This window comes from Arctopsyche grandis, chromosome 12, assembly GCF_051622035.1.
Source record: "Arctopsyche grandis isolate Sample6627 chromosome 12, ASM5162203v2, whole genome shotgun sequence".
Taxonomy (NCBI): domain Eukaryota; kingdom Metazoa; phylum Arthropoda; class Insecta; order Trichoptera; family Hydropsychidae; genus Arctopsyche; species Arctopsyche grandis.
The window spans coordinates 25,085,810-25,356,729 of record NC_135366.1 but is presented as its reverse complement, the minus strand read 5'-3'; the positions used below and the strand labels follow the sequence as shown (position 1 = coordinate 25,356,729).

Here is a 270,920-nt window from a genome sequence, read left to right as displayed (position 1 = left end):
TTCTTAAATTGTTCGTCCCGTGGAGCGAATTGTTAGAAAGGTCCGCCTTACTTTATTTAATCTCAGTAATGGATATGTAAAGTATATTTTTCCGAAAGTTCGTATTTATTGTTTGTTTTCAAGAAAGGTTTTAAATTGATATTTTATTGAATCGGTTCAATCCAAACTGATTTTATATCCCGTATTTTTTTTTGCGGACGTCCTATCTCTCACAGAATAACGAATGAGATGCATTTAATCTTCATATGTGACGATGTTCGGTCCAAAAAAGTTTTAGTTTTTTTTTTTTTTCTATTTATTTAATTGCTTTAAAATTTATAATTAATTATCCACCGAATTTTAAAAGTCAAAAATATACCTTATTTTTTTACAAATTTTTTCTCGAATGTATATATTGCGCCAGTTTCAAATTTCATTACGTTTATGAGGCTTGATTTTCAATATCAATGTTTTTTTTTTACCTTTTTTATTTTTATTTATTCATATACATATACTTACAGGATATAATGTTTATTTCAAAGTTGGACATGTATTCCTTATCAGATAAGAGTATTACTTGTGCCTGATAAGGAAGCTACGGTTCTATTATAAATTCTTAAAATCTATTATAATATTTTTTATATAAAAATTACATTAAAATTTTTCAATGCAAGTTTTTTTTGAAAAAGTGTTTAATTTTTTTTACTTGTTCTGTTTGGTTAGCAATACAGCGCAATTCAGAAGGGAGATTATTTTAGTTATTTATGGCTTGGAAAATATAATGGTTTTCCATTTGTGTTGTTTTAAAATTTGGTGTGATAAATTGGTTTCCATTTCTCATTAGTTTATAAAATTCTTGATATTATTTGTTATTTTTTTCTTTACACATTTTTATAATGGAAACTTGCTTAAATATGTCATCGATATTTGGTACTGGAAATAGTTTAAAAAGCGATTTTGTCGAGAAAGTAGAGTTTTTTTTAAGTATTACTTTTATAATAATTTTTTGCGAAACTTTTACTGAATTTAGATTGCTTTTGTAGGATCCTCCCCAACCTATAATTCCATAGATAAGCAGAGAGTGGACAAGGGCATAATACACATTTTTTATTATTTTCACATTTAAAATATTTCTTAACCTAACAAATATATATATACATTTCCTTATTCTCTTTACTAGCTCTGTAATATGGCTTGTCCATTTCATGTTTTGATCAATAATAACACCGAGATATTTAATTTCAGAAGAAGAGTTGATTACAGTACAAACAGGATCATGTAGTTTACAGTTTACATAGTCACATTTTTCATCATGGATTATAATATTAACTTTTTCTATAGGTATTTTTTGTAATGAGAATAATATATATGTTGTTTTTTTTGCATTAAGTGTGAGTAGGTTATTATCAAACCATGATTTTCAAGTATTAATATATTCATTTGCAAGTTTGTTAACTATTTCCCAAGTTTGGCCTTTTACTAATAATACAGTATCATCTGCATAAGAGATTAAATCACCCTTTATTTTCTGTTAGAAAATGTCATTTACATATATTAGAAAAAGTAATGGTCCGAGGACCGTGCCTCGAGGAATGCCAAATATACTTGTAAGTGGTGTACTATATGTTTGATTTAATTTTACAATTTGAGGTCTGTCTGTTAAATAGCTTTCTATCCATTTAAGGGCTAAGAGGTCAATGCCATTTTCTTTTAATTTTAATACAAGTTTTTTATGGGAAATGCTGTCAAATGCTTTTTTTAAGTCAATGAAAATTCCTATACATTTATTTGATTTGTCTAAGGTACTCTGGATAATACATGAAATTTTTGCAATGGCATCTTGGGTACTTTTTCCCTCTGTAAATCCGAATTGATTTTCATTTATGATCGAGCTATTTTTTATAAACAGAGTTAGTCTTTTTTTAGCAATTTTTTCAAAATTTTTCGATATATTTGATAAGAGTGAAATAGGTCTATAATTAGAAATATCCTCTGGGTTACCAGATTTAAATATTGGAATAATTATGGTTTTTTTATATGTGTTCGGGAAAATTCCCGTTTTAAAGCTATTGTTTATAATATGAGAGATTGGTGTAGAAACGTAATTTGTAATTATTTTTAGTGTTTTTACGGAGAGACCATCAAAACCCGAAGCAGAGCTACCTCGCATATTTGATATAATTTGTACTATTTCAGACGGATTGGTTGGTTCGAAGAGATCTAGTTTAGTTTCTATGTTCGCAGTTTTTTCAATATAATTTTTTTTTTTTTTACAGTAATTTTATCAGCTAGATTCTTTCCAACATTTGCAAAGAAATCGTTAAAAGCGTTTGCTCCTTTTTTGGGTTCCTCAGTACAGTTTATTATATTTTTCTTTTGTATTATATTTTTTATGGTATTACTTTTAGTTTACTGTTTATTTTCCAGAATTTCATTGATTATTATCCAAACTTTCTTACTGTCGTTTTCAGAATCATCAAGTTTGTTTTTATAATATTTTTCTTTAGTATTTTTTATGAAAGAAACTAATTTATTTTTGTATTTTCTAAAATGATTAATTAATTTTATGTATATCTAGTGGTTTTTTTTTTGTTTCTTTTTCAAAGCCTTTCTTTATGTCTTATAGATACCACTAGTCCATGTGTTATCCACGGTTTGATTTTACGAAATTTTGCTGAGTTTCTTATTTGAATAATTTTTTTCGAGTCATTAATATACTTTGTTAATCTATTTTCAAATATTTCACAGCACTCGTTAACGTTATCATTTTGGAGAATATCTAACCAAAGTACAGATGACAATTTATTTATCAAAGATACATTATTAATAACAGATATTTCATTATTAGTATTAGCAGTTTGTTTGTAATGTTGATTTATCGTCTGAGGTGTGATTGAAATATAATGTAGCATAATCATGTAATGGTCGGTAATTGAAGTTTTTATAATTCCCAAGTTTATATCATTTATATCTTTTATATTTGTGAAAATATGATCGATGCACGATGGACGTTGCCCATTTATGTTTCTAGTGTAAGAGTAAATACACGGTACAAAATTTAATTCCGCCATCATGTTTAGGTAGTTATCTTTGTTCTTCGATGTGTAATCGTGTGATATATTTAAATTTATGTCACCTAAAATTATTGCATTTGCGTTTTTAAATTTTAATAATATTTGTCTTAGTTCTTCTATTAACAAACAGACAGTAGATGATTGCGTTCTATATATAGGGATAATATCAATTTTTTTGTTATAATACTTAATTTGTACATGTAGGCAGTTTATTCCATTTATATGAATTTCTTCCTCGCATGATATGTCACAATTATTTAATATGAACATAGCAATCCCACTGTTTTTATTTATACGATTAGTAGTTGATACATAAGTATATCCCGGTATATAGTACGTCACTTCACTATTCGAATGAGTTTCTGTTAATACTATGCATGCCGGATTCTTGAGATCATTATTAATTGTTGTTAAAAATTCATCTATATTCCGTTCTATGCTTCTAATGTTCATATGAAGAATTAAAGGACTGCAGTTGATGTCGTTTTGTTGGATACAGTATTCTTTGTAGCTGTTATATATTTTTTCTTCAATAATATTTTTTTTATCTAGTTCATTATATATGAAATCCATCATTTTTATTCGCAGTCAATTCTGACACTTATATACCCGCTCACATCGACCAAAACCAACCATCGTCATAACCGTCAGAATGGCAACAATACTACAATAACTAATTGATTTGCAATAGTTATTTAATAAAATCGCGTTCTGACCAAAAACTTATCAACTTCAAGTTAGTACATAAAGAATTCAAATAGAATAGAATAAAAATAATAAATTTTCAGTTTGATACGTTCAAGGGTGTGGAAAAAACCGTGTGGTCACAGCATTTTTGACTTTTCTAAAAGGAAATATTTTGTTAGGGGAACGGGTAGGAGATATTAATAATTAAAAACATAATTTTGAATTGCTTATATTACATTTCCTAAAGCAGTTTGTATTTACGACATCTTTGCTGACATGTTTTGAGATTCACGATATAAGTCTCGAATTATAATACAAATTAGTAGTTACAGTAACAAGCTGCTGGTTTAATCACAAGTTATTATGGGTTTGGTGCAAACGATAGATAGATTGCACATCAGATGACGAGTAACCTTTCGATATGCACAGATGCAATTATTAAATTGGTAATTAATAAAATTGAGTTGGATCTTTCTGGCGAGTTTAACCCTTTGACTGCTACAACAACGATAAATCGTTGTTTTGAAATCGGCGAAGATTGCTACGACGATCGTTGTTGACGTCATTAATTGTCGTATTTCAATACTTTCTTTGAGCCACCAGCGCATCAGTGGCACGAAACATTTTTTTTATATACGTATTTATATTTATTTTTCAATCAAGCTTTATAAATATTTATCAATTTTTTAAATAAAAGCTCTTCAATTTCGGGTTCATCATCAAAGTAAATTTCGGGTTCGTTGTCAATGTCATATAAGGAGTTATTACTTGGGAATTGATTATTATCGATAAATTCATTTTCAGAATCAGTAGAGCTGCTGATTTGTCGAGTTCCTCGGCGAGGAGCTATTATTTCGCTTTCATCACTTTCACTGTCCGATATCATTTTGCAGAGTTAAAATAAATGGCAAAAAACAATAGAAATCCGCTTTCAATTATATAGGTCACGAGACGTCACGAATTCATGCAATCAATCAAATGCAACTGAAATGCATACAAAATGTTTATGATACATGTTGAAAAATTATTTGATTATTAGAAACTTCGCATCCTTGTGTGTCTCGCTCACACGTACACAATTAAAACCAAGAAAGAAAGAGAGAGAGACCGCTACCTGTTTCGAATATATCGCATGTTGTAAGGATACATCGATATCTAAAAATAGATTATTGAAAAGAATAAAGCCTCGGAAAACAATCGTCAAAACTTATTTAGTGTATATATGTAGGTATCTCTTTCGCACGCACGCATGTAAAAGCAAGACAGAAAGAGAGAGCACGAGTCCACGACTGCTTCTTAAAAATGTATATAAAGTATTATAAAAATTACGAGTGTTCGGCGAAGTAAGTATGTAAAAAAAAATATTATATTTATTTTTTTTCAAAATAATTACAAATGTTAGCATTTTTCGCTTGGACATTGAAAAACCTCGTAGCAGCCAAAGGGTTAATAAGGCAAAAATCGGAACTAAAGTATCAGAAGTACAGAACGTATACAGGGTAGCTATGTCGGGACTTCGGGTAGATTTCGCTTAGTGTAAGTGCGAGCAGTGCGCATGCATTATGTACACGTGTCGTTAATCTGTGGTTCAGTCTGTCTGGCGCTTGTCGATCGTTTGCACCGCATTGGTTATATTAAGTTGGTTGTATATAAATATAAAATCTGCCGGGTGAAATCAAACAATCAGAGAACAGTGAAACATGTCTAAATCCGAATATAGCCAGATTTTAACTTTGAAACAAAGTATTTTAATACATGAGGCAGATAAAAAATATTTGGCATCAAATAAACAGCAGCAAAAACCTTCTTGTTAAAGTATTTTTTATATTATACTAGTTGAACCCGGCATGCGTTGTTGTCGCAATGCGACTAATTCCTGTTATCGCGTTCCCGTTTTTGGGCGATTTTTTTACAGAAACGGTCGCGGGCATGCATACAATAACTCATGTAAGTTTCATCGCAATCGGTTGAATGATATAGAAACGCATAGACGAACATTATTTTCTACAAATACATAACGATTTTCATGTTTATTATTATAGTTTTTAATTAATTTTACTTTACTTTTACTTAATAATTTTGTAAAGCCACACAAATATTAAATTTGTGTGGCTTTAACCCATTATGAATATTCATAAGCTCAATAAAGAAATTCTTTGTTTTGAAAAATTTTAAACGAATATCACAGTTGAACTCATTTTCCTCAGAGTGGATACTCAAACGTCTTACAAGATAATATTTCTGAACAAATGATTTAGAACAAATTTCGCATTTGTATGGCTTTAATCCACTATGAATATTCATATGTTTAACAAAGGAAGACTTCCGAGTAAAATATCTTGAACAAATATCACATTTGTGTGGCTTTACCCCACTATGAGCATGCTTGTGTGTATTGAGTTCATAATTTGTTTTGAATGACTTTAAGCAAATATCAGTAAAGTGACAAATGTCACATTCATACAGATTTTTTTGAGCATGGGACGTTGTATGTGTCACTTCGTTACTATTATTCTTCATTTCTGGTCTGTTATCATCTGAAGTAATTTTTACTTCGTGTATCTACAAAATAAGCAAAACGTTACTTAATTTATTTTAAAAACTATAAGACTTTAATTTTATAGAATTGTTAGATATCGCTACAGGTAAATTCATTACTATTACCTCGTCATTGTTTGGTGAACTAGAAATGTTTGTTGGAAAATCACCGTCCGGCTCGTCTTCCCATATTACATCCTCCAGCAAAACTTCCTCTGTCTTGATTAGAACCATCCTCGACTTTTCGTCACTCTGGAGACAAGCGCTTCGAAAGCTGTCGAGCAATTCCTGATTGTTGACACTCGAATGGCATATGATATCTGGCAGATGATCGCCTTTCCTTACCTGCAAATGACAAAGATAATGATGACTTCGAGAGTTAATGAAATTGGTATCAGTAATAGTAATGGGCCAAGAGTAAGTGACTAGAGTAAGCAATTGCTGTGGATGAGGATCGCCATGGATGGAGACGAAGACCTCTGGTGGGGCAGAGCACAGGCAAAGTCTGCACTCCATCACTACTTCGACAGCAGAAACACAAACGTCTCGAGCACTTCCGTAACAAAGGATGTTTGGTACATGATTAAAAATGGCCGCCAAGGTAGTATTGCCAGTACAATAAAAACACCGCTTGAATTAATTTTTCTATTTATACCATATTTTTACAAACCCCCTTTATGGTTCACTTACGATTACAATTCAGAGAATAATTTGCCTCTTATTTCTTACTGATGCACTAGGCGACAGCGCGCTTAAATTGGCGAACCTCAAGACGCTGAATAACTTGAGATTTACGAGAGAGATAGGAAAGGAGATACTAATTTACAGGAATCGTTTCAATGAAAATCATAAAAATTGGCAAACTCTGATAAGAATCAACCTGGAGTCACAAACCAAGGTCTGTCCAGCAACTACTAGTTGGAATTGAAACGTGGCCACTCTGTTCGAAACCATAAATACCATGATATATTTTTTTACATATGTATATACCATGAAGGCTCTACAGGTAAACTCCATTGCGCCTTCCTGGGCAATTACAAACAACACAGCATTTTTATTACACAAGTCGTTGAATGACGAGACACTAAAAACTCGAAATTTAACGAGATATCTATGAATTGTACATACATTTTATTGTACATTAATCTTACTCAAGTAGTGGTGACATAGTAGGAAAGTTTTTAGCAAATTTAATCGGGAACCGTTTCAACAATGAAATCAGAAACATTGGCAAACTCTAATAGGAAACGATCGACCTGAAGTGACAATTATCCAAGTCTGACCAGCAGCACTACAGATATACTCAGAAAAATTATTTTTAATCGAGGTCAGCTCATGGGATCGAACCCGGCACCGAGTGGTATTTGGGCTGAAAACCTGGCCAAAATTTTTTTTTACTTTTTTTCCCAGAAAATAGCTTTCTGTACTATTAAATGAGTTATTGACGACTTAAAATTGTTGATAATTTTTCAAAATTCATCAAGTTTCGCAGGAGAGCACTTTGTAACAATTACTAGTTTTTTTTCTTCTAAATCTTTGAATTTTTGAATAAAAAGCCTTTCGGTGCTTTCTCTTATTATATTATGTAGATCAGAGCATCGTAAGGCGAGTGCCCCGGCATTATTTGTGCCGCGAACAGCAATTCGATCTAACGCGTGTGAGGGAGAAAACCGATGTTATATATGTAACTGATATTCCTTCTGGAAAATAAGGTTACATAACCCAAAGTTCCCAGTACACTAAGTATAGTACCCAAACTCTCTCACATATAAATATCGTAGAAATTTCCTCTGAAATCTTTCAATTTGTAAGGATTGGGTTACTCCACTGGAACTCCATATTATGGAACCAGATTCCAAGATGCTACGGACTAAAGATATTGATCATTTGTGGTAAGACAATTTCCCAGAATATTCCCTCCCAGATTATAAGAATACAAACTAGGCGTGGAAGAACGGGGGAATGATAGCACATGATATGTATTAATGCTAAAAGGCAAATGGATGTCGGATGTCCGATTCCATCCAAAAACTGTAATTAACTTAATATTTAGTTGTCCCTCCCCTATTTTTTATAACAGCCCGAATTCTGCGCGGTATGATCTCTATGCATGACTATTGTTTTTTTTGATTTTTGAATTATTTTTCCATGTATCTATTATTTTTTCTTTTAAATTATCTAACGTAGTATTAGGGCTGTTATAAAAATACTTTTTAATACCCCCAACAATTTTCAATCGGATTTAAATCCGGTGAATTACCTGGCCATAACAAAATTCGAATATTTTTTGTGGTCAGGTAAATGTTAATTGTTTTGGCCGTGTGACATCTTGCATAAAAATGTAATTATGTGCATCCATCCCCTCTGATTCAAAATACGGCAAAAATACGTCCAAAAAATTTTTTTTGTATTGATCCTGCCTCAACGTACGGGTCTAGCCCCTTTTCCGCTAATAACCGACCACACCAGCACCGATGCATTATATTTTGTTGTTTGAATGGTGCATTCGTCGCTCAGCTTCTCGGAAGGTCGTCTTCTGATGTATTGGACAACATCTGTCATTGTCCTTAGAATTGTTTCGCCAGAGAAACAAACCTAAAATGAATGAAAAATTAGTACATAGGAGGTTATCGAGTATTTTTTAGTTTAATATTAATATTTAAACAATACCTTTTTCCAATCATCGACAGTCCATTGCTGATGTTCCTGAGCTTTTTTTTCATTGTTGGTGTCAATTTTGTCTTTTTTATGGGAGTTCGGCTCTTGATATTAGCTTCGCGAAATCTACGTTGCATCGTCCTTGGGGAAATATTGATTCCCTCTTCATTTAGAATAGCTTGAATGCCTTTATTAGGCACCTTACGGTTCCCCAAAGCTATGGTGATGATTTTTCGATCCGTTCGCGGTGTGGTTTTTCGTTTTCTCCCACATTTGTCGTATAATGTAGCAGTTGGAGAAACTCCCGATTGCACTAATTGTGCAATATGGGCTACCGTAGGGTGAGAAACATGATTTTTTTGCAATTTGTCTGTAACTATATGTCTTTTCACTAATAAGCGTTGCAATGGCCACTTTCACATCTTCTGAAATGGTTTTTTTGGAGCTATTTAAAAAAAAAAGTTTGTGATTCAAAATTTAAAAAATATATTAAAGCGAACGTAAAAACACAATAATTTATACATAATAATATTAAATTACAACTGATATTTAAAAATAATTAAATCTTAAGTCTATTTTTACGTCAATAATTGTTAATTAACGCAGCGTGTTAACAGGGTGAAAACTGACCGTGAACTGATTTTTTGTTTCTTTCATCCCCAGTTTCAAAAGTTTCAGTTTTTTTCACCACCACATGTGGGTTGCTATTCAATCTATCTACCAGTGTTAAAATAAATACGTTTTTCCCACATGTTTGTCAAATTTGTCACAAGTTTCGCAAATTACGCTAGTGGTAAGAACATTTTGTCAGGGGCTTTCACATCTTTCAACAAATACATTGCAACAAGATGTAATTAATATGACATCTCTAGTAAAATTAACCGAGCGGTTCTATTCTACTCTGCACAGGTATAAATATGAAAAAACGTAAAAAATACGCACTTAGTATACCAAATAAAAATAAATTGGAAGCAAACCCCCATTAATTAAATAAAAACATAGATGCATGGGTAAAAAAATAAATTTATTCTTTTCTTTGTACAAACATACATACGAAAATTACAAAATGGCATTTGAAAGTAAATATGTATATACTTTAAATGCAATATATTCAGCAATATACTCAGTGAGACTTTGCATGTGACTTTACAGCGGTATTACATGCATACCAGTGGCGTGCGGTGGGAATTTCTGTTTCTATCACACAACTTTACATACATATGTAAGTGTGCGCGAGTAGGATACACATGTATGTAATACATGGTTCGGTGATATTTTTTTCTATTGATTGTGATTGTTTATTGTTTTAAAATACTTATAATTAGTTGTCTAGCGAATTTTAAAAGTCGAAAATATATATTTTTTTACGGATTTTTTCTCCGTGCTATTTTGCGTTTATTTAGCCAGTTTTTTTTATTTCACCACGTTCATAAGGATTGGTTTTCTATCTCAATATATTTTTTTTTATCTAAACGTATTAACCCCAGCGGTAATTGCGATAGAAATGCTTTCGTTGTGTACACATTTGTAACGCGGATAGCGTTGGTGCAAGCGAGATGGCATATAATCCACCTGACAGAGTACAGTGGTCGATTTTTTTTGGTTCTTGGTTGGCCGCCTCAAGAAATTTGACCATCGTGTGATTTGCACAATTCGCACATATGGACGGTGCGGCTCTGGATATTAGCACGAATTTTAAGTAATGAAAAAACACGTGCAATTATCGATTTCAAGTAGGGATTCTGACAACCGATGGTCAACCAAAACCTGATAACAGGGAACAGTGAGGATACATTTCTAAGGAAGAACAGGTAGTTGAATTCTTCTAAATTTCTTTGAATAAGATCGTGAACAAATATTACACTTTAATGGCATTAACCCAGTATGAATATTCTTATGGTTAGTAAGGAAATACTTTCGTTTTGAAAAATTTTAAACAAATATCAAACATCTCATTTGAACTCTTTTTCCTCAGAGTGGATACTCAAATGTCTTACAAGTTGATATTTTTGAAAAAATGATTTAAAACAAATTTCGCATTTGTGTGGCTTTAACCCATTATGAATATTCATATGCTCAGTAAAGAAATTCTTTGTTTTGAAAAATTTTAAACAAATATCACATTTGAACTCTTTTTCCTCAGAGTGGATACTCAAATGTCTTACAAGGAGATATTTTTGAACAAATGATTTAAAACAAATTTCGCATTTGTGTGGCTTTAATCCACCATGAATATTCATGTGCTTAATAAGGGAATACTTTGTTTTGAAAAATTTTAAACAAATATTACATTTGAACTCTTTTTTCTCAGAGTGGACACTCAAATGTCTTACAAGTTGATGTTTTTGAGCAAATGATTTAAAACAAATTTCACATTTGTGTGGCTTTAATCCAATATGAGTATTCATATGTGTAACGAGGGAAATCCTCTGAGTAAAATAACTTGAACAAATATCACATTTGTGTTGCTTTAGCCCACTATGAATATTCATATGCCTAACAAGGTTAGACTTCTGATGATAAGATCGTGAACAAATATCACATTTGTGTGGCTTTACCCCACTATGAGTATGCTTGTGTGTATTGAGTTCATAATTTGTTTTGAATGATTTTAAGCAAATATCACAGTCAAACAGTTTTTTTTTAAAGTGGCGTCTTATGTGTTTTACAAGATATAACTTTTGAACGAATGACTTTGAACAAATGTCACATTCATACAGATTTTTTAGAGCACGAGACGTTGTATGTGTCATTTCTTCACTATTATTCTTCATTTCTGGTCTGTTATCATCTGAAGTAATTTTTCCTTCGTGTATCTACAAAATAAGACTTTAATTTTATGGAATTGTTAGATATCGTTACAGGTAAATTCATTGCTATTACCTCGTCATTGTTTGGTGAACTAGAAATGTTTGTTGACAAATCACAATCTGACTTGTCTTCCCATATTAGATCCTCCAGCAAAACTTCCTCTGTCTTGATTTTAAAAGACTCGTTTAGAATCATCCTCGACGTTTCGTCACTCTGGAGACAAGCGCTTCGAAAGCTGTCGAGCAATTCCAGATTGTTGACACACGAATGGCATATCATATCTGGCAGATGGTCGCCTTTCCTAACCTGCAAATGACAAAGATAATGATGATTTCGAGAGTTAATGAAATTGGTATCAGTAATAGTAATGGGCCAAGAGTAAGTGACCCGCAGCTGACAGCCGGTCCAAATGCGTTGCACCAATTGCTGTGGATGAGGATCGCCATGGATGGAGACGAAGGCCTCTGGTGGGGCAGAGCACAGGCAAAGTCTGCACTCCATCAATACTTCGACAGCAGAAACACAAACGTCTCGAGCACTTTTGATATATGTAAATACAGCGCCAGGCTCATCATTGAAAAGCCTTGATTGATGACCGAAGTTGAAAATGACAATTTTTCAATTTTATCTTCTGTTAGTGATTTGAGAGATAAGATGACAGACACAACTTCAAAATTAAAATTAAAACTTAAAATAATAGAGTGTCATAAATCTCTGAATCTGGATCTTGATAAAAGGTTCGAAGAATTGAATTTTTTTAAAACTGTTTATTTTGTATCTTCCTTTTTTATTATGATGACAAATGAAAATTTCATAGTACTACAGAATATGTAGATTAAAATCATTTTCAGTATTGAGATTAATTAACTGTGCTAACGTAAAATATGAATTATTAGAAATTTGTCATTATCAAATACTTAATAACCATTTTAATAATATTTCGGTTCAAAAATTTTGGTCAGAAATATACGTTGACAATGTAACAAACCAATATAAAGTTTTGGCAAAAATTGCTTAATTAATATTGTCTATTTTTCCCACCATCGTATATTGCGAAAGATCATTCAGTGCTGTCCGAGCCAAAAGACCCACATGGCCGTGTTTTGGGCTCTTACGGGCGCGCACTCATTTTACGAGGCGCGCTCATCTGTCAAACCAGACGCTAGGCTTGGGCATAGTAGTTCGCAACTGAGATCGTTCAGTTTAGTTCGCCGCTCCTAAACGAACTAGTTCGCTCTTCTAGTTCGTCAGCTCCCAGCTCGAATCAGTGAAAGGCAGATCTTTCGCTCGTTCGTTCGCTCGTTTTGGCTCGATGAAAGAATAACACATGACGCAAAAAAGAAAACAAAAATAATCAAATTTTTTATATTTTTTTTAGAAATAATCAACAATTATATAACTATTAGGTACTGGTTAGTTCTTATAAAAAATATCACTTACACTTATAAAGTTGTTACCTAACAATTAAACATAATGACTTGTTTGAGTGAGATCGTATGTATAAAAAAAATAAAATGGAAAAAATATTACATATTACTGTGTAAAAATATCAATTTGGACACTTTATTCGATGACAATAGTGTTCTACGTTCATTAAGGACTTGACCCGTCGCTGAAAAAACGCGTTCGCAGGGCACAGATGTTGCTACGACACAAAATCTTTTCGAAACATACGCGTAAACGTGAGGGTATATCAAACGACGTTCATGCCACCATTGAAGCGGATCTTCTTTACGATTTAGATACTCTTCATTTAGGTATTTATCTAATTCGCGAATGCCAGCAGCAAGCTGGTTATCTGGCCTAGTAATTTTTTGTATTTCTTGGTCGTATTCATCCCATATGCAGCTATTTTTATTACTAGGTATAGATGTTGATGCGTCGCTGGAAGTAGGAACAGCCTCTGGAGTATCCCCTTGAACTAATTGTACTTGGCCGATTTTATTTCTAAGGGCTTGTACTACCATTTCACAGGCTCTTTGATTTTTGATCCAAAATCGTACACTCTGCGTATAACATATTCTTCTCTATATCTTTGAAACGATCTTCCATGCCTTTATTTAGCAGAGACTGCACATCAACTATTTTTGTATTGTAAGAAACATGTTTTTGTAAAAAAATTTTTAGTAAATTACACAAAATTATTATTTTAGATAAAGTGACGTTTTTCTCGGCACTTATTTCTACGGTAATCTCGTAGAATGGACTGAGTAACGGTAAAACTTCCTCTATGACTTCCCAGTCCCCTTCATTTAAAGTTAAATCAGGGCGTAGAAGTGCAACGGTAGCAATCACTGCATCCTTTACCTGTACTATTCGCTTGAGCATGTCAAAAGTGGAATTCCAGCGGGTTTGTACATCCTGCTTGAGCTTAAGAACAGGCAAATTCATTTGCTGCTGCGTAGCAGCCAATTTATGTTTTCCTTGTGTGCTACGATTAAAAAACTCGACAATATTTTTAACTCTTCCCAAAACGTCACATATCTTTTTCGTAGCTTCTTGTACAACAAGATTTAGAGAGTGAGCGAAACATGAGATGGACCGCCAATCACCAAGTCTAACAGCAGATAAGATATTTGCTGCATTATCGCTAACAATGGCGGCAACTTTGTGTGAAATGTTCCACTCTGCCATAACAACTTTCATAAAGTCGCACAAGTTTTGATTAGTATGTCGCTCTTTATAATTGATACAACCAAGTAATACTGAGTGAAGTTTAGTCTCTTCATTTATAAAATGAGCTACAATAGCTATATAGCTGTCGTTATTTCTAGACGTCCAACCATCAGTACTAAGAGACAACGCTGGTGCTGCTTGTACCTTTATTTTTGCTTCAGCCATGACGTCATTGTGAATTCTTGACATTAAATTTTCCGATAACGTTTTTCTTGATGGTAGTTTATAGCCTGGGCATTGAGAAACTAATTCAATAAGTTTACGAAATTCTGTTTCTTCTACGATTCTTAAGGCGTGATGCCCTTTAGCTACCATCTTGACAAGTTGTTTATCAATTTGCTCAATCTTTCGAACTGGCGGTGGTCTACGAATGTATTGGGTCATCGATTGTTGGGAGTCTATATTTGATGATGCTGAAATTATATTCTCCGATTCACATGTGCTTTGACTTGATTTAAGTGAGTTTAAACTAGGTAATATCGGTGTTTGTCTTTCAGCAGTTAATGGGATCAAAAGGTGTTTTGTTTTCATATGTCGGGTTAAATTACCATTCGATCCGCCCGCAATACTTATTATTGTTGAACAATGGTTACATTTCGCTTTTTTATTATCAATGTCTTCTGTAAAATGAGTCCACAAGGGGCTATGTTTTCTTTTTGATGACATCGTAACAAATAGCCTATAACAAAACACATTAACCCTATACGTAAACTATTTTTAAAGTATATTAAAGAAATGAATTAATTGTTAATAGTAATTGTTATTATACATTAGAAGCATAAGCTACCTGATAACGACAGAGTCTTATTATTTTAAAATTTATTTAACGTTCGGTTAAGAGGGCTGGACAGCAGCGCCTTGTCCATACAAACGTACTATACTTCTCACTACCTCAATTATGGCACTAGAGAAATTATTTTTTAATATGCTATGGATATCCACCATTGGGGTGCATCTATCGTTTTATTTTTTTTAATTAATTATTTTTTATAGGAGCTAGGAGCCGCCAAACATCTATAAAATCGCCTCTTTTTTACACCCACGAAAAGAGTCTAGCGTGGTTATTTAACGGTCGATTTTTAAAAAAATACGCCAATAGATGCACAGAAAATATCTTTCTCATACTGATGATGAAATTTTTTTAAAAATTGGTCCAGTTTTGGAGGAGAAAATAGTAGAATACGAACCCTCGATTTTGTCAATTTAAAACACGTTTTATCTGGTCAAAGCGCAACTGTCGCATTCACTCAATATATATATTGATATATATTTTCGCATTCACTCAATATATACATACACTCAATATATATATCGAAGAAAGGAACGGTAACAAAATTAAGGTTTCGGGTGTACAGCCCTCTTAACGTCACTCTCGTTCATTCGGTCACAAACTAATGAAATTCTTGTGTAGTTCGCGAACGAACTAGATCGTAAGAGTGAACAAGACGCGCATGTGCAGTGAGCGAGCGGCAGTAAGTGTAGTGCCGTCCCACTCTCGCTCATTCGGTCACGAACTAGTGAACTAAGGAACGAGGAGTGAGGGAACTAGTTCGAGAACTAGTTCACCTGTGGGAGCGCTCTTACGACCTAGTTCGTTCGCGAACTACACAGGCCTACCGCCATCCGCCGGCCGAGACGGTACTGGCGTGGCTGGTGGCTGGTCTACCTTGCCTGACCAGTGACCAGTGACCAGCTGCAGCCAGCCAGCCAGTACTCATCCACAGCCCCCGCCATAAAGGGGCACAGGCGAGAGGCGAGAGGCGAGAGGCGCCGAGAAACTCCCCGGCTCGCCATCTACAATAAATCGAGGATAAAACGACTTGACGTGTCTAATTCCCCACCCCGCCCTGTTCCAGCACGTGCTCCAGAGCGAGCTGAACGAGAGACGACGACACACACACACCCACACAGCCATTGGTCATCCAATACATACACACACATACAGCTGCTGAAGCTATCGTTCAAGTGCAATGCACTTTATTTAAAACAAATATAGAAACCAGCTGACAAACGCATACTTAAAAGCAGCAATGCGGCTTGCATTTGAAGAAAAGAGTATTGAGCAATTCCATTTGCATTATTATTAAATAAATGGATACCAAAATGTTAAAATTTCTTTTATTTTATGAATAAATTGATCCACTTTTTTTGTAACTTTAATTTATTTTATTAAATTTGGTGCGGCCACTAGACATTTCCATGGGACCACTATTATCACCTGTGCGGCCACGGTAAAATTTCGCCTGAGAACCACTGCTCTAGATCGGTCACACGTAATCACCCGTCACACTAAAACTGGTCACGAAAAACCTGGTCACCCACAAAAATTAAAAATTGATCGAATTTTTGGGTGTGACCAGTTTTTTCGTGACCAATTTTCGGGTGTGACTAGTTTTCTCGTGACCAGATTTGGTGTGACGGGTGATCACGTGTGACCGATCTAGAGCGACCGGTTGTCCTGTGACTGGTTCACATAGGACTAGTAGTCCGTTTACCTTTCCATTCATATCATGTTTTTTCTTACCGGCGCACTTGGCGACAGTGCCCTTAAATTGGTGAACCTCACGACGCTGAATAACTTGAGATTTGCGGGACAGATAGGAAAGGAGATACCAATTTACAGGAACCGTTTCAATGAAAATCATAAAAATTGGCAAGGAATGATAGGAATCCACTTTGAATCACAGATCAATGCCTGGCCAGCTACTACTAGTCGAAATCGAAGCGTGACCACTCTGCTCAACATCATAATATGCTAACCACTAGTCCACGCTGCTGGTTAGTGTTGACACCAGAGAAATGTAATATAAATAGAAGTGGCTTTAGGTGTTCTTTTGTTGTCAAGTGACATTCTGTCCACGGACAGATCTAAATAATTTTAGCACCAGTCGTATTTGACGCTTGGTGCTCGACGTATGTCCGATAAAAATTTCTCTGTTTGTTTATATTACTCGCAAGATGGGCAAGCATCGGTAAAAATTGCACAATACATTCAAAAACACACAATAAACAACATGGGATACATTTTTATAAGTAAATTGATCCGATTGTATTCCGTGCGATGTAGCGTATTTATAGAGACGTACCTCGTAAAATTGACAACAATTATTTATTCGTAAGGGCCATGGATGCATTCTTGCGAGGAGCAAGGAGACACCTCTGTGAGGGACAGTACATATAAGTCAAATATAGAATTTTAGATGTAAGTTATTGAGATGTATTTTTTTTTGTAAATTAGCTAATAGCTAAAATCATATATAAATAAATAAATAAATAAAAAGTCGGCAACAAAAACAAAATACGGAATCTTTAGTAACAGAGTAAACTAACCAATGATGGCAAAAAGTTTCACCATTCGAAAGTTTTCTATTGTAAATGTTTGCAATCATCGAATCCCTCGGAGACAAATTTAGAATTAGATTTTTTATCAAAAAGTGGCAACAAAAACAAACTACGGAATCTTTAGTAACAGAGTAAACTAACCAATGATGGCAAAAAAATTTCACCATTCGAAAGTTTTCTATTGTAATATGAGTATTATAAACGACATCTATTTCTATCTTCTATCTATCCCATGTTGTTTATTGTGTGTTTTTGAATGTATTGTGCAATTTTTACCGATGCTTGCCCATCTTGCGAGTAATATAAACAAACAGAGAAGTTTTTATCGGACATACGTCGAGCACCAAGCGTCAAATACGACTGGTGCTAAAATTATTTAGATCTGTCCGCGGACAGAATGTCACTTGACAACAAAAGAACACCTAAAGCCACTTCTATTCATATTACATTTCTCTGGTGTCAACACTAACCAGCAGCGTGGACTAGTGGTTAGCATATTATGATCTCGAGCAGAGTGGTCACGCTTCGATTCCGACTAGTAGTCGCTGGCCAGGCCTTGATATGTGATTCAAAGTGGATTCCTATCAGAGCTTTCCAATTTTTATGATTTTCATTGAAACGGTTCCTGTAAATTGGTATCTCCTTTCCTATCTGTCCCGCAAATCTCAAGTTATTCAGCGTCGTGAGGTTCGCCAATTTAAGGGCACTGTCGCCAAGTGCGCCGGTAAGAAAAAACATGATATGAATGGAAAGGTAAACGGACTGCTAGTCATATGTGAACCAGTCACAAGACAATCGGTCGCCCTAGATCGGTCACCCGTGATAATCCGTCACACTAAAACTGGTCACGAGAAAACTAGTCACACCCGAAAATTGGTCACTATAAAAATGGTCACACCCAAAAATTCGATCAATTTTTAATTTTTTGGTGTGAGCAGTTTTTTCGTGACCAGTTTTAGTGTGACGGGTGATCACGTGTGACCGATCTAGAGCGACCGGTTGTCCTGTGACCGGTTCACATTTGACTAGTAGTCACCGAACCGAATGGAAAAATTACTTAGAGCGGTTTTTTATTGTACTGGCAATACTACCTTGGCGGTCATTATTGATCGTCCATCAAAACATATACTGACCCGGCGCTGTATTTACGTATACCAAAAATCCTGGGTACGGCCGTGCTCGATACGTTTGTGTTTCTGCTGTCGAAGTAGTGATGAAGTGCAGACTTTGCCTGTGCTCTGCCCCACCAGAGGCCTTCGTCTCCATCCATGGCGATCCTCATCCACAGCAATTGGTGCAACGCATTTGGACCGGCTGTCAGCTGCGGGTCGCTTACTCTTGGCCCATTACTATTACTGATACCAATTTCATTAACTCTCGAAGTCATCATTATCTTTGTCATTTGCAGGTAAGGAAAGGCGATCATCTGCCAGATATGATATGCCATTCGTGTGTCAACAATCAGGAATTGCTCGACAGCTTTCGAAGCGCTTGTCTCCAGAGTGACGAAAAGTCGAGGATGGTTCTAAACAAGTCTTTAAAAATCAAGACAGAGGAAGTTTTGCTGGAGGATATAATATGGGAAGACGAGCCGGACGGTGATTTGCTAACAAACATTTCTAGTTCACCAAACAATGACGAGGTAATAGTAATGAATTTCCCTGTAACGATATCTAACAATTCTATAAAATTAAAGTCTTATAGTTTTTAAAGTAAATTAAGTAACGTTTTGCTTATTTTGTAGATACACGAAGTAAAAATTACTTCAGATGATAACAGACCAGAAATGAAGAATAATAGTAACGAAACAAATTATGTCAAGTCATTCAAAACAAATTATGAACTCAATACACACAAGCATGCTCATAGTGGGGTAAAGCCACACAGATGTGATATTTGTTCAAGATATTTTACTCGGAAGTCTTCCTTTGTTAAACATATGAATATTCATAGTGGATTAAAGCCACACAAATGCGAAATTTGTTCTAAATCATTTGTTCAGAAATATTACCTTGTAAGAAGTTTGAGTATCCACTCTGAGGAAAATGAGTTCAACTGTGATATTCGTTTAAAATTTTTCAAAACAAAGAATTTTTTTATTGAGCTCATGAATATTCATAATGGGTTAAAGCCACACAAATTTAATATTTGTGTGGCTTTACCAAATTATAAAGTAAAAGTAAAGTAAAATTAATTAATAACTATAATAATAAACATGAAAATCGCTATGTATTTGTAGAAATTAATGTTCGTCTATGCGTTTCGATATCATTCAATCGATTGCGATGAAACTTACATGAGTTATTGTATGCATGCCCGCGACGGTTCCTGTAAAAAAATCGCCCAAAAACGGGAACGCGATAACAGGAATTAGTGGCATTGCGACAACAACGCATGCCGGGTTCAACTAGTATAATATAAAAAATACTTTATCAAGAAGTTTTTTGCTGCTGTTTATTTGATGCCAAATATTTTATATCTGTCTCATGTATTAAAATACTTTGTTTCAAATTTAAAATCTGGCTATATTCGGATTTAGACATATGTTTCACTGTTCTCTGATTGTTTGATTTCACCCGGCAGATTTTATATTTATATACAACCAACTTAATATAGCCAATGCGGTGCAAACGATCGACAAGCGCCAGACAGACTGAACCACAGATTGACGACATGTGTACCTTATGCGTGGGCACTGCTCGCATTTACACTAAGCGAAATCTACCCGAAGTCACGATATAGCTACCCTGTATACGTTCTGTGCTTCTGATACTTTGGTTTGAATTTTGCCATCCAGTTAATCTGTGGTTCAGTCTGTCTGGCGCTTGTCGATCGTTTGCACCAAACCCATAATAACTTGTGATTATACTAGCAGCTTGTTACTGTAACTACTAATTTGAATTATAATTCGAGACTTGTATCGTGAATCTCATAACATGTCAGCAAAGATGTCGTAAATACAAACTGCTTTGGGAAATGTAACATAAGCATTTCAAAATTATGTTTTTAATTATTATTATCTCCTACTCGTCCCCGTAACAAAATATTTCCTTTCAGAAAAGTCAAAAATGCTGTGACCACACGGTTTTTTCCACACCCTTGAACGTATCAAGCTTATTATTTTTTTTTTATTCTATTCTATTTGAATTCTTTATGTACTAACTTGAAGTTGATAAGGTTTTGGGCAGAACGCGATTTTATTAAATAACTAAAACTTTTTTGGACCGAACTCGTCACATATGAAGATTAAATGCATCTCATTCGTTGTTCTGTGAGATTGGACGTCTGCAAAAAAAAATACGGGATATAAAATCAGTTTGGATTCAATAAAATATCAATTTAAACCTCTAAAACAAACAATAAATACGAACTTTCGGAAAAATATACTTTACATATCCGTTTCTGAGATAAAATATAGTAAGGCGGACCTTTCTAACAATTCGCTCCACGGGACAAACAATTCAAGAATTTTACCCAAAGTATACCATTCAATAAAAAGTACCTTATTGCAGCGATTATTTTATTGGCCACTAAGCTATCCAAAAGTAACATAAGACATAAACGTAGCATTCATAGACCAATTTAAATTTTAAATTTTATTTATCATTAAATTCATACTATTTTGTAAATTCACACTAATCCTAAATTTATGGGGGGGGGGGGCGAGTGCCCCTCACCATGCCCCCCCATCCCAAATGACGTCCCAGCTTACAACATCTTGCTCCTGTACATTCAACCGCTTGTTTTTGTGTAGTGTCAACCAGAGAGATGTAATAAGAATAGAGGGGCCCTTACGAATAAATAATTGTTGTCTATTTTACGAGGTACATCTCTATAAATACGCTACATCGCACGGAATACAATCGGATCAATTTACTTATAAAAATGTATCCCATGTTGTTTATTGTGTGTTTTTGAATGTATTGTGCAATTTTTACCGATGCTTGCCCATCTTGCGAGTAATATAAACAAACAGAGAAGTTTTTATCGAACATACGTCGAGCACCAAGCGTCAAATACGACTGGTGCTAAAATTATTTAGATCTGTCTGTGGGGTAAACGGACTACTCGTCAAATGTGAACCTGTCACAGGACAACTGGTCGCTCTAGATCGGTCACTCGTGATCATCCGTCACGCTAAAACTGGTCACGAGAAAACTAGTCACACGAGAAAACTGGTCACACGCTAAAACTGGTCACACGCTAAAATTGGTCACGCGAAAACTCTCTTTCGGTTTTTCTATTTTTTAACATGGGATGCACATCAAAACGCCTCCGTGCTTTTTTATTGCCTTCTTGAGCTTCTTCTTCCAACAACAACGCGATTTTGCATAATTTTACGTTCGATAAACGCCGAAACATTTTTGCTGACTTGCATTCTGACGCGTAGCTACGAATGCACGTGTATGCATTCATATTGTAAGTACTCGACAATACGACGTAAGCAATATTGCGCCGTATCGTCATGGCCTGTAATGTATTAGTAAGCCGATTTTGCCTTGCACTCGGCCAAAGTGCTGTGAACGTGACGTGACCGCGACGTGTAGGTAGATATGAATAGAAATGTAATAAAATGACATATTTGAAACGGAGTCGTGCAGTGCTGTTAAGTATGAACAGACCTTAAAGGGGTGGTGAAAAATTGAAAAAAAAGCTTCTATTTAACATTAAATTCCATTATTGTCTCAGAAGTCAAAAGTCCAGTTCAAATCAAAAGTCAAAAGTACGTACGATAACTAGTTTACCTTAACATTTTAATTCATCTGTCAGGTTTAGTTGACAAAATTAAAAAAAATCTTTTATGCACAGTAAATACAATGATTTATCATGTTTTCAACACATTGTACATAAACATATTCTTGAATATATATTATTTGGTTTGCTTTTTAAATGCTTTTTATTATTACGAAATTATGTTCACAATACATATTATATCTATTTTAATAGCTACTGATCTACTGATCATTTTCTATTTTACAATTTTATTTTATTTAGTTAGTAATCATAGTATTATATTATTCTAATGTTAATGCACAGCATAATAGGAGAAAGAGCTCAAAAACCTATTTACAATTGAATATATATATTATAATATATAGATGACATATAGAAAATGTTTTACAATGTAACAAATGTCTTTGGTAGAGTTGGTGCTGTAGGTAGGCGCTATACTTCTTGGTGGATGACTACCTTGCATCCCTTAAATCCTTAGTCAAAAGGGCTATACGTAAATTATGCTCGGCTAAGCGTCATGGTTTTGGTCCAGATTTGTTAATGCCCCTTGGTATTGAGGTTAGAAGAGCTTCTGCACTCTTTAAGCGACAAATTTTGCTGTCCAAAAAAAAGTCTTGGGAGAATTTTGTTAACTCGCAAGCAGGGTCGGGACCTTGGGGTCCAGCGTATAAGGCCATCGCTAGGGACCCCGCTTTTATTATGTGTGGAGTTCGTAGTCCTCTTGATGTTCACCTTGCTTTATCTAGTAGTTTTCAGACTATGTCTGATGATCGGCTTTCGTGGCCTTACGACCCACGATTTGGCCGATATATTTTTGTGCTGGCCACCCTGACAGCCAACAGACTGACAGTTGCGCGCCAACGGCTTCGGCATAAACACGCAGTTAGCTCCTCGCCACCGAAATCACCAGCTCGGCCACTGGTGATGTTTGACGATACTTGGAGACCAGCTCCAGTATCCGTCCGGTTTGCACCAGAGGAAGCCTGGTCTGTCTTCGTACAGAAGGCAGACAACTGAGCTACGCGTGGCTAACCTTAATACGCAGGCGTGGTTTCTTTGTTTACTCCCCCCCTTTTCCCCCCTGCTTGATCTCTGTATAATTTATATAAAATACAGTCGCCATACAAACAGACTAACAACCTGTTGTTATTATATAATCCCGCCCTTTTTTCACATCACGCATCCCACGCACACTACGAAAGAGAAAGGGACAGAGCAGAGCAGCCATCATCAGCAGAGACCAGACCACCGACGACGAAGGAAGGCACCGTGAGGAAACCAGCCCCGCCCACGCTTACCACGAGCTATCTCACATACCGACTTCAGGGGGCTCTCGATTGAGGACCCCTGGCGTCCGTACAAGTAGTGAAGCGGTTAATAACCTTGTGAATGTACTTATCCATGTTGATCGCTTTGACAATGATCAACCTGCTCACGTAATTTTGCTTCTCATGTTACTGAACTTAGTTGCTATGAAGACCTTCCGACTTCGTAGGAAGTTAGTGCGATTTTGAATAGCCTAGGTCGGGGTAAGGCTCCTGGAGTTGATATGATAGGCGGAGATATTGCCAGAGCTGTTTGGTCGGTGGGTAATTTTGAACTTCTTAATGTTTATGGGAATTGTTTTAAATTTGGAACCTTCCCTAGTTGCTGGAAGGTTGGTAAATTGATTGTCATTAAGAAGCATAATACTGACAGACTAGCTAGTGACCCTAAGGCTTATCGCCCAATCAGTTTGTTACCTATTTTTGGGATGGTCCTAAAGAGGCTAATATCGAGTCGGCTCAGTAGATTCCTCGACGATAACTCTGTTTTATCCGATGGTCAATTTGGTTTTAGATCGGACAAGTCTACTGTTAATGCAATTCGCTGTGTCTTGAGGGAGTCTTCGGACTCTCCATCCAAGTATGTATTTGTTATTTTGTTGGACGTTGCTGGAGCGTTTGATAATGCCTGGTGGCCCATGCTATTGATCAAGTTGCGTCTGCTGGGACTGCATCCGAATTTACTATGCTTACTGCAGAGTTACTTGTCGGATAGGAAATTGGTTTTCAAACTCGGTGGACAGGTTAGTTTCAGGGACATCTCTATTGGATGTCCACATGGCTCCGTTTTGGGACCTATCCTTTGGAACATTCTTGTCAATGATCTTTTTACAATCAATTTGCCGGAGGGTTGCAGGTTGGTTGCGTACGCTGATGACATAGTGTTATTAACGCACGCAAAGTCCCGTGCTGATCTGGAATTTAAAGCAACTGCGGCACTTCCCTTCTAGACGATTGGGCCATAATTAACAAACTTTCTTTCTCGCCCTCTAAGTCCAAGTGCTTGTTGATAAAGGGTTCTCTTGTTAGAGCCCCTACTATTAAACTTAGAGACTGTAAGATCAAATTTGTCAATGAGTCCACTTATTTGGGTGTACAGACTCCAGGGATGTTCAACTCGAGAGCACCCCGGAAGTCGGTTTTGTGAGATAGCTAGTGGTAAGCTTGGGCGGGGCTGGTTTCCTCAAGGTGCCTTCCTTCGTCGTCGGTGGTCTGGTCTCTGCTGATGTCGGCTGCTCTGCTATGTCCCTTTCTCCTTCGTAATGTGCGTGGGATGCGTGATGTGGAAAAAGGGGGGAAATTGTATAATAATGAAAACAGGTTGTAATTCTGTTTGTATGGTGACTGTATTTTATATATATATATATACAGAGATCAAGCAGGGGGGACAGGGGGGGGAGTAACAAAGTAACCACGCGTGCCTTTTGAGGTTGGCCACGCGTAGCTCAGTTGTCTGACTTCTGGACGAAGACAGACCAAGCTTCCTCTGGTGCACACCGGACGGATACTGGAGCTGGTCTCCAAGTATCGTCACAACCCTCACCAGCCTCTAGCTGGTGATTTCGGTGGCGAGGTGGGCCCCGTAAACCCCGGGGTGTTTACGCGCCAAACCGCTATTGACAACTGTCAGTTTGTGTGCCAACCGCTGACTCAGGGTGGCCAGCACAAAAATATATCGGCCAAATCGTGGGTCGTAAAGCCACGAAAGCCGATCATCAGACATAGTCTGAACATTGGGTGTTGTTCTCGATGTCAGGCTTTCATTCAATGGTCATATTGCGAGAGCATTAGATAAAGTTAAGGTTTCCTTTGGTCGTATTGGTCGCCTCTGTGGTCGCTCATGGGGTTTAGGTTTCCATGACAAACGTTTGGTGTACGATGCTGTATTTGTGAACTCTTTTGACGTATGCATCTAGCATTTGGGGTCATCGTGTCGAATTAAAGACAGTCCGCCGTACATTGAATAGTGGTCAGCGTTTTCCTCTGATCGCTCTTACCCAGGCCTATCGCACTGCGTCTACAGACTCGCTACATATTCTTGCGGGTACATTGCCACTTGATTTGATCGTCCAAATGAGAGCTGCTCGGGAAAAACTTCGTGGTGGGTTAGATGCTACCGTCTCGGGCGTCTTTTCCGTGCGCCTAATCAGTTACAGTGCGATGATCCTCGATTCTGGCGAAGTTTGAAGTCTGTTATTTAAATTGTGCTATTTCGGCTTGGCAACTTAGATGGGATTGTTCTTCCAAAGGTAGACACACCTATTTGTTTTTTCCGAGGGTCACTTCGCGCCTTGAGCGTTATTGGCTATCGCCCAGTTTTGGACCAGTCAATTTTTGACTGGTCATGGCCACTTTAACGGCAAGCTCGCATCTATGGGCTTGGTATCTGAGTCCTTTTGTCCGTGTTCTTTTCTGGTGCAGGATGCAGATCACATTCTGTGGTCCTGTCCTGGGATGGAGACTGAGAGGAGGGTTCTGCTAAACAGCGTCAGGGGTTCTCTCATCGGCCCCCTGCATCATGGGGATCTAATAATGAATAAAGCATCGTTTAGAGCAGGGGTCGGCAACCTGCGGCTCGCGAGCCACATGCGGCTCTTTGGATGTGAAGCTGCGGCTCTTTCGTTCCAAATATTATTTATTTTATCAAAAAAAAAAATAAAATCGTTCTGAATCGATTAACGAGGATTAGGCACCGATTCTATCACACCGAGTCACTTGTTGTCGCTTTTCACCGCACCCCTCCCCCGTGACACGCGTCGTCACTGACGTCAGTCCATCGGAAGCTCTCGAATTCCACAAAGAACAATACAGTCATAATTTATTTGTTTGCAGTGAAGCGTTCACCCCAGCTCGCAGTTTCGTCATCCGCTCGCCGCTTCCACGAAATGGTACGCACGGCCTGAATCGTGTTGCAGATTTTGTCCTCAGCTGCAATGATATTCGAAGCATATATTGACATTTTTTTCTTTTTATGAGACCTGTGCTATTTAAAATCGAATATGATTTTCTCAGTCGTACTTTGGATTTTCAAGTGCTTAGATCTCGTTACGCGGTGTGTGTGTTGTGCTAAGACGCTGTTGTTTCTGTTAATTGTGCGAAGATTATCTATTTTTATGTAAGTACATTTTATTACAATATTTATATGTCCAGTTCTTCAATACAGCGAAGTATAAATCATCAATAATAAACATGGTTGTAAGTATGTCCAAATACTTCAGAGCCCGATATAGAAATAATAGACAATGACATAGAGAAAGTTAAACTAGAAATTGAACAGTCCTTGCAAGAAAAACTTGATCAAGCAAAGTAAATAATTGCAAAACTTGTCATCTGCTGTTTTGGATACCTAAATAATGATTTTAAAAATTCTTTATTACAGCTTCACCGCAAGCATGGCATCTACAAAAAAAAAGAGAAGAACTGAAGAAGAGCATCGAGAATTCAATCGGGGTTGGATGGAGTCGTTCGCTTTCATATGCAACTCAGATGGCATTCCGACTTGTCTCATTTGCCGAGAAAAACTCGCACACAATAAGAAATCAAATATCCAGCCGGCGAAGAACGAAAAAAAGCAATCGACGAGCTCCAAAAACAAAAACAGCAATCAAGTTCTACGTTAATTAACTGGACGCAATCTACATGTAATGTTAATCTGGCAAGCTTCGCGGTATCACTAGAAATTGCGAAAAAAGGTAAACCATTCACAGATGGTGAGTATGTCAAAGATTGCTTCATACGTGCAGCTGAAGAACTGTTTTGTGATTTCAAAAAAAAAACCAGAAATCTTGAGAAAAATCAAAGATTTGCTACTATCCGCTAAAACAGCACAAGATAGAATAGCTAAAATGTCTTCAAATGTAACATATTTGCAGGTGGAAGATATTCAACCTTCTTCTGCCTTATCACTCGCTATAGATGAGTCTTGCGACATAAAAGACACGGCACAAGTTGCCCTTTTTGTCATTTATATGACATCCCAAGGTACAAAAGAAGAACTTCTAGGATTGTTACCGCTCTCGGGATAAACTAGAGGGGAAGATATAGCGAATGCCGTGCAAAAATGCCTTGAAGACAATGAGATCGATTTAAATAAAATAGTTTCAATAGCAACTGATGGAGCCAGAAGTATGACAGGAAAAAATAAAAGGGCAACAACGATTCTTCAGAGCAAAATAAACCACGAAATTCTTATGTTTCACTGCATAATACACCAAGAAGCGCTTTGTGCCCAAACATTTCCGGCCGAAATAGCTGAGGTCATGAATTTGGTAATCAAGATTGTTAACAGCATCTTGTCAAAAGCACTCTACCATCGTCAATTTAAAGAATTCTTAAATGAAATGGAGACTCAGTATTCCGACCTCCTTCTTCACAATAAAGTGCGATGGCTTTCCAAAGGTAAGGTGTTGAAACGTTTTGCTATGTGCTTGAATGAAATAAATACATTCCTAAATGAAAAAGGCATGAAACATCCTGAATTAGAGAACGACAAATGGTTGCAAAAATTTTACTTTATGGTGGATATCACAGCGAAATTAAATGAGCTGAATCTAAAACTGCAAGGAAAGGGAAACCCGGCCTATGTTTTGATAGAAGAATTGGTTTGTTTTGAAGAAAAATTAATTATTTTTGCAGAAGATATTCAGAGCGGTAAATTACTTCATTTTCAATTTCTAAAGCAATATCGCGATAAAACCAGTGCAACTGTTGACACGAATTACTTCAGCACAGTTATAAAAAAAATTAAAGATGAATTTGCTGACAGATTTGAGCAATTCAAAACCAACAAAATCACTCTTAAAAGAAATGCCGCGAGTTGAGGCACTTATATTTGACGCATGGAATAGTCTTCCAGATTGCAACAGTGAGGTGAAGAAGTTGGCATTTGGAGTACTGACTATCATCGGATCGACATATTCGTGCGAGCAAGCGTTCTCTTGCATGAATATAATTAAAAGTAAAATAAGAAGCCAACTAACAAATGAAGTTATGAGCCAAATTTATCCAAACTTTCTAAAAACATACAAAGCCAACGCTCCCATTGAATTTGTTTGCTCAATTGTTTGTTATTGAAGTACAATTTAGTGTTGTAAGTAAATGTTTAATTTTTTCAATTTTTTACTTAAATAATAAGTAATTATTTAATAATGCCATATATGTATATATATATTATCTAATTTGTTGTGAAAACACTACTTATGTATGTATGAATAAATAGATATTTCTTCTTATGAATAAATAGACAAGTTTTTTTTATCAAAAACCTTTATTTATGCAAGTACTATTTATTGTTGGCAAGAAAAAATTTTGTGGCTCTTTAAAAACTTTTAAATTTTGTAAATTGTAATTTTTGGCTCTTCCGACTTAAAAGGTTGCCGACTCCTGGTTTAGAGCTTTCGAAAAGTTCGCGGAATGCTTTGGGAAGCTGTGTTCCCCTGGATGCTACTACTCCACTTAGTTGCATAAGCATTTATGAGTTCATTTTAATTTATTTATTATTATTTTTATTCTGTGAATGTGTGTGTGTGTGTGTGCGTTTGCTGTTTAGGTGTGAGTATGTTTTTGTGGTTTGCGTGTGTGTGTGTGTGTGTGTGTGTGTTTGTGCACGTATAAACATGCATACATGTATGTTTACTTGAAGTGTGCGTGCATTCGCACGGCACATTTCAGGTATTGTTTCCTAACGCATGCGCGCTTTATGTGTTCATGCGTTGTTAGTTATTTTGTACTTGGTTATGTACAGTGTGGTTTTTTATAGAAGAGTGATGTGCGGTTGTTCTTGTGAGATATTCATGAACAACCGTCTCTTTCTCCGACGAAAGGGTCTCTTAGACTGTATTCGTTGGGGGGGGGGGGGGGTGGCCTCATGTTGAGGGCTTTAAGGGTCAAATTCCTTGACCTTTAAAGCGGGTTTAGACAATGTAACGAATATAAAAAAACATGCAAAATGAATCTCTGGCAACGTCCCATTGGCTCCGAAGCTGAGAAACGAAAACGACGTTTTTTTTTACATATAATTACTTTTGTAACAAGTGAACGTAAATAAAGGATCCTCTTACTAACACAATCAGTGTTTTCATAGACCTCCCCGCGGTACATTTACCGCGGTGAATTAAGATTTGTGATTTGACATACGAACTGTCAAAGTGAAATAAACGCAAAAGCGATTGCCAACCTTCTCGACGCGGCTAGAGAGCGTCAGATGAGTTCACAGATGCCCGCGAAGACCACAAACAACGGCCACGGCCACGGCCACGAGGACCTTTGGCTCGAACATATGTCTAGTCGATAATAATAAAAAATTCGTAAATAAAAAGTATTTGAGAATATTTTTGTTTGTGTGACCAATTTTAGCGTGACCAGTTTTAGCGTGTGACCAGTTTTCTCGTGACCAGTTTTAGCGTGTGACTAGTTTTCTCGTGACCAGTTTTAGCGTGACGGATGATCACGAGTGACCGATCTAGAGCAACCAGTTGTCCTGTGACAGGTTCACATTTGACGAGTAATCCGTTTACCCCACGATCTGAATAATTTTAGCATCAGTCGTATTTGACGCTTGGTGCTCGACGTATGTCCGATAAAACTTATCTGTTTGTTTATATTACTCGCAAGATGGACAAGCATCGATAAAAATTGCACAATACATTAAAAAACACTCAATAAGCATCATGGGATACATTTTTATAAGTAAATTGATCCGATTGTATTCCGTACGATGTAGCGTATTTATAGAGACGTACCGCGTAAAATTGACAATAATTATTTATTCGTAAGGGCCCCTCTATTCTTATTACATTTATCTGGCCTTAGTGGCCAATAAAATAATCGCTGCAATGAGCTACTTTTTGAATGGTATGCTTTGGGTTAAATTCTTAAATTGCTCGTCCCGTGGAGCGATTGTTAGAAAGGTCCGCCTTACTTTATTTTATCTCAGAAACGGATATGTAACGTATATTTTTCTGAAAGTTCGTATTTATTGTTTGTTTTCAAGAAAGGTTTTAATTGATATTTTATTGAATCGGTTCAATCCAAACTGATTTTATATCCCGTATTTTTATTTTCGGACGTCCTATCTCTCACAGAACAACGAATGAGATGCATTTAATCTTCATATGTGACGAGTTCGGTCCAAAAAAGTTTTAGTCTAATCTATCTTCTATCTTAATCTATAATTTGGAAAGAGACTTTGTATGTAAATATCCTTGGTCGTCGTCGTCGTCGTCGTCATCGTCCGTAGATCGGTGACGTCATCGAACACGTGATTCGATTTTTTTTTTTCGATCCATGGGCGCCGATTTGTTTTTTTCGTTTCAATGGATTCACCCCCGCGGGGGCGCAAGGCGAGTAGCTTCATGGGGCCCCGCCAGGGGCGCCACAAGGGGCGCAGCCCCGTGGGGCCCCAGCCTCATGGGGCGCAGCCCCATGGGGCTCAAAAGGGGGCGCCACAAGGGGCGCAGCCCCGTGGGGCCCCGAAGGGGGCCCGGGGGGCCCAGCCTCATGGGGCACAGCCCCATGGGGCTCAAAAGGGGGCGCCACAAGGGGCGCAGCCCCGTGGGGCCCCGGGGGGCCCAGCCTCATGGGGCGCAGCCCCATGGGGCTCAAAAGGGGGCGCCACAAGGGACGCAGCCCCGTGGGGCCCCGAAGGGGGCCCGGGGGGCCCAGCCTCATGGGGCGCAGCCCCATGGGGCTCAAAAGGGGGCGCCACAAGGGGCGCAGCCCCGTGGGGCCCCGGGGGGGCCCAGCCTCATGGGGCGCAGCCCCATGGGGCTCAAAAGGGGGCGCCACATGGGGCGCAGCCCCATGGGGCTCAAAAGGGGGCGCCACAAGGGGCGCAGCCCCGTGGGGCCCCGAATGGGGGCCCGGGGGGCCCAGCCTCATGGGGCGCAGCCCCATGGGGCTCAAAAGGGGGCGCCACAAGGGTCGCAGCCCCGTGGGGCCCCGAAGGGGGCCCGGGGGGCCCAGCCTCATGGGGCGCAAGCCCTAATAGGCATTAACTAAGGGGGGCGAAGCCCTAGACGGCAATTAATCATGGGGGCGCGGAGGGGCGAAGCCCTAAAAGGCAACTGATCATGGGGGCGAAGCCTTAGACGGCATTTAATCGTGGGGCTACAAGGGGCGCAGCCCCGTGGGGCCCCAGCCTCATGGGGCGCAGCCCCATGGGGCTCAAAAGGGGGCGCCACAAGGGGCCCAGCCTCATGGGGCACAGCCCCATGGGGCTCAAAAGGGGGCGCCACAAGGGGCGCAGCCCCGTGGGGCCCCAGCCTCATGGGGCTCAAAAGGGGGCGCCACAAGGGGCGCAGCCCCGTGGGGCCCCGGGGGGCCCAGCCTCATGGGGCGCAGCCCCATGGGGCTCAAAAGGGGGCGCCACAAGGGACGCAGCCCCGTGGGGCCCCGAAGGGGGCCCGGGGGGCCCAGCCTCATGGGGCGCAGCCCCATGGGGCTCAAAAGGGGGCGCCACAAGGGGCGCAGCCCCGTGGGGCCCCGGGGGGGCCCAGCCTCATGGGGCGCAGCCCCATGGGGCTCAAAAGGGGGCGCCACATGGGGCGCAGCCCCATGGGGCTCAAAAGGGGGCGCCACAAGGGGCGCAGCCCCGTGGGGCCCCGAATGGGGGCCCGGGGGGCCCAGCCTCATGGGGCGCAGCCCCATGGGGCTCAAAAGGGGGCGCCACAAGGGGCGCAGCCCCGTGGGGCCCCGAAGGGGGCCCGGGGGGCCCAGCCTCATGGGGCGCAAGCCCTAATAGGCATTAACTAAGGGGGGCGAAGCCCTAGACGGCAATTAATCATGGGGGCGCGGAGGGGCGAAGCCCTAAAAGGCAACTGATCATGGGGGCGAAGCCTTAGACGGCATTTAATCGTGGGGGCGCGGAGGGGCGAAGCCCTAAAAGGCATTAACTAAGGGGGGCGAAGCCCTAAACGGCAATTAATATTGGGGGCGCGGGGGGCGAAGCCCTAAAAGGCATTAACTAGGGGGGGCGAAGCCCTAGACGGCATTTAATCATGGGGGTGCGGAGGGGCGAAGCCCTAAAAGGCATTAACTAAGGGGGGCGAAGCCCGAAACGGCAATTAATCTTGGGGGCGCGGGGGGCGAAGCCCTAAAAGGCATTAACTAAGGGGGGCGAAGCCCTAGACGGCTTTGAATCATGGGGGCGCGGAGGGGCGAAGCCCTAAAAGGCAACTGATCATGGGGGCGAAGCCCTAAACGGCAATTGCTCATGGGGCGTGGAGGGGCGAAGCCCTAGAAGGCAAAGGCTCAGGGGGGTGCCGAGGGCGAAGCCCTAGAAGGCAAAAAAAAAAATTTGATTTTTTTTTTTGATTTTTTTAAATTTTTTTTTTGATTTTTTTTTATTTTTTTTTGATTTTTTTTTATTTTTTTTAATTTTTTTTTTATTTTTTTTTTAAATTTTTAAATTTTTTTTTTATTTTTTTATTAAATTAGCTTAGTCATGTTTAAGCGGTTTATATTATAAACACTGAGCGAAGCCGGGTAATACAGCTAGTTATTTAATAAAATCGCGTTCTGACCAAAACCTTATCAACTTCCAAGTTAGTACATAAAGAATTGAAATAGAATAGAATAAAAATAATAAATTTTCAGTTTGATACGTTCAAGGGTGTGGAAAAAACCGTGTGTGTGGTCACAGCATTTTTGACTTTTCTAAAAGGAAATATTTTGTTACGGGGACGAGTAGGAGATAATAATAATTAAAAACATAATTTTGAAATGCTTATGTTACATTTCCCAAAGCAGTTTGTATTTACAACATCTTTGCTGACATGTTTTGAGATTCACGATACAAGTCTCGAATTATAATTCAAATTAGTAGTTACAGTAACAAGCTGCTAGTTTAATCACAAGTTATTATGGGTTTGGTGCAAACGATCGACAAGCGCCAGACAGACTGCACCACAGATTAACTGGATGGCAAAATTCAAACCAAAGTATCAGAAGCACAGAACGTATACAGGTAGCTATATCGTGACTTCGGGTAGATTTCGCTTAGTGTAAATGCGAGCAGTGCCCACGCATAAGGTACACATGTCGTCAATCTGTGGTTCAGTCTGTCTGGCGCTTGTCGATCGTTTGCACCGCATTGGCTATATTAAGTTGGTTGTATATAAATATAAAATCTGCCGGGTGAAATCAAACAATCAGAGAACAGTGAAACATATGTCTAAATCCGAATATAGCCAGATTTTAAATTTGAAACAAAGTATTTTAATACATGAGGCAGATATAAAATATTTGGCATCAAATAAACAGCAGCAAAAACCTTCTTGATAAAGTATTTTTTATATTATACTAGTTGAACCCGGCATGCGTTGTTGTCGCAATGCCACTAATTCCTGTTATCGCGTTCCCGTTTTTGGGCGATTTTTTTACAGGAACCGTCGCGGGCATGCATACAATAACTCATGTAAGTTTCATCGCAATCGGTTGAATGATATCGAAACGCATAGACGAACATTAATTTCTACAAATACATAATGATTTTCATGTTTATTATTATAGTTATTAATTAATTTTACTTTACTTTTACTTTATAATTTGGTAAAGCCACACAAATATTAAATTTGTGTGGCTTTAACCCATTATGAATATTCATGAGCTCAATAAAAAAATTCTTTGTTTTGAAAAATTTTAAACGAATATCACAGTTGAACTCATTTTCCTCAGAGTGGATACTCAAACTTCTTACAAGGTAATATTTCTGAACAAATGATTTAGAACAAATTTCGCATTTGTGTGGCTTTAATCCACTATGAATATTCATATGTTTAACGAAGGAAGACTTCCGAGTAAAATATCTTGAACAAATATCACATCTGTGTGGCTTTACCCCACTATGAGCATGCTTGTGTGTATTGAGTTCATAATTTGTTTTGAATGACTTGACATAATTTGTTTCGTTACTATTATTCTTCATTTCTGGTCTGTTATCATCTGAAGTAATTTTTACTTCGTGTATCTACAAAATAAGCAAAACGTTACTTAATTTACTTTAAAAACTATAAGACTTTAATTTTATAGAATTGTTAGATATCGTTACAGGGAAATTCATTACTATTACCTCGTCATTGTTTGGTGAACTAGAAATGTTTGTTAGCAAATCACCGTCCGGCTCGTCTTCCCATATTATATCCTCCAGCAAAACTTCCTCTGTCTTGATTTTTAAAGACTTGTTTAGAACCATCCTCGACTTTTCGTCACTCTGGAGACAAGCGCTTCGAAAGCTGTCGAGCAATTCCTGATTGTTGACACACGAATGGCATATCATATCTGGCAGATGATCGCCTTTCCTTACCTGCAAATGACAAAGATAATGATGACTTCGAGAGTTAATGAAATTGGTATCAGTAATAGTAATGGGCCAAGAGTAAGCGACCCGCAGCTGACAGCCGGTCCAAATGCGTTGCACCAATTGCTGTGGATGAGGATCGCCATGGATGGAGACGAAGGCCTCTGGTGGGGCAGAGCACAGGCAAAGTCTGCACTTCATCACTACTTCGACAGCAGAAACACAAACGTATCGATCACGGCCGTGCCCAGGATTTTTGGTATATGTAAATACAGCGCCGGGTCAGTATATGTTTTGATGGACGATCAATAATTACCGCAAAGGTAGTATTGCCAGTAGAATAAAAAACCGCTCTAAGTAATTTTTCCATTCGGTTCGGTGACTACTAGTCAAATGTGAACCGGTCACAGGACAACCGGTCGCTCTAGATCGGTCACACGTGATCACCCGTCACACTAAAACTGGTCACGAAAAAACTACTCACACCCAAACATTAAAAATTGATCGAATTTTTGGGTGTGACCATTTTTTTAGTAACCAATTTTCGGGTGTGACTAGTTTTCTCGTGACCAGTTTTAGTGTGACGGATGATCACGGGTGACCGATCTAGGGCGACCGATTGTCTTGTGACTGACTATGACATATGACATATGACATATGACTAGCAGTCCGTTTACCTTTCCATTCATATCATGTTTTTTCTTACCGGCGCACTTGGCGACAGTGCCCTTAAATTGGCGAACCTCACGACGCTGAATAACTTGAGAATTGCGGGACAGATAGGAAAGGAGATACCAATTTACAGGAACCGTTTCAATGAAAATCATAAAAATTGGCAAGCTCTGATAGGAATCCACTTTTAATCACAGATCAAGGCCTGGCCAGCGACTACTAGTCGGAATCGAAGCGTGACCACTCTGCTCGAGATCATAATATGCTAACCACTAGTCCACGCTGCTGGTTAGTGTTGACACCAGAGAAATGTAATATGAATAGAAGTGGCTTTAGGTGTTCTTTTGTTGTCAAGTGACATTCTGTCCACGGACAGATCTAAATAATTTTAGCACCAGTCGTATTTGACGCTTGGTGCTCGACGTATGTCCGATAAAAACTTCTCTGTTTGTTTATATTACTCGCAAGATGGGCAAGCATCGGTAAAAATTGCACAATACATTCAAAAACACAATAAACAACATGGGATTCATTTTTATAAGTAAATTGATCCGATTGTATTCCGTGCGATGTAGCGTATTTATAGAGACGTATCTCGTAAAATTGACAACAATTATTTATTCGTAAGGGCCCCTCTATTCTTACAAAATAGTATGAATTCAATGATAAATAAAATTTAAAATTTAAATGGATCTATGAATGCTACGTTTATGTCTTATGTTACCTTTGGATAGCTTAGTGGCCAATAAAATAATCGCAATGAAAGGTTTTTAATTGATATTTTATTGAATCGGTTCAATCCAAACTGATTTTATATCCCGTATTTTTATTTTCGGCCGTCCTATCTCTCACAGAACAACGAATGAGATGCATTTAATCTTCATATGTGACGAGTTCGGTCCAAAAAAGTTTTAGTTATTTAATAAAATCTCGTTCTGACCAAAACTTTATCAACTTCAAGTTAGTACATAAAGAATTCAAATAGAATAGAATAAGAAAAAAAAAAAATAATAAGCTTGATACGTTCAAGGGTGTGGAAAAAACCGTGTGGTCAGAGCATTTTTGACTTTTCTAAAAGGAAATATTTTGTTTCGGGGACGAGTAGGAGATAATAATAATTAAAAACATAATTTTGATATGCTTATATTACATTTCCCAAAGCAGTTTGTATTTACGACATCTTTGCTGACATGTTTTGAGATTCACGATACAAGTCTCGAATTATAATTCAAATTAGTAGTTACAGTAACAAGCTGCTAGTTTAATCACAAGTTATTATTGGTTTGGTGCAAACGATCGACTAGCACCAGACAGACTGAACCACAGATTAACTGGATGGCAAAATTCAAACCAAAGTATCAGAAGCACAGAACGTATACAAGGTAGTTATGTCGTGACCTCGGGTAGATTTCGCTTAGTTAGTGTAAATGCGAGCAGTGCCCACGCATAAGGTACACATGTCGTTAATCTGTGGTTCAGTCTGTCTGGCGCTTGTCGATCGTTTGCACCGCATTGGTTATATTAAGTTGGTTGTATATAAATATAAAATCTGCCGGGTGAATGTGGAATTGAACAATATAAATAAATTAAAAATTAATATTAATAAAACAAGAATGATATGGATAAATAATAAAACTGGCGTAGGTGAAGTGAAAATGGATGACAAAGTAATAAAGATTGTCGATAATATTAAATATTTGGGTATTTACATAGATTCAAGACTGAATTTTAAAGTACATGCTGAATATATTATAAAAAAATGTACTAATTGGGTGTACTAATGTATAACGCCCTCCCTAAGTGCATCAGGTTTTCTAAGACCATGGATGCATTCTTGCGAGGAGCAAGGAGACACCTCTGTGAGGGACAGTACATATAAGTCAAATACAGAATTTTAGATGTAAGTTATTGAGATGTATTTTTTTTTGTAAATTAGCTAATAGCTAAAATCATATATAAATAAATAAATAAATAAAGTCGGCAACAAAAACAAAATACGGAATCTTTAGTAACAGAGTAAACTAACCAATGATGGCAAAAAGTTTCATAATTCGAAAGTTTTCTATTGTAAATGTTTCCAATTATCTAATCCCTCGGAGACAAATTTAGAATTAGATTTTTTATCAAAAAGTGGCAACAAAAACAAAATACGGAATCTTTAGTAACAGAGTAAACTAACCAATGATGGCAAAAAATTTCACCATTCGAAAGTTTGTAATACGAGTATTATAAACGACATCTATTTCTTTTATCATCAGGATATTTATCCATTGTGATTTGAACTGGACCAGCTTAAGCAAATCATTTTAATTTATATCATTTTAAGCAAGTATCACGTTTGAGTTCAGACATCTGAGAATAAGATCGTGAACAAACATTACAATTTTATGGCTTTAACCCACTATGAATATTCATATGCATAATAAGGGAATACTTTGTTCTGAAAAATTTTAAACAAATATTACATTTGAACTCTTTTATATCAGAGTGGATGATACTCAAATGTTTAACAAGGGTTCCCTTCTCAGTAAAAGATCTTGAACAAATATCACACTTGTGTGGCTTTAATCCAATATGAGTATTCATATGTCTATTGAGATCAGACTTCTGTGACCAAAATCGTGAACAAATATCACATTTGTATGGCTTTACCCCACTATGAATATTCATATGCTTATTAAGGATTTTCTTTGTTTTGAAAGATTTTAAACAAATATTACATTTGAACTTTTTTTCCTCAGAGTGGATACTCATGTGTGAAACGAGGTTTTCCTTCCAAGTAAAAGATCTTGAACAAACATCACACTCGTGTGGCTTTAATCCAATATGAGTATTCATATGTCTATTGAGATCCGACTTCTGTGACCAAAATCGTGAACAAATATCACATTTATGTGGCTTTAACCCACTATGAATATTCATATGCTTGTTAAACATATATTTTGTTTTGAAAGATTTTAAACAAATATCACATTTGAACTTATTTTCCTCAGAGTGGATACTCAAATGTGAAACAAGGGTTCCCTTCAGAGTAAAAGATCTTGAACAAATATTACATTTGTGTGGCTTTAAACCACTATGAGTATTCATATGAATACGGAGTTTAAACTTCTGAGAATAAACTCGTGAACAAATATCACATTTGTATGGCTTTAATCCACTATGAGTATACATATGTGAAACGAGGTAAATCTTCCGAGTAAAAGATCTTGAACAAGCATCACACTTGTGTGGCTTTGTTCCACTATGAATATTCATATGTGAAATGAGGTTTTCCTTCCGAGTAAAAGATCTTGAACAAATATCACACTTGTGTGGCTTTAATCCAACATGAGTATGCTTGTGTGTATTGAGTTCATTATTTGTTTTGAATGACTTTAAGCAAATATCACATTCAAAAAGTTTTTTTATAAAGTGGCAGCTTATATGTCTTACAAGACAAAACTTTCGAACGAATGACTTTGAACAAATGTCACATTCATACAGATTTTTTTGAGCATGGGACGTTGTATGTGTCACTTCTTCACTATTATTCTTCATTTCTGGTCTGTTATCATCCAAAGTGATTTCTCTTTCGTGTGTCTACAAAATAAGCAAACCGTTACTTAATTTACTATAAAAACTATAAGACTTTAATTTTATAGAATTGTTAGATATCAGTGCATGTAAATTCATTACTATTACCTCGTCATTGTTTGGTGAACTAGAAATTTTTTTTGGCATATCACAATTTGACTCGTCTTCCCATATTACATCCTCCAGCAAAACTTCCTCTGTCTTGATTTTTAAAGACTTGTTCAGAACCATCCTCGACGTTTTGTCACTTCGGAGACAGGCGCTTCGAAAGCTGTCGAGCAATTCCAGATTGTTGACACACGAATGGCATATCATATCTGGCAGATGGTCGCCTTTCCTAACCTGCAAATGACAAAGATAATGATGATTTTGAGGGTTAATGAAATTGGTATCAGTAATAGTAATGGGCCAAGAGTAACTGACCCGCAGCTGACAGCCGGTCCAAATGCGTTGCACCAATTGCTGTGGATGAGGATCGCCAAGGATGGAAACGAAGGCCTCTGGTGGGGCAGAGCACAGGCAAAGTCTGCACTCCATCTGCACTGCACTTCGGCAGCAGAAGCACACGAGCACGGCCGTAGCCAGGATTTTTGGCATAAATGCAGCGCCGGGTCAGTTTCTGCTTTGACGTAAGTTCAAAAATGGCCGCCAAAGCAGTATTGCCAGTACAATAAAAAACCGCTTGAATTAATTTTTGTTGCAACGTAACGTTTTTACTCCCACGTTGAGAGCGCGATGGCGTCGAACTCGGTGTCGTCCTTCCAGGTTATGCGTTATAGGGAAAACGGTGACTGACTGGGATCTCGTATATTTGTCGGTTCGGTGATTACTGGTCACAAATTACTCGTCACAAAGTCACTAAAATCTCTATAACGGAACATCTGGCAGGCGAAAAGTCCATCATACTAACGATAACTTGAGTGCCAAATATTGTGTATTCGCGATTTTCATGGCAAAAATTGTCTTTGTGACCACCTCAATGTGACGAATAGTCCAATTACCATATTTGTCGTAGGGTTCCTGGTTGGCTGCTCGTCGTCTAGATGGAGCGCAGCTGGCGGTCAGGTCACACGATCCTTATTGCAGCGTCCGATGCTTCTAGGGACTTTCCGGAGCCGGTGGCTGCCACGGAAAGGTTAACCCACACGTGGGTAGGAAGCTGCGTGGACGAGACAGGAGACAGGAGACAGGAGCCGAGCTCTATTCTGCGTCTGGTTGGAGCTCAGGGAAGGGAGTTTGATACTCGACCGTCCCGCGCTTAGTATCAACAAAAAAAATTAAGATGACGAGCTCTCGGCCCGTCTGCGATGGGGACGGCTCGGGAGAGCTATTGCTGGACACGTCTGGGTCCTTTGGAGGGCGGGTAGCGAAAGACTGACTACACACGATATTTTCCATATCCAGTTCCCATATTGCAACCCGTAGTTGCTATTTAGGAACTGGTTATGGAAAATATCGTAAATATCGTGTGTAGATACCGTGTGTGTGGACGGCGCCACTCTCAGTGCGTTCCCGCGTAGGAAACTCTCCGGTTGAGTTGCCATGCGAAAAAACTTGCACCGCTACCAACCGACGGGACGATGAGGAGGGTTCGGTGATTACTAGTCAAATGTGAACCGGTCACAGGACAACAGGTTGCTCTAGATCGGTCACACGTGATCACCCGTCACACTAAAACTGGTCACGAGAAAACTTGTCACACCCTAAAACTGGTCACAACCAAAAATTAAAAATTGGTCGTATGATAACTGGTCACACAAAAAAAATATTCGCAAATACTTTTTATTTACGAATTTTTTTATTATTATCGACTAGACATATGAGCTTCGCACGTTGATACGAGTTCTTTCCGTCGTTGGAGATTCGACGTGTTAAGTATCGATGTGATTATACATTATAGGTGTTCGAGCCAAAAGTCGTTAGTGGTAGCCGTCAGGAGTTCGCGGGCATCTCATCACTCATCACTCATCAGAGTCAGCTCATCTGACGCTCTCTAGCCGCTAGAGAAGGTTGGAAATCGCTTTTGCGTTCATTTCACTTTGACAGTTCGAATGTCAAATCACAGTTTAATCTTAAGGGCGAAATCACACAGCGTGGTATGTGGTACGTCGACAAGTTCTTCTATATTTCTTAAAACCGTTATCGATCACTGTCAAGGAAGGATAAATAAAACCATAGAATTTGACCGAAAAAGGTCTAAAGGGGCGGGGCGTACCGGTCGTTCCGCCGGCCGGCCGGACGCTCGTGGTATACGTGCCAGGTATGCCACATTTTTTTTATATATGTTTAAAACTATCTAAAAAAACATCCCACGTACAACATCCCGCATCCCGCATCCCGCGCTGTGTTCGCGACCTAATTCACCGCAGGAAGGTGTGTATCAAAGTATCTCGGTCTATGAAAACACTGATTGTATTAGTAAGAGGATCCTTTATTTATTGTTCACTTCTTACAATAGTGTTACGTACGCCGTGGATTGAGCGAATTGTACTTAGACCAACGGATATCAGTTATCGGATTAACTAAATGCATGCACTTACTTCCAAAGATTATATCTGGACTCTAAGTGCATTTAGGCTAAACAATGACCGATATTAGTTATTTCTCAGAATCGGTACGGGGAGACCCAATATCGGGGAAATACATATCCGAATACGTGACTATACAACAGGTAAACAGATTAGGCGTCCTGAGAGATCTACCCTTTATAAGGCGGTACGTAGGCGATATAATTCATTCTGGACTGAGCAGTGGCAATACGTGTATCTCCTGAATCATCAATAAATGCTGTGAAACGACTGTTGGCCTTTTACTTGGATCCTCCATCCACCTCGTACGCAACACTGGTCGTCAGAAGTGGGATCCAAGATGGGCCGTGGAACAAAGTCACCAGCGAAGGAAGAGAAGCTACAGCGAAGCCATCCTCGGGAGCTGTAGGAGAGAGTTCGAGCCATGGAGACACGAAATAAAAAAATGCAGTTTTCACTGCAACACACAGAATCGGTCATCACATATTTGGTTGTCGAATTGCAGTTATCACTGCAACCCGACTTTGACATTATCGGCGGTGGCCGCCGAGAATTCATCGGGATGACGGAAGGAGGTTACGAAACGGGAGGTTTCGTACAAGTGCTGCCGGGAGAGGACAACTTGGGGCGCTGTCAAGGGCAACATCGAGGAGCAGCATCCGGCAATTGCAGAGTCATCCAAAGGGCGACCGGGGCGAGTGCAGTTCGCCAGTCTACTTACGCCGCAAGTAGCAAGAATTAGCGGCTGTAGGTGACGACGATCCACGGGAAAGCATCGTCGTCAGAAGAGGAGCGGAGATCGACTACAACTGAGAGATGTCGATTACAAGCCACTATTCCCTTCAACTGTTTGTTGACGGCAGATGTCAACAAACTGGAAAAAAATCTAATTGGAAACTAGTCGAGTCTAATTGGAAACTAGTTAACCACCTGTTACGTCACAGGTGTCGTCTCGCAAAGAGTCGGAAAGTAAACGGATTGAAATGGAATTCAATCGGAACCATGCAACGGCAGAGAGGCACATTTATCAGATTGGATAAATGTTGGTTGGTCAGTCGGCGGAGTCAATCAAGTCACTTTTGGGAGGATAGAGGCACCGCTTCAGAGGGAATGGCAACGGAAGCACGTTCTGGGTGGAACGTTGGTCTGCAGCAGGATGCTGGGCCACATGACCGGAAGACGGAGCCACCGCAACAAATTTGGACGTTGGGGAAACGAGCGACTTGAATCAACCACGTGAGGGCATTTGAAACCGAAGAAACGCCAGATCGCGACTTCAACGAGAGAGAGCGGAACAATTGATGTACGTCAACATCGAAAAAAAATCTAGTTGGAAACTAGTGGAAACACGAGTACCTGAAAAAATACATGGACAGTTGCAGCAGTGTTTAGATCATCTCGCAGATGTAACGGGAAAATACATCAGAAAGAAATGGATTTCAGTTGGGTCAATGGAACGGAAAAGAAGCACATTCAACAGAGTGGCAGACTGTTGGGTGCACATTTACCAAGGTCAATGGAACGGAAAAGAAACACAACCAGCAGAGTGGCAGACTGAGGTGTGCACATTTTCCAGGGTCAAGGGAACGGAAAAGAAGCACCACCAACAGAGTGGCAGACTGAGGGGTGCACATTTTCCAGGGTCAACCGACATTTTTGTGAGGATGGTGGCGATTCTTGTGGGACATGGCTTTGGAGCACGTTCTGGGTTGAACGTTGGTCTGCAGCAGGATGCTGGGCCACATGACATAGGAACACTGGGCCACCGTAGCAAATTTGGACGATGGTGACACGAGAGACATGGACCAAGTCACTTTTGTGAGGATGGGAGCGATTCTTGTGGGACATGGCTTTGGAGCACGTTCTGGGTTGAACGTTGGTCTGCAGCAGGATGCTGGGCCACATGACAGGAATACGGGGCTGCCATAGCAAATTTGGACTTTGGTGTTACGAGCAACATGGACCAAACACGTGAGAAGTTTTGGATGACGTAAAGATGACGTAAATTATAACGTAACGAAATTTTAAATGTTTTTGTTTCCATTGTAAAGATGACGTTAATCTAACTGTTACAGAATTTAAATTGTAAAGGTAACGTTAATGTAACGGTAGTAGAAATTAAATGTCATTGTTTTCATTGTAACTGCAAAGATAACGGCTGTAATTGTAAATGTAACTGTGACTGATATCGGAGATAAATGTAACTACTGTAGATTTATCAGTTATGATTTGTTGGTCAATCGGGACGATTTGACCTAAGAGGGAGGCAATGTTACGTACGCCGTGGATTGAGCGAATTGTACTTAGACCAACGGATATCTGTTATCGGATTAACTAAATGCATGCACTTACTTCCAAAGATTATATCTGGACTCTAAGTGCATTTAGGCTAAACAATGACCGATATTAGTTATTTCTCAGAATCGGTACGGGGAGACCCAATATCGGGGAAATACATATCCGAATACGGGACTATACAACAGGTAAACAGATTAGGCGTCCTGAGAGATCTACCCTTTATAAGGCGGTACGTAGGCGATATAATTCATTCTGGACTGAGCAGTGGCAATACGTGTATCTCCTGAATCATCAATAAATGCTGTGAAACGACTGTTGGCCTTTTACTTGGATCCTCCACCCACCTCGTACGCAACAATAGTAATTATATGTACAAAGAAACTCGTTTCTCAGCTTCGGAGCGATGAATTCTTTCTTCTGGAATAGTCAAATGGGACGTTGCCAGAGATTAATTCTGCATGTTTGTACAAGAGCGATGATTATGCCATCGTAAGACTCGAGTATTGTTGTGAAATATGTATATGAGATCACTGGCTTTGATTCGGAATAACGTTTGATTTAAATGTCGACTTTGCGATGGAAAGTCATAAACAGACAAACTAATACCGATCATTTGTATGTATTAAAGAAATCCTTATCGTTATTAAATCTATCGCGTTACAGACAGATTTAAGAAACATTTAAGTACATACATATGTATGTTTTCATTTAAAAAAATACTTACTTACGTACTGAATAGCCGATTTAGAATAAAACAATAATTCAGATGTTCAATGAAAATGTTTGTATTGAAAGAATGCAATGAAATGAATTTCAGGGTATTGAATATTTTGGTATCAGTCCGATGACAAACTAATACCAATTATATGTATGTAAAAGTTTCTAATATCATACATTAAATAAATCCTTGTAGTTATTAAATCTATCGCGTTACGGATAGATCTAAGAAACATTATGAATAATCATTTTTAATATGATAATTGAACAAATGATTCAATTTTTCTTTTTCGATTCAATGGATTCAAAGTCCCCCAAAGGGGCGCAGTCCCATGGAACCCCGCTGGGGGTGCCACGAGGGGCGCAGTCTTATGGGGTGCAGCCTCATGGGGCGCAGCCGTCATCGAACAAATGATTCGATTTTTTTCGATTCAATTGATTCAAAGTCCCCGCAGGGGCCGCAAAGGGTGCTGGGGACGCAGTTGTCATTTTCGATTCATAGATCGATTTATTTTTTAAAGGGCAAAGGCTCAGGGGGGCGCTGAGAGCGAAACCCTAGAAGGCAAATGCTCAGGAGGGCGCTGGGGGTGAAGCCCTAGAAGGCAAAAGGTTTAGGGGGCGCCGAGGGCGAAGCCCTAGAAGGTAAAGGCTCAGGGGGGCGCCGAGGAAGAAGCCCTAGAAGGCAAAGGCTCAGGGGGCGCCGACGGCAAAGCCATAGACGGCAATATTGTGAACACATGGATTTTTTACCACATCCCTGAACGTATTAAGCTGAAAATTTATATTTTTAATTTTTATGTACGAACTTTGATAAGGTTTTGATCAGAAAGCAATTTTATTAAATAAATAAATGGACTAAATTCGTAAAAATTTTGGACTGAATTCGATACACATGAAGATTAAATCGATCTCATTCGTTGTTTTGTGAAAGAATGGATGTCTGCAAATAAAAATACGAGAAATAAAATCATTTTGGATTCAACTGATTCAGTAAAATATAAATTTAAAATGTAAACAAATTACATATTGACTATAGTATAAGGCCGTGTATTATGTTGTTAGGTTGGATTAACTACAAATATATGTCCAGTTGCTGTCGTCTGTCAGTCGATGTTAAAGTTTCGTTTATTTGATGTGAAGTCTCCTGCGAAGGCGCTCCGCCCCCAGTTAGTATTTTCTCGGCCCCCACTTCACCTCGCGGCTTCCCAATTCTAATAATATTAACATCAACCAAAATAATACACATCTGTCAGTCGATTTCACTCGAATTATAGGTTAATTTTAAGCATTAATGAAAACGTCAAACTCATTTCTTCACAGTTTGCGATCGTAACATCGAATTTATTACAAAATTTCTACATTCTGCTTTCGATAAGTTAATTTACAACAATACATTTCTTTAGCACATTTATCACGCCTGATTTTTTTCAATATGAATTTAATTACCTTTATATATTAATTTACCTTTCAATATGATAATGACGTGAGTTCTTGATGTTGATTAAATTTATTAGATACAACGATGTATTAGATGGACGGCTTAAGTTTTGTAGAGGAAGCCTCATTTCTCCACTACCTACTAGATGACTGTATTTAAATTTTTACTGACTTTTATTTCAGGGTTAAAAATGTCGCAAGATGTAAAAAAAGACAGTTTTACATCCCACCAAAACGTACAAGGTAATAATATATTTTTCATTTGCATCAATTTTCTACTGTATATATTTTTAGAAATACGATTTAATAAAAATTCCATTTTTCGATCAGATAAAAATATATTCGTCCACCAATTAATCGAGAATGAAACTAAGTCAAGAAATGAAATTAGACATAATATAGACGATGGATCGGGGCTCGAAACGGAACATGAGGTGATTGGATTCGACCAATTTTTTACATTTCAGCATGTCTTGCCGTTTATTTTAATTGCATTCACCTCTGTATAGCAACATTACGTCGAAATAGTAAACGATGAACACGGAAGGGTGACCACGCGCCTCGTCGACGGGAGCGTTTTATCGGAAGCGGACAAATCGTCTATTATTCAAGCAGACCAACTCGTCGGATTCGATTTCATGAACTTTAGAGTCGTCAGGTTAGTTTTTTGCGCCTTTGAATGCATCTTTGAATATGAATCTCGTATAATGTGGATTGAAATGTGTTTCAGGTGCAACGACGATGGAACGACGGAAGAAGTGATAGAAAACGAGGGCGAAACGGACGTCAACGATATGATGCTACAAGTCAACGACGGACAAACTCATTACATCCTACAAAACGTTTCTAATGTGCATAATTAAGTTATATAATCAATTTTCATAGCAATCGTATGTTTATGTATTTTGTTTTATGATTTTAGCCGGTCAGTGAAGAAAGCATTTTACCCACAAATCAAGAAGACGCTTCTGATAATGTAGAAAGTAAAGTTTCATTATTATTTTATAAAGTCAACTGTCGAATTTTTATTGGTTGTGGCTATTTGCAGGTACTATATCTGAGACAGGCGCAAAGCCTTCTGCGCATGCGCGTGAACTGTCACTGTCAGCGTGTTTACTGTTAAAATTTTGTTTTAAACCTCTTAAAATTTAGTTCGAACGCGTAAAGTGACGTAGAGTAAAAAATATAATCCAAATTAGTTTATTTTATTAGTTGTTAGAAAATTATATAATACCTACATACAAGTACAAGCCGCGAAATAGCTAAACGATATACATAAATCTATTATAATAACGTGCGAAATTTATTTGCCTCGTGTATAATGAACGATTGATTAAACAAGTCTAGCATACATACATTAAATGTAAGAAATTATAATCGGATTATTATAGTTCACGCGCATGCGCAGAAGGCTTTGCGCCCGTCGCAGATATATACCTGCAAATAGTCAATAATACCTGCAAATAGCCAATAATTCGCAGATATAGTACCGGCAAATAGGCAATAATTCACGGATACAGTACCTGCAAATAGCCACAACCATTTTTTTATTTTATTAAATGGGTGTTTATGATTAACAGATAATCAATACGTTCAAGTTGTCGAAAAAGATTCAGTTCCGTTGGTATTTTTTAAAACGGATCCACAAATTCTATCCAAAGCGAAAAACGTTGAAGAAAAATCAGAGTATGAGATCGATATTGACTTATATATGATATTGACTTTATAACAATACAACATATAAACACTAATTGTCATTTATAGAACGCAATATAATGTTCCCGTATCGAAAGAGCTCGCTGGATCGCCAAACTTCAGACAGTACCTGTATCCATGTAAACAATGTGATTTTAAATGTAATGCAATTAAAGAATTAACCGTACATAAGGTTAGTATTGATTCTGTTTTATATTATACTATTCATTATTGAAAAAATACACTTATATTACTTTTTTTTTAAACAGTCAGAAAGTCATCCTGCGAATGGAAATCGCTTTCGTGCCAAATTGACACCTCCGCCTCCTTCGAAACCCATCACGAAAAATAATTTGAATTTCAATTTTAGCCAAGAATTACGTACGAGACAATGTCCCATCTGTGAATATTCAACAGTATCCAGGAACTTGGTGAGATCAATATTGTAATCGTTCGAAGTCTGTTATGATTTGTTTTGAGATATTTATTTATTTTTTACATATATACCAGGAAGGCCTTGCAGGTACAGGCCAATGTGCCTTCCTGGCCAATTACAAATTACAATTACAATGCAGCATTTCCTTTTGAGTAGTGAGTTAATTTGAACACCAGAAACGTCTCAGGAGTGAGTTTTTTTTTCGGAATCAACTGACTTGAAAAATCCGAGCGAACACTCTTATTTTGTGGGAAGTTTTAAAATTGACATATTTTGCTCGATTATATGATTGATTTATTGCCCGGCGGTGGCTTTGCCTTGCATCCTGGACCAATTTCTCTCGAAAATAAATCTATAATTTTACGCTAAATTATTTTTATGAGGGTCAAATGAACTAAATTTAGTCAGACGTTTCAATGTTATTCGTTCGGAACATATTTTATAGTTTTTACATGTGGAAAATATTACTTTAGAAAAAAAATTGTCATCATGTTCAGTCATAAAAATTTAACTGGCTTTCACGCCTCGTTAAATTTGGTTTCTTTATTCGAATACAAAAATATACATACACAAGAGTGAAAGAGAAACCTCAGCAACACTTGAAAAAAAAACGAGATGCAAATATGTCGAACAATGAGAGAGGTAGAGTATTTTGAGTGATTGAATGTGTCAAACCGTACGGGTACGGCCATACTCTGGCGGGGCCATTTTACTTTTCCCGTACCCGTACGGTCGTACTCCTGAAAGGGTTAAATAAGTCACTGAATTACGAGACACTGAAAAACTCGCAAATCAATGAGACATCTATCAAATTGTACACAAACTTATTTATTGCACATTAATCAATCACAAATTATAGGTGACATATTGTATAGGATGGATTTTAGTCAATTTTTTCCGGGAACCATTTCAACAATGAAATCAGAGAAAATTGGCAAACTCTGATAGGAAACGATCAACCTGGAGTCACAAATCCAGGTCTGACCAACAGCATACTCTGAAGAATTCATTTTCACTCGAGGCCCAGCCCTGGGATCGAACCTGGCGCCTCTCGACGCTAAGCAGAAGCTCAACGACCGAGCTATGCTGCTGGCTTAATATGAAAGATTATTCTCCAACCTTTTGTCTTCTCGCTTGTGAGAAACAAGCTTGAGTATATAATGCGTGTGGAATCCGCATGAAGCAAATCACTCTCTAGTGATTGAGAAAGTGCAAAAATCATTTCTTCTTCTCCTATATAGGATAGAGCATGGGTATAATCTACATACATATATCTCTACCCTACTCCGTTCCTTTTGCACGCTTGGGTTTTACTCTCTTGAATTTCGAATAAAGTCTTCGTTGATTCGTTTTGTTCTCTAGCTTCTATGTGTTAACACATTGCTGGAATAGTTGGAATTTTATGTCCCTAATAACTATGTGCGTGGTAGACATTATCATTTGATGGTTGTACCTCCTGCCCGCACAGTTCTTCATTGGACGGCTCATATTTTATTTTATTTATTTATTTGGAAAATTTACAGTTTATTAAGTTACATAGATTGATAGTAAAAAAATATAATTATGTTAAGTAAACCATTAATAATTTTCACATATAGGTAAAAAAAAGAAAAGCTCAAACATTTAAAATAAGAAACAAAAATGATAATAGAGTAAGATAGTTAAAGAAAACAAAAAGAAAAAAAATAGAAATAACAGTATAATAAAAATATCAAAATAATAAGAATAATAATATGATAAAAATTATGAAATAATAAAAATAATATAATATATAACAAAAAACAAAAAGACAATAAATACATCAAAATAAAAATTCATAATCACAATCGTAAATTTTCAATAAAATTAATCATCAAAAAACAAATTTGCAATAATTACTCTAGCTTGTATAGCATTAATATTAAATAAGTCAAACATAGAAATTGTTAAAATTAGTGTGTTGACGGTGGAGCTTGCATGCCAGATGAATGAGCTTCTTCCATAATTAGAAAAAGTATTAGGTATGTAAAGGAGCTCATTACATCTAGTCATTCTATTTGGTACACGCAATGATAGTCTGCTCAATAATTGAGGACAGTCGATCGAGCCGTTAAGGATGTTCAAAATTGTTGAGATGTCAGCTATCTCCCTTCTTTTGACAAGAGGAAGTAGATGCTGACACCTACAAGCATCTTCATAGGAAGTATAGGTTAATCCAAAACGGCTACTGATGTACCTCAAGAATCTCTTCTGAATGCGCTCCAATCTGTCTCTTGCACCAGAGTACTCTGGGTTCCAAACTTGGGATGCAAACTCAACAATACTTCTTACGTATGCACAATATAGTATTTTGTATGATTTTATAGAAGTAAAGCATTTGGAGGACCGGATGACGAACCCGAGGGCCTTCGACGCTCGAGCTACAACATTGTCAATATGTTTACTAAAGGATAGATCAGAGTTTAAAAAGACTCCCAAATCCCTAATTTCCGATACCCTTGTGAGTCTATGTCCGTTGATTGAATAATAATTGAATAATATTCCAAGAGCTATCCGACTTCTCAATGAAATCGTTGCTGCTGAGCCCGAATGTGATATTTTCCACCTCAGTGAGTGTAGATTATCAAAGCTTACTTTAACTTGTTTGTTTGGAAGTCTGTGCCCATCATTATTTTCATAATTGGATGTGATGAATGAGTGGAATTTTTATCACATACCTCCTTTACGTTTCACTTACGATTACAATTCAGGAAAAAATTTGCCTCTTATCCGATCGTTTTCATACTTTGCCATATTGCTCATTTTGGTCATCAATATAAGTAAATGGATCATCCGCCATCACGATGGTGCAAAAATATCGTGTAAGACGCGTTTGAAATTTGAATTTCTGAAAAGTGCCCGATGTTTATCCAGTTTTTAGTTTTAAACATAGATGGCGGTAGTAAAATAAAATTATTGGTATTTTTATTCAAAATAATAATTTTATATACAAATTATGATCTTTTGTCTTCTATTTGGGCCTCACAGGCATGTTTTGTATATACGGCGGGTTCTAATATTTTGGTGCTGGCTGTGAAATGCAACATATTCCCACATTTCTTTTTATATTTAACTATTATTATATATGTTTCGTAACTACTTCTATTATTTTTATATGTATTTTATTTCTGTATATAATTAATATATTTTTTGTTTCTCCTGTTATATTTTCGACCATTGTGGCGCATTAGGAAGTTTTGTAATGCTACAGTGGTCCAAACTTTAAATAAATAAATTTATATAATTGCCAGTTGTAGCGCAACTCTTTGGACATTATTGTGAAAATAATGTATTAAAGTTGTATCAATGATCTAATTTTTGGCAGAATGAAACACTAAATGATGAAAAAGTCTCAAGGTCAAAATTTTGCAATACAATATTAATTTATTCACACATCATAAAGTATAAATCTCAATTTATATGGATATTATTAACTTTTGAAGCGTGCAATTGATAAATTAAATGCCAAGATAAAAGATACGATAGTAATTAAATTGTTATAGAAATTAAAATAGCCCCAAATATGTTTTTATCACATTCATGTTGAAATTTTTTTTTGAATCGTTTATTTGCAGTACAAAAAAAATCTCGCAGACAGAAAAAATGCTTTTTAGACCAAAAATTATATCAATATTTGAAGTTTTCAGATTTTTATTTAAAAATGTACTTAATAGTTACTTAAAAAAAAGTTTTCTATCTACCAGTCTACAAGTTTCTTCAGTTGTTTAATACAAAAATTTATGTTTTTTTTTAGTTAAAAAGACATTTATTGAAATGTCACGACATCAAAAAAGCTCAATTAGAAGCCCAAGATGAAGGTATGTAAAAATCCAGTCAAATTTGTACAACATCGGTCAGTTCTAATGTTAATTTCATTTACAGAATACGAATCGGGCTTTAAATCGTACGAATACAAAACGCCCAGTGAAAGCGGACCATTAAAAACAACTATATATCATTGTGCAACTTGCGGACTAAGTTCAAACAATAGCTTTTACTTCAAAAAACACGGTTGTCATTCCAATATCAGGAAAAGGAGAAGCTCGATGAAGTGAGAACGTACACTAATTATAAATAAAAGCGTGCAAGTGTATTTTTCAGTTACACACATTAGTTTCTATTCAATCATTATATACACATTTTCATCGTATTGTATTTTTTTACATATCATTTTTTTTTTTTTAATAAATTATTACAAACAATCAAAGGATTTGATCGTTTGCAATGAAACGGAGATTGAGTTTGTATAAATTAATTTATTGATACATCTGAATAAATCCTAAACAATTTTATACACATAACAAGAACAATAAAATAAAAATTATACTGACTAGTTGCTAAAAACAAATATACAAATATAGGTATGATGATAATAATAATAAAAAAATGAATATCAAATAAACTTACTAACTTTAATATATCACACGTGTCCCATCTACATATTGTACATATATAAAACATTTTAGTATGATTAAAATAATCAAAAATCATTGAGCAAATGTTAAAGATAAAATAAATATGAAATGTAAAAGATACAGTCACACATATACGTATTGCCTTGACCCTTATACCCCCCCCAAAAGGAAAAAATATAAAGTTTTTCATTGTTAGTATTTGCAGAATGGTTCTTTTTTTTTGCAGAACACCAAAGAAATTGCGTTTTAAATTTTTATACACGCTTTTTTTGTACTTGAAAAAATCTGACGACGCTATTTTATATGGAATTATAACTGTTATCAAACGGCTCGTCAGATTTTAAAACGTTTACATACATATATCGAACATCGTGTACTACATAGTAAAATATTTTTATCCACATTCACGTTTGTGTACTTATTTTTAATAGTTATTGTTTATACATAGCTTATGTTTATTTATTTTCTATAATATGTAGAAACAAATAAAATAATGCACTTAAACAATGATAACAAACAAAAAAACATCACTTTTTACATTACACTGTTAATTTTTAAATAAAGTTGCGGTGTTAGAGTGATCGTTTTCTTCTCATCGTCGCAACTATGCGATTCGCAACTATCGGCCAAACGATGAGGACGACTAAGAATCCGGGTGTGATCGATCGCAAAGGCCACCATGACGGTTTTAATTTCATTAGATTCTAAAAAGAACAAAAAAAAAAAACAATAAAAAATAATACATTGAATGAGTACATTTACACAACTAAAAAAGCAAAAACACAAACCATTTTTTCTATGGATTTATTTTTTTCCAGCATATTCATTCTTTCTTTTAATATTGTTATATCCTTTTCTAAACGCCCAACAGTTCTCGTCAATTCCTCTAGAACGCGGAAATCTGAAACGATCATTTTCATATAGCTACATATCATCGTACAAATTAATGCTACGAGTAATTCATTTTAAAGTAAGAATCGTTTTTTCATATGGATCCTTGTTTTTTTTACAATAAGAAAGTTTCTTAAACTGCTATCATATACATATACATAATAGTCGTTTCGATTCGGCATACATATGTACATATGTCACAGCAAAATGTACGAATATACATAATACCAAAATTAAAAAAACCTTTATATATACTGATTGCTACCAATATTTCCTCTAGGCAAGTCTTTAGAGCATTTAGCGCCATCTATTTATTTAATTAACCCTTTGAATGCCGACCAACGCCGATCGGCGTTTTGCCAACAAGTCTATGAGCCTGAAATACGCCGATAGGCGTTGTTTTTTGAGTACATAAAAAAATAAACAAGAATACTACCCACTAAGCCTTTCCAGGTAGCATTGAACATGGGTCGTGTAATCCGTGTCAATATTTATAAATACTGCTTTACACCGGGAATTTCTGAATTTACAACCATAGCAGAAATTCTCGATGGAAATCCCTAACTGCCGAGTATTTTAGATTGTGGCTTGGCATTTAGACATTTTAACAACAATGAAGAATATGGACAAATACATTCATTAATAGACCTCTTTTGTTCATTTCATATTGTTGCAAGATATATTAGAGAGTCTAAACACACTTTTACAAAACTCGAAATTCTCTGCGGTAGTTATCTAGGGTTTGTTTTGATTTGCTACAATTTTTATACCTGCTTTCTAAATAATTCTAGTTGGAAATGCTGGCGAAATATTCAGCGTGGCGGACTTTCAACAGAGAAGACGTCAGCACTCAAAGGGTTAACATAATCCTCATTGATGTACAAAGCATAGAAGATGCGCCAAATCATGAAAGGGATGAAAATACTATTGAAAGCACTCAGGAACTGATAAGATACGTCTATAGAAACGACCAGGTTGCATTCCAAAGCGACAGCTTTTGTTAATACACCCATATATGTATATGCAAACGATTCTTACTTGCTAATATAACGCAATAAACTTACTGATATCATTTGACACGTCTAGCGTCGTTGTTTTAACCGGTTGGTTGGAAAGTGGCATTTTAGCGTGGCCGTTTGGTATTAGATGATTCTCATTTTGGTGTACGACAGGCACGCCAGACTCTTCGCTCTGAAACGAAAGCTGAAATGAATTTACAATCGTATTGTATTCGGTAAATGCGACACTTGAAAGGCAACTCACATCAACTGTGTCGATGAATTCATCCTCAGATTCGTAGTGGCCGTTCTGTTGGGAAACTGTTCTCATCGGACTCGTGTCTCTCGATGCTATAATCAAATATATTTTAAATGTTTTCAATATAAGATGTTTTAAATTGAATGTTAGCTTTACTCACATGACGTAGATGATGATGACGATTTGAATTTTTTTAGGAGATCGCCGGCCACTAGTTCCAGGTCTTCTCTCGTTATCGACGGCAAATCGCCGTCTATCGTATCGAAGAAGTTGGCCACGTTGTCCGTATACGACATCGTTTCTACAATCTGAAATAATAATTTGAATTTATAATACTGTAATATGATATGAAATTTGTATGTAGATGTGATTATGCAATGATTAAAACCTTTTGAAGTTCATAGATGTATGCTTCCATAGCTTTATCCGAAGACATGTTTCCGAGTCCATTCCAAGATTCCCACTTAACTCTGTAAATGTCAAATAAAAAATAATACAGTGTTAATTTAATACTAATAACAACACAACACTCATACAAATAATATTATATAAGTAGCACTTTTTATAGATTTTTTTTTGTCGTTAACGTTCATACATATGTACATACATACGTTCACCTTTACATAAATGATAAATGTAATAAAAACAAAAACTTCTGTGGGTTTATTTTTATCGACGAAAAAATAGTACGTCATTTAATATTGATTGCAATTTTAGACGGAGAAGAACGAACGTTCGGCTACGTACCTATTTTTAACATCCCAAAAAGCTGGTTTTGGTTTTGTACAATGGCCTTCAGTTGCCTGTTTGAAGTATGAATAAAACCTCAGCATCATTTCGGCACTGGGTTGATAAGGACCTGTAAATAACAATCGAAATAAATAATCATTATCTTGTTTATACATATATTGTATATAATAAAAACAATGTGTCGGTAAATATGTATGTATGTGTCAGACGACGGGAGCAGTATGGGGAGCCAATCACAGCCGAGTATTCGAGACCCCGAAGCGCGGGAGGCGCTCTGGGCGTCGGGGGCGCGTGGGGCAAAGCCCCCAGGGCACACACGCACATATTCATGCATAATTTCGAACGGGTTGGATTGCTAAGTGTATAATGTGCCACTTTTATTACGATTAATATTACGTGCGCGTGCGCCTATAAATTACCCTACATTATACTACATGTAACTTTATTTTTATTCGTGTTTCAATTCCTTTTCGAAACCACCCGTTGAAATCAACGAGCACAACACAAGTTAGATATAAAAACGGACGCGGTGTATATGGGTATGTGCCGGACCGTGGAGACACAGCCAATCAGAGTCAAGTGGTGGAGGAGATGGGGGGGAAGCGTGGTAGTGGGGGGAGGGGGTTGGAGGGTCATGTGACGTCAGGCCGAGCGACGGGTGTCACACACGCATTAATTCATAATTTCGAACGGGTTGGATTGGTGAGCGTGTAATGCGCCAGTGCCCGCGCGCGCCTATAAATTACCTTGCATTATATTTATACTAGCTGTATTACCCGGCTTCGCTCAGTGTTTATAATATAAACCGCTTAAACATGACTAAGCTAATTTAATTAAAAAAAAAAAAAATTTAAAATAAATTTAAAAATTTAAAAAAAAAATTAAAAAAAAATAAAAAAAAAATCAAAAAAAAAAATAAAAAAAAATCAAAAAAAAAATAAAAAAAAAATCAAAAATTTTTTTTAAAAAAATCAAAAAAAAAAAATCAAAATTTTTTTTTGCCTTCTAGGGCTTCGCCCCTCCACGCCCCATGAGCAATTGCCGTTTAGGGCTTCGCCCCCATGATCAGTTGCCTTTTAGGGCTTCGCCCCTCCGCGCCCCCATGATTAAAAGCCGTCTAGGGCTTCGCCCCCCTAAGTTAATGCCTTTTAGGGCTTCGCCCCCCGCGCCCCAAAGGTTAATTGCCGTTTAGGGCTTCGCCCCCCTTAGTTAATGCCTTTTAGGGCTTCGCCCCTCCGCACCCCCATGATTAAATGCCGTCTAGGGCTTCGCCCCCCTTAGTTAATGCCTTTCAGGGCTTCGCCCCCCGCGCCCCCAAGATTAATTGCCGTTTAGGGCTTCGCCCCCCTTAGTTAATGCCTTTTAGGGCTTCGCCCCTCCGCTCCCCCATGATTAAATGCCGTCTAAGGCTTCGCCCCCATGATCAGTTGCCTTTTAGGGCTTCGCCCCCCACGCCCCCAAGATTAAATGCCGTTTAGGGCTTCGCCCCCCTTAGTTAATGCCTTTTAGGGCTTCGCCCCTCCGCGCCCCCATGATTAAATGCCGTCCAAGGCTTCGCCCCCATGATCAGTTGCCTTTTAGGGCTTCGCCCCTCCGCGCCCCCATGATTAATTGCCGTCTAGGGCTTCGCCCCCCTTAGTTAATGCCTATTAGGGCTTGCGCCCCATGAGGCTGGGCCCCCCGGGCCCCCTTCGGGGCCCCACGGGGCTGCGCCCCTTGTGGCGCCCCCTTTTGAGCCCCATGGGGCTGCGCCCCATGAGGCTGGGCCCCCCGGGCCCCCTTCGGGGCCCCACGGGGCTGCGCCCCTTGTGGCGCCCCCTTTTGAGCCTCATGGGGCTGCGCCCCATGAGGCTGGGCCCCCCGGGCCCCCTTCGGGGCCCCACGGGGCTGCGCCCCTTGTGGCGCCCCCTTTTGAGCCCCATGGGGCTGCGCCCCATGAGGCTCGGCCCCCCGGGCCCCCTTCGGGGCCCCACGGGGCTGTGCCCCTGTTGGCGCCCCCTTTTGAGCCCCATGGGGCTGCGCCCCATGAGGCTGGGGCCCCACGGGGCTGTGCCCCTTGTGGCGCCCCCTTTTGAGCCCCATGGGGCTGCGCCCCATGAGGCTGGGCCTCCCGGGCCCCCTTCGGGGCCCCACGGGGCTGCGCCCCTTGTGGCGCCCCCTTTTGAGCCCCATGGGGCTGCGCCCCATGAGGCTGGGGCCCCACGGGGCTGCGCCCCCCGGGCCCCCTTCGGGGCTGCGCCCCTTGTGGCGCCCCTGGCGGGGCCCCATGAAGCTACTCGCCTTGCGCCCCCGCGGGGGTGAATCCATTGAAACGAAAAAAAAAATCGGCGCCCATGGATCGAAAAAAAAAAAAAATCGAATCACGTGTTCGATGACGTCACCGATCTACGGACGACGAAGACGACGACGACGACCAAGGATACATACATACATACAAAGTCTCTTTCCAAATTATAGATTAGACTAGCTGTATTACCCGGCTTCGCTCAGTGTTTATAATATAAACCGCTTAAACATGACTAAGCTAATTTAATTAAAAAAAAAAAAAAATTAAAAAAAAATTTAAAAATTAAAAAAAAAAATAAAAAAAAAATAAAAAAAAAAAATTAAAAAAAAAATAAAAAAAAAATAAAAAAAAAATTAAAAAAAAAAATTTTAAAAAATCAAAAAAAAAAATCAAAATTTTTTTTTGCCTTCTAGGGCTTCGCCCTCGGCGCCCCCCTGAGCCTTTGCCTTCTAGGGCTTCGCCCCTCCACGCCCCATGAGCAATTGCCGTTTAGGGCTTCGCCCCCCTTAGTTAATGCCTTTTAGGGCTTCGCCCCTCCGCACCCCCATGATTAAATGCCGTCTAGGGCTTCGCCCCCCCTAGTTAATGCCTTTTAGGGCTTCGCCCCCCGCGCCCCCAAGATTAATTGCCGTTTAGGGCTTCGCCCCCCTTAGTTAATGCCTTTTAGGGCTTCGCCCCCCGCGCCCCCCTTAGTTAATGCCTTTTAGGGCTTCGCCCCCCACGCCCCCAAGATTAATTGCCGTTTAGGGCTTCGCCCCCCTTAGTTAATGCCTTTTAGGGCTTCGCCCCTCCGCGCCCCCATGATTAAATGCCGTCTAAGGCTTCGCCCCCATGATCAGTTGCCTTTTAGGGCTTCGCCCCCCGCGCCCCCAAGATAAATTGCCGTTTAGGGCTTCGCCCCCCTTAGTTAATGCCTTTTAGGGCTTCGCCCCTCCGCGCCCCCATGATTAAATGCCGTCTAAGGCTTCGCCCCCATGATCAGTTGCCTTTTAGGGCTTCGCCCCCCGCGCCCCCAAGATTAATTGCCGTTTAGGGCTTCGCCCCCCTTAGTTAATGCCTTTTAGGGCTTCGCCCCTCCGCGCCCCCATGATTAAATGCCGTCTAAGGCTTCGCCCCCATGATCAGTTGCCTTTTAGGGCTTCGCCCCTCCGCGCCCCCATGATTAATTGCCGTCTAGGGCTTCGCCCCCCTTAGTTAATGCCTATTAGGGCTTGCGCCCCATGAGGCTGGGCCCCCCGGGCCCCCTTCGGGGCCCCACGGGGCTGCGCCCCTTGTGGCGCCCCCTTTTGAGCCCCATGGGGCTGCGCCCCATGAGGCTGGGCCCCCGGGCCCCCTTCGGGGCCCCACGGGGCTGCGCCCCATGAGGCTGGGCCCCCGGGCCCCCTTCGGGGCCCCACGGGGCTGCGCCCCTTGTGGCGCCCCCTTTTGAGCCTCATGGGGCTGCGCCCCATGAGGCTGGGCCCCCCGGGCCCCCTTCGGGGCCCCACGGGGCTGCGCCCCTTGTGGCGCCCCCTTTTGAGCCCCATGGGGCTGCGCCCCATGAGGCTGGGCCCCCCGCGCCCCCTTCGGGGCTTCACGGGGCTGCGCCCCTTGTGGCGCCCCCTTTTGAGCCCCATGGGGCTGCGCCCCATGAGGCTGGGCCCCCCGGGCCCCCTTCGGGGCCCCACGGGGCTGCGCCCCTTGTGGCGCCCCCTTTTGAGCCCCACGGGGCTGCGCCCCTTGTGGCGCCCCCTTTTGAGCCCCACGGGGCTGCGCCCCTTGTGGCGCCCCTGGCGGGGCCCCATGAAACTACTCGCCTTGCGCCCCCGCGGGGGTGAATCCATTGAAACGAAAAAAAAAATCGGCGCCCATGGATCGAAAAAAAAAAAAAATCGAATCACGTGTTCGATGACGTCACCGATCTACGGACGACGACGACGACGACGAAGACGACGAAGACGACGACCAAGGATATTTACATACATACAAAGTCTCTTTCCAAATTATAGATTAGACTAGCTGTATTACCCGGCTTCGCTCAGTGTTTATAATATAAACCGCTTAAACATGACTAAGCTAATTTAATTAAAAAAAAAAAAAAATTAAAAAAAAATTTAAAAATTAAAAAAAAAAAATAAAAAAAAAAAATAAAAAAAAAATAAAAAAAAAAAAATTAAAAAAAAAATAAAAAAAAAATTAAAAAAAAAATTTTTAAAAAATCAAAAAAAAAAATCAAAATTTTTTTTTGCCTTCTAGGGCTTCGCCCTCGGCGCCCCCCTGAGCCTTTGCCTTCTAGGGCTTCGCCCCTCCACGCCCCATGAGCAATTGCCGTTTAGGGCTTCGCCCCCCTTAGTTAATGCCTTTTAGGGCTTCGCCCCTCCGCACCCCCATGATTAAATGCCGTCTAGGGCTTCGCCCCCCTTAGTTAATGCCTTTTAGGGCTTCGCCCCCCGCGCCCCCAAGATTAATTGCCGTTTAGGGCTTCGCCCCCCTTAGTTAATGCCTTTTAGGGCTTCGCCCCTCCGCGCCCCCATGATTAAATGCCGTCTAAGGCTTCGCCCCCATGATCAGTTGCCTTTTAGGGCTTCGCCCCCCGCGCCCCCAAGATTAATTGCCGTTTAGGGCTTCGCCCCCCTTAGTTAATGCCTTTTAGGGCTTCGCCCCTCCGCGCCCCCATGATTAAATGCCGTCTAAGGCTTCGCCCCCATGATCAGTTGCCTTTTAGGGCTTCGCCCCCCGCGCCCCCAAGATTAATTGCCGTTTAGGGCTTCGCCCCCCTTAGTTAATGCCTTTTAGGGCTTCGCCCCTCCGCGCCCCCATGATTAAATGCCGTCTAAGGCTTCGCCCCCATGATCAGTTGCCTTTTAGGGCTTCGCCCCTCCGCGCCCCCATGATTAATTGCCGTCTAGGGCTTCGCCCCCCTTAGTTAATGCCTATTAGGGCTTGCGCCCCATGAGGCTGGGCCCCACGGGGCTGCGCCCCTTGTGGCGCCCCCTTTTGAGCCCCATGGGGCTGCGCCCCATGAGGCTGGGCCCCCCGGGCCCCCTTCGGGGCTCCACGGGGCTGCGCCCCTTGTGGCGCCCCCTTTTGAGCCCCATGGGGCTGCGCCCCATGAGGCTGGGCCCCCCGGGCCCCCTTCGGGGCTCCACGGGGCTGCGCCCCTTGTGGCGCCCCCTTTTGAGCCCCATGGGGCTGCGCCCCATGAGGCTGGGCCCCCTTCGGGGCCCCACGGGGCTGCACCCCCTTTTGAGCCCCATGGGGCTGCGCCCCATGAGGCTGAGCCCCCCGGGCCCCCTTCGGGGCCCCACGGGGCTGCGCCCCTTGTGGCGCCCCTTTTTGAGCCCCATGGGGCTGCGCCCCATGAGGCTGGGCCCCCCGCGCCCCCTTCGGGGCCTCACGGGGCTGCGCCCCTTGTGGCACCCCCTTTTGAGCCCCATGGGGCTGCGCCCCATGAGGCTGAGCCCCCCGGGCCCCCTTCGGGGCCCCACGGGGCTGCGCCCCTTGTGGCGCCCCCTTTTGAGCCCCATGGGGCTGCGCCCCATGAGGCTGGGCCCCCCGGGCCCCCTTCGGGGCCCCACGGGGCTGCGCCCCTTGTGGCGCCCCCTTTTGAGCCTCATGGGGCTGCGCCCCATGAGGCTGGGCCCCCCGGGCCCCCTTCGGGGCCCCACGGGGCTGCGCCCCTTGTGGCGCCCCCTTTTGAGCCCCATGGGGCTGCGCCCCATGAGGCTGGGCCCCCCGCGCCCCCTTCGGGGCTTCACGGGGCTGCGCCCCTTGTGGCACCCCCTTTTGAGCCCCATGGGGCTGCGCCCCATGAGGCTGGGCCCCACGGGGCTGCGCCCCTTGTGGCGCCCCCTTTTGATCCCCATGGGGCTGCGCCCCATGAGGCTGGGGCCCCACGGGGCTGCGCCCCTTGTGGCGCCCCTGGCGGGGCCCCATGAAGCTACTCGCCTTGCGCCCCCGCGGGGGTGAATCCATTGAAACGAAAAAAAAAATCGGCGCCCATGGATCGAAAAAAAAAAAAAATCGAATCACGTGTTCGATGACGTCACCAATCTACGGACGAAGACGACGAAGACGACGAAGACGACGACGACGACGACGACGAAGACGACGACGACGACGACCAAGGATATTTACATACAAAGTCTCTTTCCAAATTATAGATTAGATATATCGTATAACTTTATTTTAATTCGTGTATAAATTCCTTTCCGAAATCAACGGGCACAACACTAGTATAGACATAATTAAAGTTTGGATGACGCCTGGTATATGTTCCTGAATGGAATTTAATTTTTTTTCTAGCATTATATCCACTATATAATATGCACGTGGATTGAGATATCCACTCTCAATCCACGTGCATTCGTGGTTGAACAATAGAGACTCCGGATTAGGCTAACGGGACTCAGTAAATGCCCGAATAAAGGATACGCTGAGTTTTCACAGACTTGGGCGAGTGAGTGTGTAAACAATATACTCGCCAGAGCAGACCTTTACGGGCCTTAATAATAGACACATTAATGGATCGGGGAAGCTGCGATGTGCAACTTGTCCTTTATAAGGAGATACATACGGTAGATCAGATCATTCTAGAGTGAGCGGTGGATCCAAGTGGACCTCCTGAATCGTTGAGTAAATGATGTGAAGCGACTTTCATTTGGACCCGGAACTGAATATGTATCATACTTAAAATGTTAAAAATTTATATTAAATAGTAATTTAAATACTTTTAAAATAAAATTTCAAAACATTCATAATAGGTTCCTGTTTGAAACGAAGTACTTTGATCTGTGATTCAAAGTACTTTGAACTATTATTCAACCTAGGAAAAAATATCAAAATTCATACTAAACATACACCAATAGAGTTCATAATTCTTCGAACAGCAAAAACAAAAAATACACGTGTATAAATTACACGCTTCCTTTGTTTTAATTTTAAATTCGAATTTTTCACAAACATGAATTACACAAATTGCCTCAAATATTACGCGTTTTTTTATTATTAAATAGTAGATTTAAAATACATCACAACATTTACTTTTCAAATAAACACATTTTTTTATTGACTAAAGTATGCACATACTAATAAGCGCACGTCTAAAGTGCAGCCTGCATTGTCTGCTCGGTAATGGACGAGTCGTCGTACATACGGCAACATAAATTGTATGGTACGGCATTTAATTTGTATCATCATTCATGTATTCCTGCACCTGTCTAATGGCTCATGAATTTTTAAGCCCCCTAGATCCAATCAATATAGTAAAACTATAGACCGCGGCCATGAGTAGACTCGCGGCGTAGAAAACGGCAACCGTTGTAGTTACGCCGGTCATTGTAAAAATCAAAATATAAATATTTACCGTTTCATAACACCCACATTGTGGTTTTTTGCGTGAAAGTGTGAATACAATACGTTTCAAGCGGGTTACCTGTGTCGTACCACTTTCACTGACGCGTTTTGCCATTCGAAATCAACACAGGAACTGTACCAGTGCTGCATAACTTACAGTACTGATTAATTATTATTAATGAAATATTGCATTGACCTAATTCTAAAGACGTACTTTACTCATCAGGATGTAATATATGCTGAAGAAAGTCGATATTCTATTATTGATTCATTCAACCAGTATCATACCTCAGTGGTTAGCACGTAATGCTTTCAACTGAAGGTTCATGGGTTCATACCCTGGTCCGGTGTTGGGGGCCAGACATAGATATATAATACACTTAGATGGGCCCTGACGTGTGATTCTGGTCGGAGATCTTGTCATCACTAACTGAGGGGTGCGGGGGGTTTAACTAGCGGGGAAGTTGGAAAAAAAAGGTTTTTTTCCCTACGACGCAACGGTACCTACCTACCTACTGAGAGAAACTGTGCATGCGCCATGTATTTTGCATGCGCCAAAAGGGAGACCAGTATAAAGTGTGAGGGCAGATCTAGTGTATTATACATCAATGGGGCCAGACCTTGGATATATGTGACTCCAGGTCAGGTTTTGATTTAAAAGATGAAACGATTCCACCAAATTGGCAACCTATTCTGTTTCGAATTTCAATTTGTTGATTATTATATAAATAAATATATATATATTTTTTATTTTATTTCATAGAACATGAACACTCGCTTTTACAGATCGCTCCAAAGCGACGAGTGCATTTATAGAGATACAATAAAATCAATAAATATACACGGGCATTTTATACAATGCGAATTCATTCAAACATCCACAGTGACATCTAAGGAGAAATTTTTTTAATCAAATTGGCGAACCTCAAGACGCTGAATAACTTGAGATTAACAAGAGAGATGGGAAGGAGATACCAAGTTTCAATGAAAATCAGATAAATTGGCAAACTCAGGTAAGAAACGATCGACCTGGAGTCACAAACCAAGGCCTGGCCAGCAGCAGGACTCATAGTGGGACTCGAAGCCGTGACCACTGATCGAAAGCATAATATACATAGTAGGAATGTCTTGCATCCACAGCCAGCACCAAATGTAAGAGAGAAGATCAAAATTCCTCTTATAAAATCACATCCAATTATGAAAATAATGATGAGCGCAGGCTACCAGGCTAAAATAATTTCAAATAACCTACGATCACTGAGGTGAAAAATATCACATTCAGTAGATTCGGTTCATTATATAGACACGGAAGATTTTTTGCCGAACAAAAACATACTGGCAAAACGTACCTACTAGTCTAATATTTATTAACAGACCTAATTTGTTTTCAAGAATCTACGAACGATAAATTGCAAAGAAAAACGCACTGTCTTCGAGTATTATAAATTTACAAATTTCAACAGCAAGCTACCTGTATAATGGATTGAATCGTGTACAAATCGAACACATAATGGGAAGTGTGTATATAAATGAATAAATATCTACACGAGGTTATCAAAAGTTAATAGGTCATATAAAATGGTATACACATCAAAGCAATAATATTAGTAGCATTTGTATTAGTATAAGTTCAGAATTTGTTCCGGAATTTTATGGCTAAAATTACATTAGGCAGTTTGTAGTAGGGTTTGCAATTCACCGTCAAATTAAATTTACCGATAAAAGGTAAATAATTTCTCCTATTACCGATTTACACCGATAAATGAAAAATAAAATAAAGTGGATTAGATGACTGTACGTGGATACATTTACTAAAAACGTTAACCTAGATTGAACCGTAAATAATTCAAAATAATAATAAATTCCTAATAGTTAAATCAAATGTCTGATCGCGTTTATTACGACTTGGTCGGTCTGTGTTGCCACTCTTAAGCATGCATCAGTGTAGCCAGTCTTACGAATGCATCAGTGGTGCCATAAGAGAACTGTCAAACTGACACGAAGCTTGCTACTCGCTACAACTTATTATAATCAGTTACTATAACCACTGTACAAAATTTCGAGACCCATAACAAAAGAGAAATATGAATTGATGAGTTTACTGCCTTCATCCAGAATTTTATTCATCTTGGACAAATACATATGTACATAGTTTCCAGTACATTTTCCATAAACTGATGGCGAAATTTTAGGGATTTACCGGTAAATCGGCAAGCCGGTAAACCGGTAATGCAATCCCTACTTTGAAGATACGTTTATCATTCACTATTTATGGACTATGAATTAAACTGTATGATATACTTCTTAAAAAGGTAAAAAAATAGGGTGAGAGAGCTAAAAATACAACGGCGCGTAAAGGGTTAACGTTTTACAACTCACGAGAAAAGAAATCGTATATTAAAAACTTTTTAATAATATGCAAACAGATTATATTTGAATTAATTACTATGCATTGGCCGTGAACGGAGACATTGTCTGGTTAAATTAACCAGTCTTCAATATCTATACTTTGAATAGATTTACTAACTGAAAATTTAAGTCCCAACCAATACACTTCAAAGTAGCCTTGATATGTCTCACTATTAATAAACAATATCAGTTCAGGTCAGGCGACCTGCAGGCCAAAGAATCAATCACAAAATTTCTCCATGTGGTCAGCTTATCAACATGACTCGTCTATTGTCAATTAATTTTGTCCTTATCGGATGAAATCCCAACAGAGGCCCTTCTGGTAAAATAATACATGTATCCTTAAGGACGACCCATGCTCGTTATTCAGCTCAATTTTTATAATTATTTTTGTCATTATACCAACATATATAAACACGGAGATAATTATGTATATCATTTCAATGGTAAGAAGTGCGGCACAGGACGCGTACGTGGACCCCAGCGGTGAGAGGCGCATCTTCAAAACGCAGGGGTTGCCATACCGAGGTCGCGCGTGCATATGCAATTTGTACGATCTTATTATTTTGACAAGTTTCTCCTACATTTCTTCAAATATGGGAATCACCGAAAATACTCCAGGGGGTGAGGGACGCAGTGGGGTACAGATTTGGGGTACCGGAGTATGTGCGTCTAGCGGTTTTGTGTGTCTTCTTTAATGGTAAGAACGCACTCAAAAGTGCGGCACGGCAAGTCTACATAGGTGACTCCGGCTGTGATAGGCGTGTCTCCATGTCCTTGTTAATTCGTACGATTTTATTATTCCGATGAGTTTCTCACACATTTCTTCAAATATGGGAATCACCGTTATTGGTCTCTGTCAAACCTAGGTCAATTCAAGGATATTGGGCGTACTAGCGCTTTTTTACATGTGCAAATCGTAAAAACCGTGATTGGTGGAGGCGGCACGTGTTTTTTATATATAGTTTTACACACGCAAAAAAACCGCTAGCATTCCTGGTCTGTGCCGCTGCGATATTTCCAAATCTCACCTCCTGGAGTGTTTTCGGTGATATTTTATCCTTGTATTGACATAGATTTGACAGTGACCGATAACGGTGATTCCCACATTTTAAGACACGTATCCAAATCGCCAATCTCTGGTAATCACCAACCACCCTATAATCATGATTAGCCATCGGATGGTCATTTGTTTTTGAAGCGTTAATGGGGTATTTTAACTTCGCAGAAAAACTTTTTTATTGATCTCTTTTATTCCATACTGTTGGAACGTGTATTGCTATTTGCCATTTCCCTAATGAATATACAAAGGGGTGGTCGTTGAGGCAATTGCAAATAAAAATAGACCATTCCATCAGTGCTCAAAGCAAGAAAGCAAACGGGCAAAAAGTAGCAAAACCTCTGCCCCAAAGACGAAGACACATATCACAGCTGTAGTCTATCTAGGCGTGCCGTGGCGTACGATTTAGGGCGAAAACACACAGCGATGAACGTGGCACGTGGTTTTTTTTAGATACTTTTCAACATGCGAAAAAAATGGGCCCATCACACCCCGCCTCAAAATGACTCTCTTTTTTCGGTAAAATTGTATCCTCGTATTTATCCTTGGTTGACAGTGATCGATAACGGTGTATCCCATATTTGAATAAATGTAGGAGACCATCCACAGCGGGGAGCCATGCAGTAGACGTGCCGCTCTTATCTGTGTGATTTCGCCCTTAGTGTGTTCTTACTATAAGAATGTGAAACGATTGACTATATTCTTGTCCTCGCGCAGCGTTTTTCTCTCGTCATATTTTGTGACCATTGACAGAGATGACAGTAATAGTTTTATTATTTTAATTTTCAATTACCAATTTAGATACCGGTTAGACATCAGTTCCATATTTGAATGTACACGTGCACTCTGACCGACTCCAATATACGCACACGCGGTCGACCCCCTACGCCTCACAGCTGGAATTCCCTCGCGTATCCATTTCTCTATATGTTTGTCTCTTTAATGTAAATTTTCTCTCATATTCCTGTCTAAATACATTCTTAATTTTATTTTATTTACATAAATATTTGTATACCAGGAAGACTTGACATGCAGACCCCAATGCGCCTTTTTGGTCAATTAATTACAAACAATGCAGCATTTTATTATTACCCAAATCACTGAATTTTCAGAAGCGAAACACTAAATAATAATAATTAATCCATTGAGACATCTATGGATTTTAGATTTGTTCGTAATTTTTACAAATTGTACATACAATAAATACAGAAGATTTGTGACAGCGGGAAAGATGATTTTTTGCCAATTTTGAGGAACCGTTTCAATAATGATCAGATAAAATTGGCAAACTCTGATAAGAAACGTTCGATTTGGAGTCACAAATACCCCCAAATCTAACCAGCAGTATAGCGGATCGAATCCACTGACCACTTGGTGCTAAACATACACATTGCTACCATTGAGCCATACTGCTGGCTAATTAATTAATAGGTGTACAGAAGTTGTTTTTTTTTTTTGCTTTTTCGCCGAACAGACCACAGACCGCAATAGCCATGCGTACAAAACTTTTTCGCCGCACACAAGTGGGTCATATTCTACATAATGGCTCTCACTTGCATCGCAATTGAGAACGTAATGAGAATAAGTACAAAACGTCGCTCAAGTTAGATAATCGTTGCGCCAAGAGAGCAAATTATCGCAAGTGAAAGCCGCAAGCTATCGACGCGTAATTAAGACCACGGACTCGACAGAGCTGGTCAAGTGGGCAGAGTCTCAAGAATCAGGTTTTGCAAGAAACTAAAAACACCGGCTAAAGTGCGACTTTGCAGCACTTGAATGTTTAAAGCCACCGCAAAGTCCCCAATGGATCAATACGAAAATTGTTCTCGGGGCGTATGTCGTCTCGTGAGTAACTTTTAGGAAACGTGCGTCTCAAAATAGTTCCAATTTGACAGAATAATAACGCTCAAGTAGCGGAAAATTTGAATGGATTACTGAAACTTGTCGTGCTTGCTGAAGAAACAGAGCGAAAAGTGTCAAAATCAGGTAATTCGGCATGCTTTCATGGTTTAACTGTTTGTTCATTTCCTTGTTAATCAAACTTATATTTAAGTTCTTATATATTAAGTTCCTGTGAATAAGTTCTGTCTGCGAGTCCTTCATCAGTTCAGTACCATTTATGAAGGCTTGTTTACAACTCACTGAAAAGTGCGCACGCCAGGATCGTGTACTGATTGTTGCCTTTGCGCATCTTTTCCACGGAGTGGGGGTGAGCCATCGTGAATGAAACGACCGGTATCAAATAATAGGTAATTGTGATATTAGGAGTCGAATTGACTTTTTTTTTAACCATTGGCATGATAAAGTACAAAAAAAGCTTCGCTAGATCAACGTGAAAATATTGTTTTATAATTAATATTCAAAAGCGTACCACCTTCTTAAGTTTTAATTATTTGACTAACGAAATTCTTACAACTAATTGCATTTTATTGAAAAAAAGCCGGAAATTCTTGGTTTAAGTGGGCTGTACACCCGAAACCTTAATTTTGTTACCGTTCCTTTCTTCGATATATATATTGAGTGTATGTATATATTGAGTGAATGCGACAATATATATCAATATATATATTGAGTGAATGCGACAGTTGCGCTTCGACCAGATAAAACGTGTTTTAAATTGACAAAATCGAGGTTTCGTATTCTACTATTTTCTACTCCAAAACTGGACCAATTTTAAAAAAAAATTCATCATCGGTATGAGAAAGATATTTTTTTGCATCTATCGGCGTATTGTTTTTAAAATCGACCGTTAAATAACCACGCTAGACTCTTTTCGTGGGTGTAAAAATTTTATAGATGTTTGGCGGCTCCTAGCTCCTATAAAAAATAATTAATCAAAAAAAATAAAACGATAGATGCACCCTAATGGTGGATATCCATAGCATATTAAAAAATAATTTCTCTAGTGCCATAATTGAGGTAGGGAGAAGTATTGTACGTTTGTATGGACAAGGCGCTGCTGTCCAGCCCTCTTAAGGCGCAGACATACAGAGCGGCACGTGTTTTGTTAGATAGCTTTGCGCGTGTAAAAAACGCTAGCACGCCTGATCTATGCTACGACAATCTAAGCCAAAACTCACCTCCTGGAGTGTCTTCGATCATATTTTATCAGGTTTGACAATGATCCATAACGGTGATTTCCATATTTGAAGAAATGTATGAGAAACTTGTCGAAATAATAATATCGTACGAATTAACAATGACATGAGGATACGCCCATCTCTGCCGGAGTCTGCCTAGGCGAGCCGTACCGTACGATTCAATGTGTCTGTACTTTTATACTTGTGTGAACCAAAAAGTACCTTTTTTAGAACTTTCGAAGATTGGATATCGTATTAAAGGTCCTTGTTTATTCTAAACTGCTTATATAATGTAATACTAGTAGTGCTACCCGGCTTCGCTCGGTAAATGGAAATGCAGTCTAGTAGTGAGAATACCGTCGAACCATGAAAAAATCTTCATTTGTTTTTTTATTAAATTTATTTGAATCGAAAAAAAAATTATATTATTTAACGACCGACCAATCACAAACGTATTTGACGAATCCAGCCAATCAGAAATGACTTTGAGGGCAGCTTATCAGAAACAACTTTGTCAACAGCCAATCAGAAACGATTTACAGACGCCGTTTCGGTTCTATACATAATATACTAGTGATAGAGCTGATGAAAACAATATATATACAGGTTTTTCTTGATTCTACGAACCAAAACTTACATTAACTGCTTAAGCGCCACGCATTTGTAGAAACCGATTCGATTATTTTATTATATGTATTTAGCGTCAAACTTTGACACTACCTCTTGAATATATCACAAATTAACGAAAAATATTGAATTCTTTCAATTTCATTAGTATCACAGGATATTTTTAGATGTCACTGTGAAGAAATCAAAATTTATTTCGAGTCATAGCCTTAAATAGGAAAGAGAGCGCAGTTTTAACTACTTAAGGCGATGAAGTGGTTAAAAATTAAATTATCTTTCGAAATTATACATATTGTTACGTACACCGCCGAGTAAGTGCAATCGGATTAGGCCGAGTAGCATCCCAGATACTGTGTGACCATTATAATTGGTTTCAAGGATTATCTCCAGACTAAGTGCAAGTAGGCTAAACAATGGCCACCGAATTGGCGTAGTAAGCGGCATCCGGTCCCTTCTCAGAAGTGACCGATAGCGTGGGACTGAGTGTCGTGGGAATACATATCCGGGTACATACCTAAACAATGGGGAATTAACCGGACGTCGAAGATGCCCTGAGCGACCTGTCCCATTATAAGGAGGTACTAAGACCATATCGAGACATTCTGGACGGAGCACTGCCAGTACGTGTATCTCCTTAATCACCAATAAATGCTGTGAAACGACTTTGGCCTTTTACTTGGATCCTCCACCCACCCCAACGCAACAATATATTAAATTCTAGTATAGATCCAACATGAAATTTAGAAAAACGATGAAACATACATGTCATAATGGATGGTGCATAATTGGACAAAAATATTCCAGTTATGAAATTAAAACTGACGCACAACTAGTGAAAGCGTATCTTTTTCCATACTATTATATCATATTTAAATGAAACAATATATTTTAATATTTACGGCTGTGAGTTCTACCGGAAACAAATCGATTTCAACGAGTAAATGTAATTAACCGTTTTATTACAAAATAATAAAAAATCGCGTTCAGCTGCACAAATTCGTAACACAATCCAGGTTCTGCAATAGGCCATTAGCGAAATCAAATACGAAAATTCAACATTACGACAATTTAGAGAAATTCGCCAGTTTTTTTACTCTCCCGTTTGTTCAACGACAATATGCATATACACGTTTGAGCTAAATTTCGCAATGGCGAATTCAAATCATCACAGCCGTCATGAAAAAGGCGAGATAATAGTGCAATGTTCATGTACAACGAAAATTACAAATGTAATTACAGTGTATAGTGTCGTAAGCGCCATTTTTATAACTATGGTAACTCTAATGCCTTACGGTTGATGGAAATTGTTATAATTTCTAGTTGCTTAACAATCATTTTACAACATAAAAAAAACCAAAATCAATCCAGATTTAATTTGCCAACGTTAAAAATTTCAAAATAAAAAAAAAACTTGAGAGTGTGTTTGATCCTCTGAATTCGAATAGGGCAATGCTTTTTATAAGATTCTTCTCAAAATATAATATATTCAGTTTTTTTTATTGATTGTGATTTTTCATTGCTTTAAATACATATAATTAATTATCTAGCCAATTTTAAAAGACAAAAATATTTTGTTACGCTCAAATAAAAAAATAACGGCATTGAAAACCAGTACTTGTAAATATAGTGAAATACAAAACTGGCCCAATGGATACATATGTATTAGCTTGAGAAAAAAAATAAACTTTTAAAATTAGCTAGATAATTAATTATACGTATCTTAAAGCAATAAAAAATCATAATAAATAAAAAATAGTGAAGTTAAAATATATTTTTATGAGAAGATATAGAAAAAGATGAAGTTTTAGGCGTTTAAACAATTAAAATATTACAAAACGAGTGGGGGGCGGAAAGTTAAACATATAAGGCTACAGGATAGTCGCAAAGGGTTAGCTGTCACCGTCTCCAAAATTTTTGGATTCTTAAACGTGTTAATTGCGATTATATTTCACCATCAGTGGCCAAACCTCTAAAATGGCAAAATTTCAAAGTGATCAGAAGAGTGTAGGCAGTTTGTCACTTTTTGCACAGTTATACTATGTAGATTTTGAGTTAAAGACGGGAAAAGCCAGAAATCTGTAAAAATTGCTTTTTTTTTTTAAACGCGTATATACACAAACAATCAGAAACAAAAATCATTGTTATATTCAGTGGGTCTAATTTAGTAAATATTTATCTTTCCGCTCCGGTAATAAAAAAACATGATTTTTTTGTTGCTCCGTGCAAAAGATGAAAATACATATGTTGGAAAAAAATGGTGGCCAATAACTATGTCAAGATCTGCCAATAACTATGTCAAGATCTGCCAATAGCTGTGATCCCACCCCCTATGTGCTGATATAGTGCATTTTATAGACAAAAACCGACGTAATATTTGTAATGAATTTCAATCAAAGGCACATTTTCGTTTGCACCGAGTACCTGCCTCAACTTATTACAAAATAATGAGTTGTAAAATTAAAACAACTTCGCAGGTCGCAGTTATCACAAAAAATGTTTTTTCAATTCTTTGATTTTTCAAGAATAATATTACTAGATTTTGATTGTGAGCATTACATTTTAGCAACAATGTTATCTAGGGTAGTGATCTAGGGTTTGTTTGGATTAGCTAAAATTTGTATACCTGATTTCTATTGGATATCTAAATATTCTATTTGTAAATATTGGCGAAATTTTCAGAGTGTCGGGCTTTCAACAGAAAAGACTCTAAGGGTGAAACAGCAAACAAACTGAATCGTAAGCCTTGCATGAGCTCGTGGTTTTCAGCTTGAAAGGTGTTTCTTATTATTTCGACAAGTTTCTCCTACATTTCTTCAAATATAGGAACCACTGTAATTGATCACTTTCAAACCTATGTAAATATAAGGATGAAATTTCACCGAAAACACTCCAGGGGGTGATTTTTGGCCTGGGTGGCTTACTATAGATCGGGCATGGTAGCGCATTTTTACATGTGTATGTGTCTGCACCTTTAATGATGTTTAACGTCAGGGAAATACTCCTACCCAATAGTTTGGACGGTCCTAATCACTCGGTATTCGGACTGATGACTTAAGTCGCATTTAAAATGCATTCTAAAATGACATCTCTAAAATTGGGCCTTACCAAGTTCTTATGTACGTACACACAAACAATAAAAAATATTTTTATCTCTAATGATGACATCATCATGAGCGACAAAAACAGCAATGGCAATGGTATTTTGAAAGACCCATCATCTCGTATGTATGAGATGAGCAATTACTACATACATACATACATAGGACTTTGAAAATCGCTTTTTTTTTGTCGCGCCTTATATTGTAATATATGTAATTACAAAACTGCACATCAGAAGCATTGCGAATAATTTATACAATGAGCATGAACTTCGTTCAGTTCAAGTGGGGTCATCTGATGACGACTGTATTCGCATACATAATAATGACAACAAGAGTTACCGAGGAAAAAATTGCCATTACCCAGTAGATACAATCACTTCGCTGTCGATTGAAGGAATTCAAGGACTGCCACACGTTCGAGTGATTCTTGCAAAACGTGAATGAGCAAACTATTGCAAAAAAGTGCATCGGTTGAGTGTTGCAATGAAAACTGGTCACTCGGGAGAAGAAAGAACATCCAATGAAAAAACGAAATAAATTCGTCAATCAGACAGACCCAGGACTTTTTTAGCAATAAAAGGAAAGGAATGCACTGCCGACATTTTTTTTCCTTTGAACCTCTCTTGAATCGACCCACTTCATCTTCGCCTTTCCTCACTAATTTATTTTGGCTCTTTTTGAGCTGCGCTAAGTAGGTAATTTAAGTGTATGTCAAAGTTTAAGATGATTCTTTTCCTGCTTGGTAAAAGTAGTATATTTTGTTTTCGAAACCTTTCTTTCACTCAACCGAAGAACAAGTCCTAGCCTTGAAACCAGGTAGCCCATAACTTACACTCTCTATATTATAATCATCATCAAAGGGTAAATATTCTAAATTTTATAAAATATTGTTACGTACGCCGCGGATTGAGCGAATTGCACTTAGACCAACGGATATCTGTTATCGGGTTAACTAAGTGCATGTACTTACTTCCAAGGATTATATCTGGACTCTAAGTGCATTTAGCCTAAACAATGACCGTTATTAGGATTTTCTCAGAATCGGTACGGGGAGACCCAATGTCGTGGAAATACATATCCGAATACGTGACTATACAACAGGTAAACAGATTAGGCGTCCTGAGAGATCTACCCTTTATAAAGCGGTACGTAGGCGATATCATGTCATTCTGGACTGAGCACTGCCAGTGCGTGTATCTCCTTAATCATCAATAAATGCTGTGAAACGACTGTTGGCCTTTTACTTGGATCCTCCACCCACCCCTACGCAACAATATTCTCATATTCCAAAAGCTATCCGACTTTTTATGTAATTGCTGCAGCTGTGCCTGAATGTGATATTTTCCACCTCAGTGAGCATAGGTTATCAGTAGAGGTAGGATAGTCACAGTGCTATCCATTGTTCGGCAAACCTTTAACAATGCATTTACAACCTTTGAACAATACACGGCCCCCTCAGGCTCCGGTGACTAGTTATCAGAGATTATTTTAACCTATTTGTCTGGTAGCCTGCGCTCATCATTACTTTAATAATTGGATATGATATATGAATGGAATTTTGATCATCTCTCTCCCATTTGGGCCTCGCAGGGATTTGTGGGTGGTTTTTATATGCTGTGCTACCTGTAGATGCAACAATGGTCCAAATTGGGACTTAAATAAATACATATAAATATATTTAACTTAAATAAAACTTTGACGTAGTTCATCAAATGGTCCCTTGAATACAAAGATTCACAAGACAATCAACGGAATTAGTCCGATTCACTTTTATTTGAATTTAATGTACGAGGTATCATAACAGCCTCTACTTTTATAACTCGTGCCAAGCAAATGTCATACATAATCCGCAAAAATAAAAATACACCGTTTCAACAGTATTCAAAGAAAGAAAGCAAAAAAGGTTTTTCTACGAAGTTGACATTAGCAAAAACCCTCTGCCCCGATCTTTATCCGATGACTAGTCAGATAAACGGACAATTTCGCACATGGCTTTCTCGCACACGAAAATCGTTGCCTCGAAAATCTGGAATATCTGGAAATCGAATCCTAGTTAGTGTGATAGTTCGCGTTTTGACTCTCGGTGGTTGGAATTTACGAGTGCCAGATATGCTGAGATCCAGATTTTAGTGACGTATGCGAGATCGTCATGTGCGAAATAGTCACCGAACTGTCTAGTCATAAGCAGTCTTAGGCGGTTTGTATTTCGCACAAAAAATGGTTCACTATTAATATCAATTTCTATTGGCGGTCTATTTTAATTTGAAAAGCATCCTTCTAAAACCTATATTTGGTCATAAGCAAAGAGCGGACCCAGAGCGCGCCGTTCATTGTTCAATTGTTGTAAATGCATTGTTAAAGGTTCGCCGAACCTTTTTTTTGCACTTTGCTTCGTAAATAGAGCCAAACCGCCCCAATTCCTGGAAAAAGCAAGGTATCTATCCGCGCTCTAGTCATAAGTCAGCTAATACTTCGTAGTAAAAGTAGTAGACTGGTATGCATTATATACATAAATTAGAATTCAAAAAGAATGTCAAACCAAAAATACATATTAAATCGAAATTGACATTTACATAGATGGAAAAGAATCCGGTTTTTTCCGTAAAATGTACGATTTTAAAATTCAAATTACACCATCGATTGAGACATGTGACTTTCGATGTGTGATTTCGAAAATTTAACAACCAAAACCTATCCGTACATAAACATAATATATATGTAGGATTCAATTCGTGAAGGGACAAGCGGTAAGGTATAAGATAAGTCGACTGATTACACAGTATATGTATGTATGTACTCAGCTAACAACCCATACTGAGAATAAAACTCAAAATTCCCTAAAACGTGATCTACAATATAAATAGGTACCCAAGATGATTCAGTTACATTAGTGGCAAACTCTGATAGAAAAAAATCGACTTGGAAACACAAATATCCAAGTCTGATCAGCAGAATTAAAGATTAGCACCGGAATGAACCGGGTAACCTCTCGGTGCTCAACATAAACGCAACCACCGATCCATACTGCTGGATATATTTATTTTTTTTATACCTGGAAGTCCTAACAGGTAACCCCAATGCGTCTCCCTGGCCATAAACATTATACATTTGATACATTTGTAGATAATATTATACATATCAATTAACATCTATGGTCAAATATGTAAATTTGCAGCATTTTATACAATTCAGCAAAATCCGAGATTGCTGAAAACTCGAGATTTGCGAGAAAATGGGTAAGGTTGCCAATTTGTTGGAACCGTGTCAATGAAAATCAGATAAATTGGCAAACTCTGACAGGAAACGATCGACCTGGAGTCACAAATCGAAGGTCTGGCCAGCAGAAACCACGAAATGTCTCCTACATGACACTGGAGAAGTTTAATCAAACGAACTCGTTTAAATCGGAATCTTGTGACAGATCGGTACGATGACAGCTCCCTTTCCATATGCCTCTTTCTACCACCCATTGGTAACCAATTGAAACAGTGTTAAAAGCTATTTATATTATTATTACAAGCCTATTATATGTTTTACTTCGATATCGATTCAGTATCTATTCCTACAGTCTTCCGATCGTTTTTCTACTTTGCCATTTTGCGGTCAACGATGGAAATTTAAATCATTTCTGATAGTTCGATGATGAAAAATAATCGTAATAGACAAGTTTAAAATATGCTAAAATCTTGATCATCTTGACGTCTAATGGTAAGTTGCCGTATTTATTTGCCTTTTCGCCACCCTTTCCCTTTGTATGTAATGAATAAAGGCTGTAAAATAAATATGTATGTAATGATGTAGAGGCTGCCCAAGCAAGTAATATATTTAATTACATTAGTTTAAGCCGGGTTCATAATTTTGATTGAAATCCTTATCATTGAAATCTTTTTGATTGAAATCCTATTTGGAAATCATGAAATCCCACACATTTTATATATTTATAGTTTACTAGCTGGACCCGGCATGCGTTGCAATGCCACACTAACGCATGCAATTCCCGTTCCCGTTTCCTTTCCCATTTGTGGGAGAAATGCAAGCAGCGAACACATTTAAAATGATTGCGTTGCAATGACACTCATTCCCATTTTTTCCATTTCCGTTCCCGTTTTTGGGCGATTTTTTTTTCACAGTAATCTTCCCGGATATGCATACAACAATTCCATCGTAATCGGTTCAGTGGTTTAGGAGCCTATTAGAGACACACAGACATTCATTTTTATATACATACATATATGTATGTATGTAGAAGACAAATATTTTCGTACATTTATTATTGAAATAATGTTTGACCCTTTGCCCGCGTCACCAAATTTAGCGAACATGCCCTGTACGCGGCTGCTTTTTTGCGGATTTTGTTATCGCGTTTTCGACTATAAATATAGGTTGTAATATTTTATAAATTATTTTTGCCTATAATGAATTTTTTTTTGACTACTGCCATCTATTGAATTCGGTAAAGTATATATTTCGTAATATTTTCAACCAAGTTATAAAATTTTAACACAATTTTAGACGGCTCTTATACAGGTTGGAACTTCCAAGACATCTATGCGTGTCTCACGCGCTGAGGGCATGTTCGCTAGGACATGTATAGTAGTCGTACGCGGTGGAAAGGTTAAATTGTCTTTTTATTTTATTTTATAATTATTTTTTTATATCTTAGTACATTTAATACATATATATATATATATATATATATATATATATATATATATATATATATATATATATATATATATATATATATATATATAGCCAGCAGCGTGGCTCGGTCGTTAAGCTTCTGCTTAACACTGAGAGGCGCCGAGTTCGATCCCTTGAGCTGACCTCGATTGAAAAGAATTTTTCTGAGTATATCTGTAATGCTGCTGGTCAGACCAGGATTTGTGACTCCTGGTTGATCGTTTCCTATCAGAGTTTGCCAATTTTCTCTGATTTCATTGTTGAAACGATTCCCGATTAAAAATTGGCTAAAAATCCTTCCTACCCACTATATCACCACTATTTGAGTATGATTAATGTAAATATTACAATAAAAAAATGTATGTACAATTCATAGATGTCTCGTTAATTGTCGAGTTTAAGTCAGTGTCTCGTAATTTAGCGACTTATGTATATAATAAAAAATGCTGTATTGTTTGTAATTTGGCCAGGAAGGCGCATTGGGGTTTACCTGTAATGCCTTCCTAGTATGAAATAAAATAAATAAATATATATATATATATATATATATATATATATATATATATATATATATATATATATATATATATATATATATATACGTTTTTATATACAAAATATAGAAGAGGCTTGTTTTTAAAAAAAAACAAGCCTCTTAATTTTTTTTAATAAAATTTTATTTTCACTTTCATTTACTCTTATGTCATATAAACTTGATATGACAAACTTTTAAACTTTATATTCCTTTTTTAATTCACTTGATAAGCCGCAGCTATAAATATCTTAAGCTCTAAATTACCCCTTGACATTTAACGGGTAGCTTTGGAAAAATTGTGAATATGCAGTCGTTAAACTTACTCAACTCGTCTCAAACGAGCACTGCACATTTGCGTTACTAGCAAAACGAGGACTAATCTTCAGAATGCCAACAAAAGTGGGTCAAGCCTTAGAAAACGACGAAGAGCGTCAATCTAATGCGAAATTACACTCGTTTGAAAGTCGAAAGTGCTAATTAGTATCAAATCGAAGATGATACGCCTCCAAATTGAAAGAATAGGCAAATGAGTCTGCGTGAAAAATCAAGGAGAATCATCCTGAGATTTGGTGACTTCTGTCAACCGGAATCGTATCTTTGTTCACCGGTCAGAGTTGGCCAATCGAAATGTGGAAATCGAAATAGTACACGGGCGATTTCGAATGCATTTCACAATGAGTGAGGAATTTGGATATTAAAGTCGAAATTACGACGTGTTGATGGACAATTTTGACCCGTATTTTTGGGGTTTCGGTGTTGCGACCGTGCCCTACATGGTGGCCAACCGGTTTCACACACAATCAATCGGAAGTGGAATACAAACCCATCATCGTCTGACTAGAAGGCGAAAAAAAAAAACAAGTTCTAAAATACTACGCTTCGATATTGCGAAAGCAATCCAATATGGGGATAAGAAATATTGAGAAACCTATAATAGACAACAATTTCTCAGAAATCGACAAAAGGCATATGCGTTTGAAGTTTGAGCCAAACGGGTACTATACGATGTAACCGCTTAGCTGCCCGAAGCGCCTTAACCCTTTGGCTGCTACGAGGTTTTTCAATGTCCAAGCGAAAAATGCTAACATTTGTAATTATTTTGAAAAAAAATAAATATAATATTTTTTTTTACATACTTACTTCGCCGAACGCTCGTAATTTTTATAATACTTTATATACATTTTTAAGAAGCAGTGCTCTCTCTTTCTGTCTTGCTTTTACATGCGTGCGTGCGAAAGAGATACCTACATATATACACTAAATAAGTTTTGACGATTGTTTTCCGACGCTCTATTTTTTTCAACAATCTATTTTTAGACATCGATGAATCCTTACAACATGCGATATATTCGAAACAGGTAGCGGTCTTTCTCTCTTTCTTTCTTGGTTTTAATTGTGTACGTGTGAGCGAGACACACAAGGATGCGAAGTTTCTAATAATCAAATAATTTTTCAACATGTATCATAAACATTTTGTTTGCATTTCAGTTGCATTTGATTGATTGCACGAATTCGTGACGTCTCGTGACCTATATAATTGAAAGCGGATTTCTAATGTTTTTTGCCATTTATTTTAACTCTGCAAAATGATATCGGACAGTGAAAGTGATGAAAGCGAAATAATAGCTCCTCGCCGAGGAACTCGACAAATCAGCAGCTCTACTGATTCTGAAAATTAATTTATCGACAATAATCAATTCCCAAGTAATAACTCCTTATATGACATTGACAACGAACCCGAAATTTACTTTGATGATGAACCCGAAATTGAAGAGCTTTTATTTAAAAAATTGATAAATATTTATAAAGCATGATTGAAAAATAAATATAAATACGTATATAAAAAAAATGTTTCTTGCCACTGATGCGCTGGCGACTCAAAGAAAGTATTGAAATACGACAATTAATGACAACAACAACGATCGTCGTAGCAATCTTCGCCTATTTCAAAACAACGATTTATCGTTGTTGTAGCAGTCAAAGGGTTAAGGCGCAAACTGCCGTATGAATTGTACGCCCAGCGCGTCGGCTGGGCGTCTAAGCGGTTAAAAAAACTACCAAGAACTTGAGCGTGACTACATATACGATGACTATTTTGAAATGCGTACAAAATATTTGGCAAATTTATCATTAGGTACTTTTCATAATAGAATAGTTAACAGCAGATTATACTAGAGTTTGAACTGTTTTAACTAAAGGGGGGATAGGAAGCGTGCTTTTTCCAGGAATCAGGGCGTTTTGGGTCTATTTACAAAGCTAGAGTGCAAAAAAAAGGTTCTTCATAAAATTGAACAAAGCACAGCAACAATTAACAATGAACGGCACGCTTCCGGTCTGATCTCTAATTTTAACAGTTCAACTAGGTAGCCTGTGAAGTTAAGTAGGGGCGGTAGAAAGGCGCGTTTGAACAGCCAGCTGTCATCATGTCGATCTGAGAGACATCCTTTTTTACTATTATTATATACATATGTATGCCAGCTGTATGGCTCAGTGGTAGCGTGTATGTTTAGCACCAAGTGATTATTGGGTTCGATCACGCTATATTTGTGACTTCAAGTCGATCGTTTCTTATCAGAGTTTGCCAATTTTATGTGATCATTATTGAAAAGGTTCCTCAAAATTCGCAAAAAATCATCTTTCCTGTTGTCACAAATCTTCTGTATTTATGGTATGTGCAATTTGTAAAAAATATGTACAAATCTAAAATCCATAGATGTCTCAATAAAATGTAATAAAAACGCAATAATATGTAATAAAAATGCTGCATTGTTTTTAATTAATTGTTTAGGAAGGCGCATTGGGGTCTTCCTGTCAAGCCTTCCTGGTATATATCTATGTAAAAAATAAAATATATACCAGGAAGGCCTAACAGGTTAACCCCGATGCGCCTTCCTGGCCAATTACAAACATTGCAGCATTTTATTACACAAATCGTTGAATTACGAAACACTGAAAACTCGAAATTAACGAAACATCTATGAATTTTAACTCGTACATAAATTTTATTGTACATTAATCATACTCAAATAGTGGTGACATAGTAGGTCGGAAGGTTTTTAGCCAATTTAATCGAGGAACCGTTTCAACAATGAAATCAGACAAATCGACAAACTCTGATAGGAAACGATCGACCTGGAGTCACAAATATCCAAGTCTGACCAGCAGCATTACAGATATACTCGGGATATTGTTTTTTCAATCGAGGTCAACTCACGGGATCGAAGACGTTTTACTAGTGTTTTACATCTGACGCTGACCCCACCCGTTCCAACTCACTCAATATCAGGAGCACATGCCAAACGCTCCAGTTCCCTGCGCCTTCTTGACACGATCGGTCGTCACGCCACATCCCTATGCATAACGTATACTCCTGGTATTCTAAAAGTTGTTTTTTTGAAATCTCGATACTTGTAGATGCACTCGCACATACATACAAACATCGCATCCGTTTTTATATAGTATATAGTATATTATCAATATTATACAAAAACAAATTTTATATATATATATAAGGACGCTATTCTGTGGACGTGTGTTTTATATATAAGATTTTATACTACAGTATTCGTGTAGTGACCGGTTTTTTTGTTGTTATTGTTAAATGAAAGCAATTATCAAGATCAAGATTAAACTTCATAGATTGATTTAATAGGAATTTAACAGTATGTTGCAGTTTAAATAGTCAAATAAAAAGAATTCCCACATCTGCCCCGGTATATACTGTGTATGACCTCAACAGGATAATTGTACATTTGTATATAAATATTGCACAACCATTTAAACTTTTTTAACATTCTTTTGACGCTGTTTAGAAAAAATATTAGACTCATGCAATGACTCGTTCAAATATCAATACTTTTATTACACATTTCATATACATATAAGCAGTCGGTACTTAATATATGTATGCAAATGCTAAATAACTGGTCAAATTGAAAATGTTCAGAAGCCATTGAAAGTGAGAGGTTTTATCGCTTTATGAAGAAACCACTGGATAAATAAACAAGTAAAAAATGTGCCCACATACAAATCAATACGAAGATTATTAGATAAAAGGGAACAATGGAAGTAATTAATTTACAGATTAAACATTGTCGACATATCATTATATCATTATAATCAATTACAATGTCCAAACCTACCAATTTGAAAACATAGATAATTACTCTACCCTTTACATTATTGCAATGCAATTAAAACTTTAATAGACGTTATTATAATGGAGATGCTAATGTGACCGAGAAGAGACAAACACGGTTTCCTATTTATGACACAGTTTGCAAACATTGTTCATTATGTACATTTAAACATTGTTTTGATTGAAGATTAACCTATTGTCTCGAGTAATCGTAAAAAATTATCAATGCTACAGTTCACTGATAAGTTATATTAATATACTGGAGATATTTGATGCTGCAATGGCAATTTTGTAGTAATATTGGAAACATGAAACAGTTCGAGCAAATGAAATGATTATGATAATTGCAATTCTACAAAGGATCTACCCACATATATAAGAATGAGTGTTTGAATGCAAATCTACAGTTTTCAATTTAATATTATCAAATTCAATATATATATTTTAGTAGGAGTAAAAACTTTTTTTTAATTTTTTTTTTTTTGGACCAAGCAACGCCGGATAAATACATTTATTCAAATGTAATTTATTTTCTTCTATTCAAGTTCATTCAAAATTCATGTTATTCCTATATAAATACAAAATTATTATTTATTATACAAGTACAAAGTACGGCTTATCGTAGGATGGAAATAAGCCAAAAATTAAAATACATCACAAGGACATGTAGAGGCACTTAATTTCGTTTAAAATATGGAGAAATCGACTACATATGTATATATGTAATACACGAACAGGCGTGTAATTAAAACACATGCATGCATACTGATCTGATATTGACAAAGCGTATTGTTTGTGGTGTTTAGTATGAGATTCGATTGGTGCGAAGGTCGGCCATCACATCACACATCACACATCACACATGACACATGACACAGTGGAAAGTGAGTCGATGGGGTAGACGCCCCTTGGCGAGGGGTGGCGGGGTGGGGTGAGGTGGGGGTGGGTGGGTGGGTGGGGCTGACCTGTCTTCGGCAGACCGCGAATGACGTTGACGGCCGCCTGGAACATTCGTTCGGTGGACATGATGAGGCCTGTCGTTCTCTTCCTGTCTGTCACTAACACTGACGAAACAACTGGAGAACGACACGACACAACACGACCGCAAACGATGACGGCCGGCGCCGCACTGACAGGCGAGAGGCGAATCTCGCTTGACAGCGACCAGCGCCGAGGCCAGCGTGATCGCTTCGCTGAAACACTCTTGCCAACTTAACTTTATTCGTTGCTGCCAATCGCTTTCGATGTGACTCGCTCTCAATTTGTGCTCCTTGGGCCGATATTGTTCTTATTTTGGGGACTAACAACGAAAAATACGAACACAATATTTTATTTTTCCTTTTTGTTGTTTTCAGTTTTTGTGTATTGGAGTTATGGGGAGCAGGCGATCGACTGAAAGGCGGTGTTTGGCTTCAGGAAATAATGGTTTATTCGTTCCGGTACAGCGAGTATGGGAGACGAGAGAGGTGTTGTCGGTTGCGACGTCCGAAGGGAAGAGAAAGCTTCCCGTGACTCGCTGACAGCCATCGGGGTGAAAACACCTCCGTTTACGGCCAGTGCCCCTGGGGCTGCCACAATACTCCCCCCTTAGTATTAACATACAAGTATTGAAAAAAATAGCGTATATATACAAGTATTGCAAAAAAAATAATGATAATACAGGGATATGTATTGGTACCATATAAGCTGCAGTCGTGCACTCAGATATTCCTGCGCCACGAACAGGTTTCCAGCCCCCGTATCAAGGACCTTTCGAAGTGATAAAAATAAACGGCAGCATCTGGACCATTGAACGTGTCAATGGATCGAATTAAGCCAGCTTACCTAGAACTGACGCTATCACGTCGGGATCACCAGTCATGGGGAGCAAGCGATTGATTAAAAGGCGGTGTTTGACTTCAGGAAATAATGGTGTATTCGTTCCGATACAGCGAGTGTTGGAGACGAGAGAGGTGTTGTCGGTTACGAGGTCCGAAGGAAGAGAAAGTTTCCCGTGACGCGTGATCCCCATCGGGGCGAAAACACCTCTGTTTACAGGGTTCGGTGATTACTAGTCAAATGTGAACCGGTCACAGGATAACCGGTCGCTCTAGATCGGTCACACGTGATCACCCGTCACACTAAAACTGGTCACACGTGATCACCCGTCACACTAAAACTGGTCACGAGAAAATTGGTCACTCCCTAAAATCGGTCAATCAGTTTTCTCGTGACCAGTTTTAGTGTGACGGGTGATAACGTGTGACCGATCTAGAGCGACCGGTTGTCCTGTGACTGGTTCACATATGACTAGTAGTCCGTTTACCGTTTACAACCAGTGCCTCCGGGTTTGCCACAGAATATGGAAGTCAGAGAAATGTTATAATAATAGAAGTGGCTTTAGGCGTTATATTGCTGTCAAGTGAGGATTGTCCAGACATTCCTAAATAATTTTAGCATCAGTCATATTTGATGCATGGTGCACGACGAATGTCCGGTAAAATATTCTCTGTTTGTTTATATTACTTGCAAGATGGGCAAGTGCATCGTTAAAAATTGCACAATGCATTCAAAAACACACAATAAACAACATGGGATACATTTTTATAAGGACCGGGCCGCACCGTGCGACTTGGTTGACCAGACCAATGCATGCAGGTAAATGGGACATGCCAACCCCGTCAACTTGTTTGTCGCACACATTTCCATACATTTTTTCGTGTCGCGCAACTAGTCGGCCGACAAAGTTGCACGGTGCGGCCCAGCCCTAAGTAAATTGATCCAATTGTATTCTGTGCGTTGTAGCGTATTTATAGACGATTATTTTTTAGGTAGAATGTGTTAAATAAAATTAAGTGTTTTATATGTATGTATGTTTATATAAAATGTGTGTTATTTATGTATTATCTGGCCACAGTGATATATTGGGGTAACCTGTGAAGACACTGTGGCATATGTGTATTAAAATAAAACAAAAATATAAAAATAATTAAACAATACAAAGTAATTCAACAGTCTTTATATTGTTATACAACACATGAACTTAAACTTAAATATAACATCTAAAAATAAGTACTGCATTCATAATAGCAAAAAATACGCACTGTATATACAAAAGTATAATACAACTGATGAATTGATTCAAGTAAAAAAATTATTCCGATTTTTTAACACGTAATATATCATGAAGAGACTTTTCAATGATAGATGCATAATCGAATCTTTGTACTTTAGTACAAGATTTCTTTTTGAAAAGGTTTTGCTGCGCCGGAAAGAGATGAGCTAGCGGATTTACATTCACTAAAATTCTATCACCATTTTCGGTGCACTTAGGAGATACTTCCGCAACGGGATGTTGATATTTGCTGATTTCAGCAATAGATTGGTTCGTATTGTGTTCGACGGGTGTGGTTTTGATGAACGTTTTCCTTTTGGTAGCCGCCTCTTCTCGAGTTATCCTCTTGACGATGACTTTCGGCGACGGACTTTCAATAGGCCGTCTGAATAGCCGTGGCGAAGATTGCATATAAGATGATGACGGTGGGATGGTGTCCAGACTATCACGAATTACTTCAACGCTACGGGCATTTTTGACGTATCTTCTGTTTTCAGTAGAATCTTTCAGCACCAAGCAAGCGCTTTGTTCAGCATCAAATATTACAATACTATCGTCGTTTAATGGATCCATATCGGAGTCGTCGCTTTCGACAGACGGTCTTCTGATCGATAGGAAACTTTTGAAACATTGTTTTTTGTGCTTTTTCATATTCTCATCTGTATCACATTTGACGCCACAAATACACACCCTCTTATCATTCACGAAGTGATCTTTTACGTGAAGGTCAAGCTTTATTTTAGTTCGGAAGTGCATGGAGCATAGATAGCATTTGAACATTTGGAATGTTTGTTTATAATGCAGTGATAAATGACTCTTTGCAGAATTTTTCTTTAAATTCACTCCACAAACATCGCATTTGATGGTCTCTCCTGCTTTTCCTTTGCTTTTAGCGCTATCTTTGGGAGTCTTGGGTGATTTAGGTACGTCCTTTACTTTGACAGGAACTAAGACATCTTCCATTGGAATTACGGACTCCGAATTCTCTTTCATCATATCGTCTGTTTTTGCCGATTCTAAGATGTCTAAAATATCATCATTGAATACGATGAAATTTTTATCGTCCAATCTGTTATTCATGCTAGTAATTATATTGAGAATGTCATCTTCGTCGCTTTTTTCAGCATTGAAACAATCTGTGTCTAAGCTTATCTCTTCCAGATTGCTCGAGTCTAAGTCTATGAAATCGTCCGTATTGACGTCGAGGAATCTAGTCTCCGGGAAACAGCTGTCCAGTGAGCTATTGTTGATGTCAAATTCAATGCTTTGGTTCTGAGCATTGGTCGGTATCAAAACCGTGCCATAAACAATAGAAAATTCTTCATCGAAACGAATGTTTCCGGTGTTTTCATGAATGCTTTTGATATGAAGAGAAAATTCCTGTCGTTTGCTAAAGGATTGGTTACAGTACAAGCAAACGAATGGCTTTTCCATCTTGTGGATTTTTCTGAAGTGGGTAAACAGCATGGTCGGTACTAAGTACCTCTTCTGGCAATATTTGCAAGCGTACTTCTTTTTCTTTTCATTTTGATCGTGCACGGCTACGTGCTTTGCCAAACTTTCGCCGTTCACAAACAATTTGCCGCAATATTTGCACTGCAAAAATTTCAAAATCGATCGATTTTCATTATTCTGCAAAACATCTGTATCGGTTGAACTTGCATCGGCCTCTTTGCAATTCTTACAATTGGAAACTTTCTCCTTGGTGTGTGTTAAGCGATGTCGGTCAAGACTCAATTGCACCTTGAACGACTTTGAACACAAATCACACGGAAATGTGTTTTCAAAACCTATATATTCGTTACTGTGCGTCGGCAATACTACGCTATGGATATTATCATGTTCTAAGAGTAGCCCTTTGTCGTCTCTATCGTTGCCGTGTTTAATCTCGTGGTCTATTAATCTGGATCGATTGAAAAATGCTTGCGGACACACCGAGCATTTGTAGACATTTTCCTTGCGAGTGATGTGTTTGCTCCTGTGCTCGCCCAAGAGGGATTTGTCGAAGAATGAAATACGGCACAGGTCGCACGTTTCCAGCTGCTGTTTGTGTTTTTTCCAGATGTGTTGGTTCAGTCTCACTTTCGAATTGTATGCTTTGTGACAGAAGTGGCAGTCGACGCTGAAATACACCTCGTCTAGTAGCTCGCAAGACTCGCCAACGTCGACGAAATTCAATTCGTTATATAATTGGTTGACTATGTCGGTCTGAGGTTTCTCTCCAGCATCGTCTTTGGTGGTTTTCTTTTTTGATTTGTTCTTACTGATTTTGTTTTTCGGTCCTTTTTTGTTGTTATTTTTCTGTTTGATTTTCATTTTATTCATCAAAAATTCATTTTATATTGAGATTCGTTGCGATACAAATTTCATTGATGATTCAGCTTAAATTTACCTGAAATAGCACACATATTAAATAAAAATATTTCATTAAAATTTTAATATTATACTTAAAAATAATATTAAATTATATTTTTTTCAACAAAGAAAATTGTCTTTAAAAAAATAAAAAATATTTGACGTTTGACAGATACATTAACCCAAATTACAAAATTTGACATATTTAACAGATTTTTTTGTTTTTATTGCTACTCGTTACATTTTGAACAAAGTTTTATTAATTTTATACGAAATACTTGGCCGAAGGACAAAACAATCAATGATCTATACCGAAATCATACCGATTTCATTGTATACAATAATAGTCTTTAAGAATGTTTTTCTACTGAACATTCTAAAGGCCAAAATAGAATGAAATGATAGTTCACTTACGCTAATATGATTGATTTATATTAATCATCCATAGTAAACGCTGTTCTTATACGCTAACGTCAACGACACGACATTGACATATTGCAGATGCGCAGAACTTAGCAGACCGAATCACGGCCATAGTACATTTGACGTTTCGCTATATTGACTTTCTCTTATCGCTTATTATTTTGGGTTTAAGAATATTAAACAATTTAATATTGATTCAGAAATAAATATAATTTTATAAAACTAAGATATATAATTATATCAAGATAAAACAAACAACGGGTAGGTGCAGGGAAATGATTGAAAAAGGAAGGAAGACAAAAATGACAATGGATCTTCTTCATAGAAGTAGAATGCATAGAATGGTCATTGCTAACAAAAGTATCGTTTAAAAGAGAGAGACGGAAAGTTAGAAGAGAGACGAAGTTTAGCAAACAATGAACAAACTCTTTGTAGCAACTTTTTTGGAGGCTGAGAGCGATTCTATGCATTCTACTTCTATGATCTTCTTACTTAGAAGCCAGCTAGCTACTGATAGAGTTCACTATTTAAAAGGGAGACAAGTCTCGAGCGTCAGGCCTCTATGCAATATTTATATTATTTCATCATCAATGGCGTTAGTGTATGTAATGCTTTGAACATAGGAAATGATACAATTATTGACCTCATAGATTCTGTGTGGCCGAACCAGAGAAATGTTATATTAATAGAAGTGGCTTTAGGCGTCATATTGTTGTCAAGTGACGATTGTCCACAAACAATCCTAAATAATTTTAGCATCAGCCGTATTAGATGCTTGGTGCTCGACGTATGTCCGATAAAAACTTCTCTGTTTATTTATATTATTCGCAAGATGGGCAAGCATTGGTAAAAATTGCACAATGCATTCAAAAACACACAATAAACATGGGATTAATTTTTATAAGTAAATTGATCCGATTGTATTCCGAGCGTTGTAGCGTATTTATACAGACGTACCTCGTAATATTGACAGCAATTATTTATTCGTAAGGGCCCTTCTATTATTATTACATTTCTCTGGGCCGAAACGTACCATTTCTTTTACTACAGACTAAGCAAGTCCAATTCCAATTTAAGGACCTCAAATCCAATATGTATTAACTGGTAAACGGATTATTTCGCACATTGCGATCGCGCACGCGACAATCGTTACCACGATAATCGCGAGTACAAAATATCTGGCACTCGAATTTACGTTAGTATGATAGTTCGCATGTTTAAGTCTCGATGGATGGAATTTTCAAGTGCCAGATGTTCCGTGATCGAGATCTTTTTGTGCGGAATAATCACTGAACTGTACTATCTCCGGAGTTTGGCTTGGAATTGGAAAAAAAATTCACGATGTTATGATAGCTTCGTTTCTTTTTTTTTTGAAAACCTTGTTTGTGTTTATAAGTATGATATATATTATATTCAACGATTATGTAGATTATTGCCAGTTTAATAAAAAAAAAGAAAAATTCAAAGTGTGTATTTTATATATTTTCGATCAAAAAAACGATACAATGTGATGATTCAAAAGCACCTTAAAATAAATAAAAAGTTAAACACTGGAAAAATCACATTTATTTGTTATGTTATGTTCATATAAACTAAAATACATGAACATTCCTTATTATTAAAACCTTCATTAATTTGTTACTATGTAATTTTTTGAGAAATTATACTAGAAACAACATAAAATGATACCAAATAATAGCCCCCCACAACGAGAGAAACTCGAAATGATTTCAAACCCCCAACAAAGTGGCTGAGGGACTCGAGATTTGATTTTAGTACAAAACATATGTGCGATGTCTCCCATGTTTTAAAAATCTTGTCCTCCAAAACTCCAAAAATACCTTATCGCTAAAATTATACACTAATTAACATCAATTCCGACAGCGACATATGTACACATGATAAAAACTAGCTACATAATAAAAAAAAATTATTTGAGTTTTTTTTGCGATCGAAATTGATTTATAAATAAAAACAACATTTCATGAATTTGCAGTTTATGCAAAAATATTAAGGGGGAAGGGAAAAGAGATGAACTTTACAGCGAAAATTATGCAAATATAAAAAATAAATACATATTTACATGCCGAAATTGATTTAATTTTAAGAGCAATTAAATAATTTCTAAATATTCGAGGAGTTACAGTGTGGTAAAGTAAAAAATAACATTGAAGTTAGGTTAGAAAAAATGAAACCTCAAAATCAAATGTAAAAAAATTAAGAATCGATTCAAGTCTATCAGACATAAAAAAATAATTAAGAACTAGTGATAATACCAGTCTCACATACCTTCAAATTTTTCTCACATCCTAAAATGTTTGGTTCCGTATTTAATGCACATGACCTTACACAATAACGTTAACCGGTTACTACCGAATGCACCGATATATAAACAACAGATTATTATATCATTTTCAGTGGGTAAATTCATCTCAACATACATATTTGTCGAATACGGATTATCACCTATATACATACATTAAATTGACACATAATTTACGAAAGAGTTACTGACAATTGATTCAAATAACTGATTTTAGGCATTAACCGGCTAAATACATATACAATGTTTTAATGCAACTTAATATCAAAATTATATTAAGGTCAAATAGGCCCTTTTAGTACATATTATTAAGTAATTATCCAAATAGTTTCTTCAACTCGTGTTCGTACATTGCTATGAACAGCATTATACCAATGCCGGATGTGAGACCGAAGAACTGCAGTATGCACTGGCAGAACGAGCCTTCATTAGAATGAGAAGACGTAAGCTCAGGAATCTAAAAAATAAAAATACCCATGAAAATATCAAAAAACACATTGAAGATTTTGAATATGACGGAGATAATTACCATATCGACGAGAGCAATGTACATAAACATCCCGGCAGCTGCTGCAAATACCCAAGCTGTTGCTTCAGGTGCGTGTCCAACGATGACTCCCAAAATCATTCCGAATAAACACAGAATAGATGAGAGTAAATTGTAAAATACTGCTCGTTTAGCTGACATGCCCGCTTTCAACAACACGGCAAAGTCGCCTAAAATCATTCAATACATAATAAATCATCACTACATTCAATAATAAAATCTAACACCTAAAACAATACATACCGATCTCATGAGGAAGTTCGTGACATAAGACGGCTATAGCCGTAGAAAAACCACCAGCAATGTTGCTCGAGAATGCAGCACCTGATCAAAACACCAATTGTTATTACAACGAAACCATTTGTTTATAGTAAAACTATGAAAATAAATATACCTATAGCCATTCCGTCGGTGAAGTTATGTATGCCGTCTCCCATTATAACCATCCATACCACCGAACTTAGACTCGACGGTGGAGAGTGGACATGACCATGAGAATGAGAGTGGCCATGATGCGTTTGAGAGTGTTCCCTAAAGACAAGATAGTAGTACTGATAACACTGAACAATAAAAAAATAACCGGAGTGGAGACTTATCAATCTTTACTAAATTTGACCCACTAAATTCGAATATGAAAGTGATTTTTGTTGGCTTTTTTCGATTATGAGAGATGAGCGTTTAAAAAAATCTGCAATTTTTCCAGATAGTTGACTTTTGCAGTCGTCAACTGAAAATCTTGTATTGCTGTGCTTGAAGTGAGGATTGGAATCAATAGTCACATATTTTCTCTACTAATTGTGATTTTTAATTGCTTTAAAATAAGTGGAATTATATATCTAGCGATTTTTTAAAGTGAAAAATATATTTTTTCTCGATTTATCAAGGATCTATTGGGCTTGTTCTATATTTCACTACGTTTACAAGATTCGGTCTTCAATCTCAATATATATGTATATTCGTTTTATCTAAACGTACTAATTCGAGCAGTGAATGATTTTAAATTGAGTTAAAAAATGCTGTTATAGATGACAGTATGCATGATGCAAGAGCGAATCATTCGATCTCACTTGCTCACGATGAGCGACCTAGAATATTTTATATTGTTGTTCAAAATCAAACCACTAGAATTAGTACGTTCAGTTAAAATTAAAAAACATTGAGATTGAAAACCCTTGTAAATATAGTGAAATATAGAAATAGCTCAATAAGTTCTAGGGTGTCACGACAAATCACCCACGGACATTTCACTCACGCGACAAAGTGATTTGTCCCGTGAGCGAGTTTTCGCGTGAGTGAATTGTCGCACGAGTGATTTGTATGTGCGTGAGTGAGTTTTCGCGTGAGTGAATTGTCGTTCGCATAACGTCGTTGAGTGAAAGGTCCGTGCGTGATTTGTCGAGAAAACAAATTCTAAATAGCTCGAGAAAAAAAAGTAAAAATATATTTGACTAAAAATTCGCTAGATAATTGATTATACATATTTTAAAGCAATAAAATATCTCAACCAATAGAGAAAATATCTGACTATTGATTCCAATAATAACTTTGGTACAGCAATACTAGATTTTGAGTTAAAGACTACAAAAGCCAAAAATCTGAAAAAATTGCGCATTTTTTAAACGCTCACATCTCATAAATGAGAAGAAACCAACAAAAATCATTGTCATATCCGAATTTAGTGGGTCACTCAGTAAAGTTTGATTAGTATACGCTTCGGTAAATAAAAAACCTGATTTTTTTTATTGCTCATATAATTAATGGTATGATTTGTTGATTTAATAACCAATATCTGGTAGAAGTGCATTGGAAGGAAGTTCCACTAGCATTTCAAAATATCTACACTGCATGACCCATACAAATTTGTATCATTCATACATTCGCTGTTAGAGTGCCAGATACCGATTACAAACTGACCGGGTGCCTTGAAATGGCAGTATTACACATTTGAACAAGTGAAAATTATTATTGAGCATCTAAAATATTGAACCAACCTTAAAATAACAGTATAGCTTTCTCTATCATTGGTGTTCATCTTTTCAATTTCGTCCAATTCCATTTTACCGATGGCTTTCTTGGCATTGTTGACCGTTTTCGAAGGCAAATCCGGATTCTTCTCATCGTCAGCATCAACCGATTGTACGTTTGTACCATCCGGTATTTTATTATTCGCCTGATTATGTACGTTAGTTTCAACGATACTATCATCGTATTTGTGAACGATGAGAGAATCCTTGACGGTCGGCTCGTGGTTATTCAGATGGACATTGTTTTCTTTGACATTGTTCAGGGATACGACGCTCAAATGATTGTCATCGGTCTCTTCAGGTTTAGCGAGATTATTTTTAAGTCCTAAATTATTCTTGATAGATTTATTCGCTGAGTGTAGATGTCCGTCCCTCACGTGATGATCATCGTGAGTATCGGTAGCAATTTCATCGTAGCAATACGGATATTCGGAATATTTATGTTTGCAAATCTTTCCGGAGTTTACTTTAGGCTCACCGGCTTCGTACTTATGCTCGTTGTTTGTGGAGTTGGGTTTGAAAAACGAAAAACCAGTAGAAAACCTTAAAAATCCAGAGCCGTTTGTTCTGGAGCTGCAGCTTCCAGATCCCTTCAGACAACCTAAGCTATCATTCCTCATGACGCGTACCCGAGACGGTAGTTTATTCTCTTTGTTCAAACGCATTCTACGTTTGCGCCATTCGGCGACTAACGTCAACCCTTTCTCGGTGAAATAGAAGAAGACCACACCCAAAACGGCGACCAGTCCCTTCCACATGCTATCATGAGAGTGCGGCTTGTTCGCCGAATGAGAATGACTATGTTTCCTAGTATGTCCGTGCTCATCCGGAGACAGAGCGTGCGGCAGTAAATGCAACATGGCATCTCCCGACAGTGTTCCTATAGCTAAAGCTACGAAGAATTGCAGTATCTGCTGGTAGTAAGTGTGATCCATGATCGGTATGACGGCGACGCCTAAAAGTCCACAGGCGCTGATCGCCAATATGCAAAGACTCGAGTAAACCCACACGGCCGTCCTGTTGTTGTCGTACGAATTCAAGTCGTCGTCGTCTTCTTCACCATGTTCCTCGTGACTGTGTGAATGGTGTTCAGAGCCCGCGTACTGCTCGGCGCCTGTGATCTTTGGGAATTCTCTCTCGACGACGCAGCCTTGATTCTCGTACTGCGTCTGAGCGACTTTTTGGTACAACAGTATCGGACATACCTTCGTAAGCAGCCTAGGACTCAATACAGTGTTCAGTTTAAACATACTTAAGCTCATGTTTGCTATACTAGGTTGGTTCGTTTGGTTAATTGCCGACTGCTCACTAGTGTGGTAAATTGATTTTTGTTGTTCATTGAGACTCACTACCAAATCTACACTGTTGACACACTGAAAAATAAAACGATCAATTAGTACGAGTTTGCAGAATGTAATGACTAAATATATTTCAAAATGCCCTGTCTGATAAATAAAATATAAGATGTTATGTCAATTTAATATGAATAGCGCTCGGAACAACATTTCGTTATTTCATAGTCCAAAATCGGATATATTTCGATCCACCAACTTGCAATATTTCAAGATTCGTTTTCCCAAACGTTTCGGTACATTTCGTCGTTGAGTTTGCATATCCACATAGCACAGTTGTAGCGTTGGAATTGAACGAAAGGCTGATATATGGTCTATGGCTGAGAAAGAGTATGTTACGAATGATTGTGAGAAGGGGATGAAAAGGGGCAGAGATATAACGGCTAGTCGCAGTTGGACCTGTGCTCCGCGCGGTTGGTCGCTAAACCTCCGCACGTATCGTCTTAACCGCTTAGCTGCCCAAAGCGCCTTAAGGCGCAAACAGCCGTATCTATTATACGCTCAGCGCGTCAGCTGGGCGTCTAAGTGGTTAATAAACAACATGACTGAAAACGCACGTGTTTGATCTTCACCTCAACCGCCACATCCCAACCGTGGTCCTGAACAGCGTCATCTGTCAGGATTCTCTACCACACATATGAAAATGTTTTACATAGTGAAATACTTATTTTACGAGATAAGTATTAACTATTAGAAAAAATAAGTAAGAATTGATTTTTAAAGTTTTAGGGCGAAAACACACTGAATAGTACAGAACGTCACGCAGTGACAATGGGTGATCCCCAAACCGAATTTGGGTATAGTTACACGTGTAGAGTGCATATTTTATTCAATCAATCTATGTACACTCGTCATTAGAGATCTCCCCAATGCGACGAGTGTACTATACAGATCAATAAACACCAAATTATATACATAATTCGAAAGTATACATGACATCTATGGTCAAGCATGGCAAAGTGCATTGCAAACATCGTATACAATACGATCAACAAATATTTATACAGCAATACGAATTTTTGTACAATAATCATCCACAGATACATCTGTGAAGAGAAACCCGGCGTACTCTGAGATATAACATAATGACTCAAGATTTTGCGAGAGAAATGGGGAGGGAAAGCCAATTTTTCAGGAATCGTTTCAATGAAAATCAGAAAAATTGGCAAACCTGGTAGGAAACGGCTGATCTGGTTACAAAGCAAGGTCTAGCCAGCAGCAACCAGTGTGACTCGAACTCGTAACCACACTGACCATAGCAAGATATGCCAGCCACTAGTTCATGTATATGTTTCTCCTACATTTCTTCAAATATGGGATTCACCATTATCGATCATTCTCAAGCAAGGATAAATACAAGAATAAAATATCACGGAAAACACTCCAGGGGGTGATTTTTGGGACTATGTACCATGTATATGGGATAAGGGTGCTACAGTTTATTCGCATATTTAAAAGTATTTAAATAAAAAAACACGTACCAGGTACCACTTAATGTGTTTTCGCTCTTAATAGTGTTGCGTAGGGGTGGGTGGAGGATCCAAGTAAAAGGCTAACAGTCGTTTCACAGCATTTATTGATGATTAAGGAGATACACGCACTGGCAGTGCTCAGTCCAGAATGACCTGATTTCGCCTACGTACCGCCTTATAAAGGGTAGATCTCTCAGGACGTCTAATCTGTTTACCTGTTGTATAGTCACGTATTCGGATATGTATTTCCACGACATTGGGTCTCCCCGTACCGATTCTGAGAAAGGCCTAATAACGGTCATTGTTTAGCCTAAATGCACTTAGAGTCCAGATATAATCCTGGAAGTAAGTGCAAGCACTTAGTTAATCCTAATTTGATTCTACTCTATTACAGTTTAGTTCGTAGTAATATGGAGTATGCCTCAATCATATGGTCTCCCTATTACCAAACTCACATTGAGCATTTAGAAACAATCCAGAAGCGTTTTTTGCGCCATTTATCCTATAAGACTGGTCTTAAAAAACTGTTACCATCTTATAATGACAGACTTTCTTTTTTCCATATTGCAAGTTTGTCTCAGCGTAGAAGGGTTTCTGATTTGTTAATTTTATATAAGATTGCTAATGGTATTCTTGACACATCTGTTTTAAGCGAGATTAATTTTAACGTTAATGCCCGATTCACCAGATGCACAAATCTTTTTTATCCACCAATTTGTCAAAGCAACACCTCTTTCAATAGTGCAATCGTTCGTATATGCCGTATTTACGATAGCTTAGATGATTGTCCTGACCTCTTTAGTGACTCTTTTAGTATTTTTAGGACAAAGGTGAAGAAAATAATATGTGGTTGATTTGCTTCTTCACCCTTATAGTCATTCTTTTTCTTTTTTACTTTATCTGTATCTTTTTCTTTATCTGTTTCTTTTCTTTTTTTTAAAATCTTGATGTTTTTGTAATTTTACTTTTTTATATCACCATGTGGTGCTCACTGTAAATGGAATATTATATTTTTATTTATGTTTATTATTATTTTTTGTCTCATTATACAACTTTCTTTTTATATTTTATTCTGTATGTGTGCCTATTTAAAAAAAAAAAAAAAAAAAAAAAAAAAAAAAAATCCGTTAACAGATATCCGTTGGTCCTAAGTGCAAGCACTTGGTTAATCCGTTAACAGATAACCCTTGAACGGTCACATAGTCTCTGGGATTCTATTCGCTTAATCCGCGGCGTACGTAACAATAGCTTAAAAATCTATGAATAATCACAATATGTCTCATATATTAAAGACATACATACATGTATACAAAAAAACATTCTTGCATACAACATATGTACAAACTCCTGTTTAAGCAGACGAAAAGATGAGAAAACGAGTCTCGAAATAATTCAAAATGGTAGAACGCAGTGCACCGTCCAATAAATAATATAAAGATTTATAATCCCGATCATTATGAAAAACTTTTAGACAAAGCAATTTCAAACTTGATATCCATTTGATAAGATTACGTTAATGTTAATCACTGAGAGGTTCCCGGTTCAAGCCCTGGATTGACCTTGATTGAAAAGAATTTACTCTGAGTATTCAGATTTGGAATACTCAGAGTAAGTTTGGAATAATCAGATTTGGATGTTTATAACTCCAAGTCGATCATTTCCTATCAGAGTTTGCCAATTTATCTGATTTCAATGTTAAAACGGCACCTCATCAAATTGGCAAAACCATCCTATCCACTATTTGAATATGATTTCAAATTTATATATGTAAGTACAAGTTTAATACATATGTGTCATTCAGGGGCAACCCGTAATGACATCATGAGAAAATATAATTAAAAAAAAAACTGACAAAAGACCTAATGTGATATTCTGTGGTCTTTTTATAAAGAAAAATATCAATTTGTACTAAAAATTTAACATAAAATATCTTACCGTTACATTAGTCGAATTTCCTCTGACTCCGTTAGGTAATGACTCAATAGACGGCGTTTGAACAAAACCGGGTTGCACGAGCCCTCGCTCTTCCAGAATCATTCTTTCCAATCCTAACTTACTGAGCATTTTTTCAAAGCCGGCCAGACTCATCGTCATAGTTTCCCTGTCACCATACTGAGTGAACAGTTTCTTAATATAAAAATCTACGTCGATATTCTTCAGCAGCGGTTTATAAAACACGTCGTCGCTCGGAGCCAACTCAGGACTGCGCATTTCGGTCTCGACATTCGGCATATGAACGTTCCTCTTTCTTCTACGCTCTCTGAATTTTAACAATCTATTGTGCGGCTTCGAATCGTCATGGTCTTGATTCTGACCGTGCAATCTATTATACACCGAGTCTTCGTTGGTTGACAATTTAGAATTGCAATTCGTCGTGTGGCATGGCGTAGCGGCGGCTGAAAAACTGTCAACTGAAACTCTGTGCCAACTCTCCGGGGTGACTAGTGTCTTGCTTTCTACCACATTTTCCACTCTAGGCACTTCTGCAGATTTTTTGATTCTCGCTAGCGTTCTAGCATAGTGTCTGTTAAGGGGCGCCCCGTCGAGAGTTTTGAACCGCTCGTGTCGGAGACCCTGAACCTTTGACAGACCCTCCTGCGACACTTGGCTGTGGGCCGAGCACGAAGAGTGTGTCGCGCACAGCAGACAGAACATGCAAACGGTGACGAGATGATGAGAACCCATCTCGGACGGTTCCACAAATCGGTCTGTTCAGTTTTTTACATCAAACACGATGTGTGTTTTTTCACTGATTATAAAAATTTATATTCAATTTAACAACAAAAAAAAAAAGACACTGGCCGTTCAAAGTATTGAATACAGAAATATATAAAAAATTAAATACTCAATATAAAACAAAGTATAGGAACTTTAAGGTTTCAAAATATTCAAAATTGTCAATGTGTAGATTATTTTTAAGTATGCGAGTGTATAAATTAAAATTTGTAGCGGCAATATTATTAAGATTATTATTTAAAACTTGTACACAAATCACCAGGTATATTTATTAATAATACTGCTCGGTTTTGGTATGTTGAACTATCGACGCTCGCTCGGCATTTATCGATAATGCTGAAAGTGGAAGTGCAGTACTGAAAAATTCGATTTGGTACAATCGATTGAATTCTCTCCACACACCTAAAACAAATTGAAAAAAATATATAATTATAACACTCGGCAACAATAAAAAATACTGGAGCAGAGACTAATCAATCTTTACTGAGTTTTGACTCACTGAATTCAAATATGACAATGATTATTGTTGGTTTACTCTTGTTTGAGGTAAAACCGTTTAAAAGAATGCGCAATTTTTGCAGTATTTAACCCTTTGAGTGCTGACGTATTTTCTGTTGAAAGCCAGCCATGCTGAAAATTTCACCAAAATTTCTAACTAGAATTATTTAAAAATCCAATAGAAAGTAAGTATAAAAAATTGTAGCTAATCTAAACAAACCCTAGATCACTACACTAGATAACTACCGCAGAGGATTTCGAATTTTGTAAAGGTGTATCTAATATATCTTGCAACAGTATAAAATAAACAAAAGAAGTCTATTAATGAATGTATTTTTCCAAAACTAGTTCCATCTTCTTCATTGTTGTTAAAATGTAATGCTCACAATCTAAATTCCAAGCTATCACAATCTAAAATACTCATCGAGAAATTCTGCTATGGTTATAAATTCAGAAATTCCGGCGTAAACCAGTCTTTATAAACATTGACATGGATTATACGACCCATGTTCAATGCATTTTTACTTTATCTATGTACATAGTAACAATAGATGAAGTTTTGTATTTCAATGCTCTTATAGTACTCTTGTTTACTTTGTACATGCCCAAAATACAACGCCTATCGGCGTTTTTCAGGCCCATGGTCTTGTTGGCAAAACGCCGATCGGCGTTGGTCAGCATTCAAAGGGTTAACCCAAAATCTAATATTGCGGTGCCGATTGCATGTTGTAAGAGCGAGATGAAGAAGGAAGATCATCATTAGATCTCACTTGCTCACGCTCACTTCAGCCTAGAACATTTTATATTCTAATTTAAAATCATTTACCGCTCGAATAGTACGTTCAGATAAAATATATTGAGATAGAAAACCAACCCTAATAAACGCAGTGAGATATAAAACTAGCCCAATAAATCCACGATAACTCGAGAAAAAAATTCTTTTAAATTCTTTTAAAAAAATTCAAAACTTTAAAAATTCGCTAGATAATTAACTATACGTTTTTTAAAGCAATAAAAAGTCACAATCAAAAGAAAAAAACATGACTAATGATTCCAATACTCGCTTTTGGATCTTGTAGACAAAAATCTGTAAAAATTGTGCATTATTTTAAACGCTATTTTTTCACAAACGAGAGGAAACCTGCAAAAATCATTTTCATATTCGAATTCAGTGGGTCAAACTTAGTAAAGATTGATTAGTTTCCGCTCCGGTAAGTAAAATAAACGTTATTTTTTGTTGCTCAGTGTAATTAATTTCGGTAAACGGATTATTCCGCAAAAGACAGTCTCGCACACGTCACTAAAATCTCGATCACGAAACATTTGGCCATCGATTTCTCGTTAGTACGATATATTGATGGAGTTTTTGGGTGCCAGATGTTCCGTGATCGAGATTTTAGTGACGTGCGCGAGATCGCTTTTTCCGCAATACTCAACGAACCATTAACTTCATAACATACGTAGTATACATTTGAAAGATTCATTACCTGCACTATTGTGAGATTGCGATCCATTGAAAAGTGTAATATTCCTCAGAAATAGATCTGAAACAAAAAAATAATTGAAATGTTAATAGAGTTTTTTTAAGCGAATTAAAGCAAACTGGCGGCAGCAATGTCGAGCTGCCACCAGGTTGCCAAAATTTTATTTTAAAATACGAAATTGATATTTTTGGAAAGGTTCGATTCAACGTGTGTATACTATCAATTCGAAAGTTGAATGAAAATTTGACAAACGAGCCGCAAGCACATTACATCCAACCACTAGGTATAAAAGTGGCTGGATACGTGCCAAGGCGGACGTATTACGAAAAACAACACAATTCAATACAGAAAATGTAGCCAAATACGGCAAAAGCTATTTTAAAGCAGAACATTAAAGACTCTTCAAAACAGAAACAGTTTAAAAAATGTATAAATAGCCACCAAAATCAAAGTCTATTTTTAAAAGAAATGCACACAACGAGCGCCATATATGTAGGAAGCGGCACCAAGCGCAAAATCTCACAATTAAGAAGAAAAAAATGACGAACGAAGGAATTCACCGAGCACACTTATATCATCATCAGAACGTCGTTTCTACCAGCGGCAGATGATGGAACACATCTTGCACCGAATGGAGACATGGCCGGTGTGCTTTCCAGCAAGTGTGCGAACGGAAAAAGAGCGGGCGTAGGAGAGCGGCTAAATATAGTCGGTTTCACGTTAAAATAGTGTACGACCCACATCCCTGGTGTCTCGGACGAGGAATGCGCCCTCGTCTTCCTTCCTCCAGGGGGGACCCGATCCGAACTGCAGGCCGAGATGGATGGGATGTCCGGGGACTTTTTTTTATCCGCCGTCGACTGTCTCGTTGCGGTTTTGTTGCATTGTTCGAGATCCGGACGCGACTCTTGACTGGTAAAAAAGAAGTATGCCATACGAGTTTATGCGATTTCGCGGAGATTCCATCGTCTCAACCTTCCGAGTGGCTTCATGGTCGACGACGTCTGGACGAATGTGTTACACACAAACACACACACACAAAAAAAAAGTAAGGAAAATCAGTGAATTGAATCAAACTGGCCCAAAAGAAGTTTTTCGGTTCATTCATAGTAAACTGGTTGAAGAGTTTTGGAGTGCTATCGAAGATTGCAGCTATGTAGTGTTCAGATGTGAAGAAAAAGTCTTGGGATGTGAGCGCATGTGCTCGCCAAGTGTTTTAAATCGAGTGCTAGAAAAAAAGGAATATAAATAAGTGAGGAATTGAACCAGGTGTGTTAAAGTTTGCTCCATTCCTACTACAGAAGATCAAATGAGGGACATCTATAAGCAAACATTGATTTACCGACTAAAAGTGGACTCACTTTTTACAAAAGGTTAGTATTAATCTTTGTCACAGCTCAATTGGAAAGAATTTCTTCCGAGTATTTCTCTAGTGCTGCTGGTCAAAATGGATTTAAATCTATCGTTTCTTATCAAAATTTTGCCAATTTTAGTTTTTAATTTTGGAAAGAAAACGTTTTGGGATGGGAGCGCACGTGCTCGCCGAGTGTTTTAAATTGAGTGCAAGAAAAAAGGCATTAGAAATAAGTGAGGAATTGAACTAGGCTTGTTTAAAGGTTTGCTCTAATCTTCGTACAAAAGATCAAACGAGGGACATCTATCTGCTATGATTGGCAAAATTGATTTATCGACTAAAAGTGGACTCACTTTTACAAAAGGTTAGTAATCTTTGTCACAGCTCAATTGGAAAGAATTTCTTCCAAGTATTTATCTAGTGCTGCTGGTCAAAATTCGATATTTGTGAATTTAAATCTGTCGTTTCGTATCAGAATTTGTCAATTTTTCTGATTTCAATGTTGAAACGGTTCCTCATGAAATTGGCAAAAACCATCCTACCCATTTGAATATGATTTCAAAAATGTAAATCTATAAATTTATATACGTACAAGTTTAGTAACATAGATCACACTCACGGGCAACCCGAAAATAGCATCATGGGAAAATATAAAATTGGGTGCATCGGCTATGTCGTCTTTCCAACTATAAATAAAAAATAAAAAAAGTAACTATCTTGGATAAAAAACTTGAAATTTGCTTCAAACAAACCAGAGATCTTTTTTCCTTGAGACCAGATAGATAATCACGCGATATTTCAAATATTTACAAGACCAAATCTTAGGCCACAATCATATTGTAAATCGTTTTTAGTACAATGAGGTTGAACTGCTCTTAGAGTAGACATATCAGAAAACTTATGGTAAACTTATCAGTCCTAAAATTCATTTTCAATGACATGTTCAGTTTGTAGCTGAAGAGTATGAGTAAAGACGCAGGCACACATAATAGTACGGAACAGCATTCTTAGGTAGGCTCCAGCTGTGGACGAGCGTGTATTATGTCATTGTTCATTCGCCCAAATTTCTTCTACATTTCTTTAAATAATGGAATCACCGTTATCGATCACTGTTAAACATATGTCAATACAAGGAAAATATATCACCGAAAACACTATGGGTTGGGTTTTGGCCTGGCATATATCAGGCGTGCTAGCGGTTTTTTACATGTGCAAAACTATCCGTCTGCGCCCTAATATACAGCGACACTACGGCGGTTGTATGTCTTAAATCAACTGATGATTTAAGTCCACACGTTTTCGTTCATATTCGGGCTTTGCATTGAATATGATCTTTCGTTACAATATATCAGCAGTTTTTGAAATGAGTTCTTTGAGATGACATCTCTTAAAGCAGGCCTAGTTTCATCGCGACGACCTCGCACCAGACAACTGCTACAAAGCCCTACCGAATCGTCAAAGCAAATAATCAACGCTTCCATTAAAATACGCCACTTTACAAAGAACAATCACGCGATAGGAGACAATACCAATTCTATAGAAAAAAAACCCAACAATAACAAGGCGCGTGACGTCACGTAAAATCCAATATTTATTGTACTCGATGTGTGGTCGTGAGCCAAATTGTAAGGCCTACTAAAATATTGCGCAATGCTGACCCAGTAGCACGTATGTACATACATTGCTTACTTCAGCACATTGCCATTTTGTCTTAGCTAAAAAAAGTTGCCGATGAATGAGTATGGTCGAATATGATACATCTGCATTCTTTGCATTGCAACATAAAAAATAAAGCAAATATGTAAGTAATGGCCTGTCTTGAGCCTGCTTAACATCAAAACCGGTCGAATGCAAAATGCATCTCGAATCCGAAGACAAAAACGATCAAAATGTAAACATACCAAATCGGAGAGTTATTACCAGTTCTAAACCGGCAACATGTTGCTTGCTTCGCTGTCTGTCAACAAAAGACTGGGCTCTTTACATAAGAGCCTCTATCAAACTGAGTGTGCGAAATTGAAATAACAAATAGATCTTTGATCCCCAAATTCCAGAACCTACCACAAATAAGTAGAGAATAAACGAATGTCAACGAAGCAATTAGTTGACATGCACATATTTATTAAAAAATGTTCAATTGCTATTGCTAGTCATCAATGTTGAAATTTTATTTTGAACTTCAAATTCCAAACGTAAAGTGACACACTGTGTTGCTTTCCGGTGGATATTATAAATTCAAACACATGCAGTACAAAATTGGGTGACTAAATCATTTAATCTTTTTCCTAAATGGTTACCAGTTTCCACTAGCAACTGTCTATTCATACTGTCTAGCATTGCAAGGTAACAGCAGTGCACGGAAAATACTACTTATATTCATACTATACAGCAGCGCACGTTCAGACAAGTTATGCCTGAAAGCAAGACGAAATCGGCCTACATATATATATAGAGGTGTTTAGGACTTTAAAATGGAATGAAATGTTAGCATATTATGCTTTCGATCAGAATAGTCAAGGGTTAGAGTCCCGCTGCTGGTTTGCCAATTTTTTTTATGATTTTCATCAATTGGCATCTCCTTCCTATCTCTCTTGCTAATCTCAAGTTATTAAGATATTATTATTGTTATTAATTCGCCAATTTGATTATAAAATACTGCAAATATTTCCCCATAGATGTCACTGTGGATGTTTGTATGAATTCGCGTTGTATAAAATGCTTATGTATGTATATATTGATTGCATTGTATCTGTGTAAGTGTACTCGTCGCTTTGGATCGAGCTGTAAAGGCAAGTTTTCATGTTCTATGAAATAAAATAAAATAAAATACATTAAAAATCTTGGTAATGGCAATGGCATTGGCATTATTGGAAGATAGTCTTACGTAATTAGTGTTTAAATATACCGTGCATATGGGCACTGCAGCTGATTCGATTAAAGCGCAATCTGGAAGTCCAATTTTCAACCACTTCTTCGAGCAGCTAGGGCCGTATATCGGCAATAACGCGGCGAAGGCTTCTAAGTCATCCATCGTCTCTGTTTTATCGGCATAGACTAGCGACTTCACATATCCCCACAGAAAATAGTCAAAAAGTGTTAAATCGCACTTATCTAGGAGGACAAATTAACGACTGTAAAATAGACGTAGCCGCACGGTAAGTTTCGCGGACTGAACCACGATTTTCAAAATAATAAGTCCATTCATGGTGAAATGCCAAACCAAACTAAGCACAAATCAGCTGTCCGTTGCCAGATTGGCTTTCGCTGAAAAAAGTATTGCCAATTTGAAAAACAAACCTTTAAAAAAACATCCTTTACAATACAGAACGCGACAATACGGCTCAATATTGCTTGCGTCGCATCGTCGAGTCAATATTATCACAAGTTTCCGAAAATAATCATATACGCATGCGCACTTTCGTCAGTGCGAGTGCACTCGCTAATATGACGTCACGGCCAAAGAAAATCGGTTTTGCTTCATACGCAACGGTGACATGTATTGCTATATAATATGAATATATTGTGTCAGCTACTGCTGTTATGTCTACGCCACGTACATATTACGGAACATATGAAAATGTCCATATAGAATGTACTAGGATTGTAAATAGGTTTTTGAGCTCTTTTTCCTATTATGCTGTAGATTAACATTAGAATAATATAATACTGTGATTACTAACCAAATTAAATTAAATTGTAAAATAGAAAATGATCAGTAGATCAGTAGCTATTAAAATAGATATAAGATGTATTGTGAACATAATTTCGTAATAATAAAAAGCATTTAAAAATTAAAATTAATATAGAATGTACCAAAGAATACTTTTCTTACAGCTACCGATTTGTTTACGTACAGTTACCGATTTGTGCTGTGCTAGTATGAATAGACTTTTTACACCTACCTCATTTTATTTCATAGGTCCCATCACGCGCAATTTCACTAGCTGGCACTATGTGTCGACCACACACAATATCAATATAAATTTACAAAACTTTACAAGCTACTATGTACGGCGGGTGCTCAAATTTAATTTACGCCTCGCATGCAATATGTACATATATATGTAAGTCAACGAGTCTATTCTAACGCGATAAACAGATTGATCGCACTCAGAACGGTGTATGGTCGAATCGCACACAACAACTTTTAATTAAAAGGTGAACAGACGATGTGAACGCACGTCAATCATCGGCATTCGATTGACAGAATTTAAATTGATCGCAATTACAGCGACACAAATGGAGTTTTTGGAAGTACAAGATAGCAAACGACAAAAACGAACTTCGATTATCCGGGGTCAGCTCCAATCAACAACAGATGAATGAAACGTCATTCACGAGGTCAAAATATTTACTCACATTCGTGTTACATTTTAAATACATAATATATGAAAAAGTTCTCCAAAAACTACCAGTGCAACTTTATTTTTTATATCACATAAAACCCAACACAAACTGCTTCTAAAGTGAAGCATGATTACTTAATTGCTTAATAAACGGCGTTGATAACACATATGTACGTTAAAAGTTATGAGTAGATATGGGATGGTCATCAGGGCAATGGCAAATAAGAATGCACCGTTCTAACAGTGTTCAAATCAAGAGCAAAAAAAATAGTTTTCCTACGAAGTAAACAAAATAGCAAAACCTTCTGCCCCGATCCCTAGTTATGAGTAAGGGCCGGATAACCAAGGTGCCGTCTTGAAAATAACGGACCCATAGACTCTAGCTTTGTAAATAGAGCTAAACCACCCCAATTCCTGGAAAAAGCACTGTGTCTATCCGATGTTTAGTTAGTTAGTTAGTTTAGTTATTAGTATAGGGCGAACGGCCGTTAGGGCAATGACTAGAGGTAGGACCGGAAGCGTGCCGTTCTTTGTTTATTGTTCGTTGTGCATTGTTCATTTTTATGATGAACCTTTGTTAAAGGTTCGCCGAACCTTTTTTTATTGCACTCTGGCTTTGTGAATAGACCCAAAACGCCGTGATTCCTGGAAAAAGCACGCTCTCTATCCGCCCTTTAGCAATGCCAAATAACAACACATGTTCGAACAATGCTAAATATTGCAACAATACAATTGCTGAGAGCAAAAAAATAAGGTTTTTTTTAAGTTAACAACAGCTATATCGCCCCAAAAGCATATTGCATTAATCACGATCCGCTGTCTAGTTATGAGTAGAGGTCGGAATCTGGAGGGGCCGGAAACGTGCCGCCTATTGTTCCATTGTTGTAAATCCTTTGTAAAAAAGGTTCGGCAAACCTTTAACAATGCATTTACAATCTTTGAACAATAAACAGCCCCTTCAGATTCCGGGCTCTAGTTATGAGCGATGTCAGTACTGATAATACCAGCTCATTTGCTATTTTGGCTCTACGTACGGGCCAATTAGACATATTTTGGCCATAAGGAGATGAATTCAAATGGCCTTAACATATCGCCCAGACATAAAGCCAAAATTACACACACTAGTAATTTAGTCTAAATGTAATTACGAAGTCATAAACGTCATGACTGAATTGTATGTATTTATGATTCAGCCTGATATTGGAGAAAATAATGAAACCAACAACTTATAGCTATCACAATTTAAAGCTGTATCAAAATGAGGACACAATTCGCGCATCGGACACAAAACGGGCATGGAGTAGGGATTCCAAATATTCGTCAAATGAATCATTTTTCGAATATTGAATATATTCTGAAAATTATATAAAATTTTAGATGTTGAAAAAAAATAACCAGAAGAAAAAAAACGAGCAAAACGAAATATTATTCATAAGAACAATATTTATTAAAAAATTAAAAACACAGGAGTGCATTAAAAGTTTCAAATTTTAGATTTGTTCGCAGTTTCGTCTTAATTGATCCCACTGTAGAAAATACTCTTTCAATTGCGGTCGATGTAGGCTTAATAGTTAATAATGAATTATACAACATATTTAACGTCTCACTTCTTTTTTTTAAATGGCCGGAATGTTTGAAAATACTTTTTGTTTTGTTAATTATGTCTTTGCAAATTTGCAAATATAGCTGTGTTTAATGACTATCGAGAAATCAGGAATGTTATACTTATAAATATCAATAAGGATAATGCTTACAATTTATAAATTTTATGTTTAAATATTTCTCACATTCATTTATCCGATATGATGCTATTATTGAATGATATATAAATAAACTGAATGAAAAAGTTTATCAACAACGTAATCTCAAGCACAATACTGAATGAACTTAATTTAGACAAGACTGATTGTGAACAGCACTATCGGATCCAGGGTCAAGTTAATGGTCAAGGGGTTAGGAGGCGTTTTGAGATTGAACATAATAAACGGTTGAAAACAAAAATGGAAATTTCCATCTCGTTAGACCTTGCAGAAAGTAGAACATCTGCAAACTGCACATGTTCAAAATCGTGTAGTACATCGATTGTTGACGGCACAGATGTTTAAATCAGCTCTTGCTAAAAGCACTAGGCTATAAATTATAAGGACTTATTCTTTTGCATAGATACATTTTTAAAAGTAAAACTGAAGATTTGTTGCGATACCCGCGGAACAGTCGCTTTTATTTTTCAATGCTTAGTCCGTCAACTCGGAAGGGTCGAAATTAGGGGTTCCAAAAAACCGCCCGAAAGAAAAAGCCGGTTTTCGGTTTTTTCACAAATAAAAAGCCAGTTGACCGGTTTTCACCGGTTTCATAAAATTAAGATTTTTTGTAAGTTTTAAATTTTTATATCGAAAAAAAAAATTGTAAATTTATTATATATATTAGATATATTAAGCAAAAAAAAATAGTTTTTTATAAACATTATGAATTTTCATAATCATTATTATTACAAATAATACAATTTGTATTATATATCACAGCCGTAAAATGGCAGATGATAAATACGCACAAATAATTAAATGATTTGAAGAAACTACTATCAAGAATATATTATTAAAAAAATAATGTCTTACCTCGTAAAAAAATTATAATTATGGCATAGGGAACAAATATTAAGAACAATTATGAGATGAATTTGGTGCCCTCAACGTTGTGTCCGAAAACTTTCAGTTAATTTTTACGCACCTGTTTTAGCTTAAAAATCCAAAAGCTTGTCAAACCGTTGCACATTTCGGACACGAATTCATTTGAAACGGCATATTACAAACATTTTAAAACCACAATAAAAAGTAGGTATGTGGTCTCAAAATTCGGGCTTCCTTCGAAAAAAAAAAATCGATTATTTTCCGGAAATTCCCATGAATTTTGCTTACTTTTTTTTGTTGTACAAGATTTTGCGATAAAAATGTTTTCTAAACTTTTATAACTTGACTTGTGTAGGTCATTGAAACTACTTTCAATAATATTTCCCATTTTATTGAAAGTAGTTTCAATAAAATGGGAATTTCACTTCGTCCATTATTAAATCTCAAAGAAACCGCTAAGTGCTGTACCTTTTTTTTTGTTGTTCAAAGAAATATACCCAAGAGAGTTTAGATATACACATTTTTTTTATCTTTCATAGAAATTTGAAATTCATAATTGTTAGTTTTGAGGAAAAGAAACATTAATTTACCGAAACCTAAAAAAGCCGGTTGATTTCAGAGAAAAACCCGGCTTTAGGTTTTTTGAAAAATGGTCAAAAACTGGTTTTTCGGTTTCGGTTTAAGCCGGCTTGGAAGCCCTAGGTCGAAATAAAAACAAACGATCCACTCTCCTAATACCAAGACAATATGGTTAAATTATAACGAATAATATTCGAATAAAATTTAAAATATTCGATTTTTCGAGTATCCAAAAAAGGCCAAATATATTCGAATATCCGAATCCCTAGCATGAAGGCACAAGGCGCGCGCGGAGACATGTATAGGATTTGAACAACACCATACCGAGACAGCATCGCTTGGATCCTTGTTGCAAAACTGCGATACGTGCGATCGGGATGACGAGTGTCGAAGAACTGTGCCCGGTGTAAGATTACCCACGATGACGTCAAGTTTAATTTACTGGTTTGTATGCATTCGTATAGTAATTGTGCATAATTTGTCGATTCTGTGTTTATTGTTGGGCCGCGAGTAAGTTTGTATAGGAAGTGCGCGATTTGCACAATAAGCGACAATGCAAATTTATAATTGGAAGCAATTTGAGCGATAATTGTTGCCGATCCCTGACTGGAAACGAAAATTGTATCGTTTGTTGTTTTCGCGGGGAAAAAAACAGCTTACAATTCAAACACCTGTTAAGTTTCCGCTATTTCAGATTATACACAATTCCAATGCGATTCGTGCCAATTTTTATATTTATGAATGTATTATAGTATGTCAGAAATGATGAATTCGATTTGACGTTTGCGTGCTTATTCTTTACCCCTTCTTTAAATTGATAAGAATAATTCTTTTGGAACATTGAATTTGTACCAGTGAGTACTTGGCTCGAAACAAATCGTATCAAACAAGTCAGACTATTAAAGGCAGTTTGATACGATACGAGGAAAGTTTCCGACAAAAAAATCGATTCTGCGGAACGTTTGTTTTGAAAACGCGAGATTGATGTTTTAAAAACATTTCAAGTTCATTTAAAAGCTATTTGAAAGATAAAATGATGATTTGAATCTCGTGCGATGAATCCATTTAAAATAGATCTTCGAAATGAGAGACGCTGTCCTACATTTATCTGTGCATTTGCAGATAAATGCTTGCAACTTGGCAAAGACATGGAAACTTATTGAAGGTTAGTAAAACATGGGTAGGGACGGGGAGGAGAATTCATTTTATGAGACATTCTCTACTTTTAAACAACTCTCCTACACATCGTTTCAGGCAAACTTCTATTGGACAAGATTCAGAGTTCGGAACCTCTTCCATTAGCGATTCCTAGTGTTCAGCATCATAATGAACTGCCAAGTTGTAATATGAGGTCCTAGGGGAATTATTCTCAAAGCATGAATGTATTCAGTACTATTTTTCCTATCTATCTACATATGTAACTAAGATACATCTTTAATGCTATATTTTTGCTTTCCGGTCGCTTTCCCCATTCCTTTCTCCCATCTTGTTGGGGATCATCCACTTTTTCTGCTTCACTGAACTATCTTTTTTCTTAGCCTTATCACATTTCATTTGGGTTTTCCTAGTGAGGCACCTCCAGGATCGTCTGCTCCGAGTTGTATCAGATGGTACTTCGGTGCTTTGCCTTTTCCAGCACTCGTTAGTCTGCGCATATTTTTTTTAATCTATACCAGGAGGACCTAACAGGAAACCCCCAATGCGTCTTCCTTGCCAGAAGCATTATACATTTGATACAAGTATTATTAGTATTATACAAAGTAAATACATATCAATTAACACCCTCAGAGGCATCTTTGGTAAAATTTGTATTTTTTTGCAGCACAATTTAAACAATTCAGCGAAATTCAGTAAATACATATCAATTAACATCCACAGATACATTTATGGTCTAATTTGTAAATTTGCATCATTTTATACAATTCAGCGAAATTCGAGATTTGCGAGAAAAGGGTAAGGTTGAAAATTTGTTGGAACCGTTTCATTTAAAATCAGATAAATTGCCAAACTCTGATGGGAAACGATCGACCTGAAGTCACAAATCCAAGGCTAGCCAGCAGAAACCAGTGACCACTTTTTTCAATGCATTATATGCTAACAACTAGTATATTCTGCTGGTTAATAATAATGTGCCCATACCACCTGAGACGACATTCTTGTAGCTTATCGGGGATAGGCTTTATTTTAAAGCTGCCACGTACAATATATTTATTTTATAAGGTCCAGCATGGTTACCCCTCCCACCCATCTAAGCATCCTCATTTCGGCAACATGTACATAAGTTGTCTACATGTATTTACTTTATATATGTACGTAGTAACAATAGATGAAGTTTTGTGATCATGCGAAAATTCGAATTCGAGATTTTGACTGATTCGAACTCAGAATCGATCACTGATCACGTTTTCATGATCTAGAAAAAAAAATGTGTGTGTGTGTGTATTTTGGGGATATTTTTAACACCGTTAGTCCTATCGAACTGAAACTTAGTATCGGTTACTGAAATTCTTATCGACACGAGGTAAATTTTTTTCAAATTTTTTCTTCAGTGGCCAACATTCAGCACGGCAAGTCATGGTTGAACGCACCGCCGAACGAATAACGACTCAACGCTTCCCATAATTACCGATTTTTCCAGGCTGTCCTGGTCTAACCTGGCGATGTATCCAAAGAATTGGCGGCAACGCCTCAGACAAATGGATGATGGCCTATCGCCAACCCTCAGTTCTTGCAGGATGGAGGGATTAGTTCTTCTCGCTGCCCAGGGGAGGCCACTGGGATAGGTAGGTACTTCAGAAAGGAAGATTCAGAAAATAAATCGTAAGAATTCAATGCTGATGTTAAGAACAGATTCCCGAATGCAACCAAGTGGGTCTTTAAGTCAGACTACCACTGAGGAATATATAAAAAGTGGGTGCAAACTTATGGAACGAGCTAGGAATAGAACAATATTGAAATGGAGTAATCATTGAAGTAACACTATTCTTAGCTCATTATAACCTGTAGTCACTAGTGCTGATGGAAAAGCGCGCAAACTATGCGAAGGAGTGATGGCGCTGGAACACTGGAGGGAAGAAAGTTTGCTTAGTTTAGTTTGTTTCAAAAAAGGTCACGACCATTAGTCATAAGAATGAAAACATTAGAAGGATGAAATTATGTTACCATATGTCTCTTGCTTGTGGGAAGAATTTCAAAACATAAATTAATCAAAACTTCTGGCAGCTTTCAGCCATTGCAATATCTACAAATAGGAACCCTATATAAACCTTGTGAAAGCTCCAACCATTATTGAAGTTGACAGCAGGGTGTGTAGTTAGTTGTCAGCAACGACGTATTAATTGTCAAAACTATGTATGTAGTGAACTACTTTAGCAAAGGGCCTTGAACTGATAAGGTTCATTAATATACATACATACAAGCATAAATGTGTATATCTAGCATAGGCCCAAAATAAATGCATAAAAAAGAAACTTTTAATGGACACTTATCGACATGCCAAATACATAAAACTAGGACGATATTTTAAATTGAAAATGAGAAACATTAATCTCTTCCCACGTGCAAATTCAAACGAGACCAATCCATAAAACAAACCCAATAGTTTACACAGAAGACCAAAATTGGGCATCTTAGGACCTCGAGCATGCAGTAAAGTCCCAAATTTGGTCACTATTGGACCAGACAGACGTGTTCCGAACACCCGGCTGCTACTGCTACTTTCACTTGCGCATTTATTATCAAGTGCATACACATGTTTGTGCGTGCACAAATTTACTAAAACTATCGAAAAATGCATATAAGAACAACAATGTGATTTACATTGTATTTCAAAAGACCAAGAATCAAGTCTCAAAATTCTTCTTTTCCATTATTTTTGCGTGATATTTTACGACCGTGTTGACATGAAGATGACACTGATGGATACCTCATATTTGTACACATGCACTCTGAATGACTCAGTTAGTGTCATATTATGCACATTCGGTCGACCCCCAATGGCTCTATTAGTAAATGTCTCAAATCTTTCAAGGAAACACCACCGACAAGATAAAAATAGGCGATCATGTAGCCTCCTTAAAGTTTCCTCAATGTCATTGCAACGACCTCGCTCAAGACCAAAACATGTTATACACACCAATTCAGGTCTTAAAATTCGCGATATGTTTTTTTCTTCAATTTGAATGCAAATTGAATATGCATGTACGTTATTATAACTGATTGGAAACAATGACTCATCACATTATTACTCTCAGGGGAAAATGGCGAGATAACTCTCGGGGGTAATAAATTATAATTATAATCCGACTACTATTATTCGCATTTCATGGCATGCACTTTATTTGAGCTTAGCACATACATTTATAGTTTGATTTTTAATACTACAAATCCGCCTAGAAAAAATAAATAATTTTCTGGTAATCTCAAATATTCTATAAATCGTGTCTTTGGAGACCCCACAGTCAGTTGAAATGATAATTTTAAGTCAAAATCATAATGTTATCAATAAATTCCAACAAGAGCCCGGCTACACCGATTGGCTTGCGGGTGGGTGACTTTTTTGCGCGACCATATCAAATGCATGCAGTTGTATGGAGCATACCACACCGGGCAACTCACCGGTTGCCCAAGTCATAACTTCACCCGACCAGCGAGATCGGTTGCCGGCGTTCGGCCTTGGTCACGGTGGATTTTATTGCTTGAGTGACTGGTGCAATCCCTCAAAATGTATAGCGTTGTGTTTAGGGGTGTCACACTCGGTGATTAGTTGCCCACGACTACATAGTGAAAAAGCTATGAACACGTGTGACTGTATCGTCACATATTGAAAACTCTTACAGGCTAAGGAGATTCTTGGTCGCCTCTGGTTGCCCAAATTGGGTGACCAAGCAACTACGCTTGGGCAACAAAGTTACTCGCAAGTCCTCTAATGTGGCCTGGTTCTTAAGGACAGTATATTGTCATATTTATGTATATGACCATAGAGATCGATCTGTACTCGTCTACAACAACTAGTTGCGTATAAACCGGGCTCATCGTTGAAAGTGTCACTAATTAGCCGAACGGTTCACCGAACTATTCACGAAACCAAGTATAATAACCGGTAAGTAGACACATTCATAGATAATTTGTGTAAAATGTTCGCGTACAGTACAACGACCGACTTTCAACGACCATCAAACGAAAGTTATACACTTGGATAATAGCATGATAATGACCCGCTCGCAAAATTTGTATGCTAATCGAAGACTAGTCAGAGAGATCATATAGTATTGGAATTTAGCCAAAGAAAAGGTATGTACGATAAAAAGAAAACAAACAGCTTCACGATTTCGAATGAAAACATAATTGAACGTTACGCTGAATTTATGAATGAGGCAAAATTTTGCTTAATTCATGAATTCAGTCCGAACTTTCGTTTGAATGAGAGGCAAGTGTGAATGAAACGTAAAGGAGGTAAGTAAAAAATGGTCCGTTATCCGAGGTAAGGGCACACCGACTGTTTATAGGTCTCGATGGACTGAATCCGATACCAGAGAACAATATTTATTCGTTCTCACGTAACGTGTTACAAATGGTGACGTGCCGAATTCGATCCGAGAGAACCTTCTTTGTAAAAGCATATCAAGGTTTCACTTACATGGTAAAGTCGAATTGACGACGTGCATACAAAGCGTCAAGTAAGGATTGTTCCAACATCTAAACTAAATTAGGTATGTAAGATAGCATTGGAGATATCGAATTCATTGTCAGCATTAGTGTGGTGAAGGCTATTTGAAAATTCGCCGAATTACTCCTAACGGCAAAAACAGTTCGCCGAAAGACGATATTTCGTTCAAGTTCTGGGTCATGATTGGACATCAGATAGGGATCAGGACAAATAGGTTTGGCTATTGTTAACTTCGTTGAAAACCTTTTTTTTACAAGCATTTTTTTTGTTTTTGCTTTCAGCTCTGCCTAGCTTTTTTGCTTTCAGCGGTAGTCTAGTCATGATTATAGGGCGGATGGTGATTGAGGCATGAATGAAAAAATGCCCACAAAAAACATGAAAGATATTATTCTCAATACACGTTCCAACAGTACAGAGTGCAAAAAAAGAATTTCCTCCAAATTAACAATAGCCATAACATTTTTGTAGAATCCTATTCAACTTTTGCCCTAATAAAGTTATCACTAAAGGAGGATGCTTAATGCACAAAAATGATTCGCTATTGTCAACCATTTTTTTACTCTCGCTTTGTACGGTAATGGAGATATCTATTTTGATTATTTGACGAGCACCAGGCCAACGCCTGGTGATCACTAGCGTCTGGTAATCACTAGTTTTAGGCTACCCATTAAGGCAATCCCACATTTAAAGCTTGAAAAAAAAAAGGTTTTTCTAAGAAGTAAACAAAAGAAAAACCCCGCCCTATAGTCATGATTAGAGGTAGGACCGGAAGCGTGCCGTTCTTTGTTTATTGTTCGTTGTGCATTGTTCATTTTTATGATGAACCTTTGTTAAAGGTTCGCCGAACCTTTTTTTTTGCACTCTAACTTTGTGAATAGACCCAAAACGCCGTGATTCCTGGAAAAAACACGCTCTCTATCCGCCCTTTAGTCATGATAAGTAGATGTAGGATAGTCACAGTTCTATCCATTGTTCCATTGTTGTAAATCCTTTGTAAAAAAGGTTCGGCAAACCTTTAACAACCTTTGAACAATACGCGGCACCTTCTGGGTCCGCTGACTAATGATAAGACATTGGATGGGAATTTAGAGCAATTACCTTTTGAGGTGTAAAGACTTTTGCTATTTACATAGAAAATCTTTAACGTGTATTGTAATTTGCCACTGTCCTAGTGAACAGACGTCGGATGGTCGAACAATACATAGTTCTATCAGTGTTCCAAGCAAGAGAGCAAAAAAGCTCGTAAAAAAAGTATTTTTTCTATGAAATCAACAATAGTAAAACTATCTGCCTCAATCCTCAGTTTAAAGGTGCAAACACCAATTTTTTGCACATGTAAAAAAAACGCTAGCATGCCTAATCTGTAACGTCGCAATATTTTCAGAGACTCAACCCCCGGGAGTGTTTTCGGTGATATTTTATCCTTGCATTGACATATGTAGGTTTGACAGTGATCAATAACCGGATTCCTATATTTGAAGAAATGAAGGATAAATTTGTTGAAAAGATTAGATCTTACAAATTAATCAAGACATGAAGACACGCTTATCACAGCTGGAGTCTATTTAGGCGTACAATTCAGTGTGCTCTTACCATTAAAGTAGACACACGGATAGGTAGGTGACGTCTTTTATTTAAATAGTTTTTTACACAAGAAAAAACGCTAGACGTACTCTGGTACGCCAAATCTGTACCACTGCGACCCCAACCCCCGGAGTGTTTTCTATAATATGTTATGCTTCTAGTGACATAAGTTCGACAGTGATCGATAACGATGATTCCCATATTTGAGAAAAATATAACAATCACATGGAAACACGCCTATCAAAGCTGGGGTCAACTTAAACGTGCCGTGCCGCACATTTGATTGTGTTCTTATCATAAGCCTGCTAAAGATCAAAGATCGGCGTTGGGACGATGCTTTTAGCAACAAAAATGGTTCAATATTGTCAAGAATGCTTTTTTGCTGTGTTGCTTTATATACTGATGGAGCAGTCTATTGTTATTTGACGAGCACCCAGCCAACGTAAAAGTCAATGACTTCCGCCCTATAGTCACGATCAAAGATCGACGTTGGGACGATGATTTTGACACAAAAAGTGATTCAATTTTGTTAGTTACTATTGTCAAACATGCTTTTTTGCTCTCTTGATTTTTATACTGAATAAGTGGTCTATTGTTATTTGACAAACACCCAGCCAACGCTGAAGACTAGTCATAATAAACGAAATCTCACTATGTATGTTCATTATTAGCAATACAATATGGTAAAATTGTATCCTTGTATTTATCCTTGCTTGACAGTGATCGATAACGGTGTATCCAATATTTGAGGAAATGTAAGAGACCCCCACAGCGGGGAGCCAAGCACACGATGTGCCGTTTATCGCTGTGTGTTTTCGCCCTACCTAACTCGGTTCTTCGTTGAGCGTCAAAATTCATCTATACATTCGAGTTCGGTTTGTTCGCCGCACCGCGAGAGAGTGCATTGATAACCTGACACAATCACGAACGAACCTTGACCATTGAAAATCATTCGAATATATAAAAATGCACGACACGAATCGAAAAATTTAAATAGCATACTTATGCCGAATGCAGAGCGATAAATTTGGCGTGCAAAATGATGTAATCGACGGAAAATCCCACATTTAACAAATCATCACTGTCAATACAACGATCATTTTACAAGCACGAATATGATCAGTCGAAACGTGCCGTTTAGCGAAATCCTGGAATTTGAAACGATGACCGAGCGACATATTTTTACCTGAGAGCGCGAAATCGCATTCGACTATAATTAGTATCAGGCCTTCCCAAACGGTGCACCATCTCGAATAGGACGATACCAAACGACTTTCTAGACTAGACGATGACATAAAAAATAATATATAAATATACTCTATTAATAAAAATACCCACATATTACATTACACAACAGAGAGAGAGTTTCGACCTTCGATATCAATTCGCCATTTCCCTGTGTAATTGTGCAGAGAATAAAACAAGACCTTGTTTACGATCATCAAACATTATTATTGTATGATATAAACACATATCCAAGTCATTAGAGCGCAACGGGTATAACTAGACAATTTGGCTAGATTGAGTTATGATTAATACATTTTTGTTCCTATGTATAAGCATCATCTTACAGAAACGGCGTCTATAATTCGTTTCTGATTAGCTGTCGTCAAAGTCGTTTCTGATTGGCTGGATTGGTCAAAAACGTTTGTGATTCGTCGGTTGTTAAATAATATTTTTTTTAAATAAATTCAATAAAAAAACAAATGAAGATTTTTTTCATAATTCGACGGTATTCTCACTATTAGACTACTTTTATTATATGCGTGATAAAATGGAAGGGATCGTCAAAAGTGGAACCGGGCGAAGCCGGGTAGCATCACTAGTACTCTATAAGAAACCGATCAGTTTATCGAGTAATATACTACTTTCGTCTACTACTTTATCTAAGTATCAACCAGCAACATAGTTAAATGGTTAACGCGTAATGCTTTAAACTGAGGGGTCATGGGATCATTCCCTGGCCCGATGTTGCTGGTCAGACCTTAGATATGTGACTCCAGGTTGATCGTTTTTTATTAGAGTTTGGTTATTTATCTAATTTCATTGTTGAAACGGTTTCATCAAATTGGCAACCTATTTAGTGTTTCTCGCAAATTCGAGTTTACAGCATTTCGAATTTGTTGATTATTATATAAATATGCTACCCACTATGTAAAAATATATTTGCCGTATATCGAATTTGTCCATGATTTTGTATAAATATAATTGTATTTGTAATATTTATAATGTAAAAAATAGGGTTTTCCTGTAGTAAAATAAAAACATAAATTATGCCGAATTGCTGATAAGTTATCAGTAGAGGTCGGAATCTGAATCTGAAGGCCGGAAACGAGCCGCCTATTGTTCCATTGTTGTAAATCCTTTGTAAAAAAGGTTCGGCAAACCTTTAACAATGCATTTACAATCTTTGAACAATAAACAGCCCCTTTAGATTCCGGTCTCTAGTTATCAGTGATAACGTGAAATCGACAAAAAAAAAAGGCACAATTCGTGAAAAACGCAAGTCCGTTGCCGATTTCACGAATTCAGTAAATTATTTGCTGATTATTAAATCGTTATTATTAAAATTCTAGACTTTTTTTTGGGATTATAAATGGAAATGGGATTATAAATGGTCACTATAATTAACGATTGATTCATGACATTTGATTAGTTCCAAAAATAACACCGGAGCGCTAGTGATGACTTGCCGATTACATGACACGAGCAAAATAATTCATGCCAGATACGTGAAATCAGGGCTTGCGTTTGCATGAATCATGCTTTTTTGCTGATTTCACGTAATCAGCAATTTCACAGATATTTCCGAAAATAATATGCGCATGCGCACTTTCGTTAGTGCAAGTGCACTCGCTAATATGACGTCACGTCGTGCGTGAACATTTCCACAATGGCCAAAGAAAACCGGTTTTGCTTGATACGTTACGGCGACGTGTACTGCTGTACATATATGAATAGATTGTGTCGGCTACAACTGTTACGTACACGTTACAAAACAAATCAATGTGTCCATATCATATTAGCAAGCAGCATAGCTCGGTCGTTAAGCTTCTGCTTAGCGGCGAGAGGCGCCGGGTTCGATCCCATGAGCTGTCCTTGATTGAAAAATATTTTTCTGAGTATATCTGTAGTGCTGCTGGATATACCTGGATATTTGTGACTCCAGGTCGATCGTTTCCTATCAGAGTTTGCCAATTTTCTCTGATTTCATTGTTGAAACGGTTCCCGGTAAAATTGGCTAAATACTATGTCACCACTATTTGAGATTGATTAACGTACAATAAAATGTATGTACCAATCATAGATGTCTCGTTAATTTGCGAGTGTCTCGTAATTCAGCGACTTGTATAATAAAAAAAAATGCTGCAATGTTTGTAATTGGCCAGGAAGGCGCATTGGGGTTACCTGTAAGGCCTTCCTGGTATATATGTAAAAAATAAATAAATAAATAAATATGGGATGTACAAAAGAATGCTTTTCCTACTGTTGTTTACGTACAGTTGCATGTCAGACTTTTAGCATTGACATGAGGATACGCCCATCATAGCTGGAGTCTATCTAAGCATGGTGTGCCGTACGATTCAGTGCGCCTTTATAGTGTTTTTTTATAATGTAATTTTTTTGCAAATCCAAAACTATCCATAGAAACACCAACCTGCAAAATACTACAAAAGGAATCCACAATTGAAAAACTACTATCACTCCATCTGGAGTGAATTATGAAACATTATTACTTTGCTTGATTTATTGCAATCTTTAAAACGCAATTACATAGGTCTCGAAGAGTTATCACATTTGCGCTCTAAGTACGCAATATATGAAGTGCAATAATAAATTATCACAATCGTTGGAGCATGTGTGCGTATAAATAATAAGCGTAAATTTTTATTGTCGTGATAAAGTAGTACGATTTTATTGCATAGTCGGTGGAGCAAACAGTGGCGTTTATTATTAAACGGTGCCATTTGTATGTAGTCTGTTTCCACGTGGGATTTTGGCGCGAAAATTAGATTACACGGCGACATATGTACCTTCTGATATCAAAATGAATACATGCAAATTTTATCCCGGGCAGAACTGAGTGATTTCGCTATTATGTATATATGTACATATATATATATACAAACTTGGAAATGATACTTCGAATCGTTATGAAATCATTAGAAAATCGCCAGTTCACAAAAACAGCATGAAATCAAAACGTTTTATTACCAATGACGTAAAATTAGAAAATACTAAAAAGGGAAAAATATTCATTTTTTTATTACTGCCGATATTAAGCAACGAACATACTTTCACAACGAAAGTTCAAACATCTAATAATAAAAAGCACTAAACTTCAAATGGCACAATAGATTTTTTTATTATTTATTTTTACACGCATATATACATACATATATATAACAGGAAGGCCTATCAGGTAAACCGCAATGCGCCTTCCTGGCCAGTTACAAACATCGGTATAAAATTTTACGAATAATTTTAACAAAGCATCATAGAGACATCTATGGATAAATTTTGACAATTTTTACTTACAGTTGCGGAGATTTTTATATATGTAAAATCGTCAAATTTCAAGATGAAAAACTCGAAATATGGACAAATTTGCAGCATTTTTAAACGACTCAGCGAAATTCGAGATGCTGGAAACTCGACAATTGCGAGAAATGGGTAAAGGCTGCCAATTTGTTGGAACCGTTTCAATGAAAAACATATAAATTAGCAAATTCTGATTATCTATCAATGTTAAACATATTTATTTATTTTTTTATTTATTTACATATATACCAGGAAGGCCTTACAGGTAAATCCCAATGCACCTTCCTGGCCAATTACAAATACAAATGCAGCATTTTTATTACAAGTCGTTGAATTACGAGACACTGAAAAACTCACAAAAATTAACGAGACATCTATGAATTGTACATAAATTTTATTGTACATCAATCAAACTTCAAATAGTGGTGACATAGTAGGTAGGAAGGATTTTTAGCCATTTTTTTTCCGGGAACCGTTTCAACAATGAAATCAGAGAACATTGGCAAACTCTGATAGGAAACGATCAACCTGGAGTCACAAATCCAGGTCTGACCAACAGCATACTCTGAAAAATTCATTTTCATTCAGGGATTGAACCCGGCACCTTCTTGACGCTAAGCAGAAGCTTAACGACCGAGCTATGCTACTGGCTATACTGGTCAATACAAGGAAAATACATCACCAAAAACATTCTATGGGTTGAGTTTTAGCATGGCATAGATCAGGCGTGCTAGCGGTTTTTTACATTTATTTATTTTTAATTTATAACAGGTAACCCCAATGCACCTTATTGGTCAGAAACATTATACATTTGCTAAAAGTATTATACAAAGTAAATACATACATACCAATTAACATCTACAAAGATATTTATGATCAAATTTGTAAATTTGCCGCATTTTATACAATTCAACCAAATTCTAGATTGCTGAAAACTCGAAAATTGCCAGAAATGGGTCAAGGTTGCCAATTTGTTGGAACCGTTTTAATGAAAATCAGATAAATCGGAAAACTCTGATGGGAAACGATCGACCTGGAGTCTCAAACTAAGGTCTAGCCAGCAGCGATCAGTGGGACTCGAACCCGTGACCACTATGCTCGAAAGCATATATGCTAAACACTGGTGCACGCTGTTGGACTAGTATAAGCTTATTAAAATTAAAATTGGCATAAAGGCAATACATACATTATACACATTTCAATGTCAAAGAACTCGACACATAAGCAATAAAAACTCGAAACACCCACATAATCAACACAATCGATCACTCTTGATGACGAGGCATCCATTCTTCACAGACTCAATTCAGCTCATTGGCAAGCATTCCAATTGAATGTAACCCGATAGAGTTTGAACCGTGGTTCAATTTTTGACTCACAATTAGTAAGAATTCAAAATGTGGTCACATTTCCATACGAATATGTATGTTTATATTTTTAGAATCGAGTACATGGCGCTGTAACTGTACCATATTTTTGACAGTAATTTTGCATTCGTTTACAAAACCACAAAATCATCACTGCGTCAATTACTGTTTGTTCGTTTTAATGAACCTGGAATTGATAATTGATCGGTCGTTTATGACGGGTTTGAAATTATACAGAATTCATGTGAATTATAATAAATATACACGTATAATGATACAAATTTCTAAAGCCCTGTTTTTGTAAACACACATATGTACATAATTAGCGCATAGTGTATTTGAATTTTAATATTGAAGGGTCATGCGGAGAAAGTATCAGCATTGTAATTTATACAATATGCATATAACTCTCATTTATGTAGATATTGAACTGAATTATTGTGTTAAACTGACACATTATTTACCGAATATGTGAAAGTGTTTTTCAAATATAGGTGATTTTGATTATAAATCATGGGTAAATATATATATAAATTTTTTTATATATTATATATTTGAAAATAGCAGAAGTCTAATTTTCAGTTCCAAAAACACTATTTCTGTTTGACTTAATTCACAGATTGTTTCTTTTAATTCGATATGTAAAGCAAAATAAACGTATTACAGGCCAATATTATTTTTAAATACTGTTAAAACGCAAAACATTATATTTAACGTTTTGCGAAATATTTCTCGAAATTAAGAAAAGTGGACATATTCCACTTTCAAATACAAAAAAGTTCATGTTTGAGTTCAGAACTAAAATAAAATATAATTAAAGATAAATGGTTTATAGCATTTCATTAGAAATGCTAATCTTATGCACGTTTTGTGAGAATTTTATTGTAATAATCAATAAGCAGTTAAAATTTTACGAGTTTAGTTAAACAGCATAAAATAATGAAAATAATATAAACTTGATTAACTTAAAATTGATTTTAAGTGCATACATTTCATATACCGATGATTCTAGAATGATTTTAAAATCGATTTTAGCTATACCGGTTATTTTTTTAAGTTTAATGTTCAAAGTTACGTTAGATGACGCACTTTGTTCTCTTTTCTTGTGGCACGTACCAATTTGATCGAGCTCCTCAACCGCATTTCTGTTAACTTGCATTTGTTGAATCTAAAATATGCTGATGGTGGTTGAGGGATTATTCAATTTGAGATCATAACATGTTCCATTATTACAATTACATTTATTTATTATTGAATCCTTTTCATTGTATTTTTAGTTCAGCCATAGTGACGACTTGGAACTACTTTGTAATGTCACTATGGCAAAATTATATAGTAAATAATAAATATTTCAGCCGTCGTTCAAACCAGAAATGATTTCAGTGTATTTTTTGGATATAATACACATCGCTTTAAGCCGTTATTGATAATAAATAAAGAAACTTTTTAACACCAATAAATTACGATTTTTTTTTTAAATACACAATAATAAGCTATTTGTATTCGTTTGGTATTTGGCAGTGGCAATAATCAGATTCACTCGGCGACAAAATTAGTAGTTTATACATATAATTTTGATTACTATCCAGTATCATATTTTTCATATTACAATATACGGTATTTCTTCTATAATACATCACATTGTATTCAACTTAGTTCCTCAATCAGATAATAATATAATAGTAGTGTATCAAATTAAAATTGAAATATCATCATCATTTAATGCCATTCACTATCCAATCGACATTCGACTCTATTTTGAGCAAATCTCATCGACCTCACCTTACATATTTGTCTAATTTCATCTACCCATCTTCCTCGTGGCCTTTCTTACAACCTTTAGCATTATCTTAGGTACTACTTAAGCACTTCTTTCTAGCCTATAAACCGCCAATAGCCATTTCAATCTCTTCATTGCATCACAATTCTCATATATGTATTCCGCTTCCTATGTCTCTACAATAAGCTGAGCTACTGCTTTAAGTGCAATGATTTGTGTAGTATATTTCAGTACTCAATGCCCAAATTTCACATCCATACATGATCAATGGCAAAACATGTTGATAAAAGGTCTTTTTCTTCGGACAAAATGGCATTTTTGATTTAAAAACGGCATTCATTCGTCCAAATGCCCTTCAACCTAATTTCATATTCTCTTCACAGCCTCTTTTTTGCCACCGGATATGACAATACTTCGTCCTAAATACATACATGTAATTATTAACTACTTATATAGTTTTGTTATCTAATGTAATGCTATTGGGCATGCAATAACTGTTCTATTTACATTCGTTTAGTTTTATTTTAAGTTAATTTGTAGTATAAATTTTCATTTATTAGCTGTATTGGGGCGAAAACACATTAAGTGGGACGTGTTTTTTTCTAGATACTTTAAAACATGCGAAAAACGCTCTTATACATGGTATACAGTCCCAAAAATCACCCCCTAGAGTGTTTTCGGTGATCTTTTATCGTTGCTTGACAGTGATCGATAACGGTGAATCCCATATTTGAAGAAATGTAGGAGAAACTTGTCCATTGCATATATGTAGATATGCATACGTGTGCATTACACCAGAATTCACTGTTTACGGTCAGAGCGGAAAGCCAAGGACGAGTGACGTCCCATACCACTCAGTGTGTTTTCAGTTGGATCACAGGTAATCGTGACTATAAGGGGAATCGAAGGGTCGACTGTCGATAGTTAATCCGAGTTTATCGCATTTCCATTGAAATATAGCTGAGTAAATATTAGAATTTGATATGGCGCCTTGCCACGCGCATGGCCGCCACGCGATCGCTTACGACCATTGTTTTTGAATGAAAGAAAAAGCGGTCGACGCTAACAAATTGCACAAACCGTACGAACTCGTCGATGAATGAGGGAAACCGGCCGGGGAGGGGAGGGGTTTTGAGGTTAGAATGTGGCGGGTCAATTGGCGTCGCAGTCCGGCGGCGAGTGGGGCGAATGGGGCGAATGGGGCGAATGGGGGCGAATGGAGGCGAATGGAGGCACCGAGCCGGCGTGCCGATGTTCGGGCGCGTACTTCGCTTCCGGTTCCGGTTACGACAGAGTCTGAGCCTCACCTGTGGCGTTCTTCCGGTCAGACAGCAGACAGCAGACGACAGACGAGTGACAGCAAGAGTGGGAGCGGAACGATTTACGCCAACACGAGAAGCGCCGACGACCGACCGCCGTCGACAGAAAGGCGACCGACCGCTCCACCACTACTGATGCCGATTGCTTTTTGGCCATAGCATTGCGTCCCTTTTGACTCTTGTCATCGGCGTTTGTATTTCGATCTAGTGTCAAATTGTACCATCTCCCTCTGGTAAATAGCGCAATTTGACTTTTGAATGTCAAATCACGCGATTTGTCTCTTGGGATTTTAAGCAGCGCGGGAATATACCTAGTATGTCTACCGTGTCCCACGGCCTATAGAAACACACGGTTGTATTTGTTTGGAAGATTGTAGGAATATAGCACAACTTGTGCTATTCCGAATCAAAACCAGTGATCTCATATATTTCAGAACAATACACAAATCTTACACAAACTCGAGGGCAACGTCTCCTTTCAGAAGAAATAGTTCATCGCTCGATCGTAAAATGAACGAAATCCAGACACGATGTCATCATGCAACTACGACACTTGACCTGAAGACAAAGGCCCCGCCGAAGGGGGCGCAGCCCCCATGGGGCCCCGCTGAGGGGGGGGGGCACAGCCCCCATAGGGCCCCTGTTGGGGGCGCCGCTCCTAATAAAATAAATAAATATATTTTTATATACATATATTTGTGCGGTTGGCCTTGTCTAGGGGTCGTGGTGTGTTCCGAGTATGTTCCGCTTGAATATAAGTGTATTCCAGAAGGGTGCGGGCATCTGTGTGACTGGGGAGTATGCGAATGTATTGACATCGATAAGGGATAGTACGCGATGTGCTATATTCCTACGGGTTGTAAAATTATTTTGTGTGCGTTTTGTTGGCGAAGATTCGCGGACTCATATGATTGAGAAAGTGCAAAAAGCATTTTTTCGTTTCTTATATAGGAAAGAGTATGGGTATTACCCACATGTTTACCCTACTCGTTTATTTTTGAGCATGTTAGGATATAAGGCCGCGCGGTTCGGTGATTATTACCCACAAAGTGCTTGCCCAAAAGTCACTAAAATCTCTATAACGGATTTTCATGGCAAAAATTGTCTTTTGGGCGATCGCAATGTGCGTAATAATCCAATGTGCCGCCTGTGTGGAAACCAAAATCGACCGCTCTTTAATTTTATCAACATTTATATAAATCGGGTCCACCTTACGGCACAAACTACGAATTGATGAACTCGTACCAAAGCAGATAAGTAGTGGGCTAGACGGTTTACGGGACAAGTATGCGTGTGCGCGTGATATTCATGAGAGGAGCCGACGAAACCATCTACCCCCATTTCTAATCTTAATTCTTTGGTACGAGTTCATTTTTCGAGTCTTCATCAACTCAGAATTTATGCCGTAAGGGCCACCGCTATAAATCATATTAATAAAAAAAATGAAGTGCATGCGAGTAGTGCAGAATTCTTACCTTGTGATAAATATTGTGTTGAAATTTTTAATCACAATAAAAATTAACCAGAAAAACAGAAAAAAAACCAAAACGTTTAGTTCTGAACAGGACCAGACGACAAAAGGGACTGCACGTTTTCAAGTTCATTCATGAAAATATAATGTTTTCACATCTAGGAAATTGTTCTTTCGATAACCAACCAATACTCAAAATTATTGAAGAAATACATCTGGCAGTCGCAAAGATAATAGAATATAAAATATCTAGATCTATGCAGACTGAAGCGATCCCTGCTATCCCGTTATTTCCCCGAATTATAGTTCGGGTGTGTTAAAAGTTGTTACTTGCAACAGCAATCTACAAGTATACAACAAGACAACCTAAATGCATGTTAAAAAGTACAATGTCTTGTTTCATATTTTTTAAGAAATATAATTTTTTTGACTCTCATTTCTTTCGGCCGCCTTTATATTTCAACCGCCTGTGTGCGTTGCACACATTTGTACATATGGTGGGTGCGACCCTGCTTGGATATAATTCTCTTGAACTTCTCGTAAATTCGTTTTGTTCTCCAGCTTCTACGTGGTAACACGTCATGCCCATCGTTGCTGGAACAGTTGAAACTTTATATTCCTTATTTTATATTGTAAATAAATAAATTGTCTTATTTTTATGTGATTAATTCCACTGTGTTAAATTATTTTTCATTTTCACTTGCTATAAAATAAATACTATTTCAATAATTTTATTGAAAAGATACATCGTGAGCCCATTTTATGGGACTCAAAATATGTGTTCTCAATAATAAAGAGACATATGAAATTAGGATAGAGTGCATTCGGATGAATAAATGTTTTTTATTAAATCAAAAATACCACTTTGCCTGAAAAATTTTTTTGAACAATGCTTTCTGCCGGTAATAACATATGGATGTGAAACTTGGACATTGAACACCAAGACACTGCACTATGTCCAATGCACTCAATCGTATGGAACGCTGTATGCTGGACATACGAGGAAAGACAGATAGTGAAATACGTGGATGAGTATTACAAGGGCCGGGCCACATGTCTTAAAGAATGGATGAAAGGTGGACAAAATAAGTTTTAGAATGGTACCCGAGAGGGTGTAAATGGGTAAAAGAAACATAGGTAGTGGCAATTAGGAAAATGTTTGGGGTGAAATGGATGAGAGTTGCGCAAAACAAATACAACTGGAAGCGTGCTAAATAGGCCTTCATCTAACAGTGGATGTTGAATGGCTATAAATAATGATGATGAGTAAATAAAGTTCACAAGATTAATTTTCTAGCGAATGAAGATTAAAGCTTGAGGATCAAAATTTCTAGCGTAAATAAATTTACACAAAATTTATAATGTTAAATCCTTAATTTAATGCTAACTATTAGCATCAATTTACCGCAAAATAAACGAATGCATATTAAATTATGGCAGCACTCTTATGGCCGTCGAAAGGGCTGTTACGGGCATCGCGTGTAACGACATTCCGCTACGGTTTGAAACGGTCATCAGTTGCGACCGTTTGACGTTTAGTTCCGGTAGAAAACAAACCGTGGCGTCTCATTCAACACCATGAAACCCTTGTAAGACATCCCTTAATTAATAATTATTCATTTTTTAACCGTACGACGAGAGTTAACGCGTCGAAATATATATTTATCTTTGTCTACCTACGTGTAGTGTAACGGTCGTTAGCCACCCAAATCTAACATACTTTTTTTGTCGTTGACTCATCGGAATGATTTCAATTTTAGCAGACCTAAAACGCCGGGGAAGCTGACCAAACAGAACTCCAAGGAGAACATCGTCAAAGACCCGGTTCAGGTGTACTGCAGGGTCAGATGGACTCAGGAGATCGATGTTAATTCTTGTATGAGAGTAGTCTCCCCCACATGCATTTGTCTCACGCCCCCCGAAAACTACAGGGGCACTAATTATAAACCCATCAATTACTCATTCAGAGAGGTTTTCACGCAAGACGGCACACAACACGATGTAAGTATAAATGGACCACTTCTAAAGTAATGTGTTATGCTTCCGAGCATAATTAAAATTTCGTAAGATTGTTTAAATTTGAATATATATATATGTAATTTTAATTCACACCTGTAAGTATTTTAAATAATGATCTCTCTTTTGATCTAATCAGACTGTGAAATTTTAACTTCATTATATGGGAGTATTATTATATGGAAAATTCAAATTGTACAAACGTACACTTTCAATGAAATATTGTATGTTCTTTGATGTATATACAATATGTTTCAGAAGTGAGTCATTAACTTGTTATTTTAATATATTGTATTCTTTGTTAAAAGGTTTTCAATAAAGTCGGTTTACCCCTCGTTGAGAATCTCATCAAAGGAAAAAGTGGTCTACTTTTCACATATGGAGTCACCGGAAGTGGAAAAACCTTTACAATGACAGGTAAGAATCGTACAAATTCTCATTTTCAATTTACTAACTAAGCAATGGATTATTAATCACAAACTTATATCAAAGGTGAACCGAGCAACGCCGGTATAATGCCTCGTTGTTTAGACGTAATATTTCGCACAATTGACACGGTGCAAGCACGCAGGTTCGTGTTTACTCCGGACAAAATGAACATGTTCGAAATACAGGGTGACGCTGAAGCGGCTCTCCAACGTCAACAACATCTTCACAAAATGACCACCAGATCGACCAGAAAGTAAGATCGGATTCACATTCGAAATAACACTTCAACGTGGCTTGTTTTTAAACGTGTTTTTGCTTTTTAGGAATAATTCAAATCCGGACTTAGCACTGAGTGATTCCAATTCTTCCAAGTTGCAAGGAATAGACGAGGATTGTCTGTATGCCGTCTTCGTTACGTACATTGAGATTTATAACAACAACGTGTACGATTTACTCGAAGAAGGAACACTCGGAAGAAAGTGAGTGAAATTAATCAATATGAGATTGTCTTTTACAATATGCTTTTATATGATGTAGCGATTATATAAAATATCTAGGAATTGACATAGACTCGAGACTGAATTTTAAGGTACATGCTGAATACATAATTTAAAAAATGGCTAGAAAAGATGATATCTTATGTAGGTTAAGAAATATTTTTAGTAGAAAAAGTAAAGAAATTAAATAAAACAAAATAAAGCTATGAGAGGTATTTTGAATGTTAGTAGATTAAAAAGTATTAGAAGTATGTTGGATGAATTGGGATGGATGAGTATTAGAAATAGTTTAAATGTTAGTACATTGTATTTTGTTTATAAGTTAGATCATAAGTTATTACCGAAGTATTTCAAGGATTATATAATAAGAAATAGTGATATCCATAGTTATTATACTAGAAATAAGAACAATTTAGCTGTAGGTAGAGTAAGGCAAAAGATGACAGTGGGTGGTGTCTTTCACAGGGGTGTGTTCATGTACAATGCCCTCCCTGAGTGTGTCAGGTCTTTTAAGAGGGTTTGGTGCATCGTATTTTGTATTTTGTTTATAAGTTAGATCATAAGTTATTACCGAAGTATTTCAAGGATTATATAATAAGAAATAGTGATATCCATAGTTATTATACTAGAAATAAGAACAATTTAGCTGTAGGTAGAGTAAGGCAAAAGATGACAGTGGGTGGTGTCTTTCACAGGGGTGTGTTAATGTACAATGCCCTCCCTGAGTGTGTCAGGTATTTTAAGAGGGTTTGGTGCATCCGCTCTAAAATCGCCAGATTAACAGAACGGCAGCTTTAAACGTAATTCTCGTTTTCTCGAATGATAGATTGCACATCAGATGACGAGTAACATTTCGATGTGCACAGATGCGATTATTAAGATTGAGTTGGATCTTTCTGGCGAGTTTAATAAGGCTTGATTCGGAACTTATCGAATCTTGCCTTATTAAACTCGCCTGAAAGATCCAACTCAATTTTAATAATTACCATTTTAATAATTGCATCTGTGCACATCGAAAGGTTACCCGTCATCTGATGTGCAATCTATCATTCGAGAAGATGAGAATTGCATTTAAAGCAGCCGTCCGTTAATCTGTCGTTCAATTTGTCTGGCGATTTTAGAGCGGATGCACCGCATCCTTTTTATTAAGACTGTGGATGCATTCTTGCGAGGTGCAAGGAGACACCTCTGTGAGATTTAGTATTTTAAATGTTAAGAGTTAAGTAATTAAGAATGTATTTGATTAACAATAGAAATTTTTATTAAATTAGCTAAATAACTAAAATTATATAAATAAATTTGATTTCAGGAGTCCTCAAACTAAGATCGTACGAGAAGACGCTATGCACAACATGTACGTTCACGGTGTAACAGAAGTGGAAGTCAAAGTATGCATATTTTCGCTGTAGCACTTTTTTAAAAACTCACCTTTTTTATACACACTGCAACGGAGACTTAATCAATCTTTACTGAGTTTGACCCACTGAATTTGAATATGACAATAACTTTTGTTTGCTTGCTTTCGTTTTAGAGATATGAGCGTTTTAATAAAAATGGGCAATTTTTACAGATTTTCGGCTTTTGAAGACTTTAATTCAAGATCTAGTATAGCTTTGCCAAAACATAGTATTGCAATCAATAGTCAGATGTTTTTTCTATTGATTGTAATTTTTTTATTGCTTTAAAATAGGTATAGTATTGTTGCGTAGGGGTGGGTGGAGGATCCAAGTAAAAGGCCAAAGTCGTTTCACAGCATTTATTGGTGATTAAGGAGATACACACACTGGCAGTGCTCCGTCCAGATTGTCTTGATATCGCCTAAGTACCTCCTTATAACGGACAGGTCGATCAGGGCATCTTCGACGTCCGGTTACTTACTCGGATGTGCAGTCCCACGCTTTGGCGTTGTTAGTTCTAAGAACTCCACGGGAATGCGACCGAGTGCCGCTATCGCCGCTAAGTGCATTTAGTGGTTTCTCATTGTTTAGCCGACTTGCACTTAAGCCTGGAGATAATCCTCGAAACCAATTATAACGGCGGCTCTTTTTAGCATACGCTACAGTATAATTAATTATCTAGCGAATTTTAAAAGTAAAAAAAAAAACGGTTGGTTTTCAATCTCAATATTTTTTTATTTTATTTTATTTGAACGTACTAATTCGAGCGGTAAATGATTTCATATTACAATAAATATGAAGTAGGAAAAATATGTGTAAAAAAACAGTACATTTTTTACTTTTAAAATTCGCTAGATAATTAATTATAAGTATTTCAAAGCAATACAAAATTGCAATCAATAGAAAAAACATCTGATTATTGATTCCAATGCTCATTTTTTGGTACAGCAATACTAGATTTTGAATTAAAGACTTCAAGAGCCGAAAATCTGTAAAAATTGTCCAATTTTTTAAACGTTCATATCGAGAGCAAGCCAACAAAAATCATTGTCATATTCGAATTCAGTAAGTCAAACTCAGTAAAGATTGTTTAGTCTCCGTTCTGGTAATTTTTATTGTTGCTCTATATATATGTACATATATAATATATAACGAATTATTTGATTAATTTATTTTTTATTTAGACACGTGAAGAAGCCTTGGAAGCATTCTATAAAGGGCTTAAACGGAAACGAATGGCTCACACTAGTTTGAATGCCGAATCTAGTCGAAGTCATTCCGTATTTACTATAAGACTCGTTCAAGTAATCAATTATAACATATTTAAAATGCATATATTATTTTAGTTGACTATTTGATTTATTATTATATTGTTTATTTCAGGCACCCGTAGACAGTATGGGAGAGAATATTGTACAAGATAAAAAAAATATAGTAATCAGACAGTTGAGTTTGGTCGATTTGGCCGGCAGTGAAAGAACGAGTAGAACAAACAATACAGGTTTTTGATTAAATCAAATTTTACCATATTTTAATTTACGTTAGATAATGTATGACGCATGTTTTAAAGGTCAACGTCTACGTGAGGCGGGAAACATCAACAACTCCCTGATGACGTTGAGGGCTTGCTTGGAAGCCCTTCGCGAAAACCAACAGGTCGGAGGCATCTCTAGAATTGTGCCGTATCGCGATGCTAAAATAACACATCTGTTTAAAAATTTCTTCGACGGAGACGGACAAGTCAGGATGATAGTGTGCGCCAATCCCAGCTGCGAGGACTACGATGAAACTTTGGTACTTGATTGCGCCGTGAAAACGCATCAGCTTTGGTCGAATGTGTTGTTTTGTACGTTTGAATTTTGATTTTAGCAAGTCATGCGATTCGCCGAGGTCGCTATGGAAGTTGAGGTGTCGCGACCGAGAGCACTGATAGACATCGGCGCTGGCATGACCCCAGGTCGGCGCAAGGCAAATCTACTCTTCAAACAAGCTCGCGAGAAGATTTTGTCCGATGGAAGGTATTACATATATCATTGATTTTCTTATTTGTATGTAATTTTATTATTCGTATTGAAAATGTATTCATCGTATATTATAAATTTCAGAAGTGAAGCCAATAATTTGGAAGTCGATTTAGCGCTGGTTTATAGTCTGGGGGGTGATTTTCCAAGTTTGGAATTGGGTACTACTCAAGCGGAGGAAACAATCAAAAAGTTGGTGACACATCTTGAACTGCGGCTGCAAAGAAGGAAGGCTCTACTTAGAGATAAGGCAGTGCGAGGTGTGTTTGGATTTTATTTCAATATACATACATGCATTACGTCTGTATAGCCAGCAGCATAGCTCGGTCGTAAACCCTTTGCCCGCAGCAATAAATATAGCGAACAAGCCCTGTACGCGGCACCTTTTTCGCAAATTTGGCAATCGAGTTTTCGACCTTAAATACAGATTTTAATATTTACTCAAGTAACCAGATATGCTAATTAACACATATAGTATTATTTTAAACAATAAAATACATAATATATCTCATAGTTTTGGATTAATTGTCAAATAATCAGTCTTCATAATTGTATGAAGACGTGACGTCACATAAACGAGGTTTCAGTATGGTTCCACAAGAAACTAATTTTTGACTGGTATATATTCATTTTAAGCAAATTGAATAGACGGCATTCAACTCTCAGTAATATATTCAACCAATTTTGAACCTTAAAACAGTTGAAATAGGCGCATATAAGCCTCAAAATCCCGTGCAAAGTTCAGAAATTCTATGGAAGACCGCCGCGCTACAGACTTGTCGCCCAAAACTTCCATAGAAGACGGCCGTGGGCAAACGGTTAAGCTTCTGCTTAGCGTCGAGAGGCGCCAGGTTCGATCCCAGGGCCGGGCCTCGAGTGAAAATGAATTTCTCAGAGTATGCTGTTGGTCAGACCTGGATTTGTGTCTCCGGGTTGATCGTTTCCTATCAGAGTTTGCCAATTTTCTCTGATTTCATTGTTGAAACGGTTCCCGGATTTGGCTAAAATCCTTCCTATACAATATGTCACCTATAATTTCATACTCTGATTAGTGTGCAATAAATAAGTTTGTGTACAATTCGATACATGTCTCATTGATTTGCGAGTTTTTCAGTGTCTCGTAATTCAGTGAGTTATATAAAAAAAATGCTGCATTGTAATTGTAATTTGTAATTGGCCAGGAAGGCGCATTGGGGTTTACCTGTAAGGCCTTCCTGGTATATATGTATGTAAATAATAAATAAATGTATGTAGAATGAATATTAATACAGTATATATTTTTAGACGATAAGTTCCGTTCGAGACTGGACGAGTTGATGAAAGGAAATTTGATGGCCGGCAGTGAAGTGGCTACTATTCGTGCTCAGTTGATGCAGGAACGGCAAAGGAGTCAGGCTTTGGAAGGTCGACTCATGACCGCGGAAAATATCGCTGCTGATTTACGTAGACGGTTGACCGATTTGGAGAAAAATTGTGACAACCTTCAACAAGAGGTTTGTTTTCAAATTAAATGTGTGCATTTATTTCATGTTTTGTGAGTGTTTTGATTGGTAATAATTGTGATGTTCCAGTTGAGTGATAAAGATATGAAACTCAATCAAAAGACGATGGAGAAAGAGAACCAGAAGAGAAGGTATTCGCAGAAGATAGCCAGCGAGAGGGATAAATTGGAAACTGCATTGAAAGTCAAAATGTGGGAGGAAAAACATAAAAATCAGGTATAAATATCATGACGAATCTATCAGTGTAACAACTATATACTATATACTAGTACCAAATGACATATCATCGCATGGGTGTTGGCATATCTACCTTGACATATCTACTTTAGTATGCGATCTACCTTCGCGTTTTTACTTTAATATGTGGTCTCGGTTCTCGCTTGTGAAACTGAGACTGAATGATACCGACTAGTGCTTCCAATCCCGGAAGATCACTTCAGCACCGGGATTGCGGTGCTGGGAATTTCCGATCCCGGGATCCCGGTGCTAGCACCGGGATTTCAAATGTACAAGAAAAAAAAGTTCAATTGCATGTTTTCATATTTCAAAAACGTTCAATTGCATTTTGCAAACTCTCCCGATGTTTCACGCAAAAAATACTTTCATATTGGCGTACTAATTTTGATAGTTTGGCTACATTCTTTAAATTTTCGGTTCGCATCCATAAATTTCTAAGGTTAAATAAAACACATCCGAAAATGTAATAAAATAAAGTAAAAAACATCGTTTTGATTCATTGATTCGTTTGGTCAAATAGTTTGTACCGTCTAGTAATTATTCATCGAAACAATCCACCTAATATAAAAAAACTCCAATTACATTTACATACTTTATGTAAAAAATTCGGATGTGACCAACCTATGACTTTATCTATGTATTTGAGGAATATAAGGATAAAAAACCAAATTCGATAAACGAACATATGTACATATATGTACATACAAATTTAAATTGTATTGAAAATGCATGTACATATATGTACATGCATTTTCAATACAAATTGAACACAAATGTAGGAAAACTTACACAAGACTAAAGTTCTACTTCCGTTCTACGAAAGTTCTACGTTCTACGAATTCCGTAGAGTTCCGTAAAGTTCTACGAATTCCGATCAAAATCGTATCAACTCTATGTTAGTATAAAAATAATACAAATATAAATTTTCAGCTAAATATGTTCAGGGCGTGGAAAGAATCGTTGTCACACACATTTCTTTTAGATCACGAAAACGTGATCAGTGGTCGATTCTGAGTTCTAATCAGTTAAAATATGCTTCAAATATCATTTCGGTTGAGCACAATATCTGTGACACAATACAGGCCGTTCATACCATTTCGTGGAAACGACAAGCCGGCGTCGAAACGGGTGGCAAACAAATGGACTATGGCTGTCATTGCTCATCCCACCATTGTTCATTATATAATGTTGTTTTCCATATTATTTTTGTAAAAATAATATTTTTAAAGAAATTTCTGCCAGCACCGTAATCCCGGTATTCAGACTAGTTTCAGCACCGGGATTCACGGTGCCAGAAAACACCGGGATTCACGGTGCCAGAAAACACCAGGATCCCGGTGCCCGGGAGCGTCAGACATGTGCTCCCGACTTGGAATGGGTGACGCTAGCGTCAGATGCGCTGCGCGCACACTTACACACATCCCACATTCAATCATCATTTTGAACGGGTTGAATCGGTGAGCGTGCAAAGAAATGTTATATTAATAGAAGTGGCTTTAGGCGTTATATTGTTGTCAAGTGACGATTGTCCACAGACAATCCTAAATAATTTTAGCATCAGTCGTATTTGATGCTTGGTGCTCGACGTATGTCCGATAAAAACTTCTCTGTTTGTTTATATTACTCGCAAGATGGGCAAGTGCATCGTTAAAAATTGCACAATGCATTCAAAAACACATAATAAACAACATGGGATACATTTTTACAAGTAAATTGATCTGATTGTATTCCGTGCGTTGTAGCGTATTTATAGAGACGTACTGCGTAATATTGACTACAATTATTTATTCGTAAGGGCCCTTCTATTGTTATTATTACATTTCTCTGTGCTCGTGCCTATAAATTACCTTACATTATATTTACATATAACATTATTGTTATATGTAATATTCCTTTCCAAAACCACCCGTTTAAATCAACAGGCACAACTCTGGTATATATTTACATATAAAATGAGTCACAATAGATTAAATTTCACACAAATATATAAAAATTTCAATTTTCAATGTAACAATTACCATTTTCCTTTCAGAAAGTGATTGAAGACAAGGAAAAGAGGATGCGCTTAGCCCAAGAGATTCTTTCTAATGGCCAAGGAGTACCAATGCAAGACGAAGTCGACAGTAAACCTTTGATGAGTGAGAGAAGCAACGATATCTTAAGCACACCGGTAGCTACACCGAACACGCTCCATCCGTCCCGAAGGGTATAATTTTCACCACACCAAAAACTTGTTTGAAGACATAATATCAATAATTTTTTACTAAATTCCGTTACGAATATTATTAGGGGGTGGCCGTATCGAATCCTCGGCACAGACGATCGCTATCAGCCGATGGGACAAACACCAAGGAGCGTTGGATCGAACATTTGCCAAACCAATACGTGCCGACGGGAACCGCATTCAAACTCCTACTACCGAGAAAGAAATCCTTGAACAGAGTCATCAACATCAAGGTGAGTGCTGATTTATACGCCGACTTCAAGTTTCGTACGTATAATAGCAACGGCGTAGTGCACTATTGCATACCGGTAGAGAGGTCATGGGTTTCCGGAAGTCCCGGCCAAATACGCTGCTGTTGAGGTCTCGTGCTTATTAAAAAAACATAGATCGACCATCTCCTGTTGGAATTTCGAGTGCTGAAGTCATTTCTGTTGAAAGACCGCCACGCTAAAAATTTCGCCCACATTTCCAATTAGAATTATTTAGATATCGAATAGAAAGCAGGTATAAAAATTGTAGTTAATCCAAACAAATAGATAACTACCATCGGGCATTTTGAGTTTTGTAAAGGTGTGCTTTGACTCTCTAATATATCTTGCAACAATATAAAATAAACAAAAGAAGTCTATCAATGAATGTATTTTTTCCAAAACTAGTTCCATCTTCTTCATTGTTGTTAAAATGTAATGCTCACAATCTAAATGCTAAGCCACAATCTAAAATACTCAGCAGTTAGTGATTTCCATCGGGGAAATTCTGCTATGGTTATAAATACAGAAATTCCGGTGTAAACCAGTCTTTATAAACGTTGACAAATGAATGACATGAATTACACGACCCATGTTCAATGCTACCTGGAAAAGCTTAGCGGGGTAGTATTCTTGTTTACTTTGTACATATATGCTCAAAATACAACTACTTTTTAATACATGAACTTTTTGGCAAAACGCCGATCGGCGTTGTTCTGCAGTCAAAGGGTTAATGAATGTATTTAGTTCAATCTTCTTCAATTGTTAAATTGTAATTCTCTTAAAATTAATAAAAATCGATCGCGTGACATGTATTGAGAAAATTCCGGTATATATATTAATAAATAAGTGATGCTTCTTCCAATAATCACCTATTCGGTTCAATTTGATCGTTCCCATGTGCAACAAGAGACCAAGCCACAGTCTAAAATACTCGGCAGTAAGGGATTTCCATCGGGTAATTCTGCTACGTGTAAACGAATCTTTATAAACGCAGACAAAACAATTGTACGGATTACACGACTCGTGTTCAATGCATTTTTTTTTCAATGTTACCTGAAAAGGCTTAAGAGGGCTGTACACCCAAAACCTTAATTTTGTTACCGTTGCTTTCTTCGATATATATATTGAGTGTATGGATATATTGAGTGAATGCGAAAATATATATCAATATATATATTGAGTGAATGCGACAGTTGCGCTTCGACCAGATAAAACGTATTTTAAATTGACAAAATCGAGGTTTCGTATTCTTTTATTTTCTTCTCTAAAACTGGACCAATTTTTAAAAAAAATTCATCATCGGTATAAGAAAAATACTTTCTGTGCATCTATCGGCGTATTTTTTTAAAAATCGACTGTTAAATAAGCACGCTGGACTCGTTTCGTGGGTGTAAAAAAAGGCGATTTTATAGATGTTTGGCAGCTCCTAGCTCCCATCAAAAATAATTAATCAAAAAAATAAAACGATAGATGCACCCCAATGGTGGATATCCATAGCATATTAAAAATTAATTTCTCTAGTGCCATAATTGAGGAAGGGAGAAGTATAGTACGTTTGTATGGACAAGGTACTGCTGTCCAGCCCTCTTAAAGGTAGTATTCTTGTTTATTTTATATATTATATATGCGCAATATACAACGCACATTGGCATTCTTCAGGCCCATAGATCTGTCAGCAAAACGCCGTTCGGCGTTGTTCAGCATTGAAAGGGTTAATTGTTGGGATGGATCCGATGAATCGGTATCCTCAAATTTATTAGTTATTAGCATCTCGAATTTGTTGAATCTTATAAAAACGCTACCTACATCATTTATTTCTCGCAAATTTGCTGTATATCAAAATTAGTTGATCGTCCATAGATGTCTCTATTGTGTTCTATGTCCTGTTATGTTTAAAAATTGTTAATACTTATGTACGAAAATAATCTAACCAATTTGCGATTGCAGGATATAACAAACTCGAAAGTTTCCAACTATTGCCTCATATCGCAGGAACAAGATACAGACGGCGAACTCGAAATGAAGGTGTTTAAAGTGAGTACGATTTGAATGTTACATGCATATGTACAAGAAAATGTGTTGTATTGTGTAAAAAGTGTGTGTATTATAACAATGGTTGATTTTTAGGGTAATGTCGTGCCGACTTGCAGCGGCGGAGCTCAAGTACAGTTCAACGATGTGGAGATGCTGAAGCAGATGGGTCCGTTGGCGACTCCCGGCAAGAAGAGGGAAGGTTGCGAAACGCCGATGAAGAGGTTGCAAGGTGAAAATCAGTGGAAGAAACCGAGAGTGTAAAACTAACTGTTCATGTGTATAAATATTAATGTATGTACTTAATACCATTAGATTAATCGATTTACATACGTCCAAGCTTAAAAGGGGAAAGTTGAGCGATTATGAATATAACTATATATATATACGTAATATATAATATAACTTTCATTCCTTATATAATTATTTTTTTTTATATTTAATATTAACGAGATGTATACCACATTTTAATGTCTCTTAGATTTTGTTATTTTGTGTTTTAACCATTTTTTTGTAATGACTACTTATATTATCCTTTGTTATTATTATTGGCTCTATGCAGACGTATTACATATTTCAATACTCATTTCTTACAATATTATGTTAAAGGACTCTTTGCTCAAATTAAACATTCAACTGTATGCAAAATTTGTATTCTTTTACGTTATAACAAAATTTATAAACAGATTAAAAAAAATAATAAAGCATATTTTTCAAATGGAAAAAAACTTCACATGTTTGTGTAAATGTAAAAAAAAAGATGGCGATGCAGTTCTTAGTCTTATGGTGTGATTCTTTTGGGATCACGAGGGAACATGCTCGTCTTCCTTATATTGTCCAATCCCAAATATAACATCACGACTCTTTCTAATCCGATTCCACCTCCTAAAATTGAAAAAAAAAATGTAATTATTGATTAAATAATCACTAATATATACTTTGAGTTCTGCATAAATGATCTAAGCGGCTATATAAACATTTTGACAGCTTTTTGTGTAACACTTTTGTATAATTTCGATTTGAAACTGTACTAAGTGGGAACACGAGAGAGTATCCACTGTCTAAGTGCATTCTTGGGTGAATAATAGAGACCCCCGGATTGGGCTAACGGGACTCAGTAAGTGCCCGAACAAAGGATACTCTGGGGTTCTCACAAACCCGGGCAAGTGCGTGCGACTCGCCAGGGTAGACCACGTGCCTAGACAATAGACACATTAATGGATCGGGGAAGCTTTGCTGTGCAACTTTTCCTTTATAAGGAGGTACACACGGTAGATCAGATTATTCTGGAGCGAGCGGTAATTCATGTGGACTTCCTGAATTGTTAAATAAATGCTGTGAAGCGACTTTGGCCTTTCATTTGGATCCTGAACCCACCCCTACGCAACAATACGTAATAAAGTTGTCAAAATGTTTATCAATCATCTTGAAGCCTTTATGCAAAATTACAATGACTGTATTGACCTGCATGTGGTGGACATCCGAGTCGGAATGAATCAATATAAGCGGCAATCTTAGACAGATCTGAAACAGAAACAGGAACATTTTCATTAAACTTGGGTCTGATCATGATTCATTATGAGTTGATCTGTAAGTTTTTTTATGATTTGACTTCAATTCTTCGATTTTTATTGCTCATCATTACCGATATTGTGATGCTTTGCTCGTTCGGTCAGAAATTCAGCATCGTGTATCCTCTGAGCGCCAGACAGGATTTCTTCACCACGCATGAACATATCGTACGAGTTGGAGGCGATCTATAATACACGAAATTTATTAACACCAAAAATTAATCAAAAAGTATTATGATAAGAACAAACTAACCTTATTAAATGGATCCGGCATTGTGTAGAAAGGTCTTACAGCCAAAGGATACTTGTCTAACATGTAGAAATCAGTATCGTACTTGGCCTTGACTAATTTTCCCAATAGTTTTTCATCTGGAGTTGATAGATCGTCTTCGGCTCCGACAGTAACACCTGATAAGACCCGTCAATTAAAATCTTTTGGAGTTTATTCAGTGTGTCAAAATATAATTTGTACATACCGGCTTCTTTCAACATTTCAATAGCTTGAGGGAATTCCAAACGTAGCGGAGGATCGAGGAATTTGAAAGCTTCTACGTTGTACTGTTGTCCGATTGCTGCTATTTCAGCTGCGTAGCTTAAAATAAAATATTAATACAAATATATTAAAACTGAGTAATAAAAAATTACGCTTTTGAGTTTACAGAGTGGGGAGACTAGTAAATTATTTTAAATCGAGTTGAATGACTTACTTATCGCGCAATCCTCTGAATATATCGGTGAATGTTTGGCCGATGGTATTCAACACTTCGTGGTAGTGGAATTTGAACGCCATCTCCAAATCCAAGCCGACGAATTCCGTCAAATGACGATGAGTGTTGGAATCTTCAGCTCTGAAGACGGCACCGACGGTGAAGACCTGAAAATTGAATAACAATTTAAAACTAATCCTAAACGGATTCAAATTTATGTTGAAAAGTTTGTTAATACTTTGTCGAAGTCGGCTGCTATGGCCATTTGCTTGTAGAGTTGAGGACTTTGAGCTAAATACGCCGAGCCTTTGAAGTAGCTTACGGTGAAGACATTAGCACCTCCTTCGGATGCCGCAGATATTATTTTCGGAGTATGGATTTCGACGAAACCTATGAAAATGATAAGTTTTGTAATGGAATTCATCTAATATACGTTTTATTTGGTTTACATATGCAGTAGTGTCACTAGCCCCGTGCGGGGAGTGCGGTCTGCACTGGGTGACACCATTATTGGGGGTGAGAGTTGTGCAAAACAGAGACGAGTGGAAGTGTGTTGGAGAGGCCTTCATCCAGCAGTGGATGATGAATGGCTGTAAATGATGATGATGATATGGGTCGACATATTCATTGTATGACGGTTCTCGAGCAGCTATACGCCTCATTGCAATTTCTGTATATATACAACTTTCTGTATATATACAGCTTTCTGTATTTATACAGCTACCGCGAAATCTGTCTGGTACAGCTATATATAGCATCAAATATGAGCTATAATTAACTTTTGTTCGAGTTCCTGAGAAATCAGTGTATATACCTAAAGGTTAACTGATTCAGTCAGATGGAGACACAATCCAGAAATGACGTGTGAATTTAGCTTCTCTTTTGACGCTTCTCTCTCATAAACAAGTCATAACAATTAACAAATATTAATAATTAATAAAAAATATTTTTTAGGTGACACCACCCCTATTGACTCCACTGATATACATATATGTATGTACCTTTGGCTGTTAGAATGTCTCTGAAGAGTTTGCACACTCCGGCTTCCAGTCTGAATATGGCCTGATTGGCTGGAGTTCTAAGATCCAACACTCTATTGTCCAATCTTGTATCTTGATTCACGCGAATCTTCAAAGCTTCAGGATCCTATAAATTTATAAAAATAAGTTTGCTTGCAAAATGTACTGCCGAGTGAAGGCGTCTTAAGACTATTCTCGTATTAAATTGATTACATCAGACTTTTCCGGTCTAGAAGCGTCCTCGATCAAGAGTGGAAGTTGACTCTTGGCTGGTGATATTAAGAATGTCTGCGAGACGTGGAGTTCGACAGTTTTTTGAGTGCACGAATCGATCGGAACGGTCACTCTCACAACCTGAGCTTCAACGTCGATTATGGACTCCTTCGAAATGCTATAAAATAGTACTGCTTTTAGAAACACATGTATCTTATATATAAAACAAAGACTGCTGGTTGTGTGTGTGTGTGTTTAATTCCATTCTGATTGGCTGTCGTTAAATTAGTCATGTTAAAATGGAATAGATCAGCAGAAGTTGACGATTATAATATACTAATGATAAGCCCGATGAAATATTATCGCATGATTTATGCCATATTAAATTATGCAATAAAAAAAATCAATGAAATAATAAAACTCGAAATCAAAATCGGAATCGAAATCGGATAATATGAAAAAATAAATGGTTCAAAATCGCGCTAAACAAAATTACAGTTACATATTTTTTATATCGCGTGACGTAAGCAATTTCGATTAATATTGACCAAAAAAGCCCAAATGAAGAATCGACGTTGGCTTAGTGGATGAGACAAGTTGAACTCAGATATACCTATAAGAGGATATTTGTGGTTTTGCGGCTTCTACATATAAACAATATAAAAATTAACTAATTAAATAAATTTTCAGTAGATGGCGCTAAATGCTCATAGACTTATTTACCTAGAGGAAACATTGGTAGCAAAAAGTATATGTATATAGAAGTTTTTCGTTCATCTATTATCGTATTATATTCGTCTTGTTGGTAGTGTTTTCACATATGCATGTCGAATTGAAATGACTATTATAGTACGGAGAGCGTTATCTCACACAGACAAATGCTATTATATATGTATATATGTATGTTATAAAATAATTATAAAATAGCAATATCTGTATACAATACCTTCCGCAAAACTTGACCATTTGCTTGCTGATGTTGCTTTCGGGTGAGACGGCAATTAAACATTGCACGGTAGACGACTGTTGTCTGATCACGAAGAAGCATTGTTTGCCCTTGGCTCGTGACGTATGAAGACGGCCTTTAAAGAAGATTGATTCTATTTAATACTGATCATTACATATACTATTTGTATGAAATAAATCGTCGAAAGCTTACCTCTCACCCATACGTTCTTTCCAGCAAATCCAGCATCCAATGTCTTAACATCGGTAAAAATCCTATCGCAGAACTCACCAGTGGATTGAATAAGCTTCATGGTGCCATATTTACCCACTGAGCAGTCGACACCTTCATCAGCTGGAGCTTCAGCCGGTTGAGATGCTGCCTTATATGATAAAAAGCATATTTTAATAAACATAAGTTGATATATACCTATAATAAGTAAATGATGATTACTTTGTGTTCGGCTTTTTTTTGTTTCTTTTCGGCTTCCTTAGCCAATTTCTTTGCAGCTTTTTTGCTTTGAGCTGCATCTCCTTCAGTCGGATTTTGTTTGGATTCGTCGACAACCATTTTAATCAACTACAATATTATTAAAAAAAAAAAACTATACTGACGGTCTGTTTAAATATTACATAGAAAGTCAAGTGAATTGCATCAGTAAGATAAACCGCATTTTATCTATCGGAGAAAAAGTACGATAAAAAGTAAGTAGGAACAATGTTGATAAGAAATGAAATACAACCAAAAATCTATGAAAAAATAAATTATAATACAAAGTATACAAGAACTAATGCAATGGTAAGTAGCTGGAGCTTAAATGATATTTTTATCAGCTCCGATCAGCCACGTTATTGCGGTTATAAATAGATGGTACAAAACATAACCTCAAATTGCACAAATCCTACGCGAATATTTCACAAGTGAATTCGAATATGTAAAGGCGTAAAATATCATAAATTTCATTTAATCAATTGAATATGTTGAAGTTTTTAGTGAAATTTGTTTAAATAAACATAAAATACCGGCTAAGTTAGTCCAGGTAAATAGTGACACGTTGTGACAGCTACTAAAGTGGACTTAGCGTGTTACGATTCGACCATATCTAATAGCTAATTTCATTTTATGTAGAAATTTATAAACCGATTAAAATTTATTATAATCATTATAATATGAATTTAATATCATTCGGTGTGTTTTTAAAAATAATATTTTTGTTTATAACTGTACTGCTTACATATAAATACAAAATAAATAAATTGATCTCTATAGACGTTGACCGTTAGCTGTAAATTAACGTATTGCTATCAGTTATATTCAGCAATGTAACAAATTTCTTATTTTTACTATCGGTAAACGGCTTACATCCCAAATGCGAATCGCTACCAGGATAACCGCCTCTACGAAAATTGCTCGCGCGGTCTCCTGTGGCATAAAACTTCGTCGCACAGGAAACTGCCCAAATATTGCTCAACAAATGCTTTTTTATACGATATTTGGGTAGTTTTGAGCAATATTTGGGCAGTTTTCTGTACGGAAATTTTCCTGTGCGACGAATTTTCGTGCGACAGGAGACCACGCGAGCGATTTTCGTAGCGGCGGTTATACTGGTAACGATTCACATTTGGGATGTAATCACCGAACCTTTACCATTAACATTTATATTTTAAATGTATGTCTTATATGTCAAACTTTACCTTTTAAGGTCTGACCGCACTATGCGTCTGCGACAAGAACGGCAGCGTGCGGCCAAATATTGTTTGTATGAAATTGTATGAGATATAACGCACTACGCGTCACGCAACAGAGTTGCCTTTTGTATCAACTTTGCCATGTTGTGTCATACTGCAGCAGTCGACGGCCGTATAGTGCGGTCAGACCTTAAATAGGTACAAATACATATGTTTATTTGTGCAATGCACCAATCCACAATTTGAATCCAACTTATACATATGTTAATTTGAAATCATATTCAAATATTTGTGTCATAGTGGTTAGGATGGTTTTGCCAATTTGGTTGGGAATCGTTTCAACAATGAAATTAGATCAATTTGAAAACTCTGATAGGAAACCATCGATTTCGATTCACAAATATCCAAGTCTGACCAACAGTACTAGAGAAATAAATAACCTCTCAATGTTTAGCATTAATGCAATCACCGAACTATGTATGTTCGGTGTATATACAATCAGGGCCGCCAAGAGGGGGGGGGGGGGGGAAGCTGGGGTTAAAGTTCCAGGGATCGGTCTACTTGAGGGGCCCCGTGTTGGGACGTTCTACTGATCAATATTGATATTTTATATTATTTTGCATAAAAATACATATATTTATTTAGGGCCAAATGTTTATTATTTTTCGATCCGCGCATTATTTGTGTCCATGAGAAATCGTTTCTGTTATATCATACTTTCTTATTCGATTATTTCAAAAAATAGCATTTAACATATACATATGTATTTTTCTAATAGTTCTGATAGATTCTTCGCATATAAAAAATATATCTATAAGATTTTTTTTGGTTTATCATAGGGTATGGAACTATTTTTCCCGGACCCGAAATTGCTCTCGGCAGCCCTGCATACAATGTAGTTACATAAATTCGTTATACACATACATACTAGGGATCCTAAATAGTCGAATATATTCGAATATCGAATATCGAATAGTAGCTTTAAATTATGTATTTGTAGTTTTAAGAAGTTCAAGATGTTATTAAAATGTTAAGAGAATCATTATTCGGAACATCAAATAGAACTAAATGTGCTGTAGATTGAAAATAAAAAAATAAGTTCGTATAAAAAGTATTCGAATATTCGGATTTGGGATCCCTAATATATATGTACCTATACATACATTTAGTTAAATTTATTTATTTTCAAATTAAGTTAGACTTTGTGACTATTTTGTCGCATTTCTTTAGTAATTTTCTGAGAAAAAAAATATAATTAAAGAAGCGCACATTATGCAATAAAATGACGTCAGCTCGTCTTCTTTGCAATATTCGTCGTTGAAAGTCAGTAATTAAAACGGAAAGAATTTTACACCGTAGCGAAGGAGAAAAAAAGCGACAGAGGGATGATGTACTGAAGAAACTAGGGAGAAGAAAAAGGAAAAGAGGGGGAGGAGGCAGCACTCGACGAGTGAAAAACGCAATTTAAGGGAACTAATTAAAAATAATAAAAAAAGAAGTAGAAACACTAGATGGCGTTGTAAACTTAACGACCGGTTAAATTAACAATTCACCCCTGGTCTTCCTCCCTCTCACTCCCATCGAGAGGCGTTTTCTTTTATGTATTTTTTTAACCCCCACTCAACGTCTTAAATTATAGAGGGTAGCTCGCTTTGAGCGGATCCAAAACAGAGTCGCGAATTTAAAAATATCATACTTACATATACATTTACAAAAATTACAGTTATACGATTCAAATTGCTCAGAAGACTAACTTTATATTATAAGACAATTTTCAATTTATTTCATAATAAAAATGCTAAGAAAAATCATTCGAAATATTTCATACAATTATTCAAATCTAATACAAGCATTGTGTTGTATATTTTGAATTCGACACGTTGATAATAATCTTTTCGATGTCACGACTTTTCGAACTCCTGTAGGTATCTACGACGAACAACAACGACTTAACTTTAGAAAAAACAAAAAAAAGCAGCTTATTTGTGTGTTCTGAACTTTTATTTGCATTCTCGACTCAGCGAATTGGGAAAACTTGAGAGTCATCTTCAATTTATACGTACGTTCAGAAGCTTTGAAAGTTTAAAACCAAATAAAAATAAATGTAAGTACATATGTATATAAACTAATTTGAAAAGACTCTTCTTACGTTTGGGTAAACATTCACCGTCATTAAAAAAGATAATAAACATACAAAAATTTGGCGAAAAAGTAAAAGGGAACGTTCAATGTAAGTTATAATGAGAAAATGTCTGGAAAATATACTCAAGAATGTGACGGGCTGCGACTCAAAGTTTCAAAACACCTGCCCTCGAGTGCGTTCCTTATTTTTTCCGAAAAGATAAAGTAAAAAAAAGAGAGAGGGCATACTTCAGCGTTAATTTGTTTAATTCTTTTCGCACTAAAAGGGAGACTTTTCCCGCGGCATATTTAAAAAGGGGAGAAGTCGTTAAAACCAAACGCAACATCGACATAAAAAACAGTGTAACAGTAATGTTAATGCCCCGTAAAATCATTACAAAATTGTGGAAATGATTAACAATTAGCTCAATTTCTATTTGAATCGTTTTCAAGAAGAACAATGATATTATTTATTATTTTCGCAGTGAATGTGCGATTTTAAGCGAACGTTCGCATTGAAATCAATTAATTTTCATGAATATTTGATTGTTTTTTTTTAATTATTTCGAATGTCTAACGACCCAGTTACGTATGCGAATGTGATTCGTAATATAAATTGGATTCGTATTAAATTATGAAAAAAAAAATAACGGATCATATAATATGTATGTTTGGTTGGTGATTAGAAATATTTGCAATTACGGGGAGTGTTCAAACTTGACAATTATTTCCGCGGAAAGTTTCGCGCGCTTTTCTCACTCTTCGTCGACAGGGTGACCAATCGTAGTGACACATTCCAAATTCTCGATTTTGAACGTGAAAATTTGATTATACAGAGTGGGGTTGAGAAGAGTGGTGGCGTCAATCAAACGCCCCGAGGTTTGTGATTTGTGTTGCGGAAGCGACGAAATCCAGTGCTTTCAAAGCTCGGCAAATAATATTTAAATATTCATACATATTTTAAATGGATGTATGGATCAGTGTGTACATATATAAATAAAAAAAAAATAATTATATTTTTATTCTAATATTTTAAATAATTAAAAAAAAATGGAAATGAAAGATTTCTTTGATGCGTTTGACAAAGATACAAGATTACTCGAAGAATGAATCAGAATTGAAGTAAATTCGAACCAAGAATACTAACAATACCAAAAGTATTTCATTGAAAATCAATTTTACAACTTCAAATGCCGAAGAAGAAATAAAGAGACGTATGAAATTAGGATGGAGTGCATTTGGACGAATGAATGTTGTTTTAAAATCTAAAATTCGATAAATGCGTTTTGCCAGTGATGACGTATGGATGTGAAACTTGGAAATTGAACGCCAAGATGCTACACAAAGTCCAATGCACTCAAAGAAGTATGGAACGCTGTATGCCCGGCATAGCTAGGAAAGACTGGAAGCGAAACACGTGGGTGAGAAGTGTAACAAGGGTAGTGGACATCGTGGATAGAGTAAGGAGATTGAAATGGCAATGGGCGGGCCACGTGGCTAGAACAATGGGTGAAAGGTGGACAAAATAAGTTCTAGAATGTTGCCCTAGAGAGCGTTGTATGTTTGGCATAACGAGGAAAGACAGGAAAGGGAAGACGCGGGTGAGAAGTATGACAAGTATAGTGGATATAGTGGATATAGTGAAGAGATTAAAATGGTAATGGGTGGGCTTCGTGGCTAGAAGAATGGACGAAAGAAGTTTTAGAATGATACTCGAGAGAATGTAAAAGGGTAAAAGGAAGACCGCGGGGAAGATGGGTAGACTACATTAGAAAAATGTGTGGGGTGAGATGGATTAGAGTTGGGCAAAACAGAGACGAATGGAAGCGTATTGGAGAAGCCTTCATTCAGCAGTGGATGGTGAGTGGCTGTAGATGATAACGATGAAAGCCGATCATTATTACTCATTGCTTATTAATAATGTTGCTAGTATAGAAATCAAACCCAGAAGCTAGAGCTTTGAAATTTGATATAATAATATACCAATTAAACATTCGGTGGTTGTATTAATGCTAACACCGAGAGCTCCCGGGTTCAAGCCTTAGTTTGATCTCGATAGAAAACAGTTTATTCGGAGTATTTCTGCAGTGCTGCTGGTCAGACTTGGATATTTGTGACTCATAGTCAATCGTCTTCTATTAGATTTTCCCAATTTATCCGATTTCATTTCACCAAATTTATTAAGTATACTATTTTCGAATACATTTAATACTGCTGGCAATATCTATCTGGATGGCTATTAAATCCAGATCGACCGTCCCCTGTTCTTCATACTGACTGTCTTTTTGCAAGCATATAAATTAACATTTCCCTATGATGTGATTACGGGTTGTCCCTGAGCGACACTTGTGGTATTAAACTTTTACATATATATGTAAATTTGATTTACATATATATGAAAATAGTGGTGACATAGTGGATAGCATGGTTTTTGCCATTTTGATGGAGGAACCGTTTCAACAACGAAATCAGATAAATTGGCAAACACTGATAGGAAACGATCAAAATAGAGTCACAAATATCCAAGTCTGACCAGCAGCACTACAGATTATACTCGGAATAAACTATTTTCAATTGAGGTAAATTCACGGGATCGAACTTCAATGTATGTATGTATAATGAGTAAAGCCCGGATAACCAAGGTGCCGTTCATTGTTCAAATGTTGTAAATGCATTGTTAAAGGTTTTCCGAACCTTTTTTACAAAGCATTTACAACAATTGAACAATGAGCGGCACCTTGGCTATCCGTACTCTAATAATGAGTTTGGATATGTACACAGTTAGGGGGCAGATACACTAAATCGTACGGCACGGCTTGCCTAGATAGACTTCAGCTGCGATGGGCGTATCCTCATGCCTGTGTTAATTCGTACGATATTATTATTTTGACTAGTTTTTCCTGCATTTTTTCAAAGCTGGGAATCACTGTTATCGATCACTGTCAAACTTGTGTCAATGCAAGGATAAAATATCACCGAAATCACTCCAGTGGTGAGTTTTCCATAGCATAGATCAGGGGTACTAGCGTTTTTAATATGTTCAAAACTATGTATGAGTTTTTAACTGTGTGTCTGCTTTCTTAGCTTTAGTGTCGATTTAAAACCACCTGTTATTAAACTATGGCATATATTGAAAAAAGTTGTAATGAAAAAGTTTGGTCTTGAAAATTGATTTTTAAAAAATCTTAAATACACTAATTAAACTGTCAAAATAGTTGATAGTATAAATAACGTATGAAACGCACAAGTAAGCAATTAATTGCGGGCCCGGCGTTTAAAACGCCATCACTCTCTCGCGTTTCGGTCGGAGAAGGGGTTGGCAGGGATAGGCAACTATTAATTAGTTCAGTGCGAAATTCCTCAAGTTGGATTGGCTTTAATTTAGTAAGATGTGAAGCAATTAAATCTGACTGCTCGGTGTTGCCTTTAATTAAAATCACATAACGATACCTAGAATTGCTTCATAGGAGAGGAAAATCGCACACACACACATGTGCGTATATTACGTTGAAAATCAATGGCGTAACTTACGATCAGACGAACTTTTACTGAACAAAAACGCTTGAATACCTATCATTACTCGTATGTATGTATGTATGTATGTCCAAATCGCACGCTCATTTTTAAGGCACGGATCTAAATGTTTCAATTTAAACCGTGGCTGCTTATGTATGTAGTTCGACGTGTCGACTAATGGTTTTTTATGTCTATTTTGGATTGGCTTCGTTGATTCTGATAAAGACGCGAGAAAAATGTAACCAATTAGATACGTCATAAAAGGGCAAACCTGGCAAAAATACATTTTGGTTTTATCTCGACACATTCGAGTTAAATTTTTATAAAATTTATATGTACCGGTGGCGTGCCGTGACTTTTAAAACAGGGAACTAGGTATGGACAAACAAATATATACATATATAAGGATTGAAAAGAATGAATTTCACCACATTGGAGACGAGAAGAACTAGAGGTGACTTAATCGAAGTCTATAAAATCCTTAATAATCACTGTAATTGTCATATGTCTAATATTATTACTAGTCACCGGAGCCTGAGGGGGCCGTGTATTGTGCAAATGTTGTAAATGCATTGTTAAAGGTTTGCCGAACAATGGATAGCACTGTGACTATCCTACCTCTAATTATTACATTCAACGTAAACACTCACCCCAGAGCAGTGCTACTCAAATTATGGTCCGCGGCCCATTACTGGTCCGCGGAGAAAGACAATAACTTATGTCAGAACTATTTCAAAATATATATAGACTGGATAACCAAGCTAGCTTATTTGATAGATATTTTTTGCATTTTGAATGACCTTAACTTATCCATGCAAGGAAGAATGTCATCTTGTTTCACAATGGCAGACAATACAGATGGGTTGAAATGAAAATTAAAAACATGGAAGATTCGTGTTTCAAAAGATTGCTATGACATGTTTCACAATTTGGCTGATATTATTTACGAAGAAGGATAGGAGCTTAATATAATCAGTTGTCATTTGACAAATTTATCAGAGCGATTCGATTTCTATTTTCCACCAGATGACGATCCACGAATTTTACTACTTAGATTTTATTTTATTTTTATTTGTTTACAAGTTTTCAACAATATACATATAACGTTTTTATTTTAAAATATAATGCTGGTCCGTGAGGATTACTGAAAAAAAAATACTGGTCCACCAGCTGAAAAAGTTTGAGAAGCACTGCCTCAGAGGTCACTCGTTTAGACTCCGAAAAGAAAAATCTAATAAATTGATCAGAGATTCATTATTTTCAAACAGAGTGGTTTCAGTTTGGAATAGTCTTCCCAATGATATAGAAACCTCTGATAACGTTGATATTTTTAAGAATAAGCTTGATACTTTTTTTAAAACTAAAGGATTTCTGTAATTCTTCTTTCCCATAATCGTATTTCTGTTATTTTTTGTTTATATATTTAGTGAACAATATGGAAAACGGTTTGAATTTATTTTAATTGAATTATTATATTTTTTCATAATTAATAACATATGTATGTTAATTTTGATATGTACATACATACGTTATTAATTCAAAAAACAAATATGTTAAGTGTGAAATTTTTTTTTTCGATTTTTAAATGCTTTTTATTATTACGAAATTATGTTCACAATACATCTTATATCTATTTTAATAGCTTCTGATTTACTGATCATTTTCTATTTTACAATTTAATTTAATTTGGTTAGTAATCATAGTATTATATTATTCTAATTTTAATCTACAGCATAATAGGAAAAAGAGCTCAAAAACCTATTTAAAATCCTTATAAATGTTCATAATACATCTAATACATAATATGAATTAAAGACTCTCTAAAGTCGATGACTTAAAGCAGATTGTGTTTAGGTAATCTGTGTCTTATACACAAGTGTGTAAAATGGTTATTAGTGATTCTGTCATAGAATCTACTGGTTAGTTTGTTAGTAATGTCTGTAACAAACGGAATATTATATATGGCATGCAGTTTTTTCAAGTTAGTATATATGGGTGTATTATAAATTATTTTTAGGGATTTATTTTGTATTACTTGGAGCTTGGAAAGATAAGTATTCGAGGCGTTATTCCATACAGGTGAAGCATAGGTTAATAATGGTAATATGAGCGAAAAACAAATATGTTAAGAGTGAAATTTCATTATATGGAAGAAAGCGTTCAATTCCAAAGCCATTTGGCCAGTAACAATACACCGTTCTAACAGAGTTCAAAGCAAGATAACAAAAAACTTTTTAAATAAAGGTTTTTCTATGAATTCAACAATGGCAAAACCATCCTGTCCCAATGAGGCTTTGTCCTTTAATTTATAAAACATTAATCTCTTAGAGTTATAATAGTGTTGCGTAGGGGTGGGTGGAGGATCCAAATAAAAGGCCAAAGTGGCTTCACAGCATTTATTGGGTGATTAATGAGATTCACGCACTGCCACTGCTCCGTCTATTCTGGACTGCCTTGGTATGGCCTAAGTACCTGCTTATAAAGGGCATCTTCTTACCAGATATGCAGTCTCACGGTCTCGCCATGCAGTCCTACGCTTTCGCGTTGTCAGTTCTGAGAACTCTAGCGGGAAGTGACCAAATGCCGTTACCGACCTCTAAGTCCATTCGGGCGTCTCCATTGTCAGTCGATAGCACTTAAGCCTGGAGATTATCCTCGAAAACCAATTATAACGGCGGCTCCTTTTAGCATGTGCTACAATATTATGTTGATATTTCAAAGGGTGGTTTTGGAAAGGAATTGATACATGAGCCACACCGAGGCTATTGTCGATAGCAGTTTCAGCATACACAACCTTTACATCACCCCTTCACTCCACCCCCACACTGTACCCAGCGGTCCACGTACAAATGAGCATGTTTATATTTGTGCCTTTGTGTATGCGTATTATTCAATCATTATGAACTTTTGATAAATGTACTTTATTTTTTGAAATGTCAACACTTCTCCATACTTTTTTGGATTGGGGATGCGTCTATATATAATACCTATAAATAATTTTAGTAAGGTAAAACTACATATAAATGGGATTGAGAAATATAATAAAGCAGTCCCATTGATACGTTTCAGATACTACATATAAGTAGGAGTGCATTTTCGTTCGCTTTTGTACCGAATTCGATTAATTACAAAGTTGGTAAACATGTAATAATACGGTGAGGTATTAGGGCTATCCCTGTAGTACTAAATATCGAGTGATAAATGCATAATTGCAATTCTTCCGGTTGTTGCGAAAGAGTTATATCCACGCGCCCGGGTGCAAATGGATTGCCGACAGGAAGGGTGGATAGGGAAAGGGTCTGGGGTGGTATGGGGTTAAACTGTGGGGATGGTACAGACCAGCCATCCTCCCACACCCCCTACAATCAGGCTAAGTGAATGTCGTAATGCAAAAGCGTTGAATTTAATTTAGCACTCGTTCGGCTTAACGAGTCAGTGCCGGGCCGGGTCTATCCGTTTTGCGTTCGCGATTGCACTTGACTTTTATATACTATTCCTGATATGTAAATAAATATATGCCTCAATTTAATGAATTTCTTATTTAACGGATGGGATTTATAGAATTGTACCGTTGAAAAAGTTTATCCATCTACATATAGTGAGTAAAGACTTTCGTCACTCAACTGAACGACTGTAGAAACTATGCAACATTCAATATGATTTTTACGTACCATCTATAATATACATATATACATAAGATATATATGTTATATATTTTGACTAGTTGGATTATATTCCATCTAGCCTGGTACCATCCACCGTTATAGTTGAAGTGTATTTTCAGTTGTAATATAATTTGACTAGTTGGAATATATTCCGCCTAACACACGTAAGTTTATTCGTATGGCGAATTACATCCCAACTGGTCGAAATATATTACAACTGAAAATACACCTTAACCCTTTGAGTGCCGACATCTTTTCTGTTGAAAGCCCGCCACGCTGAAAATTTCGCCAACATTTCCAATTAGAATTATTTAGAAATTCCGGTGTAAACCACTCTTTATAAACGTTGACAAATTAATGAAATGGATTACACGACCCATGTTCAATGATTTTTTTTTTCAATGCTAACCTGGATAGGCTTAGCGGGGTAGTATTCTTGTTTACTTTGTACATGCTCAAAATACAACGCCTATCAGCGTATTTTAGGCTCGTGGAGTTTATTGGCAAAACGCTGATCGTCGTTGATCAGCATTCGAATAATTAACTTTAAGTTGAAACATCACTCGACTGGTAAATTAAGTCACATGTGTTACAAAAGAAATGTGTCGTCAAATTTTTTTCCCACGCGGTCAAATTTTTTTCAAATACCTTTTTATATATTTAATTGTTTAATATGAAAAAAAAAAATGTAAAAACTACCTACCTACATATAAACAATATAAAACACCGATAGAAAAATCAATTAATTAATTCAATACATTTTCAATAGATGGCGGTAAATTCTCTGTCAAGCGGAAACATTGGTAGGAAAGAGTATATATAGAAGTTTTTTCTTTTGTTATTGTATTCGTATATACGTTTTGGCAGAGTTTTAGCTGTGACGTACATATGTCGAATCGAAACGACTATTATAGTAAGGCTAGCGTTATCTCAGATATACAGATAGACAGACACACAGACACACAGCGATAATCTATACTAGCTGAACCCGGCATGCGTTGCAATGCCACAATAACGCGTGCAATTCCCGTATCCGTTCCACAGACATTCAATTTTATATATAGGTATAGATATATTTGTTGACGTGGGCCATCCGCTGTGTGTTTGTGGTACAGTCCTGAATGATCAGTACATTTGAGTGCGAGGTAGGCGTGGCGCGATTATTGTCACGCTTGATGCGTTGGAGGCGGGAGGATAGCTTTACTTTCGCGTCAATAAAATCGTAATTACGAATATTATTATTAAGAGGTTTTTTTTTCACAGTAATCTTCCCAGATATGCATACAAAAAATCCTGAAAGTTAAATTTTAAATACATACATATATAGATATATGATTATTATACCAAAAATTCAAATATGAAACATAACAGAACCCACTGTACAGTTTAACCCTTAATCCGACTCTGCGTTCGGCGAACACTCATACAATATATCTAAATATATAAAATATATGGCATAGTTGTGTTATTACTATTTCGCATGCCACACAGTGTGGCGTTAATGGCGCCGTAATTAACGGTCGTTATCGGCGGCCGTTAACGGGCCACAACGGACTGTTGGACGTCCCTGGCTTCAGTCCACCACCCCATCCCCCTCCCCCGTTCCGCAGCTACAGCGTTGACTACCCCTGGCTATCTGGCCGAGCAGATAAGCCAATTGTTTATTGTTTTAGCGCGGGGGCGGGGGCGGGGGGGTTAATTTATTCGATGCGAATTGTGCAAAAGACCTATTATTATCATTTATTATAACTGGTACCCTATTTATGTCTACATATTGTTATCGGCGATTATTGTTTCGCTCTAAATTCGATGGCGATTGTATCGAACGAGGCTCGTGACGCTCGCTCTCGAAATTGGGCCTAATTAACTGTTCGGCGAGATTTATCTGCAGCGGCTGTCAATCGCAATTATTGCAAGTGTCTGAGGTGCTTGGTTCCAAAATGTCAGATGTTGCAGAATGCGGCTAAAGTTTTGGATTTATGCTAAGTTTCGGAAAAAGTCTGTGTGATCAGTACTCAGTAGTACCAATTTCGGTACTACTGAAACTGGTACGATCAAAATAGATACTGCTGAAACCGGTATTTGGTCACAATTTGACCTATAGTAATACCGATAGTACAAAATAGACTACCAGTAGCACCGTAATATAATAATATACATCATTTTGAATTTAGAAGAAAACATTGTATCGAATTTGTTAAAAAATGAGCCATCATTTAACATCGTCTTTGACTTGCTATTCCAAGGAGCCTCTTAGTGTATCATTAATATAAAGTATGCCAAAAATATCGTACTTGCATATTTTATTTTCTTTATTTTTACATATATACCAGGAAGGCCTAACAGGCAAACCCCGATGCGCTTTCCAAACATTGCAGGATTTTTTATTATACAAATCACTGTATTTAGAGAGGCTGAAAAACACGAAATCAACAGTTAATTAATATATAGACATCTATGGATTTAGGCTTGTGTATAAATTTTTACATATACATAAATCAAATTCAGATATTTATGACATAGCGGGTAGGATGGTTTTTGCCAATTTGATGGAGGAACCGTTTCAACAATGAGATCATATAAATTGGCAAACTCTGTTAGGAAACGATCGACTTGGAGTCCGAAATATTCAAGTCTGACCAGCGGCATTAAATATTAGCACGGGATCTAACCCGGTAACCTCTCTGTGCTACCAACGAGCCATACTGCCATATGACCGAATACATATATTGATTATTTTTATTTATTTAAGTTTAAGATTCAACCTTTGTGGCATTACAAGAGTCCCTAATGCGCCGCAATGCTCGAAAAGATACAGAGAGATGAGAAAAATAAAAATATATACACACATAGACAAAAAAAATACATTAATACACAATCATAAAAAAATTGCATTATAATAATAGCAGATAAAGTAAAAATATCAAATAATAAAATACAAAAATGTCTTGCACCTACATATAGCCAGCACCAATATATAGGAAATAGTCACAAATACAAAATATCAGTGCAAGGACCAAATGGAAGAGAGAAGATCAAAATTCCACTCATACATCACATTCAATTATGAAATTAATGATGAGCGCAGGCTATCAGGAAAATAGGTTTAAATAATCTCCGATAACTGAGTATATAATTAATTTTTTTTGCCCTAATTTCTAAGATAAATAAAAACCGGTAGATGCCTGTTCTACCGTTTTTTTTGGCGGTAGTACCGGTAGTGACAAATTTCGGCATTTTGGAATCCCTAGTATAGACAGCTTAAAATGTGTCAATGTCTCCATTGAAAGTATGTATGTATGTATGTACTTACTTACTCACTAGAATTGATGTATGTATAGGATTTGACAAGGATATGATGTATATATTATTATTTTTTTGAAATTTATAATGATCTTTTAGTAAAATATTTAGCATACATATGTATATAACATTTATATAAATTCAAAATGGCTACCTACACATTATCATCGAGTACAACATTGACTTCACTTACAGCAAAACGACACATTTCATTCGATAAATTAACTTTTTACGGTGTGAATTTATAACCAAGGATTCTACATTTTAAACGACATCCTTATAAAGTATACCTTTTATATAAATGTATACACATTAAGACGCCCACGGCTTGCGAATGAGCACTAGCCCTTCACGCTCATGCGACGAAACGACGATTATTTTCCTGCCACTCTCTTCTTACATTCAACTGAATAAAACGGCGTGAAGATAATGAGTTATAGTTTTGTTTTTACACACACAATACGTATAATATGTGCGGGATATCACAGTTTGTATGGTTTTAGTCGCGGTGTTCGCTCTCGTGCCGATACGATCTGACGACAAGTCAATTGTGGCTCAATTTACGCGCGATGATACGACACACCGAACGCTAGTTAATACTCACGTAGATGGGTGAGTATGGGTGTATCTCGTGGCGGTGAATGTGTGTATTCTGTGTCGGTAAATGTGAGTACGTGTGCACAGGATGGGGTGTGTTTTTAACGAGAAGACATCACAATGGCGTGGTTAGCACCTGGTCGTGAGGTGTCGCCGAATAAACGGGAACACCTGAAAAACTAGCACGAATGAACGATGTCAGCAGTCGGTAACATTTTGTATAAGGTTTGAGCGTGGATTTTATTTGTTTTGATGGATATTGAACACCGTCTTATAGTCGTCTTAGTTGTTCATTGATTAAAAAGTTTAGGTGTGTATAATTTATGACGATTTTTATAGATGAAATGTAAATTGATTATTTATTATAAATTGGTATTTCATCTCAAATACAAATTTCAGATAGTTCGAAATCAATTAACTCAAATGTTGAAATAAAAAGACGTACCTATAGTCAATTATGCTGTGACGAGACTGACCCAAAAATGAAAGGACAGATCTATCACCGCATGTCAATATTTTTTATGGTGTTGAATCTTGGATCATTAAGGTCAGAGAAAGAAAAATTATAGAAGCATTTTATATGTGGTGTATCATAGATAGCTAGGAGAACTAATGAGTCTGTAATCCAGAAGTTAGAATGGCAAATATATGACTGTCATCAGTCTCCAAAGAATCCTCGGCTTTTTTTTAGACATATACATATGTATGTACCTATGTATTTAGAAGAGAGCCAGATAGCTTGCGAAGACTACTTGTAAATGGAGATGTGGAGGGGAAGGTCCTCTACTAGATGGAGCAGACAGATCCAAGTCGCTTCTAGTATGTATGACTGAAATCATTAAGCTAGCGGTTGTAGCAATAGGTTTTTGAGCTCTTTTTCCTATTATGCTTTAGATTAACATTAGAATAATATAATACTGTGATTACTAACCAAATTAAATTAAAATTGTAAAATAGAAAATGATCAGTAGATCAGTAGCTATTAAAATAGATATAAGATGTAATGTGAACATAATTTCGTAATAATAAAAAGCATTTAAAAATCAACCAACGTCTGGCCAGCAGCGAGACTCAAGTGGGACTCGAACCCGTGACCACTCTGCTCGAAAGCATAATATGCTAACCACTAGTTCACGTCGCTGGTTAATTATGTAAATGGTCAATCGAAAATAATATCGAGGGAAATAAAACCACTGATATACATATATATTATTTTAAATGAGAATCCCTATATTGTAAAAACGGACAATCAATATTAATAACCAGGGGCATCATTTGGGGGGGGGGGGGCGTCTGTGATGGGCAGCCGCCCCCCCCCTAGATTTGGGATATTCATTTTGTTAAATGTATTATTATGAATTTGAATAAAAATATTAATTATTATGAAACATTATTATGAATTTGAATTAAAATACTAAACTTTTAGAACACTGTCAGATACATATAAACACGTCGATTTTTCCTAGAAAAAAAATGCTAACTCCCAAATATATTTTGTTTTGTTGTTTGTCTTGCTTTGACAGATATTTGTAAAACTCGTTTATCCTACAAAATTTTTTTTTGAATAGGATTGCCTTTCTATTACTGAAAAAAATATTAAAAGAAATTATATTCATAGGCCTCTATTTAATCGACAAAGTAAAAAATTGACATTATGATCAGTAAAAAAAAAATTTGATAGATAAAAATAATGGATTAATCAGTGAATATAATAAATGATCAGTTTGTATTGATCAGTTTCTATGCGATCAGTTACTAAATATAATGATAAGTATTTAGATAATATGAGCAGTAATTAAACCAAAATGATCAGTATATAAAACGAAATGATATGATTTTAAAATAAATGATGAATTATATATATAATGAAATACATACATTATTAAATGAAACGATCAGTTTTACGCATTCTGACGGATGAAGTAGAGCCAATTTTTGCCATAACGGATCGTTTTCGATGGTAATTGGATTATTAGTCACATTGCGGTGGTCACAAAGAGAATTTTTGGCATTAAAATCGCGAATACGCAATATTTGGCACTCGAGTTCTCGTTAGTATGATGGACTTTTCGGCTGCCAGATGTTCCGTTATAGAGATTTTAGTGACTTTGTGACCAGTAATCACCGAACCGTTTTCGATAGTGTACTCTCCACCCGCGTGCATTTCTTTGTTTACGCCGGACCACGCGTTGATAAAATCTGACATTCACTGGTGTTTTGATTTCTCGCTTTTCTCCTGGACTTCAAATTTATTTTTAAACTGGCTTTATTTCACTTGCTGATGCTACTGACTTCATATACACTCATTTTTTTTTATAAATAATACACTCCCCCCCCTAGCAACAAATTTGCCTCCCCCTGGGAAAAGCTGAAATGACGCCCCTGTTTAATAACTACTCTCAGAATCATCTTCTTTGTGAAGAAAGTACATAGTAGTACATTCTGACGGATGAAGTAGAGCCAATTTTTGCCATAACGGATCGTTTTCGATGGTAATTGGATTATTAGTCACATTGCGGTGGTCACAAAGAGAATTTTTGGCATTAAAATCGCGAATACGCAATATTTGGCACTCGAGTTCTCGTTAGTATGATGGACTTTTCGGCTGCCAGATGTTCCGTTATAGAGATTTTAGTGACTTTGTGACCAGTAATCACCGAACCGTTTTCGATAGTGTACTCTCCACCCGCGTGCATTTCTTTGTTTACGCCGGACCACGCGTTGATAAAATCTGACATTCACTGGTGTTTTGATTTCTCGCTTTTCTCCTGGACTTCAAATTTATTTTTAAACTGGCTTTATTTCACTTGCTGATGCTACTGACTTCATATACACTCATTTTTTTTATAAATAATACACTCCTCCCCCTAGCAACAAATTTGCCTCCCCCTGGGAAAAGCTGAAATGACGCCCCTGTTTAATAACTACTCTCAGAATCATCTTCTTTGTGAAGAAAGTACATAGTAGTACAGCATTCCAAAATGTCATTCGAATATATGGGAAGCAATCATCTGATTCCAGCACGCTTTCAATCTACCTTTCATATCCTGTTTATGTATGTGGTTACCATTCGAGTATTTCACTTGTCTATCTCCCGTCCGATCTTTCAGGCTAATGATCTTCCCGAATCATTGACCCTCAAATTGAATTGAATCGAGACGAAAAACAAGTTTATCACAAGTTGCATTGTTCGCGCGACGACAGCACTTCAGGTTGACGATCTCCGTCTTCGCGATAAAGTGACCACATCCAGCGGTTGTCAACAGTTCCCTGTTCGGATGCTTATTTTTAACTGGGACTGCGACTGGGACGGAATCGGGAAATTGTATACATTAGGCGACATGTGTCTCCGTCATATATACGTATATATTCGTGGCGTAAACCAGAAACCGGCTCTCTGCTCTCGACGACGCCATTTTGTAAAACCGGACGACCAATCGGACCGGAATAAAATCATCACACGCTAACACGTTTCAATTCGATAATACCCACTATACTGCGGATTCGACTCGACAACTCAATTCGAACGTTTCAACAGTGAAACGGTTTCATATTACAAATAATACCATTATTGCGAAAAAATCGACTCAAAACGGTAGCTCGCGCTCCAAATGAATGGATAAATGGTAGAAAAAAAAACGGAAGCTACCGACAATGTGTTAAACTCTAGCCCGCCTCTTATACGCATAATGAAATACATACATATATACATATGTATATATGTATTCCATTCTGCGTACTGCTCGCGCACATTAAGTAAGGGTGTACGACAAAAAGAGAGAATTTCACCGCACGCCACTGATATATATGTATGTACGTAGGTCATAACTAGAGGTAGGATAACCAAGGTGCCGCTTGTTTGTTCCATTGTTGTAAATCCTTTGTAAAAAAGGTTCGGCAAACCTTTAACAATGCATTTACAACATTTGAACAATACGCGGCACCCTCTGGGTCCGGGCTTTAGTCATAACTAAAGGTAGGATGGCCAAGGTGCCACTTGTTTGTTCCATTGTTGTAAATCCTTTGTAAAAAAGGTTCGGCAAACCTTTAACAATGCATTTACAACATTTGAACAATACGCGGCACCCTCTGGGTCCGGGCTTTAGTCATAACTAAAGGTAGGATGGCCAAGGTGCCACTTGTTTGTTCCATTGTTGTAAATCCTTTGTAAAAAAGGTTCGGCAAACCTTTAACAATGCATTTACAACATTTGAACAATACGCGGCACCCTCTGGGTCCGGGCTTTAGTCATAACTAGAGGTAGGATAGCCAAGGTTCCGCTCATTGTTCCATTGTTGTAAATCCTTTGTAAAAAAGGTTCGGCAAACCTTTAACAATGCATTTACAACATTTGAACAATACGCGGCACCCTCTGGGTCCAGGCTTTAGACTCATAACTCAGTTATCCATATATTTTTATATTTTTTATGCAACTAAGAGCACAGACACACAGAGTAGTACGTAATTTTTAGGTAAAAGTCGGAATTCTCTAGGCTCGGAAGCGAGGCTCGGTGGATCCGCTCCTTCCCGTCATTGGTTGCTCTTTGCGAGTACTGTAGTATTGCCGTGCTTTGAATTAGCTCAACTTTTACCGAATGAATATACTGCCTGGTTCGCATATAATTTCAGACCGTTGGGCAGTGTACACCATAGATCTAGAATATACTAGATCCGCCCTCACGTGTTATACTTGTCTCCCTTTTGGCGCATGCAAAATACATGGCGCATGCACAGTTTCTCTTAGTAGGTAGGTAGGTACCACTGCGTCGTAGGGAAAAAAACCCAACTTCCCCGGTAGTTAAACCCCCCGCACCCCTCAGTTAGTGAAGACAAGATATCCGACCAAAATAACACGTCTGGGCCCATCTAGTGTATTATACATCAATGGTGTACACAGTTTAAATGTGTCAAATTATGATGTAAGCACTTCTTACATTACATTAAGGTTCAAATACGCTGGAATCAATCTGATAATTTTAGTGAAAGGATATGAAATTCCTTCAAGCAGATGTGATTTAAATTAATAAAAGGCACCAAAAGCAAATAGGAGCTTTTACACAAACATTACGTTCATATTCGCAGATAGTTCATATTTGATCACAGAATGGCACACAAAAGATTATATCTACACATATTGCTCGTAACACAGATACGTTTATGATCAGACGTACCTAGAATACGAAAAAAAAAACTGCAGGTGAATAGAATTACTAGTTTAAAGAAAAATAATTTGTATCTTTCCGATGTGCCGATTGCGAAAACTAAATTGGCGTTTAAAAAGGTGTACGATTACGTATCCATAAATTAAATTATATTATATAACAAGTCAAGTTTGAAAATTCATGCCGAGTTTGTATGTATGTATATGTAAGTAACGTGTGAGAACAAATAATAATCGTGTAAAAATATAACGAAATCCAGGGCCGTTGTTAGTGTGAATTGCCAACGGTCACCCGAGGCAATCTCGTGCTTCGTCGTTTTTATAATTTATATAATATGCGGACGATTTATCGTTTTTCTGAATATATTATATTAGGTGTATTTAATTATGGGTATTTTTTGTTATAAATGGCACGATAAATTAATTGGATTTATTGATTGTTTGAATCTTTCGTTCTATGAAAGAAATTGATTGGATGTATATTATATGTACTCATTTTCACGTTACAAAACATTCGAGATGTTGATCTTTTTATTAATTTTTGGACACTGTTTTACAGTATATATTTTAATGTAAAATCTGAATTGCTAATTCAATATTCAAGTGGGGTTCGTCATGATTTATTTAATAAACATAAATATCATTTTATAGTTTGATAAGATATAATATGATATGTATTTGATTTTTATTATAGATTTCTCACTAAAATTTTTATTAAAACTAGCAAAAAAAATCTGATTTACTATGATATTGAATTCCAACAATCACCAATTGCAAAAAATATAAATGACGAAAAAATATGCTATCGCTTTTTACGCCCTTGATGTCATCGAATGTTTTATATATAAGCTTTTAGAACCATCCTTTTAAATCTTCTTACAATTAATAATAACATAATTATCTTAAAAAATGTGTGATCAAGAATTTGAAATAAGAAAGCATATTCACAAAAGCAAAATTTCATGTTTAATTTATATTTTATATTGTAAGAAAGAGATGAATTCACGATAGGTTTAAAAATACAAAGAACAATTTTATATTTTGAGACTTTTTCAAAAATACATTCAAAAGCTTTCCTCACTAAAAATTGATCAATAAGAATGCAGAAAAAGCTCCATCAAGTTTTTTAGTCTATAATTTAAAACCATTGGGTTTCTATAACATCGAAACTTTAAGTTCGTTCAATCTTTAATATTATACAAAATATAGAGTATATGTATGAGTACAAGACAACAATATTTATAAAGCTGAACCCAGCATGCGTTGCAATGCCACAATAACGCATTCCCGTTCCCGTTCCCGTTCCCATTTGTTGGAAAAACGCAGGCAGCGAACACATTTGAAATTATTGAATGTTGCAATGACACTCATTCCCGTTTCCGTTCCCGTTTTTGGGCGATTTCTTTTCACAGTAATCTTCCCAGACATGCATACAACAAATCTTGAAAGTACCATCGTAATTGGTTTAGTGGTTTAGGAGCCTATACGAGACACACAGACAGACATTCAATTTTATATATATGTACTAGCTGAACCCCGGCATGCTTTGCAATGCCATAATTTTGCCTATTATGAATATGAATGATTGCTATTTTTTTTTTATGATTTTATGATTATAATGATGTTGTGGTAATATTGTTATTATTATAAGTTATTATTACTGTTATCATGTTATTATTAATGAATGACCGGCCACAGTGACGCGTTGGAGCTCTCTGTAATGTCACTGTGGCTAATATGTTAAATAAATAAATAAATAAATAACAACGCATGCAATTCCCGTTTCCGTTCCCGTTCTCGTTCCCGTTCCCGTTCTCGTTCCCGTTCTCGTTCCCGTTCTCGTTCCCATTCCCATTTGTCGGAAAAACGCCGGTAGCGAACACATTTGAAATTATTGCGTTGCAATGACACTCATTCCCATTTTTCCCGTTTCCGTTCCCGTTTTTTCCCGTTTTTTTTCACAGTTATCTTCCCGGACATGCACACAACAAATCCCGAAAGTTTCATCTTAATCGGTTCAGTGGTTTAGCAGCCTATTCGAGACACACACACACACACACACACACACACACACAGACATTCATTTTTATATATGTAAGATTATACAGTAACAAAGTGATTCTTTCTATAAATATTTTCCATTTATGAATTGAAATATATGTACAAAAAAAGCATTTTCAATAGCGATGAGTATCAGTTTTAAAAGTGAATGGTTAGGTTATTAGGTATAATAAAACAAACAATTAACAACAAAACTTCAACAACACTTTTATTAGTATCATATTTTTAACAACATATTCTTCTTTCGGCGATCATGTTTCATTTCTCATTCTATTTCGAATATTATTTCGAGATTTTAATTTCAGAAAACTGACTGTTCTAAACAGCGACCAAATACAACACACTATCGACGGAACTAAAGTTTGACAAACCATTAATTAAAATTTATAAAATCGATGTTTAAATAAAATATCTATTCCTGAAAATTACTAGCTAATATTAATTCACAGCTGTTTCAAAAGAAAACTTTGAGAAATTGTGACCTTTCCTTCATAGAAGTTGAGTAAATCGGATACGGTCCTGGGCAAGGGCTACGAGCGCACCACGAAAATAATAATAAAGAAGCAATTACTCGATTATGTAGCCGGCCCATAATTGCCCAGCTTCATAAATCATTTGATTCAAGTGAGCACTCATTATATACCTATTTTTGTGAGCTGGGTACGTACCTACGTACGCCTATGTGTGTTTTTATTATTCATTTCGATTGCGTAACATACCTATGTAGTACCACTAAGACTAGTGCATATGTACTAGAAAGGCCAACGACACGAGTTTACTTAATTATCGACACATTCGATCCAATCATACGTGGTGGTTAAATACCCACGATTGACACGATTTCACCAACGTGACATAATTGACATAATTATCATGGTAGACCCGTTCAATGTGTCTATTAATGTCGTTCGATACGTCGAATCCAGTGTCAGTTTTTTGCCATAGAATCTGAGCACTTTTTGTATGGAAGCTTTTGTATATGTAATACTTATATATGATTTCGCAATAAATTTCCGTTTCGTTTCGCGCCGTTCTATTGAGGGTATTGAATATAAATAAATTTATGCTTACGACGATTCTAAAACGGCGATCGTAATTACTGTCGGATGATGTAATTTTTTTTATATATTTAATATTGCAAATAATCTTTTTTATATCATTATCGTTAACTTGTTTTTTTTTTTTTGCGGAAATGAGCTGAAATCATATTATGATTTTCGCGGTAATTTATTCCGATCGATTACGAGTAAATGCATCGTTTGAAAATATCAACAATGTGGCTTTTTTACGTGATTGTATTATAATGCATGTTTATTAATGCAATTAATGTATTCGATTTTGTAGATCGGAGCATAAAAATTGATTGTTTTGTAAGCTCGGTGGATTGACTTTTTGATTATGTTGATTCAGCAACGATATTGGAACTTAATTTTATGTAATTTAAATTTTTATGACTGCCTATTATATTATATCTATCATGAGAATGAATTTATATATTATTAATGGTGTTTTTTTATTGTTTGTAAGTTTGAATATGTCCTTCATACATATATGTATAATATAATCGACTTTTAGTTAAAATGATAATAATCTATTATTTTTTTATTGATATTGCATTGTATTATATCTATAATATTATATGATATAGCATTGAATTAAGAATAATTACAATATATTTTATATGTCTACATATATGTACTTACATAATTCAGTATTTAAAAAATAAGTCATTTCTTTTAATTTCGATTTTATTTTGAATCTTATTTAACATTCTTTAGATTTATGTAAATATTTAATACTTATGTATGTTTTTAAAAGATTCGAAACAAATTTAGATATACTTCAAAAAATCAATTTATGATTTTCATATTTCCAATAAACAAAATTTTCTTCAATCGTACTAAGAAAACTGATTTCCAATTGGAATTTAGTATGAATTCAAATTAAATCAGAAAACTGTTTTCTAACTAAGATGAAAATACGTACATTTATGAATTTGATATAATTGTAGGTGTTTTATGAAAATAAAATAACTTTCACAATTCTTTGATAGTAATGGTAAACAGAGAAGTAAAAGATTTAAGCTTTCAGATGTAATTTTTTTATAAATCTTTAATATAAAAAACTTTGAAATTACAGTAATTTCGGTACATACCTAACCATGGTCCTCTATGTATTTGCATCGCATAAAAAATGAATAAACACTTATTATTGTTTTTTTTTATTTGCATTTGTCAAACCTGAATAAAAACATGTCTTTTTTCTTGACAATGGATACTTACATATTTATATGAACTTACATATGATATATCAAACAAAGCAAATTAAAAAAAATATATATAATAAATATTTATTCGTTTTTAATACGGCGCAAATGGAGGAAAATGGGTGCTACTTTAGTATACGATCTTCCTTCACGTTTTTACTTTAATATGCAGTCTCACTGTCTCAGTTCTCGCGTGTGACATTGAGACAAAACATAACGACCCTAACAACCTAATCTTAAATGAATATGGCCAACCTTAACTAAACCTAACCTACCCTGACCCTTAAATAAATAAGTGTTGGCAGCTCTTTCTCTTAGTAGGTAGGTAGGTACCGCTGCGTCGTAGGGAAAAAAACTTCCCCGCTAGTTACACCCCGCACCCCTCAGTTAGTGAATACAAGATCTCCGACCAAAATCACACGTCAGGGCCCATCTGTGTATTATACATCAATGTCTTCTACGCATCACGCCGCGTGTGTGACAATAATCGCGCCACGCCTACCTCGCACTCGAATGTACTGACCATTCAGTGCTGTATCACAAACACACAGCTTATGGCCTACGTAAAAATATATATCTATACCTATATATAAAATTGAATGTCTGTGGAACGGGAATTGCACGCGTTATTGTGGCATTGCAACGCATGGCGTGTTCAGCTAGTCAATATATATATATATATATATATATATATATATATATATATATATATATATATATATATATATATATATATATATATATATATATATATATAATTAATTTTTATTTTTTATTTAATTTACACCAAGAAGGCCTAACAGGTAAACCCAATGCGCCTTCCTGGCCAAAGACAATTATATAAACATATATGTACACCATCCATATATACACAAATACTTACACGTATACACAAATACACATACATACATAAATAAATATAAAAATACACATATATACATATACATACATACACACCTACACATATGTATATATATTCACATATACATACATATACATATACACATACACATACATTACATACATCCATAAACATACAAACATTATACATGCATATACACATAAACACATAAATACACATAAATAAAGATAAATTACTCATATATATAAAAATAAAAAATAGCATACATATATAAATAAAGATAAAACCAACATACATACACATTATGCTAAATAATATAATTACAAAATGAAAACATGTGTAAATATGTATGTAGCTAGAAGTCATTTAAAATATGCTGCCTGACAGAACTGTATGATGCAGTAAAAACATCAAGGCTCCCAGATAGCAGGTTAAATAGTCGAATGGCTCTTGAAAGAGGCGAGTCATCAAGCACATTAGTTCTGGCCCGAATAGGCAGGAATAGAGTTCTGGAGCGAGATTCTCTCAGTTTCTCAGGTACCCTAAGCTTAAGAGGGCTGTACACCCGAAACCTTAATTTTGTTACCGTTCCTTTCTTCGATATATATATTGAGTGTATGTATATATTGAGTGAATGCGACAATATATATCAATATATATATTGAGTGAATGCGACAGTTGCGCTTCGACCAGATAAAACGTGTTTTAAATTGACAAAATCGAGGTTTCGTATTCTACTATTTTCTCCTCTAAAACTGGACTAATTTTTAAAAAAATTTCGTTGTCGGTATGAGAAAGATATTTTCTGTGCATCTATCGGCGAATTTTTTTTAAAATCGACCGTTAAATAACCACGCTAGACTCTTTTCGTGGGTGTAAAAAAGAGGCGATTTTATAGATGTTTGGCGGCTCCTAGCTCCTATAAAAAATAATTAATCAAAAAAATAAAACGATAGATGCACCCCAATGGTGGATATCCATAGCATATTAAAAAATAATTTCTCTAGTGCCATAATTGAGGTAGGGAGAAGTATAGTACGTTTGTATGGACAAGGCACTGCTGTCCAGCCCTCTTAAAGGTAGTATTCTTGTTTATTTTATATATTATATATGCGCAATGTACAACGCACATTGGCATTCTTCAGGCCCATAGATCTGTCGGCAAAACGCCGATCGGCGTTGTTCAGCATTGAAAGGGTTAATTGTTGGGACGGATCCGATGAATCGGTATCCTCAAATTTATTAGTTATTAGCATCTCGAATTTGTTGAATCTTATAAAAACGCTACCTACATCATTTATTTCTCGCAAATTTGCTGTATATCAAAATTTGTTGGTCGTCCATAGATCACAAAACTTCAGGAAGATGACATTCACCCCTTAGAATTTTTAGAAAAAGCTTACCAATATATATATATATATATATATATATATATATATATATATATATATATATATATATATATATATATATTCTATGGAAACGGTCGCAGTGACGTCGATGTTTGCCTCTTCTCCTACATCTGCCTGCTCAAATGGTCCTGATAGTCGTGATTCTGTTGTGACTGTGTTGGCTTCTTCTTCTGCTTCCTCTTCCGTTTCGTCTCCATTGGCTCAACCTCCGTTGGCTCAATCAAAACTGCCATTTCTTGTCTCAAAGAAAGTCACGCGCCAAACTGGGAGACCGAAAATTGGTAATTTATTACCAAAATGTTCGAGGTCTCAGGACAAAGCTGGCTGCGTTTAATTCAGCCGTTTCTACTATTTGTGATGATATGGTAGCACTAACGGAAACATGGTTGACTTCATCATTTTTTGATGCTGAACTTTTTGATTCTTCCTGGAGGCTGCATCGTCGCGATAGAGTAGATCGACGTGGTGGTGGTGTATTATTTGCTTGTCGTGATTGGTTTCGGTCAGTCCGGATGACAAATTTTGAAACTCTATCTGGTGAGGACTTATGGAATTCATAACTTGAAAATCATAATCGAGAAAGAATATTACGAAATACAAAAACCTTGTAAACATAGAATGAATTCAAGACGATAAACGATATATAATAATAATAATTATTATTTTTAGTTGTTTGTGTATATATGTATATGTTTTGTTTTTGTTATGTCTAATTTATTATTTTGTTTCTTGTCTTTTCTGTTATATTTTTGACCATTGTGGCGCATTAGGAATTCCTGTAATGCTACAACGGTCCAAACTTTAAATAAATAAATATTGAAAAATAATTGAATGTCTGTGTGTGTGTCTCGAATAGGCTCCTAAATCACTGAACGGATTACGATGGAACTTTCAGGATTTGTTGTATGTCCCGGAAGATTACTGTGAAAAACGGGAACGGGAATTGTATGCGTTATTGTGGCGTTGCAACGCATGCCGGGTACAGCTAGTACATAAATAAAAACAATTAAGCATATTGTTAATGCGATCGATCGATTTAATCAACGACATTTAATAAACCCATCACATCAAAAAAGACAACCCATCGCATTCCCATCCGAACGCCCACACACAATAAAATCGTCAAGTCGCGACCATAAACCGAGTCTGGCCTGTAATCAGAAATAGACGCACGAGGGCTCGATAAAGGCGCACGAAGTGGGGGGGAAAAAAGGCGCCTCCCAGTCCCACCGACCAATCACGAGCCACTATTCCGCCCATGGGGCCGTAACTCCGCCCAGATAGTAGTCTCACGCCGCAGTCATCCGTCGGCCGCGACATCAGACACGCGCCGCAAATGCAAACGCAAACGCAAACGCAAACGCAAACGAAAACGCAAACGCGAACTAACCTCACACATTCTCAACACACACTGCTCAATCTCACAACACACCGTCATACCTCCATACGATCTCGCCGCGAGTGATTCCATGGATGCGCTCGCGTACAAGTGATGTGAAAGGGGCGACTGCTTGCGCCCTTGCGCCCTTATCGGCCTTTGAACGATGGGGCCGGCGCGTCGCTGTGCTGCTTCGTGTCGACTGTTCGCATATTCGATCAGATAAAAGTGCGAATTTTTATATATTGTGTTTATATACATACATAAGGTGGCGTACTTTGATGGATTTTTTTCGATTGTATTATTAAAATCGGTTCGGTTTTTTTTTTTTTGATTTTTAAATTCTTTTTATTATTACGAAATTATGTTCACAATGTCTATTTTAATAGCTACTGATCTACTGATCATTTTCTGTTTTATAATTTTAATTTAATTTTGTTATTAATCATGGTATTATACTATTCTAATGTTAATGTACAGCATAATAGGAAACAATATGTATTTTATATAGTACTATTGCATATGTTGAATATGAACATGTTTAATTTAGTATATACAGCATAATAGGAAAAACAGAGCTCGAAAACCTATTTACAATTCTTAAAATTCGGTTCGGTGGTTATTGGTCGCAAAGCGATCAGATAAAAGTGCGAATTTTTATATGTTGTGTTTATACCTACATATGTATATATAAGGTGGGGTATTTTGATGGATTTTTTTCGATTTAATGTATTATTAAATTCGGTTCGGTTTTTTTTTTTAATTTTAAATGCTTTTTATTATTACGAAATTATGTTCACAGTGTCTATTTTAATAGCTACTGATCTACTGATCATTTTCTTTTTTATAATTTTAATTTAATTTTGTTAGTAATCATGGTATTATACTATTCAAATGTTAATGTACAGCATAATAGAAAACAATATGTATTTTATATAATACTATTGCATATGTTGAATATGAACATGTTTAATTTAGTATGTACAGCATAATAGGAAAGACAGAGCTCGAAAACCTATTTACAATTCTTAAAATTCGGTTCGGTGATTGTTGGTCGCAAAGCGATCGGATAAAAGTGCGAATTTTTATATATTGTGTTTATATACATACATAAGGTGGCGTACTTTGATGGATTTTTTTCGATTTAATGTATTATTAAATTCGGTTCGGTTTTTTTTTATTTTTATTTTTAAATTCTTTTTATTATTACGAAATTATGTTCACAATGTCTATTTTAATAGCTACTGATCTACTGATCATTTTCTTTTTTATAATTTTAATTTAATTTTGTTAGTAATCATGGTATTATACTATTCAAATGTTAATGTACAGCATAATAGAAAACAATATGTATTTTATATAATACTATTGCATATGTTGAATATGAACATGTTTAATTTAGTATATACAGCATAATAGAAAAAACAGAGCTCGAAAACCTATTTACAATTCTTAAAATTCGGTTCGGTGGTTATTGGTCGCAAAGCGATCAGATAAAAGTGCGAATTTTTATATATTGTGTTTATATACATACATAAGGTGGCGTACTTTGATGGATTTTTTTCGATTTAATGTATTATTAAATTCGGTTCGGTTTTTTTTTTTTTGAATTTTAAATGCTTTTTATTATTACGAAATTATGTTCACAATGTCTATTTTAATAGCTACTGATCTACTGATCATTTTCTGTTTTATAATTTTAATTTAATTTTGTTAGTAATCATGGTATTATACTATTCTAATGTTAATGTACAGCATAATCGGAAACAATATGTATTTTATATAATACTATTGCATATGTTGAATATGAACATGTTTAATTTAGTATGTACAGCATAATAGGAAAGACAGAGCTCGAAAACCTATTTAAAATTCTTAAAATTCGGTTCGGTGATTATTGGTCGCAAAGCGATCAGATAAAAGTGCGAATTTTTATATGTTGTGTTTATACCTACATATGTATATATAAGGTGGGGTATTTTGATGGATTTTTTTCGATTTAATGTATTATTAAATTCAGTTCGGTTTTTTTTTTTTAATTTTAAATGCTTTTTATTATTACGAAATTATGTTCACAGTGTCTATTTTAATAGCTACTGATCTACTGATCAGTTTCTGTTTTATGATTTTAATTTTTTTTTTTTAGTAATCATGGTATTATACTATTCTAATGTTAATGTACAGCATGATAGGAAACAATATGTATTTTATATAATACTATTGCATATGTTGAATATGAACATGTTTAATTTAGTATGTACAGCATAATAGGAAAGACAGAGCTCGAAAGCCTATTTACAATTCTTAGAATTCGGTTCGGTGATTGTTGGTCGCAAAGCGATCGGATAAAAGTGCGAATTTTTATATATTGTGTTTATATACATACATACATATACATAAGGTGGCGTACTATGATGGATTTTTTTTTATTTAATGTATTATTAAATTGGGCTCGGTTTTTTTTTTTGTAGGCTGTATTGTTTGACTTTCTTTTCTTTTATTTGCCGTTACAAAAGGGGAAGAAATAGATTATCAATTAATTAAAATTCCAATACTTTAAACTTAATTTGCATAAATTGAATGTATAAATTTGCATGAAATGAGGTATCTTTCATACTTATGTATGTATGTAGAAGAGAGATAAATGATATCTTATAATTTGATTTTGATTTTTAAATGCTTTTTATTATTACGAAATTATGTTCGCAATACGTCTTATATCTATTTGAATAGCTACTGATCTACTGATCATTTTCTATTTTACAATTTTAATTTAATTTTTTAGTAATCGTTGTATTATATTATTCTAATGTTAATCTAGTACAGCATAATAGGAAAACGGAGCTCAAAAACCTATTTACAATTCTTAAAATTCGGTTCGGTGATTATTGGTCACTAAGCGCTCGCCCAAAAGTCACTAAAACCTATATAAAGCAGCTGAAAAGTACATCATACTAACGATAACTATCATACTAACGAGACATCGAGTGCCAAATATTCCGTATTTGCGATTTTCATGGGGAAAATTGTCTTTTGGGCGATCACAATGTGACTAATAATTCAATTATCATTAAATTCGAATGGGAATTGATCGGCTCGTATAATATTCTAATTGGGATTCTCTCGGTCGGTTGCAATTCTGACTTTTGATGAGTGAATTTTTGATAATGTATTTTGAGTTCTGTGGACGTTTTTATACTAGTTGTTATTTTTTAAATAAAATTCTTTCTTAGTACGCCATTGTTTGATATGTTTAAATAAACGCAGGTGGTATTTCCCGCGGTTTTTAAATTAAAAAAATTATAAAGTGTGATTGAATTATGCAGTCAAAAAAATAAGGATGAATTCAATACAAAAATTCATTAGATTTGTTCAAATTCAAGATTTATTTTACGTGATGTTATTTTTGAAATTTTCATTCCGAGTAGGCACTGATCAATTCTTTTAAACAAACACTGATATTTCCTGTGGTTTTAAATTTAAAAAATAATAAAGTGTGATTGAATTATTCAGTCAAAAAAATTAAAATGAATTCAATACAAAAATTCATTAAATTTGTCCAAATTCGTGATTTCTTTTACAATTTCTAATAAAAATATGATTTTAAGGGTTTTCTTATTGAATAAGCCACTGAGTGATATTTTTAAATAAATGCATATTAAATTCTTCGTATTTTTGAGTTAGAAAAATCATCAAATGTGATGAATTATACACCCAAAAAAATAAAGATTCATTTAACACAAATTCATAAAGTTTGTTCAAACTAAAGTTTTTTTTTACAATTTATGACGAAATGATTTTATTGTCGAAAGATTTTCCTAATGAGTACGCTACTGATTGATATCTTTAAATAAACAAATATGAAATTCCTCGTGATTTTATGTTTATAAAGTGTGATTGAATTATACAGCCAAAAATATAAAGATTAATTCGATACCAAATTCATTAGATTTGTTCTAATTTTTTCGAATTGTGACAAAATGTAATAATACCGATCGATATTTACAAGCTTTTTTAAAATAAATGTATTTGAAATTCTTCGTGATTTTACGTTTAAAAAATCATAAAGTGTGATTGAATTATACAGCTAATAAAATAAATATATAAAATTCATACAATTTTATATGAAGAATGTTTGTTATAAAAACATTTATAGACTTAATTAAGATAGGTTAAAATAAAATTCCAATAAGTATTCTTTCAGTCACTGATACTACCTACTAATGTAATAAAAAGTTGGCTCTTATTGACTCATTAATATTAAAGTAATTTTAAATTCCGACATTGATAAGAGTTACGATTTAATTTCAACGGGTGTTTTCCCGTCTCGGTGAATTCAATCGTGAAAATTTAACACGTGTTTTATGTATTAAAAACTCAATATAAATAAGTACTCGTGGATTGTATGCAAATTGGCGTGTGGGACGCGAAAGCCTTTTAATTTTGAATTTTCACAGCATTGGAAATGTACATACTTATTACAAGCGTATGCAAATTAAGTAACGTTGAAGTTTCGCTGTTGTGGAATATGTAATTTTAAATTAACACTCGCCGAATTAATTGACGATAAATCAGCGAAAAAATGAGCGTTTCCTTGGTTTAAAAAAAAATCCAACCAAAGAGTTTATTATAAAGTTTAATGATATTTTATTATTAAACTTTTCCGTATAAAGTTAGCTAAATTATTGAGCTTACAATATATATTATATATTACGATAGTATTGTTGTTTGAATATGATACTTTTATATACTTTAAATCCAAATACATCTACGATGAAATGAAATTACCGTAACTTTGCTGAAAAATATTGAATTTCTGTATATAATTAATAATAATGAATCAATGAATGTCTCATAATCTGTATTTTTTTCTTTTCGGGATGTGCATAGAAAAATAATAAAAAATATAGGTTAATTCTATGTAAACGGTTGTGATTATTTACATTCTTGAAAAGACATGAAATAAAAATCACACCATTTTGCAATGACATTATTACTTCATTGTTTTATGCTTATTATTTTAATAGTATTTAAGAGAAAAAAATTAGACGGTGCTACTTTTACTATTAGGCTTGTTCTTATTGAAAAACCAAAAATAAAAATAAAAATCAGACCGTTAAAATATTTGAATTCATCAAAAATGTATATCTGATATATGAAACAAATTCCTAATGTATAAATTTTTCGTATTTTAATTTTAAAAGTAAATAAAACGGCCAATATTTCAATATAAAATCGGTTTCTTTTAGTCAATAGTAGGTACTAAAATGCAAAATTGATATAAAAAAAGAAAGAGCAATTCCAATAAGAGTGCAAAGTGTTAATTAAGATTTATTAGATCAGTGTTTAATTTATTTAATTTGCGCAACAAACTTAAATGATTGGTATAAAAACAAAAAATACAAAATAAATATTTTAGTACGAGATTTTACCGATAGATGGCAGTAAAATCACATCGAGTGTAAAAATGGCGGTTGACAAATTTCATTTGATTTATTTTTCTTTCACAATCCGATACTAGCATAACAATTACAAATTAGCACAGTTAATAGCACTAGCTTGCAACGAAATATAATTGACTTTAATAAATATTATCGCAAACCGTACATAAAAAAATGTACTACGTCTTCGACGACGTAATAAATTCACGTCGCGGCTTTTAAGCGATTTCTAAAATTAGCGAAACATTCACAGGTATGTATGTACGATATTGATATGCAAATGTGCTAATTTTACGCAATAAACGCTTATCGCCTCTTCGAAATCGAAATACACTTATTTTCTCGCGCGAATTCTAATAAGATTCTATCGTATCGCCTCGGCTCGACAATCGGCAGATAAAATATGGCAATAAAGATATTTTATTAACGAACCGACGATTTTTATTAGTATTATATTTTATAAAAGTTAGTTGGTGTACTTGTGAACGATTTCACTCGATAAATCAGTTTTCTCGGCTGTGCGTCGGAGAAATATTGTTATTTTAATTTGAAACTATTTAATTGACATGTTCCCACACGCTAAAGGCCTGTTTATGTATTGTTTACATGCGCTTTTATTGTTTATGAAGAGATTTATTGTGCAGACATTATGACAAAAGTTTCCATTTATGACGAAAACGGATAAAAAATCGTAACAAGGAAACGCTCTAATAAATTGTACAGAACATTATTACGAATATAAGATTAAATACAAGGTGTTCTCAATGTCTATATTATTATATCTTATTCAATTTTTTTAAACATGAAAAAAATCAGTGAAGGATTTTCATATACATATGTACTTAAAATATATGTATGTACATACATACCTATAAATTAAAGCGCATAAATTATTATTTTTTCTATTAATTGCTACAATATTCTATTATTGATTTACGCTTAGTATTTTAATAAACGTAAAATGATTAAGAAATATCAATTATTTTATAACTACCATGTTATTATGTATAAAAAATTCTAGATCAAGTATAAAAACGAAACATCGAATTTGTTTATTTCATTTTATTAATTTTTAAATACTTTTATTTGAAAAACCTTAAAGAAAATATGCCCCATAACAAATATAAATATACTTAAATAAGCAATCTATAATTGATTCTAATTACTCGGCTTAGTTTTAACATAACCAATAGATATCTTTTTTAAATTAAAATTACTAGATTTATTTTAATGTTTATTAAACTTAAATTACCATATTTTTAAATAAGTTATTTCAATTTCGGATATCTACATTAAAATAGTTGTTAAAAGTTATATTATATGTTTAATAGAAAACACTCATGACCACATTTATCACATTTCTTATGTAATTCGAAAGTAGAATTAGTTCTCATATTTATTTAAATAAAATATTTCGACATTTACATATTTGCTTTAATTTATAACATCTTAAATTAAGTTATTTCAATGTTGAATATATCAAAGAAAGTGAATAAAAATGTATTATTATTAGAAATACACAAACAAGGGCCCACATTTGACCTATTTTTTAATATATAAAAAGAAATGGTCATTATTTATTCAATTGAATATTTCAATATTTAATTTAAATTTTAATGTCTTAAAACAAGTCGTTTCAATGTTGAAAAATTTTATCAAAGAAAGTAAATAAATAAAGAAAGAGTCGCATTTGACCGATTTCTTAATATATGTATAAAAGATGGATGGTTATAATTATTTCGACATTCATTTTCTTTAAGTTATAATGTCTCAAAATAAGTCGTTCCAATTTTGAATAAATCAAAGAGAGTGAATAAAAAGTTATTATCCATGGTCATAATTTATTTAATTAAATATTTCGACATTTATTTAATTTAAATTAATATGTCTTTAAATAAGTCGTTTCAATGTTGAATAAGTATATTAAAGAGAGTGAATAAAAAGTCATTATCATTAGAATATTAAAAACATACATTAACAATGGTCACATTTGACCGATTTCTTAATATATAAAAGATGCATGGTCATAATTTATTTAATTAAATATTTGGAAATTTGTTTAATTTAAATTAAAATAGTCGTTTCAATGTTGAATAATTATATCAAAGAGAGTGAATATAAAGTTATTATTATTATACTAATTAAAGAAATACATATAATACATAGCAAGGGCCACATTCGACTCTTTTCTTCAATATGGATGGTCATAATTTATTTAATTGAATATTTCGACATATATTTTCTTTAAATTATAATGTCTTAAAATAATTCGTTTCATTGTTGAATATATCAAACAAAGTGAATAAAAAATTATTATTATTAGAATATTTAAATAATAACAAGGGCCAGATTTGTGAATGGTCAGAATTTACTTAATTAAATATTTCAACACTGGCCGTTTAGAAATCAAACACAACACACGCAAACACAAAGGCAGATATGTATGCAGTTTGACGTTATACAATTTAATGTTGTGAACACCGTGTAGTCACAATTGTTCTCGCTAATGTGCAAATAGTCCACGACTATAGCTCGTAATTTATGAGTCAATATTGTTGGGTATATGTTCAATTTTGACAAGCGACCTAGTGGGCGGTCAGGGACTCTCAACGGTGGGCCTTTGTGACGGACAGACGGACCCCATTGTACGTCGGGGAAAAAAGCGCACGCGTAATAAATAACCAAGAACAAATCTAATGAAAAGGAAACAAGCTGTAAAAATCCTTGCGCAAAATGCCTACCTTTGTAACCGCGTGGGAATTCATCCTCGTTCGTAACTTTGATGCCAGCGTACATATGTATATATTTTTTGTTTATTTTTCTTAAAGGTGAATATTGAATGACACGATGATTTTCGCTACAAATTCATCGGGATACGGTCCGTCGATCTCAGTGCGTAAAATCGGTGAATGATTCGGGTTTCGTGCCCGGAAAGATGGCGGCGGTCAGCGCCAACGTGATCCACCATCAGCAAACCGGTCACGTGAAGATGCACGAGCAGAGCGACGACGACTCCAATGATGGCAGCCTCCATTCCATCAACACCAGGGAGAAGAACGAGGAAGCTTCCAGCAGTCCCGAATACAAGCCGGCCAGTCCCGAACGGAATCCTTTCATGGTCGCCCAACAGGACTATCAACCGGTCGAGGAACCGGTCGCGGCCAGTCCTGACGCCAAGTCGAATTTGCAAAATTCCCCCTTCTCCATGCAGAACGTCCTCAAGATGAAACAGGAGAGGGACAGCGTGAGTCCAGCCACTATAAACCCAGGCGTATTCTCAACGGAAAAGCTCCTCGAAAATACGCCAACTTATGTAAGGCAGATGTCGCCTAGACTAGACGAAAACCAAGACAATAGAAACTCGTACTCGTCACCGTCTTCTCGAAGGGAGAGCTGCTCCCTAGACGAAGACTCGCCTCGTAAAGAAATCGATGTTTTAAAATACAGAGACAACGCCGAATACGACACTGCATATTCCGAAGAGAACAAAAAACGATTGCGCGACAGAAACATGAGCGAAGACATGGACGAGAATAGTTGTTGCAGTGAAGACACAGTGCTCTCAGTGGGCAACGAGGCACAAATCAACAATTTCGACAGCGAAAATAGGACGTCATCTACAGCAAACTCTCAAATTTTATCCCCACGTTCAAGTCCAACACCATCGCCAGCTTCAAATCCCGTCCAAAATCTATCTTCATTCAAACACATCCAATCCCACTTAAGCGCCATATCCCAATTGAGCCAAAACTTACACACGGGACAGCATATGTTGCTCAGGCCTAATCCAATAGCGGCTCCGAATCCACTCATTTTCTTAAACCAAAACAGATTACTCTTCAATCCTCACCACGGACTTCAGCCTAATATGCAGCAAGTTGAAGCGATACATCCGAATCATCAAAGCTTATCTAATTCACCCACGAGTGTCATTCCGGCAATGTCTCGCTTATCTCCCAACGAATCGCCGAATCAAAACCAACTGTCTCCGACGTCTCCAGGATGCGAAAACAAGTTGAATCTGATGCAGAATCTGTCCAATTTTGCCGTACTAGGACAACAGACTGGATTGCCGTCCAATCTGAGATACTACAAGCAAATGCCATTCGTAAATCCGATCCAAATGGGACAACAACACATACCAGCGCTCAATTCCGGATTCATCCTATCGAACAAACAAAATGAAGACACGCGTAAGAACAATTCTAAAGAACGCGATAAGTGCTCTAATGGTAATAATTCGAGTGTTAACGAGAGGCTGTTTGGAAGTAGTGCGAATCATCCTAGTACTGACGAAGCGAGGCATAACATTATTCTGAACCATAATGGTTTGAAGTTCAGTATTGATAATATATTGAAGGCAGATTTCGGTAGGAGGATTACAGATCCTTTGCACAAGAGGAGTAAATCTGGATCGGCTAAGCATAAATTCGGAGCTGCCGTCCTGAATCCGACTGCTGTGAATCCTGTCCAAGTTCCGAAGCCCCAGCAAGTACCTCTGCATCATCACATGAGTCTGAAAGAGTCGGCTTTTTCAGGCGCCGGTAGCGTGAAGCCCACAGGAGCTTTCCTCCCCCAATCCAAAGATAGTAGCAATAATTATTATAAGAGCAATCCAGTGGTGGCTAGTAACAATTTGCCCGGTCCGAGGTTGCCCTCGGTGCAGACCGAGCTGAAGACAGGTGGTTCGTCCTCGTTGCAGAACAATATGGTGACGAGCAGTGTCAGTTCTGGTGCCAGTTCTGGTGGTAGTGGTACAGACAAACCGGCGACGGGGAATCCCATAGACTTGTCTAAACAGGATCAATTGCCTGCCGCGGAAGAAAAAGCTGGGAAAGGAGATGGACCGATGGTGTGGCCTGCGTGGGTCTACTGCACCAGATACAGCGACAGGCCCAGTTCAGGTTGGTGCAAAGCTTGTTACATTATCTAGTTTGATAAGTGTGTGATAATTTAATTTCATGTAGGTATTTCGTATCTTGATGGAATGCGTTTCATCTTCGCTATCTTCATTGAGGCCATTAAAAACATTTCTAATTGATCCTTATCATATTGAAGTGAAAAATGGGACTTCTATATGTACATGTGCCCTGTTTTATGTGGAATTTTTGAATTTTGTGCCTTTTTTTCAAAGAGTTGGATTTAACTATCATGAATTGGTATATATATTTTTTTGATGATCCGCAGTATTGTACAATAAAAGAGTGAAATCATAAAATTTAATGATGTTGAACAACAGTACATTTTTACTACTGTTATTGTAGCTGAATTTTATAAGTTTGCTTTTTATATGGTACAAAATATGTACCTACATAGGTTCATGAAATTCCGGATGTTAAAGCTTATTAGGCATAACAATGTACATACTTATACATAATGTAAGCATCTAAGAACAAACTTTCAATTTGTTATGTACATAAATATGTTTTTTTGTATATTTAGAGAGAATTTTGGCAATAATATAGAGGCGGAGATATTTTGTGGGCTTAAAAATTTTCAATTGAAGAACATTTTAAATGAAATTTAACGGAAAAATAATACATTTCCAAAGAAATGATCAACTTCGATCGGTTTTCAAGGGATAGTTTCAATTTTGAACCACGTATCGTTTACTATGTATATTTTTCGTCGAAGGTGATTTTTTAATCAATTTTTGATTTTTACGAGTTTTAAAGAGTTAACAAACACACGCACATATTTATAATAAATATTTTATTATATAATATTACAGTTTGTATCATCAAATATACAATTCAACGAATAGAAATAATAAAATACTTCCTAATAGTGAGTAATATGATTTGTTATGTCATTGCAACATGCTGTTTGAATCTTCCAGGACAATTTTAAATACAATACGATATTTTGAAAGTTATTCCATATTGTGTGTATATTTGTAAACGAATTCAATGATGCGAAAGCTCGTAACGAGAGCGCGCGCTCCTTTTTGGATGTAGTCAAACTTTTTTGTGGTTGACGTATCAAAGCTCCATGTATCAATTTCTCGACTAACCATCCTTTTGCTTTTTAGTTATTTTAATCAATTCCTTGTTATCCTTTTTATGGTACAAAAAATAGATTAAAAAAACAAAGCAAAACACGTCACATTTGAGGTATCAAAGCGTATAGTTCTCAGGCGGAAGATTGACGCGTATCGTTTTACAGAATGAATGAATAAACTATAATATATTTTTGTATTAAATACAAAATAAATGTGTTGTTTTATTATATCTATAAGAAAAACATTAAATAAAATGTTTATTAGTACGCATTTCTATCCAACAATATCAAAGTATATACATACATAATATGTAGACAAGTACATAAGTAGATATGTACATATATATATATATATATATATATATATATATATATATATATATATATATATATATATATACATATGTACATATGTATACAAGAATGATTTTTAAATGAAAGGCTTTTAACCGCTGAAAACATTATTTTTTCCTTTTATTTATTATTTATTCCTAACTATTATAGTCGCGTTTGTATAGTTTTGATCGTTGGTGGCCGCGCAATTAAACATGTCGTTTGTAATCGATACCTTGCGATCGGGAAACAGTTTTATTTGTTCTAACGATGTTTTAAATGTAAAATCAATATTCTGTCAGCCGCGGACAGAGTCGGATCGGTTCGGTAATAGGATGAATATTAATTTATTTTAAATCGTTAAGCGAGTGAAACGTTAATAGATTTTATCTCGCGCCAATCGCGCCTACCCAATTAACCTTACAAATCGTTTATTAATATAATATAATATATATGTGGATTTGATAAAACGGTTAATATTAATTATCTTATAGTCAGCGCGTAATGAAATGCAATGAAAAAATTCAATCAAATAGTTTTTTCTATTGAATTTTTTTTTAATCAAAAATTGAAGTCGATACATAAATTTGTGTTGTATAATAAAAAAATATTATATAAAGTACAAATTATACATCATCTAATGTTACCATTTTTAATATAATCAATTTTTTTTAATGTAATCTAATGAAAAACATTTAATTTCAAATTCAAAAATACGTAGGTACCTATGTACGTTTAAGTTATTATACTTATTACTCATTAAATATGTATTCAAAATATATTTTTAATACAATAAAAAATGATTTCAATATACATAGTGACTACCTACTGCTTTTAATTGAACTCATTTTTTCTATACAGTTTTTATATTTCAAATTCGTCATTTTACAAATCAAATTCGTCGTTTTACAAATCAAATTCGTCGTTTTACAAATCAAATTCGTCATGTTGCAAATCAAATTCAACAATTGGATGTATTTTTTTTAATATTCATTTTATTATACATACATAGAGAACTTTATAGAGAATATTATGTATAGAGAAAAAGAGAATATTTAATACAATATGTATGTATAGAGAATATAATATGCATAGAAAATGTTAGAGAACGCCATAATATTCACCTATGATGAATAATCCAATTGAAGAGATTTTTTCAAAAATTAATTTTTTTTTGCTCGGAATTTGCTGGAGGATCCTCTATAATATTCTCTATAAAGTTATTTATGTATAATAAAATGAATTGTTTAATTTGATTTGCAACATGACGAATTTGATTTGTAAAATGACGAATTTGATTTGTAAAACGAGGAATTTGATTTGTAAAACGACGAATTCGATTTGTAAAACGACAAATTTGATTTGTAAAACGACAAATTTGATTTGTAAAACGACAAATTTGATTTGTAAAATGACGAATTTGAAGTTTAAAAACTGTACATCTATAAATATTAAACCTATAATCATTATTAATGAAAATTTAATCTTACACGAGGCTTCAATAAACAAATTATAACAATTATTCTAGCCACTTTTTTTAAATTTCATATTAAATTATATATAAATTCAACATTTTTCCAATACCTACCTGTTAATTTCCCGTCGATACGATGTAAGCTGATATTTTTATCGAGGCACTAACATTTCAATACTAACGCATAATCGATAACGCTTCGTCAACTCCATTGCAGGTTTTTACCGTAGACATAACATGACATTCCTTAGAAAATTTCATAATTATCAAATCTATCGTTTACATGCCTACACATAATAATAGAATGCCGGACATTTCCAACGGTTCGCTATCGCTGATTTGCATTCGCGAATCGCTCTCGACAATACACCCATTTAACAATAATTAACATTCGTAGCGTGGAAGTAAAACATTACAGCGCAGACAGATTAACAATGTCAATTAAAATTATATTATTATTTGCGATGAATTGCATTAGCGGCTCTTTGTGGCCCGCACTGGCCAGGTGTCGTCAACTCTGCGGTTAAATTCGATTGAATTTATTAGAAAATGTACGTATGTATGTATGGACCTCGTCACGGTTCATACAACGAAACCAGTTCTTCATCGGTGTGTGACAACTATAAATTATTGCTCGTATGATGACATTGATTCAGTTGCCGCATATATCACACGAGCAGTGTGTGTCATCACGCCACTTTATGTCCATTTAAATACGTGTCAATTATGCATATTAATTAATTCATTACGATATGTGCTGTTTGCCATGCACATAATTGCTCACCCCAATTACATATCTTATGAAGTGTTTTGCGTTTGAATGAAAACCTTGCCATGTGTTAGACGATTTTTTAAATGTTTTTGTAGTTTGCTATGTAATTGCGACTGGAAAGATCCCAGAGATTCAAAATCAAACGAATTTGAATACTATTTTATGTATGTACATATATGATATTCGCAATGCTCTTTTCATATAAATTATGCCATAGCAGTATTTAAATTTAATTTAGTATCACATTCATTTGAACATGAACTTGAACTTGAACATGAAATAATATTAGTCTTGATATTATTATAAAATATGTATATAAAAATAAGAATTTCAAAAATATATACACGAGGGCCATTAAGCTAAATTATATCCCATTAAATAAAAAAAGTATTATATGTAATATATAAAATGAATTCTACATATTTGTTACAAAAAATCATACAAATCAAACAATCATTTCATGCGACTTTACAAAATGAACAATATCTAAATTCATCTCGTATGTCTTCTCGCGTAATTCGTATGATTTTTTTAAAATGCTTTTTATATTTCATATAATATAGTGCTAACAATACATCTGAAGTATATTTTAATACTCATTGATCCAGCGATCATCATCTATTTCACACATAATTTTTTTTTGCTAGTATTAATAATATAATCTCAATTTAATGTTAGTGTTTATACTATAAAAGGAAAAATCCTTATGTTGAATAGAATGAACAGCCAGCCAATGATCAATTCATAATGAAATATCAAAAAGAATGATAGTTTGTAATAAAGAATCTTTTTTAAATTGAACATATTATACATATATAATATAATATGATAATAGAAATCTTCAATAAATAAATTAAAACAAAATATTTTTTTATTAATCTTAACTAATGTGTAAAGTATTCGGTTTGTCCTAATTTCGACAAAAGTTGTTGACTACTGAAAGTTATATGCATCTCCCCTTTTGATTCACTACCCTTCTCTTAAGATCGGAATATAAATTATTTGCTAATACGAGTAGGTGCAGTTTTTGCACTTCGCTTTGAAGTCGACCGTAGACCGCTTTTTAATTAATTGCAGCCGCATTACGTTCAAATGCATAAAAATACAATTACACGATTTGATATCTCACCCAGTTACGACTCATCATAAACCTCAACGTATGTACTGTTTTAAAATGTAATCTAAAAATTAATTCAACATAGAAGTTGTGGAAAAAAAATTAAAAACAAATTGACAGAATAGTGGTAACACGCTCGAACGTGCGAATTATATCACACGTGATTTTCGAATTGATCGGCACCGTTGAAGAGTCGCTGTTTTTTCTCTGCTTTTTTTTCATTTTATTTAATACAGCATCTGAAGAAGCCAATCCGAGAGATTGCGGAATTATTTAGAAAGATTGCCGTGTCCGTCTGTCGACATGTTGACGTACAATTAATCTCGTTCCGCGGATAGATTTCTTCCTGGAAAGATTTCTCTTGCGTACTCGCGATCTCGTTTAATTTTTTTCCCTCTGTTTCGATTGCTCAACTGAATTGCACTGGCGAAATCGACACTCGAAACCGTTAAGAAAAACGTTCGATTCAAAAGAGAAGCCATTTCGGTTCTAATTAATAGCTTAATTAATGTATGAAACTTGGAGTTATTTGTACCGGCGAGCGCACACATTTTACGCAACGCGTATTACCATTTTGAAACGCTTGTTATTCTTAATGTATTTCATATATCAATTTCTATTTAATATTTTGGAACGCTTAGACATACGAGCAAATTATTCAATATCAAAAAAAGTTCAATACCTACTGAAATTATTTATAATAAATTTTTGAATGTAAGTGTTGAAAACTCGTTGAAATATTACGCAGTTAGTACGTACATATATGTATGTATGTATTTCTAAACTTTTGCTTAATTATACAATATATAACATTGAATATATTACTGTCAACTTTGATTTTTGATTATGTCAAAATAAAGAAGAGTAATAATCTAAGATTAAGATTTTCTTCATATGAGTTATCTATTCGATACGATTCGTTTATGTGTTTATAATTTCAATTGATCGAAAATTATACGGAAATAAAAATAATACGATACTTTTTAATACCTATTTACATATAACTTATTCGCATCCATAAATACGATATATTTAAATACTAATTTCACCAATTCAATTTGATCTAACTCATCTTAGATTCGATTCGGCATTAGGATTTGACTTTTCGAGATTTTGATTGCTAATATTTTATGTTTTCACTATTTCAATTGTTGTTTTCATTATTGAAAATCATTTATTATATGTATGATAGTATTAAAAATGAAAAATATTCAAATAAATAAAACACCAATAAGAAAAAATGTGTATGAGAGGCATATTTAGATACCTACTGAGGCCAAATAACAGAATGCGTCATCAAATTGGTATTATTTTTCAAAATTTAAAGTCCCGATTGAAATAATTGTGTTGTACAAATCTTCAAGAGGACTATTCAAATACGCAAGTGCCGACAAATTGGTTCGTTTTGCCAATAATTAGCGAACGGTTAGTTGTCTAAGAGGTTGTAGTAGAGAAGTGCACGGTGAATAATCGCCGGGGCCGTTCTTAATAACCTGCCGACTCGTTAACTCGACTGTGAGTGACATTTAAATTAAATTCTGCCACTTGACAGGGTTGAGAAGGTGTGGGTTGGGTTCCTAGGGAGAGTGCGAGACGCCATCTTACGAAACTCCATCCAGAATTCGAATCATCAGCCAATACAGCATCTCCAGCCCGACACGTATCGATTGGTCCCGTTTCGAGGCTTCGAAGCTTGATTGAGTCATAAATTCTAAGTATGCATGAATGTGAAAGGTTGTCAAACTGTTCATTAGGATATGTACATATTCAATATATTAATAACTCGACAAACTTGTAACATAATATGTATACATATAAAACTGCGTGTTCATTGAAAACCTTACTTATTATAATGAAAACTGTCGTCGGTTGTAATTTTAATTGAATAAGCGATAATTAGCCATTTAATATTACAGATCAACTGCAATTATTTAAATCGTAAATATAATTGATAAGTTGACTTTCAATTAGTAAGGCATTTATGATATAATATCATGCATTTCAAATGCAAACTTTGCGCAGTTGCATGCGGTGTTTGCTTAATAGATTATTAGTTACATAATTAAATTAAAATCATTAACGTCGATAGATATGATTTTTATTTCATATTTTATTTATTACTAGTCGGATTGCTAGGCAATATTTGGCGTGTGAAAATAATGAGGTATACCCAATTTGGTGGTTCAAAATTTAAAACTGTAGATTTGCATAAAAGTCGGGCAAACAACCGAAAATTTATATTTAAGTTATATGCTGGATTGGTTTAATAAGTGAATATGTACATATGTAGGATTTGGTTTCGACTGTGTAGGGCAGTGGTCGCCACGTGGGCTCTTTTTCATTAATTTCATTCAATTTTCCACTATTATTCAATCGGTCTATTTTTTCTATAGATGCAGTTGACAGGGGTTTTCAGTATAAAATATAATATGTTAAAATAAAATGAACATTTCTGCTGGCAGCTACATAAATTTTGTCTTGCTAAGAGAAAAAAGTATTTTAATTTCATACAAATATAGTCTCAATTAACGGGTATAGCAAGTATTAATTGTAGTTAATTATTTTTAAAAGACGCGAGGACGATATCAATTCATCCTTTATTAGTCGAAAAAAAAAGTTCACGCCAAAAATATGAAATACGCCCCAAAAGAGCCCACGTGGCGACCACTGGTGTAGGGTGTATAGTACGGAGCATTTATGATTGAGTACTATGATGGTGGCCACGGGGGCTCTTTTGAAGTGTAGTTTATATCTTAGGCGTGAAAATTTTTTTTTTGACTAATAAAGGATGAATACCAATCAAGAAATTGATATTGTTCTCTCATTTTTTGAAAATGAATAACTTCAATGAGTACTTATAATATATTAGTATCTGCTATGCTCGTTCATTGAGACTATTTTTGTATGCAATTACTGTTAGCTATATACTTTTTTTTATTTAAGCAAGATACATACATATATATATATATATATATATATATATATATATATATATATATATATATATATATATATATATATATATATATATATATATATATAAATAATTTAGCTGCCAGCAGAGATGTCCATTTTATATTATATTTTATACTAGAAACCTCTGTCAACTGCATCTAATATATAATTTCAAAAGAGACTTTGCATATATGTAACCTTGGTTGGTTGGTTTGTAGACAACACATTCGATTTGATTTTTTTCGAATCAAAGGATTCGAATTCCCGGGGGCTACAGATTCTAGTATACATATAATTTCGAAAGAGACTTAGTATATACCTACATTTGTTTGTTCGTGACAGTCAATTTAATAAAACAAACGAGTATTCAAATAAATTTATATAAAATAAAACTATTCAAATAAATTTAATAAAATGTTTACTATTATATTAGTCATGTTTAAGCGGTTAATATTACAAATACCGAGCGATGCCGCGTAAAACCACTAGTATACATATGTATATAGAAAAAAATTAGGCCAATACGACAATACTGGAGAAATGAACTATGTCCAAAAAAAGCCCGCGTGGCCACCTTTGGTGTACTACCCATGCAGCTAGTAACTTACATTAAGACGTACAATAAAACACTGTCTGATCTAATCCACGTGTATAATTTGAAACCCGTTGCATCTTGATCCTACATGTATATATGTAGAATTCAATTCAATGTAAAAATAGTCGTCAAAATAAGTTTGACTCGCCATATATTAATACGATGATTATTTAAATAATATTATAATAATCGTCCAATTCAATTATGTTACATGTAATCGCTCACGTCCGGCTACATACGTGTAATTATTTACAATTACATTTGAGACAATTGTTAGATGTAGATCTATGGATCGTGTGTGGGTACTAATACGTATAATACTTGTATAGAGTAACCCATCCCCTTTCGCACGTTTATAAATATATTAAATATGCATCAGCGCCATTACGATGATGCTGATACGGATGTTTTATGTCTGCATTGTGCTGTTTGATGCAACCACTGAGTTATGGCGTGGTGCATTCGCTGAATCCACTTTCGACAATTCGCCCTGAAGATGTTCGTGTGTTTCATTCAATGTGACCACTTTCTTGTATAGTGGTTGTCAATTGTAGACGTTCATAGACATGTATTACACGAAGTGAGTGTTTGGTAGAGCTGCTTTTGAAGTGCATCTATGTGCATGTGTTTTTATCGTGCAGATGATTCTACAACAGTAAATTATTCAGTTCTGAAATTTAAATGTAATCTCTTTTTTGATCTCCGTACATATATATATATATGGAAATTTGATTCTGATGATCTTACTTTGAACGTTTTAAAACTACTTAATATTGTTTGATATTTGGGCTATTTCTGAAATGTAACTTTGACATCGAAAGAAAACATCGAAACTTTGACTAAAAAATGTCATTCAAGAATCTTCACATCAATTCAGTCGTTTCGTTCAATCTTTAATATGTTTACATATACATATATACCAAGAAGGCCTTACAGGTAAATCCCAATGCGCCTTCCTGGCCAATTACAAATTACAATTACAAATACAAATGCAGCATTTTTATTACAAGTCGTTGAATTGCGAGACACTGAATAACTCGCAAATTAACGAGACATCTATGAATTGTACATAAATTTTATTGTACATCAATCAAACTTCAACTAGTGGTGACATAGTAGGTAGGAAGGATTTTTAGCCAATTTTTTTCCGGGAACCGTTTCAACAATGAAATCATAGAAAATTGGCAAACTCTGATAGGAAATGATCAACCTGGAGTCCCAAATCAAGGTCTGACTAACGGCATACTCTGAAAAAATAATTTTCATTCATTTTTAACCCGGCACCTTCTTGACGCTAAGCAGAAGATCTATATAATATACTATTGGTTTTACCCAGCTTCGCTCGGTATTTGTAATATAAAGAGCTTAAACATGGCAAAACAACCTAATAGTAAACATTCATTTGTTTTTTTATTACATTCATTTAAATCGAAAAAAAATAATGTTCAACGATATCGACGAATATTATTTGTTTTCGATGCTCCCACCCAAACCTTTAATACATACAAAGTCTCTTTCGAAATTATATATAAGATGTATATAAACTTACATAAATTTACAAAACCATCAGATTTCAGCCTTGAAATTGGGTGTCGATATTCAAAAGCTGTACGTAAGTACACGTAGAGGGATATTTTTATACATTTTCATTACACGTCCAATATTTATTCATTCAGGCGATAATTACAGACATTTCCCCGGGACATATAATAAGGTACTTATTAAAATTGATTAAGCACAGCCTCGCACCACACACATTAACACTTCAGTTTAATGTCACCGGACGGACATCGACCGGTTTTCGCCGAAAAGATTCGACAGAATTACATTGTTGATTTTTCGCCAATTTTTCAACGTCGAACCTGAAACTATTATGACAGGCATTAAAGAAAATGTCGACCGACACACGGTGGGGGATAATGAGACGCGTTGAAAAATTACTTTTTAGTACTTGCCAGTCGTTGTTTGCACATAATTTATGTAATTGAGCGACCGGTAGCGAGCGAGTGCGCATATTAACAATTTATTTGCACTGGAGACTAAGTGCATAATTGCAATGCACACAACAAAATCGGAGCTTCGACGCACGTCTTATGCAAATTTACCCCTCCTGGCGGCCGTTTCTTCCATTTATATTTATATTATACACGAGGGGAGGAGAGAGGAAGGCGGCAGGGGGGAGGCTTTATTGTGTATGAAGGAGGATGTACATACGTATGCAAGAATGTATCGGCGGACAAGGTGTTAAGTGCAAAAAACAATGTGATAAAATTATATAGTGCAACGTTTAAGTGAAAATTACCGGAACGTGAGAGTGTAGAGGCGTGATGAACAGCTTTCGTATTCGATTCGGACCGACGCTTCTCAAAACCTTTACATATTATTATAATAATTCATACATACATATATTTACACGTGATATTGATATGTTGGACGTTCGGTGTGAATTTGCATAATTTGATTGGTCAATGTTGCGTTACATTGAATTTTATAGGTCAATATATGATTGCTGCTAATTACATATGTCTATCATCTATTAATCTATCAATATATTTTTTATTTTATTTTATTTTATTGTTACAAATCAATATACACTCGCCATTACAGATTTCCTCCAATGCGACGGGTGTACGTTAACGAAATACAGAATACATAATAATAATCAGAAATCAGAAATACAGTAATACATACATATACAATCAGAATATACAGCATATAACAATTAATCAGAAATAATAATCATAGAAACATCTATGGATTATTTTTAGATTTTTTTTTTGTATACAATTTTTATACATATAATAAATACGAAATTATAGAGATGTCTATAGAGATATCTATAGATTTCAGATTACTGTGTATAATTATTACAAACTATACACAGGCAGATTTTGTGACAGGATTAGATCTAATACCAATTTTCAGGAACCGTTTCAGCAATGATCAGATAAAATTGGCAAACTCTGATAGAGAAACGATCGATTTGGAGTCACAAAACCCCCAAATCTAACCAGCAGATGGCGAGGACTCGAACCTTTGACCTCAGTGGTGCTAAATATATACGCTACCACTAAGCGAAACTGCTGGCTATATGTATGTATATGTAAAAAATGATAAGCGATTTAAGTAATAGTTCAATTTCTTCGTGATTATTCTAAATAATTCGTAATGATGTTGAGATTGCAGTGCTATAAAGAAGATAAGTCGTTGATATTTAATTTAATTTTTATTTTATTCAATTAATCAATGTACACTCGTCATTGCAGATCGCTACAATGCGACGAGTGTACTATATACACCAAGAAATTATATATATATTTTTAATACATAATTCGAAACCATACATGACATATGAGGGGTATAAAAGCAAAGGTGCCTATTTTTGTTATTGTTTAATAATGGATCTTGGGTTAGTTTTATTCTAATAGAACTTATGTAAGTGAACATAGGCACCTTTGCTTTTATACCCCTCATATGTCATGTATGTTTTCGAATTATGTATTAAAAATATATATATAATTTCAATGGTCAGATATTGCAAACATCGTATAGAATACGCTTAGTAAACATCGTATACAATACGACCAACAAACATGTTTATACAACAATGCGAATTTATACAATAAACATCAACAGAGACATCTATGGAAAGAAACCAGACGAATCCTGAGATATAACACAATAACTCAAGATTTCGCGAGAGATGTGGCTAGGGAAAGCCAATTTTGTAGGAATCGTTTGAAAATGAAAATCAGAAAAATTGGCACTCTGATAAGAAACGACTGACCTGGTTACAAACCAGCAGCAACCAGTGTGACTCGAACTCATAATCACACTGAAAATAGCAAGATATGCTAACCAATAGTCCATGCTGCTGGTTATGTAACTATACACACAAAATCGTACGGCAAGGCATGTCTAGGTAGACTTAAGTTGTGAATAGGCGTGTCTTATGTCATTGTTAATTCGTACGGTCTTATCATTTCGATAAGTTTCCCCTACAAGGGTAAAGTAAATACAAGGATAAAATATCAACAAAAAGAAGCTCGGGGGTTGGGGCCGCAGTGGTACAGATATGGCGTACCGTAGTACCTCTGTGTCTTTAGTTCAATGGTAATAAAACACTTAAAAGTGTGTTACGGTACGTCTAGGCGACTCCAGCTGTGATAGGCGTGTCTTCGTGTCTTTGTTAATTCGTACAGTCTTATTATTTCGTGTGCATTTTTACATGTGCAAAACTAGCTAAAATAAAGTAATAAAGCGTGTCTGCGCCTTAAACTTCAATTTGAAAAATCAAGGGACATGATTTTAAAGAATGTGGCTTTCTATATGGGAAAGATCCTCAAAAATACATGAATGGTACCTAATTATAATGTAATGTTACTTTCTTGGATGTCCAAGGTTGGATACCTTGGATATTTTATACATATGTAGATATATATATATATATATATATATATATATATATATATATATATATATATATATATATATATATATATATATATATATATATATATATATATATAATATTTTATTTAATCGAGTATGCATACTCGTTTTACATAAAACAGATAAAAAATGATTAATTTTATTAGCATAATTATTAATTGTATATTTTACATTAAACACGTCATCTATGGTCAAACATTATTCAGAAGTATTGTTAGTATTTTACAAGCCAAATACAAATAATTAACATCTATAGAGACATCTATGGATAACTTTACAGCATTTACACAAATCAGCGAAAATCGAGATGCTGAATAACCCAAATTTTTCCGAAAGAGACAGGGATGTCAATTTGTTGGAACTGTTTCAATGAAATAAGATAAATTGGCAAACTCTGTTAGGCCTTCGACCTTGGAGTCACATATCCAAGGTCTGGCCAGTAGCACAAACTAGGGATAGAATCCGTGACCACACATACAATATAATTGGACATGGACTTTAAAAATACTATTTTTAAGAGTATTTACTAATTATGAAAATAAATAAATGGATTGCATTTGTATAATTTGACAATATTATACAGACATTTGAATATAACGGTCGCCCTTTCATCCTCCGATAAGCTATAATTGAAACATACTCTCCGATTTTAACTACATTTTAAAAGGAGCAAAGTAGCGATTGACACCTGCTATATTATTATAATAATTGATGAAATGAATGGTACCTATGCTATAATAATTTTCCTGTATATTATCATAATTCATTGTGCGAATTATTTATTACATTATGGTCTATTTCATACACGAACTGCTATTTAGAATGGTTCGATTTTTTATTCATTCGTTCTTGTTATTTATGATTGACGCCAGCTACATGAATAAATTGATAGAAATAATGTATAGAATCAACGTTTTCGCACTATTAAATTGTTAATGCATTATTTATTATACATACATACATCGTCAGTTTCAAAGCTTTTCACGTCGTTCTTTACGATTGATTCTTAAATCATATCTAGAAGTTATTTCTAACGTAATACTATAAATTTAACGATTAATAATTTATATCATCCTCATAAAGTATTACTGTAATTTATTTTCGAGTCTGTGATGTTTATTAAAGTCAGTTTCAATCAAATGACGCAATAATCTTTTATATCAGATGCAAGGTATTATATTTTTCGTATTGTTATTTACGATTGATGGCTGCCATAACTTAAAATAAATCAATTGATATAATATAATATTGACGCGTTTGCATAATCTTTTCATAGTAAATTTCACATCAGAACAGCTTGGCGTAAATTGATAGCAAATCGTTCCATTTATTGATTTATTAAAATTGTAAAATGTTATTGACAATCGACGTCTGCTATAGTTTTATGTCAATTAAGTGATAGGTAAGAATGCTCAGTAGTATTCTATGTATTTGCACAATCTCTTCATCAAAGACATGTATTATTTATAGCAGTCTGTTTCATTCGAAAACAACTATGGAAGATGACTCAACCTACATATGTATGTATGTATGTAGAGCATACAAGTAGAAGAAATAAAGAGACGTATGAAATTAGGATGGAGTGCATTTGGACGAATGAATGCGGTTTTTAAATTAAAAATACCACTTTGCTGTGATTAAAAAGATATTCGATCATGGTTGTGAAACTTGGACATTGATTGCCAAGTTGCTACACAAAGTCCAATCCACTCAATTATATATATGTAGAACGTTGTGTGCTTGGCATACAGAGGAAAGACAGAAAATGGAATACGTGGGTGAGAAGTATGACAAGGGTAGTGGATATAGTGGATAGAGTGAAGAGATTAAATGGCAATGGGTGGCCTCGTGAATAGAAGAATGGAACAAAGGTGGACAAAAGAAGTGCTTGAATGGTACCCGAGAGAATGCAAAAGGGTAAAAGAAAGACCGAAGGGAAGATGGGTGGACGAAATTAGGAAAATTTGTGGGGTGAGATGGGTGAGAGTTGCACAAAACAGAGGCGAGTGGAAGCGTGTTGGAGAGGGCTGTAGACAATGATGATGATGAGATACAAGTATTTTACTATATTAAAGATATTATTGTACTTTAAAACTAACTTTAAGCTTAAATATAAATTTGAATTTACAACAGTTTCTTTTATTAGCCATTTATACATTTTTCGCATAACTTTGATTCAATGATTGTTATTACTGTTATAAATTGTTATTACAGTTACACATAAAGCGTGATTCTTGGTATATTCAAGAACATGAGTATTATTGCTGTGCGAAAGATAATCTCAGATTTATATGTATAGATTTGAAATATTAAATTTTTAGTATCGCGGCTTTCGAACAATTTTGATGTAATTCTACGTCAAAAATTCCTTACTTATTGCAATGTTCGGTTTGAGAAATGGTGTTTCAGAGGATCGTAGACCCTGGCAGGCCCTATCCTAGGGTTACGAAGGTCTGAATTAAGGACACATGTACAAATAGTTGTTGGAATTTCGTGTCAGTTATGTGGCTCGTGTCACTTGGTCAAACAGTAGCGTTGAATCACTGGGGCTAGTTAAGTACCCCTATTACACACTGTTTGACTTGGGATTCGAGCTCGTGTCTTCAGACAGGATAAAAGGACAGACAGGTGTGTGTGTGTATCCCCCTCTATTTTAAATCTGGACACCCAAAGGAGTGGTGTCTCGTCTTGTTTGCAAATGATTTGAATAAAATTTAAATGTTTACTTCAACGAGACTTCGTATAATCTGTGTAAATTTCTATTATAATATTTATAAACGCATAATGTGTTTCAGGTAAGAAAGGCTTTATAAGATACGATTTTTTTGTGTAAAAAAAGCTCTTTATACTGTTGAGATATTTTTATTACAATGCACAGTGGGTTGAATCACGCGATATGATCGGAAAAATTACATTATAAGTAAATTGGATGTTGGGAATTTCCTCATTGACTTTTGACGAAATTTTCTTAGTAATTAATAATTTTTTTTGTGTATTTTTATACGTGTAGATAAACCTAGATTTTGACCTGTTTTGGCGATGGTTCACTGGAAATTAAATATCTTTTTTTATTGACCGTTACGCTTCTCGAACAAATTATTTTAGATTTTTTTGTACTTACTGTATAGAAAGTAACTGCATTTGAACAGTCAAAAAATTAAAACTAAAATACATAAAAATCTAAAACTTTGGATATAAATTCAAAAATCTATTTTTATATGTCTTAATTAAAAATAAAATTAAACTAGCAATTTTTTATATCTATTTTTGGATTTAAGATTTTTATTTGCAAAATATATTAATACTACTTTTAAATTAACTCGTAAAAAACATAAAAATTACGAAAATTCTTACCCGTTTTTTTGTTTTGTTATAAAATAATGTTTTGTTGATGATTTTATATATAAATTATAGTAAAAATTTATATAATTTATAACTAAATAAATTTTTGAACATTTATTTTGAAGATGCAGCGCATTTAATGCGCACTTATTTAAACTTTTTTTTAATAAGAGTTATCGTAATATATATATAAATCTATGTATTTATAGCTACATATATGTATTGTATATATTTTAAATGCTTTTTATTATTACTAAATTATGTTCACAATACATCTTATATCTATTTTAATAGCTACTGATCTACTGATCGTTTTCAATTATATAATTTTAATTTAATTTTGTTAGTAATCATAGTATTATATTATTCTAATGTTAATGCACAGCATAATAGGAAAAACAGAGCTCAAAAACCTATGTATATGTATTGTATATAATACTATTGCATATGTTGAATATGAACATGTTTTTATCACAACATAGGTACACACATACAAGAAAAGGCGATGAAAATACAACGCTTATTCAAAGTATTCAGAAAATTTCAAACACAATTGTATCATCGACGGTTTATGTTATCAAAAACGACACACATACATAGAAATGCGATAATTATAATCGATGGGACGATCGTTTATGGGAATGCCTATAATTTTCGCACTGTCACTGTAAATAGCTCATATGTATGTACATATGTACGTCTAGAGCGTGATAAACGCTAGAGAATGCACACGCGTTCAAACAAAACGCGTACTTTATATAGGCAGACGAATAATATGTATGTGTATGGATATTGTGTGGTGCAGTTGAGGTTGCATTAATCGTATGGTAATTTATGCAGTTCGTAGTATGCACAGGATGCACCGGAACACGCTGTCGTTGTTCCGCAAAACAAATAACACTGTTCCAATGTGTACTGCATTTCCAGATCCGAAACACGTCAAAATGACTGACGTACGCTATATGTTCTCATACGCTGAGCCAACACTGAACGATGATGATGATCGGATTGGAAAAATACTGTAGGCTGTATTGTTTGACGATGACATTTTTCGATAAGGTATCGGTCGACTTTCTTTTCTTTTATTTGCCGTTACAAAAGGAATAGAAATAGATTATCAATTAATTCAAATTCCAATACTTTAAACGTAATTTGCATAAATTGAATGTATAAATTTGCATGAAATGAGGTATCTTTCATACTTATGTATGTAGAAGAGAAATAAATGATATCTTATAATTTGATTTTGATTTTTAAATGCTTTTTATTATTACGAAATTATGTTTGCAATACATCTTATATCTATTTTAATAGCTACTGATCTACTGATCATTTTCTATTTTACAATTTAATCTAATTTGGTTAGTAATTATACATAGTATTATATTATTGTAATGTTAATGTCCAGCATAATAGGAAAATGAGCTCAAAAACCTATTTACAATTCTTATAAATGCTCATAATACATATAATACATAATATTAATTAAAGACTCTCTAAAGTCGATGACCTAAAGCAGATTGTGTTTAGGTAATCTGTGTTAATACCTGAAGGGTATAGACATTTTGTTGTAAATATCTTATAATGTGTGCATCTTAATCTTTGAAATTTATTTTTATAGTTATGTACATATATTATACATAATAATTATTATATCTCATAGCGTTCTTATTTTTTTAAATTCGATTGTCTGTATTATTTGGATTTTAATTTGACCATAATATTAGTTGTATATAAATCAGTGGCTGTTGAAATTATATATGTACATATGTATGATTTACATAATTATTTAAAACCATCAAAAGGATTTTTTTAGGTAGTGTTAGTGGTAGGTGTTTGAATTTTTTTAATGTAAAATTTTGCATTTAGATTGATGTATATTAAATAGATATTGTATCAAAATGCACATTTTTCAATGTTGAAAATCAAATTAATGATAAAGTTATACATACATATGTTTGTTCATAGACTTATATTACGATAATTCTAATACAAAATTATACTTAGGTAAATATATATTAACATATGTAAGGTGCATATAAAAATGCACAGAATTCTCAAATATAAATTATATTTTTACTATAATTTATATATCGAATTATCCATAGAACATTCATGTATAATAAAAACAAAAACATATTTAAGAATTTTCGTAATTTTTATATTTATTACGAGTTATTTTAAAGGAATTGGAACATTTTGAAAAATAAAATCATATATGAAAAAATAGACATCGAAAGATACTTAAAATTTTTATTTTAATTAAAATCACTATCGTTGATTTTTAAATGTATGTACATACATACATAAGTATATATAAAGTATTGTAGTTTTAATGCTTTTACTGTTCAAATTTGATAAAACTAGTGTGTGCCAAATTTTATACAAAATTTATTCCTCTAATTAATTTGTCTCTAAACCGAAATTTAATAGCGCTTAAAGAGATAATATAGGCTTTTATAAGGCTATAAAAGATCAGCTATTATAAAATATGTAACTATAAAATTTGATTAGGCACTATTCTACATAAATACTTAAATCTTATATTCCTTTCTTGGCGGTATATTAATTTAAGTATAGATTGTTCTCAGGAAATAAAGTATATAAATAAATTAGATAATGTAGATATCACCTATCCAATATTTTATTGATTAAGAAGCGCATCGGTAAGAAATCTGAACCATGATTTAAAATTTGCTTCCTTTCGTCGACTCGGATTTGTCTTGAGATATGCTAGATTATTCTCCAACCCATTGTCCTCTCGCTTGCTTTTCAACTCGCTTGTGAGAAGCAAGCTAGAGTATAGTAATGCAATTGTGTGGAATCCGCATGAAGCAAGTTACTCTCTAATGATTGAGAAAGTGCAAAAAGCATTTCTTCATTTCCTATATAGAAAAGTATGCGTATTACCCATATCTCTATTCTACACCTTTCCTTTTGGGCACGCTTGCGTACAATTCCCTTGAACTTTGACGAAACTTATCATTAATTCGTTTTGTTCTCCAGCTTCTACGTGGTAATACGTCATGCCAGTCGTTGCTGGAACAGTTGGAACTTTATGTCCGTAATAATTATTTGCGTGGTAGATATCATAATTTGATGGTTATAGTACCTCTGCCTGTACAGTTCTTTATCGAATGGATTCTATTCCAAGAACTATCAGACTTCTCAATGAAATCGTTGCTGCTGGGCCTGAATGTGATATTTTCCACCTCAGTGAGCATTGGTTACACTGTTCGACACGAAAAATGGTTCCGAGACGAGATATGACTTTTCTTATAGATATATGCCCAGTAAACTCGAATCTGGTAATAAAAAATGGAAATTGACAGATTTTGAGACATCGACCGAACAACACCAAGATATAGAAAAATCGCGCGATTTAAAAAACACATATCTCCGAATCTCGAGCCAATCAATATTTTTTATTACCAGATTCGTTTTCCCTGGGCATAGATCTATAAGAAAAGTCATATCTCGTCTCTGAACCAAAAAAAAAGTCGTCATTTGTCGAACAGTGTTATCGGAGATTATTTCAACTTATTTGTCTGATAGCCTGCGCTCATCATTATCTTCTTAATTGAATGTGATGTATGAGTGGAATTTTGATCTTTTGTCTTCCATTTGGACCTCGCAGGAATGTTTTGTATTTGCGGATGGTTCTTACATATGTATACATACATATATATTGGTGCTTGCTGTAGATGCAAGACATTCCCTACTTATATTTTAAGTCATTTGACATTTTTTACTTTATCTGCCATTATTATAATGCTTTAGTTGTTTTTTTATGATTATGTATAAATGTTATTTTGTCTCCATATATAAATATGTATATATTTTTATTTTTCTCATCTCTCTGTATTTTTTAGACCCATTGTGACACATTAGGGTCTCCTGTAATGCCACAATGGTTCAAACTTAAACTTAAATAAATAAATATTATAAATTTATTAGAAAGTATGTGTAGGTAGTTCAAACTGAACGATCGTAAGATAATGAGTAGAATTAGAAGCGGTTGGTTACCTGTGTAAGAATGAGATTTTCCAACTCACCTCGGATCGTATAGGAATACGCTCATAACTCAATTAAAACCAAAAGTGGGTGTGAACCGTGTACGATAATTAAAATGCAAATTCTCGTAATGAGTGTGTAAGGAGGTGACTAACAGGCATCGAGAGTGTTCGTAAAACAAAAAAAAATGAAAAAAAGAGGAACTAGTTTTACATATATATTAAATGAGGCTTAATGACCGGCCGGTCAGTGTGGTTAACCATTAGGTCGGTGTAGCTTTTTGTAAAACTTGCCCTTGATCATGTAGCCACGCGTGCCAAACGTGCAAGTTCAATTACCATTATTTTTAAATGATCTTATATTATATTATACTTGTATGTTTGTGTGTGTGTGTGTGTGTGTGTGTGTGTGTGTGTGTGTGTGTGTGTGTGTGTGTGTGTGTGTATTTGGAATACACTTTGAAAATGTAAAGGTAGCTCGAAAATATTAATGTGACATCGTTATCTAAATAATTAAATACGCTCTCGATACGAGCGGATATAACGTGTGTGGCGCGAGGGTCGTCCCATAGGTTTTTTCAGGTTATTAGAATTAATCATGCTTAGACAACGTCGTCTCGTGTGGTTTTTTTTATCGTATATCCCGAGTCGTATCGTTAAAATGTCAAGCTTGGCAATTTAATTAATACACATCTCAATGTTTCGCCGGGGAAAAAAACCTTTTCTTCGCGAAAACGTGTCTTCGACACTTCAACGGACATTTAAGAATATTATTTTGATCTCTCGCGACTCTGCCCGGGTAATCAATAAATGTCAAAATGCGAGATAATGATCGGGTCATCTGATATTTTTCGTGACGTTCGCTCGGTGTATGGAATATTGATGTATTTTTTTTTCGTCGTGTCTTATCATTGATGCATGCATTTTAATTCTCGGTTCGTGATTAGACCAGTTTTTATCACGTCGATGAGCATGGGCATAGCAATTTTTTGATGCATTAAAATCTGTCCAAGTAGTGGTCTTCAAACTTCATCAAATATCCTGTTATGTGTTTTGAAAGATTCAACTATTTCGTGCTGGAAATATTGAAAAATTTATGATAAAGACGCCCACGTTTTATATATGTTACAGTCAAAGTGTATTTTCTATTCCATGTAATATGACACAATTGAATTAAAATCTGACTGGTAAAAATCAGGCAATATGCGAGTCTTTAAGGATAATATCTTTCCAATTTTGTCGTAAGACAAAACAAATAATTAAGCATACTGAAATTGAGTCTGACCATTTAAAAATCGAATAAGTCAATTTGTGATTTTGAAAAAAGTAAAACCTGTTGAAAAAACCTATTGAAGAAACGATAAATGCTTATCTTATGACATTTCTTCCGTTTCTTTCATCCACTTTTTAAATATGATTCAAAGAATCTTGGCTTTTGATTCGACCTGATTTTGATGTACATATTTTATTCACAATACTGTGAGAACATCATTTGACTCATCAATTTTTGCTTTGAACACATAAAGTTGCCTGACTGTGAAATTCTTTTCCATAATTTGTAATAGTAACGCATTGTTGAATCCAAAATAATTCTGTAAAAAAAATTGAACTCTCAAAGCTAATACACATATGTATATAATAACTGGCAAGCAACGGTGAAACTGTATATTTGCCTGTATAAACATATATCTACTAGTTAATTTGTATTTAAATATTAATCATCTAAAGTGCCAGATAAAATATTTATTTTAAAAAACAGAAACAAACAGCATTTCAATGTATATAATATTGACTTCAAAAATGTTTATAAAGAGTAATAACAACAATTAAAAAAATAAAATAAAAACGAAGAATAAGAGCATTGAATTATTGGTAGATATGGGATAAATATATGTAGTTTGTACGTATGTACGAGAAATGATAACAAAATGAACAATAAATTGGATCAATATGAGGGTAATCTTGTTAAAATTAGAGCAAGATCTAGATAAAAATGAATTACAGATATTTATGTCCATTTTTGAATTTGTTTCGAATTTTAAGCTTTAAGATAAAACCATTTGGCATTACAGGAGTCCGTTTGGACCATTGTGGCATTACAGGAGTCCTTAATGCGCCACAATGTTCGAAAAAATACAAAAAGATGAGAAAAAAAATAATAATATTAAGAAAATAGCTTTATAATAATAGCAGATAATGTAAAGATATAAAATACAAAGTAGGGAATGTCTTGCACCTATAGCCAGCACCAATATATAAGAACAACCACTTCAAAAATATGTACTTACATACATATGTATGTAGTTCTAATATTAGTATACGTAGGTATTTGTTTCGAAATGACAGTGCATAAACCCACAGCGACTTTTAGTGTATCCCTTATTATATGTTCGGTGTAAAATAGCCGAGAATATTTAATGTAAGTGAGCCAATTAAGAAATTCTCTCCGATTACCCAAAGCGACCTTATTAGGAGAGATCACGAAAAGATCCTCTCACATTCCACCAAAAAGGGATCGAAAAAATATTCCGCTCCTAAATACGGAAAACCCCATTGTTTCTAGCCTTTTTTACGACGATCATTATAGTCCTTTTCCGGTTTCACAGCGACACGAAAAAAACAAAATAAAATCATCCAAATCGCAACGGAAATCGAAATCGTTCGTTTCACATACACTTCGTAATACGTGGGTTGAAATGGCTTCATATTATTTATTACGATTCGATTGCACGGAAAACGTATGCAGAATTGAGTTTAACGACTCATCAAAACTTAACGACGTATGAAAATAATATTTAATTATAGACTCGGAGCTTGTCGAAATGATTTCGTACGAAATTTTACATTTCGATCGGTCCATACTAGTCGGCGATCGCCGCGATAAAAATAATTAAAAAATACTTACAGACATTTTTCAATTTTATTTAGATATATAAACTAAGACGTGGGACGACCGGGCGAGCGATTGTTAATTTTTATCGGAATTATCATGTTATAATATGTGTGCGAAAACAAATTAATTAAAATTTGTGAATTACCCGGCCTGCCCACACACTGTTTATTGCCTAATGGGCGCATTTTTTTTTCATTTTACTCTTTATTTTACCCCGTCGATTTGAATAAACGCTCGTCGGCCATTTTTATAGGCGGCCATAATCGCCTTCGTGCGTATAATTCGACGATAATTCTGTTTATTAAATTATCACTTTTGACGTTAAGCGGGGCGTTGACCGACTACGCACAACGAGGTAAAAATTACTGGGTTTGGTCCTTAATTTATTACATATGATCATGCGCCTAACTGAATACATTCTGAGTGCTTTTTAATTTCAAATTCGTACGTACTTTCATATACATATGTATATTATGTTCAAATATTCATATAAAGATAATGATTATGCAAAAACTTTTGATGAGATGGAAGTACGCAGCTTTGCCCAATATAGATTATTTTTCATTAGCTTCTACATACATACATATATGAACCTTTTTATGTGAAATTAAAGGCAACTCTTCGAATTGAATTAAAATAAACCATAGTAAATCGTATATATGTACATAGAAAGGCAAAAGCAATTACTGATTTTATTTCAAATTTAATATCGAAACGCGGATTGTTTCTGTACTTTTCGTTTTTATATCTCAATATTTTACGATCTGTGATTTCAAGCTATGTACATAGTTCAAAATTAATGTTGTATCATAAAATGAAAAGTCAAGTTGAAGAACAGTCATTGAAACATGTATACGATTTCATGCACCTTTTAATTCTTTGTACTAAAAAAATACACAACGGTTGTTTGATTTATCCCCTATATAAATATATAGTTTTCATTTTATAATCGTCTAATTTGGTTTATTATCTCGAAGTATTCTAATCTTTAACACAATTATTTTGAATAAGTTCAATTTTTGTCTGATCTATGCCGTGCGATTCAACTACATATATACATATACTTTATGAAGTATTCATGCGCTATAGTTTAAGAATCATTGATTTATAATTAGTTTATAATATATTAAACATCCTATGAATAAATTTAATGCGTATGGAATGTGATGTGTCAATACCCAGTACGCTTAAAGATTCAGATTTTTTTTGGTATTATTAGTAGGGTTGTATAAATTTGAAGTATATTCAAAATGAGCCTCACAATCGTTACCTTTACATTAAAATGAAAAATGAAAAATTTCAGGGTAGTTTCGAATTTTTTATGGTTACGTTTTGGACGGTTGCGCATTGAGTTACTTGAGAAAATTCTCTTCGTATTTTAGTTGGGGCATTTCTCACCTCCACCCCTTCGCTTAAATTCCACCCGCAACCCCTGTTTTTTCCCTGTTTTACCAATCGAAAAGATGTTTTCGGTACATTAATTTCAAGCCGCTGCCGGGGAGAGATAGCGAAACAAAGAATGACTGGTCGAAAGCGATCGGGCAAAAGAAAGGCGAGAATAAAAAACGCTCAATTTTAAACTCGATTTCAAACCCGAAAACGCAAATTAAAATCAATTCTGACTTAGCGCCGATAATTTGCATATCCTCGGTTCGAATTTTGCGACAAAACATTTGCGAAATTCATCGCTGAATTGGCAATACGACGCAATTTTCGTTCGAGTGTGCCTTTGGAAAAACTCGTCGGAACATTGGCACTGGTGAAACTTGAAGAGGGATCGCAGATAAGGGGCGAAACGTTTACGCCATGTAAATTTATTTATTTCGGCTTCCACATCAATTCACTTTGGAATTTTATTATGTGGCACTGTGTGGGGCGCCGCTAACAGGGGTGTACCGAAAGTACTACCTATGTGAACAAATGTCATTCGTATAGGTATAATATAAACTTTTCGTTTGCTTTGTTTTTATTGTACGAGTGATAAATTTGAGTTAGTAAAATGTGTTTGTATGTACACATATATATATATATATATATATATATATATATATATATATATATATATATATATATATATATATATATATATATATATGTATATATATATATATATATATATATATATATATATACATATATGTATATATTTTCGACATTGTTAAAATACGAAATATACATTAGACTAAATGACTTTTGTGTTTAATTTTTATCAGCATTTGATGCAAATGATCTTATTATATAATACATATAATTAAAAAGATTGAATTTCTACTGTATAAATAAGTATAGAAATGGTCTAGTCGAGTTTTTCGTACATACATATGTACATATATAGATTTTATTAATTTAATTTTTTCCTGAATAATTTTTATCTACTTACAATATATATATATATATATATATATATATATATATATATATATATATATATATATATATATATATATATATATATATTATTATATATTATTTTGTATGAATAATTTTGTTCACTTTATGCTCAAAATATTGTAAAAAATCAAACTTAATTTTTTTATCATCATTTTTACTTTATTTTTATGTACGATAAAGAATAATAATTTCACTTCAGAATATTGTTTTTTTTTTTTTGAACTTTAATTATGTTTTTATAATACTTATTGTGTACATACATATGCATATATAAGTGGGCTTTGAATAAAAAAGGAAAAAAAAAATACTATTTAGAAAATTTTTATAGTTTGAGTACTAAATTTATTGGTTTTTAATTGAAAACTGTAGATTTGCATAGCGGACAAACAAAAAATATTCATATTTATAACGATTTAAAATTAAATACAATGATGAATATTTATATAATATAATAATAATGTTTATTACATTTTTTTTAAATAAAACCAATATGGCAAAAACTTCAATCATGTTTTGCGATCTAAATATGTACATATGTAATAAATGATTTTTCTTAATTTGACACGTTTGAATTTAAAAACAATCACCTAAAAAAAATCATATATTATATATGTACAAATATAGGTCTTAATAATAATTTGCCCAAAGAAAGTTTATTAGAAAATTAATTAATTAAAAGTCGTTTCCATTTTTGTTCGAAATAGTTTTTACAATAAACTGTAGATGGACAAATCGATTAATTCAACGAAATGATGATTAATTTCAATTAAAAAATATCGTCATAATAAAATGAGATACATTAAAATATATATGTATGTACATTAAAATAAAATATAATCTTTCAAGCTGTGAATCATCAACACACATTATTATATTACATATATAATCAAAAACAAAAATTAAACCTGACAGTCAGCCCTGAATTTAAAAAATTCACACCCCCTCACCAGACAATCTGTCTAAAGCGTTTAAGCAATCTCCTGCAAAGTTACCCTCCTCTCTTGAATACGAACTGTACACTTGAAGGGGGGGGAGGCAAGATAGTTCCGCAGAAACGTCAGAAAGCAAAGGGCGAGTGGGTGGGTGGGAGGGTAGGTCATCATCGATTCACCCTCCCAATACAAGAACTGTTGTTGTTAGTGCCGATCCACCCCTCAGCAAAAAATCTATTTACACAGCAACCGTATCGAGAGGGGTGGATACAATTAAATAAGCGGAGTGTATAGAGCAAGTGTATAAATATGTAATCGGTACCAATCTCTGCTCGCATGTCTGGTCAAAATTTAGACTTACGATTTTCGCTATATTTAGTCGTTCGTGACTTATTCTGGCTGTATATATAGACATGTATGTATGTATGTATACTGGTATGTGTAGTTACCACGGACGAGTTTCCGATTTCACAGTTGTCTCGTGGGTTTTGATTATGGCTTCACTTGTATTTTATTGACAGCGCGACATAACATTTATGTATGTGTAGGTTAGATACGCCCTTTCGAAATTTCGTGCTTTTTAAGAATCTCAAATTGGATATTGACTCGAATATATACGGCCGGGCTTAATGGCTCCGGTGCACGATCCAGGAAAATCTGATAATATTTTGCGCATTGCTTTTGGAATTTATGTCTTTCACTTTTGCTATGGTTTATGAAGAGTTTGGTGTGTATTTTTATACTCTGTATATACTTTACTATAATTTAAATTTTTATCTACGAACGATCTATAAAGTCAATTGATACCCGAATACTTGCAGCTAGCGTGCAACGTGTGAGCTTTTGTGCTTTCAAAAGCTATTTTTAAGTAGTCGTTTTACGTGTATATGTATGTACTTACTTTACTCCAAATATTATATTATCCAGGCTAAATATATAAACTAGTGGTTAGCATTCATATAATGCTTTGAACAAAGTCGTCACAGGTTCAAATCCCACTGGTTTCCGCTGGCCAGACCTTGGATTTGTGACTCCAGGTCGATCGTTTCCTATCAGAGTTTGCCAATTTATCTGATTTTCATTGAAACGGTTCCATCGAATTGGCAACCTTACCCATTTTCTCGCAAAATCTCGAGTTTTCAGCAATCTAGAATTTCGCTGAATTGTATAAAATGCTTCAAATTTACAAATTTGACCAAAAATGTCTCTGTGGTTGTTAATTGATATGTATTTATTCACTTTGTATAATACTAATAATATTTGTATCAAATGTACAATGTTTTTGGCCAGGAACGTGCATTGTGGTTACCTGTCAGGCCTTCCTGGTATAAATTAAAAGATAAAAATATTTTAATTTTTATGATTTAAAGTCAGTATTGTAATCGTATTGAATCATAAATACACATCACTTTCGTTTGTATCACCTCATTTTTGCCATAATCCTCACTATTGGAATAATACTTTTTAGAAGAGTACATACTAGAAAAGGTTAGAGGCAGTCCTTGTATAGATGAAATAGTTTATCAATTTTGATGGCTCTAAATAAAAAACTGTAGATTTGAATAACAAACAAACAAAATTCATTTTCATGTAGTAACAGAATGATAGATAGTCAAATTCAAATCGTAAAAAAGCAAAACAAAATTATTGCACTGATTCATTTAGAATAAAACTAAGCTTGCAAATATTATGAATATTTATTTTCAGATTTAAATTAAAACATTGATAGTTATAAAAATGACGATTCATTGAAGCTCATGCGTAGTGAGCTATACTATGAAGTAATTAAATCCCAAAATTATCATAATTTTTAACCACATAACAAAAGTTGAAAATGCTATTATATTATTTACCATATGTCCTTTACAATGATATAAAATTTGTTTTATTTTAATGACCAAAAGCGTGCAAAAAGTTAATCGAAAAGTAGCGAACTCACAAAACATTCAAACCGTTAAACAGCTAGGGGGGGTGGACCTAGCTGTATACTTATATGGAATAGAATTGAGATGCGCATCGGAAATAAAAGGGTCGTATTCAATTACATCCCCCAATGGTGTCTAGTGGGTGTTTTGTCGAGGCTCCAGTAACAGTTGTGAGGGTTTTTCAGTGACACCGCGAAACAGGAAGAGGGTATCAAAAGCTGGCGAGTTCATAACCGTTTATTGCGAAAACCCTAGAGAGGGGTGGACGATTATTCGTCCGCATAAAAACGCAATCTCAATCACTTAAGCGCTACAAATACAGTAGAGGGTTGCCTCTTTGGGGTTAGCTGAGTTTATATTTTCTAAATATGTATATGACGTGCGACAAATTCGGTGAGGATTGCATCAACATAATTATGCTAAGCACGGAGAGACGTGGTCGCATTTTTTTCCCATATAAGTCACCGATCTCTATATATGTGCTTTTTTTTTCTCTCGTTTTTGGTTCTTGGGAATCAAATAGGTCGTCTGGAGTTTCGTACGTAATTGCCGACCATTCTTCAAGCCAAACACGCAATAAATACACCTGAAATCTGAGATCGTAGACATTAATCTTCACGCTTATTCGTCCGCACTCGTTTGAGGCGCGCGTTTTAGAAAATTTACACGATTTTATTATTTCAAGTATAGCTCGGAGTATTTTAATTAACTTCGTGAATGTTGTTCAAAACACTTGTAAGTGCATGAAATAAAATTTTCATTAAAATCCAGCGGATGTCTAGGTAGGAAATTTGATTTAAATATAACGATATTAACCTAACATACAATTTCACAATTTTCTCTAAAGTGTATAGATTTATATCTGACAATATTTTATTCTTAAAAAATGATATATAAATATTATAGAACACGATATATATTATACATACATATGTACATACACGTTTTTAATTTTTATTTAGGTGTTGTATAAAGTGCTTTCCAAAAAAATTTACACGTAAATGAAAATTAGTAGTAGTAGACTGTGTTTGATGTTTTTATATCATTTTATCGTGCTCGAAAATACTATACATATAACATTTCATAAAATACTACTATTGCTTTATAAATAATTCAGTTTATTATAAAAATATTATCGAAAATACATAAATGGAAATTGTGATATACATTGCACAGACATAGTATGAAATTATACAAATGGTATTTATCATGGAGATTCATTCATTTTACATGTTATGATAAATATTGATAATATTTTCATGAAGCTTCTGCATATATATCTATATAAGCGATTTGTCTCATTTCGAAATTGATAGGGTTTTATTGTATCTAAATTGTAATACAGTTAATTTATACGTATAAAATGCAATAAAAAAAATCCTTTATAATATAATAAATAGACAGGGCGTTATTTGATTCAACATCTATCAATTTTAATGCTTAAAAAAATAAACACAATTAATTATAGATAATTGCTGGGCAAGAAGATAAGCAAATAAATATGCAAATACTCTCACAATTTTAAATTGAATTCATTAGCATGTCAAAGGACGCTTTTAAGCATCGTTTAAAAAAATACCCAATAAGAGACATAACAATCGCATCAATCTAATGCTATATTATTTATATTGTAAGAATTTAATGTTATTATTTCTCATGGTGTGCAACCATTAATCTACCGCGCTATCGGTGAACCGTCTCACATCAGAATGACTGTGGGGTATTTTATCAAGTCGAAAAAAAATCCATATCCTACTACATTTGTTTAAATGAAGTCATTACGAGGTTCCTCAAGAATTTATTCAATGGTGAGCTTTTAAAAGCACACAACAACAATAAGTAGAATATGTAAAAAATAAACAAAAAACACAACAAACAAAACAAAACAACAAATTCGCCCGCGAAAGAGACGAACGACGTTCGTCATTCACCAGCGTGTGTGGGCTAAAAAAAGACAGAGTCGCATATAAAATACACCACGGTACAAAAGTAACTTGTCCAATTATAATATTAATTAATAACGCGTTGGATTGGATCAATCCACATAAAAAATATCAAAATAGATTCACCCGTCGCGTTTAAACGTAAAACCAGGTGTCTTCTAAGCATAAGCATAACCGGTGTGACGCTTTGGGGCAACCTGTCAGGTCACACTGGTCATTTTATTGTTGTTCTTGTTTTAAAATAATAATAAATTAAATTAAATAAATAAAATAAAATAAATAAATTTTTTTGCATCATAGTTGATGTTTTACATTTAGATTTATTTTCTTGTACATTTTTATTGTAAAAATTATTGGAATCAACAATAGATTCACTCAATACAGTTATATATGTACGTGGATTTATAAATTTTACTCGTAACTTTAAGCAAAGCATTAGTAATGTAGTTTCGTATATTACGGTTATTTATAAGCCGTCATATAAAATTTCATACATTTTTTGCATAAATTTGACGCAATACTGCGGATTGACTTTAAATCAGCGGGCCAACTAGTTATTACTGTTCAAAAGCGTGAACAATAGTTTCGTATATTAAAGCTATTTAAAGGACAAAATTTTATACATTTTTTGTATAGCTTTAACGCAGTACTGTGGATTACATAACTGTAAATCATTAAACTAACTGTTGAATTTTAAAAGTCAAGTTTTTGTATATTTGTAAATAAACACTGTTTTGGTGTTGCAGCTACTACTATGTACATCTACAGCCATTCACCATCCACTGCTGGATGAAGGCCTCTCCAAAACGCCTCCACTCATCTCTATTTTGCACCACACTCATCCATCCCACCTAACACATTTTCCTAATTTCGTCCACCCATCTTCCCTGCGGTCTTCCTTTTATCCTTTTGCATTCTCTCGGGTACCATTCAAGCACCTATTTTGTCCACCTGTCGTCCATTCTTCTAGCCACGCGGCCCGTCCATTGCCATTTAATCTCTTCACTCTATCCATGATATCCACTATCCTTGTCATACTTCTCACCCACGTATTCCATTTCCTGTCTTTCATCTTTATGCCAAACATACAACGTTCTATACTTATTTGAGTGTATTACGCTTTGTGCAGCAACTTGGCGATCAATGTCCAAGTTTCATATCCATGGCAAAATACATTGATCGAATGTCTTTTTATTCAGGCAAAGTGGCATTTTTGATTTTAAAACCGCATTCATTCGTCTAAATGCACTCCATCCTAATTTCGTACGTTTCTTTATTTAGTCTACTTGTATGTATGTACATAGATACGTATGTAGGTGGAGTCATCTTCAATCAATCTTTTTACTCTATCTACTATGTCCACTACCCTCGTCATACTTCTCATCCACGTGTTCCGCTTCCTGTCTTTCATCGTTATGCCGAGCAAACAGCGTTCTATACAATACTCATTATTAGACACGGTTCTACGTCAAACATTTATATATATAAGAATATAATCTAAAGCCCACATCATCCAAATGTGTTTCTTTTCTCGGTGAATTTGAATATGCTTAAGTAATTGACGCGATTATTCAGATCAGAAATTTGTATGTTGGATTTACGTGAAGGTTCATCCCGTGCCGTTGAATTATACCAATAATTAAAATAGAAGTTGAACAATCTGTACTGATATACCTGTCTAGCTTTTCGAATGGACCACCGCATAGAAGGCCAGGTTCGGGTTGTCGACTCGAATCCTACACGTCGCCAATTCGACACGTCCAAATGATACGGCAATTTTTCAATTAATCTTTAATGGTGTATGCATAGCGAAAGATGCGCAATTATTGCGCTAACTGTGGACCGTATTGTAATCTGCGATCGAAAGGAGGTAATCGATTCCAGTTTGTGACTCGTGGAATTAAAAATAATGACCTTTGTATTTGTGCACGTGTACTATCAGTTTGATGGCGGTTTAACCTTGATTATAGTCGCTTAGAATTGCTATTTATCGGTCATGGTATACAAAGTAAATCAGCTAATGTATTTATAAACTACTAGTTGTTTTACCCGGCTTCGCTCGGTATTTGCAATACAACCAGCTTAAACATGACGAATCTAATAGTAAATATTCATTTGTTTTTTTTTGTATTAAATTTATTTGAATCGAAAAAAAAATATATACATCGAATCGAATCCATATCGAATCCTTGTCATAGAAAATTTTGATTTTGTAGATTTGTTTTCGATGTTACCAACAAACCTTGCATACTTGCATTACAAAGTCTGTTTCGAAATTACATATATATTAGATAAGGATAAGGCTTCAACAATTATTTGAGGCTATTATAGAAGCTTTTTGATTGTATATAAAAAAATTAAAAGCAAGTTGAGTCAAAAATATACATATATTGAATCGAAACCATATCGAATCATCGTCATAGTAACTTTGATTTGTTTTCGATGTTACCAACAAACCTTATATACATACATACATAGTTACAAAGTCTCTTTCGAAATTATATATTATATAAGAATAAGGCTTCAACAATTATTTGAGTCAATTCTAGAAGCTTTTTGATTGTACATATATAAAAAATGAAAAGCTTCAATGAAAGTCAACGAAATTCTATTAATGAGTTTAAATAGTACTTACAGGGCCGCGCCTGCCATATTTACAAATGTGTGCAACGCACACTGGCGGCTGAAATATAAAGGTGGCCGAAAGAAACGAGAGTCGAAAAAATTATATTCCTTAAAAAATACTAAACAAGACATGGTACTTTTTAAAATGCATTTAGGTTGTCTTATTGTAACACACCCGAACTATAATTTAGGGAAATAATGGGATAGCAGGTATAGCCTCGGTCCGCATAGAGTTAGGTTTTTATGTTCTATCATCTTTGCGACTGCCAGATGTACATATTTCTTCAAGGATGTTGAGTATTGGTTGGTCATCGAAAGAACAATATCCTAGATGTGGGTATTGGGGTTGAAAACACTATATTTTCATGAATAAACTTGAAACCGTTCAGTTTGGGCAAAATTACACAGTGGTGAACGTGGCACGTGGTTTTTTTTTTTGGTACTTTAACATGCAAAAAAAATGGGCCGCGCTTTGCACATATTCATGGAATGCCCAGCCCACTCCGCCCCAAAATGACCCTCTGGGGTGTTTTCGGTCAAATTGGATCCTTGTTTGACAGTGATCGATAACGGTGTATCCTTTTGGTTAACTGAAAAATTATTTTCAAAAAATGAAATTCTATGTAGGATTCGTCAAATATAGGATTCGAATCCTACAGGGGCGTGCAGCATCCGTGGTCCAGCTGGTACGTTGTCAATGAGGCGCTCTCTTCGTTCGGACACGACAAATGGTAACGGGGCCGACCACCCACCCGACACGTCGGTTTCGTAGGATTCGTAGGAACGGGTACGAATTCCACTTTTTTATTTATTTTTTTTATTTTATTGCCGGACATTTTTGGCGCATCCTTTCTTTCGCGACCGGACTTTGTACAATGAACGAACTTTCTATCTCTGTGCCGTGCATGTATGTATGTTTGTATGTAAATTCCACGGTATATTTACTACGGTCGATATGAACGGCCAAATTATGCGAATCTCTTGGGAGACTTTGTAATAAATTGATGTGATGTATTGAAGTTTCGGATGTGTATTTTACTGTGGTAAATACATACATATGTATGCATGTGGTTCAAATTCGAATTAATTTTTGGATTTTATATTACATATTTAAATGAAATGAGGTGAGAGGTATAAATATTATAATTACATCACATGTATATTTTTTATTACAATGATGCGGTTATTTGAACATTATTTTCTATCTATAGGTTCACCATCATAACTATCAAATAATGAGAAATGAAACATTCCTTTTATACGTATTTATTTATTTATTACAATATCGCCATAGTGACATTACAAAGATGAGCTCCAGGTCGTCACTATGGCTAATTTATTACAAGACATTGAAAACTCATAATTAACGAGATACTAAATACATAATTATTACTTGCATACACATGTTAATAGAAACAACACCTGACATCTATGGTCAGATATTACAAACATCGTATAAATACGATTAATAACATTTTTCATGTAAAAATAGGAATTTTTACATTCGATAAACAACCACAGAGACATCTATGGTGAGAAATCTGGCGAAACCTGAGATATAACAATAACTCAAGGTTTGTAACAGAAAATTGGGAAGGAAAAGCCAATTTTACAGGAACCGTTTCAATGAAAATCAGAAATATTGGCAAATTCTGATAAGAAACGATCAACTTCGACCAACCAAGGTCTGGCCAACAACGAGACTCTTAGTGGGAATCGAACCCGTGACATCAAGCACGAAATAATTCAATACTCACCAATAGACCACGCTGCTGGTTATGTATTTGTGTATATACAAACATACAATCTCACTCACTGTAATTCTTTAACGTTTAATTAAATATGTACATATGTAGGTACTTTTTATTTCATTTCAATAAGATTGAAAGTAATTCGAATCACATTAAGAGTAAAAATTTCACGTCCGTTTATAGAGTGACCAACTCCAGCAATTCTGTAGATGTAATATAATGGTAAATATATGTATGTATATATACGTTTTGGAATAATCGATTAATTATAATTTGAAGACAATATCAGTATGGCTCTGAGCTTAGCAGCGAGAGGTTACCGGGTTCGATCCCATGCTAATCTTTAATACTGCTGGTCAGATTTGGATATTTGTGACTCCAAGTCGATCGTTTCCTATCAGAATTTGCCAATTTATCTGATTTCATTGTTGAAACGGTTTCTCCATCAAATTGGCAAAAATCATCCTACCCACTGTCACAAATATCTGAATTTGATTTATGTACAATATCTACAAGCCTAAATCTTTAGATGTCTCTATGGATTAATTCATTAATTAATTAATTGTTAATTTCGTGTTCTCCAGTCTCTCGTAATACAGTGATTTATGTAATAAAAATGGGCTTGGTGCATCCGCTCTAAAATCGCCAGATAAACGAACGGCAGCTTTAAATGTAATTCTCGTTTTCTTGAATGATAGATTGCACATCAGATGACGAGTAACCTTTCGATGTGCACAGTTGCAATTATTAAAATTGAGTTGGATCTTTCTGGCGAGTTTAATAAGGCAAGATTCGAAACTTATCGAATTAAACTCGCCTGAAAGATCCAACTCAATTTTAATAATTACCATTTTAATAATTGCATCTGTGCACATCGAAAGGTAACCCGTCATCTGATGTGCAATCTATCATTCGAGAAGACGAGAATTGCATTTAAAGCAGCCGTCCGTTAATCTGTCGTTCAATTTGTCTGGCGATTTTAGAGCGGATGCACCGCATCCAATAAAAATGCTGCAAAATTTGTAAATAATTGTCTAGGAAGACACATTGGGGTCTTCCTCTTAGGCCTTTCTAGTATATACATAAGTATCTACGTAAAATAAAATAAAATAAAATATTCAGTAAGTAGGTACATATGTACATATATGTATGTACTTTTCAGCCTGCAATATATGTATATCGTAATAATTTTTTAATTAATAAGTATTAAAACACAGAATTGCTTGAAAATCGACATGCTAAGAATTGCACAATGTGATTTAAATAATATCAATTTAAAAAAAAGTAGAACTGTTTGATTTGTTTTCGTCAGTATTCAACTGTGTATCACATCCCCAATAAGGATATGACTTTCGCCAAATTAGTACCTCCTTTTTTTGTATATGTATATATATATATATATATATATATATATATATATATATATATATATATACATATGCTTGTATATGTATATACATATATATACATACATACTATATAATCACTATCAGGTTGGGGATTTACGATTTCAAGTGTCGTCGTCTCGAGGTTCGGTTTTGGACATTTAAGACCGGTAGAGAGAGAGATAGAGAGCCGCTGCCCACGGTGGTCCTTTGCTCAGGAGTGGAGGACATTCGTGTCCTTTTAGAGGACATTACCCGCGTGTAAACGGTGCGTTTCGTTTTTTATACACCCATCCATCTTCGAGCGCCGCGGGTCTTCTTGCGCACACAAAGACCTCTTTCTTTAATAGAGACATCACATCGCAGCTCATTTTTTTTTTTAAGTATTTTGGTCGGTTTTATTTCCTTTGGGTTTAATTTATATATTTTTATTTCATTTTTTACGAACAGTCGTCGTCGGGTGCGCTCATCATTGTGGGTCAATTTGTTTTATATTTGGCACTAATTTGTACATACATATATTCAAAGGCCGAAAAAAAGTGCTCGAACGGTACTTGAAAGAATGAAAAATTGTGCAAGAAAGGCCACAAGGATGATAAGTGGACGAAATTTAAAAAAAAAGTAAGATGAGATGGTTGAGACAAAACGGAGACAAATGGAATCGGATTTTAGAGGCATTCTTCCAACATTGGATAGTGAATGGCTGTAATATTTTATTTATTTTATTTTTATTTTTACATAGATATATATCGGGAAGGCTTGACAGGAAGACCCCAATTAATTATAAACAATGCAGCATTTTATTATTACATAAATCACTGTATTTACAGAAGCTGAATAACACAAAATAACAATTACTTAATTAATCCATTGAGACATCTATGGATTTAGATTTTGTACATAATTTTTACAAATTATACACACAATAAATACAGAAGATTTGTGACAAAAGGAAAGATGATTTTTTTGCCAATTTTGAGGAACCGTTTCAACAATGATCAGATACAATTGGTAAACTCTGATAAGAAACGATCGATTTGGAGTCACAAATACCCCCAAATCTAACCAGAAGTATGGCGGATCGAAGCCACTGATCACTTGGTGCTAAACATACACGCTACCAATTCAAAATAATTAAATTAAAATCTATATTTAATTTATTTGAGTGACAAACACAATTGACGGTGGTCTGCAAGGCAACTGTTTGTTAATTGAAAGGTCAAAGTTTCTAATTTGATTGAAGTTCAATGGAATATTTTATATAACACCTACTTTATATACTTTTTTTAATTCATCTGTGTTCTTTAGAAGGAGTTTGAATTGATAAAACTCAACTTAGTTGTAATCCTGGGTGAAGGGTGATCATCCACGTAGAGATGAGTCTGTAAATCGGAAATAGAGACTACTACATTTTTCGTAGCTAGAGACGCTACAACTAAAGTTGCTACAATTTAAATATTGCTAGACTTTTTCGCCAATTTTTCTGCAGAAAAATCTCTAAATTGATGGTCTATCAAAGATGAAAGATGATAAATCCTATAACAAAATGTATAAAGCTCATCATAGTGAATTTAATTTTACTTCTTTTTGAACTTTTTTATATAATGCTGTCTGTTTCTTATCTCAAGATTCTATCTAGAGTTCTATGCTAATTTTAAATATTTCAATTTGTGTAAATGTGTTTACTTTAGTATGTATCTACTTAATCTAGATCTTAACTAAAAATATACGATTTCATTTTGTTTATTAGCAATTAATCATTTTAATCATTTTCATATATTTATCATTTAATACAGTCTATTTTTCCACTTTAAAACATAAAGTGAGATTGTGCGCATAATATGCATTTTTTTTATTTGTGGGAAAGTGCTAATTTTTAGGTATATGCAAATTCAAAGTCGAGCCATCGACTGCTGGGCAAAAATTACACAGCACTTATCGATTGCAACGGTACGGAACGGACCTACAAAATATTAAAATAAAAAAAATAAATAAAAAAATACCCCATACAAAGTTACAAATACGAGGAAAATTTTTGGAATTTTTTCAGTGGGTAGGTGTATTCCGAATAAGATTCAACTCGTATGCGTCATGGTACATATGCGCGTAATTATTGGTTTGGTAGGTTAATGGTCCACGGACTGATGAAGACATCAAATCGTTGGAGGTCGTCCTCTCTGACGTCTCATACAAAGGAAACACCCTCGTAAATACGTAAAAAATCCCCATAAAAAAGGCCATAGAGTCTCGCGTGTACCTACATATAAAAAATGTACGGGATAATGCTCCCGAGTGGAATGCGGTGGCGCGTCGTGAAAGGGTTAAAAAACAGCCAGACGAATGACGCATGACAATAAATATCGAGAATTAATTAATTTTAATTTAAGACATATATTAGTTTGAGTTGAAATAACAAAATTTGAAACAAACTAATAAACAATTTTTGGCTAATGGAACTAGGCTAATGAATAAATTTGATATTTTGAATATGATTTTCTATTTTTCTATAATATAAAACGAAACATATAAAATTTAATAATAGTGAGCAACAGTAGCAACAATCCACTGTTTGTTAACTATCGATAAATTTCTTTAGATTGTTTTTATATTCTGCAAAAAATATTCATAAAGTTGGTAATGACTAGAGGTAGGACCGGAAGCGTGCTGTTTATTTTTCAATTGTTGTAAATCCGTTTTAAAAAAGGTTCGGCAAACCCTTAACAATGCATTTACAACATTTGAACAATATACAGCCCCCTCAGGGTCCGGGCTTTACAGTAATGACAACAAATTACAAACATATTGAAATATTACATAAGTTCGTGCCCGTTTATCGCTAAAAAATGTATGTGAAAAACGGGCAGGAACTTATGCAATCGCTTAATATGTTAGTAAATAAGCCTCATTTAAAAGTAAAAAATATATAAATAATATTTTTAAGAATCATTAACAATATGTAGATATCATTTAATGATCTTATATTATATTATAAGCAATTTTATCATTCATAAATATTATCATTTGAAAGCTCAAACGTAAAGTGGTGTTGATGTGAGTATGACTGTCAAAATTATACAATTTTCAAACTACAAATTTCATTGTTCTTTGCTATTAATTTTAATAACATGCTCAAATAAATATAGATATAATTTATTTGAGCATGCATAATAACATACATACATATATTACGTAATTACTATTAAATTTAATGATTTTTGCGTATACATTTGCTGATACATTAATTTTATATATGCAATCGTACATTTTCTTTACGCAATGTTTATTGAGATAATATCGTAAACATCAACGTTTCAAATCATCAATTACAGGATGAGACCTTTCAAATTTAACTACATTGCACTCGTAATCCTCGCAAAGCACTAATCCTTACAATTTATACCACACAACATGCAAACTTTAGGCACGAATATTCTCCGACAAGTCTTAATCGGCGTCCAGAATTTCGTTCACAGTTCGAACACCGAAACCGATCGAGACGTGAATTTAATTGCATATTAAAGCGGAAGATACGGTCTTTGTTCGAGGTCCAATTTTGAAATTCGAACGTGGCATTTGACCGGTGAAATTTACGCTCCATTACGCGAGATTGATTCGGGGATATCTCGTGTCGTGTGGGTAAAGCAGATCGCCTTCTCTTCATCCTCCTCCGTCTCCATCTACCTCATCTGTACACAAACAGTTCTCATTCGGTAACATTAATTTGTGCATGTGGGGTCCGTGGCTTATTCACAAATAAATCCTACTCAAAATAAACATACCCGTACACACCACCTGCACAATGCTAGCTTCGCGTACGTGCCGTAAATCAATTTCGTTTTTGGCCACATGGAAAAGATTCGTACGTTCAATAATACATAATACGACTTCGTCCTTTAGAATTATATTTTTTTCCAAGCTTAAAATAGACTCGCTTGTGTCTCAAGGTGTTTGATTGTTGACTTGACAGTGCAGCTTTTAATTGTGATTTATTCTAAAGGTGTGTTTATATCGTAAACATCGATGAAAATCCATTTCAATACCGATATACCTACGTGGAAGCATCAATTTGTGAGTTTTATATGAAGTTTCCACATCAATATAATTAATGGATGGGTAATATAAATTATACGACATCAGTTAACATTGGCATTTCTTTTTTTGGAATTTTTATATTTAGTAATATAATATTAAAAATCAATTAAAATTAAATGGGTATGATTTTGTATACGAATCAATATAATTTGATATGAAATGAATACAAATTACATCCAAAATTAGGTTAATTCAAAGTATGAATTGCATTATTTCCGTTAAAATTTTTGTTTTTATTCGTAAAACCGATTTAGAATTTCATTATGTTTATTTCCACATGCATACTTCGACACATCGTTGATTGCAATCAATCACTTTTTAAATACTCACAAAAAAATAATAACGAAATCAACGCTTATCTGACAATCACTTCCGGTTTTCAAAACACATCAAAATCAATATGCATCCTGAAAAAATCACAAAATTTGCATTATTTCACAATTTTTCCAAACATTAACTTTTATACACAATGTTCTACGCAATCGGTCATCTAATCAATTAAAAAACACAATCATAATATATAGTAAAAATGCTAAAATATTTTTTTTTTTTTTTTATAAACTAAATGTAAAATATAAAGCATATTTTGGTACTTTTAATCAAAATTAAAGCATTGAGTAATAATATTCGACTATTGAATGGAAAAGCTTTCAAAGAAAAGTGACTTTTCACAACTTTAACTACAACCCATTCATACCTGTCAAAATTGAAAATTGCAAACAATTTATACAAAATGAAAACGTTTTGCAAAACGTAAACGAAATGCAATCTAATCGATGCGTCAAAAGCCCTATTTAAACGGCACGAAAGCTCACTTCCGGTGTGGTGAAAATTTCGCGCGCTTTTACGACTCGATTCGGAACTCGGATGAAACTTTGACAGTTTGTTTTGAAATGTTTTGACATGCCGAGCCGCTTTTGACGTCAGTCCGTCTGTACACAGACGTGTCCAAATCTCTTATGTCTATATCTAGAGGTGTCCACATGCGCAGACACCAGATAAATCCGGTTTTAGATCCGCGGTTTAGATCTAATCCGAACGCCTGGTCTAAAATATCTCTCAAATGATATCTTAATAACCCCACTTTTAAATAATAATACGAATAGATGAATTGCTAAGCGTTGCTCGGACTGAAAAAAAGAAAAAGTAGACCATTTTCAAAAAATATCAAAATTTACATGAGCGGTATAGTATGCTCAATTCAATGGCTTTAAATTAAAAACTTAAGATTTTCATAGAAGACAAAAAATAAATAAACATTCATCTTTACATACATTGTAGTTGTGGTAAATGCATTCATAATACAAATACGGTTCTATCGATATTCCCCCACAAGAGAATTACCCACATGAATATTGCTCACACAGAGCTAGTAGTAAAAAAAACAATAAAAATAAAAATAAAAGCCACAGACAACACTCTTGTGGGCACTCTTCTTGTGGGAAATACAATGAACATGTACATATGTATACATATGGATATCGGCCTCTTGATGCTAAGCTTCGACCCTCCAAAAACCGTTAAATTTGGATTGAAAACTGTAGATTTGCAAAACGGACAGACAAAAATACTTATCTTTACATAGCAGACTAGCCGAGTTATTTTTATTTATTTTATTTTACATATGTATATATTTTATATATGTATACATAATATGTATACACAATATGTAAATAAAATAAGGCCTAACAAGTAAACTCCAATGTGCTTCCTGGCCATTGATAAACATCGATAAACAATTTATGGAGTAATTTTTACAGAGCATCATAGAGACATCTATGTATGTATACAATTGAAATTTGCAGCATTTTTGTAGAGCAGCGAATTCGAGATGCTAAAAACTCAAGCTCAAGAGACAAAGGTTGCCAATTTTTTGAAACCATTCCAATGAAAATCAGCTAAATTGGCAAACTCTGATAGGAAGCGATTGACCTGGAGTCACATACAAATTTGGCCAGCAGCACCAAGCGGGGATTTAACACGTGAACACATTGTTTGAAAACATTACATAATAGAATTTATAAACAGAAAGTTGAAAAAATATATTAAATATATAAAAATATATTATACGTAAAAAAATCACGTAGGCTATTTTATAACCAGTCAAAATTATGTACATAAGTACCATGAGTATGTATCGAATTTAGGGGTCTTACGTTACAAAATATAGATTTTCATAGCAGACCGGATTGTCCAGCGTTGCTCGGGTGGGTAAAATTTGGAAGAATAGATTTAAAATATTAAACTTTTCAAATATATCTATGTATGTATAGGTAAATATGTTACTCCATGGGTAAGTATAGTAAATTCGACGATTCTAAATTGAAAACTGTAGATTTGCATGGTGGTGTTCATTGGTTCATTACATAGTATTGGTGTTCATCTTTATATTATCGATATATACATTATTGAATTGTTAAAATCGAATCAATACGCCTTCAAAGAAATGTTTAAACCTAATGCAATGTTCAACGGTGAGTAATGGACGCGATATACAATACGGTGCAAAAAAATTCAATAAAATCCGCGGTAAATTATTTATGTAGATTTATGTGCTTATTTCCTGTTCGCCGATATTTTTTTTCCCCCGTCTTCTTTTTATGTATTTTTTATTTTTTTACGGTGTGCGTGTGTGTGGTCTGTGTGCAAAATCCGACGTTTTTCCAAACATGACGATTATAAGGTTGAATTATGCGAGTTTCGTACGTGAGTGGGACAATGTGTCCGGATAAAGGATATCCGAGTAACCCATAAGGTTCCCAGAATTGCCTACCGAAATCCTGATCTATGTATGATGCAGAATTCAAATTCAAATTTTTAGCATCGCGCTTTTGTCTGGCCGGTTTGTAGAGATCGTGTCGAATGCTGTGGCCAAAATTTGTGAGACATTTTAATATACTAGCCATGTAAATATACAACATATGTATGTAATGTGGATTGATTTCGAGGGTTGCTGCGTCATTATGATGTTGTGAAGTCCCTTGGGAAAGGTCCTCTTGGGTCTCATTAGTCGCTATAGGTGTCTAACAGCCTTTCAAAACGGATACGACTTATGCAGGGACTTTCAATGCTTAGAATGCATTAATTGTATGACCAATTCGTAACTGAAAACTTGTGATATAAGATGTTTTCTTTTGTATGAATTACTAAAACTAGTGTCTAAAAGGTTCTGGTTTAAAATCTGGGTTTTTGATTTCTTGGATATGTCTTGTCTAGATTTTAATATACAAACATACTATTAAGATACTTGAATTGAGTCAACTATAAACGTTAAAAGTACGCATGTGTATAATTCACCTGCTTTATACTTTTGAAACAACTAAACAGCTTTCAATTAAGTCAAGTACATCCGTCTTTATGGTGTAAGTTTAGTATTTTAGTACCTGAATATTGTTGATTAATCATTAAATTTAATTAATTCCCATTTTTTGATTCCACTAAAACATTTACTGAATCACCAAAGCATTGCAATTTGTTTAAATTCTATCTAAAGATCCGACTTTCCACATCTCAACATTTGTGCCAAACCATATCGTTTCAAATGACTTTAAACTGCTTAAATAAATAAATAATGTATAAATTCATTTTTGCGACATTTTTTTAATAAACTATAATTATTCAGCGAGGTATTATAATCATTCAATGAGCAATTAATACATCTTAGATGTTAAAAAAAAAATAATAACGTTTTAAATGCCATTATTTGTGTCATCAAGCGCCATAATAGCGTTGTATGTACCACTTTCATAATAATAATTTAACAACTTATATAAAAACTTTCTCAACTCTCGGATGTTACCCTTATCATGATGGCTGAAGATATCATTAGCTTTTTGGTGCTAATCATCTCTTTAGCAATATTCAACCAGTTAAAGTTAAACTGACAGTATAATTGACAGTGCAACTTAGAAGGCACTTACTACGTTATTTTTGTATTTATTTTATTTAAATTTTGGACCATTGTGGCATTACAGGAACTCCTAATGCGCCACAATGGTCAAAAATATAACAGAAAAGAAACAAAATAATAACTATAGAAATTAGTGATGACAAAATAAAAATATATGTATACACAAACCAAAATTCATTTAAAACAATCGTAAACAACAATAAAGCTTTAAAATAGAAGCAGATAATAAAAATTTCAATTATAAAAAAACAAATAAGGGAATGTCTTGCACCTAAAGCCAATTCCAATAAATAACAACCAACTGCAAATACAAAATATCCCTGTGATTCCCAATTGGAAGAGATTAAATCAATTATTTGTGTCATCATTAAGTGCCATAATAGCGTTGTATGTATCACTTTTATAATTACAATTAAACAACTTACGTCTCTCTCACCTCACAGATGCTACCCTGATCATGGTGGCCGAAGATATCATCAGCTTTTTGATGTAAATCATCTCTTAAGCAATATTCATCCAGTTGAAGTTAAATTGACATTACGATTGACAGTGCAACTTATATGGCACTTACTACGTTATGACTACTTCAAGTTTCTACCCCTAGGAAGTCGCATTTCAAAAAAAAAATGAGGGTGAAAGTAAACGAAATAAACAAATCATGAATAAACCGCATTTGACCCTATGTGGCACTTACAACGTTATGGCTTGGTACCTTTCATTTGATATCGCAGTTGCAACCATCGAAAATAGACCTGCTTATAAACGACTACAAACTTTATCTACGAAATCTGATTCCACACTGTTTTACATATGGATTAAACAAATTTAATTAAGCAATGTATAATATGTACAACACTGACAATGACATTTGGTGCAGGCCACCACACGTGTCACACACTCCGCCATAAACAAACCATAAAAAAACAACGAAAATTAATTCCAACACAATAAATAAACAATCAATAAAACTTGACACTAAAAACACATGTACGATTTTTTCGTATGGTGTAATATTAATATAATATAATATTAAAATATGTTCGCGTCCCTCTCTGACGCGAGCGCAATGACATATCTTCGTCTCACTCTGCGTATATCAATCAATCAAGGCGACTTGAGTGACAGATGATTCCATTACACACTTTTATGACGCACATATATTATGGACAGAACTTGGGAAATTTGCGCTATAAAACGAAAGGCATAAATCAACGGGCTCAGAAATAATACATTCGAAACGAAATAAAATATGCAAATTTAACAATATACGTCTCTATTTTCGATAAAATTATACACCCATAAGTATTTTATTGTCTTGATTTTTTTCCTATGAATTAGACGAATACATACATATATGATTATATACATAATATCATCGACGAGTGTTAAATACTGACTGCACCCCATTACCGGTGCCGATGTCAAGATACTGGCCCGTCTGTGTGGTCTCATCCTGACGCATTAACTTCTGACTGCTCTCGGCTTAGATATCACGACGATGACGTCACACGTCTCTGGTACAGCCTCGGCTGAAACTTACTTTATTATTCCCATCTTTACGACTGTGATCTCTCTCGGTTTATTTGTTTGCAAAACTTGTTGGATTTCAACAAACGGCCTCCCGATGGAATGGGATGCAATATATTTCATTTTTAATATGCTCGCAAAACGGATGTGGCGTATTTCGGTTGATTTACACTATGCCGTCGCGATGACTCACCTCCAAGCAGATAAAGAGGGCTCGATCTTGAGTTTTTAGACTTTCATTGTTGCATACACTTTCATTGTTGAATTTTTTTTATTTTTACACAGATATATACCAGGAAGGCTTGACAGGAAGACCCCAATGCGCCTTCCTAGACAATTAATTATAAACAATGCAGCATTTTATTATTACATAAATCACTGTATTTCCAGAAGCTGAAAAACAATAGGCTTAATCACAGAATTAATCAATTGAGACATCTATGGATTTAGATTTTGTACGTAATTTTTACAAATTATACACACAATAAATACAGAAGATTTGTGACAACAGGAAAGATGATTATTTCCAATTTTGAGGAGCCGTTTTAACAATGATCAGATAAAATTGGCAAACTCTGATAAGAAAAGATCGATTTGGTGTCACAAATTCCCCCAAATCTAACCAGCGGTATGAGGGATCGAACCCACTGGTAACTTGGTGCTGAACATACACGCTACCATTTAAGCTATACTGCTGGCTGTATAAATTGGGCGGACTTATAGCCTCCCAAAACCAGCGGTGTGGACTAGTGGTTGGCATATTATGCTTTCGAGCAGAGTGGTCACGGGATTGAATCCCACTCGAGTCAGCTATTGGCCAGACCTTGGTTTGTGATCGTTTTTTATCAAAGTTTGCGATTTTTTTCTGATTTTTATTGAAACAGTTCCTGTAAAATTAGTACTTTTATTAAAAGGCATTGGTATTAAAGAATTGTTCCAAAGATTCAGTTGCCCTGATTTAACGAAGTCTCAATTGAAATCTAATATATTGTGTGCTCTTATATAAAACTGATCAGTGATCGAAATTTTCATCTGAAGTTGCATCATATTTATTTATTTATTAACACTCCGATCTGGAATCACATGTATCTAAAGTCTAGCCTGAAACACGTTGGGACTGAATTGAAAACTGTAGATTTGCATAGCAGACATAAAACTAAACATTAGTCTTTATATACATACATAGAACAAACCATTGCTGCAGAGCTGCCAAGACAATTATATAATAAAAAATAAATAATTCTGGATACTTTTTCAGTGAGGGACGAAAATAAAATACTCCTCTTTTTCGACAAAAAACCTATCATAAATTAATTAACTAACATATGTAGATTACAATATGATACCCAATGAAACTAGATTTTTTATTTGCAGTCGGTTTTTTTTATTTTATTTTAATACTATATATTCGGTAAACGGATTATTTCGCACATTGCAATCGCGCACACGAAAATCATTGCTACGAAAATACGGAATATCTGGCACTGGCACGAATATGGGATACACCGTCATCGATCACTGTCAAGCAAGAATACAATTTTACCGAAAATGGTCCAAAGGGTCGTTTTGGTATAGACCACTGTCAAGCAAGGATAAATACTACCATACAATTTCAACGACATAGGACGAAAGTGTCGCTTTGAAAGGCTGTGTTCCATGCATGCACGTCACATATGTTTAAAACTATCTACAAATAGCCACGTGCCACATTCATCACTGTGTGATTTCACCCTGAGTGTGTCACTTTCGGTTTGAATTTGAACCCGTATAACCACTAGTCCACGCCGCTGGTCATTATAAAAAACCCTCAACACGAAGCCACCACCCCCTATGACCACCACACCAAATACCAATTCATACTTTTATACTTCTATTATGCATACATACATATAATACTTATAGAGCGTAAACGAACGGGAGAGAGAGAGAGTTCGTATGCGTGAGTTGAGGTAGATGGATAGGTAGGTCCGAAACACGGTGTGGTCCACGGCGTGTGGTGTGTGGGCCCCGGTTTACAGCATGTTTATATAAATACATCTCCGTTGGCTTAATTAAAAAATTACCCACCTTTAATGGCTATATTAGTCGGCCAGGGCCGCCATCGCTCAATGTCCGGACGCGTTTTCCGGCCGACATATTTGCGAACGCGCCATCAATCACCGACCGGACCGATTTGATTCAGATTCAAATGTGCGATCTGCGAATTGTATGATGCCATATGATCGGAGTGGTTTGTATGTGTGTGTGTGTGTGATTTTAACTAATCTCGAGTGGATGTAATAAAATTAAGGTGGAACAATATCGAAGAGGCGCCACTCGCTCGCTATCACCGCATCATACTAATGCAGCCCTGACAAGCGTCCCGTGCTTTTGGTCAAGCAGGGGTTCGCATGCTGTGATTTGATTATATTATACATATATGAATTTGAATTAAAGCAGTATTGCACCGTTGATATTATAGTGGACTGAATTTGCTGTTTGGTAATGAGTTTTAATTAGCTGGACACCTGTCTCCTTCTCTGTTGAAAGTCACCCTCGAACTGTATATGTTAAGGGGGGGGGGGGTGGTCTCATGTTGAGGGTTGTATAGGTTTACTTCATTAACCTGTCAAACAGCTTCAATAATTTTATATTTATTTCAGAATTAAAATTAGATCAAAGGTTGCCCCAATTTGGCAATAAACTGAACTATACATACATACATATTATACTTAAACTATATATACTATATTTAAAAAATAAAAAAATACCACTTCCAGTTTATCAAATTTGTCATTTTTTTTTTATTTATTTTCATGATATTGATTGAAGGATTGTGCTGTATTTTTTTCATGAAGAGCACACTTGTTTAAATGATCGCAAAAAATTTAGAAAAAAAGCGAAGAAGTAAACTGGCACTACCGATCAACGGATTTTGACTAAATGTAAATATTTGTTTTTAATTACGATTAATTGTAGTCAAATTTAATGTCTAATATGTCTCACGTTATGAAACACCATTTAAACGGAATTTAAGAAAACTGCAAAATGGAGAAAAAATTAATGTACAGAAGAAATTATCTCAAAGAAGAAAGAATTGAATAGATTATATTTAATAAAATAAAAAGCACATTGAAAAGGAAAAAAAATGAACAATGTCAACTAAGAAATTTTGTATACTTTATAAATAAGTTACAATATCCGATATACATATTGTATCCTAAACCTTATCAACTTTTAAATATAATAAAGAATATAAATTTAAATCTCGATACGTTCAGTAGTTTGGAATGAATCGTGTGGTAATAACATTTTTGACTTTTCTAAGAGGAAAAAATCACACTTCCGGTTTCTCAAATTCATTATTATTTTTTTCTTAACATACTATTAATACATAGATTATACTGGAATATTCTTGTGAGGAGCACACACATTTAAAGGGTCGAAAAAATAGCAGAAGAAATCGTGAACAGGAGTAAATTACCACTTCCGGTTGTCGAATCTTCACTAAATTTATTACATTACTTGATATTGAGCTGAAACCTATAGATATAAAATTTCAATTCAATATGTTGAAATATTTCGGAGACAAACAAAAAAAAACCTCTAAGCTTTAGAGTAAAATTACTGCGTAAATGACTGAGATAAAAATATTTTAATATTTTAGTGGATGGAAATTATTAAATTTTATATAATTATATCTAAAAAAGCTTCAGCCCAAATTTGTTAAACGGTTTGAGAGATAATTTAATCCAAAAACTCATTAAAAAATGTGACTTGTAAAGGGGGGTACCAATTATGGTCAAGCCAAAATTAAAAAAAAATATATACATATATATCACTCACCGATATAAAGTTTAAGTGTGGTATAATTGACGCTGTTCGAAGTATCTCCAAAACAAACGGACACATACACACACTTTTAAAAACTGTGTAAAAGTGATCAGTGATGGATTCGAAACGGTCAAAATCTTGAGGTCTAACTTTCTCATGATCGCAAAGCTTCGTCTATTGTTACATACACGCATACTATGTAGATAGCAACTGCATACATATGTACATACATAGCAACCTCTATTATATTATAACAGTGTCGATGAGATGAAACGACCGTTCATACATATTTGCCAGTGGGTTGTCGATCTCTGTCCCCTCCCGTCTCGTATTTATAGTCGGATGTTTGCTTTGGCCCTCCTGTGTGGTCCTCCGGAGGCGGCCGTGAAATTAAGACGTTACGCCGCTGCCTTTTTGTGTTGTTTTTGTTTTGTTTTGTTTTGTTTTGTTGTCGCTGTGCGGCCGCGGCCGAGCCGCTCATTTGGTGCGTTTGACCCTTTGGCCGCCGGCACCGACGACCTCCGATTATCGAATTTAACGGATTACTCCGCGAAACGGATATTCGCCATGAATTATATTTCGCATACGTATTCCATGCGTGTGTATGCACACATGTGTGTACTTTCATATTTTAATTTCGGAACATAAGTGCAGGTTTATGAGAGTTGATTGTATGTATGGTGTGCGCTGGAGCTTTTTAATTAAGCGATTAAGGCAGGTCAGTGTCTGTTCGCGCGTTGCGGTACGTTCGCGCTGGCACGCTTTTTAGTCGATAAATACGGTACTATTATATTATCGAATTGGGTTTTTTATTATAGAAAGTTGTTTTATGCCAAGTTAAATGAAAATAGACAACTTTTTTTGTCATTTTTCAAAATTGTTTTATGTCAAGTTAAATGAAAATAGAAGTATGTATGACATTTTTGAAATAATAATAGATAATAGATTATTATTTTGTACTAATAATAGAAAGTATGTATGACATTTTTTGAAAGCTTTTTATTATTACTAAATTATGTTCAAAATACATCTTATATGTAAGTTAATAGTTACTGATCTACTGATCATTTTCTATTTTACAATTTTAATTTAATTTTTTAGTAATCATAGTATTACATTATTCTAATGTTAATGTACAACATAATAGGAAAAAGAGCTCAAAAACATATTTACAATTCTTATAAATGCTCATAATACATCTAATGCATAATATTAATTAAATACTCGTCTAAAGTCGATGACCTAAAGCAGATTGTATTTAGGTGATCTGTGTCATAATTGGTGTGACAAGGGTCGAATGCACTCACATAAGTATAGAACGTTGTATGCTTGGCATAATGAGGAAAGACAGGAAACGGAACACGTAGGTGAGAAGTATGACAAGGGTAGTGGACATAGTGGATAGAGTAAACAGATTGAAATGACAATGGGCGGGCCGGGCCACGTGGCTAGAAGAATGAACGAAAGGTGGATAAAAGAAGTGTTAGATTGGTACCCGAGAGAATGTAAAAGAATAAAAGGAAGATCGCAGGGAAGATGGCTAGACGAAATTTGGATAATGTATGGGGTGAGATAGATGAGAGTTGCGCAAAATAATGGCGAGTGGAAGCGTGTTAGAGAGGCCTTCGTCCAGCAGTGGATGGTGAGTGATTGTAGATGAAAATAGACAAGTTTTTTTAAATAAATGTTTTATACCTTGAGCTGGAAATTTTGGTCCTAATGAAAAACCTGTGTCGTATCAAGAGAACGTTAAATAAAAAAAAATCATTAATTTTAAACAATGTCTAATCCAATCAATAGTCCAGCCAATCGATTTACCTCGATAAAAATTACAAAATTTTATTTTTTATATATTTTTGTAGAATATTTTTTTACTTTTTAAAAATAAAAAAATACCCATTGCAATTTAATTGGGTTGATTATTATTAGTTTTGACTGATTAACCATTTAAAGTCGTCATTTAGTCAGAAACTCCCATACAAAGCGCGCCACGCTCACAACGGCCATTTACATACATATATGGCGGAAACGGTTTTTACAGACAACTGTAATATTTGCATATTCCCGTTGTTATTTTGATTATGAAAGTTGCCAAGAACTAGCTTGGATATCTATTTTTATTTTAATAACTATGTATGTTTGTAAAATTCTATCATTCCGATCAAAATGGCATAATTAAACATTGTACTATATTTAATGTAATTTATAAGGCACGAGGCGACATGATCAATTTCAATTGGATTATTTATTAAATAAATTATTACGGACTGTTTATGTATTTAAATCAAGGTCAAATCGTCACGATATATTCCGCTTGTATGATTCTTGGATCTGGCAAAATCATCCGAAGAATGAGTCTGATTTACCATATGTTTTCCAACTGACAGTAATAGAAGTAGGTGTGTCTAGGCTAGACGCAACACAACTGTATTATATCGAATTAATCAACAGACATTACAAGAAGCGATGACCTTTTATGTTATCTTGATGCTCTATTCCTATGATTGTTCATCACTACATAGATGTTTTCAATATACCAATGCTGCGTCGTATCGTGTCGCACCAGTATGCATACACCTTTAATTAGCCTGATCGCGCGTTCGCGCCAAAAAAATCTTGGCGTATGAACAAGCTGTATACAACAGCCAATAAGGTTTCGCAACCCATCGACCAACTATCGTTTTGTTCCGTGTTTCATTTGGAGCTGGCGGGCCGACGTATCAACAACAATAAACTACCTCTACTACACTGCTGCGTCTTTCACTCCGATCTCAGAAACCCCTCAACACGTCTACGCTACAATATGATTTTCATTTCTATATATTAGGTATGTTCCTTAAAAAGTCTTAACGATGATATGAATTAAAAAATATATATGTAATATTATGAGGCAGGTCGAATTTTATTAATGATTAGGGAAAGTTTTGATTATTTGACATTTATTGTATTATTGTAATTTTGAACATCGAAGCCTGGAAAATAATATAAAGTTGTTAAAAAATTAAAAAAAAAACCACTTGTTTTTTCGGATACTTACATATATTCCCAATAGTAAATTATTTACAAGTTTTGAGATTTATGTTACAAGTATAGAAATACAAGTCACCCAAAACAAGTTCAATAGGTGTAGTAGGAGTATTTATATAATCAGAGTGTTAATTCTAATCAATAACAGAATTTCGATTTGATAAAGGAAGTAGGTACATACATATATAGCAATATGTTAGACAGTTTTAACATGAGATTTATGTATAGCCCTCAAGTGTTAAGTGATAAAGGCATAGTTTATTACACAGTTCTGGATAATGATTGATAATATGTAACATTTGAGAGTTGCATGGGTCATACAACAGATGCAACTGCAGCCATAAAGATTATGAAAAATAGCACTTTAGAATCAACCCAGGTCGTGTGAACTTATCGTCTTAAAATAACAAACATACTGAAAACCCTAATAAATTATAATAGATAATATTAGTTCAACAGGATATGAGACTGTAGTCTTGAAGTAATAAAGATACATATTGAAAAATCTAATAAATTATAACAGATAATTTTAACCATAACACAAAACGAAACGTGCATTCAAATAGTTTAAGAGGATGAAACAAGTAAGAAAAGATTTGAGAATCAGTTTTACCCTTTAGATAAAATTGTGAATGCCTCTAAGCATAAAACATCCACATCGTTTAGGTCGAAATAATGCAAAAGTATTTATTTTAAATAAGATAATCATACGAGTGGAAGATATGATCAAATAGTCATACAGATATAAAGAAATTCATTTACTAAATATATATATATGTAGATTGAGTTGGGAGATTTGTTTGACACATTTTAAGACGAAATTCAATCTCTTGCATGATGATAAGATCAAACTAGAAGCAAGAATGTTAAGATGACAATCAAAGAAAGACATGATAGTAAATTTTAAATTATTACATCACGTGCCAAACGAGCTCGAACGTACAAACGGGGACGATTTAACATTTCTATCACGCGCTATCATAAATACTCCATACACACACACACACATAATCTCACAGTTCAAAAGGTCACACATTGTCGAATGGTAAATACAATTACATATTTATCCAGGACGTTCGTAACGAACTGCAGACATACTTGAAAGCGTCCTACAAGCCATTAGCAACAGAGCAAGCGATTATAAATAAAGGCATCGCGTGCCAATACGCCACGAAAGGTCGTTCGACAAACGCCACTTTTCGACGAAAATTACACGAATTTTCCGATATTGACACTCGAACGCTACAATTTTGAAGTATGTACGTACGTATTATATGCACAAACGTGTCTATCATTTGGTTTCTCAACGTCGATCGTGACGTAAGGGACCCCCCATTTCGTCAGCGTCTCTCCGGCAATTAAAATAAAACATTTCTCTCTCCTCGTATTACGAATATTAATCGGCGATAATGGCCCCGCCAAACGGTCGATTAGCTCGTCCCGAATTAACGTCTCGACCAAATTAATTAAGAAATAAAAACGTGAGCGAGAGCGTTTCCGAGTGTCGGCGTCTCGCTCGCACTCGCGCCGTTCGCGTGCCGCGCGCGGGAAAGAGACAGTTGTCGCTTTGATCGTTCGGGGAAACTGAAAAATTTCGATGGATACTGTTAATCGTCTTGATGAGTAATAATATACCTATAATGCGATATCATAATCCAGAAGCTATGCATTGTAAAATATTTGGTAATTAAGTTCTCACTTTGACATATCTATGCATATCTTTTGTAATATATGTAAGTACATATTTCCGTTGAAAATAGTGACTAATTCAAACTTGAAAACTATTAAAAAATATGTATATGTAGTTTGAAGTCGTACCTAAAAGATAATATTTCCAAAAAATTTCATTTTTTTACTAACCTCTTCTTACTTTCACTTACGATCACTAGTCAAGAAAAATTTTTGCTCTTATCCGATCGTTTTCATACTGTGCCATTTTGCTCGGTTTGGTCATCAATATAAGTTGAAGTGTCATCCGATGGTGAAAAATATCTTATTAGACACGTTTGAAAATACTTCCTCGTATTTCTTCCTGACGTTTATCGAGCGTTTTTTTAGCCTCTTATTACTTTTTGCCGCCATCTAGCCATGTCAGATTTTAATTGTTTAAACGCCTATAACTTTTTCTTTTTTCACTCTATATTTTATAAAATTTGTTATACAGTTGATTTGGTTTGCTTTAGGTGAGAGATAAAACTTCAAATAATTCTTATAGTATTGTAGCGTGGACTTGTAGAGGGAATTTCGAGTTCGGAATGAAAGACGCAGCAATAGTGATAGAGGTAGTTTATTGTTGTTGATTCGCCGGTCTTCCAGCTTCGAATGAAGCACATACCAAAACCACCTAATATTTATACCCCAGCGTGTATACTCAACACAGAGATATCATTGGTCGATGGGTCGCGAGACCTTATTGGCTGTTGTATACAGCTTGTTCATACGTCGAGGCCTTTTTGGCGCGAATCAGGTGATTAGTAAATCATTATCTCTACGTTACAGTATAATATACCAGTATAGTGCCCTTTGATATTTTAACGGGTGGTTTTTGGAAAGGAATTGATACACGGACCACAACAGAGGTAATTCTTTTAATTCAGATAATTCGAAGGTATTCTTTGGCCTCTGTGGAAATATTCGCGCATAAGGTGACGTCATAGTGGTGAGTGCACCCGTACTAATGAAAGTCCTGTCATGCATATATGAATATTTTCGGAAACGTCATATTAAAAGACAATATTGGCTGGACGATACGGCGTAAGCAATATTGTGCCGTATCTTCGCGCTTTTTTAGCCAAATTACCTTGCACTCGTCTAAAATAAGTATGAGTGAGCCGCAGCCGTGAGGTGCTGGACAGTATGAATAGAAACTGTCGTTTACGTGAGCAGCTATGCTGTGCTGTAGCCGTGAAATGCTGGATAGTATGAATAGACTTTTACAAGAACACATACATACATATAGCATTAGTACTTTTTAATAATGAAAAATATGTTGGAAGTGTAGTTAGTTGTTTGAATAAATATTATTTGTTATTATTATAATATATTATAAAAAAAAAATGCGCTGCAAGAAATGCTACCTTGAGTGAAATTGTTTTGTCTTCGATATTTCATTAAGATTATAATTAAATTATTTTTTGAATTAGAAGCTCAAAAAGGCTGTCTAGGAATTCCCTCTCAAGATTTTCCTGGATAAATTTATTTCATTTTGTAAAAATATCAAATGAATGAGACAACATTCACACGTTTTCAACATTTTTAAACCTGCTAAAATTACTCAAACGAAAACCGTCGAATATATTATACATACATACATAAATACATTCTTTCACATTCGGTTTAATAACAATACTAATTAATTAAGCCTTTCTTAATTAAATAATATATTAAGCATATTGTGAGCTTTATTTGATTTTAATACTACTACTATATTTTAAGAATGTTTATGTTTTAATTTAATTAATTAAAATTAATATTTTGCGTGTTGTATCTTCATATGTGTACAGAACTTAATTTTTTGTAATAATCAATTCTACAGTTTTTTACATTATCTACATACATACATATGTATGTAGCAACAATAGATGAACTTTTATCATAATTAAAAAAATAAATATTTAAAGTCCATATATTTTTTTTAAGTATCACCTAAACACAAAACAAACACACATAATACTTTAAATCAGAATGAAAATCAAATACATATAAAAGTGTATATTAAAAAGAATAAATAAAGATATAAAACATTCAACTACATACATACAATTAACGTCACACACCGGTCAATGTGCACAATTTAAATTAAATATTCATGCACACATACAAGTTTATATAAAGCTATATACACATACACTTTTACATTAAATACAGATACATACACTGTGTGGTTCTTGCGTGTGGTCTAGGTTTCAACAGTGACATGCACACATGCTCGGGGCGACAATGCCTGTTGACACGCCATGGATTGACCGGTCAATCTACACACCTATACCGGTATACCAGCGCTTCTCGAACCGTCAAAATTTGAGCTGGGACTATCGACCATACGACCTCATTTTTACATTTTTATTTTCACGATTTTTAAATAATTTAAAATCATTTTTCTAGCACACTCTTCGTGTGCGGTTTTGTGCTATTCAATGTTTGATTTTATTTATTAAACAATTTTTTTTTGTTAATATTTGACAAGTTCAGGCCGTGGCAGACGGTCGATAGATCAATCTTCTCGAATGGGCTACTCGGATTTAATCTGTAGAAAGCGTTGATTAATCATCGCGTATTAGGAAAACTCTTACAATATAAACGAACGTTCGATAATGTATCCTAATGAGCGCTTTTAAAACCGAATGCCCGAACTATTTATATTGTACGTATCATTATAGATGGAATTATTATATGTTTAATTTTTAGTATTATTACCATATTTGAATACAATATTTATACACGTGTACGAGTATATAAATGTTGGAAAATTACGATTCGTCCTCTATTAAAGCCGTGGTCACTAAAAAGACATTTTATTCATCAGCGAGCCATTCATTCACCGTTGTACACATTTATTATATTACAAGTTGAAAATAAAATACGTACATGTTTGCACGTACAGTGTGTGTCAAATGTGTGTTTTTAAATAACATTTCAAATTAAAATAATTTCTCAATTAAATTGAACATCATTTTCAATAGATGTAATTTAAAACCATTTGATTTGAATGGTTTTTTGATTTTGAAATTTAAATTCCATAATTATCTATTAAATAAATATATGAATGTTTGTTCGTTTATTTGTCTGATATGTAAATCTACAGTTTTACATTTTAAATTTTATGAAAGTCGGGTTTTTTACATTTTACGAACTTTCAATCGTTTGAGCAACGCCATACACTTCAGTTAGTACTTTTATAAATTTTATTTAAATATTGATCTAATTTGACCTATCAAAAAATAAAACGACTTAATAATATATGTAACTTTGTTATATATGTATGATTTTTAAATACTTTTTCAATAAATCTGTTCTACGTAATACAGTGATCATTCCCAATTTTTTACACATTATTTTTCTTGTTAATATTGTTCCGTAGGGGTGGGTTAAGGATCTAAATGAAAGGCCAAAGTCGCTTCAAAGCATTTTTCAACGATTCAGGAAGTCCAATCGTAACCACCGCTCACTCCAGAATAATCTGATTTACCGTATATACCTGTCTGATGTTCCGAATGTCTGATATACCGTATATAAAGGACTAGTTGCCCATCACAGTTTCCCAGATACATTAATGTCTGGCGAGTCTTTTATTTACGCATGCAGTCCCCAGGTCAGTGAGAACTCCAGCGTATCCTTTGTTCGGGCACTTACTTAGTGTCGTTAGCCTAATCCGGGGTTTCTATTGTTCACTCTCCCATGTTTCCACGTTACAATATTCGTAGTATTATTTAATTTAAATATTAGTGTGTACAGCAAAATGCTTATGAAATGAAAAAAAAGCTTAAGAATCTTTTGATAATTATTATAAATATTTATAATAGATTTTATACGAAAGACCCTTTAAAGTCGACAATCTAAAATAAATTTTGTTCAGGTTATCTGTGATGTGTATGAATATTAAATTATTATTTTTGCAATATACTATATACTATATAATATACATATATATGATAATTATAATCAGACAATTTTAAGCTTATATATGTAAATTTTTAAACATTTTTTTCAAATTTATTATGAAGACATATTCTAGAATATACATACAAAGAAAACGTCACCTTTTGGTCAAAATAAATTATTTAAATCCGCTTAAAAAAATATTATATTATATTTCAAAGATGACATGTCATTCCACTCAAAGCTCTATTATTTCCGTTGAAGTGTTTACTTAGTCTTTTTTTTTCGTATACGAATTTTGAGACACCTTGTACCGTTTCAAGTGGCACAATGGACCCACGCAAGTGAGAAATAACACTTCATACGTTTGATTTATTTACGTTTAAACTCTCCAAAAAGAATTGTTTCGTCCCATTGTGAACACCAAAAAAAAAAAAAACAATACTGTGTTAGTCCGTTGAAATATTTTCGGGGGTTTTGTGATTTTAATGGCCATCGAATTTTGACATCTTACTAATACTTGAACGATGTTGATTTTGAGTATGGCGAATGTGTCAGTGCTTCCCAACCGAGAGATGAAAAATAATCAACGATAAAACCGAGCGCGGAATTCAATTAAATTAAACTGAAATATTCACTCGGCATAATAAGGTGATAAATAATAAGTGAGGAAAAAACCGGTATTTTTTACGTACGTATGTGTGTTTGTACGAATATTAATTCTCTCCGGGGTGTTAAATAGCTTTTATAAATTAAAAGCCATCTTAAAACTAGTAGCAGGGGTCCCGAACATTTGTCACCTGTCGTCAATTAACCAATGTTCCAGCCGATAGCTACTGATTAAATCTAGACCACCTGCGAACTGGTGGGCCACACCTGGCGTCTTCTTCGTCGTTGACGATATTACTCAAGTTGTATGTGTGTTTCTACATACATACATACATACATAAATATGGATACAAATATGTGTCTTTTGGTTCTATAAGTACCAATGTTATATTTGAATAAAATTATTTTTCAATTCTGCTTATAAATTAATTTTACAAGCTTTTTATTATAGATTTATTGGGAGATTACCTCTTCTTGTGTAGAATTCTAGGATGAGTCCATATCCCAAAGCACATAGTTATAATATGTAATTACATACATATGTATACTTACACATTTTTGTATAATATATGAACATACATAGGCTGTATAAAATCCAATCCGCTGAAAAAAGTATGGAATGCTGTATGCTGGGCATAACGAGAAGAGGTAGGAAACAGATTACGTGAATGAAAAGTATGACAAGGGTAGTCGAAATACATACATACATACATAGGTGAAAGTGTGAAGTGATTAAAATGGCAATGGGCGGTCACATAGCTAAAATAATGGATGAAATGTGGACAAAAAAGGTGAAAGGAAAGGTGAAAACATACAGAGAGATGCTTGTAGTTTTGTACATGTAAAAAAGCGCTCGTCCTACTCTAGTACGTCAAATCTGCATCGTCGCGTCCCTTGGCAAACCTCATGTTTTATTCTTGTATTGCCATATGTTTGGTTTAATAGATTCCCATATTTGAAAAAAATGGGAGAAATTTGAGGAAATAATAATATCGTACAAATCAATAATGGCATGAAGATACGCCTCTAACAGTTGAAATCCATGTACATGTCCCGTGCTGCACTTTTGAGTGTATTCTGACTATAAGAGTTGCCCAAAACAGAGACGAACGGAAGCTTGTTTGAGAGGCCTTCATTCAGCAGTGAATGGTGAATGGTTTTAAATAATGATGATATGTATAAAAAATGTATGCTTCAGTTTAGATTTTTCTGTAAAACTGAATATATGAGAATCGTACTCTTAAAAAAATATATTATTTCGAAATTTTCGACATTGCTTTGTAAAAATCATAAAATTAGCAATGATACAATTGTTTTTATTATTCAATACATCATTCTTGTTATATTCAAAGACAGTTCAATGTTAAAAATACCTTAATCAGTAGATTTGTGCTATAAATTATATCTTTTATATCTTAGACCACAAATATTTATATAGTTGTGTGTAATTTGGTATAGAAGGTTTTTTGTATATATTATGGTAATCATTTTTGAATTATCTAATAAGAAGGCAATTAATTTATTTTGTCTTTACCGTATACTTTTACGTTTGCATATAATAAAACAATATATGTATAGGTACATTCATACATATGTATGTATATTAGAATATAGTTTCGTGTTCTGTACTAATATAATTTATTGCGTGTATTAATGCAACACACCACCTATCGATTAAATTTTCATTGCAATTAATCTGTAATTAAAATCGTCCGGAAAGGTTGATTAATTATAAATAATGAAAAATAATAGTTATTAAAAGATGCTATCGATAAATTGAATCGATGCGAAAGCTCCTATGTATGTATGTACGTACATACTTGCAAGTACCTACACTTTGATATGTTGTAAATTAAAATTCATCGACAATTTTGAGCTTATAAGTGTTGATTAATATTCACCAAGCGTTCAACATTTATGGTATTCAATTGATTATTATTAAATTGTTTTTGATATATGGAAAAAAAATCATTTTTATTTCTTTTAGTTTAATCAATTTTCATTCCGTTAATTTGTTTTACTGTTATATTTATAACTCGATCCAAAATAAATAAATATATGTATATTGTACATATTTAAATGAACAAATAATAAAACAAAGGTATCTGTGTATATAATGTGATGAAAAAAATACCATTTAATCTACAATGAATTCTTTATTAAAGAATTTCCTTTGAATAGAAACAGTATAAATGTTTCAAATAATAATTATAACAAATAATAAAAAAATATATATATTTAATACAAGCAGTTCCATGACTTATTTTGCATATTGATTAATTTATGCCATCACTTAAAACGCTTTCAAATCAATCTGTATAAATCTAATCAACGCCCGGTACTTGCATACAATTTAAAATTAGTAAATGAATACATTATATTTTTATACACAAGATACATATGTATGTATGTATATATAATTAAATAAAAATTTTGGTCAGTAGCTTCGTTTGATTTAGCCAGTAACTTTGTTTTATTTGGTCAGTAACTTCATTTAATTTGCTTAGTAAATAGGTGAATAGTGAATATTAATATATTATTGGTAACTTCTTGATTGTTGTCTGTTCATCAAAAACTATTTAAAGCAATAAGTGGTTTACTGACCATTGATTTTTACCTATATAGTACGATATTATCACCAAATTTTGGTAAAAGTTATTGACAATTTATTGTCAAAAATTACCATTTAAAGTGGTGTCTTAAAAAATGGAATAATTTATATCGGTAATATTTATTCGTTTAGAAGTTTAATTAAATATAATATAAAAAAATATAAATACACATAAAAACTAAATAGAATGGGTAGAGAGCCTTCCCCTTATAAAGTCCTACCCCCACTCTTTGGAAAAAGTGCGCAGAAGCCACAAGCAGTATACGATCGTAGCGTGCGCATCTTTTCCGTGGAGTGGGGATGGGCCTTTACAAATGCAACCACTTAAATCACTCATTAGACAGATGTCTTCTCAATTTAATAGAGTTTTCTAACTCAAATCTAATATGCCTCACCTTCTAATAGGCTCATATAATCCACAGCGATTGACGTGCAATATACAAGCGGTCTCGCTCAAGAGTTTGTAACGAGAGTGAGTATGCCGCTTCGAGTCGGCGAATGGCAAAGTTAGTTAATCGGTAGGGGATAAAATAAACAAAATTATTTTATTGCATTTTACGACACAATAATTATATTGTTTATTTTATCTAATGACCACCATTAAGGGAATTATGACATCAATAAAATATTTTTTATTGCAAGGGTCGGGCCCGCTTTATGGCCGAACATCTTTCATCGTATCTGCCGCGTATTACTGTGAAAAAATGAAACGAAAAAATATATATACATACATGCATATATAAAGCAAAATGGCCTTATGACTCCGTATTTATTATGTTTATGTGCGTGTGTTATATGACCCGGTGTCGTAAAAGCGAGTATTTAACTAAAATGCCCGTCGCGCCGTTATAATTTAGATATCAAGAGCTTTTTAGACCGCAAAACACCTCGATGTGTGCGAATGTTGTTAACCCTTTAGGCGCCGAGGCGGCGAATCTCGCGAAAAATCTCACGACAAAATCGCGAAATTATTGCCGACTATAAAAGTCTATACTTTTATTATTTATTTTGCTTCACGCCTTCATACGGAAAATAAAAGCTTTTACGTTTTATAGTGCGTTTATATCATCCTTTTAATAATTAAAAAAAAAAATTAATAATCGCTGAAGAAATTTCAAGCTTTAACTGCACCGTTTTAAATAATATGGTTTGATAAGGGGGCAAAAGTACTTTGATTGCTTCATTTGTATTATATGCGTATGTAAAGTTTCGTTTTAATGTGCGGTCTATTTAGAGTGCTTTCACATTCGGTTTAAATACAATACTTAAAAAAATACTACTTAATTAAGCCTTTCTTTATTAAATAACATATTAAGCATATTATGAGCTTTATTTGATTTTAATACTACCACTATATTTTAAGAATGTTTATGTTTTAATTTAATATATTAAAATGAATTTTTTGCGTGTTGTATGTTGATTTGTGCAAAGAACTTAATTGCTTGTAATAATCAATTCTACAGTTTTTTACTTTATCTACATACTATGTATGTACGTAGTAACAATAGATGAACTTTTATGATCATGCGAAAATTCGAACTCGATATTTTGACTGATTCGAACTCATAATCGATCACTGATCACGTTTTAATGATCTATAAAAAAATGAGTGTGTGTCTGTGTATATTGGGGATATTTTTAAATTAAAATAATTAATAAACTAATAAAATTTGATCTATAAATAAAACGTGTAAAATATGTTTAATTTGAATAATGAAAGTCAGCCAAATTAATCTTTTTATTGTAATTCAAATCAATTTAAAGAACATATACCATAACCATATTATGTGAAACTTGGACATTGAACGCCAAGTTGCTACACAAATTCCAATGCACTCAAAGAAGTATGGGACGTTCTATGCTTGGCATAACGAGGAAATACAGGAAACGGAATACGTGGGTGAGAAGTATATAAATTAAAATGTGGGTCCATTCTTCTAGCCAGTGGGTGGACCACGTGGCTAGAAGAATGGACGAAAGGTGGACAAAATGCTAGAATGGTACCTGAGAGAATGCAAAAGGATAAAAGGATCAAGATGAGTAGATGAAATTAGGAAAATGTGTGGGGTGAGATGGATGAGAGTTGCGCAAATCAGAGACGAGTGGAAGCGTGTTGGAGAGGCCTTCATCCAGCAGTGGACGGTGAATGACTGTAGATGATGATGATATATTTCAAACGAAATTTACTCTTTAGAATGCACGCAAACTTAATATATAAATGATGTAAATAGTTGAAGATTTTCTAAACACAATCTGCTTTAGATCATCGACTTTAGAGAGTCTTTAATCAATATTATGTATTATGAGCCTTTATAAGAATTGTAAATAGGTTTTTAAACTCTTTTTCCTATTATGCTGTACATCAACATTAGAATAATATAATAATATGATTACTAACAAAATTAAATTAAAATTGTAAAATAGAAAATGACCAGTAGATCAGTAGCTATTAACATAGATATATGATGTATTTCGAACATAATTTAGTAATAATAAAAAAAAATTAAAAATCAAATGATAGTTGAAATTAGAAAAAAATCAACAAAAGCTTCTCAATTTTGAAATTTAAGCCTGATTAGAAGTATGCATATATTCAAATGGTAGCGTATGTATACGCGTATACAACATATCCGTTTGTACGAAGACTTCCGTTTAAAAATTTAATCCACCCTTAATAATTCGACAACCAATTTACCAATGACATAACCTAACTTTAAAAAACCAAACAAATATCGATATCGAAGTACATACGTACTGTTATTCTTTCTCTATTTAGCTATACAAGTATTATTGTAAGACGAGAGATGTTATGGACCTTTACACACAGATGTGACTCGGCGTCAAAGCAATCAGATCTCCAACAAAACACTCAAACCGAAACACAGTCATTAAGAGACAGCAGCAGCATGAATATTAACTAGCTTTTTGCGACAAGTCCGGAAGTGTCGAACCCTTTTGGGGCCGCTGCATCGGGAGTTGCATCGCGAATGTGCAATCAGTGGATACACGTTGCATGGCATGAGACTGCTTTTTCGCAAGCGAGACGGCCATTCGTCGAAAATGGCGCGTTCGCTTGTAAAGTGCGGGGGGTCTTGGCAATAATTAAAACATAAAGCGGTCCCACTTTGATGCGGCCCCGGAATGGCTTTATTGGGCCTCATTAGGATGGGCCGGCGGCCCGCCGTCCGGCTAATTGAGAAATTATGCCCAGCCTCGGATAAAACGGCCACTACTTCTCGTCTCCTTACTATTTTTATTATTGTTGTTGCACGTACTGTACTTAAAGCCTCTCTTGGGCTTTTTGCCGACGATGCTTTGAGAGGGTGAGGCGATTTCGAGGTGAGGTGTTTTCATGAGAATATATACCTATAGTGATATAATCGTTCATTTCCGGTTGTGGAAATGTATTCCCATCCGTTAAATGAAAGTGATTTGCCTTTGAAATGTTGAGTGGATTCATTTTTACTTTATATATGTACTTTATATTTTATTTATTTATTTTTTATTTTTTATTTAATTTACACCAAGAAGGCCTACTAGGTAAACCCAATGCACCTTCCTGGCCAAAGACAATTATATAAACATATATGAACACCATCCATATATACACAAATACTTGCACGTACATATACACAAATACACATACATACATAAATAAAAAAATACACATATATACATATACATACATACACACCCACACATATATGTATATATATTCACATATACATACATATACATATACACATACAATACATACATCCATATACTTAATCATATTATAGCTTTCATTCCTTTCCATTTCATTTGTTTATTTTGTATTTACCTTTTTCATTTGTTTTTTATATTTGTAAATTTCAATTTCTTCTTATATTCTATCTTATAACCTTTTCCAATTATTTTAATACTATAGTTTAATTATGCAATGTACTACATATTTTGTCATGCCTTTATTCTTTACTTTTTAATTTGTTTTCCTTATATTTATCTTTTTCATTTTTGTAAAAATCTATTATTGGACTCGGGTGTTACATATATTATTTATTTATTTTTTGTGTTTTTTATACCTATCTCTGTACATCCTGTCTGTTGATTTTTCAATTAATAAAATAAAATAAAAATAAAAATAAAATATACATACAAACATTATACATGCATATACACATAAACTTTCATAAAATTTCAGCTTAATATGAAGTACCACGATGAATTTATTGAAGATCTATCATCCATCTCAGATTTAATAAAGTTTTGGTTAGAATCTGTAAACCGGATGTGGTAATTTTTTTATATATTATACTTATAGAAAATATATAAATATTTTTGATTATCGTTTTCTTTTCAAGCTATTTCTAATGAAAAATAAATTTATTAAATACTGTCTTCATTGAGTCAATTTTCAATTTCAATCCACTTTAAAACATATGAAAAAACATCGATCAATTTCTTTCGTAAATCGATTTTTTGATTAGCTTTGAAAGAGTGTTTCATAAAGTAAGATATGTGTATGTAGGTGTATTTTCAAATTTATTAGACATAAATATATTTGGCTTTAATTAATCGTATTAAAAATATAATATGAAATAGCCGATGAAGATTATACTAAAGTGGGCCAAATATGTTCGCCCAATATTTAATATCAATTACTTTAAAGTGTATTACTCTACTTTTGAGAAATGCTGAAGCTTATACAATATGGAAAAATTGTTACAGTCCAAGGATAAATTAAAGAATAGCTCATATTTTACTGTTTAATATAAAATATGGAATCTTCAAATAGTTTTTTTTTATTAAATGGTTGTGAAATTATGAAAAATATTATGTGTCTAATAATTGCAATGTCATTAAATAGCAATTGAAATGAGAATAAGGTCAAAAAATTGTGTGTTGGTAGAACAGATTTGACTAAAAAAAAAAAAGGTGTTTAAGCTTAAGCGATTAAGACAACACAATTCTCATTTATTTCTATTGCATGCACTTTACTGTATATATTCATATTTGTTCTGTTTATAATTCAAAAGTATTTTGTGATTAATACTTTATGTTGTTAGTTTGCCGTTTTGTTTTGTAGAAACTGGCCCTGTACTAATTTTGCTTTTTTGTTTGTTTTAGGAAGAAGTAAGTAAAAAGCAGACGATGCTTACCATTCTACCCGACACTACCAAAAAACACTTAGATTTAACCCAACAGTTAGGTCTAACCGCAAGTAACGCATTTATGTAATATTTTTAATTTATTTTCAAATTCGCCTTTATTATTGTTTAATAATATGGCGGCTTTCGAGCATTTGATTTCCAAACTTTTCTCACGATCTATTTCTCCCAGTCGGCATAACGACCGATCAATCATTAATTAATTATACCAAATACCACTATAATTTTCTTCATTCTTCCGATATATAAATTAGTGCATGAGTACCTGATTTCGCACATATTTTACAATATTTAATACTACCAATTAAAATGGACAATCTAATGGCTTTAATTGTTGTGTACGTAGCTGAACATACCAACGCGTATCGCAAATATTAAGATAATTAATTTACTGCATAACGCTATATAATTTGATATGATAAATTGTACTATTGTGCAATAAAAAAATAATTCAATACAAGAGAAATAGGTATATTAATTACATATTAAACTGCATATTTTTATCAAAATTAAAAAAAATGATTGTATTGAATTAATTTAAAGTAAAGCTTATTTGAATAAGTGTGTTCATACATAGATGAGAAGTTTTGTGTATGTTTTTTTTGGTGTTGGAATTATCTCATTTTTTCTTGTGATGAAGACGCCTTCTCCTGCACGTGTGGATCCTGGCTCGTCAGTTGTCACGTGGTGTGATGTCTTAATCAACTTTTGGCCAATTATTGCAGTTAAATTGGTTAAGATATTGCATCGCGAGACACTCGACAAATGTGAACATCGTTTTTTTTAATATGTTTTTTTTTTTTTTTGCATGATGTAATCATAATAAACACTTCAAAAGTGGTATCAACAGTTGACTTCAACGTTAATTAAGTACATATATTGCTTATATATGTATGTTGTTTTGATTTATGTATGTAAAATAATAAAATTCGAAATAAAAAGTCAACTTTTGATATTCTTCATAATAATGCACATTGCATGATTTTTGACATTTTTATTTAAAGGTTTTATTTATTTTTGTGATTGCTCAGTGTCGTTTTAATCCCAAAATTCAGAACGAGGCAAGCAATTTAATTTATTTATTAATTCAAAGGGATTTATTATGAAAAAATAGTTTTTGACATATTATTATTATTTTTAATCAATTCAATTAAAATAAATGTAAGCCTATTTTACACAAAAAATGTGTATTTTATTGAAAGCTTTTAATTTTATTTTATATTAAATATTTAGACTAAAATGTGAAGTAAATACATATATTATATTTTATTCACATACATATAAATTGATGTCAAATTTATTATTAATATTAATGAGCTATTAACTGTCGTAAAATTAGTTAAAGTATCATTTTGTAGATGTGCCTCTCAGTTGCCAAATTGATTATTATTATTTTTTTTATTAAATTTACGTGTTCATATTTATTTATATATCTCAAAATCATGTGTATTTTTTATTTGAACGATTTGGCATCTGAGCGGTACGAATGTACAATAATGACAGATTAAACAGTTTTTTGCGTCATTTAATGACGATTGGTTTCAAAACAGGTCCGAGGACCAGGAGACCGAAGAAACCGCCGGGAGACCGGAGTCCTGGCACGAGAGACGAGGAGAAGAGACCCAGAACGGCCTTCAGCGGACCTCAACTGGCCCGACTCAAGGTAAAAAGAGCGAAGACAAGACCCAAAGCAAATTTTAAACTTACTTTGGTATTTATCTACTTTGTATTTTGCGTGCTCAGCACGAATTCGCAGAGAACAGGTACCTGACGGAGAGGAGAAGGCAGCAGCTCTCCGCCGAACTCGGCCTGAACGAGGCCCAGATCAAGATCTGGTTCCAGAACAAGAGGGCCAAGATCAAGAAGGCCAGCGGACAAAAAAACCCCCTGGCCCTCCAGCTGATGGCTCAGGGACTTTACAACCACAGCACGATCCCTCTGAGCAGAGAAGAGGAGGAACTTCAAGAGTTGCACGCCAGAGAGACGAGAGAGGCCAATGCGTAAAAGTTGATATGTATTTTAATTTTAATAACTCAAAGCGAAAACTCTTCTGTACGACTATTATTATTATATTATTCACAAGTGCAATAATTCTGAGGTCTCGAGGGAAAAGTGTTCAAATTGGATTCATCATTTTTTTCGATACTATTAGCAGCGACTTAGAAAACGATACCATTCAAATCCTAGATAGTTTATTCACTAAAATATGATTTTTGTAAAATATGGATTTGTATACAAAATTTATTTAAAATATCAAAACAATAGCTATTGAGCAAATAAGTATACACAGGCCCGGCCCGAGGGTATAAGGCGCCCCCAGGCAGATTGGTTTCAGCGCCCCCCCCCCTTCTTTAAATTTTTAAAAAGATTTAATTTTAAAAAGATTGAAAGTTCTTGAAATTTTATGTTGTAGAAAAATATATTAAGACAAAACAAAAAAAATAATTAAAATTTGTTATTCAAAATAGGCACTTTTTGTGTATAAAAATGAAATACAATAAAGATAACTATGAATAAATCCGGTTATGAAGATATTAATTTATATTCAACAATGAATTGAAGAGTTTTATACATTGACATTTCTTCTTTCGAATATGATTGTCTAAGATATTTAATTTCGTGAAGCAAATCCGTCCCTGATATATATATGTATATATAGTTTCAGCGGTATTTAATATCAAATACAATTCCAAATTACCATTTGTACCGACTACAATTTGCTGTTTTACACATTTTATTCGTGAGTCGTTGATATTTAACAGTCAACTTCCTGCATTACTCGTAAATTATAATATTTTACAATCAATATTGTTACTTTGAGTAGAAAAATAAAAAAAAAGTTGAATATAGAATGTTTTATAAGTTCAAAGAAAGCCAAATAATTATTTTTTTTATTTCTTCTATTTAATAATCATAAAAAGAAAAATGGGGGGCGCATCGTAGCGCCCCTTGTCTAGCACCCTAGGCACTTGCCTAGTCTGCTGCACCTTTGAGCCGGCCCTGGGTATACATAATTGGCATTTGAAGTTGAAAATAGTTTTTACAACTTCAAATGCCGATTACTTCCACTACCCACTACTTATAGCAATATAGCTAGTTTAAAAGTGAAGTCCAAAAGATAGAGCATTTAAAATGAATTTAAATAAATATTTAGTACTGACTAGTATTATTTGCATTTTAATGAATAGCTACTGAGGATGGGTTATGACCGTTAGCTTACATGAAATCAAGATCATTGTGAAATGATCGTAAATTTTAGTGGCTTCATAAATTGAATTGAAAATGTTGAGCATTTTTACCTTGAAACAATAGAAATACTTAAAAAAAAATTGAATTAAAAGTTTTATATGAAAAATATTTAAATTAAGTTTGAAATCTCATTCGAAATCGTTCTCCATACATTATTCTTAAAACGATACTCATACATAATTTTCAATGTTATATTTTAGTCAAAAGAAAAAATGTGAACTTTAGTTAAAATTTATGCAATACTGAGTGGTACAAATATAAATTATAATAATAAATTAATTTTTATATATTTCTTTTCCTATATAAATATTATTGTGTAAAATATGTAATACAAATTAGATTGTTCTTACGTATCTATGAATTGATTTGTATATAGATTTTCCGTCGTATATTTTAATGATCTACCTATTATTTATTACTTTTTAAAATTATACGGCCAATTTTGAACTGTTATTGCAATGACTTCGATATTAAAAAAAAAAATAGCTTTTAGTTGAATTTATTTGTATTAAAAGTTCAGTATTATAATTTTAATATTTAAACAATTACAATTAAACTTTGATTTACCAATAATTCAATATGTGTTCATATTTATAAAAGATAATCTGTGCGCAATATCAAATTTTTCAATTTCATATTAAATTAAAAACAAAAAATACACATACATTCACACAGAGAATAAACAATCAACATGTATTTATTGCAAAAGCCACTTATTTATATACTTGACTTGTACATAATCGAATTTTATTGTTTTAAAATCTAATTTATTATTGTTTAACAGTGCAAAAGTGTTTTTTTTGAGAGCGAATTTTTTGCACTTTTACTATTTGATTTTTTTTTTTTTTGATAAATCTTATATAAAATAAATCATCACCGTCATTTCGACTGTATAGTAATATAAAAAAAATTGTAAATTGTGTGTAAATAAAATTTGAAGTGCGTTGATGTCGAAAATTGAATATTATTTAGATGTTTAAAACAAAAAAGCAAAAATTTAATTTATTTGATGAATTCTATCATTAATCAAAAAATATTGTAGAGACGATATAGTTTTTAAGTAGCCGCAATATATACAAAAATTACAATTGAATATATACATATGAAGTATATTTAATATTATGAATAAAAAAACATTAGCGAAACTTTGCGTTTTATTTTACGTATTTCTTTCACATCTATACATTATTCTAATTTTATATTTTACATATTATATTAATGTACATGTGTGGGTTTTATTAAGGATATTCACAACTTAATTGGTTGGAAAAAATTCAGATGGATCAAAAGGAAGAGGAATTGTTGTCAATTATCGAAAAATTCATCGCATACCAATAGGCGGCTTTTCGGAAACGTATGCACACTATGCACCCCTCCACAGTGCTTCCAAAACTGTTGCATATACATATGTTTTTATAAATAAATAAGAGGGAAAAAATCATTTACGGAAATTCACCCAAATTTTTTTGCAATACGGCGGTAGGGATTGCAATACCGGTACTACCAAAAACGGCATCACTGATTTTTGTTTAAATTACACCTTCAGTACTACCGATATTTCAAAAGAGACTACCAGTACTACAGAAATATATAAATTTTGATTTTCTATTGTCTTGAGTTCATAATAAAACGTTGTATCGGCGAGTTTGTATGGATTAGTCGAATAATGATTCGACACTCAACATCCTTTTGACCTGCTATTTAAAGGAGACGCTAAGTGTATCATAAAGTATATATTTAGCCAGCAGTATGGCTCGGTGGTTGCGTTTATATTTAGCACCGAGAGGTTAGCGGTTTCGATCCCGTGCTGCTGGTCAGATTTGGATATTTGTGACTCAAAGTCGATCGTTTCTAATCAGAGTTTGCCAATTTATCTGATTTCATTGTTGAAACGGTTCCTCCATCAAATTGGCAAAAATCATCCTACCCGCTATGTCACAAATATCTGAATTTGATTAATGTACAATATGTAAAAAATTATGTACAAGTCTAAATCCATAGATGTCTCTATAGATTAATTAATTGTTTATTTCGTGTTCTTCAGCCTCTAGAAATACAGCGATTTATGTAATAAAAATGCTGTAATGTTTGTAATTGATTGTCTAGGAAGGCGCATTGGGTCTACCTGTTAGGCCTTCCTGGTATAATCTATGTAAAAAATAAAGTAAAATTAAAAATATGCCGAAAATACTGATTGATACGGATAGCGATTTTTTTTCGGTAGTACCGGTAGTGAATAATTTCAGTATTTTTTAAATCCCTACTGCAGATCATCAGGTCGATTAATTGTCATTTTAACAAAGCACCATTTTTCTATTATTCAACGATATGTGTAAATATGTAATTGCTATACGAGAGTTAATATACAATTTATATTATAAGCAATATTTTTTACACCTTGGCAACCACAATATGTATTTTGTTTTACAACTCTTTGCAGTAAATATGCAAGAATAAATTATTTATAAAAATATTTCATAATAAATATATGTACATATGATATGTTATGAATACTTGTTGGCCTACGTTAAATGTTCCTAACAAAGATTTTCGACTAATATGATGAATCAAGATTAAAAGTTTGACCGGAAAGTCTACTGAAACGGAAAAAAGTAAGTACCCTCACGAATGGACATACATACATAGTACTTGCTTTCAAATTGAAAGTGGTACAATTTTATCACACTAAAATATACATACCGATTTAAAACCAAATCGCCGCAATTAATATCAGAAAATTCAAGCACATAATAATAAAAATTTGCCAAAAACTAAAAATGAAATTTACATACGAACACCTTTTTCATTAAGCATTAATATTATTATTATTATTAATAAAATTAATTACTATAGTGAAAATTGAGCATGAGGTACTGGCCACATCGCGAACATTAATCACGGTCACCTGCGGAAAAAAACCATACCTGCTTAATTTATAAGCGTAATTAATAATTTGTTAGAAATGCGAAATGGCACGTTTTGCACGATACTTCACTCACACACACACACAAATACAATAATATATTAATTCATGCGATATTTTAGAAGCGGTGGTTGTCTATGTGTATTCTTTGGGGTGACCCCTCGTTAATTTATCACTTTTAAGATGGTAATTGGCCCTACCAAGATACCTAGAGCTAGCGGTAGGCAACATTTTACTACTATGAGTAATCTCATTTGTGACAATGAATATGTGTTTGTCGTATTTTTTTAATTGCTGCTTTTGAGTGGTGTTTGCGTTATCGAAATCGACGACTGTAAAGTGTAAGTGTCCGTTAAATATGACGGTCAATGATTTTATTTAATGACTGTTTGTCGGCAATCTATCTATCTTCTATAATGTTGACTTGGCATTTAAATGGCAGTAAAATTTTTTTTTTAGAATTTCTTAGACATATTTTAAACCAAATCGTATTTATTAATGTAATATTAGAATACATATAGTTAGTAAAAGTTCTTTTTGATTTTTGTTAAATTTTACAGCTTTGAACGGAAATTATTGGTATTAATTTGGTATGATAATTAAACTCAAATTATAAATACTTATAATATTAGAATAAGTCAAAAAATTGTTTCAAAATATTTTTTAATTTACTTTATAAGCTTGTGAAATATGATAAAAATACATTTTTTAATGAGTGAAAAATGTTTTGCATCACCTTTTGGTCAAAAATATTTGCGAGATTCGGAACTGTCAACACATCTTCTCTACACATCAGTATTCATACATGTAAGTATATTGGAGTCAACTATACTTTGTAGTATTAGTTTTGATTCTATTAATATTAAAATTGATTCCAGTATTAAATTATGCTACCATTGTATTAATTTGGTTTGTAAAATAGACAAATAATAAAAAAAGACTAAACCAGATTTTAATTTAGTTAAACATTTATAGCATCAACTTTATCATATTATACAAATCTATGGTAATTCATATGTACATATATACGTATAAATATGTCCATATATCTAGTCTAATCTAAAACCCACTATTTTTAAATCAAATTGTTTGGAAAAATTATGAAAAGCCATCAAGTTATAAAATATAATTTATTGAAAATTAAAGAAATAAGAAAGTTGTTTTATATCTTAAAAATACATTAAAATTGCTATGCAAATGAATTTTTTCGCATTGAATTTAATTAAGTATATGGGTAAGTATATACTTTTACACATATCGATACATATAGAAAAAAATCACAAAAGTACAAAGCAAACGATATATTTTATGCATCAACCCAAAACATCAATAAGAACTAATCGATGCAACAAAAATTGTATTTTTATTAGTTTAATATTAACTAAAGTGAACAGAATTAAATTGTGAAATAGTATTTCATAATTCATTACATGATAAAATAGTAGAAGTTGTAAATAATTATTCATATTTGGGTCAAATAATAGACATGTCCGGTAGTAAAGAAGAAGAAATAAAGAGACGTATGAAATTAGGATGGAGTGCATTTGGACGAATGAATGTTGTTTTTAAATAAAAAATGACACTCTGACTGAAAAAAAAGATCTTCGAACAATGCGTTTTACCAATGATGACGTATGGATTTGGAACTTGGACATTGAACGCCAATATGCTACACAAAGTCCAATGCACTCAAAGAAGAATGAAACACTGTATGCTCGGCATAACGAAGAAAGACAGGAAGCGGAATACGTGGATGAGAAGTATGACAAAGGTATTAGACATTGGAGATGGAGTAAATAGATTGAAATGGCAATGGGCGGGCCACGTGGCTAGAAAAATGAACAAAAGAAGTGCTAGAATGGTACCCGAGAGAATGTAAAAGGGTAAAAGCGCTGGCACACTTTTTTGTCGATAAATACGGTGCTATTATCGAATTGGGTTGTTTATTATAAAAATTTGTTTTATGGCAAGTTAAATGAAAATAGGCAACTTTTTTTTTCATTTTGCAAAATTGTTTTATGTCTTGTTAAATGAAAATAGAAATATGTATGATATTTTTGTAATAGTAATAGATAATAGATTATTGTTTTGTAATAATAATAGAAGTATGTATGATATTTTGGCATAATTGGTATTTTTTTGATTTTTAAATGCTTTTTATTACTACTAAATTATGTTCACAATACATCTTATATGTATGTATGTTAATAGCTACTGATCTACTGATCATTTTCTATTTTACAATTTTAATTTAATTTTGTTAGTAATCATAGTATTATATTATTCTAATGTTAATGTAGAGCATAATAGGAAAAAGAGCTCAAAAACCTATTTACAATTCTTATAAATGCTCATAATACATCTAATACATAATATTAATTAAAAACTCTCTAAAGTCAATGACCTAAAGCAGATTGTATTTAAGTAATCTGTGTCATAATTGGTATGACAAGGGTCGAATGCACTCACAGAAGTATAGAACGTTGTATGCTTGGCATAATGAGGAAAAACAGGAAACGGAACACGTGGGTGAGAAGTATGACAAGGGTAGTGGAAATAGTGGATAGAGTAAATAGATTGAAATGGCAGTAGGCGGGTCACGTGGCTAAAATAATGGACGACAGAAAGGTCGACAAAAGAAGAGAATGCAAAAGAAGACCGCACTCGAGATGTGTAGACGAAATTAGGAAACTAGAACAAAGTCTAATCCACTCAAATAAGTATAGAACATTGTATGCTTGGCATAAAGAGGAAAGACAGGATATGGAATACGTGGGTGAGAAGTATGATAAGGGTAGTGGATATAGTGGATAAAGTGAAGAGATTAAATGGCAATGGGTGGCCTCGTGGCTAGAAGATTGGACGAAAGGTGGACAAAAGAAGTGCTAGAATAGTAGAGAGAATGCAAAAGGGTAAAAGGATGACCGCAGGGAAGATGGGCAGACGAAATTAGGAAAATGTGTGGGGTGAGATGGATGAGAGTTGCGCAAAACAGAGACTAGTGGAAGCGTGTTGGAGAGTTGTAGATGATGATGAAACAAATCACAGTTCTAAAATAAATCACACAATACAAACATACAAATTGATACATATATCAACGACATATTATGAAAACATATTTTGAACTTTTTACTTAGCATGCAATACACACAGAGTTTGATGATGAAGCTGCATTTGAAAGTGAAATAAGTCGAATATGGCTTGATGAAAGGTTGACGATGGCTGTTGGACCGTGGGACCACACACGTACCTCGGGATCCGGTCGCGTCCGATCAGTTGAGACATCATATTTTGGATCAACTTACAAACGCGAGATGGATCGTCGCTTTCACCCCACATTACTATTGCTTTTTTTATTTATTTTATAATATAAAAGTTAACATTAAATATACATATATGCCCAATTACGCATAAGGACGTAATATTTCAATTCTACACACATATCTATCAACTATTATAAATGGTACAATCAAATTGAACGACTGTATATTACATATATAATATTATATTATACGTTTCTTTAAGCGTTCGACTAATCAGGATTAAGCGTGCGGAATGATCTTGCTATGTAAATGGGATGCTAATGGAATGAACTATTACATAAAAATTTTATGATAATATTCGAAATAGAATGAGAAATGAAACATGATCGCCGAATGAAGAATATGTTGTAAAAAATATGATACTAATAAAAGTGTTGTTGAAGTTTTTGTTGTTAATTGTTTGTTTTATTATACCTAATAACCTAGCCATTCACTTTTAAAACTGGTACTCATCGCTATTGAAAATGCTTTTTACTTATACCTATACCTCCTTTACGTTTCACATGGCTTTCGTGTTAGTGGTCATTTTTATCTCTTATCCGATCGTTTTCATACTTTGCCATATTGCTCATTTTGGTCATCAATATACGTTAATGTATCGTCTGCCATTACGTTGGAGATAAAATATCGTATACAATGCGTTTTAAAAACGGGGCACATAGACCTTCTTGACGTTTAACAAGCGTTCGTCCCGTGTCTTCCAACTTTTTCGCCTTGATATGGCCATATCACATTTTAATTGTTTAAACGCCTATAATTCACTCTATATTTTATAAAATTTGCTCTATAGGTTCTCGTTATCTCTAATATTTAAATATTTATAGTTTTAACTCTCATATGTATATATAAATTTCAAATTTGGCGTCTAGCTTCATGTAATGTAATACATGATATATATTGATTTATGGCCAAATATGTGAAATCTGACATTTCACGGCTAAAAGTATATCTCTTCACGGAGTTTTATCTGCGAGATAATTTTGAACATACATATATTTCAATTTATAAATGGAAAATATTTATAGAAAGAATCACTTTGTTTCAGTATAATCTATATATGTATATAAAAATGAATGTCTGTCTGTTTGTCTCGAATAGGCTCCAATACCACTGAACCGATTTCGTTAGAATTTTCAGGATTTGTTGTATGCATATCCGGGAAGATTACTGTGAAAAAAAAACGGGAATAAACCTCTTAGTAATAATATTCGTAATTATGATTTTACTGACGCGGAAGTAAAGCTATCACATCCCGGCTTCAACGCATCGCGCCGCGAGTTTGACAATAATCGCGCCACGCCTACCTCGCACTCGAATCTACTGACCATTCAGGGCTGAACCATAAACTCACAGCGGATGGCCCACGTCAACAAATATATCTATACTTATATAGAGAACGAGAATTGCACGCTTTATTGTGGCATTCATTTTTTCAGCTAGTTTCTTATAAAAGTAAAATATTTTCTGATTAGTTTTTGTCTTAATAATATAAGATACACATTAATAGAAGAATATACACATTAATAGAATAAGCTAGGATTTATCGAAAGTGAAAGGTTGTTTTTATAATACAAAATGATTCCAAAGTCAAATATTACATTTTCAACTTAATAATTCCTCACATTTAAGCGACACACTAATTCAAACACTGTCCCTGAGCAGAGCTGGTGCTTAAGCAAGCATAGGTTGACCATCTCATACAAATATAATATATGTACACATAACTAAATTAATAATTAAAATAAATATACCTACATGTATAAAAATAAATAAAATTTACATACAAAAAGTTCAGAGCAAAACTCAAATATGCATATATATGTATTTTCATTTGAATTTCTTTTAACTTTTATTATCATTTACTGAAATCTGTATCTCATCATATATATGTATAATATTAAATATAATTGCATCTTTTCAATACCATTTTTGTAGCTCAAATAACTAGAAGCATATTTTCTTTATCAAAACCGAACAAGCGGTTTTTTTGTAAGGAAACATATTTTATTCCTCATTTTAACCAAACCTCGATATAGCGGTCAATCTATACATAAATATGTAAAATTCATTTCAGCTTCTACATGGCTCATTTAAGAAATAAATAAAAAAAAATGCAAACACGTGCAAAACGTCACAGTGACGGCACGCGCTAATGGCTAACTTTACTACAAAAGGGCGTTGTTTTGAAAGATTCCGAAATTTATTACCAATTAAGAAGAGAACGTATCAAGTTTACGTATTTGTAAAAAAAATAATCGATGATATATGTATTATATTTGGAAACATTCAAAATGAGCCGGCAAAATTTACGCTCGGCTTCAATTTTATTAACATTTAAACATACATAAATGTTCGAACATGCAAATGCGCTTTTCTCCCTGGTAATGTATTACGATTATAATTACTCGTATAATATTTAATTTGACTTTTATGAATATGGTAATATATGTACATACGTATCACGTAGTAAAATTGTCGCATAGTTCGACTCCTATAAACGGTAAGTGGGTATATGTGTAAGTTGCACTTTTGCTGAAAATGGCGGTGCATTGTAAAGAATGCAACTGCAGTCGAAGAACTGGTATTTGCAGCGAAATATTTATACGACACGTAACGCTTCTATAAAACTGCTGCATTTATATTATACATACATACATACGTGTATATTCTAAAGAGTATAAAGTGTGAATAAAACCATTTACTATGAATGCATTACATAAATTGAAATATTTCTAGTTATAGGTATATTAAGGTTTCAATGTGCGATCACTGCTCGACAGTCAAAGGTCGTCAAGTTTATAAAGTGTTACTAGAAAAAATAATCAGGTTGAATTCACAAATGGTAAATATAGAAATGAGGTAAGATATCACATGTAAATCGTCAATCCACTTTGACAGATGTAAGTTCGCGTTTTTGCAGATGCAGGTGACAGATTTTTTTTTGTTTCAATGCCGTGTAATTGTTTTGGCAGTATGTGATAAAAAGTTGTTATGCTAAAATCATCTCATTGAATAAAAAAAATATAAACGCAAAAATTTGCCCATTAGTGTAAAACTTGCATTGATTTTTTTCATATCTATGTAATTGCATACATACGTATAATTTTATTATCTAATTACATAATCATTTCTATTGAGATTTATCGCAATGTCTTAACATCTAACTAGAAGGGTAGTAGATAGCTTTGAAGGACTTTGAAGGATTCAAAATATGTTTATATAATAATTATTACAAAGAAAGTAAATACCAGAACGCTTCAGCTTTATTACGATCAATTGTAATCTTTTATTGATTGCAGTCTAGTTTTTGTATTATTATGATTTATAAATTTCATACAATAAAAAAAAATTGTGATCAAATACTCTTCAATTTACTTTACAAACCAAAATTGGACAGTTTAGTATATGTAATACAATCGTTAAATAGACTTACAAATATCGATTTTTACGACATAAAAATCGAGCAACAAATAGCAATCATCATTATTTACAGTCATTCACTATTCACTGCTGTCTATCCAACAGTGTCACGACGAAACGTCCCCGGACGAAACGCCGAACGATATAACGTCTTCGACAAAATGATAACGCGACATAATGTCTACGAACGAAATGATAAAGCGACATATTACATATTACAAAATACACAACGCAACACGATTTTTTTAACGAAAAAAACGTACAAGAATTCATTAAAATGTGAGATGACGAAGATCTGTACATGTTTACGTCAGATATACCCTACATATATCAGTTAGATAGTTCCCAAACACCTAGCCTATACATGCTGTGTAATATACACTTTCAAAATCAAATTCTACATATAAGAGCCGTTACATTTGAAAGTAGCAGAAGACCAATTTTCAGTTCCAAACCGACTATTTCTGTTTGACTTTTTTATTTTTATTTTAAAGTTATAAACCTACAAATATATTTCTTCTAAAATATTATATATATGTACATATTTAGATATAATATAAATATGTATTTAAATAAAAAGTGTTATCGCTGTGCCTCTCCATAAAAGAGATTAGCTCTTGTGCGTGGAAAGGGGATTGACTTCATTCACAAATTGTTATCACTTCTTTTTTTTTTACATACATATATACAAATATACCAGGAAGGCTTAACAGGTAAACCCCAAATGCGCCTTCCTGGTCCACATAATTATTACATAGATACATGTAAATCTAAACAATATCTGACATCTATGGCCAGATATTACAAACATCGTATTAATACGATAAATAACGATGAATAACTTTCATGTAACAATACGATTTTTTATATTCGATAAACAACCACAGAGACATATATGGTGAGCAATATGGCGAAATCTAAGATATAACAATAACTAAAGGTTCGCAACAGAAAATTGGGAAGGAAACGCCAATTTTACAGGAATCGTTTTAATGAAAATCAGAAAAATTGGCAAATTCTGATAAGAAACGATCGACCTTGACAAACCAAGGTCTGGCCAATAGCGAGACGTAGCGGGAATCGAACTCGTAACATCAAGTACGAGATAATTCAACATTCACCACTAGACCACGCTACTGGTTAATTCGATAATTGTTTTTAATAATGTTTTAGTTCGATATGTCCTGAATCTCAGGCCATATCATACAGACCACTAGTATTTTTAAATATAATTAAACGGAAATCATTATATTTTGTATATATGTATGTATATTTTGCCAGATATTTCTCTTTATGAAGGAAAGTGGACTTATGCCACTTTTAAATATAACGACTCATATGTAGAATATAACTAGGCTTAGGATTTCTTGTGAAAAAGAAAATATCAAAGATGCACTTTTAAAAAGAAAGATTCACATTTGCTTTACAAAAATCATAGAAATCAACTTAAAATACATACATACATACATACTTAATATGGGTCTACGTGACGAGCCAGAATGTTAAATTACAGAAAACACAAATATCGGAAGGCAAAGATCGAAAATCGAAAGATCTTAAGTCGAAAGATCAAAAAAAATGATGCATGGTAAACGGTACATACTCACGTACATACTCACTTAATTTGCGCGAGCAGGGTACAACAGGAATAAGAGGAACAGGCTTTTCCTCCCGTATTCTGCGCGCGCAAATTAATACGGGAGGAAAAGCCTGTTCCTCTTGTTCCTGTTGTATCCTGCTCGCGCAAATTAAGTGAGTATGTACCGTTTACCATGCACCCTTTTTTTGATCTTTCGACTTAAGATCTTTCGATTTTCGATCTTTGCCTTCCGATATTTGCGTTTTCTGTAATTTAACATTTCGGCTCGTCACGGAGACCGACTTAATATATATGAGTTTCGTATTTCGTACAATTTTGATACTGTGGACTTAACCAAACTAATTGTAATCATTACAAAGCGTTATTCTTGTTCCATTCAACAATATATGTATGTAAGTATCGGGCAATATATATATTTGATTTTAAAGTTGACACTTTTTCGCCGTCAATATGTGCTATTTATAGTCCATCTGCTTAGAATGACACTTGCTGTCCCAGATACAATTTACAATAGCAAAACGCACTGCTGTCCTAGATACAATTTCGCACATACAATTTTTTTTATCATATTTAAGTGTCATCGTACAGCGGATCAACTATATGTAGAAAATATATACATATGTACATACATATGTCAAATATGTTACCTAAAAAAAGTGAATTCTGTGTTTATGCCAGTTCTAGTACAACACGTGTGAATATCGCTGTGTATAATATAACAATTGAGATTTTAGTCGTTGCATTCGAAAGTGTGTCCGCTTTAACCCCTTGGATCGATACCGAGGGACATTCCTCCGCAGAGCCGATAAGTCACGCAGACTTGGCTGGGGGTCGTGGGACGGGGTGGAGTGTTTTAAATTAAAAATCCACCCCTCGGGGGCGATTTTCTTAATCAATTGTCGTGTTCATTTGATCGCGAAGGGTGGCGGATCGAATCCGCACCGAGACAAATCGCGTGAAACTCGGTTCAAATTAAAAAAATTGTTGAAATTCTCGCTACACTCCCATCCCCCGATCATTCGCAAACACACCCTCCAATTTTTAACCTGTCGGTTGATTTTTTTCTTGCTCCCGTTCCGTTTGTTTATATTTCAATTCGGTGTTGGGTTTTTTCGGCCTTTGGACGGTTGATTCATCGTTTCAAGGAAATGCATGTCGCATGTTTGAATGTTCTTTGCATCAAAGATTTTAGGTAGGTATTTATGTACAAATCTTCAGCATATAGCAAAAGTCAATTAACTAACATATTTTGAGAAATCGAAAGATATTTTTAATGAGGTACATTTAATATACGTATGACATTCCTGCCCGTTAAAAAATTGTCATCTGATTTTGAACCACTTCCATTCTTTAGGTCGCTTTTGATATCTTACCGACATATGGGGACTAGTTAAAATCGAAATAAACATGTTTAATCATTAACGAGATCATTAAAATATTAATTGGAATCTTTTGTCAAAACGGAGGGATGACAGCCAGCTTTCTATTACATTCGCGCCTTTCTACCACCTATTTAAACATTGGTAAATTTACTTTTTGAACTTTAATTTATTTTAAATCAATTAAAAATTCAAAAGTGTTGATATTATCATTTTATTACAAGAAAATATATTTTTTTGTATGATCACATGTTAGACATACATTTAATTGTTTAAAATGAGATTTAATACCTTTTCTTCTTACCGGAGCGGAGACTAACCAATCTTTTAGTGGAAATAAACAATCTAAGTTTGATCCACTAAATTCGAATACGACAATAATTTTTGTTGGCTTCTTCTCGTTTATGAGCGTTTAAAAAAAGAGCAATTTTTAAAGATTTGTGGCTTTTGCAGTCTCTAGCTCAAAACTTAGTATTGCTGTGCCAAAAGTAAGTGTTGGAATCAATAGTCGGATGTTTTTTTTTATTGATTATGATTGTTTATTTTTATCTGTCTCGTATAGTATAGGCTCCTAAATCAGATTACGGTGGAACTTTCAGGATTTGTTGTATGCATATCCGGGAAGCTTAATATGGAAAAAGACGGGAAAAAACCTCTTAATAATAATATTCGTAAATTACGATTTTATCGACGCGAAAGTTTGAAGCGCCATTGTATAGTCAAGGAAATGTGTTCGTTGTCAACCACGTTACCAGTTGGTATATGATGACACGGCTTTGAAGAGACGTTAATTGAGCTCCAAACATCACTTGAAACGGGAATGGGAACGGGAACGGGAACGGGAACGGGAACGGGAACGGGAACAGTAACGGGAATTGCATGCGTTACTATGACATTGCAACGCATGCTTTTTATATATATTCAGCTAGTATACATATATTTATATATAAAAAGTATTAAAAGTACATATCATTACAAGAACCTTTGATATGAAGATTAGAATTTCTTATAATATTCAAATCAAAGGTAATAACTTACTATCGTTTTCTATAAATACATTTCATGAGACTGCTCTAAACAGATTCACGAAGATTCGGATGTCAAAAAAATATTTATATGCGCTAATTTTATGAGGCAAAACTACATATATTTTTAGTAATGATCATTAGATACATTATAAATATTAGCTAATATTCAAAAACTTACCGAATAGTCATCCTTAAAAATTAAATATGCAAAATTGTCCTTACATTCCTCACACGAAATAAAAAAATAGCGTAATAAAAGTTAATTCGTCAATAACAAACTAATCAAACTTCAATAAGTAATCTTAATTATTTATTTAATTAAATTATTAATAAATTAGCGTCTACATTCTACCGTATCCCTTTGTGTAGCTAAATTATCGATCATCGCATTTATAATTAAGTATTAATAACATTTGTAGTTTTATAAAAGCTAACGATCATACCTACATGGGTAGTAGATAAACTCAGCGTGATATTACATACATATATAATACATGGCAATAATATATTGATATGCAAAATATAACGACCGAATAAACATCAACGCTTTATACCGATTTCAAGAATGAAATACTATTATCGCAACGACATATTTTAGAGCTTGGACAGAAAAAATAAAACAAAAATCTTAAATTTCAAAGAAAAACACACCCCAAAAAGCAACATTCGCTTTGTTCACCCCCTCAAAAAAAAATCTCATCAGAATTCTTGCATCGGGGTGTAAAAGTTTCAACCCTAAGCGACCGGAATTTGTCGAATGTATACGTATGTATGTATGTATTAGGAATATTTGGAATACTTTGTGATCGTACACTATCGCTGTCAATACAGCGTTTCAGGTATTCAAATTTCGTATTGTAAAGCGTTGGAATTTAGGCGTTTTCGCTGCAGTGTCGGATTGAATTTAAATTCAATTTTCATTCGTGAATAATGGCCGGCTTACACGTGTGATTTTTCGCGTTTTTCTCGTGTGAAAAACTGGTCGTTTCACGTATGCGATGAATTTTCATCAGCGGCTAATATTACTCGTATGTATGTACATATGTATTATAGAGAACGTTTTAGTTCGTGCTTCATAAATAATGTTTTTTCTATCCTTTATTGTAAGAATAATCAATTCAACTGCTTTAAACCATTCTTGACATGTTTTAAGTTTGGGAAATATAATTGGAATAATCAACTTTTCATAGAATTTCAAGTGAACGATACGGTTTCAATTAAAATAATATCATCTTTGATATCTTACATATATTTAGACTGGCTTCAAAGTCAAAAATTCAATCTTCACATTAAAATTGTTCTTATGTATGTTTGTATGTATGTATCTACGTATTTTTCGTCAATTTAATTAATAGTCGACAGTCTATTGTTCTGACGTCATTGAACAAATAATTCGCTTTTTTCCGATTTAAAGGATTCGAAGTTCCCGGGGGCGTAGGCGCCGAGGGTGAAGCCCAGGGGGCGCAGACCCCGGGGGTGTACATATAATTTTTTGTAAGAGACTTACTATATATGTTTGTTTGTTCGTGACAGTCAATTTAATAAAAAAAACAAATGAGTATTCAAATAAATTTAATAAAATGTTTACTATTGATTAGTCATGTTTAAGCGGTTTATATTACAAATACCGAGCGAAACCGGGTAATAAAGCTAGTATACAATAAAAATACAAAGACTATATATGCACGTACATAAATATTTAAAATGAAAAATAAATATAAATATAATATGATACGAAAAAAGCGACGGAAATAAAAAAAAGCATTATTTTTGACATTCGACTGATCCGAATGATTGATTAAAAACAATAAACTTTATTTAAGAAAATTAAATAGCGACGATTCTGTTCAAATATTTAAACCACTATGGTCTAATAAAATTGAATAAAAATGTAATCATTAATGATAGTTATTCAAAGAACAATGTTTCTTAATGTGGAAATTTTATCTTACAAAAATCATAATAGGGTTATAGTATCACATTGAAATACATATGTACATACATACATATTGTATAGTGATCTAATAATTATCTATAATGATCGATTCTAGGATGTAGATCAGGATATAAAATCACCCGAAAAAGTAACGACCCATTAGAATACATGCAATAAAATTCAACATATTAAAACTTGAACTATTTCACAATTACCCATTAGCGTCCTACCCGCATTTGTGGGCAGCAGAATAGACACATCAATATACTAGAGAAAGCTGTAGGTAATTTATCGTTGCCTTCGATACTGGAGAACAAACACACACAAAAAAATCTCGTCTATCCATATTAGTTCAAGTCATTTGGACAACGTCGTATCACAATAAGTTTTCCTATCTATTGTCTTACAAGATCGAAAAAAATACACTATACAGTTACATATTAATGAAGAAATAAATAAATGTTCATACATACTCTACATATATATGCCAGCAGTATGGCTTAATGGTAGCTTGTATGTTTTGCACCAAGTGATCAGTGAGTTCGATCCGCCATACTGCTGGTTAGATTTGGGGGTTTTTGTGACTCCAAATCGATCGTTTCTTATCAGAGTTTGTCAATTTTATCTGATCATTATTGAAACGGTTCCTAAAAATTGGCATAAAATCATCTTTTCTGTTATCAAAAATCTCCTGTATTTATTGTGTATATAATTTTTAAAAATTATGTACAAAATCTAAATCCATAGATGTCTCAATGGATTAATTTTGTATTTAATTAATTAATTAATTGTTATTTCGTGTTCTTCAGCTTCTGGAAATACAGTGATTTGTTATGTAATAATAAAATGCTGCATTGTTTGTAATTGTCCAGGAAGGCGCATTGGGGTCTTCCTGTCAAGCCTTCCTGGTATATATCTATGTAAAAATAAAATAAAATAAAATATAATCATATACGAGTATATGTATATATCGACTGTTTTTTTTTTCTAGAGCACTGCTGCCAATTTTCCGAAGAAAACTTTGTTTTCCACGCAACGTTTGTATGTTGACCGTTACTCTGTACCTTTTTACGACCGTTAAACATGCCAAAGTCCTATCAAGCATCAATAAGTCCTATCTGGCTTTGATCTGGCGATTCGTAGATGTCAAAACCGTAACTACCACATATGTATATATGTATCGAAAAATATCAATAACGAAAACGTTTTCCGGAAAATGGGTTTTTCCGTTTGAATAGATACATATGTTTCATTTCGATTGAATCGCACGAGTGAATAAGCTCGTTATAGTAATTTGCGACACCGTTTGACACGACCCGGTTCGATGTGGGTGGTCAGCGTGTTAAGATTTCCCCGCCCACACAAAAGTGGACTAACGCCCAATAAATACAATAAAATCGCGCTCGCAAGACAAATATAATAATAATGCGGAGATTTCGATCGCTCGCTGCCGTTGTGTTCGAAATTTAAATCCCATGTTTATTGCGGTCGTAAAAGTACAATTTAAACCAATCAAATATTGATTCGACAATGTAAAATTATTCTTAATATATCGCATACAATGAAAGCGTTGAAATTTCGCAGAATTTATTTGCAAAACAGATTTTTAAGAGTCAAATTTTATGTCGGTAATATAAATTTGATAATTTTGAATTTTCGCGTATCAGGACAGTTAAGGCATTATTAATTTTTTTTACGAGAAAGTTATAAAAGGTTCAAATAAAATATTTCGCTATAAAAATACCATCTTTTTTTGCAAAGATAAGAATACTCGTTTTAAATATGGGTACAAACATATAACAAAATATGTACAGTAAAATGAATCCTTTATTTTATGATACGATTTGAGTGTCGAAAGATTCGTATGCAAATAGTCTTTCATTCCGTTTCTATACAATATGTATACACTAAAAAGTGCTGTGAGAAATTTTACTACTTTGAGTTGTTTATAGTATACCGAATGTGGTGGATCTAATTTATAAACTGTAGATTTGCATAGCTGAAACACAAACTTCAATATTCATTTATCAGATTATACATATGTATAGGTATAAAATATAATGCACGTATTGGGAGATATTGACTTGCATATTGATTTATAATATACTCCGAAATATAAATTAGAGGAACATGTTTGTAAGGCAAGATGGATATTTTTTAACTAAGACAATTTCTCAGTATTTGAAATCAACTATTGTCAATATAAACGACTCATTAGGATGTGTATTATATCAAACATAATACCATAACAAATCAAATTTATTTTTGATCATATTTATACGTTCA

At 34.9% G+C, this 270,920-nt stretch overlaps 11 protein-coding genes across 21 annotated transcripts; 3 read left to right on the top strand and 8 right to left on the bottom strand.

The window, feature by feature from the left end:
* Positions 1-3,960: 3,960 nt before the first annotated feature.
* On the bottom strand, positions 3,961-6,857 carry LOC143919647 (uncharacterized). Its single transcript, XM_077442067.1, has 3 exons — positions 6,705-6,857; positions 6,405-6,623; positions 3,961-6,302 (listed from the first exon to the last, which is right to left on the bottom strand). The coding sequence occupies exons 1-3, from the start codon at positions 6,792-6,794 to the stop codon at positions 5,811-5,813; spliced, it is 801 nt and encodes a 266-aa protein (XP_077298193.1). The 5' UTR covers positions 6,795-6,857; the 3' UTR covers positions 3,961-5,810.
* Positions 6,858-9,940: 3,083 nt separating this feature from the next.
* On the bottom strand, positions 9,941-12,424 carry LOC143919542 (uncharacterized). 3 transcript variants are annotated; one of them, XM_077441909.1, is made up of 4 exons: positions 12,135-12,386; positions 11,820-12,053; positions 11,089-11,752; positions 9,941-10,919 (listed from the first exon to the last, which is right to left on the bottom strand). In XM_077441909.1, the coding sequence occupies exons 1-4, from the start codon at positions 12,246-12,248 to the stop codon at positions 10,837-10,839; spliced, it is 1,095 nt and encodes a 364-aa protein (XP_077298035.1). In that variant the 5' UTR covers positions 12,249-12,386; the 3' UTR covers positions 9,941-10,836. The 3 variants fall into 3 exon arrangements, 2 of the variants coding, with proteins under 2 accessions (XP_077298035.1, XP_077298034.1); XR_013261251.1 differs by having other exon boundaries at positions 9,945-10,919; positions 11,089-11,765; XM_077441908.1 differs by having other exon boundaries at positions 9,941-11,752; positions 12,135-12,424.
* A 562-nt stretch (positions 12,425-12,986) lies between these two features.
* On the bottom strand, positions 12,987-15,089 carry LOC143920479 (E3 SUMO-protein ligase ZBED1-like). Its single transcript, XM_077443360.1, has 4 exons — positions 13,911-15,089; positions 13,285-13,753; positions 13,188-13,204; positions 12,987-13,055 (listed from the first exon to the last, which is right to left on the bottom strand). The coding sequence occupies exons 1-4, from the start codon at positions 15,087-15,089 to the stop codon at positions 12,987-12,989; spliced, it is 1,734 nt and encodes a 577-aa protein (XP_077299486.1).
* Positions 15,090-33,541: 18,452 nt separating this feature from the next.
* LOC143920153 (uncharacterized) lies at positions 33,542-35,439 on the bottom strand. Its single transcript, XM_077442871.1, has 3 exons — positions 35,208-35,439; positions 34,893-35,126; positions 33,542-34,790 (listed from the first exon to the last, which is right to left on the bottom strand). Exons 1-3 carry the CDS (start codon positions 35,319-35,321, stop codon positions 34,347-34,349), a joined length of 792 nt encoding a protein of 263 aa, XP_077298997.1. The 5' UTR covers positions 35,322-35,439; the 3' UTR covers positions 33,542-34,346.
* Positions 35,440-45,945: 10,506 nt separating this feature from the next.
* On the top strand, positions 45,946-55,462 carry LOC143919644 (uncharacterized). Of its 4 annotated transcripts, none has more exons than XM_077442059.1 (13): positions 45,964-46,077; positions 46,532-46,591; positions 46,679-46,782; positions 46,858-47,006; positions 47,079-47,199; positions 47,271-47,331; positions 47,929-48,034; positions 48,113-48,236; positions 48,313-48,474; positions 52,252-52,315; positions 52,380-52,548; positions 54,595-54,777; positions 55,258-55,462. In XM_077442059.1, the coding sequence occupies exons 2-12, from the start codon at positions 46,540-46,542 to the stop codon at positions 54,668-54,670; spliced, it is 1,188 nt and encodes a 395-aa protein (XP_077298185.1). In that variant the 5' UTR covers positions 45,964-46,077; positions 46,532-46,539; the 3' UTR covers positions 54,671-54,777; positions 55,258-55,462. The 4 variants fall into 4 exon arrangements, with proteins under 4 accessions (XP_077298187.1, XP_077298188.1, XP_077298185.1 ...); XM_077442060.1 differs by having other exon boundaries at positions 45,966-46,077; positions 47,079-47,190; positions 55,258-55,460; XM_077442061.1 differs by lacking the exons at positions 54,595-54,777; positions 55,258-55,462 and having other exon boundaries at positions 45,946-46,077; positions 52,380-52,868.
* LOC143919646 (uncharacterized) lies at positions 52,681-84,603 on the bottom strand. 2 transcript variants are annotated; one of them, XM_077442065.1, is made up of 8 exons: positions 84,030-84,272; positions 55,808-55,919; positions 55,449-55,530; positions 55,221-55,368; positions 55,067-55,152; positions 54,868-55,006; positions 53,701-53,813; positions 52,681-53,616 (listed from the first exon to the last, which is right to left on the bottom strand). In XM_077442065.1, the coding sequence occupies exons 1-8, from the start codon at positions 84,088-84,090 to the stop codon at positions 53,485-53,487; spliced, it is 873 nt and encodes a 290-aa protein (XP_077298191.1). In that variant the 5' UTR covers positions 84,091-84,272; the 3' UTR covers positions 52,681-53,484. The 2 variants fall into 2 exon arrangements, with proteins under 2 accessions (XP_077298191.1, XP_077298192.1); XM_077442066.1 differs by having other exon boundaries at positions 52,736-53,616; positions 54,868-54,994; positions 84,030-84,603.
* Positions 84,604-85,909: 1,306 nt separating this feature from the next.
* On the bottom strand, positions 85,910-89,042 carry LOC143919817 (uncharacterized). Its single transcript, XM_077442355.1, has 2 exons — positions 88,928-89,042; positions 85,910-88,550 (listed from the first exon to the last, which is right to left on the bottom strand). Exon 2 carries the CDS (start codon positions 88,481-88,483, stop codon positions 86,198-86,200), a length of 2,286 nt encoding a protein of 761 aa, XP_077298481.1. The 5' UTR covers positions 88,484-88,550; positions 88,928-89,042; the 3' UTR covers positions 85,910-86,197.
* Positions 89,043-90,308: 1,266 nt separating this feature from the next.
* Positions 90,309-126,684, bottom strand: foi (solute carrier family 39 fear-of-intimacy). Of its 2 annotated transcripts, none has more exons than XM_077442043.1 (8): positions 126,527-126,684; positions 101,376-101,432; positions 98,590-99,792; positions 93,798-95,203; positions 92,201-92,337; positions 92,050-92,130; positions 91,789-91,976; positions 90,309-91,716 (listed from the first exon to the last, which is right to left on the bottom strand). In XM_077442043.1, exons 3-8 carry the CDS (start codon positions 99,337-99,339, stop codon positions 91,576-91,578), a joined length of 2,703 nt encoding a protein of 900 aa, XP_077298169.1. In that variant the 5' UTR covers positions 99,340-99,792; positions 101,376-101,432; positions 126,527-126,684; the 3' UTR covers positions 90,309-91,575. The 2 variants fall into 2 exon arrangements, with proteins under 2 accessions (XP_077298169.1, XP_077298170.1); XM_077442044.1 differs by lacking the exon at positions 126,527-126,684 and adding an exon at positions 106,629-106,984.
* AspRS (aspartyl-tRNA synthetase) lies at positions 92,061-214,721 on the bottom strand. Of its 3 annotated transcripts, XM_077442053.1 has the most exons (14): positions 146,093-146,149; positions 145,524-145,649; positions 145,284-145,452; positions 145,071-145,206; positions 144,125-144,302; positions 143,894-144,038; positions 143,131-143,282; positions 142,893-143,059; positions 142,662-142,777; positions 142,439-142,593; positions 142,260-142,371; positions 142,079-142,138; positions 141,392-141,499; positions 92,061-92,070 (listed from the first exon to the last, which is right to left on the bottom strand). In XM_077442053.1, exons 2-13 carry the CDS (start codon positions 145,638-145,640, stop codon positions 141,396-141,398), a joined length of 1,611 nt encoding a protein of 536 aa, XP_077298179.1. In that variant the 5' UTR covers positions 145,641-145,649; positions 146,093-146,149; the 3' UTR covers positions 92,061-92,070; positions 141,392-141,395. The 3 variants fall into 3 exon arrangements, with proteins under 3 accessions (XP_077298179.1, XP_077298178.1, XP_077298181.1); XM_077442052.1 differs by lacking the exon at positions 92,061-92,070 and having other exon boundaries at positions 141,128-141,499; positions 146,093-146,174; XM_077442055.1 differs by lacking the exons at positions 92,061-92,070; positions 145,284-145,452; positions 145,524-145,649; positions 146,093-146,149 and adding an exon at positions 214,717-214,721 and having other exon boundaries at positions 141,251-141,499.
* pav (kinesin family member pavarotti) lies at positions 129,479-141,329 on the top strand. Its single transcript, XM_077442048.1, has 17 exons — positions 129,479-129,598; positions 129,770-130,010; positions 130,334-130,442; positions 130,518-130,707; positions 130,778-130,933; positions 132,261-132,339; positions 133,533-133,652; positions 133,732-133,849; positions 133,919-134,142; positions 134,218-134,366; positions 134,454-134,629; positions 135,654-135,862; positions 135,941-136,087; positions 138,141-138,314; positions 138,398-138,565; positions 140,531-140,617; positions 140,711-141,329. The coding sequence occupies exons 1-17, from the start codon at positions 129,588-129,590 to the stop codon at positions 140,876-140,878; spliced, it is 2,526 nt and encodes an 841-aa protein (XP_077298174.1). The 5' UTR covers positions 129,479-129,587; the 3' UTR covers positions 140,879-141,329.
* On the top strand, positions 173,019-252,689 carry LOC143919637 (uncharacterized). Of its 2 annotated transcripts, none has more exons than XM_077442046.1 (4): positions 173,019-173,328; positions 181,370-183,449; positions 251,327-251,439; positions 251,520-252,689. In XM_077442046.1, exons 2-4 carry the CDS (start codon positions 181,477-181,479, stop codon positions 251,984-251,986), a joined length of 2,553 nt encoding a protein of 850 aa, XP_077298172.1. In that variant the 5' UTR covers positions 173,019-173,328; positions 181,370-181,476; the 3' UTR covers positions 251,987-252,689. The 2 variants fall into 2 exon arrangements, with proteins under 2 accessions (XP_077298172.1, XP_077298173.1); XM_077442047.1 differs by lacking the exon at positions 173,019-173,328 and adding an exon at positions 249,736-249,741 and having other exon boundaries at positions 181,464-183,445; positions 251,520-252,594.
* Positions 252,690-270,920: the final 18,231 nt, after the last annotated feature.

What these genes read in the sequence shown, in the direction of transcription:
- LOC143919647 (XM_077442067.1), bottom strand. Translation starts at nt 6,794, where the DNA reads ATGGAGTGCAGACTTTGCCTGTGCTCTGCCCCACCAGAGGTCTTCGTC. An exon ending in CACAGCAATTGCTTACTCTA is followed by an intron (nt 6,624 to 6,704) that starts GTCACTTACTCT and finishes TGTCATTTGCAG; the next exon opens with GTAAGGAAAGGCGATCATCT. An exon ending in GTTCACCAAACAATGACGAG is followed by an intron (nt 6,303 to 6,404) that starts GTAATAGTAATG and finishes CTTATTTTGTAG; the next exon opens with ATACACGAAGTAAAAATTAC.
- LOC143919542 (XM_077441908.1), bottom strand. Translation starts at nt 12,248, where the DNA reads ATGGAGTGCAGACTTTGCCTGTGCTCTGCCCCACCAGAGGCCTTCGTC. An exon ending in GGACCGGCTGTCAGCTGCGG is followed by an intron (nt 12,054 to 12,134) that starts GTCACTTACTCT and finishes TGTCATTTGCAG; the next exon opens with GTTAGGAAAGGCGACCATCT. An exon ending in GTTCACCAAACAATGACGAG is followed by an intron (nt 11,753 to 11,819) that starts GTAATAGCAATG and finishes CTTATTTTGTAG; the next exon opens with ATACACGAAGGAAAAATTAC.
- LOC143920479 (XM_077443360.1), bottom strand. Translation starts at nt 15,089, where the DNA reads ATGTCATCAAAAAGAAAACATAGCCCCTTGTGGACTCATTTTACAGAA. An exon ending in AAATAAGTGCCGAGAAAAAC is followed by an intron (nt 13,754 to 13,910) that starts GTCACTTTATCT and finishes TGTTATACGCAG; the next exon opens with AGTGTACGATTTTGGATCAA.
- LOC143920153 (XM_077442871.1), bottom strand. Translation starts at nt 35,321, where the DNA reads ATGAAGTGCAGACTTTGCCTGTGCTCTGCCCCACCAGAGGCCTTCGTC. An exon ending in GGACCGGCTGTCAGCTGCGG is followed by an intron (nt 35,127 to 35,207) that starts GTCGCTTACTCT and finishes TGTCATTTGCAG; the next exon opens with GTAAGGAAAGGCGATCATCT. An exon ending in GTTCACCAAACAATGACGAG is followed by an intron (nt 34,791 to 34,892) that starts GTAATAGTAATG and finishes CTTATTTTGTAG; the next exon opens with ATACACGAAGTAAAAATTAC.
- LOC143919644 (XM_077442059.1), top strand. Translation starts at nt 46,540, where the DNA reads ATGTCGCAAGATGTAAAAAAAGACAGTTTTACATCCCACCAAAACGTA. An exon ending in AACGTTGAAGAAAAATCAGA is followed by an intron (nt 48,035 to 48,112) that starts GTATGAGATCGA and finishes TGTCATTTATAG; the next exon opens with AACGCAATATAATGTTCCCG. An exon ending in AAAAGGAGAAGCTCGATGAA is followed by an intron (nt 52,549 to 54,594) that starts GTGAGAACGTAC and finishes AAATAATTCTAG; the next exon opens with TTGGAAATGCTGGCGAAATA.
- LOC143919646 (XM_077442065.1), bottom strand. Translation starts at nt 84,090, where the DNA reads ATGTCCACCGAACGAATGTTCCAGGCGGCCGTCAACGTCATTCGCGGT. An exon ending in TTTTGGGATGTTAAAAATAG is followed by an intron (nt 55,531 to 55,807) that starts GTACGTAGCCGA and finishes TGACATTTACAG; the next exon opens with AGTTAAGTGGGAATCTTGGA. An exon ending in AGACGTGTCAAATGATATCA is followed by an intron (nt 53,814 to 54,867) that starts GTAAGTTTATTG and finishes TGATCGTTTCAG; the next exon opens with ATTTCCGCGTTCTAGAGGAA.
- LOC143919817 (XM_077442355.1), bottom strand. Translation starts at nt 88,483, where the DNA reads ATGAATAAAATGAAAATCAAACAGAAAAATAACAACAAAAAAGGACCG.
- foi (XM_077442043.1), bottom strand. Translation starts at nt 99,339, where the DNA reads ATGGGTTCTCATCATCTCGTCACCGTTTGCATGTTCTGTCTGCTGTGC. An exon ending in GAAATTCGACTAATGTAACG is followed by an intron (nt 95,204 to 98,589) that starts GTAAGATATTTT and finishes TTTATTTTTCAG; the next exon opens with TGTGTCAACAGTGTAGATTT. An exon ending in ACATTGCTCTCGTCGATATG is followed by an intron (nt 91,717 to 91,788) that starts GTAATTATCTCC and finishes TTTATTTTTTAG; the next exon opens with ATTCCTGAGCTTACGTCTTC.
- pav (XM_077442048.1), top strand. An exon ending in AGGACTACGATGAAACTTTG is followed by an intron (nt 134,143 to 134,217) that starts GTACTTGATTGC and finishes TTTTGATTTTAG; the next exon opens with CAAGTCATGCGATTCGCCGA. An exon ending in CGCTCCATCCGTCCCGAAGG is followed by an intron (nt 138,315 to 138,397) that starts GTATAATTTTCA and finishes GAATATTATTAG; the next exon opens with GGGGTGGCCGTATCGAATCC.
- AspRS (XM_077442052.1), bottom strand. Translation starts at nt 145,640, where the DNA reads ATGGTTGTCGACGAATCCAAACAAAATCCGACTGAAGGAGATGCAGCT. An exon ending in AAAGAACGTATGGGTGAGAG is followed by an intron (nt 145,207 to 145,283) that starts GTAAGCTTTCGA and finishes TCTTCTTTAAAG; the next exon opens with GCCGTCTTCATACGTCACGA. An exon ending in ATGGTCAAGTTTTGCGGAAG is followed by an intron (nt 144,303 to 145,070) that starts GTATTGTATACA and finishes ACTATTTTATAG; the next exon opens with CATTTCGAAGGAGTCCATAA.
- LOC143919637 (XM_077442046.1), top strand. Translation starts at nt 181,477, where the DNA reads ATGGCGGCGGTCAGCGCCAACGTGATCCACCATCAGCAAACCGGTCAC. An exon ending in GACAGGCCCAGTTCAGGTTG is followed by an intron (nt 183,450 to 251,326) that starts GTGCAAAGCTTG and finishes GTTTCAAAACAG; the next exon opens with GTCCGAGGACCAGGAGACCG. An exon ending in CTCAACTGGCCCGACTCAAG is followed by an intron (nt 251,440 to 251,519) that starts GTAAAAAGAGCG and finishes TTGCGTGCTCAG; the next exon opens with CACGAATTCGCAGAGAACAG.